At 53.7% G+C, this 234,927-nt stretch overlaps 9 protein-coding genes across 12 annotated transcripts; 4 read left to right on the top strand and 5 right to left on the bottom strand.

Annotated features, from left to right (window-relative positions):
• Nucleotides 1-12,794: 12,794 nt before the first annotated feature.
• On the bottom strand, nucleotides 12,795-20,775 carry CILP2 (cartilage intermediate layer protein 2). Its single transcript, XM_069494397.1, has 8 exons — nucleotides 20,627-20,775; nucleotides 19,515-19,613; nucleotides 18,819-19,091; nucleotides 18,119-18,274; nucleotides 16,781-17,062; nucleotides 16,443-16,551; nucleotides 16,026-16,183; nucleotides 12,795-15,753 (listed from the first exon to the last, which is right to left on the bottom strand). Exons 1-8 carry the CDS (start codon nucleotides 20,688-20,690, stop codon nucleotides 13,418-13,420), a joined length of 3,477 nt encoding a protein of 1,158 aa, XP_069350498.1. The 5' UTR covers nucleotides 20,691-20,775; the 3' UTR covers nucleotides 12,795-13,417.
• A 487-nt stretch (nucleotides 20,776-21,262) lies between these two features.
• Nucleotides 21,263-28,638, bottom strand: YJEFN3 (YjeF N-terminal domain containing 3). The gene is made up of 6 exons (XM_069494374.1): nucleotides 28,562-28,638; nucleotides 25,030-25,138; nucleotides 23,236-23,346; nucleotides 22,957-23,070; nucleotides 22,726-22,876; nucleotides 21,263-21,524 (listed from the first exon to the last, which is right to left on the bottom strand). The coding sequence occupies exons 1-6, from the start codon at nucleotides 28,618-28,620 to the stop codon at nucleotides 21,319-21,321; spliced, it is 750 nt and encodes a 249-aa protein (XP_069350475.1). The 5' UTR covers nucleotides 28,621-28,638; the 3' UTR covers nucleotides 21,263-21,318.
• Nucleotides 28,639-29,215: 577 nt separating this feature from the next.
• Nucleotides 29,216-36,967, bottom strand: NDUFA13 (NADH:ubiquinone oxidoreductase subunit A13). The gene is made up of 5 exons (XM_069494386.1): nucleotides 36,846-36,967; nucleotides 31,322-31,400; nucleotides 29,956-30,027; nucleotides 29,650-29,719; nucleotides 29,216-29,405 (listed from the first exon to the last, which is right to left on the bottom strand). Exons 1-5 carry the CDS (start codon nucleotides 36,937-36,939, stop codon nucleotides 29,286-29,288), a joined length of 435 nt encoding a protein of 144 aa, XP_069350487.1. The 5' UTR covers nucleotides 36,940-36,967; the 3' UTR covers nucleotides 29,216-29,285.
• An 818-nt stretch (nucleotides 36,968-37,785) lies between these two features.
• On the top strand, nucleotides 37,786-38,607 carry TSSK6 (testis specific serine kinase 6). The gene has a single exon (XM_069494360.1). It carries the CDS (start codon nucleotides 37,786-37,788, stop codon nucleotides 38,605-38,607), a length of 822 nt encoding a protein of 273 aa, XP_069350461.1.
• A 6,050-nt stretch (nucleotides 38,608-44,657) lies between these two features.
• Nucleotides 44,658-139,974, bottom strand: GATAD2A (GATA zinc finger domain containing 2A). Of its 3 annotated transcripts, none has more exons than XM_069477218.1 (14): nucleotides 139,673-139,974; nucleotides 100,461-100,549; nucleotides 87,102-87,321; nucleotides 80,396-80,658; nucleotides 56,018-56,150; nucleotides 55,767-55,898; nucleotides 54,399-54,488; nucleotides 53,468-53,599; nucleotides 53,169-53,336; nucleotides 51,159-51,438; nucleotides 48,298-48,596; nucleotides 47,648-47,722; nucleotides 47,179-47,374; nucleotides 44,658-44,855 (listed from the first exon to the last, which is right to left on the bottom strand). In XM_069477218.1, exons 3-14 carry the CDS (start codon nucleotides 87,252-87,254, stop codon nucleotides 44,725-44,727), a joined length of 2,052 nt encoding a protein of 683 aa, XP_069333319.1. In that variant the 5' UTR covers nucleotides 87,255-87,321; nucleotides 100,461-100,549; nucleotides 139,673-139,974; the 3' UTR covers nucleotides 44,658-44,724. The 3 variants fall into 3 exon arrangements, with proteins under 3 accessions (XP_069333319.1, XP_069333320.1, XP_069333321.1); XM_069477219.1 differs by having other exon boundaries at nucleotides 48,298-48,593; XM_069477220.1 differs by lacking the exon at nucleotides 54,399-54,488.
• Nucleotides 139,975-161,824: 21,850 nt separating this feature from the next.
• On the bottom strand, nucleotides 161,825-188,350 carry MAU2 (MAU2 sister chromatid cohesion factor). The gene is made up of 19 exons (XM_069477217.1): nucleotides 188,044-188,350; nucleotides 180,262-180,279; nucleotides 179,797-179,862; nucleotides 179,025-179,120; nucleotides 177,360-177,454; nucleotides 175,247-175,274; nucleotides 174,821-174,976; nucleotides 173,474-173,620; nucleotides 173,300-173,390; nucleotides 172,193-172,296; nucleotides 171,550-171,627; nucleotides 171,112-171,177; nucleotides 169,084-169,170; nucleotides 167,671-167,720; nucleotides 167,370-167,447; nucleotides 167,159-167,270; nucleotides 164,341-164,431; nucleotides 163,453-163,580; nucleotides 161,825-163,129 (listed from the first exon to the last, which is right to left on the bottom strand). The coding sequence occupies exons 1-19, from the start codon at nucleotides 188,317-188,319 to the stop codon at nucleotides 163,055-163,057; spliced, it is 1,842 nt and encodes a 613-aa protein (XP_069333318.1). The 5' UTR covers nucleotides 188,320-188,350; the 3' UTR covers nucleotides 161,825-163,054.
• A 302-nt stretch (nucleotides 188,351-188,652) lies between these two features.
• Nucleotides 188,653-216,735, top strand: SUGP1 (SURP and G-patch domain containing 1). Its single transcript, XM_069477216.1, has 14 exons — nucleotides 188,653-188,711; nucleotides 190,430-190,601; nucleotides 195,023-195,126; nucleotides 197,519-197,746; nucleotides 199,755-199,878; nucleotides 200,189-200,289; nucleotides 201,236-201,359; nucleotides 204,980-205,335; nucleotides 213,128-213,234; nucleotides 213,914-214,091; nucleotides 214,534-214,640; nucleotides 215,422-215,567; nucleotides 216,180-216,309; nucleotides 216,592-216,735. The coding sequence occupies exons 1-14, from the start codon at nucleotides 188,678-188,680 to the stop codon at nucleotides 216,616-216,618; spliced, it is 1,938 nt and encodes a 645-aa protein (XP_069333317.1). The 5' UTR covers nucleotides 188,653-188,677; the 3' UTR covers nucleotides 216,619-216,735.
• A 2,293-nt stretch (nucleotides 216,736-219,028) lies between these two features.
• Nucleotides 219,029-226,129, top strand: TM6SF2 (transmembrane 6 superfamily member 2). 2 transcript variants are annotated; one of them, XM_069477215.1, is made up of 10 exons: nucleotides 219,029-219,588; nucleotides 220,993-221,066; nucleotides 221,693-221,790; nucleotides 221,866-221,969; nucleotides 222,335-222,417; nucleotides 223,044-223,168; nucleotides 223,352-223,453; nucleotides 223,755-223,847; nucleotides 224,467-224,586; nucleotides 225,554-226,129. In XM_069477215.1, exons 1-10 carry the CDS (start codon nucleotides 219,494-219,496, stop codon nucleotides 225,761-225,763), a joined length of 1,104 nt encoding a protein of 367 aa, XP_069333316.1. In that variant the 5' UTR covers nucleotides 219,029-219,493; the 3' UTR covers nucleotides 225,764-226,129. The 2 variants fall into 2 exon arrangements, with proteins under 2 accessions (XP_069333316.1, XP_069333315.1); XM_069477214.1 differs by having other exon boundaries at nucleotides 220,993-221,096.
• A 585-nt stretch (nucleotides 226,130-226,714) lies between these two features.
• Nucleotides 226,715-233,714, top strand: HAPLN4 (hyaluronan and proteoglycan link protein 4). Its single transcript, XM_069480919.1, has 6 exons — nucleotides 226,715-226,800; nucleotides 227,265-227,409; nucleotides 228,196-228,313; nucleotides 228,554-228,916; nucleotides 230,486-230,818; nucleotides 231,131-233,714. The coding sequence occupies exons 1-6, from the start codon at nucleotides 226,715-226,717 to the stop codon at nucleotides 231,520-231,522; spliced, it is 1,437 nt and encodes a 478-aa protein (XP_069337020.1). The 3' UTR covers nucleotides 231,523-233,714.
• The last annotated feature ends 1,213 nt before the right edge of the window (nucleotides 233,715-234,927 follow it).

Raw genomic sequence — 234,927 nt, 5'->3', positions numbered from 1 at the left:
TGTCTCACAGCTGGGCGTGCGAGCCACGTTCAGGGGAGACGTCTGCCCCAGAAAGAGCAGTTTGGAAGTCAGGAGTGGCCAGAATATGGGACGGAAACCAAGAAAGGATGTCATGGAAACCAAAAGACAGACATATCAGGAGCAGACGTGAAGCTCCACCAGGATAGAGAAGGGACTGCTGGACCCAGCAGCAGGAGTGACAGTTTCAGTGGCGCGGTGGGGCCTCAAGTCAAGAGAGAACGGGCGGCTCCAGCAGTCAGCTCTCGAGATTCACAGCAAAGACATCACCAGGGGACTTGGGGTGTGGGAGGGAAACGGAGGCAGCAAGCGACAGAGAGCTGCTGGGCAGGTCCTGGGGGAGGGTGGGATGTGCTAGGGCAGCCCTTCTGGGCGCTGGAGACAAAGCAGCCACGTGTGTGTGTGAGGCTGGCGCTGAGCCCTTGGTCTGCGTTGCCTGCGGCTCTCCTGCGCCCTCTTGTGGCCGTGGGGTGACTGCAGGTCACGTTTCGGAAATTCAGAGCTAGACCCTCCCCCAGGTCCAATTCCGCACATAAAGTCCGCTTTGTTAACGTTTTGTAGTGCGCTATTCAGATATGCCCAAGACGTGACCGCACGACAGTATTGGAGCCGTGAAGATGATTACAGGCACGCAGGGGAGTCCTGGGGACTCACCCTCTGAGCTCTCCCGCACTGCCTGCTGGGTGTGCATGTGACAGGTAGGGACACTGAGGCTCAGAGGCTTCCAGACCTGTGCCCCGGGCCCCCTCCCCATTAGGAGGGAGCAGCACGGGGGGGCTCTGAGCCTAGAGGGAGTGGTGCTGGGCGGTGGTGGGACTGCCCTTCGGTACAGCCCTCAGGAGGGCAAGTTTCTGGAATCTGTTTCGATTAAAAAGTGTACACACGCTTTACCCCATCATTTCCTTAAGACCTTTTCTATAGATCCATGTGTATGTGTGCAAAGGGTGAGGCGTTTATTGCCATATATTTTGTAATTGCAAAAAATGGGAAACAAATGTCCATCGAGCCAGTGGTTTACCAGGCATGCAGTGAAATACTGTACGGCCGCTAGAAAGGCTGGAGTTAGCCAGGTATGGTGGCACACGCCTGTGGTCCCAGCTACTCGGAGGCTGAGATGGCGGGATCCCTTAAGCCCAGGAGTTTGAGTGCAGCCTGGGCAACATAGCAAGACCACATCTCTTTTGTTTATTTTGTTTTATTTTATTTCTTTTTTATTTCTTTTTTTTTTTTTTTTTTTTTTTGAGACAGACCTTGCTCTGTTGCCCCAGGTAGAGTGCAGTGGCATCATCATTAGCTCACAGCAACCTCAGACTCGGGCTCAAGTGATCCTCTGGAGGAGATGGGACTACAGGCGCACACACCACACCCGGCTAATTTTTTCTATTTTTAGTAGAGACGGGGTCTTGCTCTTGCTCAGGCTGGTCTCGAATACCTGAGCTTAAGCAATCCTTCCGCCTCCCAAAGTGCTGGAATTACAAACGTGAGCCACCGTGCCCGGCGACTTCTCTTTTTTTAAAAAAAGGCTGAAATGGCATCTCCACACAGGAGTGAGGAACCTGCGGCCTTAAGGCAAAATGAGGCCCTCTAGGTCCTAAAGTGCCACCTTTTGACTGAATCCAAATAAAATTGTTTTATTAAAAGGAGTGCAGCAGAGAAAGATGAAGCTTTTCTTAACGCTGATGCTTAAAAAAGAAGAATCTTGAAATCAAAGGGCCTCAGGTTCCCCATGCCTGGAGGGTGACAGTTTGTAAAGATTTTTTAAATGGGGGGAGGGAGACTTTTATCCAGATATCTCTGGAAGAAGACAGTAGTCACAGACCTGGCCTCTAGGGAGGGAACCAAAAGGCTGGGGGATGGCAGGGGAGACAATCTCATGGTTCTCTGTGCAGATGCTCCCCGACTTATGATGGGGTGATGTCTGGATAAACCCATCGTAAATTGAAGATATTGTAAGTTGAAAGTGCATTTAGTACACCTAAACTACCTAAACATGTTCAGAACACTTATATTAGCCTACAGTTGGGCAAAATCATCTAACACAAGCCTATTTTATAATAAAGTGTTGAATATCTCATGTAATTTGTTGAATACAGTACTGAAAGTGAAAAACAGGATGGTTGTATGGGTACTTAAAACATGGTTTCGACTGAATGCCTTTGCGCTATGTTAATATCAAAAAATTATAAGTGGAACCAGTATAAGTCAGGGTCCATCTGTATACCCTTGGACACTTTGCATTTTAGAAATCCTTAAGAGAGGCCAGACATGGTGACTCATGCCTATAATCCCAGCACTTTGAGAGGATTGCCTGAGGCTAGGAGTTCGAGACCAGGCTGGGCAACAGAGCGAGATCCTGTCTCTGTAAAAAATAAAAAACTTGGCCGGGCGTGGTGGCTTATGCACCTGTAGTCCCAGTTACTGGGGAGGCAGAGGCAGGAGGATCGCTTGAGCCCAGGAGTTCGAGGCTGCAGAGAGCTATGATAACACCACTGCACTCCAGTCTCAGTGACAGATTGAGACCGTGTCTCTTAAAAAATAAATAAATAAAAGTAAAAAAAAAATACCTAAGAGGTTGGTGTAGGGAGGTGAGTGAGAGCCCTTGGAACTGGGACCACTACCCTCAGCCTGTCCTGCTTATTATCCCCGCTCTGACTGGGGCCTGCACGTGCGTTATCAGGGGTTGCACCTGAGAGGGGGCTCATCTGGAGGGGGAACTGGAAGCCAGGACACGGGGAGGAGGTGAGCAGGGGGACGGGGTGAGGCCCAACTGCTGTCTCGCCACTGGCCACCAGGGGTCGCCCTGGCCCGCAGATCCTGCTGAGAGCACAGAGCTAGAGGCCTGGAGACCTTCCTCTTCTGGGCTGGGGACCCAGGGACGTAAAGCCCCTACCTGGGCAGCTTTGGGGTCTGAGAGCTGATTCATGAAAAGAGCTGGGCTCAGGGCAGGACAAGTTATCCATCATGTCCCTGGTAATGCGTTTGACCTTCCTCCCCAGGTCTGGGTACCTTCCCAGACATTTGCATATATGTATATTGCTGGCATATAATTTGCATGATTTAGATGAATTAAATTTGTGTGGCATTTACATAGCTCTTCATAAATTTGTCTTCTGTGAGCCACTGACAGTGACAGTGACTGGGGATCTGGGTCAGCCTGGGCTGTCACTGAGGTGGGTGGAGTCTGCCTTCCCCTAACCAAGTTCCAAGAAATCACATCTTTCTTTTTTTTAGAGGCAGGGTCTCTGTCACCCAGGCTGGAGTGCAGTGGCATCATCATAGCTCACTTCAGCCTCAAACTCCTGGGCTCAGGCGATCCTCCTGCCCCAGCCTCCTGAGTAGCTGGGACTATAGGCATGTGCCACCATGCGGGGCTAATTTTTCTTCTTCTTCTTCTTTTTTTTTTTTTTTTTTGTAGAGATAGGGTCTCACTATGTTGCCCAGGCTGGTCTCAAACTCCTGGCCTCAAGCGGTCCTCCTGCCTCGGCCTCCCAAAGTGCTGGTATCACAGGTATGAACCGTGGCACCCGGCCCACATCTCAACTCAACTCTCCATTTAGTTGAGGCAGAGGCCAGTGTCACCGGGGCAGGGTTCCAAGCAGTTGGACACAGGACTGGTTCAGAGTCTTGCGTCAAGGAGGCCACCCAAGAGGTCCCAGCAGGCATGTGTGCTCTCACCAGCTCCCGGCCCGGGCTGACGCCCTGACCCGGTTCTGGGCAGGAAGGCTGCAATACCCCCCTTGATCCCCACGCTAACCTCGCCCTCCCGATGGAGGAGAATCCTTTCTGATGTTCGTCGTGCCAGCTGGCAGTGGATTGGCGAGGAACGGGGCTGGCCTTTGGGTTAGACTGTTTGAAACGGTGGCTGAACACCTGCCGTGTGTGATCCTGCCGGGCGCGGCCACACAGCCCCCATCACATGCCGGGGGGTGCTGGGCCAGCAGATCTCTTGGGGGTCCTCATTTGGGGATAGTGAGAATTTGGAAAGCGGGGGTAACACCTTCAATCAAAACATATCTCCATCTGTAGGAACCTGAGCTCAGGGAGCCGGGGGACCTGCATGCTAAATCGGGACACTGGAGCAGCCTGGAAGGGACCCCGCCGGCCCATGATTGCACTGATTTATGCAGGAAGCACCGAGGCCGACGCTGCCAGGGGACAGCTCAGGGAGGGGACTGGTGCCGTTCTCACTCACCTCCCTCAGCTGAAGCTTTGGGGGATGGAGGCACACGGAGGGCAGCTGGGGATGTGTGTGCAGGTCCTGTCCCCCAGGATCCCCAGGCCCCCACCCTGCCACCTGTCTGGGGCCTTCATAGGCCCTTAGCGGCCCCTGCAGCCCCCTTCGGACGCCCTTGGGCTGGTCCCACTGCCTGGCCGGGGCCTCCTCACACCAGGCACCCCTGTAGGAAGGGGCTGGACCCTGCCAGGAGCCAACCCGACCTGCCAGAACCCGAGAGAGGGCTGGGGATCCCGGGTTCGAGTCCTGCCTCTGCGTCCTTCATGCTGCCCACTCTGAGCCTGTTTCCCCCTCTGCGAAATGGGAATAGCAGGAGCTTCCGCCCCGGAGGCCTGGTGGGAGTCACGCGCACACAGTAAGGTGCTGAGCACTGTGTCCAGGCAGGGGTGCTCTCGGGTCAGAGGCTATGTTGTCCCCTTTTGCCTATGGGGACATACAGGCTGGGAGAGGGAGCCGCTCCATTCGTCTGCCAGGCTGTGAGGGCTGGAAGGTAGACACGAGGGTGGACTGGCCTTAACTCCCTGCCCCTTCTATTCTGGGCGGCCAGGCCTATTCCAACACGAATAGGACCCGGGCGTGTTTACTACCAAGCCCTGGCTTCCTTTCCCTCTCACAGTCCACTTCCTCGCTCCTTTGTCCCCACCGGCCCTACAAGATCCGTCTTTGAGGTCATTGCCTTCCTCACCAACCCCCTCGATGAGCACACTCCCCCCACAGGGCTTTGCACTGGCCGCCCCCCTGCCTGAGCACCCTCCCCTGCCCTCTTGCCTGGCTCACTGCTGTCCTCCTCCCAAGACTCCTCTTCTCTGGGCCCAGCCCCTCTTGCCAGGCCCTGATGCCCCAGAGTGAGTCCCTGACTCCCCACCACCCTCCCCGGCTTTCTTCCCCACCAGCTGCTGGTGGCCCCAGACCTCGGAGGGGCGGGGGCCCTGGCGTTTCTCCTGCTGGGCACGGTGTTCTGACCGCCATCCTGGGGTAGAGAAGAGGGCAGCTGGGGCCTGGCCCTGGCTGAGCTTGCTCTCTAGGCCTGTGGCCCTCACACCCTGGGGCTGGAATCGCCCCCTCCGCCACGCATGGGGGAAGCGGGGAGCTGTGTGGCTCTAGGGACAAAGCTGCCCCTCTCTGGGACAAACCCTTACACCTACCCGGCCAATGGGGGTTTTCTGGACCAAAGCAGGTCCTGGGGCTGGGGGAGGGGAGAGGAGAGGCATGGTCTGTGTAGGGGCAGGTCTCCAATCTGTCACCCCACATGGGACTTTCATTGAAGTTTCCTGGCAGCATCTGGTTTAATTTCACAATCTCTACCGTGAGAGGGGAGGAAGGGCAGGCAAATACTTGGGTCACGGCCCCACCCCTCTCTGGGACCTCAGCCTTGTCGCCCCTCGTTCAGGACCTGGCTCTGGCCCCTCCCCTCATCTGGTCCCACCTCTGTTGGTGCTCTGGCCCTGCTCCTTTCTCCCTGAAGCCCTGCTCCTCTCCCTGCTGCTTTGAGCCCTGAGCCTTCTGCACCTCCAGGGAAGCCGTCAGGGTCACCTGGGACAGAGGGGAGGTTCAGAAACAGGTTCTGGCCCTGGGGGATTTTGCTGCTGTCTCTGGTCCCTAGACCCCCTCCCCAGGCCCTGGGTGAGTGGGGCATAGCTCCAAAACCCTTTCGGGTTCCCCTCACGGCCACAACCAGACACCGTCCCAGGGCCACCAATAAGGGTGTGATCCTGAACCCTAGTAGACATTTCCAGATCCCCTGGGCCATGTGTAGCAAGATTTAGAGGAACCCCCAAATCCAGGTCAGAGGAATATCAAGGCCAAGTTGGGGTGTGCAGTGGCAGCTTCAGGTTCCCCCACAGAGCAGTTCCAAGAAGGAAGTTTCCAGGGCCCCTTCATCAGTGTCTGGTGAGGCCCTGTGCTCAGTCCCTAGTAAACATTTCTGTCCCCCTATGATTCTGGGGGCCCAATACACCAGGGCCCTGGAGAAAGTCTGGAGGCCCCCAAACTCTAGTGAGGAAATGGAGACCCGAATCTGAGTGCCTTGGGGAGTCTCAACCTCCCTCCCCCAACACTAATGCAACATCCTCCCGTGGGTGGGTGGCAGGAGCTGAGGCTGCCTGGGACACCCCAGCTCAAATTCCTGCCTTCTCGTGTGTGTTACTGAGGGTCACAGTTGCAGTTACTGAGCACCTACTGCATACCAGCCTTGCATTCACCAAGACCTGAAGAGGCAGAGGCCTTTGTTAAGTTTAGTCCCCAGCTGGGAAAACTGAGACTGTGAGGTTGAGTGGGGACAGGGCCTGGGTCAGACCCCAGAGGATGAGTTTTGCACTCAGGAGTCTCTGTAGTGACCCAGCAGGGGGACCATGGGAGCCATGGAGGACGTGGGAGCAGGAGAGTAACCCAAGCCAAGCAGAATGTGGAGACGCCGGCCGTGCTGCGTGGCCTGGGCTGCAGCTCTCCCTTTGGCCACCAGGGGCCATCCCAGCCTGAAAAACACGAGGTTGCCCAGGCCCTTGTCCTGGAGCCAGCAGGGAACCGGGCCTACTTCCAGAGCCTGCCACTGCGACCTCAGGAGGGAAGTGAACCGCCTGAGCCTCAGTCTGCTCCCTTGCAGAGTGGGGCGATACCGGGACCAGCCTCACTGGGAGAGGTAAGTGAGCAGATGCAAGTAAAGTGTTCAGCATCCAGTAGGTGCTTAATGGATGTGTGGGCTACTTCTCAGGCAGACGGACAGATGGATGATGCTGAAACCTGGCTACTGGGTGTTTTTTGAGGGAGACACTCAGGGCCATTTGGGACACGCTGGATCCAAGGGTCCTGAGGAAATGTCCAGTGGTCTGGGGGGCTGGGCCCGGGGATGCGGAGCACTCAGGCTGCGCTGACCTCCCTCCCTGTGGCCAGCGGAGCCAGAGCTTCCTGTGGGAAATCGGCCCGGTGACAGGCTCCTGGCTGCCTGGCATGACAGCTGGAAAGGGGTGAGCTCCCCATCATCGGGGGTGTGCAAGCAGGCAAGGGGTCTTCAATAGCACCTGAGCCAAGAGGGCCAAGCCAAGAGGCCTGATTCTCCAAGGACTCACCAGGAGGCGAGTCTCAGCCTCACAAAGCGGGGCTGAGGGTGGCACCGCCCAGCCACTGGATTCCCCAGTCAGACAACAAGCTCCAAAGGGTTAGAGAACGGACATTCCTCGGCTCCGGGCGCCCAGCAGGCCACTGCTGCCTGCTGAAACGTAAGCTGGGCCTGGCCCCGTGGGCTGCGTGTTTTTCCAGTGGCTTCTTTAGCCACAGCCTGACCACAACCCAGATTCCGTTGGGTCGGCCATTTCCAAGTGTTTATGTTCAGCTGGGCCAGACAGCAGGCGGGGGCCAAGGCCAGGGGCCCAGGCCTCCCAAAAGGCCAGCGAAGCACCCCCAGGCCCTCACCCCGACATCCCTCTGCCTAGAAGCCCCCCACTAAAGCCACTCCATGGCCAGTTCACAAAAAAGGTGGGGGCCGATCTTGCTGAAAAGGCCCAGGCAGAACCTGTGTGTCCCATGGGGAGGGCCCTACCACCCTGGCCAGGACTGCAGGTGCGAAGACAGGACCCTGACTTATCTGAGCTGCACTGTTCTGGCCTTTGAACTTTACAGTCAGCTTGGGACCAGGTTGGCAGCCACAGTCGCAGGTCAGAGGCCAGGGTTGTGTGTGAACAGCCCTGCCTTCCTGTGGAAGCCCAGGCAAAGTATTTCCCTCACACAGCCTCAGTTTCCTCACCTGTAAAATGGGGATAATAAGAGAACTTGTCTTAAAGGTTGTTGACAAGATCCAACCCAACTCATGGCAGGTGCTTCACAAACCTGAGGAATCTTCTGTCCCTCCTGGCTGGGTCTGGCTCTGCCTCCCCCGTCTGACTGAAAGCTCCCTGAGGGCAGAAGCTGGTCCTCAAAAGGAGGTAGTGAATTGGGGTTTGTCTGACTGTCTTCCTCCCCTGCTCAAAATCCTCACAGACAAAGGTAAACTCTAAAACTAGCATTCAAGGCTTTTGGACATCTGATCTGGTTTGGCAAACTCCTATTCACCTTCCACAGCCCATATCAAAATGCCCTCTCCTCCAGAAAGCTTTCCCTGGGCCCTCCTCTGGGGTTCCCCCAGCCCCTGGCCCTCTTGCTAACCCAACCCTGACCCTATAGGCTGTGGCATCTGTGACCAGTGCTGCCTGTCCCTTCTGACTGGGCTCTGTGAGGCATTCCTGGGGCCAAGTTTGTGCACCCACAGGTCTACATGTAGACGTCACACGGGAGCACGTGTATGCCCATCTGCGTGTGTGTCCCCGTGCTGGGCCCCAGGACAGGCGGCCAGGCCAGCTCCCACCAGACAGTGGCATCTTTATGAGGCAGAGGGAGTGGGCTGAGCCAGGCCCCTTTACGACGGCGCCACAGGCAGACGGGGCTATCCGGCTCGGCTGGGAGCTTGCTCCTCCACCAGCCCTCAGCCGGGAAGATCCGGGGGGGAACAGCGGGCCGCAGCCTGCACTCTGTTGGCGCCAGGCCTTGAGTGCCACAGTTAAAACTCAGCTCCATATGGGGCGAGGGGGGGCTGGGGCCCAGGGACAGGCCGAGTCCTGAGTGGGAGCCCCCGCCCCCGCCCCGATGGAGGCCCCGCCAGGCAGCCTTCGAGGACATACCTGAGGTTTGGCAGCACCCTGGCCTCGCCGGCCCCCGGGGCTGAGTCAGCAGGAAGGGATTCAGGACTTCCCTGGAAGAGCAGCTGGGGCCCTGGGGCGCGCCCCCAGCTACCCCTCCCCAGTGCCCCGAGCGAGTGGGCTGCGCTGTGTGCGCCAGCCTGGCCGGGTGTGCCGGCTGGGCCGGAACCACGGAGGGTCGTGGGCAGCTGGAAGCAGCCGTCACTCGGGCTGGCCGGGGCGTCCGGGGTCAAGTGGATCGCGAGGTCGGGCGATGGGTGGGTCGAGGGGGCACGCCACAGGTGGGCACAGGTGGGCACAGGTGGGCACAGGTGGGCACAGCTGCAGGCACTGAGGGTGCGTCTGTCTGCCCATGTGGCTGTGAGGCGGGGGTACAGTGCCCAGCATGTCCTGTGTGCATGGCGTGTCGGGCCCCATGCACTTTTTGGGTGTCACTGCCTATGTGGCCGTGCCACCAGTTGGGTGACAAGAAGGTAGTAGGGAAGTATGGGAAGGAGTATCTGCCTGCAGGGGACAGGGACAGGGTGTGACCTCAGGACTGATGATGGGTGTGTCTGGCTGTGCGTGACACATCCACCCTGTGTAGGGTGACGTACGTTTCCCTGTGTCCACCTCCAAAAGTTGGTGTCTGCTGCCCCGGCCGATCACTGGGATCTCCTCCCTCCCACCTGCCCAGACCCCCGGGCCCCAGGACCTGGGGTCTGGCCTCAACCCCTGCCCTGGAAGGGCTCAGGCAGTGTGACGTCAGCAGTCACCTGGCCTGCACTTCCCCGCTGGCACCCTGCCTTCGTTTCCACCATTAAAGCGCAAGCACTTCCCCCCCCCACCTGACCGAAGCCAGATCTCCCCGCCAGGCTGGCTCCAGGCTTTGGGGTCTGAGACTGGGTCCTACCCAACACGGAGAGCTGATGAGAGAGACAGATGGGGCTGGGGAAGTGGTGGGTGGCTGCGCCAGGTCCACGAGGCCCCGATACAGGAGCCAGGGATGTTCAGCCAGGACAGGAGGTGGCTGACAGGGAGAGGGCACTGGGCTTCTGGGTTGGGACCCTGCATGGGCCAACAAGTGGGAGGGAACAGACCCTAGTTTCATGAAAGAAACACTTTCCAACAAGCTGAATCCTGCACCAGTTCCAGGGGAGTCTTTGTCACGAGACTTCTATAGCCCTCCCCTTCTCCAGCACCTTCTGTGGCTCCCTATCACCTGCCAGAGAGAACTCAGACTCCTTGCTCAGCATTCAAGGCCCTGCTCACTTCCCTTATGTATCTGCCTTCTGCTGCCCTCCATGGAGGTTCCACTCCTCCGGCCTTTGCATATACTTTTCCAGCTGCCTGGAATGCCCTTCCTGCCTTGCCCACCTGGCAAACTCCTATACCTCCTTCAAGACCCCACCTCCTATGCCCCCTTCTCCAGGAAACATTGCCCTTCCCCCAAGCCGACAATGTCCCCATTTGCTGTGTGACCCTGCCTGGGCAAACCCCTTCAGCTATGAAAAGGGGGTGAAAATCACCTTCCCTGAAAGCATATTTTAGGGCCCCAAGACTATAAAAATATATTAAATGCCCTTAATGTGAATTAGGCCTTGGCGGCAGGGTGGGTGGAGGGGCTTACATCCAGTCGGCACTCAACGTGTGTTCATTTTTATCTTCCTCCTCTGGGACTCTGCGGTTTTAAGACTCTTGTTTTAAACAGTTTACTGTTGCAAGGTTTTTCTCCCCATCGTGGTACTAGGAATTTTAAGAACCCCTGGTTCTAAAATTATAAAAGCCTAAAATGCCGTGAGTGGGACCAAGGGCTTCCTTGTGGCCTGAGCTGACCCCAGGGTGGCTGGAGCTGGGGTCTTTGTGGGGGGGGCTCTCATGCCCCCTTGCGTCCCCAGCCTGAGGGGCGTGGTCTGGCAGCCCCAGTTTGGGGGGGGGGGCAATGGATTTACCAGGAGGCAGATGCTGGCCGCAGCTCCAGGACGAGGGAGGGGTGGTTTGGACACCCGGCTGGAGGGCTGCAGCGGGGGAATGACAGCGTACAAAGGCTCAGGGCTGTCAGCTCAGCGTGATGGCTTCCTCCTTCTGGAGCCTCAGTTTCCTCATCTGGAAACTGGAGCCAGAAGCTGCGCTGTCCGCAAGGGTGGGGAGGGGCCGGGGCTTTAGCCTGGGCGGTGCCATCCTCCCGAAATGCCCCGCCTGGCCCTGCCGCAGCTGCCGGGGAGGGGGCTTCAGGAGGATGCCCGCGCACCCCTGCTCGTGCTAGGGAAGAAACCGGGGGCTGGGCCAGCTGCCCATCCCAAGCCCGGCTGGCCGCCCCAAGCCTGGCAGCGGCTGAGGCCCCAACACTTCCTCAGTGAAAGGTATTTGGCCGTGGAGCCTGACACCTCATCACCATCGGCCCGGACACTGCAGCCAGTTCGCCCGCAGGCGGCAGAGGGCGGCTCCCCCATTCCCGCCACTCCCAGGACCCCACTAGGCCGCCCTGAGCAGGGCTCTGGGGCAGGCGGGCCTGGGGTCTGGGTTGCTTTGGGTGGGGGCCTGTGGCCTCTGAGCACCCCTGTCATCTCGGGGTGTAGGCACAGTAAGTCCTGGATAAATGCGTGTGCCCCTTCCCCCGCCGGGTCCCTCCGGTCTCCCGTCCGTCACAGACTATCCAGGGCGGGGCTGGGGGGCGAGGCCTGCGGCCTCCCCGACGCGAACTCCAGCAGAGCCCTGGGGCCACCATCGGAGACCGGCAGCGATGCCCTCAGATTTGCCGGCTTCTCCAGCCTCCAGGGCCCCACGTGGGCACGGGAGCCTTTGCCCAGAGCAGGAAATGGCTTGGTGAGGGCTGCAGAGGTCGGGCGTTGCCCAGGCCTGAGCCAAGGGTGGCCAAGGCCAGATGGAGCAGAGCCAGGGGCCTGTGGTTGAGCACTGACCCCAAGCTGTGTTGGGGTCTGCAGTGTGAGCCCATCTCCCCCACCCCAGAAGGCCTGGCTTTCGCGGGGCCCCTGGTATTGCCGGCACAGAGCTGATGCCTCTAACGCGACTGAGGGTGCGGGGAGGTGGGCGAGAGGACAGGTGGGTGACTGAACAGGAAGTGGGTTGGTGTGCAGAACCCCACACCCCCCTCCCTGCTGGCACCCCTTCCCTGGGGGTGGTCAGCTGGGGACAAGTCTCCCAGCCTTGTGGGTGGAGGTGGGCCCTCCACCCACACCGTAGTGACATCTTCCAGGGACTAATGTCCCCTGGCCGGGGGAATCAAGGGAGCTCAAGGCTGCCGGGCCATCCAGGGAGCCCCTGTTCCTGCTGGATTCATGCCAGGGCCAGGGCCAGGACCTCGGTTTCTCTACCTGGAAAATGGGCGTGTGGTCAGAACAGTGCCTGCCCATGGGGTGTCAGGAGGACTTGTATGGCCACATGCATGTGGAGTGCCGGCCAGATGTGATTCTGTTTCCTCCAGACTGAGGGGCCCAGCTGGGTCAGAGAGCCCGAGAGCCTGGCCTCGGCAGCCCTGCCACCATGTGGCTGAGGTGCGGCCGGCGGTGCTGCGACCTGGCTGAGGAAGTCCAGGGTGACCTCGCTTGCTGCCGCCTGCTCCGGACATTCCCCTGCCAGGCCCTTCCCTGCCCGCTACAGCCGCAGGCACGCTGCCAGGTGCAGACGGGGAGGCCGGGCCAGGCCAGGCCAGCGGCTGCTACTGTGTTCAGCGGTCACGGCTGCAAGGCTGAGGCGGCCCACGAGTGCCTCTGCGAGGCCGCCGGGGCCCACCCACCTGCCCCAGGCCCTTGGGGCCTGAGCTGCTTGCACTCGTGTGCTCCATGTTTCTGCCTCGCAAGCTTCTGTCTGCGAAAGCGCATCTGGGTCAGGCAGCCCAGCCTCCATCCTTCCGCCCCAAAGCCTGACACCGTGAGTTGGAAATAAAGCATTTTTAATCGAGCCCCCGGAGTATCTGCCCTGAACCCCCGGGGGGTCTCCAAGCACCAAACACATGAGAATTGTTCCCCCCCCCAGCCTCAGAGCCTCCCCTGCATGGGACCCCAAGAAGCCCCTTCCCCACTTTCATCGGGCCCAGCGTAGACCCCCTAGTCACCCCCACAACCAGCCGCCCACACTTCGTTTCAATAAATAACCCCAGGAACAAAGCTCGGGGCAGGGAGTTCCACAACAGGCGGCAAGAGGCCTGCGTGACAGACGCCAGAAACACGAAGGGCAGAGTATCTGGAACCAGGGTCAAAACACACACAAAAGCCAGAGGCGGCTCCTGAGCTGGGAGCGGTTCCCTCCGGCCGGGGCTGGATGCGCCGCCGCCGTCTCGGGGCTCTGGCTCCAAAGCCAGAGCCAACTCCACGGCACCTCACACCACAATCCCCTCTGCCTGCCACTTCCACCATCGGACACTCCCAGTTCTTGTCGTGACCCTAAATCCAGGGCAGGGGAAGGGAAAGGGGACCCAGAAGCCTGGGCAGGGGGCCGTCTGGGGAAGAAAGGGGGGCGAGACTTCCCAGGGACAGCAGAGTCCGGAGAGAGGCGCAGGTCACTGCCGGACCCTGCCCCCGCGGGTGCGGAGGGGACCCGAGGCTCGGGCCTGTGAGCGGCCCACCTCACCCATCTCCCTGCGGATGTCTCCAAGGGCCCTCGCGGGGGACTCCAGCAGCCTCTGGAAGAGGCTGGGCCGCCCGGCCACCGGCTCCCGGCACTGGAAGGTGACAGCTGTGCCAGCATCAGCCTTCATCTCCCGGGAGAAGCCATCGGAGGAGCCATCGAAGCAGCGGCCAATGGCGATCTCTTTGGCCAGCCGGGGGCTCTGGTCAGTGACCGTGTACACTCCGTAGTTGTGACCCAGAGGGTCCAGGGGGCCCAGCATGGCAAAGGCAGCCGGGTCGTCGGCCGGCACGGGTGGGGGGTGCCGAGCCAGGTAGTCCCGAAGGAGCCCGTTGACGGCCACACGGCGACAACTGCCCTGGGGCACGATGGTCACCAGCGTCCTGTCCACCTGACGCTGGTCGAACAGCATCCCGCTGCACTTGAATTCTACACAGGCAGCAGAGGTGCCTGGACGCTGGGGGTCTCGCACACTGCGGGCGTCCCGCAGCCCGTACAGCTGGCCCTGGGTGCGCGGGTGGCTGCCCCCCGCGTTGTGGGCACGGACCATGTACTCCTGCGGGCCCTGGATCTTCACCTTGAGGAAGCAGGCCCGGAACTCCTGCGGGTTGGGCCACCAGGCCAGGAGATCCCCAGTCCAGGAGGCAGGCGCGCCCTCACGGAAGGGGACCACGTTGTACTCGTACTTGTCCGCCTCCACGCGGGAGAAGCGGAAGTGGCTGTCGGTCACCGGGGCCTCCTGGCATTCCCGCAGGCTGCGCCACGGGTACACAGGCCCGTTGGCCTCCGCTGGGTCGCCGGGCCTGGGTTTGGCGAGGTTGATGCGGAAGCCGTTGCGTTTGAAGGCCGGGTCGTCGTGGTCCGTCCGGCGGTAACCCAGCCTGTCCAGGTAGGGCTGGGTGACGCCCACGGTGGCCGGCAGCGGCCTGGGCAGGGAGGGGGCCGGCTCCAGCTCCTCACCGCCCAGGGTGGCCGTGATGAGGGCCGTGTAGGCATCGGGCCGGTCGGCGTCGCAGAAGGCGGGGAGGCAGGCGCCGTTGGGGCCGGTGACTGCGCTGTCGAAGCGGCCCCAGGCGCGGGGGTTGGCAGAGAAGCCGGGGGCGGGCTCCAGGTTGACCAGCGTGACCACCACGCCCTCCACCTGCTCGCTGGGGCTGAACTTGTCGTTGACGTAGGCGCGCACCTTCACGAAGCAGCGGCGGCGCTCGGGCACGTCGAGGTTGAACAGACGACGCTCTCGGATCTCCACGTTGCCCACCAGGAAGACGCGCTCTTCGCGGCGCACCCGGGGGCCGGGGGACCCCTCCTGCCGGAAGCCGCTCTCCTCCTCCCACAAGCCGGTCTCAGGGCTCAGCGACCACAGCTTGAGGGCCTCCGCGTGGCCCGCCATGCGGATCTGGTCTGAGGCCACACGCACGGCCACGGGCCCTGCCTGCAGCTGCTCCCCGGAGCCCGAGGCGCGGAGGTCCACGGAGAACATGCCATAGGTGCGCAGTGGGGCCAGCTCACCGTCACTGTCCACGAAGCGCAGGTCACTGGGAGCGGCAGCAGCTGAGGTGAGGTCTCGGGGGTCCACGAAGGTCACCCGGGCCTCTACAGGCCCCACATAGCGTTTGCCGTCGGCTCTGCGGAAGGCTCCAGGTGGCAGGACCAGCTCGCCCAAAGGAGCCTTGTCTTCCAGCTCGCCCAGGGGGATCGTGTTGCTCTGGCTGGCATCCAAGATGACTGGAGCTTTTTTCCGCATGGCCTTGACCTCATGGTACACCCCGGCACCTCGAGGGTCAAAAGGCAAGACCCGGACAGCGTCCATGAATTCACCACTGGGGTCCACGAGAGTCACCACCAGCCGCTCTGTGGAGGGTGGCACCTCGATAGTGAAGTCACCTTGGTAGGAGGTGAAGCCAATGGGCTCCTTGCCCAGCAGGATCCTGGCAAAGCGCAGGGGCTCCCCCGAGTCCGCAGCCACCACACGGCCCCGGACCAGCCCCCGGGGAGGCAGACACTTCTGGCAGCCACACTCAGCCACCACCTTCACTGGGAGGACATAGCCAGAACAGTGGATCTTCCTGCTCTGGAGGCGGCGCACAGAGCAGCAGCGGGAACCGTCGTCCCCACACCGGGGACCCAAGCCTGCAGGGCTGGGACAGCGGGTGTCGGGGCAGAGGCCCACGTCCAGGTAGGTGGGGCCACTGCCTGGCTGCCCACAGTCGTCTGGGAGCTTGATCAGGTACTCCTGGGGCTGGGGGTCACAGGCCGGCTGGCCTGGGGCTGGGGAGCAAGGAAACAGCCAGGTCAGGGCCGGGGGAGGGCTCCATGGCCTCCAAGGCTGGGGACTCAGTCTGGGGTCAGGGGTCAATCCAGGGGTGGGGGCTCAGCCCAGGGTAAGGACTGGAGATTGGTGCTCAGCGGGGGCCTGGGACTGGACTCGGTGGGGTCAGAGATCGGTCTGATGTTGGGGCTGCATTTGGGGCTGAGGTTTAGCCGGAGTCCCAGCTGCGTTCAGTGTCAGGGCTTGGCAGGGTCGGGCCGAGGACACTCACCAAGCACAGTGAGCCGAGCGGTGCCTGAGCGCACAGCACCCGCCTCATTCCACGCCTTGCAGTGGTAGATACCAGCCTGGTCTGCCCGTAGCCCCCACAGCTCCAGGTGGGCCCCATACCTGTGTGCTCGCCTGTCCAGCAGGGTCCCGTTGTGGAACCTGGGTGGTGGGTGGGCAACACCACAGGGCTCGGGGCGGGGGCCCAGGGAGCTGCACAGGGACTCCCCCAGCGTCAGCCTCCTCGGTAACCCTCTCCCACAGACTCAGACCTCCCAAAGCTTCTCCCACGTTCCAGATGGGAAACCAAGGTTGGCATCTGCCTCCAGACAGTCTTTGAGGCACCGCATAATCACGGGAGATCCAATCCAACCCCAAAGCCAGACAAGAGGCCCCTGACCCCCAGGGGGCAGGCACTCACCAGGAGTATTTCTTGGGCGTAGGGGTCCCCGAGGCTTTGCAGCAGAAGGTCACATTCTGGCCAGCCTCCCGCACTCGGGACTCGGGCTGCTTCACCAGGTAGGGCTTCTCTGAGGGGCAAGGTGGCAAAGGTCAGGGCTCTGCCCTGACTCAGTTTCTCCCAATGACCCTTCCCAAGAGCAGATCCTGTCCTCTCCCGTCTCCCAGGGATGCCCTGGTTCACCCCACACCTTCTCCAATGGCCGTGTCACGTCTTATTTCTTCCTGATATGCCTCAGTGCCGGGGTTCCCTCCCCAGCTCCTCAGCCCCCCCATGGCCCTTGCTGCAAGGTCACTTACGCAATTTATCAAGGACAATGGTAACCATGGAGATGGAGCCGTTGGCCTGGGCCTGGGCCTGGGCCATCCCTGCAGAGAAGCCATCCATGTGGGCCCTGACACTGGCCTGGCTGTCGGCACACACGCCAGGCACCCGGAAGGTTCCGTGGGCATCACTGGTGGCTACAGTAGCAGGCCGGTCTCTCAGGGAGACCCTGGCTCCTGGCAGCGGTTGCCCCGATCGGGTGACCACAGAGCCCAGGAGGATGTGGTCAGGGCACTCGCAGGTGTCAGGGCTGCACTCTGAGGAGACACAGGGAGGCAACAGGGGCAGAGGGGGCCTCTACCTCCCTCCCGGGGAGGGCTTTCTGCTCAATCAGTCATTCAATAAACACACCTGGAACCATCACATATTGTTGCCCCCTCAGAGGCTTTAGCAGGGCCTGGCTTGGAGCAGCCCCTAGTGTGAGGGGGAATATGGGGCCCAGGGCTGTGCCAGGGAAGGGGACTGGTGTCCAGAGAGGTAGGGAAGAGGTCCTGGAGGAGGGGATAGGAGAGGCGGTCTTAAAAGATGGAGAGGCCCCTCCCAGCAGGAGAGAAAATGTGTAGGCAGGGGCTGGGGGCCCAAAGAGGGCTGCTTTCTTGGGCCCAGAACCTCTACCTCCCCTCCCAATCCCGTGGTTTCTCCAGAAAATGGAAAATTCCACCGGAAACTTCAGGGCAGAGGCCCCGGGAGGGCAGAGCCAGGCTGGATGGGGTGGGTACCCCAACGCCCCATTGGCCACCATGCGCCCCCACCCTGTGGCAGGCTCCAGACCGTGTTTGTGGAGCCCAGGCAAGCGGAATTTCCAGTCGCCTCCTGGCTGGCCTGGTGTCTGGCCCTGGGAGGGCCTGGGCATCGTGTCTGCCAGGGTGTGAGCGCGTGTCTGCGTGGGCGTGGGGGACCGGTGGGGGCTGCAAATGCCACGCACGTGTGCACCCCAAGTGTATGCACTGACTTCTGTTTACCCACGGAACGTCCTTACGCTCGGCAAGCACACAGGGGAAGCACCCTGTAAGATCTGCCGGTCTGCGGTCTGCCTGCACACGACCCCCGTGGCGCCCACTCGTCCAGATGTTTGCAGTCCCCAGTGCTACTTGGGGGGGCGGGGGGAGGCAGTCCGGACTTGGCTCGGGAGTGCAGGTCCTCCAGGCCCCGCCCTTTACGCCTCGCCTCTACTCTCCGAGCCCCGTCCCGACCAGCTCCTCGCCTCTAGGCAGCGCCCCTCCACTTCCAGGCCCCGCCTCTAACCCCACCTTCTCCTTCAGGCCCCGCCCCTAGCCGCCCCTCTACTCTAAGCACGGCCACGCCCCTCCTACCTGGGCACCGCGGCCGCACACACTTCTGCGCCTCCAGGGTGCGCCCGGGACACGCATCCCCAGCGGGGCTCGGGCAGCGGCGGCGGCGCAGGCGACGGGCTGGCCCGCAGCTGCCTGAGCAGGGACCCCACGGGCCCCACGCGCCCCACGCGGTCTCTGGGGAGGGCAGGGAGGGAGGTCAGGCAGCCGCCCTCCCCGGGAACTGCGCCTCCGGAACCTGGCGACAGTGCGGGACTGAAGGATTTCCCCCCGCACCCCCCCCCACACACAGGTGCATCCTAGGCTGGGGGCTCCGAAGAGCCGTTCCGCCCACCGCCCCCTTCAGTCCTCCCCGCTGGGCGCACCGGTCCTGGACGCAGTTCGGGTGCTGCCCCGCCCCGCCCCCAGACAAACTCCCCGAAGTCAGTCCAGTCCCGCTGCTCTCCCTGAGTTCTGTGCACACCTGGGGCTCCAGACTCGCCAGGTGGCCTTGCCGTGTACCTGTGCCCCGCGGTTCCCAGCTCCTCGCCCCAAAAGCCCTGGCCCCGCCCCCTCGCCGGGCCCCGCTCCTGTGGGGTCCCGACTCCTCCTAGCCACACCCACTCCAATGAGGCCCTGCCCCCTCCCCACCCATCCCTTCAGGCCCCACCCACCTGCCCCCCATTTCAAGCCCTTCCCCACCCTCCTAAGGCCCCGCCCCTCCCGCAGGCCCCGCCCTCACCGAGCGGGCAGCGGAAGCGCACGTGGTAGTTGGAGCAACGGCGGCCGCGCGGCTGCTCGCGGTTGAGGCACCAGAAGCCGCGCGTGGGGTTCACGTGCACGCGCTCGCCCACGGCGGACGGCAGCGCCCAGTCCGTGGTGCGCGCTTCCAGCGCTAGCGGCTGCGGGCACACGCGTGCCGGCCCGTAGTAGAAGCGGATGGCGGCCAGGCTCTCGAAGTCGCCGTCGCCTCCGGGGTGGTCCACGTTGAACCAGGACGTCCACTCGCTGGCCTCTGCGGGCACCGCACGCGCTGGGACCCGGACCGCAGCCTGTCGGCCCCATCGGTGGTGCAAGGGCCTTACCTGCTGTTTGGGCCCCTCCACCCATGGGCGCGGGCTCGCCGCGCCCGCCCACGACCCGGGTCCAGGGGTCTCGAAATGCGAGCCGGGGAGGGGGTGTCGCCCCGCCCCAGCCCTAGGTCTGCGGCCCGATGCTGAGCTGGCCCATCGTGCACGCAGAGATCTTGCCCTGTCTAACAGCCTCTTACACCCCTAACAGGTCTCTTGGGGCATCACACCCACGGGCTGCCGAGTGCAGGGACCTGGAGGGTCCTGGGCCTTCTGCCAGTTTGTGTCCCGCCCCCCATGATCCCGCCAGCCTGAGCTCACACCCAGAGTCCACAGCGCAGATGAGACTCAGGCCCAGGCTGCCTCACCTTCCCAGTCCTCCAGGGCTGGTGAGGGCTGATCGGGGTGCACAGACCGTCCTTCCAGGCCCCATGCAGTCGCCGTGGGCTCCTCGGTGGAGTTGGTGTCTGTGGGAGGGGTGAGGAGTGGAGGGGGGAAGGGAGCACGCTGATGAGGACCGCTGGGAGCCTCCTCTTAGGCAAGGTGGGCCCACGATCATCCCCATTTTACAGGGGAGGAAACTGAGACTCCGAGAGGCCAGAATCCAGGCCTAGCCCCGGGGACTGCAGCACACCCTCCTCCAGGAAGCCCGCCCATGGCCGCCATCCAGACTCCTGCAGCTCCGTCCCTCTCTCTGACTAAGCCCCAACCCCAGGGGGAGGGCTGGGGGAGTCCATGTGCACCCTGCTCCCGAGTCTGGGATCGCCCCCTGAGTGTGTTCAGCTGCCACCAGTTCAGGTGGTTGTGCCTCTGCCCTCAGGCTGGGCTCTGTCCCTTTGGCCAGCTGGAAGTCCTTCCCTCAGTCTACTTTCCACCCGTCTACTAGGGGCCCAAGCAGGCAGCTGGAAGTCCTTGGCATCTAGCCTGGCTTCTCCAGCCAGGAGCTGTCCACGACAGCCGCGCAGGGCAGGGTGATCGCCTCAGACAAGTCCCTTCGTCCTCGGAGCCTCGGTCTCCTCACCTGAGAAATGGGCCCCTCCCCCGCCCCACCGAGCGTTCCAGAGATGGGCATTTCTTCTTGGGCAGTGTAGGTGGGTGGGTTTAGGTGTGTGGGGGGACAGCCCTGACCCTTTCGACCCAGCGTGGGAGACCTGGCGCTTCCGGGCCCAATCGCGCGGGTCTGGCTCAGGTGCGCCGCGGTCCTGGGGACCCGGAGGAATCCGAGGTTCGTATCCACCCTCCTGGGGCTCCTACCGTGTCTTCGCCGAAGGAAAAAAAAAGGACGAACTCCGCTCCCCGCCCTGGGTGGTCTCGGGGCTCCATCTCCCCGTCGACACCCCCTCCCCGCATCCCCGTGCCGGTGACGGGGACCCCGTCCCCGGGGAGCGCGCGGGCCCCTTGGTTCTCTCCCTGGGCGCGGCTGCGCGCGAGGCCGCGGCCAGGCCTTCGGGGGCTGGGCCAGGTTCGAGTGGCGCCTCACCTCGGGCCCCCGCCAGGTGCGCGGCGGCGACGCAGAGAAAGAGCAGGGGCGGCAGTGAAGCCATAGTCCGGTCCGAGCGTCCAGGGGAACGTCCCGGCTCCGCGGCGCGCTCGGGTCGGACTCCCGCGGGTCTGGCAGCCCCTGGGACTGAGGGTGGGGGAGGGAGGCGATCGCAGGCCCCGCCCCATTCAGGCCCCTCCCCCTGGCCTGGGTGACAGGCGCCCGAGCAACCCCTCTGGGTCGCCCCCCTTGGTGCCTCCGGCTGTGCCTCCGCCCCCAGGCTGGCCTGGGTTCCCCGTCGCGGCGGGAACTCCTCCCGGAGTCCACCCGCCGTCCTCCACGTCGGATCCCAAGCTGCCTGCGGGAAGGGCCATTTGGAATCGAGCCTGAAGCTGCCTGGAGGCGGCTGGAAGTCCTCTGCGCGTCTAACTTCGATCCTACCGGCTTTAGGCCGCCCCAGCAGTCTGTGGGTCCCACCCTGAAGCCACCCTCCGTTATTGTGGCCCGAGTTCTCTCGGAGGCCACCGGGAAGTCCCCCTCTACAGCTACCCTCGGGCTGCCGGGGCCAGCGGGAGGTCCCTCTTCGAGTGCGCCCACCCCGCGGCGACCTGGCACAAAGGAGGCGGAGGCGAGGCAGTGCGGGGAGGGGCTGTTTATTGGCGCGGGTCCGAGCGGCGGGGCGCGGGTGCTGGTCACAGCGCCGCCACGCAGTCGGTGCCGGTGTAGCCTGGCAGGCGCAGAGCGAACTTGCGGCGCACGTCGTCGGGCACGAACCTGCCGGCCACGAAGTGGTGGCGCCCGGAGAAGCGGCCAGCGCAGCGCTTGGGCGCCGCGAGCGACACCAGCACGTCGGGCTGCAGCCCGTCTTCAGCGTCGCCGCCCGTCTCCGCGTCCCAGCCTAAGGGAGGAGGGGCGGGGGGAGCCGGAGCTGGGAGGGTGGCCCGGCTCCCCCAACACCGAGTCTCTCCCTCTCCTTGAAGACATTTCCCTCCATCTGACCCAGCCTCCCTCTTCAGACGACAGCATTGCCACCTGCTGCCTTTTCCCAACAGGGCCAGGTCTGCCTTCTGACCTGGCATCTGTCCCCTCACCTCCCTGCCCATCTGGAGCCTCTGTCTTAGCCTCAGCCTCCTCCCATCCAGAACCCACCCAGACCCAGCCTGGCCCTCTGGCCTGTGCCCTCTGGCAAGCCGTCCCCATCAGACCTGTCTGTCCCTTTGCCCCAGCTTCTTGCCTCTAACAGGACCCTACTCCTCCCCACTCGGACCAGAGACTCCGTCTGACCTGAGATCCCCGCCCTCACCTTCAGACCAGATCCTGCCTTTCAGCTTGGCAGGGCCGCGCCCCTCCCTCCCTGGGCTGCAGCCCGCGCCACCTCTCGAGTAAGCCTCCACTCTCAGACTAGCAGCCTCGCCGTCTCTCCTGTCTCTGACCTGCTTTGGGGGGACACTAACCAGAAGCCACTGGCTCCTCTCTCTGACTTGAATCCTTCCTTCTCTGACCCTAGCCTCCACCCTCAGACTAGAGGCTCCTAACAGTTCCCTCTGACCTGACAGGGCCACCTCTGTGTCCTAGGCTGAGCCTGCAGCCTCCCCCCTCAGATCAGACAGCCCCCCTCCTCCCTTAGTGCCCCCTACTCTGTGACACCCTGCTGGGATGGCTCTGGGATCCCAAAAGCTGGGAGACATCCCCCAGAGTCCAGCCACCCCCATGGAGGGTCCGGCTGGCCAGCGGCTGTTTACTCCGTCTTCCTGCCGCCTAATGGCTCCAACAGGCACGGGGCGGCGGCCAGGGCGGGCGAGGCCTTTGCCGAGTGAGCTCACGTCTGCCCAGGCGACTGGGCCAGGGGTGGGCAGAGGGCATGAGGGCTGGGCACAGGGGGAAGAGGGGACCTGGGGTCACCTGGGGTGGCAGCCTTGGTCTTCGCCATCTGCAGGATGGGTGTGACCCTTGGCCGCAGCCAGAGTGCACGCTCCATCCACGCTGGGGAAACCGAGGTTCAGAGCAGGCAGACAGGTGGGGGCCACCAGCCGCTGGGGCACAGGGGCCTCCACCCAAGCCCCCAAGGCCCTGACGCACGCCCCCTCTGCCCAGCGTGCCTGAGGGAATGTCCAGGCTCACGAGGGGGATGGACAACAGCTTGAGCGTGGCCAGCGCTCGGGTGCAGGGGCCCCCGACCTCGCTTGGCTCCACGCCGGGGCCCAGCACGGCATCCACCACCAGCCCGTACGCTTCATTGATGAGCTGCACCTGGAAGGGTGGGCAGGGTCAGGGGGTGGCCTCGGGGCACTGTCCGCCACCTCCACCCTCACATGCCACCCAGTGCTGACCTCGGTGGGCAGGTAGGACAGAAAAGGAATGTCCATCTTCTCGCACTGGGTGGTCAGGTCCCGGTGCAGCAGGTCCAGGGAGCGTGTGGGGTAGAAGATGGTCGGCTCGTACTCCTGGGGGTGCAAAATGGGGTCAGCACTGGGGCCCACCCAGGCCGCCCTGCCCCGGTAACCTGGGACAAGCACTGGGCATGTTCTGTAACCTGTCCCAGCACCGATGTCCCTCTGGGACGCTATCAAGAGAAGGAATGGTTTGCCGAGGGGCTCCTTGCTACTCACAAACACCCGCAGGTGCCGGGCGCAGACCAGCCCCACCGCCCCGTTCTGCTCCGGGCCGCACACAACCAGCACTGTCCTCTGCTTCCGGGAGAGAGCCGGCAAGGGGAACACCTGGCGAGAGGCACGGCAAAGGCAAAGGCACAGCTCGAGAATCCTCTTTGCTCAAGTGGGGAAACTGAGGCCCGGAGGAGGGGAAGGGGCAGGGCTTGGGCCTGGAAGCAACGGGATGGGACAAAAGGAGAGGCATTCTGGGTGAGGGGCTGGGCCTCTTGGGGCCTCAGTTTCCACGTTGGAGATGCAGAGTCCCGGTCTCAGGCTCTGCCAAACCAAAGCAGGAAAAACGTGTGTCCAGCCACTGCTGGTCGCCTGGAGTGCGGTTTGTTTACTCTCTGCCTGAGCCGCAGACATTCTTCCACCTTTTTCCACCGCTGCGTTTCCAGACCTCAGCCCCTCCCGGAGGCCCCAAAGTGCCTGGGGCCTGTCTCTCTCCATTTGTGTCTCTCTGTATCTCTCAGACGCCGTGTCTCTGTCTGTTTTCACCTGTCTATATCTCTCAGATTGTCTCTCCCCATCAAGTCTCTCTGTGTCTCTCTTTGTCTCTGTCTCCATCTTTCAGACTCTATTCTGTCTCTGTGGACACGTGCAGCTATTTCTAACACAGGTGTTTAAGTCCTAACCCTGCCCTGACTCCGCATGGCCCTGGCCCCATCTTTCCCAGCCTCAGTTTTGTGTCTACCAAATGGGAGTGACAATGGCACCAGCCAGGCAGGCATGTGGGGCACCTCTCGAGCCTCAGTGAGGCCCTGGCTCCAACCACACAGAGGGCAAATTATTCTTTTTGAGCGTCCTCCCCTCGGTCCCAGTGCCATCCTGACCTGCCCTGAATGTGCCTGCGACCCCAGCCATGTCAGGCCCGGAGTCCAAGATCCAAGACGGTGTCCCGCTGGCTGGGACTGGGGGGCTTCTGCATGGACGATGGGCTTTCAGTGTGAGAAATGGACAGTCACACTGAGCACCGGTTTAATACACTGGGTTTCTTTTTGGGGCTTTGATTTTTACAGTTTCCTCCTTCTTTGGGCATCTCGCCCAGGACACATTTCATTTGGAAATATAAACATTTAAGTTAAGAAAAAATTGAGTCCATGTAAGAAAGATACTGAGTTTTTTAAAAAGCACACGGTGGCAATAAGACAAAGGGAGCAGGGCAGCTGAATGCCAGAGCCCTCGCCGCACGGGCCAGTTTTCTGAGGGCTGGTGTGTCTGAACTGCTACGTGGGCACCACCAATGACCCGTTCAGAGGACGACACCGAGGCCTGATGTGGTTGGGAGGCACCCCTGCTTCTAACAACCCACTGTGACCCTGGGCAGGTCCCTCCCCACTTCTGGGCCTCAGTTTCCCCACCTGCAGCACGGGGTTGTTTGAGGGTGCTCAGACTGCAGGAGCCAACACCCCCCCTGCCCAAGCCCCAGGGGGTGGCAGAAGCAAGCGGGTCACATCTGCAGGCGGATCTGGTATCTCCACCTCAGGGCCTTGGCACCGTCCACACAATAGCCCTGCCCTGGCCTGCTCTGACACCACGGGTCCCAGGTGCCTGTCTGGGCTGAACCAATGATGGTCCTCTCTGGGCCTCAGTTTCCCCATGTGAACCATGGGCTGGGGTAGCTGGAAGCAAAGAGGGGCTTCTTGAAGGCTGAGCCATTCTGGCCACAGGGGCCTTGCAGCTAGCTAGTCCTCCACCTGGGTGGGTTGGCCCTCCGGTTGGGGTCAGGGGTGGGGGTCAGAGGTCAGGTACCTTGGTCACAGCCACGGCACTAGCATGACCGCACCACTCCACTAGCTGCTGCCGCCCAAAGCGATAATCCTCTAGCAGCTCCCGCTCCAGGGCGGCTGCCTCTGCGGCGCTAGGGGACAAAGTGGCAAGAGACGTTCAGACAGAGAGACAGACAGGAGAGATCAGGGGAGAGAGAGACCTAGAGACAGAGACTAAGATGGAACCAGAAACATTCCCCCAATGTTCCAAGCTAGGTCCCGAAGCTACCCTCCCACCCGCTTCCCCCAGAAGCTTTCACAGCTCCGGGGATCCTCCCTCAGTTTCCCTCCCGCGACATCCCGCGGTTGAATGGAAGCCGCAGTCTGGGCGCGGGCGCCCTCTGGTGGTGGGAGATGCGCGTGGCGGCGCGTGTTGCTTCAAAACCGGGGAGATCGAGCCCACCTAGACGACCCCGGGTCCCCCAGGCCGAAGGAACCAATAAGGGGCAATGGAGCGCGAAGGACGTCGACGGGGGCGATGGACTGATGTTAGGCAGTGGGGGTCACTGAGCGAGCTTCAGGACGCTGAGGAGTCAGACTGTACTAGAGTTTAAAGGCTGCAGAGGGGTTTGATGCTTCCTCGGGGACATGGATGTGGGACCTGCGACTACGAGACCCTTTGGTGACCCCTCTTCAGAGGCAGTGATGAAATTAGATTATTCGTGGCCAGAGAGATGGGGCCCCCTTGCTCGAGGTGAAGCTCTGCCACCTACTTTATTGAGTGACTGGGGGTCTGTCACTACCTCTCTGAGCAAAACTGAGGTGGGATGGAGGCTCCTGTTCTAAATTAGGGCTTGGTGGCTGGAAGAGAACAAGAGATGGCATTGAAGCTGTCCCTCACTCCAGAACCAGGGGTTGGGGCCGCTGAGTGGGGTCAAAGACCTGATGCCACCTTCCTGCAGGCAGGACCCCTTCCCCTCCTGCCGGCAAGTAGCACTTACTCCCTTACGCCCCAGCTCAGCAGCCCCTGGAGAGTGTAGTAACAGTAATAAAAGAGCTCAGCCCAGAAGAGTTGGAAGAACAAATAATGACTCAGAGAAGCCAAGTGGCTTGCCCAGGGTCATGCAGAAAGCAAGTGGGAAAACTAGGACTTCCCCCCCTCAGTGTCTGTGTCTAGAGCCACGGGGCATGAGCAAAGACACAGATGGCAGGGGTTTGGTGGAATGAATCCTGAGGGGTTCCATCCTTTGATTCTGCGAGTGGGAGATGACAAACATCTGGCCAATTCTGTGGCATGATCAGGCCGGGTGGGCAGAGTGCAGGAGAGCAAGAACTGGTATGGGACAGGAGTCAGGGAGGGCTTCCTGGAGGAGCTGGACTGGAGCATCATGGGAGGTCATCTGGGTGCCAAGAACAGCAAGGGCTGAGGCCTTGTGGTGGGAGTGAGCCTGATATGTTCAAGGGGCAGGAGGGAGGGTGGGGTGGCTAGAGAAGAGTCAATGAGGGGACAGGGCAGACAGGGCCTCAAATGCCAGACTGAGGAACATGGCCAGGAAGACACTTCAGGGACCCACACAGATGTGGGGACGTGGAGGTTCAGGGCTGGGAAGTCACGTGCCCTGGGTCACCCCAGCAAGCAGAGCCAGATTCAAACCCGGGCCTGTCTGTGGCCGATGTAGGGTGAAGTTGAAGGACTGGGTGGGGAAAAGGAGCTCATGGGGAAGCCAGACAAAAAGCGCCCCTGGCAGGCCCCCCCAGCTCTGGGCAAGGGACATGGGACAAGGTGTGTTCAAGTTCGAGGTGAGAACCTGGCAGGTAGGAAACATGGTTCATTCCTTCACCTTTGTCTTATAACAGCTCTGACTGATGCCCCCGCAGGAAGGTTAGGGGAGAGAGAGGAGGGTGGTAGGACCATCCATTCCTTCTCTCCTTCTTCTGTCCCAAAGCTTTGGCCTCTGGCAGCCACTTGGAACATCATCTTCCTACCTAACTCGTCTGTTGTGGGCAGAGGGTGGTCCAGGCTAGGAGCTTGGGGGGGGGTGGTGCGCAGCAGCAGCTCTGGGTTGGGTAGGGGGGAACTGGAGCCGGATGGGGGAGGACGGCAGGTGGGGCAGGTCGGTCCTGCCATTGTGGGATTCTGTGGGGCTCAATTATGAGGGTGTCTTTTGCCACCCCCAATCGCAGCCCCCAGATGGGAGAAGCTGCAAGGCCCCAGGATTTCCCCATCACACTCAGAAGGGCTGAGGTGACCTGAGTCCAGAAGGAACTGGGCCTGACACTCTAGGAGGGCCCTAGGCAATAGAGGGTGCTTTTTTGTTGTTAAGAGACAGAGTCTCCCTCTGTCACCCAGGCTGGAGTGCAGTGGCGCAATCGTAGCTCACTGCAGCCTCCAACTCCTGGGCTCAAGCGATCCTGCTGCCTCAGCCTCCCGAGTAGCTGGTACTACAGGCGATGCCACCACACCCGGCCAAGGGGGCCCTTTTGGACATGAGCTCCTCAGGTCAGGGTGCCCATGCCACCCTGCCCTGCACTCTCCACCTCACACCTCTGCCCAGTGGACCACCCACCACGATTGCTCACCTGGCTGCCTACAGCAGTCTCGCACCCGAAACTCCTCCTCAGCAAGAGCTGCCAGGGCTTTGAGAACCTGAACACCAGATTGCAGCACCTGTCCCAAACCTTCTGATGGCCCCCCAGTGCTCGGGGAACAAACTCCATGCCAAGCCCACAAGGCCCCCGTTATGTCTCCAGCCTCATCACCTCCGGTCCCGCCCCCCTCGCTTCCATCCAGCTCCTACTCCACTCCCCGCAGTCCCCACCAGCCCCCGTGGAGTCCCCTCACTTGGCATTTGAATGAAGCCTCTCACACCAGGTGGTCACAGCTCCAGCTCCTAGACCTCTCCCCTGGGCTGAACGTGGACCTCAGGTGATGGGCAAGGGGACACCTGCCCTGAGAAGTGGGGCTGAGGGTGCGTGGGCAGGGGCTGTTGGACGAATCTGGTTTATGGTGAGGCCCACTACCCTGCCGGTCCCACGTCAGGAAGGCTTGGAGGACGCAGGACTCAAGGTGAGCGAGGAGTTACAGCCACAGCTGCCACCTCTGGACCCCGACTCACCAGCCCGTGATCCCAAACCAGCTCTAGCCATGACTTCCCTCCCGGGCCCGCCTCCTCTGCACACGGGAGGTGGCAGCAGGGTGGACGCCAGCGAGGGGCGCGAGGCGTCAAGCTCAGCTCTTCCCAGACCGGGGACTGGGGGCTGCGGCTCCAGGACCCCCGGAGCACCGGAGGCCAGGGCTGGGGTGACAGCAATCACGGGCGGTGCTGATGAATCACTCAAGAAGGGCGGGCCGGCCGCGGATGCAGTTTCCTTGGCAACGCGGCTTAGTCCCTCCAGCGAGACGCGGGTGGGCCTCAGTCTCCCCGGCCCGTCCCGGCGTCCTCCCGCCTTCGGTTCCCCGTTCCCGCTGTGCTCTGCCTTCGGCCGAGACCCCGTCTCAGTCTTGTCCCTGCCTCGGGCCCCCTCCCCGCCCCCCGGGGCCGTGCCGGTCCCCAGTGTCCCACGCTCCGGCTGACCTGAGGAAACGCCGCTCCTCGGGCGCCTCCGCCGGGTCTGGGCCGGCCGCGCTGCTCATGGCCTCGGTGACCGGCGCTCACCGCCGCCGCCTTATACGCGCTCCCGGGAGAAGGGGGCGCCTCCTGCCCACCCTCGGGTCCGCCAATCGGGAGGCGCCGCGAAGGCGCTGCGCATGCCCATTGGTCGGCGGGTGCAGGAGGCCGTAACCCTTTCGTGCCCGGAGCGGAGCCCGCGGATGCAGGGAAGCTCAGAGACACCGATGCTGGCAGGGAAACCAAGTCTGGAGGGGCGGCGACTGGCCGGTTATCTCCTCCATATGAGACCCTGGCCTGAGAGCAAGGGACGCCCTCTCCAACCAACCCCGCCCAGGCCTCCCCTACCCCCGGGCCCCGTGGAGGTCAATCCAGAGATGACCCGGGGTGGGTGGGCTGCGGACACGCAGGCTTCAGTCAGGGAGGTAGAAAAATCCGGGTATATTTGGGAGCTGAAGCCAAGGCTGGCGGGGGATCCAGGGACAGCCCATGAGTATGTTTTGAGGTCGCCGCGCATCACATCTTCTGCTGAGTCCCCTGTGCCGCGTGTCACCGGGGGGTGCCAAGACAGGCTGTCCCGTCCCACCGGCCCCCACCCCCACCCCATGACACAGGCAGGGAGGGTCTTCAGAGCATTTATTCTCTGCCACTGGGGAGGAGCGAGGGTCTGAGTGGTCTCAGGGCACAGGCCCTACGTGTACCACATGAAGCCGTAGTTGGCGTTGAGAATCTCTTCATTGGTGCGCAACCCGTACAGCTCGCCCACCATGGGGGTCACCCAGCGTGTTGTATGGAACACGGACTCGCCCACCTGTGGGGACAGTAGGGTATGTATGGGTGGGGGCACAGCCACTCCCATGTGGCCTGCTGGGACCCCCAGCCCCACCTAGGTCCAGTGGCCCCTATGTGTGGGCCAGGAGCTCTGTACGTCCTTCCCCGCCTTGGACCTGGCAGCCACCACCCCTCAAGCCCCGGTTTTCCGTGGGAGGCTGTATGAGCCTCTCTCGTTCCGTTCTGCAGTGGCTGGGACTCCTGCCCTCCAACCGGGGACCCACCTTCCAATCAGGCACATCCTTCATGATGATGGCTTCCTCCTCCAGGTTCTCCCGAAGCATCTGCAAGACCCTGCAGGGGTGCAGACAGTGGTGGAGGTGGGCGAGGACCTGGAAGGGGCCCTCCCGAGCACACCTGACAGCTACCCATCTCCAAGTCCCCCTCCCTTCCTTTCCTCCCCCTGGCAAACTCTACCCTTTCTCCTGCCCCACCCTAATGCCCTCTCCTCCAGGAAGCCTTCCTGTTCACCGCCACTGCAGGCTGGCGCCTTCAGTCAGACCTCCTGGCCCTGGCCCAGGCGGCCCTACCTCCGGTCCTTCTCTGCCTGGAACAGCGGCATCAGGGCAATGCGGGCCTCCAAGTCCTCGATCAGCAGGCGCCTGCGAAACCCCAAAACCCACACTTGGGTCAGACCAGAGCGGGAAGGAGGCATAGAGGACTGGACCTCAGACATTCAGGGTGCTGCATGGGGAAGGGGTGAGGGGGACAGGCGAGGTGGGGGGCGCCAGGGTGGGGAGCCTGAGATGGGGCGAGTATGCAGTTGGGGGCGGGCAGCTGCACAGGCGACCGCCCACAAGACTGTTGGCTTCACACTTTCTTTGCAATTAAAAACTTTTTTATCCTAAAAATAGCCCTGCCTGATGACTGCAGTGAAGCGGGGCGGGAACCTCATCATGGGGCTCTGGGCCTTACAAAACCATGTCCCCTTCATCTCAAAAGAACCACAGGGCGGGAGGCCAGGGCAGGCTGCACCATTCCTGTCTTCTCCCTGCTTCCTGGCAGTTTCCAAGTTCCCTGCAACAAGCCCCAGCCCCCAGCCCCATTTGTGCTGCAGGGGCCTGGTGGGGGGGGCAGCATCCAGTGATGTGGTCCCAAGAGTGGCCTCTGGCCTGTCTTCTTGCCTATGACACAGGGACAGGGAGGGGGTACCTGGCCTTAGTCTCTCTGGCCCTACATGGCCACCGCCTCATGTGGTCTGATTTCTAAGTCCTTACAGGGTCTTGTTCTGTTGCCCAGGCTGGAGTGCAGTGGCCCAATCACAGCTTACTGCAGCCTCTTGGGCTTAAGTGATCCTCCTGTTTCAGCTTCCAGAGTAGATGGGACTATAGGCGCAATGACTACTGGCTAATTTTTACATTTTTTGTAGAGATAGGGTCTTGCTATGCTGCGCACTGGTGCGCAGCCCGTACAGCTCACCCACCATGGGCATCACCCAGTGTGTTGTGTGGAACACGGACTCACCCACCTGTGGGGACAGTAGGGTATGGGTGGGGGCACAGCCGCTCCCACGTGAGTCAGATCACTGGACATTTCTTTTTTATTTTTATCTTTTGGTTGAGACAGAATCTTGCTCTGTCACCCGGGCTAGAGTGCTGTGGCATCAGCGTAGCTCACAGCAACCTCCAACTCCTGGGCTCAAGCGATCCTCCTCCCTCAGCCTCCAGAGTAGCCGGGACAGACTGAGCCTGGCCCACTGGACATTTCTTGAGGGTGAAGTGGAAGTGCTGGGTCAGAGACTACACTTCCTGAGGTCTGAGACTGCACGGCCAAGTCCAAGGGGGAACATCCCCACCCTCTCCAGCACAGGCAGCACCGCTCCAATAGGCGCCGTGGTCCCTCTGCCAACCTGACATAGCGGCACTTTTCCCACAGTGCCCCACCTGGGGACTCTACCTGCGCTCGCGATTCCACTTAATGATGCTCCAGTACCCAAAAAGCAAGGTCCCGATGCCGATGGCCAGCATGCTGTAGCCTGCAGAGAGACAGAGGCACCCGTTCAGCACCGGGGACACAGGCCCCTCCCTTGGACACCCCTATCAACAGCTCCCAGCTGCTGTTGCTGCCGACACCTGCTCTGCAGTCAGGGAACACTGGTAGCTTTTCTCTCAAGGGAGAAGCTGCCTGAAGTGCAACACCTCTGCCTCTGTGCCGGGCCTTCTGGAAAGAACAGGCCAGGCAGGGACTGCAGAGGACCGAGGGTATGGATGTTAGTGGTTGAGCGGCCCCGCCTCTACCACTGCAGAAAAGGTTGTTTGGATCCCAGTCATTAGGTGGTCCCCATCTGGAAGGGTGGCTCCCGGTCGCCTGGGCCACTGCCCTGTGTGCTGCCCACAGGGGGCTGCACGTGGCTGCCAAAGACAGGCAGTGCCCTTTGAGGGCTACCCAGCCACCCTCTTGGCTCCAAGGGTGGCATTGCTACCTCCTGGCCCTGCAGGGCCAAGCCCCCTGCCCTGCACCCTGTTGGGGGCACAGAAGCCACCATGAATATTTACTGAGCTCCAGTGGAAGCCCCGCTATAATCCTGACTGACAGGCTGGGGACCCACTGGGGTCTTCAGGGAGGCCTTAGCCACCTGGAATCTGGCTCCCAGGCTCATCTCACACCCCTCAAATCTTTTGAGTCTCAGTCTCTTCTCTGGATGGGCCTCCTGGTTGTCGGGAGGAATCAACAAGCTCAGACAGGTTGGCTTCCAGTCAACACCAGTAAATGACCAGCGGGTGGTGGGTGTGACCATCCCTGGGCCTCTGCTCTGTGCCCAAGGGGGGCTGCCAGTGTCTCTGTCTGCTCTTCCTTCTTTAGCCCGGCTCCCGGCACCTCTGCTAGATCCAGAGATAAATGAGAAACTGGCTCAATTTTTTTACCCACTGAGTTCAACATGTTAAAACCACGAGCTCAGGGCAGGACATCTCTGAGTCATGGGGGCTGGGGGTGGGACACTGAGGGTGCCCTGGGTCCAGGCTTAGAGGCACAACCTCTCCAGAGAGACCCAGGGCATGGGGTGCTCAGGACCCACTCCCAGCTGGCCGCCTGTGCTGGACACGAGCCTGCTCGTCACAAGATGGGACTTTTCACCAGAGCTGCCTCGTTCTTTTCAACAGCCTCAGAGAACCCCGGGCCTGTGTCTCAGGAGCTGTCAGTCTGGTGGGGGAGGTGGAGAGGGGCATGTAGAAAACGGTGTGGGGGACATTCTCAAAGACCTAGATAAATGGAAACACGTCCTGAGTTCATGAATTGGAACACAGCATTGTGCAGATGGCAACGTTCCCCAAACCGATGTAGATTCCAAATGCAATCCCCATCCAAATCACAACCTTTCTTTCCTCCACCCTCGCAGAAATTGACAAGCAGGTTGTGGAATTCACATGGAAATGAAAGGGACCAGAATAGCCCAAACAACTTGAAAAACAAACAAAGTTGGAGGAATCTCACTTCACCATTTCAAAACTTATTACACAGCTGTGTGTACAAGACAGTGTGGCTCTGGCGCAGGACAGGCATGTTCGTCGACGGAATACAACCGACAGTCCAGAAATAAGGCCTCATATTCATGGTCAGTTGATTTTGGATGGGACAATTCAATGGGGGGGAATAGTCTTTTCAACAAATGGGACAACTGGATAGACAAATGCAAAACAATGAACCTGGGAACCTTCCTTATCCCATACACAAAAATTAACTCAGAGTGGGTCAAAGACGTAAGTGTAAGAGCTAAACCCGTAACACTTGGATGAGGCAATGCTTTCTTGTAAATGACACTCCAGAGGCACAAGGAACAAAAGAAAAAAGAGATAAATTGGACTTCATGAAAATTAAAAACTTTCCTGTTGCAAATAGTACCATCAATTAGCTGAAAACCCACAGACTGGGAGAGGTATCTGCAAATCATTTATCTGCTAATGGAATGGTATGCAAAATATACTCTTACAACTCAATAATAAAAAAAAAAAGCTCAATTAAAAAATATATAAAGGATTGAATAGACATTTCTCCAAGACAGATGTACACATGACCAAGAGACACATGAAAAGATGCCATGGACGTTATTACAGTAATTTAAGCAAAATGAAGCCTTGGTCCAGGAGTTAGTTTTGGAACCAGAAAAGAAGAAAAATTCTTTAATGTGACACAAGAAAAAATCTGCAGGACTTGAATAAAAACAAGCAAGTCTTTTTTTTTTTGTTTTTTTTAGACAGAGTCTCCCTCTGTTGCCTCAGCTGAAGTGCAGTGGCCTGATCCTGGCTCACTGAAGCCTCGGACTCCTGGGCCTCCTGAGTAGCTAGGACTAAGCATCCTCCCACCTCGGCCTCCCAAAGTGTTGGGATTACAAGCGTGAACCACTGCGCACAGCCCCAACACACTTTAAATGAGTAAACAGTATGGGATGGTACGGTATGTGAGTCTCTAGAATAAAGACACAAGATATAAAGGAAAGGGCTACCTGCTGGGCTCAGGAGGAAGTGGAGAGAGGAGAGCTGCGTGCGTGCGTGGAGGAAGTGGGGGGAAGAGTCATTTCAGGAGCAGCTGGATTAAAAGTGGCCTCAGCCAGCCTGGCATATTCTGGGATGCTCACAGAGAGAGGGGAGTGGGTGCCAGGCTTGGGGCCATTGGGCCTTGGACAGGAGCAAGGGAAGGTATGTCTGATGGGGGAGGGCTACGACTCAGGACTCAAGAGGGGCAAGGCTGTAAGGCAGAGGATGGGGGCAATGAGGGTAGAGCACAGGGCCTTTGCACTTGCTATTCCCTCTGCATAGCAGGCTACCTCTCAGAGGGGTCCTCCTGGCACACTCTGGTTTAAGCAGGTCCCAGTTACCCCAGGCCTACTACAACTAGAAATCCTGGCATGATGTGCCTCATCTCCTCAGCTGGGTTGTGAGCTCCTGGGGACAGGGCCTGGTGCCATGTGCTCACTCAACAACAAATGCAGGGGCCAGGCGCGGTGGCTCACGCCTGTAATCCTAGCACTCTGGGAGGCAGAGGCAGGAGGACTGTTTGAACTCAGGAGTTCGAGACCAGCCTGAGCAAGAGCGAGACCCCGTCTCTACTAAAAAAAACATAGAAAGAAATTAGCCGGACAACTAAAAATAGAGAAAAAATTAGCCAGCCATAATGGCACATGCCTGTAGTCTCAGCCACTCGGGAGGCTGAGGCAGGAGGATCCCCTGAGCCCAGGAGTTTGAGGTTGCTGTAAGCTAGGTTGATGCCACAGCACTCTAGCCTAGGCAACAGAGTGAGACTCTGTCTTAAAAAAAAAAAGAAAAAAAAACAAAAAACAAAAAACAAATACAACTTAAAATGAGAGGCAGGGGCCAAGCCCAGTGGCTCAAGCCTGTAAGGGCAGTATTTTGGGAGGCTGAAGCACGAGGACCCCTTGAGTTCAGGAGTTCCAGACCAGCCTGGGGACTGGGCGTGGTGGCAAATGTAGGTAATCCCTAGCACTCTGGGAGGCCGAGATGGGAGGATTGCTTGAGACTGGGCCAGGAGTTCGAGACCCAGAGCAAGAGCAAGACCTGCATCTCTATTAAAAAAAATAGAAATATTAGTCCCAGCTACTTGGAAAGCTGAGGCAAGAAGATCACTTGAGCCCAGGAGTTTGAGGTTGCAATGAGCTATGATGATGCCACTGCACTCTAGCTATGGTGACAGAGTGAGACTGTATCAAAAAAAACCCCAAAAACAAAAAAACACCAGCCTGGGCAACATAGCAAGACCTCATCTCTACAAAAAAAAATGTTTTCAAAAATTAGCGAGGGGCTGGGCGTGGTGGCTCATGCCTGTAATCCTAGCACTCTGGGAGGCTGAGGCGGGAGGATTGTTTGAGCTCAGGAGTTCGAGACCAGCCTAAGCAAGAGTGAGACCCCGCCTCTACTAAAAAAATATAGAAAGAAATTAGCTGGACAACTAAAGATACATATAGAAAAAATTAGCCGAGCATGGTGGCACATGCCTGTAGTCCCAGCTACTCGGGAGGCTGAGGCAGGAGGATCACTTGAGCCCAGGAGTTTGAGGTTGCTGTGAGCTAGGCTGATGCCATGGCACTGTACCCTGGGCAACAGAGTGACACTCTGTCTCAAAAAAAAGAAAAAATTAGCTGGGCATGGTGGTGCGCACCCATGGTCCCAAGTACTCAGGAGGCTGGGGCAGGAAGGATTGCTTGAGCCCAGGAGTTCTAGGTTACAGTGAGCTATGATAGTGCCCCTGACTCCAGCCTGGGTGACAGAGTGAGACATTGTCTTCAAAAAATAAACTAGAAAAAAAAAAAAAAAAGGAGAGATGCTGCAAGGGGAAAAGCCCAGGGGACCCCCAGGGCTGGGATCCTCCTGCCTAATCTAGTTGCAGGTCATACAGGTGCACACCTGAGGGGGTGTGCTTGCCCAGGTGTTAAGTTACACCTCAAGAAAAATAAGGACACGCAGAACACATTCCTTCAATGTGTCCTAAGGACAGGAGTCAAGGGCTCCTGGGCCAAATCTAGCCTGAAGCCTGTTTTTGTATGGCCCTGAGGCCAAGAACATGTTTACGTAAATGGTTGTCTGAGACCTTCTGACCCGCGAACCCTAAAATATTTATCTGGTCCTTTACAGAAAAAGTCTGCCAATCTCAGTTCTGGGATCTAAGAAAACCAAGAAGGGGCTGGGGAGGATGTGAGTTTTCATCTGACAGTGATTTTTCTACTGCCTGAATTATTACATTTTTCATTTACCATGCACTTTTTTTTGTTTTTTTAATTAAAGCATAACTTGCATAACATGCGCAGGTTTCAAATGTAAAGTTCGATGAATTAAGACAAATGTATTCACCCTTAAATTATGTTTTAAATTTTGTATTTTTCTGTTAACCCTGGATGCTGAGCAGGGGTGCCTTTCATGCTGTCTTTTACATTTTTTCTGTGATGAATCCAATAACAAAATTTAAAATGTTACTTAAAATATTTGAAAACCTTAAGAATACTAATTACTGGGGCACCCTGAAGGTGGGGGCTGCCAGAGAGAAGCCACCGCAAAGAACATCTTATAAATTCCCTCCGGATCCAGGTTTCGGCTTCAGGCTTGCCCTGGGTGACCATGGGGGAGTCGCAGTCTCTCTCGGGCCTCAGTTTCTCCACCTGTGAAATGCAAGGGTGGCCGAGGGCTAGGTCGTGTGCTCTGCTAACCTCACTTGAACCCACTGGAAAATGGGAATAATTAACGGGACGTACCCCCTGGGTTGTTACGAAAAGGGAGCAAAGAGCTTACTTAGTAAGCGCTGGACAAACTGCCGTTATCCTTACAGTTATTATTAAAGCTATCGGGATCCCGGGGCTTCGCCTCCTGTCACACGGCGGGAGAAACTGAGGCCTGCTCGCGTCCCCGGCGCCCCGCCCCCGCCGCAGCGCCCCGAGGGCCAAGACCCTGAGACTCCGACGCAGGACGGCACTGACCAGACAGTCCTCGACGGGGCAGGTTCCGCTTGTAGTCGATGGGGCCATAGCCTCCTGGAGGGGGCATGTCCTGCTTCACCTTCGACGCCGCCATGCTCGCCAGACTCCACACTTCCGGGCACGGAAGGAAGTGACGTAGACGACCAGGGCCGCTGCCGCCATGATAAGTGTGGCGGAAGCACCAGTGAAGGTCTCCTTTCACTGGGAACCTGAGGGGCGTTGGTGTGACCACCCGACGGGGGGCGGGAGGGGGAAGAGCTCGGGTGGCTGGGCCTGAGTCCAACTGCGCGGCCAAGCTGCGGCCGAAGAGTCCTTATTTCCTCCTCCCCCAGATAGAGTATGACTCAGTCGCAGGGGCGCCCCGGTCCTTGCACTGAAAGCCCTTGTGGTCACCTTCCCTCAGGGGTGATGCACGAGGCAGTCGTAAACCCAGAGCTCTGAGGGAGCCAGATCCCGCAGTTATGTCCCCTTTTTCCGTTTCCGTCCCCTTCCCTGGGGGGCTCTGCGGGAAGCCCGGGGCTCCACATAGTCAAGGGCTGGGTATTTGAAGTTTGGGGGCAGCTGCTGCTCCAATTCGGACTCATGAGGAGGCGCCCCAATCCCAGGAACGGATTCTGCTCCCCTGTGGTGGTCGGTACCCCTGGCTAGTGGCCGCTCATCGGAAACTGACCATTCAAGGCGATTATGAGTCACAAAGCATGAGGGGCTTGGGGAGCCTAGGGGACCCCCACTCCGACGCTGAGTGACGCCCACAGTCACTTCACAAGGCAGAAATTGTTACCGAGGTAATAAAAGGTACCGCAGCGGCGGGGGCTCGGGAGTGGGCACATGGGGTGCGGGTGTGCAGGTGCCAAGCGCCATGGGTTAGGCCCGAGATCGGAGTCCGGCCGCCCCCCCGACAGCAGCCGCCTCCTGCTCCCCGTGCGCCCCAGGCGCCACCATGTCGGGAGACAAACTCCTGAGCGAACTCGGCTATAAGCTGGGTCGCACGATCGGAGAGGGCAGCTACTCCAAGGTGAAGGTGGCCACGTCCAAGAAGTACAAAGGCACAGTGGCCATCAAGGTGGTGGACAGGCGGCGCGCGCCGCCGGACTTCGTGAACAAGTTCCTGCCCCGCGAACTATCCATCCTGCGGGGCGTGCGGCACCCGCACATCGTGCACGTCTTCGAGTTCATCGAGGTCTGCAACGGGAAGCTGTACATCGTGATGGAGGCCGCCGCCACCGACCTGCTGCAGGCCGTGCAGCGCAACGGGCGCATCCCGGGGGCGCAGGCGCGGGACCTGTTCGCGCAGATCGCCGGCGCCGTGCGCTACCTGCACGATCACCACCTGGTGCACCGCGACCTCAAGTGCGAGAACGTGCTGCTGAGCCCTGACGAGCGTCGCGTCAAGCTCACGGACTTTGGCTTCGGCCGCCAAGCCCACGGCTACCCAGACCTGAGCACCACTTACTGCGGCTCGGCCGCCTACGCGTCGCCCGAGGTGCTCCTGGGCATCCCCTACGACCCCAAGAAGTATGACGTGTGGAGCCTGGGCGTCGTGCTCTACGTCATGGTCACTGGGTGCATGCCGTTCGACGATTCAGACATCGCCGGCCTGCCCCGGCGCCAGAAGCGCGGGGTCCTCTACCCCGACGGCTTAGACCTCTCCGAGCGCTGCAAGGCCCTGATCGCCGAGCTGCTGCAGTTCAGCCCGTCGGCCAGGCCCTCGGCAGGCCAGGTGACGCGCAACAGCTGGCTGCGCGCGGGAGACTCGGGCTAGCAGCCCAGGGTCCCGCCATTCCCATCACCTCGGGCGCGGAGCCAGCGCGGCTCACGCGCAAGAGGTGGCTTCGGGGAACCCGTGAAGCTGCCGCGCACGCACCCTCCCCCTTCCCTCCCCAACCCCGGCGGGGGCTGCAGTTGCCCGGGTTCAGAATCTGGATCCTTCTCCGCTATCCCGAGAGCTGCAGGGCGCAGGCGCAACCTCGATTCCGGGAGAGAAGACCATGGCACGGGCAGTTCGGAAGGAGACGGAAGCATTGCGCCTGCGCGGAATGAGCGACAGCCACGCGGCTGGAGGTGGACGCCTGGAGATGCGCATAGGGCGGCCCTCCCCAGCCAGCCGTGGGTGCCAGGCTCCCCATTGGGACCTGCAATAAACTCGCTCTTCCTCGCACCTGGCCCTAGCGGTGGCTCCCTTTTATGGAGGGGGTCGCTCCCCCGGGGGAAGGCGGGGGCGGGGTCTCCCATTTTAGAGTTGGGCACGTTGGGGTTCTTGCTCCAGGACTGGAGGGAATTGGGAGGATTCGAACCCGGGCCTAGTGTCCCAGGGTCGTGATGGCACTGTGAATGGGGATGCAGCTGGACCCCAGCACTCCTCTCCGCCACACCAAAGTGTTTAAGGATAGAACAGCGGGAGGGGGCGGCTGCCTGTTTCCACGTACATTGAGCATTTATAGATGAGGAAACTGAGGCACACGGTTGTCTCTTGCCCAAAGACACAGCTGTGATTTGAACCCAGATCTAGCTGAAGTGGGGTCGGGGTGGTGGAAGCCCTCCTTGCTGAGGGCCCCTTGTCTCTGGGGTAGAATATGGGGGAAAGTCGGGTCGGGCGCAAGCTGGTTCATTCAGTCCTCTGTTCATTATGTACTCATGCATTTCATTTCTTGAGCACCTGCTGTGTGCCAGGCCCTGGAACTCAGTGAAGAAGCTTGGGAGGAGGCAAGTGAAAAGTCAAGTAAAATGAAAGAATGATGTGGAAATAAATGTAAGTTGTGCTAAATGCCAGGTGGGGGTGGGGGGAGTCCAAGGAGGGACTCGTAAGCTGACATTTGAGCTGGGCTCTGAAATGAATAAGCCATTGGAAATGGCAGAGGGAAAGCGTTCCCAGTGTTTCCAAGAAAAAACAGAGAGAGTGTGTTTAAGGCCAGGAAGCTCCTGTGGCTGGGATAGAGAAGGAAGGAGAGGAAGTGGAGAGGTAAAGGTGTATAGTGGGGGGACCATAGAAAACCCGACTCCTCTGGTTTACAATAGAAGGGCACCACTCCTGACTTGGGCCATGCCTCCAGCTCCCCACCTGGAAAATGGGGGCAGGAAGCCATCCTCGGGGTAGTTGGGAGAGGGCGTGGCTCACTGGAGGACTGAGCCCAGAGGCTTCCCAAGGCTCTTAGAATAAAGCCCACACCCTCCCTCCTTCCCCTCCTCCAAGTCCAGTGGCACTGCCATGCTTGGTCCCACCTGCAAGCCTTTGCACAAGGCTGCTCACACTCCTACACTTTCCCCCCCTCTTCATTCCAGACCTGACATAAAATGTTACTTCCTTCGTGACACCCTGTTCTTTCCTTCCTTGCCCTCCTCTCAAGGTGCCACATTTCCAGGGCCCTGGGCATGGCACATGCCTCTGCCCGCCGACGAATGGGTGGGAACAGATGGGGCCAGGCAGTCCACCTGCCTTGTGGCCATGGACTCAAGGCTCAATTCAGAGGGAACAAGGTATCAGGGATGAGAGTAGTCGCCCCATTTCCAGCAGAAGCTACTTGAGATCATGCTCCAGGACTGGCCCCTGGATCTGCTCCCCACTCCCCACCTCCACCATGGGTGCAGGGAAACACACAGGCTTGCCAGAGCCAAACGCAGGAAAAAATGCCTATAAGAACATTTCTCCAGGGCAGTCTTGGGGCCTGGGACACCAGTCTGGATGTTAAGGGTGGGGCAGGACAGGCTTGGGTTCAACTTCTGTGAGTGTCCTCTACCAGCTCTGTGCCTTGCCAAGGTGAGACCAGGCACACCTTAGCTGTGGGGAGGGCATCACCCCCAGGCCAGAGGCAGGGATGCCTCAAAAACAACAAAAAGCATCTAGGAAAACAGGGTCACGTTTCAGTACACACACTGAATTCACCAAAGTGATCCCAGGAATAAAGTTATGAATAAAGTTAAAAACTGTCAATATCTGAAAACAAATTTTCACCAGGAAATCATTCATTTTGGAGGCGGTCTGTTGACTCCATCTGTGCTTAGAACTCATATCTATAATACCACATCCTGCAGCAAAGACACCCATCGAGGTGCCAAGACTGAAAATTGTTCCAGGAACACTGTCCCCTCTCCCCCAAGTGAAGGCTGAGAGACGCACAACTCCCAAAAAAGTCCCAGATTCTGGTGGAGGCCCAGAGCAGAAGGGACTCCAGCCCCAGGGAAGTGAGTTCCAAACCAAGCCCAGAAGCAGGTGCAGCCCATCCTTTGCTTCCCGTTAACAAAGGGTCACCCTCCATCTTCCCTCCAAACTGCCCCTGAAACTAGGACAAAACAATACAGGAAAACCAAGGCCCCAGGGACAAAAGAAAAGTCCAGTCCACACGTCATCCGTTTCTTTATTAGCCTTCAGTCTAAACTTCCTCATGATACAATGGTAGCCACTGATGGCAGCCTCTTTGTTTACTGGAACTTCTGTTCTGGTGGCAAACATTTTCTTTTTTTTTACATTTGTTTTATTATCAAAGATTTAGAGTCACAATAAATACAAGTGACAACCTCCCTGCCCCAAATCCCCTCCCCTTCCCTCCCCAAATACCCCGTACTAGTGTAACCAACTATTATACTTTCTTTGTTAAGGATTATAAAATTGTCAGCTGCCCTTTTTAAAAAAGCTCAGTCTAAGTTCTGTAGGCTAATGTCATGTGCAGCAACTCGGCATCAGAGAGCCCTATGGGGGAGCAGCAAGGACCATCCTCTCCATTCCAGGCACCCCAGCAATGAGGATATTTATATAGAAAACTCTCCCGTGACCCTCTGTCCAATGGGAGAGTGCGGTGTGGCACTCGGGGGCTGCACTGATCACCTCACTCCCTCTGCCCCGGGACAAGCTCTTGCTTCACGGAGGTCCTGAAGTACACATAGGACCACCAGCTGCTCTGGGTGCTGCCTGTCCCACCCCAGGAGAAGGGCAACTCTGGACCTGGTCAGGTGGCGTTCCTGACGCCACTGTGGAGTCCCCTAGGATGACGTTAGGATAGCCAGAGTGGTGGGTGGCTCCAAATGGACACTTGGCCATTTCAAACCTGTCCTCCATTCCCTCAAATGGGAGGAGTGAGCTCTTGAGATGCCCCCACCCCATTCTACAGAGTGGCCGACACCGGGAAGTTGTCAGTTGCTGTTGGGGGCTCCCATCACAGATAACAGGTGACAGTGACCACCATCACTGTTTGGGGCTGGGGACTCCCACATTCTCATGCTGACAGGAGCCAGGTCCTGGCAGGGCTCTAGGGGCAGAACAGGACCCCAACATGTTGGCGTCTGGTTTTGAGGGTGTGCTTTGCTGCTGGTAGAACCCCCTTCACATCCATAAATATCCTTTCCTGGCTTGTCCATACCCCACACCCAGAGAGGTACTTAATAATGCCTTCACCTGTAACAACATAAATTTCATCATAGAACTGCCCACTTGGGGCTTATTATGGAAGTTACAGTGCAAAAATGAACTAAAGAAAAAAAATGGGGTAGGATTTGAGACAGTGGAAATGAAGGGAAGATTAAGGCATCTCACATTCTTGCCCCATTAAAAAAAAAAAAAGAAAACGTATGTTTCCATCACAGTGTGCGTCATCCCTGGTGGGGATCAACATTCCTGGGGGACGTGGGGCTGGAGGCTGCAGAGCCAAGCCAGGGCCCCAGCCATCCCCGTCCCTTCAAGGGCAGCCGTCTATGCTGCACTCACGAGGCCTATCCAACAGCCATAGGCCCAGAGGAACAGCCCCCCAGGCTGGGAAAGGCTGGGAGCTGGGGCTGGGGGCCTGCGGGTGCATCGCTGATTGGGCCTTTTGTCACAGACCCAGTCGCCTCATGCTGGGGTGGGCAGAGGTGACTTTTGCCTGGACACCTGATCCCGAGTCACTGCATAGAACTGAGGTTTGTTCACCAGGGTGGGTGGGCTTTCAACCGGAAAAAGCCAGCCGGAACGCTCCTTCTGGAAGGAGTTGGAAGATTTGGCCCGTGTTATTGAACAGAGAGGGCTAAGAGCTCAGGGTCATATAAGACAGGTATTTATTTGCCAGGCACACAGAAAAATTCGAGGAATAGAAACGCTTGCATACTCTTGATTTTTTTGGTGTAAAAACACACCCTCCCCTCCCCCCCACAAAAACATCAATTTCCTCCCTTTCCCCCAAATCCCTGGATCTTGGAATGAAAGCCGCCCCTTTCCCGCCCTCCCCTCACCTCCTTTGGCCCATCTAAGTTATGCCCTCAGAACAAAAATCAGTGAGAACCTTGGGGTTTTGCACAACAAAAAATTAGAGAACGTTTTCCAAAATTAGGCCTTCTGCATTATCAGAAATGCTGTCTACAGACTGATGATATTCACACAACAGGAGCAAGGGGTTAAATGAGCCTTTATTAGAATGTTGTAGCAGTTGTGTTGGAAGGCAGCAGCCTTACAAAGAAGGATTTTAAATTAAAGTCCCTAACTGCATCAATAGAAAAAACAGGGCTGGAGCAAACGGGGACTGGTGGCACCCCATCCTCGTGGAGACACACAGCGTGTGTGGACAAAGGACACCCTCGCGCCGGCCTGAAGCCTGTAGACACACGACGGCTTCCACCTTTCCTCACCGGAACTGATTTTTAAAGAGTGGGAGGGGGAAAAAAACAAAAATAAAACTAAAAGCAGACCTGATTCCTTCTTTAAAAAACATTTCTGTAGCCTCTAAAGGAGTAAAAAAAAAAAAAAAAAAACCTGAAAGCAAATCCTGACAACAACCCCCAGCTTTAAGGAGAAGGTTTTAAACTAGACCCATATGGAAATCCTGGAGTCTGGGGGGCAGCTACCACACACCTAGACTGCGCCTCCCCACCCAGACACACCTGGGCGTGCTCACCTGACAGGAGCAAGGCCAGGGTGGCTTAAGATTGTGTCCACCAAGATGAATATAAAAAGAAAAGGAAAAAATTTTAATAAAATAAACCACAACAACAAAAAAACCCCACAACAGCCCAGCCCTCCAACTTCTAGCTCAGGCTTCTGGGCCGCGTTGCCGACTCCACCCACTTGACCCGCTTCTCCCCGCTCCGTGGGCAGCTCACCACTTCTGGAATCCCTGGTTCTCGCGGCGGGGTCTGGCTTTCAGTTTGTTCTTCTGCTAAGTGTGGGAGGTCCAGGGGTCTCGGGAACAAGTAGCAACGGAGGCTTTCGGCCAGAGCCAGGGCTGTCAGCCGCCCCTGCGTCTGTCTGTCAGTTATTGGGGTGGGCCGCCCATCCCGGCCAGGGCCATGGTGCCATCAGTGGCCCACGCTCCAGGGCACAGGGCTGGCGGGACGACGCCGTGCACGACAAGGACCCTGGGGTCTGAACAGTTTACTTTTAACTCCATCATTATGAGGCGATTTAAAAAAAAAAACAAAAAACTTTTCGACCTATAGATTGCCATGGAGGAAGGCAGTCAGAGATTGGGAGGCTAAGAAGGGGAAAAACAAAAACAAAAAAATGCCCCGCTCGGTTCAGAAGCCCTGGGTGCCAGCCTCGCCCGAGCTCGTCACAGTGTCCAGGGTAAGCCGCCCGTGCACCTGCCGGGGGCCGAACGAGGGGGCCGGGAGCAGGACCAGCCCCCGAGGTCCACTTTTTCTGCTGGTGTCGGGCAAACTAAAGAAAGGCAAAAAGAGAAAGGAAGAAAGCCCATAGGAAAGGTCCCCCAGTCACAATCCTTGTCCACCTGTGAGGCAGCACCGGCCCCCCAAACTGCGCCAGGACTTTGCAGCCAAGAATACAGGTCTTGCTTCTGCAGCGCCCTCTGGGGTCAGCGTGGTGTCTTCCCGAAGGAGCGGAGGGTGGTGCAGTGTGAACTTCTAGACCAGGGGCCAGGTTGGGGGAGGAGGGAGCCTGTCCTCCACTGGGCCTGCCTCAGCACTATTTCCACGTGGCTGACTGAGGGATGGAGCGTGGTGGGATCATGTCGAGGAGGTACTCTCGCTGGCGGTCCACAGCCGAGGAGGTCTTGTGCACTGCCAAGCTTGGGCTCACAAACGCAAGGGTCCCGCCTGCAACAGAATAAGAGTGACAGGCTACAATGGCCCCCCCAGTCAGGGGAGGTACCCAGCAACTGAGTACAGGCTGCTACCTAGACCCTGGCATCGCCCCTCCCCGCCAGACCCACGAACAGGGTCACAGACCCTAAGCCAACACTAAGCCACTGTCAACGTCTTGAATCTCAGGCCCCAAAATGGATGAGAATTTAAGAAATAGCTCAATCAGGCCAGGCGCGGTGGCTCACGCCTGTAATCCTAGTACTCTGGGAGGCCGAGGCGGGAGGATCACTTGAGGTCAGGAGTTCAAGAAATAGCTCAGTCGCCTTTAGGCCATTCCCGGGCTCTGCCAGGGGAGGTAATCCCACCTGCGGGGTGATAGAGATTCAGTCAGCTACATGTGCTACAGAAACAAAGATACTGGCCACAGTGCTGTTTAGAGCAGTGGAAAACCAGGCTAGGTGAGATGGCACATGCCTGTAATCCTAGCACTTTGGGAGGTTGAGGCAGAGGAATGCTTGATGCCAGGAGTTTGAGACCAGCCTGGGCAATATAGCGAGACCCTGCCTCTCCCGGGCAATGAAGCACGATGGAATACTATGCAGCCATTATAAATTTTTTTTTTTTTTTTTTTAGAGATAGGGTCTTGCTATGTTGCCCAGGCTGGTCTCAAACTCCTGGCCTCAAGCGATCCTCCTGCCTCAGCCTCCCAAAGCACTAGGATTACGGCATGTGCCACCATGCCTGGCCTTCAAAGAATTTTTTTTTTTTTTTTTTTTGACAGTCTCCCTCTGTTGCCTGGGCTAGAGTGCCGTGGCATCAGCCTAGCTCATAGCAACCTCAAACTCCTGGGCTCAAGCGATCCTCCTGCCTCAGCCTCCCAAGTAGCTAGAATTACAGGCACGTGCCACCATGCCCAGCCAATTTTTCTATTTCTTTTTAGTAGAGAAGGGGTCTCATTCTTGTTCAGGCTGGTCTTGAACTTCTGAGCTCAAGTGATCCTCCTGCCTCGGCCTCCCAGAGTGCTAGGATGACAGGTGTGAGCCACCGCGCCTGGCCAAGAATTTTTAACAATAAAGATCTCTCTTTTTTGAGATAGGGTCTCACTCTATCACCCAGGCTGGCTCCAGAAACCTGGCGACTGGGTCCTCCCCAGTGTTCCGCTCAAAGCACAAGTGAGAAACCCCCAGGTAATTGGGAGTGCTGGCAGAACTCTTTTGGGAAATGGTGCTTTGAACTATCACACTTTTCCCTCTAATCTGACCACTGGACACAGCAGCTAATGATGCCTTCAGATTCCCTTTCAAACTGTACCCCTAAACACACATGTGGTTTCACAGTGACGCTCACCCTATGTCCACATGCACACACCCATTCTGACTTTTCCTGCTCATTTCATAGGCTTTCAAATTTCTCATAAAAGCATCTTCCCACCAGCCCGTGAGTTCTTAGCTGTCCCTTAAACCTGCTGAGCAGAAAGTACCTCTGGCTGGTTTGAATCCAAATGTGCTCTACCTCCAGGCTGCCCAGACGAACACCTACCCTTTCCTGAACCTCCCTTGCTGAGGCTGGCCCAAGGGCACACCCCTAACAGCGCAAGGCACAGCCGGCTCTCAGGCTCTGCAGACAGCCCGGCCACCCAGTGCTGACGGGTCTGCCTCATAATGGTGTCTCTTCTTCCTGCAGGGACGCAGGCTGCTAGGAACTTGTGGGGACGCTTTGCTTCCTCTACCAGAGGATACCCATCTCCTATACTTGGCCCTTCTTGCCCACCTTTCTCTTTCTCGTTTTTGGTACACGTAAGAAATATTAACTTTCGTCCTAATGTTAGCACATAAATGAAAAAAATACATTAATTAATTAAAAAAACAGGACAAGTGGCCTTGGGGACAATGCTGATGACAGTGGGGCCTCAACTGACTGAGCTGCTTGAGGGTATTCACCTCCCCTGCTTGCTCCTCAAATGCTATCTCCTCCAAGAGGCCTGTGGCCGCCTCAGTTACAGTCCAGCCACTGCCCTGGGGCCCCCACCACCCTCGCTCTTGCTCTGCCCTGCACCCAGCACGTCCAAGATGGAGTGTGGGATAGGTCTGCCCCACGTTTTGGGATGAGGGGCAAGAGCCTGGGTGCAGAGGGTGGCAACAGTGTGGTGGTTCGTAACTACACAGGGCTATCACTTAGCAGGGTATCCGGTCAGCAACAGGAGAGCGCACCACCGAGGTGGCTGCCCTCAGGAAGTGATTCTGGGGGGCAAGCCCTGTGTGCCACCCCTCGTGTTTACCCCGAGTGCAGGTCTTTGTTTAAGATAAGGAGGGGGAAACCCATGCAGGTTGCCCACCTGCGCTGAGGGGCGTCTTCTTCCAGTTGGAGGTGGCGCTGCCCTTGCCAGTGCCCACGGCTCGCTCGGAATGTCTGCCCGTCCTGCTGACCAGGGCTGTGGCCGAGGCTGCGTTCTGTAGTTTGGGTGACTGGCTGAACGTGTGTAGAACGCCTCGGGGTGTCGTGGCTGAGCCCCGGGACAGCTGGCTGGAGGTCTGCAGTGGAGAGAGGGGGCAATGGCTCACGTGGGGAAGGGGCAGCAGTGGGGGAGACGCTCCGCACAGCCTCTCCTTGCTCTGGCTGACCTCTTCCCACCCACACGGGGTCCCTAAAGTCCAAAATCAGGAGACAGGTAAGTTACACCAAGGGGGAGAGGAGGAGGGGGAGAGAGAGAGACAGACAGACACAGGCAGTGTGACAGTCAGCAACTGGTGTGGTCGCGGCTGCAGTCGGGGCATGAGGCTCCCGGTGCCCAGCGCGGTTCTGACCTGTAGCACAGCCCCGTTACTCCAGTCGCGGGCCTCTCCTGAGCGGAACGCCAACTTACGCCGGGGTTTTATGACCTATACAGATGGGGGTTGAAATCCAGGTCAGCACCATCTGCTGGCCAGCCCAGGGGACCCAGGGTGACCGGAGGTGAGCCCCACAGGACAGGCCTGTCCCCAAAGGGCTTTGGACGCCAGGTGGGGATCTTGAGAAAACATGTTTAGTGAATTGCAAACAATGTCCAAGGGGGAAAAAATTGCCAAAAGGGAACTTCAGGTCTATAGAGTGAGAAGCAGTTTAGAAAAAAACAAAACAAAACAAAAAAAACACCAAAAAACTTGATTTCAAACTTGCTCCTCTCCTTAATTTAGCTAGAACATTTCTTCCAAACGCCCCTTTGGTTATCTCAATGTGGCTTTCGGAAAAGTCCTTTCAGACAAGCAGTACTCGTCAGCCAGCACACTGTGAGCGAAAGCTACACGAGCTAAAGAAACTGCAAATTAGTGTTTTTGCTGTCCAACACCACCATTAAGTGCAATTTAGACTCGCAGTTAATAATCAGGCAGATGAACACCCGGGTGGGGGGGGACAGAACATCAGAATGTCCTGCCTTCTAGGGACAGTGTGCTGCCGAGGAGACAGCCCCGCTCACCTGCTTCAGCGCGGGGTGTGGGGCCGAGGTGGACTCAGCCTTGGCCTGAGAGGGGGCCGTGCCCTGCTGCAGGAGCCGCTGCTCGATCTCCTGCTCCTGCTGCAGCGCCTTCACGAAGGCGGCCTTCAGCCGGCTCGTGTGTTCCACCTTGAGCGCCTTCTTCTGATTGGTCGTCATGCAGTTCTCACACATGATGGCGCCGCCCTTCTCCTCCCGCCAGCGGCATGTGAAGTCCGTCTTGCACTGCGCGCACATGTAGGGCTCCCGGGACAGCACTACAGCGGCCGTCATCCTGCCTGCTGCAAGGAGACACGCAGGTGGCTCATGTCAGAGGAATAGGGCACCATAGTCACGGCCCCCATTCACCCCTGCCCAGTCCACACTTGAGACATGGAGCAGTGCCCTGGGCCGGACAGGTGCCGGAGCCTCCGTCCCCAGTCCTGATCCCGCTGTGTGGATACAGTGCCAGCCAAGGCTGAACTGCTCTGGAAAACCCTGTGGGTTGGGTGTCGTTGCTATCAACCCTTTAGCTGTCAGTGACGCCAGCTCAGCTTCTCTGCTTTCTGTCCCACACACAACAGGCGTCCACCTAGGAGGAGGCTGGGGCCCTATAAGGCCCCATCTCGTGACAGGTCCCCTAGCTATTGGATGAGTTAGGACAACAATCACCCAGTGAGTGCCTTGTGAGTGCTCGATTCACTCTTCTGAGGGGGCACCCCCACCCCATGTCCTGAGGAGGAAACTGAGGCCGAGAGACCAAGTGACCTGTGGACCACAAGACTGGCCAGTGGCAGGGCACAACTCATGCCCTGGCACAGGCTGCACCCACTGCCCCAGGTGAGCAATAGGGCCTCGGCCTCATCACCTGGGGGACAGAACACAGTGTCTCCCTGGTCGGCCACGAGGGTTTACTGGGGAAGTACACAGGAAGCACCCACCTCTGAACAGGGGTCCACACACCTGCATGCATTTTGTTCCCACCTTTTTTGTGTTCGGCACTCAGGGGCTGTAACTGCTCTTGGTCATTACAGACCGTGACACAGGACTGGAGGACAGCAGGAGTAGAGGTCAAGAGACTCTCAGCCTTCCTTCTCCCACCTGGCCTGGCCTGGCCTGCTGCAGCCTCCTGGGCAATGAAGGAGACCCTTCATCCCACAGGGCAGATGGAATGTCACTTGTCCAAGCAGCCTGTGCCCAGGGCCCACCTCAGGCCCTCAGCTCCAGGCCCCTGCCTGCAGCTCACAGGCTTTGGTGACAACAGCGTGTCTCCTTGTATATATCCAACCGCAAAAGAGAACATGGTACCTGCTTCCCAGGCAGCCCTGGCTGTTGTCACCAGCTCCGCAGCCCAGGCACGGCACCACTGAGCTGTCCAGCCTGGGGACTCTGAAAAGTGTCAGGAGACACTCTCTGGCAGAGCTCAGAGCCTCCTCCCAAAGTTCAGTCCTGTTTTTGCCAACAAGAGGGGAACACTGACCCCTGATGAGAGAATGTCAGAGACGGGCTGGCTGCAGGTGCAGGAAGGTGGTATCAGTCCTGGCTTGGGCCTCCCACCCACTCTTCCTACAGTAGCCCTGTGGCAGCTCTTCTACCAACATCACCTTGTCACAAAGGGGACACCAGAGGGATCCAGACACAAGCCAGGTTGTGTCTGAGCTCTCACCTCCCCCACAGCACACCCCTCAGTCCCTCTTGCAGACTGAGAGGTGGATGTCTTTGCAGAGGATGGTGCCAGGCCTCTGAGGGGCTGGTGCACACAATCAGTCCTTGCTATGACCCTGTGGTCAGGGAGTGACACCAAGGTGACTTGAGGGGTGTGTTTGAGGGGCTACAAGCAAATATGAGGGAGCCACTGGGCACTCGCCACTCTGGGGCTGCCACTGGGTCCAGCCGCACCCCTGGGTCTGGGGAGCTCGGCCTCTTAGAGGCCATGGGTGCAACCACACAGGGGAGCCCAGATATGCACCACTGAGGCACCCTGAGGGTGTGGGGAGTATCTTCTCCCAACACTGGGGAGACACTGTGGGGCCAGAGCCCTGCCCCCAAGCCCTCCTCCCCGCTCTGCATCCTGTATGGTAGGCGGGAGGAAGCTGCTGCTCCTCTGCACACGCTGCTGCCACTGCTCCCCAGGGCTGTGCCAGGAGGGGTCTGAGGCCTGGCAGGCCTCTCCCCCTGTCCTGGGCTGGTCCTGGTTCTGCCTCCTGCTCTGTGGTTCAGGCTCACTGCCCACACATCATCAACTCAATCTCAGGGCAGAAAGGTCCTTGGCATCTGCGTCTGGGGAGTAGGGGCTCCCTAGGGGCCGACTCAGCTGCTCACCTCCACCTGGCCATCTCCAGTGCTGTTTTTAATCATTACCCTACAGATGCTCTTTTATTCCTATCATCTCCTAGGACACAGATGCACTTTTCACACTGCTTCCAAAGAGGGTGATAAAGTGAGCTCAGCCCAGGCAGGGGTGTCATGCTCCCTCTATTGGGAGGCTTGGAGTATTCAAGGCTCCGTAAAGTTCCACTTGTGTGTGACCACGCTACTGCACCCGTCCAAGAGCCCCTCCTGGAGGCCAAGCCTATCAGAGCCACCCGCAGATGTCCACCTTCACTGTACAACACCACAGGGCCACTGCTGCCCACCCCTGGACCACGAGCCTCTTGGGGCCTGGCTCTCAGAGGCCCCAGCAGAAGGACAAAGTCCAAACTTCACGGCAGAACTGATGACCAGATGGTATCTACAGTGCCCACCCAGCGAAGTCCTGGGTACACATTAGGCACTAGATCGTCTGCTGTATGTTGAAAAGAACCCATGGGACAGAAGCCACGGTGGGGCGAGAGATGAGAACAGCCCAGCCCAGGCCTGCTCACCTTGCGTCTCGAGTAGGTTCTGCACCACCTCCTCCAGGCCCACCAGGTAGATGAACTCGTTGTTGGCAGCGCTGGGCAGGAAATTCATCTCTGGGGCGGGGGGCTTGGGAGGGGGGATCTCAAGCAGCGTCTTCTCCAGCTGTTTGCGCAGTGCAAGCTTGGCAGCTGCCTGCCGGCTAGCTGGAGACTCAGTGGAGGTGACTGAGGAGGCCACACTGGTGGGGGTGGAGTTAGCCTGAGCGGAGGTGGCTGTTGTCCCCTTCAGCGATGCTGGGGGGGGCTTTAGGAAGACATGGATGGGGTTAGGGCGCTCGGTGCACCTGCCCCACCAGTGCACCTACACCCCAGGTCCCAGTCAGCTCTGTTAACTAATGAGTCCTTACGGGGGTGAATCCAAGTTGTTTGACCTAGAAATCGGGGGCAGTAGGGAAGGCCGTGTGACATGAATCATCCTAGGCGGTGACTGGTTACCTGAACACTCACTGAGGTTTAGTGGATGTCCAATAAACTGCTCTGTTTAGAATCTATAGTTTGCTGTACTCTGTCACATAAGTAGACCCATGAAGCCATCACCACCCTGCCCAAAAGGGCCCTGTCCTCTCACTGAGGCGCACCCTGCTGCGTCCTTGCAGGGACGTGGTGGTAGCTTGCTGTAGCATGGATGCCTGGCCCCTGGGAGCATCTCTGCATTTGCTCGTCCAGATGCTAACATCTGAGTCAGTCCTCGGGTCCTCGTGAGGGCTATGGGGCAAGCAGCTCCTAGGCCATCCCCTGACCCAATCCTGGCTGCTCCTTGTACTACTTACTTACCAACCTGTCTGGACCCCAGTGGCAGACCCTTGACTGTCCCCACTAGCTCCACAACTGTCGAGTGTGCTCCCTCAAACCCAGAGCTGACCATGCCAGTACCTTTAGCTTTTGGGTGCTGAGGACCCCTGTGGAAACTAAAGGAACCTGTGTGAACCATCCCCCCAAAAGGACACACCCCAACACTTGTGAACACATCTAAGGACGTCTGTGGGATGTGTTCCCAAGACCCCCACTCCCTCAGCAATGAAGACCTAGCCCAGGCCTTCCCCATGTCTGACTGGCCAGTTCCACCACCTCCTCCCACTGGCAGCCCCCCAGCCCTGCAGGGAGCCAGTCACCCCAGCTCCACCAATGCCCACTGCCCACTGCATGTCCACCCCTCTTCACAGCACACTCAGAACTGCAGGGACTGAATAAAGTTTCATGGGTGGATGAAACTGCCTGCCTGGGTCAGCCCAGGACACCCCTGAACGGGGGCAGGGCTAGCCATTGTCTCCACACTGAGTCCCAACCTTAAAGCCCTGCCAGCCTTGCTCTTTTCTGAGGAAGGCGGGCAAGAACAAACTGAGCCAAAGCAGGAAGAAAGAGTGAACGCATCCGTCAGCAAAAGCCCCTGCAGACCCAGTAATTTTATCTGTCAGCCGAGGCTCCTGCTACGCTTCCAGCCCTCCCACCCCTTGGTCCTGCTCTTCCCATCTGCTTCCTGGGGGTGGGAACAGACTCTCCCTGTCTCAAAGGCTCTGTACAGAGGTGAAGGGATGTGTGGCTGAGAATAGATGAGCCTGGGGACATTTGCAGATACACCCTCCCCTCTGCTTGTGCTAAGGATGCTGTGGGGAGGATGCTGTGAGGAGCGTGGCTCAGGGTCTGGCGCCCCCCTCTGGGCCATCTTCCAGCCTATCACCCGCCCTACCTGGGCCTCCTCATCTGTCCCCACAAACCTGCCATCTCCCAAGTGCCGCCTCCTCCGAGGTAGAGCCAGTGAGCAGACGCCACCCTCAGCTCAGGTCTGCACCTTCGCCCTCTCAGCAGCCACCCCCCTGTGCAAATGTGCCCACAAGACTTCCACCCAACACCTTCACACCCCCACTGCCCCAAGGAGCTTCAGTGCAAGCCCAGGGAGCAGGCAGGTCATGCACATTGCCCTGCGAGTCACAGCTGGGACACTCACTCCTCTTGAGGCATGGCACAGTCCCTCACCTGTGGGATGTTGACGAGCAGACTGGTGTTGGGGACGTTGGCGACACGGATGAGGCCCTGCTGGATGATTCTCTGTCCCTGAATTTGCACGCTGGGCACAGATGCCCTGGGGGCCAGAAGGAGGGGCGGAGGCCCCGTGCTGGAATGTTGTCTGATATTGTGGATTTGCTGCAGGGGTGGGGGCAGAGGGACAAGAAATCCCAGTGAGACCAACAATGGAGGGAGGCCAAGGACCCAGAAGGGTCCTTCTCACAAGGCAGGTGGCTGCTGGGGACCCCAGTGCACAAGGCCCTGCTCACCTGGGCCCCTCTGACGAGCGGGGGCATGACAACCTGCGAGCTCGCCTGTGGCCCCAGCTTCGAAGACACCTGCTGCCCACCGCGGACCAAGGGTGGGGGGATGACACTCCCAGGCATTCGAGTTGAAGAGGTCTGCCAATGACACCAATGCCCAGATTTATATGGCTTTTTTTCTTTTTAAAAGCAAATAGATTTGTTGCTTTTGTAAAAGTACATAATAGTTTTTTTTAAAAGGTAGCAGAGAAATTTTAAAAAGTTGGCTAAGATGCCTACTCAATCTAAACACAGAGAAACAAGGAACAAACTTCAACCAGAGCTGTGCAAACCTGGGTTCACTCAAGAGTGCATCCCACCAACAAGGTGGCACACTGCCAGGTGACACTGGCCCCGCTCACAGCAGGAGAACAGCTAGACCAGGATGGGTGGCACCTGCTGGGGCGAGTGGGGGGCTGCACTTCCAGACTGTAGCCCCATGGCTGGGAGCCAGCCTCTGCCCCTCACCTCAAGGGCACCCCGTGGGCAGAGGAGGACGAGAGTTGAGCTGGGACAAGGCTCCGGTGGGGCCTGGGCCACAGGACACCCTTGACTACCACCCTTGGAAAAGTCAGCACGAAGGGAGCCCAGACTCTCAAGTACTCATTCTGATCGTGCTGGGGCACTCACTGGAAGGGCCCTTCCATTGTCAGTCGAGATTTCTGTTTGCGATGTCAACAGTGGCCTAGTTTGGGCACCGCAGTTCAGGAAATGCATGCATGCTGCTTTAACTCTGGGCTGTGGGCAGGAAGGCCTCACTCCAGCCCACTCAGAAGGAGCCGGCAGCCTTTTGCTAGACCTGAACCAGGGCTGCTCGGGAGCCTGATGGGCCCATTCCTGACTGTAAACAGCAGCAGTGCCAGCCAGACACCCGCCGAGGGGCAGAGGGGACACTGACCTGAAGTGATGGCTTGCCGGCAGGAATGCTTTGTGTGCCCCGCACGAGCGGGGGAGGGGTGGTCACGGTGCTCCCTGTGGAGCCTGCGGGCTGTAAGAGAGCAGGACACATGGGAGGTGAGAGGGCTGCTGGCCGCTCCCCTCACATGGAGGCACCAGTAAGCTCCCAGCCTGACAGTGACCCCATCTGCAGCAGGAGTTGGAATGTTCCACATGGACTGAGGAGGGACTTCCCAGCAGCCCCCTTCCACCCCGACTCTCAGCTTCACTTCCAGGTCACTCCTTGACACCCACATGGAACCCAAGGTCCCACTCTGCCCTCCAGGGGATAGAACTGCTGCTGCTGCTGCTGTTGGTGATGGTGGTGGTAGTGGCAGCGGCAGCTGAGGCAAAGGACCCAGGACCTGGATAGGTCTCTCAACCTTAGTGAGAAAATGCTGTGTCTGGGCACTTTTTAAAGCCACAAGTTCCACTAGAGAAGGCACAGTGACAGACTTATTGCACTTCAACAAGTCGAGGAAGCAGAAGAAATTAATAGGCAGGCTCTGCCCAACCGACTTGCCAACCAGGTGCGGGTGCAGGTTCAAAAGCAAACCCCTGAGCCAGAGCAGGGAGTGTCTCCTCTTGTCTTTCCTCAAGCAGCTCCTGCTGCCTAGGACATACTAACTTCCTGGTTCACCGAGGTAGTGACGAAAGTACTCGGAAGGTAACTTCATCCCCCACCAGGCATCTTCCCAGAATGGGGAACTAGAAAAGCCCCCCAAAATAAACCTGAACTCGTATTACACGTGAAACCCCGTCTAGAAGCAGCAGAACAAAGAGCCTCGACCCCAGGGAAGAAGGAACTGGAGTGGGACCCTCTAGAGGGTCGGGAGTAAGTTCTGTGGGGAGCTCGGTGCACACCCAGCTGGGCAGAGACTGAGAGGTGAAGACACACATGACAGGAGGAGGAGGGGATGGGAGATGACAGGGCAATGTGTGCCCATGGGACAGGAGGCCTTTCTGGAAACGGGCTCAAGACAGAACTATTAACCCAGAAACATGCTTCTAACAGCACCAAATACATCTGAGCTCTACTTCCTTGACATCTCAGTCTGAGGGAAGTGAGCTTTACATACTCAGATCCATGGTGCTCTAGACTAAAACACATTCTGACTCCCTTTTAGCTGAATCCAAAATGTGTACATGAGCCCACAAACGTCCACTCAGACCCTGCCCCATGCGCCCCGGAGCAAAGGCTTTCTTTCCCCTCTTGCCTTTCCGCTCCCTGGCACAGGAGAGTGGTCAAGATAAGGGCACTGGCTGGTTACCCTCAGTTCCCAATGGCTCCCGTGAACCCTTGGGGAGAGCAGGGGACACAAGCACGCACCTTCTGGGTGGTGGCCTCCTTTTGTATTTGACTCTGCCGTAACTTTTTCAACAAAACGAGTTTTGCTTCTTCTAATCTTAACTCTTCTTTCAGTTGCTTGATCATCCTCTCTCGTTCCTCCGGACTACTCTTCTACAAGGGTAAGGGAAACAGGATTGAGGAGAGGGTCCTCGGCAGGGAGCAGAGGTCCCCCATCCCCCACCCCCCACCCCGTTACCAGCTCCACTCCAGGGCACCGCAGCTGGGCTTACCATGAGGGCCTCAGTGCTAGTCTCCTTCAAGGCCGCCGTGCTCAGCCCATTCACCTTTGGGCTCGAGGGCTGCTCATTGTCGGAGAGCACGATCACATCAGGTGAGGGAGGTCTCCTCTCAGACTTCATGTCACTGTCAGGTGGAGACAGCAGTCATTACCAGAGTGCCCTGACTGCTGGACAGACAAACGGCAGGGTAGGAACCGGGGGGTGGGGGGGCCACTCCTGCCCAGGCTCCCCAGCTGCCCTGCTGGCTCTCCTTGGGTGTCCTTCCTGCCCCACCTGCAGGCCCCAGGCTGCCTCTTCTCACTGCATACATCACAGGGCACCCAAACCCACCAATTTATGGCTGGGCCTTGCAACAGCTGGGACTTAGTGTTTGCCTCTGTGTCCCCAGGGCTGAGGGTGCGTGTGCCCCTAAGCATGATGTGGTCATTTGGAAAATCATGGCAGCTCCTTCCTCTACCACATCACTTAGTACTGGGTAAAAACACTTCGCTCTGGATCCCAGGGCCTGGCTCAGTCGGGGGTCCTGTGTGCTGAGTGTGATGGGATGTGAATGCCTCGAAAACCAGGGGCTGCCACCTGTCCATGCTGGAAACCACTTGATGGAGAGCCCAGCCCCTACACGAACCAACTTTTCTTTTCTGCTCAACCCTGGCACGCTGACAGCCCTCACACCTGGCAGCCCACCTGCCTCCAGAAGACCCAGGGGCATGTCCACGGGCTGTCAGCCTGCTCAGAGGGCAGCCCCAGGCTGCTGCTGGATTGTCCTTCCTAGGCCACATGTGGCCACAGCCACTACATGTTTTGAAACCAACTAGGACACATTTTCTCTCAAAGACCTGGGACTCTTTACCCACCTGATCTACTCAGAAACTGGTTTCTGGCTGGCTGCCCCACCCCCATGCTCTAATGATGCGTGGACTACTCTGGTCACAGATGCCAAGGTCACTCTGTCTGTTACCCTCCCGCACACCCCAGAAGTCCCAGCTCAAACTGCATCATGAAACAACTGTCATCGTCCTAGCCCACATCCCCCTTTTTTCCCTAATGAATTTGCTCTCTGCTCATTGCCACGGTCTGTCTAGGGAGTTTACTTCTGCTGGTGAACTTGACCTTAGGTTGTTCTTCCTCTACTGTCAGCCCACAGCATCTCACTACAACCCAGGCAGAATCAAGGGACAATAGGGGAAGCACCTGTGGGTGTTCCTTTTTTGTTATTTTGTCAAAACATGGTCACAAATGTCTAAGTGTGTCGCTCTGTCATTTATCAGAACCTGGTAACACTGAATATCCATTCTGTGCTAACTTTGGGCCAGGCTCTGAGCTAAGAGCTCACTGCACATTATCCCATTTAACTCAAGTAGGAACACACCAACATTTGATTCCCCCTTCTTGTGAAGGATCCTCTAGGATGGATACACACATCTAATGCCACTGAAGCCACAGGGTGGAACAGGTGCTGTGGTGTCGCTGACCCAACGTGAGTCCCAGAGACACACTCTGGTCCCAACCAAGCAGCTCCTTTTGCGGATGGCATAACTGAACTTCTCCTGAAGATCTGGGCTCAGTACTTGTGTTGAAGGAATCAGATCCTTTTTTGTCAGCAAGAAAACCAGCCGAGGACAGAACACGTCCGCTAGGTGGCACTGTGACCCAGAGGACAAACTCAGACGAAGTTAACTGGGAGTTACAACTCAAAAGTTGTCCCCACTCTTTCCACTAGACCCCAGCCAAGCTGAGGGCACAGAGTTACTAGGATGAAGACCCTGACTATGCTCTGACAGTCCGTGGGACTCCATCTCCGTGCCCGAGTGTGCGGCATCTTCAGGGAAGGACAGATGCAGGGGACCAGAGGCTGAGGCTTCACCAGCTCTCCCCTGGACTCATGGATGCAGAGTGGAGCTGCTCTCCTCACTCTCCCCGGTCCGTCCTGATTGCACCCACCAGTGCTGCACGGCAGCTGCAGCTGAACACTGGTCCTAGCCCTGATCTGACTTAACTAGAGCAGCTGCCGGCCAGCCTCTCACCGGAAACCTGGGGAGTGGAGGGAAAGGTGCCCATTTCACGTAGGGTTATCATTCTGTATTCTGAAGTCCAGAAACAGGTTGTTTATAAAGTGACCCAGGACACTTTACTGGGGTCGCACTAAACCGCCTGTGTCTCTCCTTGCTGCCGGCCCCACTCCACCTAAGATCGACTTTCAAGGTGACCTCAGGGCTCTAATTCCAGGCTCTCTGGAAGTGCACACAGACCCAGAGCACCTCATAGGCAGGCGGACCCAAAGCCCAGCACAGAGCTGCAGCCCTGGTCTCCACCCAGGTGGGTCCCAAGTGAACTGAGGAGTGGTGGCCCAGGCAGCACCTTGTACAGAGTTACAGCCGACAGACACACTTCCTGGGCGAGCACAGGCTGAAACAATGGCCAATCTACAGGGACTTGTCACTTTTTAACATCTTATAGAGGGTGTGCACTTCTTCCAGAGTTGAGATGTCTAATGAAACTCAAATTTGCCTGAGGGAAGAGGACAGGGCTACGGACCTGGGCCACCGGGCAGCTGAAGCTTCCCAAGAGGGCCGCTCTGACCACAGCGCTCCCTGGCCCCATCTTGGCCTGAGACTAATCAATAACTCATCCAAGAGATGATGTCACCACCCATCAATGATCACTCAGCATCCCAGCAGCCAGCAGGGAGTGAACTTCCTGTATGCTAATCAGGCCACCAAAAAGTCATGTGACAAAGGCATTTCCCTCCTTGGTCATGTGACCCTTTAACTGTGCCTTCCAACGTGAAAACCATGGCAACGGCCAGTTCTAACCGGTTTGTGACACGCAGCCTTCATTTTGAGAAGGGAGGTAAGGGTTCAGGTGCTGTCAGAAAATGGAGGCGCCAGGCTCACCCTGGGGCCGCAGAGCTGTGGGGACTTCCTGTGTGGCACCAGCTCACAGGGGACTGTGCCACAGGCACCACAGTCACCTCTTACCAAACACAGAGGGGGCCACTAGCCCCTTTAAGTTTCCAAATGAAAAACTTTCTTAAAGGAGAGGGAGCTTAAAGACTCACTATTTTTCTGGAGAGTTCTTTCAACTCAGGATAAAAGAACATATGGCTCAAAATAATCACAGGTATTATTCTAGAACAAAAAGTTTTAATTATAAAAGCCATCTAAAGTGAAGAGAATGAAAGCAGAGGAAATCTAGCCCAATGTGTTGGGGGGCAGCGGGGCGGGGGGCAGAGGGGGATGGCGTCATGGCCAACGGACTTGTCTGCCTTGCTCAGGTGCAGTTGTTAACTCCATGGTGGCCACCATGGGCACTGAGTTTATTTGGAAGCTACGTGGTATTTCAGGGCAAAGCCCATAAGCCTGTTCTGCCCATACTGAGAACCCTTAATGTGAAATATAATGATCAAAAAAGATTTTATGTGACCTACAAAAATCCCTGGAAGGAGGCCAGGCTGTTATCAGCGTACATGGTCTTACCACCTCCTCCCCTGGGCCGGCCCTGACTTCATGAGCACAGAAATTCTGTTACCTGCCAGGAACTTCCGTGGAGTTTCCTGGAGGAGAGGCCAGGATTATAAACTTACATTGTGAACCAATCCCACCTCCACCGCACAGGGCTATTGCTCTCAGCTGCTCCCCAACCAGCAAGCAGTACATGGTTAATATTTAGTGTCCCCTCAGCCTGTGCGGGGAAGGAATCTCACTGAAGGAACACAGAGCCGTCCTTGGCAGCTCTGACCTTTGCGATTCTGTGAACGGGCCTGCCTTATGTCCAGGGAAGGCATACTCATCCTTCCCTCATTCAGTCATTCATTTATCACACACATTTGCTGAAAGCCTATCTAAGAAGCAGGTGCTGCACCAGGCATTGGGGAGAAACACCTGGATAAAAGGTAGTTCTGTCCTTAGGGTTCACAGCCCACCAGCATGGAAAGACACAAAAACAAGTGAGGAAAGGCAGGTTGGGGTGAGGCCCAGAGAGGCCACAGGTGGGGGGAGGGGGAAGGAATGCCTCAAATGTCTGCCCAGCAGCCGTGTCCACCCACAGAAGAGCGCAGGCAGCTTCTCCAGAGCTCCTATAAACGCAGGCTGTCCCTGCCCCGGGTCTGCTTGACCAAAGTCTGCATTTCAGTAAGATCCCCTGAGATTCCTGCACATACTAGGCAAGTTGGGGATGACCATGAACTGTGACCCTATGAAACTTTGGGACAAGAAATCCTCCTCTAGGCCAGCTCAGACAAACAGGCAGGGCCCATCAATGCCTTCTCCAGCCACAACCACTCCCTGCTAGAATCCTTCCTCCTTGTACCTCTCAGGCCTGGCAGAGTTGGGGGAGGCAGGCACTGCTGGACTGCTGGTTGTGTTTAAAGGCGGGATGGGATGCAGGATGGGGGCTTCGCTAGATCCCATGCGATGTTCCCCCACATGAACCAAGCTATTCACACCCCTAGACCACCCCAACAAACCCTTACCTGGCTCTATCACCCCATCACCCCGGGTTCTTGCCCACTAAGCCCCAGGCCTGGCCCACAGCCACCACCTGCCATAACTCCTTGCATGCTATCCCCTCTGTGAAAACACCCTATCTCCATCCTCCCCAGGCCTCCTTGTGAGCCCCAACGCACCCTTCAAGATGTACCTCAAACCATCTCTGCCCCCAGAAGGGTTCCTGGCTGGCCCTGTGCCATATATCCTTGCCCTGGGAATGTAGTCAGTGCCCCCCGCTGTGTGCTTGTGGGGAGTCCCCAACAGTGCACAGCCAGGGAAACCACCACAGCCCACCTGCCTCGGAAGGCCCTCTTAGCCCTGCCCGGGTGAGAAGCTCATGGCAAAACTCTGGGGCTTCCACTCATGAGCAGTGCATGCCTGAGCAAAGCCCCCCAGGCTCCCCAGTGGGTCTCCATGCCTTAGAGCCTCAACCCAGTGACTAGCTCACCTGCCCTCGGCTCAGCAAACCTGTTTAAGTGCCTCTGCCTACCTGCACAGCACCCCCATGGGGATCAGTCCTCCCTCCTTCAGCCTCCTAGGGTGACATGTCATCACCTGAATAAGAGGCAAGTTCCCCACCCTGAGCTGGGTCATGACAACCCCTTCGGGGGAATGTAGCATAGGCACAGCTGCCAAGGACCCACGACCCTGATCCATGGCAACCTCAGCTCCCAATGAGGGCCAGGCTGATGCCAGGGTGGGTGACCAGATGAGCAAAGGACAAGGAGGGAGTCCACCCCTGGGGTGACACAACAGCCACTGAGCCTTCCCAATGTCCCTAGAGCCAGAGGAACAGGAATCTCCTCCTAAGGCCATGATGGCTGGGGGAGGGGAGGACCCCAGAGTGAGAGGGCGCTGTGCCCTGAGCCTGTAGTTCCCCGGCCACATCCCACCAAGCCTTGGACTTGAAATGGTTGCAGGCAACTTGGGCTGTGGAGAGAGCCCCCAGAGTGAGTCAGAAGACACTAGAGTTTCACTTGGGGCCGCCTCTTGCAAGTGACACTTCCCTCACCATGCCTCCGGTAAGGAGGGGACAGGAATCCCTGCCCTGCCCATCTCTCAGGGCTGCTTGGTAAGGTTAAGACCTCAGCGCTGAAGAGGCACAGACATCTGAGAAGATGGCCATCAAGGAGGTATGGCCCGGCTGGGTGTAGGGCAGGGCAGGCAGCCCTGCTGACCCACAGGTACTCAGCTCAGGGCCATGTAACACCATTCAGTAGTGAGGGGGCTGCTCACCCAGGAGTTCTCCCAGCCCAGAGATGGAGAGGTAGGTTTGTTCAATAGCCTGGGTCTCTGAAGCCATGTCCCATTCCCACTTCACAGGCAACAGAGCTGTCTGCTTAGAACCATCCCAGGGCCCTCATCTGGCTAGGTCCTGTTGTCGGATCACCTGCTGCCTCTCTAGAGCCAGCAGGCCATGCCCAGAGGCCCCAGGCAGACCTCTAGGCAGCCCCAAAATCTCAGATGGTGGCAACACCACAGACTCCCAAGAGGCCCTGATGGATGCTGTGACAGGACACAGCCTGGAAGAGGCTAGCAGGGTACAGGAGAAGAGGGGCCTGCAGTCTCAGAGTGATCTTCTGGATTTTAGGGCCTTAGAGGCAAGCACTTCCAGGGGTCCCCAACACTGGGAAGATAAGGGCAGCGAAGGGGCTGCACTGCCTTGGCCTCGCAGCTCGGCCACAGCACCTACTAAACCTCTGCAAGGCGGGGGAGGGGGGGGGCCGGCGGGGAAAACATCTGCCTGATCTACTCACTTTCTGAGGAGATAATCAATAAACAGGTCACTGAGGGTAACACCTGAACATTTGCAAATCCCTTGAGGGCAGGGCTGGGTCCACTCAGGGCCTGGCAAGGCTGCCGTGGCCCTAGGATGGGGGCTGTGAGCTCAGGAGGAATCTAGCCCACCCGTGGACTGGCTGATAACCTCGCATTGCTGGGCAGCTACTTCCCACATGCACACAGATGCTATGCTGCTAGAGAAAACACAAATACACTTTAAAAGATTTCTGAATTCCATGTCATTATGTGCCTTTACAGAGCAATAGACCCTGGAAGTCCAACAACCCCTATCCTGTGAGTCCAGGCACTTTAATGGATATTAACAAGGAGCGCTACTACTTGTGATTGATAAAATCCCATACACCAGGCTAGACTCTGACAAGGCCCACTGGTTCCGCCCCTGCAGATCCCGTGGAGGCCAGGAGGCTTTGCCTGGGGGCAGGTGGCGGTTCATTCACAGCCCCCACCTCCTCTGGACCTGGACCTGGGCTGGTTTTGTGGCTCGATCTCTGAACTACAGAGTACAGGAGAAGCAACGCTGGAAACTTTCAAGGCTAGGTCACAGAAGGCTTGCAACTTCGGCCTGGGCCCTTAGAACACTTGCTCTAGGGGAAGTCAGACTGCCTCACACCACCATGGTGTAGGATGCCCAAGCTAGCTGACAGGAAAGAGACAGAGACACACACAGAGATTGGCCCAGATAGTCCCAGCTGTATCGGCCAACACATGTGAGTGATAAGCCACTGGGGACATCCAGCTAATGTGGGACTGCTAGGACCAGAGAGCCCAAGAAGCAGTGCCCAGCTGGGTGGGACCAGCCAACCAGCAGAATTGACAGACATTAAAACATCAATACATTTTTCTTTTAAACCACTAAGCTAATGGGGCCGATGGCCCAGCTCAGCCTCTGGGGAGCTAGCCCACACTGCGGTAACTCCACCTCCTCCCTCAGACTGTCCCCAACAGAGGCTGCCCACTCTAGACACGAGCCTGGGAAAAAGCAGGGAGAGAGAAGGCGGTAAAGAATAAGGTTTACTCAAGTAACTACCCCATTGACCCTGAAAGCTCCCTGTCCACAAAGGGACCAGCAGCAGCCCGTACACAGAGGCTGTCCAAAGCAGAGGCAGACCTGGGATGAACACAGCTCCAGAAAGGCCAGGCAGCTCAGAGCTGCCCAAGGAAGAAAGCGGGTGAAGAGAAGGTCCCATGGAAGAGGAGGGGATGGTCTGTAGCCTGCAAGGCACTGCAGCTTCAGGCACCACCTGAAGTGAGGTATGAATCAAAGCCAGGAAGCAATTCCACATGCTTCCTTCCCTCCCCCAACCCGTCCCTCCAAGAAACACTTCTATAAAAGTCCTGTGACAAAAAAAGAATCCCTTATCATCAGTTCCCCAAGTTAGTCCTACTACGAGCGTTGTGTGGCAGGCCCCCATGTACTGGGTATGTCAACATATGATTCTGGGAGCGTTTGCAGTCACCTGGGTGTGGGGGCTGCTCACTGGGACCCCACACAGCCCTCCCTCCTTTCTCAAGTGGTGGTGCTCACTCAGACACTCTTCAAAAGGGAGCTCTGCTGCCAAGACCAGCCTGGGGGGTGGCAGACACTGATGGGTGCCTGGTTCCCCACTAAATGCCCCCCCTTGCCCAGGTCCCAAAGCCCACCTGCTTCTCAACAGCCGCAGCCCCTCCGCGATCCCCTCAACTCCCTTCTTAGCATCCATTACCACTCCTCCCAGCCCCGTAACTTGAGCTCCTCTTGGCTGGGATGTGCAGAGAAAAGCCCAGAGCCTGCTTTGTGAGGCCTGGGAAATCAGAATACATTCTGCTTCTCTGCCACAGAGGCCATAGAGGTGAGCAGCTGGGATGGGAGTTTTGAAACCCAGCCATCATTCTTCCTGGAGACTTCAGGTCCAACTACTGCTCTGGAGCTCCGTGATGGCGAGCCCTGCCACAGCACTGGCTGAAGAGCTCAGGAGAAAGAAAGAAAGCATTTGTGTCCGGCCTGGGCCTGCGAGTCCGTCTCCCACCCCACCGCCCAGCACAGAGGCGCGTGGTCCCAGGTCCCTGGCTGGAGCGGAGGAGCCCCACACAGCGCCTGCTCCCAGTGTCAGCTTGGCCAGGAGGCAGCCAGTCGTGCTGCCAAATGCCTTCTAGGAATGCAACGGCCCCCAAAGTCAAACAGCCCCGCCAGGGAGACCCAGAGGACCTTACTGTGACAGGGGCCAGTTTTGGGGGCATGCAGAGTGGCTGAGGGTGGTAGAGACAAACTGTGGAGACCATGGTGGCATGCTTGCTGGGCCAGTAGCACCCCCCCCCGCCCCCCGCTCCCCCCCCGCCCACAGAGGCCACTGCAGCACAACCCTGCCAGCAGCTGACACCACTGGGTAGGCCACATGAAATGCAACACACTCTGCTTAGAAATGAGGAAAGAAACACTTATTAGAAATGATCACTGCCGGGCGCAGTGGCTCATGCCTATAATCCTAGCACTCTAAGAGGCCGAGGCAGGAGGATCGTTTGAGTTCAGGAGCTCGAAACCAGCCTAAGCAAGAGCAAGACCCCATCTCTACTAAAAAATAGAAAGAAATTAGCTGGACAACTAAAAATATATAGAAAAAAATTAGCCGGGCATGGTGGTGAATGCCTGTAGTCCCAGCTACTTGGGAGGCTCAGGCAGAAGGACTGCTTGAGCCCAGGAGTTTGAGGTTGCTGTGAGCTAGGCTGACGCCATGGCACTCTAGCCAGGGTGACAGAGCAGGACTCTGCCTCAAAAAAAAAAAAAAAAGAAATGATCACAATCGTAGAACTGAAAGGCTGACCTTTTGTGTTTGGAAAATTATGGAGAACACCTGCTAACCCTTTACGATGGCCAGCCCTCTGCCAACCACGAAAACGCACCCTCCATGCAATCCTTTCAACAGCTCCAGCACCGTCCCCAGCTCCCAGGCAAGGGAACAGTCTTGGGGGCCAAGTGCCTTCTCCCAAGGTTCACACAGCCAAGACCTGCACAAAACTTGGGACCCCACGGCGCCCGGGCTCCCATGTACACCTCTCACTGTGCTGGGACCTGGGGGACAGCAGAAAAGGAGGTGCAGCATTGGAGAGGATGAGTCCCCCTGACCATCAGCTCTGGCTGCTGCTAGTTCAGATTATCAAATATCATTTTTGAAATAGATTAAAGATAATCTTTATTTATTTGAAGGATCCTGGACATCCAGCAGCATCTACATGCCGAGTCCCTGAGGTGATAAGGAAACAGTGCCAGGACACAGATGTGGCCCTTGGACTCAATCAGGAAACAATAACTTGCTACATCACAAAGCAGGTCAGAAGGACGGTTGGAAAGAAAACTCCAGGGTGGCAGACACTCACTGCAAGTGGGCCATCGCCTGCTGGAGGAGGCCACCGCCTGCCAGAGGTGTCCTGGCTTGGAGAGAATGAAGGACAGAGAGGAGGAGAAGACCCCAGCCTTGACTGAAGCACCAACGGGACCTCCTGCTTCTGGTCCCTGTGCACGTGCCAGGCCAACCTTCCTCCAGGGAGGAAGCACGGTGAGAACTCACTGAGCAGAGTGGAGGGAGGCACTCCCTATAGCGAATGAACTGAGACGCATCTCCTGGGAGAGAAGCCAGCTTCCTCACCAACCCAGAGACAGAGAAGTCACCTGTGCGCAGATGAAAACCACAGACAATAAACAAGCACTGCTTTTTCGCTTGCAACAACCACAAAATTTCTCGATGAATGGAAAGTATTCCCTTTGCCTGGAAGTATCCTGTCCCCCTTTTAAACATCTGTGTCTCAAGTTGCTGGATCCTCCCAAACTGGCACCTGTCCTCCTGGCCCCAGGTGTCGCCCACACCCCAACCAGACCTGCTCCAGCTGTGGAGAGGCCCCAGGACACCAGTGAGGACCACCGAGGGGCTGGGAGCACCTCCACAGCTTTGGGGGGACCTGGCCCAGTTGCCAAAACTCCGTTTCTTCATCTACAGAATGGGAAGCCACTCACCTCAGGGGGCTGACATGAAACGTAATTAAATCTTAACCTCTAAGTACATGTCTTTTTAATATTCCGTGACAAAATGTGCCAAGATGAAGCACTCTCGCTGAGCACCCAGGCGGGAAGGCACCGTGAAGAGAAGCACGTGTGTAGGCATCCATGCTGCCTGAAGGAAGGACTGACAGACATACTGGGGTAATCAGACTTGGGGGTCTGGCAGGTATTGCCCCCAAAACAGTCGGCACAAAACCTGTCACTTCATGGAAAACACCTGACGGTATTTGTTGCCAGTGTTAATGTCCAAGGTGCTGATACTCAAAATTTAGAATTTTGGCAAACTTGTATTTGCCACTCAATCTGAGCTTAACAACTTCCCAACAGATCAGTGGTGACACTGACAAACCTGGTTTTGTCACAATGAATGGTGAAATGTGAATCTGAAACATCTCTGCAACTCAGTAAACTAATATTTTTGAATATTCAACGGCATTACAAACTCATGAGTAGAGGATCATTCAGGGAGAGAACAAACAGATCTCCCCACAGAAGAATCCTAGTAAGTTACGGACACAGTCCACACCTGAGGAGGGGGACAGGACTCCCCAATCCTCAAGGGTGGGCTGCACATAGAGACTTCCTTCCCAAGAGTACAGCATGGAAGGGGTGGGGGAGGGGTCGCTTTATAGGAGAAAATCCCAGCAAAATGCACCTTGGCCAGATGATCAAAGTCAATGCCAGCAGAACAAAAGTCACGTGGACGGTGTGTACCCTTGATATGATGTGATGAGAAGGGCATTTCACCTCTGTGGTCTTCCTCCCCCAAACCCAAAGCCCTGTTCTCATGAGAAAAACATCAGACAAATCCCGGCGGAGGAACATCCTCCAGAACACCTGACCACTACTCCTCCAAACTGTCAAGGTCATCAAAAATAAAGTCTGAGAAATTGTCACAGCCAAGGGAGTCTTAGGAGCCTCGAGGACTAAATGTAATACGGGATCCTGGAACAGAAAAAGGACATCAGGAAAACACTAAAGAAATCAGAATTAAGTAGGAACTTTACTTAATAATAACATAAGGATATTGGTTCACTGCTTGTGACAAATGTTCCACAGCAGCCTCTTAACAAAGGGGGAACTGGGGTGGAGGGTACAGGAGTGATCTTTGCAACTTTTCTGTGAACCTAAGATTATTCTAAAATTAAAAGTTTATTTTTAAAGAAGATTTTTCTGTTCAGAGTACCAAAAAAGTCCAAATGGATTTTAATGTAACTAAGTACAAAAAGCTCACTGATGAGGTTTCAGAGTCTAAGGCTCAACTAAGTGGTAGAGAACGGCCACTCTGTATTTTGGTTTCAAGTTAAAGGAGGAAATGCACAAGTATCCAAAAAGATGACTGAAGCACTCTCCATTCATTCTCTAACTGCTTCTCCGTGTGAGTTGGATTTTCTTCATACACTTCAACCCTCTCAACAAATCAGGAGAAGCTGAATGCAGAAACAGGAGAATCCAGCAGCTGTTTTCTTATTCAGCCAAGTATTAAAGAGATTTGCAAAATAATTTAAAAAAAAAAAAAAAGGGCCGGGCACAGTGGCTCATGCCTGTAATCCTAGCACTCTGGGAGGCTGAGGCAGGTGGATCATTTGAGCTCAGAAGTTCAAGACCAGCCTGAGCAAGAGCAAGACCCCATCTCTACTAAAAATAGAAAGAAATTAGCTGGACTAAAAATATATAAAAATATATAACTAAAAATATATAGAAAAAATTAGCCAGGCATGGTGGCGCATGCCTGTAGTCTCAGCTACTCAGGAGGCTGAGGCAGGAGGATCGCTTGAGCCCAGGAGTTTGAGGTTGCTGTGAGCTAGGTTGATGCCATGGCACTCTAGCCCAGGCAACAAAGTGAGACTGTATCTCAAAAAAAATTTTTTTAATGCTATTTATGCTTGTATGTCATAGGTTTATTATTGTCATTTTTATTTATTTATTTTTAAGAAACATGATCTCACTCTGTCGCCCAGGCTGAGTGCAGTGACCGGATCATAGCTTACTGTAACCTCGGAACTCCTGGGCTTCAGCGATCTCTCCTGCCTCAGCCTCCCAAGTAGCTGGGACTACAGACACGCACCACCAGGCCAGCTAATTTTTTTCAATTCTTCGTAGAGACAGGGTCTCGCTCTTGCCCAGGCTGGTCTCAAATTCCTGGCTCAAGCAATCCTCCTGTCTTGGCCTCCCAAAGTGCTGGGGTTACAAATGTGAACCACTTGTAATGCACCTGGCCTATTGTCATCTTTAAATGAATTAGTAAGTATTCTCAAAATTTCCTAACAGTGAATGCCAACAGATATATTCCACAAACCCAAATGCTATTTGGGGCCCAGAAATGGAAAAGGGGCCAAGACAGTGCAAAGTGTTTCCTGTCCCCGGCAGCCCCATCACTAACGCAGATGCTGGGCTCCCAGGTCCAGTCCTCCTGACACAACACAGCCATGTGAATTTCTCTTGTTGCCAAAGTTGTGTTTTGAAAATCAAGATGCATTAAAAACTTAATAGGACTCACCCCACAAGATATGCTGTAACTTCCCTGTAAATTCTATTCAATCCGAAGCCAACAAAATTTGATCACCTTAAGGTTCTCATGGCCTTAATGTACCAACTGTACAGTCCCTACAGTGACCCAATTCACAGAAACCTGACACTACCCAGATCAACCTGGGCACCCCAGGACCCCAACAGCAGGACACTATTCTGCATCTCACGCTCCACTGCCCCCAGTCTGCCATTCTCTGGGCCTATGATTCTCCTTCCTTCTCCAGCGTGTCTGCCTCTGCTCTCAGGTCAAAGTGTCTGAAAGATTCCAGGCTCCCCTCAGGCATCAACTCTTCCTTCTCCAGAGGCGGCTTCCAAATCTAACACCTCATCCCAGCTCTACAGCTCACCGTTCCCACACCCAACAATCCAGCCGAGCCCACCTTTCCAGACTCTGCTCCCACCACTGTGTGCCTTTGGACCCTCACCCCTCTCCACCCCAATTTCTGGGCCATGAGCTCCCTAGAGAGTGCCCTAAGATCACACTTCCCACACTGCTCAAAGACACGCAAGTTTCCTGAAGGGAGGTATCACTATGTGTCTTGACCAATGGTTCTCTCTAGAACGCTCTGTTGTGTTAAAGCTGCTTCTGAAAGCTGTTGGGGCCCTGCCTCAAGAAATTCTGCATTGGCAGGGCACGGTGGCTCACGCCTGTAATCCTAGCACTCTGGGAGGCCGAGGTAGGTGGATCGTTTGAGCTCAGGGGTTCGAGACCAGCCTGAGCAAGAGTAAGACCCCATCTCTACTAAAAATAGAAAGAAATTATATAGACAACTAAAAATATATATAGAAAAAATTAGCCGGGCATGGTGGCGCATGCCTATAGTCCCAGCTACTCGGGAGGCTGAGGCAGGAGGATCGCTTGAGCCCAGGAGTTTGAGGTTGCTGTGAGTTAGGCTGAGCCATGGCACTCTAGCCTGGGCAACAGAGTGAGACTCTGTCTCAAAAAAAAAAAAAAAAGAAAGAAAGAAAGAGAGAGAGAGAGAGAGAGAGAGAGAGAAATTCTGCATGCCACCAGGTCTCAGTCCCACAAAGAACCAAAGCTTTTCAATTTGGTTACATCACAACTATTTTAAAGATTTAAGCTCTAAAAATAAGCAGTCCTATGGCTCGAGTCCCAAGGGAGGGGGCACATAGCAACGTCTCGTACGTCTCCCATGTCTCTACCCATCAGATGCTCCCTCTCTGTCTCCTGTCCCCGAGAGAGGATAGGCCCTTCCATGTCGCCGTGGCACTCAGTTACAGGGAACTCAGCATCTCCAAGGACAGCTGATCTGACCTGGCCTCTCATGTCACTCTGCCTTCCTCCCACAGCAGTCTGTGGCCCACCCGTCCTTCTGTCCTGAATCTCAGACACCCTCAAGTCCCCAAGAGTTCTTCCCATCAGCATGGAGTTAACCTCACTCTACCAGGAAGCCTCACAAATTACCAGCCTCACTTCACAGAGGAGACAAGCGGGGCTCAAGGGAGGGGCAGACTGTCCCTAGCCACAGAGAGAATGGGTACACAGCGAATCAGGGCTGCCAGACGTTCCCATTCTTTTTTCACCACCAGCTGTCCCCCCAGGCTCACAAATTATAATTCACATGCTCATCTACTTGAGAGAAAAAAAGAAATTACTCAGAAATCTCTCTGACAATCAGGTAGGCTTTCCTGTTCTTCCCAAGGCACTTTCCGCTAACTGGGAAAATACTGTCCCCCTGGTGTGACTCCTGTGCCCCTGAGGCCCAACACCCACCACTCCTTCACTCCACTATTTGTACCAGGTTAGAGGACCAAGAGGGACAAGATGGGCTCCCTCAGCCCCAGTGACCTTTCAGGGCCAACGCATTTGCCACCTGCACCCCCTAGCCTCTGCGCCCAACAGAGCAAGATAACGGTTCTGGTACAACTGTTCCCACCACAGCAGAGAAACTGGCTGCAAACTAAAAAGCCACCTATATAAACTCAGTTTCAGCAGGCACAGCAGAGGGTCCCTGTAGACAGTTAAATGACCTGCTACAGCAACCAGGGCATCAGCTACAGGAAAAGGAGCCAGTCAGTGACAGACAAAGAACCAGTGGGAAGATGTGCTGGGAGGAGGTATCAGGAACTGCAACAGCAGAAACAGAAAGCAAGTCATTTAAAAATAGGGAAAAGAGCTGCTTAATCTGCAAATCTGCTTAACTTACATGTGTGAAGAGAAGAGTCCTAACTGGAAAGGACAAGCGTTTACAGGTGGTTACCTCAACGGCTGTACAGTGGCTGCCACAGGATGACATCCCCACAAAGTTTGCACTGTCCAGGGAGAAACCGGTTTCAAAGCCAGGGATCCTGCGTCCCCTCCATGACCAGAGGAGGGCACTTAAGGCAACAGGGAAGTGGCAACACCTTGGAGGAGCAGGAAGTCCAGAAATAATACTATTTACCTGTCACCAGGCTGGCTCACACTATGGCCCCCTCATGAGCTGAGTCTCTCTGGGAGTTAGAAACAAGGCATCCAGAGTCTGTCATCCTGGTGCCCCAAAATAATCTAATGATTTTCAGAAGTACAGGTGAACACCTCACATTTCAATGATTTCACACCTGGGATCAGTCAGGGTCCAGGATAAAGGCGGGTGGAAGGACTGCAACGGATGAGGAGCTCTCAGGGAAGGGGCCATGCAGAGAACAGGAAGGAGACGGAGCAGGGGCCGGAGCAGGGGCTATGGAGGTTTGGAGGGGCAGCAGCTGAGGCAGGGGAGGGTGCAAGGAACCAGAAACCGATTCCTGAGGGAACATACCTCTCAGTTCCCAGGAGATCGCTACCAACAGCTAAGAAATGAAGAGACTGTTAAGAAAGCAGGCAGGCTACAGATTTCTAGCTGGAGCTGGTAGTGGTGCTCTCTGGGGCCACCCGGCCTCTCCTGGAAGTCGCCCAGCAGCAGAGAATTAGCAAGTGAAAGGCAGCGGCCCGCCCTCAACAGGTGCTGGGGAGGGGCTGGAGAGCCAGTGGAGGAGGGGGCTCCAGAGGGCCACACTCTGGAGTGCCCACAGAGTGCCAGAGCCCCCGCAGGACTCTGGGGACAAGTCGGTCACACAAGGAGGAAACATGTTTCTTGCTTCTGGACGTCTAAAGCTCTGGCACCCCGATGGTGGGGGGCGGGGTAGGGTTCAATCCCTGTGAAGACGTCTGTAGGAGAGCCAGCGTGAGGGCCACAACCCTACCACCCAGGCCTGTGAGAACCCACCCCTTCCCCAGGCCTCACGCCCACCGACAGCTGTGTCACATTCGCCCATCTCACTCAAGGCCGTGCATTCCAGCAGACAGGCAGACCCAGCACAGCTGCCATGGGGCATGGTCTTAAGAGCAGGGGGTGCAGGACTGGTCTGCGTATTGTCAGGGAGGACTCCCCTCCCACCTCCACACAGGCAGCAGGCACAGCACTGACCATCTGAGCACCCGCTATGTGACGAGCACAAGGGGCAGTCATCTTCTCTGTCCCCACAGGGCTGGCCTCATGCTTCCATCACAGAGGGGAGGGGGTGACAACCCAGGACTCAAGATAACTAAACACACGCAGATCCTGTGACCCTGCAGTTCAACCCCTGGGTGTCTACCCAGACAAATGCCAACTGATGTCCACACGGAGATGTCTGTAGGACGCACACAGAAGTGTTGCTCACGCCAGCCCCAAATTGGAGACTGAGCAGGTATCTACAGACAGGTGAGTGGACATCACTAAGCAGCACACCAATGCACACACCAGGATGGATCCCCAAACATGTGGAGGGAAACCAAACCCCAATGAGCAAATTCTGCCTGTTATCTGTTTCTGCGGAGTCTGTGAAGAGGTGTAGCCAGACACCAGGGGCAGGTTAGGGGTTCTTCCAGGGGGATGATGATAAGGTTTCTGGGGGTGATATATGGTTCTCCACCTAGGTCAGGATTTGGGTTACACAGGTGTATGCTCCTGTCAGGACTCATCGTCTGGGGCGGTACCAGGAGAGGCCCATGCTAATATAGCATCCACCAGAGTGACCTCCTGGGCGGTGGGCAATTCTGGTAAGGCCACTTTACCTTTCCCTCCCAAGCAGCCACTTATAACAAGTGCCTGTCCAAACAGCAGGACTCTACCTATGACCATTGGAGTTGTCTTGGAAAAGTTAAGGGAGGCACAACTTTTCCAGCTGGCCCCATTTCAGCACAGAACCAAATGAGGCCATCCACACAATACCTCGTTCTAGACACCTAGATGACTAGTTGTCTAGGCAGCTGCTATATCACATTACATTCTGATTTGGTTTTGCTTTTGGAAGAGGACTTGGGTGTTAACGTGCGTGTAAATGATATATGCACACACACGAATGCACGCTCACCACTGTGGGCCTCCAAACCTGTCTCGATACCAAATAGTCAGCCAGTGCAGTCCCTGGGCACGGAGGAGAGGCTGGTTTCTACACAGATGTGTAAACCCCACTGCCCCTTTCGAGACTGCCAAATTCTCAAAAGAAAGACAGGGGCAGTGATTCTGTGATGAAGGACGCCAGTATCAACAATAGCGTCCTGCTGTGTAGGCCCAATAATCAGACGGCATCTCTAGAGCGTTTTTATAGTCTGCTTACAGGCCACAAGTGCTTGGCCAGGGAGGTGAAGGCTGGAAACACTAAAGTTAAGATCAGCTCTAACAGTCAAGATGCTACCTCAAGCCCCCAGTAGGCCAAGGGCCCTGCGATGGCGGATTGAACACATAACCACAGCCCATCCAGCCCACACCATGTCCCATCCCACAGCAAACAGGCCGCATGATGCAAAGAGAGGAGGCGAGGGAGGAGGAAGACACACAGGCTGCCTGAAGGCCACACCCCCCAACAGAAGGACACCTTCCTGACATCTCCCTAGGCTGCACCAAAGTCTGCCCCTGCCCAAACCACAGACCATGATAGCCCCAGCCTCAAGTCCTCCCAGGAAAACTGAAGAAGCAGAGAGGGTCTACTTGGTGCCCAGTGATGCCCAGCCCTAGAGTGAGCCACACCATCAAGGTTGAGGCCTTCTTTCCAAGACCTCTGCAGCACTTTCTTTCACAACATGCTTCTCCAAGAAGCTGCGAGAATCAGATCCCGTTCTAGTTGTCTCTGTCCCAGGGACCAGCGTGATGCCTGGTGCAGAGCAGGCCTGGTCCTGGACCACTGACAATCCACAGACAGTTGATGCCTCGGAAAAGGGCATACACGAGCATGTTTTCAGTGAGGCGTGGCCGTTCACAGAACCCTCACCCCACACAGACCCAAGGTGACCAAGGGACACACCCCCCCCAACCCCAGGCCTGATCTTTCAGGTACAGGACCTCTAAAGAAGAGTCTCACCTGAGCGTGGTCCATTATTTCTGAAGATCAACAACTTTTGACAATTGCATTGTTTTTTTTTGTTGTTGTTGAGACAGAGTCTTACTGTGTGTCCCTGGGTAGCGTGCAGCGATGCCACTGTAGCTCACTGCAAGCTCCAACTCCTGGGCTGTAAGCAATCCTCCTGCCTCAGCCTCCCAGGCAGCTGGGACTACAGATGCGTGGCGCCAGGCTGAGTTTTGTTGTTTTGTGTGTATTTTTTTCTTTTTCTTTTTGGTAGAGAAGGAGTCTCACTCTTGCTCCAGGCTGCTGTTGAACTCCTGACCTCAAGCTATCCTTCTGCCTTGGCCTCCCAGAGAGCTAGGATGACAGGCTTGAGCCACCACACCCAGCCAACAACTTTTGGCAGAGAGAGGCTCTCCTCTATAGGAAAGTACAGGAGCATCATCTACTTAATCGCTGGGGGGTGGGAGGGAACCCCTGAAGACCAGGAGCTTCTCTGCCTATCTCAGCTCCAGCCTCATCTGATGGTCTGGACTTGCAGCGGGGTTGACTTATGGGTTGGCCTCATAAGACCAACAGACTCACAACTTCTACCTCTGTGGACTTTGTTTTTCCATGCACACATTCATAGATGCCAGAATGGAAACCAAACTATTTTAACCTCCACTTATTTTTTTTAACATCCATATTGAGGTATAATTTATATACCACAAAATTCATCCATCGTAATAGCACAATTCCATGATTTTAGTAAATCTATAGAGTTGTGCAACCATCACCACAATCCAATTTTAGGACACTTCCATTGTCCCAAAATGTCTCCCTATGCCTGTGTGCTATTAATCACTGCTCCCACCCACCCCCACCCCCGCCCTGAGCAAACACTGATCACCTTCCCCCTCTGTAATAAATCTGCTTTTGTTGGGGTGACACGCCCTGTAAGTGAAATTATACAACATACAGTCACTGGGTCTGCTGATTCCCCCTTGGCATGTGAGTTTGAGGTTCATCTGTGTTGCAACACCTATCTGCAGTTTGTTCTTTTTAATGCTGAATAGCAATCCATTGTGTGGATGTAGAATATTTGTCTTACCCATGGGCATTTGGGCTGTTTCCACTTTCTGGCTATTATGAAATCATGCTCCCGCCACCCAACTACCTGTCTTTGTGTGGACCTATGTTTTCATTTCTCTTGGGTAGCTTGTTGAATCACATGGTAAGTTTGTGCCTATTTATGCCATTTAACATTCCTATGAGCAACGGATGAAGGGTTCCTGTTTCTACACATCCTCGCCAACACTTGTTATTGTCTTTTTAAATTATGGCTATCCTTGAGTCTTGTTTTATGGCCTAGCATATAGTCTCCCCTGGAGGATGTTCCACGTGCACTTGAGAAGATGTACTCTGCATTCACCAGGTAGAGTGTTCTAGAGATGTCAGTCAGACCAACTGGGTTGATAACGCTCTTCAAGTCCTCTATAATCTGCTGCTCTAACAATTATTGAGAGTGAGGTAACTATAATTGATGATCTATTTCTATGATCAGTCCTATCAGTTTATGCCTCAAGTATTTTGGGGCTCTGCTGTTAGGTGCATATACTTTTTGACTGTGTTCCTGACATTATCATTCATTATGAAATGTCCCTCTGTGGTGCTAGCAATATTTTTTATCTTATAGTTTATTTTATCTCATATTAATATAGTCACTCCAGCTCTCTAATGGTTTCTTACGGTCTATCTTTTTCCATCTTTTTATATTTGTCCTTGAATCTAAAGGGTGTCACTTACAGACAACATATAATTAAGCTGGATTTTGCTTTGTTTAAATACAGGCTGACAATCCGGGCCTTTCAATCGAGGCATTTAGAACATTCACTATCGATTATTCAATTATTGATATGGCTGGATTTGCATTTGCCACGGTGCTGCTCGTTTTCTACGTGTCTTCCTTTTTTGTTCCTCAGTGACTGTCTTCTCTGGTGTTAAATGTTTTTTAGTGTATCACTTTAATTCTTCTGATCTCTGCTGATTCTTTTTAACTGTATTTTAAAGTTATTTTCTTCATAGTTGCTCTAGGGATTAAAATAAGCATCTTAATCACAATCTACTTCAGATTAACTTGATTCCAGTAAAATACAGAAACTTTGCTCCAATATTGCTCCGTTGCAGTCCCCCTCTTTTGTACTATTATTACACATATTTTATCTATGTTTGTTATAAATCCAACTGATCACTGCATGCCTTTGCTCAGTTTCCAGCGTGTAGAAATAGTTAAGTTTTTCCTATTGACCCACACATGTACCATTTTCACTGCTCGTTATTTCTTCCTGTGGACTCACGTCATCGGCGAGGAGTCTCCCTTCAGCCTGAAGAACCGGCAGGTCTGCCAGCGGTGGATCCTCTCAATTTTTGCTTATCTGATAATGACTCTTCCATCTTTATTTCTCAAGGACAGTTTTGCTGCACCTACAATACTCGGTCGACAGTTTTCTTCTTTGAGTACTGCAAACATCATTCAACTCCTTTTTGGTTTCCATTGTCTCAAGTCAGAAGTCAGCTGTTCATCATATTAATGTTCCCCTATATGTAATGAGTTGTTTTTCTCTTGTTACTTTCAAGATTTTCTCTCTCTCTTTGAGCTTTCCACAGTTTGACTATGAGACTATGATGTGTCTAGGTATAGATCTCTGTATCTATGCTACTTAGAGTTTAAGCTTCTTGGATAACTTTCTCCTCAAATATTTAATACATTTTTGGCCATTATTTCTGTCTTGCCCCAACCATGACCTCAACCTTGGGCTACCACTTTAACTGCCATTGGATGCTCCAAATAATCCCACTATAGTTAAAATATGTATATATAAATATATATACATATAAATATATGTATGTATGTATATATGTGATACAAATTCATCAGCCACTTTCTTAAAGAAAAAGGAAATTATCTGTCCTAGAAGCCACCAGAAACTAGATCTAGCCTTTCATATGCCCAAATTGAGTCATAAGACAGTAATAAAACAGCATGAAATAAGAAGACATAGTTATGAAAAAGAATCAATTAGAAATTCTAAGAACACGATACCATACAGTAATGAAAATGAATTAATCATTGCTACAAGCAACAGTAGGGCTAAATCTCAGAATGCTGAGTGAAAGCAAGAGGACAAAGGGTATATACTAATTAATTCCATTTATTTAAAGTACAAAAGCAGGAAAAACTAATCTATGCCGTTAGAAGTCAAGAAACTGATTACCCTTAGAAGGTAATGGCAGCAAGGTAGTAGGCACCAGGCGGGCTTTGGGAGTACCAGTAAGTTCTATTTCTTGATTTGGGTTATGAGGATGTGTTCAGTTTGTGGAAATGTATCTAGTTGCACATATGTGTACTTTCATTATGTTTGCTATAATTCAATTAAAAAGTTTAAGAACTGGCCAGGTGCAGTGGTTCATGCCTGTAATCCTAGCAGTTTGGGAGGCCGAGGTGGGAGGATCGCTTGAGGCCAGGAGTTCGAGCCTAGCCTCAGCAACATAGCAAGATCCTGTCTCTACAAAAAATAGAAAAATTAGCCAGATGTGGTGGTACATGCTTGTAATACCAGCTACTCAGGAGGCTGAGGCAAGAGTCACTTGAGTCCAGGAGTTTGAGGTTGCAGTGAGCTATGATGACAACACTGCACTCTAGCCCAATCAACAGGGCGAGACTCTGTCTCAAAAAAAAAAAAAAAAAAGAAGTTAAAAAACAAAAATTAAATTCTCTTGGCACAACAATCCAAAATTGGTATGTTAGTTATAAAATACATGGAACCTGAAGGCCAAACAGCTTCAGCTGACCTAAACTGTGGTCCAATACAGCTACTGAACACCAACTTGGGAAATAGACAGAACCACCACACCGTGCTAAAGGGAGGCTCCCACGGGGTATCCCAAGCAACATGCTCCCAAGAAGGATCGGAAGACTGTCCATTTCTAATACAAAAACCAGAGCCACTCACTACAGAATGGATTATGGTTTTAGAACAGCTCTGGGCTGGACGTGATCCTGTGATTCTATCAAAACTCCCAAATGTACTTCTTGAAAGAACTAGACAAAACATTCAACACGCGAACTTGGGGAGACACCAGTTACACATGTGACATCTCGTATCAAGCAAAGCTAAAGACCGAAGGGGAGCTATCACCAACACCGTGTCAGTTGCTTCCCTCATTGCACACCGAGCACCACAGCTGATTCTGGGTGCAAGTTACTCGGCATCCCATCACCCTGCAAGGCAGAGATATCTCCCATTTAATGAGTGAAGAAATATAGGCTAAGATCGTCTGCTCAGGATCAATCAGGGAGTGTGATTTGACCTCAACTCTGCCTGCTGGCCTCTGAGCTGGCTCTCTCCACACGCTCACACTGCTTCACAAATGTCCTGGGGTGTCTCTAATGCTCTAGGAGGACCCCCCCCTCCTACACACACACACACACACACACACGCACACACTCACACCCCAAGTGTCTGGGTTAATCTCTGTCCCTTGCTCCCTTAACACATCATGAGGAAAAGCACCCTGATCAACTTCAGGAAACGGTGTCACATCTTCTACATGACCTCAGTTTGGAGGTCAATCAATGGCCCAGTAGGGAAGGGACCAAAAGGCCCAGAGGCCAACGTAGCCCTGGCTTTTGGCAACAGAAGGATCTGGGTTTGAGTCCCAACTCTAAGCTCCTTCAACACTTAACCTCTCCCTCACAATTCACTGTCCTATCCCACAGGGGGGCATGGTAATTACGGGAGAGAACACACACTAGGAGCCCAGGATGGCGAGAGGGACTCAGCAAATCTCTGAGTTTGGGCTCCTCCTCCTCCTCCTGCCCTGACTGTAAACCCACCCCTGGCTGCTTACCACCCACCCCAACCTCACCTGAAGTGCCATGGACTCTTCTTCCAGCTGAAGACTGAGTCAGAGGGAGGGAAAGGAGACCTAGACCTACAGTTTTATTTCTGAAACTTGAAGAGAGGACCTTGGCTTTAGAATAGGTACTACAGTCCTCAGAGTTGGACAGAAAAGCCTTTCTTGGATAGCAAGCACACAAAAACATATCCCCCAGACCAAGATGCTTCCCGAACAGGAGGACGGTGGGGGGAGGGAGTTCCCATTTATCTTGAGGAGGTAAGAATTTTAGAAGCTGAGAAACACCAGATGATCTCTTAGTCCTTGGGATCCCAATATTCTGGGCTCCAACACAGATCTGACACAAAGATTGCAGGTTGGGGCCATTCTGTGGGGTCAGTCAGAGTGGCCCCAACCTGCAATTCTCAAGCAAAGCGAGGAGCCACCAGCTCCCTGCACAAACAGGCGTGGAGGGACAGGGCAGTGAGAGGAGACAAGCAAGGGGCCACAGAGGAGTGTGTCACAGGGCCAGCCAAGAGGCCACAGCCCCACATGCACCCTTTATAGTGGGTGCCTGGGTATGAATATTCTTGACAGCTCCAAGGGAGGGGTGATGCAGGTGCTGGGTCTGAATTTCTCTGGAGAGGGAGAAAAGGTTTTTGAGTGAAGAAATGGGATGGTAGATTTGGTCTTACGTCTTTCAAGCTTTTACCTTAAGAGCCTCACAAAAGCTGAGTATCAGCAAAGTCACTCTTGAAGTAATCAGTGTTGACTAAGGAGAAACCCACAGAGCAGGCCACAGAAGACCCAAGCTGAGTGAAGGCGGAGCTGAGTGAGTGCACAGCCCTCCACCTCCAAGGAGCAGTGCCCTGGGCTGGGCTCCTGACTCTGTCGCTAGCCAAGTGACCCAGGTAGGGTGCAGCATCCCTGGCCTCCCAACCTCCAGATCTGAAAAGCAGGGAGGCATGATCAAATGAAAAACACAAATTTTCCTACAAACCAAAAGCACCAAGTTAGACGGACAGCAGGTACGTGATTAGTGAAACCTGCTAATGGCAGAGGAGCTGATGGAAAGTACCAGTTACCTGCCTCTGAGACCCATATCCTGTGCCACTGACCCAGGGCCCCAAAAGGGAGGTCCCTCAGCAATGATGGCCCAGTTGCCGGTGGAAGCGATGCCCCGGCTGCGCCCCACAGCCATCTCCATGACAACCCCACCAAAGCTGCTTCCTACACACAGGCCTGACCAGGCCTAGAGCACAGCTCACCCCCACTGTGCACTCCAGGCCTGTCTCCAGGTCCCAGTCCCTCCCACCGGCTCCTCCCACTCACCTGTGTGAGGTGCGCATGTCCACAGGCCCTTCGCCGGCCAGTCCTTCACCTCTGCCCATGGCCTCTGCTGCCCTCAGCAACCCTTGGGCTGGGCCTGCTCCTGGCTCAGGCATCACCCTCATGTCTCCATCAGTGTTTAAATCCAAAGCCAACAATCCTCTCTCCATTTTTATTTTCTTGCTCTCCACATCGTCCTCCGTCGGGTCCCGTTCAAGAGCTCGTTTCTGACTCCGTGTTCGGCATGCTTCTTCAGTCATTCTGAACTTTGAGGGGAGAAGAAGACACATTTTAATTGGGCAGAGTGAAGTTGCTACCTTCTTAGAAACTTTTCATAGCGTCACTTTGAGTGTTTTCCTTCATGTATAAGGATGGCAGAGGTAGGTACAACAAGCACAGGGCCCTCAAGTGTCCCCAGGACATTTCTTCACTGCTTTGGGGAAGGCTCGGCAGGAGCCGGGCATCCCCAGCCTCCAGTGTGGCAGAGCACCGGGGGAACTGAGCTATGCCCTGCCCCACTGGGGGCCACAGACCTGTGAAGGGCTGGATAGAAACAACGGGAGGCAGCTGTTTACCAAGAAGAAAAGGAATTCTGTGCACTCCAGACCCAAAACTGTTCTAGATCTGAGCTACCTGCCTTAGGGGATTCCGAGTGCCTGTACTGTCTGGAATCCGGGAAGGGGGTGACTGCACTGTACTAAAAGCAGAGTCAGGGCCAGGTCCAGCCCCGTACTGTGGTAACTTGGGTTAACTTCTGCTTCTTCCCTTTGGTGAAGGGAGGTCTTCTCACTCCCTGCTCACCTCCAGGGGGTGTGGTGGGGGTCACGTTTAACCCTTTGGTTGCCAGTGAGGTACACTTCGAGCAGGGTGAGGCCTGGCCTGTCAACATGCCGCCACCCTGTACCTGCAGCACACACATATCTTGATTTAAAGAAGAAAGGAAAGGAAGAAAAAAACAGCTGAGTCAGTTTTTGATCCCATGACATCACTGGGCTCCACATGACCCTTCCCAGGATTCAGTTGGAGAGACAAAGCACTTTCCAGAAAACCAGTCTGAACCGGTTCCAGACAACAAGCTGAAGTGTTGTTAACCCTCACGGAGACAGGACACAGGACGACAGCACAGCACAGTGATGTCTGTCTGCAGGGAGTCGGCTGGCATTCCACAGCAGGGTCTGGGACACAGGCGCTCTTAAAGGGCCCACTCCAATCCCTGGCCTCACCCACAGGGCAGGGCATGGAATCAACACTGGGAGAGTCAGGGTCTTAAAAAAAATAAAAAATAAAAAAAATAAATCACCCCAGAGCTCACCAGGGGACAAAAAAGAAATTTAGCACCACAGCTTTAGAATTCCTGAAGTGTCACAGTTTTGTATGGGATAGTTGGTGACCACTGTGTGTGGGCCCCACAAAGCAGCCTGACTCACACTGTGGCATGCTCTGCTCTATTCTCAAGTCCTCACAGGCATGGCACCCACCTTCCCAATACCTCGGTTTCCTCACTGCTGAACACGCTGGCGGGGGGCCTGTCCTGGGCAGGGCTGGGCAGAACCAGTCCCTGAGGTCATCTTCTCAGAGGCCGGGGGGGCAGCACAAGGCAACAAGGGGGTCCTGTCACCATATACGGGTGTGCTCTTGATCTGAATCACTTGCAATCTCTTTAAAGGAGCTGATTTCACAAATGAGTAATAGCTCAAGGCCAAGGCCCTGCCCAAATGTGCCCTTTCGTGCCCTTAGACTGAAAGGAAGGAAACTGACAGCTGCTTCATGCTCCTGGAGCCTGGGGGAGAGTGGGCCATCTGCAGTGTGGCCCGGCCAGGGCACCCAGTCACCTGCTCTAACAGGAGGCCCACCCAAAAGGGCTGAACTGAGCACATTTCCCCACAGCCATGTTGTTACCCTGGGGTGCTCCCCACCCTGCCTTAGTGGAGGGCAGGGCCCAAGAATGTCTCTCTCTCAGCGCCACCCAGGTGCCATGGTTTGCCCTTAACAAGGCCAGGATGGGGAGTGGGGAATGGAGCAGGGGAAATCCCAAATCTCGATGGCACTGGCTTTCAGACTCAGCCTCTGCCTGCTCCCCAAGCCCTCCTGGAATCCCAGCCTGCACTACAACCCACTCCACACCAGCTGCTTGACTTCCAGCTCCCCCTCAGCCTGCCTGCCCAATGTCCCCGTCTTCCTCCACTCTCTCCCAGTCTCCCCTCCAGCTCCTCCTCTATGAGCAGCTACTCGACCTCCCTGTGCAGAGGGCTCCTCACTGCCCCAGAGGCAGGTGAGGGACACTCTGACTTCACTCTTAGCCCTGAAGTTCTATGATTTCTGTCCTTGTCCAACATACCTTGGCCACAAACCCTGTCCAACCTGCTCACTGACAGTCTGTCCTGTCTCCCATGAGCCAGCAGACAAGTTACTGCCCTAAGAGTGGTCACCCTCCCTTTTCCTCTCTCATTGTGGGAGGGTGGAACACCTCTCCCTCAAGCAGGAACTCCTCAGATGGTCCAGAAATTGCACAAAGGAAGCAGTTTGGGCAGCTGCCTTGGACAGCAGGTATGTGCACTCCCAGACCCAGAGCAGGGAGGAACATGACTAGGTAGGAGATGAGAGGAGACCAGGACCTCAGATGAGGGTCCCCTGGAGTCAGGGGAAATTCTGCCCCTAAAGGTGAAGCTCCCAGCCTGGCCTGGTGCCTACTCTAGGGGGAGGGGTCTCCATGTAGATGGGGAGAACGTACCCCACCTCGACGTACTACACCCTTCCCTGTGACTCACAGACCCCTCATGCTTCCTCAGTCCACCCCTGCTCTAGCCAGGCTGGACCCATTCCATTGCAGCCTCCAGCCTTGTAAGCCCTGGGCTGTAAACTCAAAACCCTGTATGAAGTACTCCCAGCTAACTTCAACCCACATAGATAAGGCAGAACTGATGACCTAATCGGCGAGGCTGTGCATGAGTGGCCTCACTTCACTGTCACTGTTAAAGGATAAGAAGCCTCCCCAAGGCTAAAGGGATACACAGGGCAAGGCCTCAGTGACCCCACAGGGCTGCTCCCTCCAGCCCCAGAGACCCATCCCCCAGGCCTCAGGGCCATTCTGGCAGCTGGTCCCCAAGAGAGGGCCCACTGGTAGTGTGTGCTCGGTGTGCAGTGTCAGGGCAGCTCACTAAGAAACCAAAGGCCTGGAACTCTGCCAACCCCAGGCCTAGAAAGGACAGGCAACCTCATAGTGCTTGCCTATCCAGTGCCTGTGCCTCCCCAAGGTGGGCCACTGGTGCTGGTGCGGGGCCTGCTGTACCCCTTCCCCACCACAGGAAGGACAAGCACAGCTGGAAGGGGTGGGGCCAGCCACATGGGTACAGGGGGCTCCAACCCAAGGAGTTGGAGGGGGGTTGGAGCCCCCTCCACAGCCATGCAGACTGACTGGAGCCTGCTACTGGCCAATCCTCAGCCATCACAGGACATTGGCTCCTGGGGAGGGCCGGTGCTGGTAAGGAGTGATTCTCCCCTCCTCAAGGCAGGCAGGACCAGAGCCCCTAGCACATCAGGGCTGGTGGCCACTGCACCCAGGGACAAAGCTGTCAGGAAGAAGGAAGTGTGACAGATGAAGTCTGCAAACAGCAGTGAGGGCATGCATTAGAATACTTCCTAAAAGTAGGTGAAGAGGCTAATCGCCTCGACTGGCAAATTAGGATTTGTTTCAAAATCCCCAGTGAGAGAAGAGAACACGAGGATAAGGCAGTTCCAACTGCAGAAGTTCCACTCAGGCCTGTGCAGGAACTGCCAGCATACAGAGGAGCCTCTATCTGGAGGCTGGGACCCTGTGCTAGCTGCTGTCTGCTTGGGCAGAAATCCCAACAGCAGTGTGCCCATTTTAAAGATGAGGTACTAGGCCACCGGGCTGCCTACTGCTCAAGGCATGAGGTTGGAACCGGGTCCGCCTCAGCCCCCTCCTCTTCTCTCGCTCCCAAACACCCCAGGCCAAACCTCAGGTCTGCACAGCTGGACGACACCAGCAAGGCTGAGTGGGGTATCAGGTGGCAGGTATGCAGCCTGTGTCTTCCTCAGCTGGGGGTCAAGAAGGGCAGGCTCTGTCCACACTGGAGACCCTGCATAGATACAGCTCAGACCTCCCTGAGCACCTCAGCCAGACCAGCGCCAGGAAGCTGACAGTGGGGCTTCAGGGGTGGATGCAAATGCTCCTTTATTTTAGTAAAATACCGCCATCCAACTGGTCTGAGAGCCTCAGGCAGAAAACATGTTCTAAAACAATTCCAAAAGGCTGAACGATGCTGTGGCAGGAACCAGAATTCTTAAAGAGGACTCGGGAGACCAACAGAAGGCACCCAGCACCGGTCTGGCACACCGGGCCAGTAAGTGCCGCTTGATAATTAAAAAAGAAATTAAGTAGCTAGACACAAATCATAGAGCCAAGAGGTCTTACTGCTGATGCTACCGTACTGAAATGCTATCTATACTATGCCATCACTAGTACACACTAGTGGTGATACTACTAGTAACACTATTTCAGACATGAAGAAAGTGAGGCTTAGCAGTAAGTGGGTTAAGGTACTTGACGGAAGTGATAGGGTTGATGTTCTGAGCAATGGATTTAAGGTGTTTTCCTACCTCCTCAACCAATCAGGGCAACTCACTGAGCCTCTACTATGGGCCAGACTGTCCGAGGGGCTGGGGACTCAGTGGTGAACAAGACAGAGTGAACACCAATCCCCATGCTGGGAAAGGAGGGAAATGACAGAGCATGTCAGGTGAGGGTGCTGTGGGACACCAGGTAAGCACAGGGTGGTCAGAGTGTGCAGAGGAACCAGGGCCAGGCAGGAAAGGACAACATCGGAACATGGTCCTGAAGGAAACGTACCCCAAGTGGAGGGGCGTACCTGGGGGGGAGCACAAAGGTCTGGGCCAGAGGGGAGGAATGCAACATGTTCTAAAAGATCATCTGGCTGGAGGACACCCAGGGCAGAAGAGCAAGGGAGGGGGGCATTGAGGAGTGGTTCATATAGTGCGGCTCAGACCCCGGAAGGGGACAGAGCAGTGGGGAGATACAGGCACTTTGGAGAGAGGGTTGCTTTGTTTTTGTCCAAGCAACTGCAAAGCGGGAAATAACTTTTCTGAGATGGGGAAGGAGCAGATTTGGGGGAGGAAGGTCAAGCGTACAGTTTGGACATGAGTGTGAGGCATCTATAAGCCCCATGTGGGGATGCTGAGGAGCATGAAACCCTGTACCTGGGAACAGCCGCTGTCCTCAGGTGGCATGAGCACCTCTTCCTATCAGGAAGGAAGAGGGGCCTATGAAGCAACCAGCTCTCAGTCAGGCAACGACAAGGTCCAGGAGCCAGCCCAACATTCAAGACACACAAGGCCCACGCATGGGCAGGCAGCTCCATCGGGCCTACACCCAGGCACCCACCTCCAGAGCATCCCCATGGCCCCACCCTCCTGATGCACAGTGCAGATGGGTTTCTGCATCCCGGTGGTCCCAAGGCTGGGGGCTCTGTCACCTCTCTCCAAGGCCACCCTCACCTCCTTCCCAGACCCAAGATGCTCCTGAAGCCACGTCCCTGATCCGTACCCTCCTCCAGCGGCTCCCCCACCTCCTTAAGAGTCAAACCCAGATATCTCGATGTGGCCCAGGAGCACCTGGGGAGGGGTCAGGGAGAGAATGACTAAGCCAAGTTTTGGCGCTGGCAGCTCCTGCCTGACAGAAGCACAACTTCCCATGCAGAACAGACACCTGGATCTGCTCATGACTGTGGTCTGAGCCACTCCCTGACACACACCGCTGAATAGAGCAGCTGGGACTCATGCCAGAAGGAACCCACACCAAAAACGCCAGCTCTCAACTTTCAAACTTCAAACCTCGTTAGGCCAGATACAAGGGATGTGATTTAACTTGGCAGGCACAAAGATGATCCAAGTAGTCAGCCTCCAAACCAGACAGTGGAGAACACAGACTGAGCTTCAGCTCTGTCACGCACTCACTGACTGGCCAGGGGAAGCTTGTCAATCAATCTCTGAGCCTTAGTTTCCCCAACCCTACCTCAAAGACACTGCTATGTGAAGAGACATGGAGTGACGATGGAGCAAAAAAAAAAGAGTTTATCATCTACAGGGAAAAAACCAAAAGAAATGTTACTAAAATCAAAACTGAAAGGAACTGGACCCAAATCAGTAGTGGTCACCTCTGAAGACGATTAAGATACTTTCACTTACTGTAGTAAACATGCCTGTATTGTTTAAAGTCTTTCTTTTAGCCGTGACTATCAGTCTTATACTCAAACAAAGAATAAAAAAATAAACCTATATAAAATAACAGCCCCACCTGCTAAGGGTGAGAACTGAAAGGACAAGTGTGTGTCAGAAGGTGGAGGGGGTAGGGATAGCGGGCACGGGGTGTCCAGGTGGGGAGGAAGGAGGCTCCCCAGGGCAACAAGGCAGAGGAAAGAGGCCATCTCCTCCCACAGGTAGAACTGAGAATGCAAAACAAACATAGAACCTTCAGCAGATGAAAGTGGATGCCACTGACTGTTCCACGGTGTTGATCCCGTGGCAGCTTAAAATCCACCTTCTGTGCCACATAATAAAGACTCTCAAACTATAAGCAGTAAACCCAAATCCCTCAGCTTATCGTGACACCCTGCCTTCTAACTGGGCCACCAACCCCCCCAAGTGACTGCCAGGCCACAGCGTCCCTCACCAGGACTTGGATGGGGTCCACAGCAACAGCACCCACTCCACTCAGCAGCTTCGTCTCTCCTCCTGGCTCGGTGCTAAACTCTTCAATGGCAGAAACTTCTCTTTCCCATCCACCTTCATTTTCAATGAAGAACAAACAGTATGGGCTTGGCATGTGCCACTGAGTTAAGCCCACATGTTTGTAAATTGGCCTCACAAAGTGTGTGATTCCTGGGGTTGTCCTGCAGGGCAAAGGGGAGCAAACAAGTAAAGTGCTTTCATTAAAAAACTCCTGCTACTGCCTGGACTTTCTGGAAGGTGTAGGGACTGCTACAGCACCACTTAGCCTGAGCCCAAGGTGGGAACAGAAATCAGGAGAGGTGCTCCAGGTAGAGAGCAGCATGGACCAGGCCTCTGAGTGGGGAGGGTCTGAGGCCAAGAAAAGGGAGGCCATGGTGAATCCTGTGCTAAAGGCTTTCTCAAAAGGAGAACAAAAGTTTTACTACTCAGTGACTGAAGCTGGGGGTCTTAACCCTCAGTGGTCTAAAAAGCAAAGACACAACAGGCATTTTTTCTCACACACGTCATCAGGATGGGCCCCTAGCCCAGCCACCCAGCTAGGAGCTCCCTGAGCCTTCAAAGACCCCAGACTGAGCAACCCTTTCCCTGTAGTAGTCCTAAGACAGGACCAGCGGCGGGGAGGTGCATGCTGGCTGAGGCCGAGTACCTCACACACACTGGAGAGACAGCTGCCACTCACCAAGAGCCTCTGAGAGCTGGAGACAAGGTGTATGTCACACTATAAGGTGGAGGAAATCCAAAGGTGTCTGGGCTGGGCCTAGAACCCGTGTCCACTACTTCTCCACCTACCTTGTCACTCTGACGAGCTGCCCACTGAAGTACCCTCCATTATATGGTCCAAAAAGGCCTTTAGTTAATCACATTTAAATTGCCTGTTTTCACCTGGAGGGACAAGCACATGGTGGGGCTCAAGCGACGTACATATAGGGTGAGGAGGAGGAAGCAACAGCCATCCTCAGATGGCTTGGACTGAATATAAGACTCGCCCTGGCTAGGGCTATGGAAGCAGCCACAGGAAGGGCTGGAAAGAACCTACAGCTGGAAGGCATGAGCCCTCACCCCACTCTCCCCCACTAGAGTACTCCGAAGGTCACAACTGCCCACCAGGTAACAGGCTAGGCTATGTGACAGCTGGGGCACCTCAGCAACGTCCCTGGGGTATCCTCAGCCCTGAAGAATGCCAGCCACACAGTAGGTGCACTATAGGCGTCAGATGCATGAGCAGATGTAGGTCTTACTGAGAGAAGCTCTGAGTGCAGGGACTGGAGCAGACACTTCAGGCGCCCTTTCCACAGGGGGCTCCTCAAATTCCAACCGGAGTTTATTGCTGCTTTGCTAATACCAGACATGTGGGGTCTTCTTACTTTTAAGGGCAAAACACCTAACACCAACTGAGCATTCACCCAACACGGATCACCCTGGATGATCCTCACAACCACCTGTTAGGTGAATATCATCATCAGCCTCCATTTCATAGGTGGTACAAAAGGGTCACATCATGTGTCGAGCAGGTGGAACAATAAGCTAAAGGCTGTGCTCCTCCAGGCGGTGCCTCTCAGAACACCCTGTTCAAGCACCCAGGTCAGGCCTGAAGGCTCCAAAGGACACTGGGATCACCTCACCAGCGGCAATTTGGACTTGACCTTAAGCTCTTGCCCCACGGAGTCTGAATGAGATATGAAATGATTACAACTTTATTGAGTGTCGTGAGCAAGACCACACCTTTTGGTTGTTTGCTTTCAAAGTACAGAAAATTCTGCCGCAGCACAACATACGCAGCCTTTCTAAAAACCACTGCGGGGTGCAAAATCATGTAATATAAACACAGGGCTTATGGGAATAATGGTGCTGGGGCACAAAACTCCAAAACCTCACCTGTGACATAAAAAAGATGGACAGGAGCCTGGTAAATGTAGATACACGGCCAGCACAGTTGTACACGTGCCCAATGACTAAGAAATATAAAAATGCTGCATAAAGTCTGACCCCACACCAGGGAGAAGCCCTGATGTTCGCTGTGGGTGTGGGTGGGCTGCGGTTTCCGAGTTAGCCTGAAGTGCTGGAAAGAGGCTGTCTGACCCCAGAAGGGGATGGGTGTGGCCCATAATGTGCGAGGCCCCTAGGGGGCTTGGTGCATGTCTGAGGTGTGGGTGTTTTGATTTTATATATGGGCAGGTGCTCTGCTAAGCTGGGAACAGTTCTTTGGATTCACCTAGTGCAGGAGTGGGCAAACTTTTTCTTAAAAGAATATACAGTAAATATTTCTGGCTCTGCGGGCCCTCCGGCCCTGTAGTTCTGATAGTACAGGTGTTCCTCTGTATCCTCAAGGGCTTAGTTAGTTCCAAGACGGCCCCACCGACACCAAAATCTTCAGAAGCTCAAGTCTCTAATATAAAATGGCATGGTATTTGCACATAACCTCTGCACAGCCTCCCATATACATTCAATCACCTCTAGATTACTTATAATACCTAATAATACAATGTAAATGCTATATAAATATTTCTTATACTATAATTTTATTTGCATTCTTTTATATTGTTACATTGGTATTTTTTATTGTATCCCCCGAAATATATTTTTAGTAGTATTGTCCTTGTCTGACCCTCCAAAATTTTTTTTTTTTTTTTGAGACAGAGTCTCACTCCATTCCCCGGGCTAGAGTGCCATGGCGTCAGCCTAGCTCACAAAACCTCAAACTCCTGGGCTCAAGCGATCCTCCTGCCTCAGCCTCCTGAGTAGCTGGGACTACAGGCACGCGCCACCACGCCCGGCTAATTTTTTTTCTATTTTTAATTGGCTAATTTCTTTCTATTTTTAGTAGAGACAGAGTCTCGCTCTTGCTCAGGCTGGTCTCGAACTCCTAAGCTCAAGCGATCCTCCCACCTCAGCCTTCCAGAGTGCTAGGATTACAGGCGTGAGCCACCGCACCCGGCCCTTCCAAATATTTTTTACCCATGGTTCGTGGAATCCAAGGATATGGAGAGCCAACTGTACATACTTGAATGGGTATGGATGTGTCCCAGTAAAACTTTATTGACCAAAACAAGCCACCAGTCTGTGGGCCATTGTTTTCCAACTCCTAGCCTAGTGTTTCTCCTGGATAAAACCACAGATGACCAAGTGCAATATTTGTGTTATGTTCCAACTGTTCCCTAATACATCAATAGTATTGGAACAAACCTTTTCCAAAACAAGCCTTATAGCAGAACTGACTACAGAGAAAAGCGGATTTCAAAAACGGGACTAGCATGTGTAAATTCCATCCAAGGCCAGGACTAACTCTTTTGACAAGTCAGAATAAATCTAGTTTCAAAAAGGGCCAAGTGCAAACAAGACAGATCACTGCAGGGTCAATTTTATATTGTCCTAAAAGTCCACACTTGGAACTCTCAAGATAAATAGGTCCCTCATAGAAGGAAATTACATGCTATAAACTCAATTACTGCAGTGGATGAAACTTTAACCCACTTAGAGAAACAAGCACTTCCTCAGCCCAGATGCCTGAGCATCAGAGCAAAGCCCTAAGGAAATGAACAGGGGCTGACAAGGACCTGAGGGGTTCAGAGCCCAGCCTCACTGAAAGCAGGATGTTTCAGCTGGGGTGCAAAGTGTGATCCAAGCACACTACTACCAGTTGATAGAGGCCTGGGGGCCCCAGGGATGCCTTGAGGCAGGAAGGCAGCCTCAGGGCACGGGTTCCCCAGGTAACCAGGACTGGCCTTTGCCCTTGAAGGCTGAGGGAGAATCAGTTGTCTGTGCCAAGGAACCCCTGAGAAGGACGCTTTACCTAGCTGTGGGGGTGGCATCCAGGAGAATCAGGTCCACCCGTCCCCCTCTCCCCTGCTCTGCCCTACGCACGACTATCCCACTGCAGGGCAGACAGGCACCCCGCACCATGTCCTATCCCACAGAATGGATCAAGGTCCTGGAACAAAGTCACCGTAGGGGGCTAAAGATCTGCACGTGGTGCACTTTGCCTACAACTTCAGTGCCACAGTGGCTGTGGCGGTAGTGGGGGTGGGGCTGCACCAGGACTTGCCTGGGGCATCCCAGCACCCTGGACCTTCAATCCTGCACATCACTTCACCCCCAGCCTGGTGGCGACCTGCATCCTATCCAGCCCACACTGGGGCTCCCTGGACTTGGGGACTGGATGTGGGTTTTCTGATCCTTCTACCTGGTGTTGAGAGGCCTACATAGCCCACCAGGTGGACAAGCACTTTATAAAAATAAGAGACGTGACCAAAAAATTCTTTTGTACTACTGAAGAAATGCAGTCACTCTTTCAAAGGCTTCTCACAAGATGGGCAGTCTCACGGCCAGCCTCTGATGGCCACAGCAAGGCTCTCAGTGCCTGACCACCAAGCTCTTGGCCTGGCCCCGGCTGTGGGTTCCAGGGAAGCTGAGGGCAGCAAGAAGAGAGGGAAGGGGACAAGGAACACAAAGCAGACAAACAGATACCTTCCTGCCCCCTAAAGCCATAGCACACCGGGCTAGTTACACACAGAGCAACCTTGCACAACACTCATACACATGCGTGTACACAGTTTTCATGCTCTCCTGCCACTTCCAAATCTTGCCCAGTTATCTCAGGAAAAGTCTTTGTTCTGTGTTCGATTCTGAGCAAAAGAACACCAGTTCCCATCAGCTATCAGTGTTGGCACAACTACTGATCCACCAGTCTCAAGAATAAGGAAAACCACAAAGTACGGGAAAGAGATCAGACACAAGGGCCGGAATCACCAACTCAGAAGCTTGTGAGGAAGCCCAGACCCCTGCGAACTGCGCAGATTCCCTCCCACCTCCCTCCACTTCAACCCGCACTCCTGTGGCCCAGTGATTTCTCACCGGTTTGGAGCAGCGGAATGTTCTCAAATCACTGGCACCGCAACCTTCCTTGTCACTACTACTTCATGCCAAAGACACATAGTGATTTCAGCTTCCAGCGAAGCTAAAAGAACTGACTGCTGTTTACTGTTGCTCATCTGAACGACGCATGAACTCTGAAGGGAACTTCTGCAGCACAGGGAGCCTGATCAGTGCCTGGGACACCCCTTCTAATTCACAGCACACCTGGCCCCACAGGCTCTCAATTAGGCCATCCCCGACAACAAAGACGCACCCTGTGCTCTACGGTGACATCCTAGGGGCTGGTGACCCTGGGGCGCCTCCTCTATGAAGTACAGACAGGGGAGGGGCAGCTTGGTCCCAGCCATCCTGGGAGCACAGACCCAGCAAGGGTTGGGAGACGTGTGTGCAAATCACTATCTAATTACAAGCCAGCAGTGGAAAAGGAGTCCACCATGCAGGTCCAAAGGAAGAGAGGAAGAATCCAGAAATGCTATTTGAGCTGGACCCGTAGGCTAGAATCTGGATTTCAAGAGATGCAAGAGGGATGAAGAAATGGTAGCAGAAAAGGTGACATTGCAGAAATAAACGAGAGTGTGAAAACTTGTCTCCAAGAAAAGTAGATGAAGCCAAATAAAAGGAGATTCAAACTTTTGACAGATGTCTTTTAAATGCAGCTGGAGAAGCGTTCTGGTACAGAGGGGACACTTGTATTCAGTTGACTATATTTAAGAACAGGCCTGGGGTGAGGAGTGGATCCTGACAGCCCCCCAGCCTGTGAGAGTGAGGAGGCTGGAACCTTTAACAGGGTCTCAAAGGACAGAGGGAAGGAGCGCTGAGAGTCATCAAACGGCACAGAACACACTCCTAAAAGACATGAGCACACACACAATTTAAACGAAGTGCCTCCCCTCAAGCCACCAAATACATAAATGCTGGCACTGGCGTTCCCAGAAGCGTGGTGCCAACAGCCCTTGAAGGTGTTCCCTACTTAACCCTTCCAGGAATAGATGCTACTTACATGTGCCGCGCTCAGATGCAGGAGTCAGGGGGGGGGGGTTCTGCTCAGGAGCACACCGACTGCCTCCTCCTTACAGGGCATGTGTGACAACCCAGGTGTGGCCCTGTACTGCACTGCTGAGCGGCAAGGTGCTCCACCTGAAATGCTAATGACCCACTCAACACAAGCTCGTTCCCATCACCAAATAGTGGGGAGAATCTGAGGCAAAGTCAGACCAAGACAGCCATCTAAGACATGCATCTTCAGTCCTTGGTTCCAGAGATGCAGGTTATTAAGAATGAAAGGAGGCCGGGCGCGGTGGCTCACGCCTGTAATCCTAGCACTCTGGGAGGCCGAGGTGGGCGGATCGTTTGAGCTCAGGAGTTCGAGACCAGCCTGAGCAAGAGCGAGACCCCATCTCTACTAAAAATATATATAGAAAAAATTAGCCGGGCATGGTGGTGCATGCCTGTAGTCCCAGCTACTCGGGAGGCTAAGGCAGTAGGATCGCTTGAGCCCAGGAGTTTGAGGTTGCTGTGAGCTAGGCTGATGCCACGGCACTCACTCTAGCCGGGGCAACAGAGTGAGACTCTGTCTCAAAAAAAAAAAAAAAAAAAAAAGAATGAAAGGAGTATAAAAAGAAAGGCACCTCTGGCTTTCCCATTTAAAAATAAAACACATATTTACACTATGATTTTTTAAAGTGGAGGACTTGTAAACGATGCCTCCAAAATAATGTTCTGCATGTATTTTAACAAAATTAACCTAGAGAGCAAAATATCACAGAAACTTTTTTTTTTTTTTTTGAGACAGAGTCTCACTCTGTTGCCCAGGCTAGAGTGAGTGCCGTGGCGTCAGCCTAGCTCACAGCAACCTCAAACACCTGAGCTCAAGGGATCCTCCTGCCTCAGCCTCCCAAGTAGCTGGGACTATAGGCATGCACCACCATGCCTGGCTAACTTTTTCTATATATATTTTTAGCTGTCCATATAATTTCTTTCTATTTTTAGTAGAGATGGGGTCTCGCTCTTGCTCAGGCTGGTCTCGAACTCCTGAGCTCAAATGATCCGCCCACCTCGGCCTCCCAGAGTGCTAGGATTACAGGCGTGAGCCACCGCGCCCGGCCCACAGAAACTTTAACATACTAAAATAACCACCAATACTTAAAAAATAAAACCTTGCTACTGGAGAGGCTGAGGCAGGAGGATCTCTTGCGGCTAAGAGTTCAAGGACAGCCTGGGCAACACAGCAAGACCCATCTCAATAAATAAATACATAAAACTTTGAAAAACTGATGGTCTGCAAATTCCTAAACCCAAGTCACATCTGAGCCTGTGCAGTGGAGAGCAGCCCTAATAGCATCTCACTCCAGCACTGTGTGCCGAACAAAGCAGTTCTGGGGACAAGTGATCTCTAGAAAATACACAGGTCGATGCTCCCAGTAACTGCCAGCTAGATGGTGTGCTCCGCCGCTCAGACTTACCCATAGGTACATGCAGAGCCAGGCCTGGGAGATCCAGGTCCCCAGACCTCTCTCTCCCCAGAGCCATCTGGGGAAAACAAACAAACAAACAGACCAAAAATAACTGGAGAAGAAGAATTCTCATCAGGGAAGATGGGGAAAAGATTGTGCTGCTATCTTCCCCTAGATACTACCAATTGCCTGAAAACTTCTGAAAAGTGGGAACAAACAAGGCTGACCACACACAGGCCGTGCAAAGGCCCTACAAGGATCCAATTAACTCCCTCTGCACATCACCGCCGTGGCCTCCGAGTGCCCACGGAGATGGGCCCATGAGATGAAAGCCTGCCTTCGTCTCCAAGTTGTACCAAACAATAAGAAAAAGTGCACCTAAACTGACAACAGGTTCATGAGGAGAAGGACAAGCAGCACATAAGTGTCTTTAAAACGCTATCGATAGCTCCTGGAGCCCGTGCTGGAGATCAGGCCTTGGCTTCTGTGTGTGACATCTCAGAAGTGCTCAGCACCCAATGTCACCCATCACCTGGGGCCTGTGCCCAAGCCCAACCCTGCAGCTCCAGAGAGAGAAACAGATGCTCCACGAAAGGTACACAACACAGAAACAAAGGTGCTGCCTGTGAAGGGGAACCTGAACAGTCTTAAACCTCCACAGATAAGCAGTGACCAGAGCCCCGGCTGTGGGACGTCACTGTGAGGGCTGGCTGATCACACTCCCCTCCCGTGGGAAGGGAACCATCCCTCTGTCCCCTCCCAGCTGCCTCCTGGGCCGTGAGCCTATGAAGGGTTATGCCTGCCATTTCCATGCCATCTGCTACGTGCCCATCGAGCGTCACTTCACAAAATGGGAGGCCTTAACCCTTCCAGGGCTACACTATCTCAGGGCCAGGCTGGGCAGAGCTGCAGCCCTGACCACCAGCTCCATCAAGGCCCGTGGCTGGAAATGGCAGGGAGGTTTTCCACAGAAAATTCCAGTAAGGACTAGAAAAGCCCTCTCTGTTCCTGGAAGAAAACGCTGAGTGGAAACTGAGGAAACCGAGTATTCATCTCTTGTCATTTTCATGAGAGCACCCAGCAAATATGATGACGTGGGCTGGAGGCCCTGCCCACACTCCCCTCCAGCCCACACTCCCTTCGTCAAGCTCCTCCCTACAAGCATCCCACAGCATCACAGAGCTGTGGAGAGGATCACAGCCAGCAAGCAGGGAGACCTACTGCTAACACAAAAGTTAGTTTCTGGTCTCAATGGAGCCTGTGGGCCTACCCACAAACAGTCCTCACAGCACGTCCCGCACAGCTGTAAGAGCTGGGACAGGAATCCTATTTCTACCCTCCACCCTGTAAACAGAAATCTTCCCCCAGGGGTGAGGATGGGAGTCCTGGGTACAGACAGACAGCTATATCTGCAGCAACCTCTGGGTGACAGCTGAGCTAAGCTGTCCCATGAGGTGTACACAACAGGTAGGAACTCCCATCAGTGCTCCTTTGGCAAAATATGCTACCTAATAAGGTGGAAGGAAAGCCCTTGCCTTGGCCAGGAGGCCCTGGAGGTGGGCTCTCTGATCCCATCTCCAGCCACCCCCACTCCACCCCCACACTGTTCTCTCAGTTCTGGCCACTCTCTCTCCCACCTCAGGGTCTTTGCACCTCTGCTCCCCTGCCTTGAGGGCTCCTCCCCAGGTCTATGCTGATACGAACAAAGGCACTTGTATCTCCCATCCACACATGCCCTTCAGTGGGTCTCTACTCCCTTCCTGCTTAATCACCTCTTGACATTCTATTTACTCATCCCTCTGCCTGCTCCTATCCCCAAAAGAACAGGGGACACCTCTTTGTTCAGCACTACCATCCAAGAGCTCATGGACACACAACGCTTAGCACAGAAGAGGCCCTCAATACACATTTGTTAAACAGATTTTAAAAGGCACTTTCAGGCCAGGAGCAGTGGCTCAGGCCTGTCATCCCAGGACTCTGGGAGGCCAACGTGGGAGGATCACTTGAGCTTAAGAGTTTGAGACCAGCCTGAACAAGAGCAAGACCCCGTCTCTACTAAAAATAGAAAAATGAGCCAGGTGGCATGGCACATGCCTGTAGTCCCTGCTATTTGGGAGGCTGAGGCAGGAGGATCTCAAGCCCAGGAGTGTGAGGTTGCTGTGAGCTAGGCTGACGCCACGGCACTCTACTCAGGACAACAGAGTGAAACTCTGTCTCAAAAATAAATAAATAAATAAATAACTTAGAAAATTTAAAAAGTGCTTTCAGAACTCCCAGTTATCATCCTCCCATCAAAATGTTAAATAAGCCAAAATGTCTTCCTGGTTAAATAAGCCAAAATGACTTTATGCCAATAGAAAAGATAATGATCAAAAACAAACAAAACCCTTGCCTCACATCATGTATGGAAATTAACTCAAAATGGATCAAAGACCCAAATATTAAGAGCTAAATCTACAAAACTCTTGGAAGAAAACACAGGGGTAAAATGTTATGACCTTGGATTTGGCAATAGATTCTTACATACGAAAACCAGAAGCACAAAAAAGGGTAATTTGGATTGCATCAAAACTAAAATCTTTTGTGCATGAAAAGAGTGAAAAAACCATCCAAAGAATAGGAAAAAATATCAGCAAATCATACACCTGACAAGGGTCCAGAACATACAAAGAATATATAAAGAATTCTCACAGCTCAACAACAAAAAGACATGAAACCCAATTCAAAAATGGGCAAAGGACTTGAATAGACATTTCTCCAAAAAGAGACAAATGGCTAATAAGCACATGAAAAGATATCCAATATCATTAGTCATTAGGGAAATGCAAATCAAACCACAATGAAGTACCACTTCACACCCACTGGGATGGCTAGAATCATCAGAACCCTCACGCCTTGCTGGGAGGAGTGTAAAATGGTGCAGTGACATGGAAAACAGTCCAGCAGTTCCTCAAAAAGGTAAACATAGAATTACCGTATGATCCAGCAATCCCACTCTTAAGTATAGACCCAAAAGTATTAAATACAGGTATTCAAACAAAAACTTGCAGCTGACAGTTAAAAGGATTATTCACAATAGCTAAAAAATAGAAACCCAAATGTCCATCAATGGATGAATGTACAAAGTGTGGTATATTATTCAATCAATGGAATATTATTTGGCCATAAAAAGGAATAAAGGGGCACAAGTCGGGGATGAGAGGGACCTGCTGGGCATGCTGGGAGCCAGCCCTCCTCCAGCCCTGCTCCTTGCTTTGTGCCCACTGGCTCCTGGGTGGCAGGAATGGGGAGATCTCAGGAGACTACAAGCACGGCCCACAGCTGAAATTTGCAAGTATGGGTTAGTGCTGAGCAGGACACACGCCAAGAGTAGGCCAAACTTGCATTCTGTGGAGAAAACCTAGTATCAATCAACATGTTGGACTGACTTACATACCACAACACAAAGTGCACAAGCTAACACATTTATAAGCCTTGAAGAAATAATTACTCTAGGGTAGCTTCTGCTCGTTTGACCACTGAACATCGTGTGCCCCGACTGTTCACAGACTGTCCTTTCCCATCAAGTCCCTTCAAGAATGGACCCAAAGGAAAACCTGGGATGGCCTCTGGAAATTCCCTTCTGAACTCCCAAACTGACTGCTTGTAATGCTACTGCTGTGTCTTCGGCTGGTGACAGGGAAGAGGAGGGTTTCCTCCGTTTGGTCATTCAACAATGCTTACTGCCCAGATCATGTGCTTCTGAGTTAAGAAAGGGCAAGGTAGAGGCAGGACGCCCAGCCTGGGACCTGGGAGAACCCCAAGTCAGCCCCACTGCCCTCAGACAATGCCCTGGGCTGCATGACAAGGGACGACCTCAACAAAGGTGAGCTTTAAGACACAAACAATATAAGAGCTGCATGGCTTTGGGGACTCCCCCAGTCCTCCGCTCTGTCTCTGGTAATGCCCAACACCCCCAAATGGTAGTGACAGTATGCTGGCACCAGCAGTAGGTAATGAGCACTGTTAACACTGACAATCTTCAACTATCTCTAGGAAACTGGCACAGACTGAGTCCGACCTTGTCTCCAAGGAGCTCTGGGAGCCCCCTGCAGGGTTAGGGGAAGCAAAATTACGCAGGAGCCATGGATAGCAGTCTGGTGGTTCCTAAAATAATTTTAACACAGAGTTATCATCTGATCCTGTGCTGAGTATGGTATACACTACTAGGTATATACCTAAAAGAATGAAATAGGCCGGGAGTGGTGGCTCACTCCTATAATCCAAGCATTCTGGGAGGCTGAGGTGGGAGGATTGCTCGAGGTCAGGAGTTTGAGACCAGCCTGAGCAAGAGCAAGACCCCGTCTCTACTAAAAATAGAAAAAAATTAGCCAGACAACTAAAAATATATAGAAAAAATTAGCCGGGCATGGTGATGCATGCCTGTAGTCCCAGCTACTCAGGAGGCTGAGGCAAGAGGATCGCTTGAGCCCAGGAGTTTGAGGTTGCTGTGAGCTAGGCTGACGCCATGGCACTCTAGCCCAGGCAACAGAGCAAGACTCTGTCTCAAAAAAAAAAGAATGAAATATAGGCATTCAAACAAAAACTTGTACATGAATGTTAAAAGCAGCACTATTCACAATAACCCAAAAGTATAAACAACCCAAATGTCCATCAATGGATGAATGAACAAAATTTATATCTACACAATGGAGTATTATTCAGCCATAAAAAAGAATGAAACACTGACACATACTATAACACAATTAACTTCAAAAACATGATGCTGAGTGAAAGCAGTCAGACACACAGGGCCACACAGTGGAGGACTCTATTGATATGAAAAGTTCAGGCAAATCCACAGAGAAACAAAGCAGATCATTGGTTGTCAGGGCTGGGGTGGTACTGGGGGGTGGTATTGGGGGGTGGGGGGAGTGACTGCCAATGGGTATAGTGTTTCCTTTTAGGGTGAATAAAACGTTCTGGAATTAAATAGTGGTACAACTGCACAACTCTTGGACATTAAAAAAAAAAACAAAACACTGAACTGTGCACTTAAATGGGTGAATTGTATGGTATGCAAATTACATCTCAATTTTTTTTTTTTTTTAAGTTTTTTTAAGCATCAGGGAAGTTTGGTTTTGTTAGGAAGACACTGTGGAAATGTTTTCCTGACACAAGAATCGCTTGACCACATCCACATTTTCTTGCCACCCTCAGCACAGTGGGCAAGTCAAAGTGTCTAAATCTCACACCGTGCAGTCAGTGAGATGCTGTTAGATGGGGGATATACCCCTCAAAAAGTCACCTGCCAACTCTGGCCTGGGCATGTCTCAGTCTGTAAAAGGAAGCAGTTGACCCAGGAGGTCTCCAAGCTGCCTCCGAGTTCTAAGACATCTCTCAGTTCTACGTTCTTCTCCAGGGCCAAAATGTTGCTGACCGGCCCCTGATGGTAGCAAAGAGAATCCCACAATGCTCTACTGGGTTCAGACAGCCATTCGCAGAGTCTCCACTTAAGAGCTCTGCGCCCGCTCAGCTTCCTCCCCATGAGGCCTAGGGCAGGGTACGGGCAACCAGCTCCAAGGACCACTGCAGGGGCCCGCACTGTGTGGTGATTAAGGAAAAATTCTAACCATGTAGGTCAGTGTTGGGAAATCATGAGAATGGCCATAGGGCAAAGGCCACCCAGCCAGGATTATCCTCTGCCTCTGATCCTCACAGAGGACAAACTCATCCTATTTAGGCCTGGGCTTTTCAAATGAGTGGCCAATAAGAATGATTTGTTTACCCCTGAGACTTGAGGGGAAAGGCCGGGGCAGCCCTACAGAGATGGCATGGCCCGCAATCCCAGGGGGACCCGCCTCCCTCCATGTTCTCTAGGAGGTGGCTGTTAAATTCTGAAGTGGCACTCAGTTTAAAGTGTCCAAGGAGCTGACAGAGGCCCACTGGACGAGTCAGACCCTTCATTCCACAGATACCAGACCCCAAACACTCACCTGGCTTTGGGGTACAGGATGCTGGTCCTACCAGTCGGCCATGGCTGCAGCAATGTCAAAAGGCAACTTGCATCAACGTGCTGACCAACCTAAAAGTTAAGCACAGAGAAAGAAACACTGAGTTTCCAAGGAAGGTTTCTGGAACATACTGGCAGTTTTAAATGTCTCTGACCCCTGAAATTACACAGCAAAATTTCACATTTCCACCAGAGCTTTGCCCCTGCTACCTTCCACAACAGAGACAAGTGGAGAAAATAAATTTCTACCAGTCTCTGTATGAACTGATACGGTGCTAATCAATAAACGCCAACATTCCAGGCACTGACTTCACCAGTATCGACAAACACATGAAGGCATTAAGCAGCCCCATGCTGAAATAAATTATTATTATTTTTTTTAAGAGCCTCACCCAGGCTGGAGTGAAGTGGCACAATTATAGCTCACTATAACCTTGAACTCCTGGGCTCAAGCAATCCTCCCACCTGAGCCTCCCAAGTGGCAAGATCTATAGGCATGTGCCCCCACATCTGGCAAACTGGGTTTTTTGTTGCTGTTTGTAGAGACGGGGTCTCACTATGTTGCCCAGGCCGGTCTCAAGCCATCCTCCTGCCTCAGCCTCCCAAAGTGCTAGGACTATAGGCATGAGCCACCTCACCCAGCCTACAATTATTTTTATCTTTCATATATTGAACACACAGATAAATGGTTCCAAGTTTTTATGAGAGTATTAATGACATTAAAAACAGAAATATTAATACCTAACATTTAATAGGTGCTTAGTTAGTAGCATGTTCCAGGTAATCTGTTCAAACACAGCATCTCTTTGAATCCCCAAGATCACCTTAGGGGTGGGTACTGGATCATGCCCTCTAAGGGATCTGATGAGTCTGACATTCAGGAACTTGCCCAGGTCACAGAATATGTAGGTGGTGCCCAGGACTCACCCAGGTCTCGCTCTTCAAACATGACCTCTTCACCACCACATTTTCTGGCACGGACCCCAGAGAAACCACCCACCATTCCAGGCAGTACTGAGTTTTCCCTCAAGAAAGATGAGGGCAAGATGTGCCCGGGAACTTGTGGGCTACACCTCCCCCACCCCCCCTGGAGGTGACTTCACTTCCTACCCCAGAGGTCATCTCCATGGGGCTCACGCTGTCCAGGGAGGAAGGGGCTGCCTGTCTTACAGACAGAAGAACTAAGGCTCAAGAATGTTCAGGCACTATCCCAAGTTCACAGACAGAGCGACCCCAGGACTTTCACTTCTGATTTGTGACTTCAGACGTCCAGAGGCTGAACCTCCTGAACAAGCCAAATCCCAGACTCCCAGGCAGTTCTGTCAGTTGTGCCTTGCCAAATAGTGTCAACATCACCTCTGTTGTCATTCTTTGTACCCACATGACTACCAGGAGCTTGCTCTGATATGAAACCTTTATTTTTAAACTGGGTTCACGGCAATTCAGTTCACGGATGGTGAGAAACACTCCCACAGGAGAACTTGCAAAACAAGGACGGGAGTCAATACCAGTGAACTACATGGTGCCCTCCTAAATGAGCCCAGGGCTGGCTGTGGTCACTGCCAGGGCCAACTCCTCAGGAAGAACCCTTTCTGCCACTTTTTTGGGCCCCATTCAGGCTCGGAAATCCAACGGGTGGTTTCAATCCTAATTCATTCATACCTGCTGAGCTGAGGCCCCTGTGCCCCAGAGGTGGGAAGCCTCAGAAGCAAGTGCCCAGTGCTGCTCTGCTGCACGGTCATGGTCAATACATAAAAGTCAGCTGTGTTTCTATATACACTAGCAACAAACAACCAGAACACAAAACCTTTTAAAAATCCATTTACGGTCACATAAAAAATGTGAAATACTTGAGGATAAAGAAACTACAATAAAACATCACCCCAAAAAATGAAAGAAAATCTACATAAAGAGAAATGCCTGGTTCGTGGGTCAGTGGATCAGACGGTTATCAATTCTCTCCCAAATTGATCTACAGGTTCAATGCAATCTCAATCAAAAATTCCCAGGAGGTGTTTTTATAGAAATGACAAGCTGATTCTAAAATTTACGTGGAAAGGCAAAGGAACCACGATAATGAAAACAACACTGAAAAACAGGAACAAACTTGGAGGACTTACCTTACCTGACTTCAAGACTTAGCATAAAGCTACCACAAGACAATGTAATATGGACACAAAGACACACAAGTAGACCAACAATCAGAATAGATCCACGCATGTGCAGATGACTAATATTCGACAAAGATCCAAGTACCCTACTCTGTGTGACCATAACACACGTGAGACAGCATCTTCCTGGAGGGGTAAAGTACCCATGCATGGAGGAAGGTCAAATCACAGCACACACAGTGCATCGGGTATACTGTGCAACAGGCAAGATGTCGTAAGGTAACCTCAGACTTCTGCACTCTACCACAACTTTCTAGTCAAGCTTGGGGCAAATTCTTTCTTGCAGTCACTTGGATTGAAATCTTGAGTTGCCCTCTTGGACGGACTCCTCCCACTATCCATCCATCCATCAGGAAAGCCTGTTGGTTCTGCCACCAAACACATCTAGAGTCCAACCACTCTTCACACCTCTCCACATGCCACACTGTCCTCCCTGCTGGTACAGAGGCTTCCAAGCTGTACTCCTGCTTTCACTCCTTGCTCAAAGTTCACTCAGAGGGAAGCCCTGTACTGTACTCTCCTGGCCCCAGAGGCCCTCCTAGAGCCCGCCCACCCCATCCCCCACCTGTCTGTCTGCTCACTCTGTGCCAGCCAAACACGCCCCCCTGGCCACGCCTCTAACCCACCAGGAACCTTCCCACTTTGGAGCCTCTCAATGTTTTAGACAAAATCCCAGCTACTATGTCATTTCAGCAATCAGTTCTTCAATCTGCATCCCAAATTGAAAATGACCTTTAAAAAGGTCACCTGAACTGACACCTGAAAACTTAATAATCTTTTATTGCCAACAAATGCCCAGCCCATATTCAGTTCCACAGAATTTATCAGCAATGTCTGCATACTGGTCTGCCCTAATGGTAGCTGCTAAGGTGTCTGCACTAGCTGCTCCCTGCACCTCAAGTACTCTTCCAGCAGATGGCCGACCCCTCCGTGTGCCACACATCCTCATCTTTGCTCAAATGTCTCCCTTGCAGAGGCCCATCCTATCCACTGTCCACTGTCCACCCCCCTACCCTGATCCACGCGCTACATAACACGGTACTATGTCGTCTAAGGACTTTCTCACCCAGCAATAATGTAAATGCCACAAGGGCAGGGATGTCTGTCTGCCTGGCACCTGATTTTACTTCAAGCACCTAGAACAGTGACACATAACTGGTGCTCAATAAATATTTATTGAATAAACAAGCAGGGAAGGTTTAACACTGAAGGAGAAGGCACTGATCTGAGGAGCCCACAGCAACAGCCCCTCAATATAGTTAGTATGAGATTCACAAAGGAGCTGCAACCAAGCACAGACCACTTAGCATTATCAGAACTAGGTACATGTCCTTAAAATGAATTGTAATCACTTTTCACTGATCTATCATTTGGACTGTTTTGCCATCCACCCCACAGTGGCCAGGTTCAGAGAGCTTTTACTGTTTTTATTTCCAACCCATACATTTAAAACAGTATCAAGTAACCCTTAAGTACACAATTACCAACTCATGAGAGACTCTTCTGCTCCCTTGATAAATCATTATGGTTTGGCTTTGACCCTGCACCTGGGTACTCCACTTACTTACACACACACACACACACACCCCATGATCCTACGACTTCCCATACTGAGGGAAGATCACACTTGGAGAGAAGGTAGCCATGGTGATTTAAAGTCACTGCACTTTGGGCAATAGAAGTCCTTTGTTGTCATTTTATCCTCTTGAGCTCAGGCCGGTGAGCTAGGCTTCCTTTTAACTTGAGGGAAGGAGGCACAGCCAGACAGTGGCCATGTCTAGGGAGCTCCGGTCCCATAGGGGTTGCAGCACCCGTGGCCCGTACAAGGACAGCACCTCTGGGGCTGTTGGCACCTGATGGGGAAACCTGGGCTCTACAAGGTACCCCCACAGGGCCCCCTGTTGTCCCTTCCACAGGCTGAGCCCCATAGAAGCTGTTGCACACCTCCTCAGTCACCAAGCACTTGTACTGCCTCTAAAATTGTTCAACTAGGTCTGCAACCAAATATTTGCCCACTTGGCTCCAATCCAATCCTGGAAACATGACATTAGGCCCAATAAAGTTCAACATGAAACCCAATGATACTCTGCACCTTCTCCCACTCCTCTCCCTACGTCTACAAAGTTTACTTGTCCTCCAAAAACTGAGTGCCCCCTTCACAAGGCTTGCACACACCCTCTCTGCTAAGAGACCTAGTAAATGCACCACCAAAATGTCAAGGAGAGGAACTGCCAGGCTCTATCAAAAGGGGGGAAACTGAGGCAGGGCAATAGTGGAGAATCTGGGGTTTTTTTGGGTTTTTTTTGTTTGTTTGTTTTTTTGAGACAGAGTCTCACTCTACTGCCCGGGCTAGAGTGCCATGGCATCAGCCTAGCTCACAGCAACCTCAAACTCCTGGGCTTAAGCAATCCTCCCGCCTCAGCTTCCCAGGTAGCTGGGACTACAGGCACACACCACCGTGCCCGGCTAGTTTTTTCTATTTTTAGTTGTTTGGCTAATTTCTTTCTATTTTTTTTAGTAGAGACGGGGTCTCACTCTTGTTGAGGCTAGTCTCAAACTGCAGAGCTCAAGCGATCCTCCCGCCTCGGCCTCCCCGCATGCTGGGATTACAGGTGTGAGCCACCGTGCCCGGCCTATAGTGGAGCATCTGGATGAAGACCAGAGGCCATGCTGTTCCAATGTGTGCTGGGTGGGAAAGGATTAGCTTTGGTCACAGATTAAGTTTTCTAATCTGGGGGTTGGCACACTACTGCCTGCTGCCTGTTCTGGTAAATGAAATTTTCCTGGGACACAGCCATGCTGACCACACTGTCTAAGGTTGTTTCTGTCTATAGAAGAGCCGAGAAGGGGCAACAGAGACAATAAGGCCTCAAAACCATAAACACTGAGTCTTGAAGGATGATCTGGAGGAAACTGCATGCCTGATGGGCTGTGCTGAGCATTTAAAAGGCTCTCAGTAAACGGACACAGGTGACCCTACCCAGAGCAGCATGTCACTGACAAGAAGTCAGGAGAGAGGCACAATGAGGAGGTGCTCAAATCAGTCCCACAGGACACAGGAAGTACTTGCTCTCCCCAAGGCACAGAGCCTCATCAACCCTCCGTGTCCCCACGGAGTGGGGAAGAGTATGACTCGGTAGACTAGAGATGCAAAGAACCTGCCCCAGGAGGACCAAGGAGCCGACGGTGAGGCTGGCTGCACAAGCCCATCCTTGGCAACCAGAGCTGGCAACAGGGGCTGCAGAGTTCCCATCTCCGCTCTCAAGCTTAGACACACACTAGGGTGGCAGCCAGTATGTGCCCTCAAGGACCCTGGTCTGCCCCTGCCTGTCATCCCTCGGCTTTGGTAACCATAGCCTCACTGAGGGAGGGCTTGTCCATTCCCCACACTGAGCCAACACAGCCGTTCCTAATTCCCCTAAGTCCACCCAGTGCTCAAGGCACCTCAACGTGGCTTTCAAGGCCCCACCCTGGGTGCACATATGTGCATGTTCACAAACACACATACTCCATGCTCCCAGGGCCAACCTCCTGGCCTCCTCTGATTCCTCAGACTCACCACGCCTGCCTCCACTGCAGGGCATTTGCACATGCTCTTTGTGCACATGCCTTTTGCACATGCTTTCCTTCCTCCTTTTCCTCCCACCCATCCTTTGGGTTCAAGTGCCTGTTACTCAGGCCAGCTCTCCCCAAGCAGCCCCTCCCAGCACTGCAGACTACGACGCTGAAACTAGCTATCTGACATTGAGTATCCCACTAGGTTCTCTTCCCAAAGGCTACACGCCCCACAGAGAAAGAGCTCTTGCTCATCTCCCCATCTAACACCCCCAATGGACACGGAGGAGGACATGGCAAATTGGCATCCTGCGTGAGGTGTTAGTACCCAACCACGAGGTTTCCACTAGTCTTAAGGCAAAAACATAACAACATAAATTCTGCCCTTAATTAGAGTAGCAAGTCAATGCCAGGAAGAAGCCACATGGAGATAGGCAAGGCCACAGTGACTGCACACTCCCTGGGGTGAGCCCAGGGCTTCCCAACGGTGGAGCTGCCGGTTGCACCTCCCTCACACAGCTGTCCCGAGGTTCCAGAGGCCACAACGGCCTCCCTCTGGCCACCACTGAGAATCAACAGCTACTGCAGCACTGGTGGCACCCACACCCTGCACTCTCCTCCTCCTTTCCGGTTGGTGAGGTTTAGTACCCCACCCTAAAACCCCCAGTTACAGTCCTCACATGGACCCAGAGCCCTGTCCTGCCCTCTGGAAAGCTTGGACTCCACCACCACACCCTCGAGACCATCCTGAGGACCAAGTGACAGGCCCTGGCACCAGGCACCAAACAGAAGCAACTAGTTCTTACTTTCACTACTATAGGTAATGTTGTTCCTCAAAATACCTCAACTTCTATCTGGATGCTTCTAGTGTCTCTATCCTTGTTCCCCAGCGGTTGCCCGGGCAGTGCACACAGCAGTTCAAAACTGTACATAAGCCCCCATACTGAAAATGCCCAGAAATCAGATGTTTACATGTAGACAATGCTGAGAATTTAAGAACTATTTGAATGTTTAAGTGTTTAATATTCAGGATGCTTGATGGGTTGCAGTATTAAAAGGACACCTGAAGAAAATGTTACAAGAACAAAAGAGGAAATGACTTCTAAGTTAATAATAAGGATCTAGGAACTGGTTTCTCCCCTCCTATATAAACACACCAATAAAAATATCAATGTGCCATATTAAGGGAATTCACTGACAAATATTATACCTACAGGAAAACGAGAATTACCTGCAATCCCCAAGCAGTGCCCTGGGACAGACTCTTCTTAAATTCCCTGCAGATTTCAGGTCCTAGGATCACCCCGCCAAGCAGGAGGAAGCGTATCCAGGTCCCATCTCTCCAGGGACTGAAGAAAACCCACGGAATCTCTGTGCTCCAACACTCCGCTCCCAAAATGATGTTACAATGACCCTTCTACAACCATACGCATCTTTTTTTTTTTTTTTTTAATCCCCCCTAGTAACTGGCACAAGGCAGACGATCAGTGAGCGCCTTTGTCCCTTTCTCCCTGAGCTAATTCTTAGAGGATAAAATACATGTAGGATGCAGGGTATTTCTGAAACCAAAAAGGTTCAATTTTTTTTTTCTTTACTGTGGTAAAACATACTTAAAACTTACATCTTAACCATTTTAAGTGTACAGTTCGGTGGCATTAAACATATTCACACTGTTGTACAACCATCATCCACCCATCTCCAGAACTTTTTCACCTTCCCCAACTGAAACGCTGTCCCTGTTGTACACTAACTCCACATCCCCTTCTCCCCACAGCCCTTGGCACCCACCATTCTACTTTCTGTCCCTATGAATTTGACAACTCTAGGAACCTAATATAGGTAGAATCACACAGTAGGTCCTTCTGAGTCTGACATATTTCACTCAGCATAATACCCTCACGGTAGAGACACCTGCATCACTTTAACACTTTGGGGCCAAAGTGTGTAGAAAACAAACTCAATGAGCCTGGTATACCCACAGCGTCAAACAAAACATGGCTCTGGAACCCTGCTCCCAGCCCAGCCATGCCCCTGGCATGCTCCATTACCAACAGTCCTTCCCTCCACTTCCAAATAAGCTGCATGAAAAAGCACTGGAAACTCTTGGGATGGACCCTAAGAATGCCAGCCTCACCCTAGATCTTAGCTGCAGAAGCACGCTACCTCCCTGGGGACATACCTGTTTCAGCCTTGTCCCATTGCCAAGGGAGTCAAGAAATGCCTGTTCAGTGAATGGTGAAGATGACTAGATCATCTAGGGCACAAACTTTTCTTCTAAGGGGAAGCCAGAGACATCATAGCCCATCCCAGATCCACTTCCTAGAAGTAGACTTGGGGAGCCTCACACAGGCCCCACAGGGGTGTGAGCCCTGAGCTCCAGTCACGTTCAACTCTAGACAAGGGAGACTCCAGACAACCAGCTCAATAGTGCCCACCAATCAATGTCACTGAAGAGGAAAATGCTAACTACGTCCACCCCTTGAGTTCTGAGCACCAAGACCACCTATCTTGTAGACAGAGCCAGGCCCACGGGAGTGCCACACTGGGCAGCTGTCTGCCAGCCTGAGTCCACAGATGCTGCATGGAAAACAAAACACCAAGTGATACCACTTGAGGTACCCAACTTGAACAAGGAGGCAGAGGATGTTAGCCAATCATTTCAGATCAGAAATGCCCAAAGCACCCCAATTATCTCTCGGTCAAGTACTCCTGAATAGACTAAGAAGGAGAGAGGTGAATATGATTGGGGGGGTTCCCATCTAGTTTGCCTTGGGCAAGTGTGTCATTTCCTTTGCATTTGCATCTGTGTGACCTGTGACCAAAAAACTCACAGTCCTCCTGCGATGACACTAATAAGGGATTGGGAGGAGTCTGAGGAGGGAGCATCTGAGTTGCCAGAACCAGTGAAAATGGGAAAATTTGGGAGAAAGGATCATAAAAAACCCCACCATGGCCAGACGCTGCCAGGCATGGTGGCCCACACCTGTAATCCCAACTATTCGGGAGGCTGAGGTAGGAGGATCGCTGAGCCCAGGAATTTGAGGTCACAGTGAGCTATGACTGTGCCACTACACTCCCTGGGAGCTGGACAGCAGAGGGAGACCCTGTCTCTAAAAAAAATAAATAAATAAACAAAGAGCCCCACCTGCAGAAGACACCACCTCCATCATAGCAGAACACCAACAGTTCCAACGGCAGCCAGCCTTGTCCCCAAGAAATCGCCACCCAAGTGGCCTCTACATTGTACACCACCTCAACCAGCTATGTTAGCTTTATAGTCACCTACTGGGTTTTTTTTTCATTTCATGCCTAGAAATAAAACCTCCAGCCATTCTATTCTTGTGGCAAGTTTCCAAGTTTGGTTTTCAAGAAGCAGTAACACCTTACCTGTCATATACCTGTCACCACCTGGGAAGGTGAGAATCCTCCCTTCACCAATGGACAGAGCATCTGCTACCTCTGAGTGGTCCCAGGCCCCAGTCACAGGTGTGTCACAGCATCAAAAGCAAAGCCCCCAGGTGAACACCTTCTCCACGCCATGGGAATAGCACTCAAGTCACCAGAGGTGGCCACTTTGTGACAACACAGGCACCAACCCTGATCTACACATTCACCAGCAGGGCAAAGACCAGTAAATTACCCCAAGACTCTGCAGAGCACCATCCTCCTGAAGGCCCCGTGCCCAGAATTTACTTCCCCATTCCAGGCGTCTGCCCTGTCTTCAAACAGGTCCTGGTGAATAAGCCGCTGACTGCAGCAATCTGGGAACCTGCGCAGGTGCTACCCCAGGAATCCAGCCTGAGAACCAGTATCTCACTTTCCAGGATATTTTTCTTTGGGAAAACTTCTGCAGCTGTTCAAAAGCACCCAGAGGGAGGAGCATTCCAGGAGGCCCCCACTATATACAAATGAAGACTAAGGCCTGCGGGAAATTTCATGGTCCTGAAATCCAAACAAAATCCACCCACAGTATGTTCACGGTAACTTATCCTTGTAACATCTAGGATGACACTGACCATTCTGTTCAGCTAGCAGCAACTAGGATAGCAGAAATCTCACCAAAGAGGGACAGACCATCCTGTGGCCTGGTGGAGGATCCAGTTTTCACCTTTAGTTCCCCCATGCCCAAGGAAAGGTGCCCCTGTGGCACTTGGGCACTTCCTAGGAGGCAAGACTGGCCACCTTCTCACTACCAAAGAAAGCATCCACCAGCCGTCACACTGCAGCAGCACAGACCTGCAGCCTCAGATGGCCTCTGCCACCATTATCCCCAAGGATCCTCCAAGGCTGGTAACAGAAGACCGGGAACAAGTTACAGACATCTATTTAAACTGGTGGTTCCCAGAATACTAAAGGGTCTACCTAGATCCAAATCCGGAGTGGCCAGTGAGTACCCAGCAAGCGGCAAGGTCAGTGTCATCCACCCACAAACCTTCCAGACACCTCCAAGTCCAGTATAGGACAAGAGAGTGGATTTGGCAGGCCTCAACGTCCCCATACACTTTGCAACCACTCTGCCCACTCTGCCACCCCTACCCTCTATGAAACAGAATTCTAGAAATCCACCAAGCTTCCTTTGCTAAGGGGCAGAATTCAACCTCTCTGACTATCATGTGCCAAGTTAAACAGTCAATTTGGCAAATTCTCAGACGTGGCCGAAGCGCCACCAGCCACACCACAGTACAGCACGTACAGCCCAGGGCTCCCAGGGGCTCACCAACAAGCTGGTTCCTAGTTCCAGATGCTTCATCACTGCCACAAACTCTGATGACGTACCACAGCCATCATAAAAAACAGCATGATTGACTTTAAAATGTAGCAAAGTATGAAGGAAGAAACTGTAACAATAGCAACATCTATCAGTAAATCATGGCTGGTGCTGTACATGCCAATTCAGAATAGAGAGATGCAGGCTCCATAACTTCTTGACAATGTATCGAACAACAAAAGCATGACTGGAGGACACCCAGAACAGCAGGGGCTCCTGAAAGTGTTTCATAGAACTTTCAGGTCTCCTCACCATCCCCAGCCCTTACAAGGTAAACTGAGGCCAAGCTGAAGGAAGCAGAGCATCCCTGAAGTCTTAGATGAGATGAGGAAGAGATGAGGGTGGGCTGCCCCTGACTTCTCTCAGCAGGCAGAGCCTCCCACAACCCTACACCTCCCATCACTTAATCCTCACAAGAGCCCCATGGGTCCCCAGTCTCACAAAAGGGACATGAGGCTTGGGGAGAGGAGGTGCAGGTGGACATGGGGCCCTGCCAGTTAGGGGGAGTTCTGCTTATGTGGCCAAGTAGCCAGCTTCTAGGGAGCAAGCAGGAAGGAAACTGCCCCAGGTGGTCAGATGCCTGGACAAACTGCTCCAAGAGGAGCGGGACATCAAGGAAACCAGGAGCCCCCAAATACGCTTGCTGCTGCTGCCTCGAGTGGGTGTTTTCCTTGCTGGTAAGAGGCTGAAGTACTAAGACGCTAATGTGTTTATAAGGTATAATGCAAATTTCACTCCAATCTCTGCCTTAAGAAGTCCATGAACACACTTGAAGCTCTGATTTGGGTGGGGGGGGCAATATACATAACCTAAACTTTTGTACCCCCATAATATGCTGAAATAAAAAAAAGTCCATGAGCCTATGTAGCCTCAGACTATCCCCTCAGCGGACTATGCCTGCATCTGAGACTCAACCCCAGAGTAAGCCAGGGAACCCCCAAGAGTCAGGACTGCCACACAAAGCCCACGTCTGCCACACAAAGCCCACATCCGCCACGGACTAGACTCTTTCCTCCCCTTCCCCACACCAGAATGGCTGCACATGTCAGGCTCCTCTGCAGCGGATGGGGCCGGCGCATAATTTGCCCTTCACACGTCTAAGGTGCTGGCCTTCAGAACTCAGACTACCCATCCAAGAGAAGCACTGCTCTACGTATGGTCGGGTTCCCGCATGGCCCACATAGTCTATCTCACCCCAATGTCCCTGAAGCACAGGCCTGACTGGATGACCCAACCACAAGCAATACATCCCCTAGGAAGTTGGCCTGGACAGGCCAGAGGGCCTGAGGAGGAGCAGGGGTGTTCCCACATCACCTGCCATCAGTATTCACCTGCTCACTCCCCTTGCCTCACCTCACTGGACCAGCCTTGCAGGGGATCCTCCTGACTCCTCTTCTTCCAAGGAGGCCCATCCCACTGCCAAGGCTGCCCTCGCATCCTCCCCTCCCCTTCCTGCAGCCACCTCATAAAGACCCAGGCCCGCCCTCCCTAACCCTTACACCGTACCAACATCCAGCCTGAGAGCCAGGCCCTGTCTGTCCCCAGGACAGGGTCTGCTATGCCCTACTCACAGTCCAGGCCTCGTCCTGAGTGTTCCTCAGGCTTCGGTGGGGCAGGGAGGGAGGGCCGGACCTTTCACTGAGAAAGCTACTGCTGGGCACACAGATTCAAAGTGCTATGGAAAAGCCCACTTACGAAAACTTCAGGGACACCAAGAGAATCATCTTTAATATGTTAACAAAAGGTTTTGTTACTGAAAGGGGAAAAGTGTAACAGTGGCTAACAATTACTGAATTCTTTATTCAGTGCCAGGCGAGGTGCCAGCACTTTACATGCCTGAGTTCATTTAATCCTCATAACCACAGAACAAGGTACCACCATCATTACCCACGCTTCACACGGAGGTACTGCCACTGTCACCCACACTTCACACAAGGTACTACCACTATTCACAAGAGGTGCTGCCATTATTGCCCATCCTTCACACGAGGTACTGCCATTATTGCCCACACTTCATATGAAGTACTGCCACCGTCACCCATACCTCACACGAGGCACCCACCTGTTACCCACACTTCACAGGAGGTGCTACCACTGATACCCACACTTGACATATGAGAAACTGAGGCTGAGATGTCAAGGAGATGGCTCAGGGTCACACAGTTAAAAAGTCAGATGGGAACCCAGACCCCCCAGGTCAGCCAACTCCTAGGCCCAGGCTCAAAGCTGAAGCAATGTACCACCAGGGACAATCTGACTGAGACCAGCCTCGGGCTAGATCCTTCCCAAGGTTCTGGGGAAAAGTCCTCAAGTAAAGATGTAAGGACCGGCCGGGCGCGGTGGCTCACGCCTGTAATCCTAGCACTCTGGGAGGCCGAGGCAGGTGGATTGCTCAAGGTCAGGAGTTCGAGACCAGCCTGAGCGAGACCCCGTCTCTACTAAAAATAGAAAGACATTATATGGACACCTAAAAATCTATATAGAAAAAATTAGCCGGGCATGGTGGCGCATGCCTGTAGTCCCAGCTACTCGGGAGGCTAAGGCAGTAGGATCGCTTAAGCCCAGGAGTTTGAGGTTGCTGTGAGCTAAGCTGACGCCACGGCACTCACTCTAGCCTGGGCAACAAAGTGAGACTCTGTCTCAACAGAAAAAAAAAAAAAAAAGATGTAAGGACCAACACAGACCTGCAGTTCCTCTGCTAAGTACACACTAACCCTTTACTGAATTGCCAGAAACTCCCAGAGGAGTGAACCCAGTTGCGCAAACCCACGCGTCCTCGTCTTTTGCAAAAGGCACTAAAACCCTCAGAGCATTGCACGGACACAACCACCCACCTGACCTCTGTTGACAAAACATTTTTTTCTGAGTCCCTGTCTGCCAGCATACAAGATGAGGGAAGGGGCTTGAAGGACGTGATAAACACTCCCCAGCAGCCTGTGTCATAAACCAGGATCGATTCTCATCTTCATTTCCAAGGAGACATACATACACGCACACCAACCACATGCTTAGGGCACTGCAGCAGCAAACCAGGGTTCCTCAGCAGGGAGTGTGAGTGCAGAAGTCCCTTCCTCCTTCCCCTCAAATAGCATTGAGCACTCACACATGTGGGGCAGTGACCAAAACAGACACAGACCAGTGGGAAGGTGACAGGTCCCCTGGCCACTGACACAGCAAGGAGAGTTTGGGACACAGCCCAGGCCCAGCTAGGAGGGCTTCTAGGGTGGGCAGTGGCCAGGACACATCCTAGCCCTCCCTACCTGACTCCCACCCCTAACCCCCAAATCAGGACCATGACAGGGTCTTAGTTATCACCAGCCAGATGCCAAGTCATCTTTATCCAGGTCCAAATCACCAAGGCTCCTTTCCCTCCTGTGACCACAACCCCTCCCCATCCTCAAAACCAGTGTCATGGCGGGACACCCACCTGTCTTCTCCCCCAAACTCTGCCAAAAGAGCCATGATTTGAAAACATTTGAGCAATGCATGAGGCAAGGAAACTTCCTAAAACCAGCAAGCAGCAGCTGTTAGAATAATTCATGTGGCTGTTTCAGAAAAGTATCATAATCACTCTGGGTCTTTCTGGAAAAGTATCCAAAACCTCAAGCTGGAAAATCCTCAAAATCTAGAAAATGCAGGTTCCCAACCAGCTCCCCGGGCTCTGGGTTCACATCAAGCCTCTTTCCAGACCCTCAAATTGCTAGAAAGCTCTTTCTCAAGCCAAGTTAAGGTCTGTGTCCCTCTAACCTCCATCCATTACTACTTCACTCATGAGAACAGAGCAGAACAAACTTTTCCTGTGTTTGTGAGATGGTCCCTGGGATATTTTATTCATTCAACTACTATTTATTACACTTTCACCTAAAACAAAGCACTGCAGTTTGGAGATGGGGGCACGCAAGGACAGATCAAGTTCTACCCCTGTGGAGGCAGCCAATCAGACAGTGGACTCCCACATCGCAATCCACTGCATCCTCTCAGCCCACTGAAGCAGAGATTAGCTGCTCGGGATCACGGGGTATCTCACCAACACCCAGCTTGCCCCAGAGCACCCTCTCCAGAACCCAGCTCACCTCACCTCTGCCCAACCACCCCTCCAACTCAGCACCTCTAAAACCAAAGACCTGCGATCTGGGGGCCTGTATCACCCTCCAGTCCTTGCTCAACTGCCACCTCTCAGACACCTCTCCCACCTACCCACCCTCTCCCTCAGGGTGCCTGGATGTTTGCTTCATGGCACCCTAGCCTGTCTCCCTCATGAGACTCTAAAACTCCCCCACCCAGGGCAGGAATGGGCCATCTCCCCCATGACTGGACCCCAGCCTTGCTGAGCAGGAAAGGGACTCCAACAGTTGTCGAACCAACAGATGAATTGTCCTCAGCCCCTGGTATCCAGTTAATCCCACCCAATCTTCCTGCACAGTGTCTCTGGCACCTGTCCCTGCTTTTTATTCCCTGTCAGGCAAATCCAAGGCCATATTAGCTTATGCCTGCCTTTTCCCCCACAACTGGCTTCCTTGCCCAATTGAAGGTGACATTCTCCTGCTCAGAAACCTTTGAGGGCTCTCCATGCTTTTAGAATGAAGTATAAACAGTCTCCTATTTGAGGTCGTCAACAATAACCACAACAACCTGTGTTTTCTGACCTTATTTCCCAGTATGACTTCCCACAAATACTGAAGTACAGGAGGGTGAACTGCCGACTCCATCCCTCCCTGACATTCTGCTAATGCAGAGTATGGCATCTCAAGCCTTCTCCACAGGAGCGATGGGTGCCCTAAGACCAAGAAAACCATCTCCCTTCTCAGAACAGTGTGCATCTGTGGCAAACAGGTCAGATGCCCCATCTTTTTCAGGTCATGGCATGTAATAAGGATTATGTTTGTACAGCACGCTGGAGTAAAACAAGGCTATTCACAGCCTGAGGAGCCGGCCAGGGGCTGGGGCCACCTGGCCACAGGGACATCTCTGCATCCCTGGCACTCATGCCAGCCTACCGGCTGGGAAGCTCTGCCTAGAGTCCCACAGCCAGTGAGTAACACATCTCCTGCTCTGGGCACTTCACTGTGTGGTGATGGAGATTGCATTTCCTTCCATGGGGCGCCTACCAGAGTAGCCTACCTAGGCTCTTAAATGTCAATGAGATTAACTTTTAAAAATAAGTTTAAAAAAACAAAAGCCAGTCTGGTTCACAGACTCAGAAGACTGTTTAAACAGATCAAAGTTCCCTAATTTTTCTAAGCAATTTAAGTGTCCTTTTTTCTATGGCAATAAACCAAGGCAACAGGGTGGATAAGCTCCCAGTATCTTAAAATTCACAGAAGGTGGGTGCAAGTCTCTGAGCTGCTCACTCAATGCTGAGCTCCTTCCCCAGGTGACCTGTCCACTTTTGCTGCCTTTTGGGCCAAGGTCACCTGATCTTATCTCTAGAAATTAAGAGGAACCTCCTCTGCACTCCCCAAGGAGAAGAGTAAGCCTGCCCAACAGTGCCAGCAGCAGGAAAGGCCATCGGTCCAATCCTAAGCTGAGACTCTGGATCCCCAAAGGTCTCCTGGAACCCACTTCCCGATCCGTCCGCTCTCAACTGAACAAACATGTTCAATTCCCTTCACCAGGTTTGAAGACCACTCCAGCAGCCACAACTGACTCCTTCAGATATAAAGGATATGCAAGAAATAGGCTAGGCTCGGTGGCTCACACCTGTAATCCTAGCACTCTGGGAGGCTGAGGCAGGAGGATCGCTCAAGGTCAGGAGTTCGAGACCAGCCAGAGCAAGAGCGAGACCCCCGTCTGTACTAAAAATAGAAATTATCTGGACAACTAAAATATATACAGAAAAAATTAGCCGGGCATGGTGGCACATGCCTGTAGTCCCAGCTACTCGGGAGGCTGAGGCAGAAGGATTGCTTGAGCCTGGGAGTTTGAGGTTGCTGTGAGCTAGGCTGACACCACGGCACTCTAGCCCAGGCAACAGGGTGAGACTCTGTCTCAAAATAAATAAATAAAGGATATGCAAGAAATAACCTCCCTTAAGGTTTTTAGCAGCCAAGTTGTGCTGTTCTAGAATCATCCAGCCTCCTCAGCAAAGTGTTAAGGCCCTTGCTCTTGCCTTGGACTAGCACAGACGACCATCGGAGCTGGTGCAAGACCTGACATTTCGTCTGTCCTTCCCCATTTCCATGGGCGTTTTTTTTTTTTTTTTTTTTTGCATTTTGAAATGGTTACCCACATTATCATCTGAAGGATGTCTACAAATCAAGTACAATTACTTTATTTATAATAGATGAGGGAAAATAGTTTTATGCTCTTAAAACTTAAAGCCATCACCCACTCATTTTCAGAACAAGAAACACTACGAGTTTGTTTTATTTTTTTATAAGGCAGCTCTAAGTTCTTCCTCCCAGTGTCCTGTACCATCTCACACTACAGACACCCACAATGACCTCCGGATTCAAAAAAGGGACAAAGCCCTGAGGAAGGAAACTGGCCAATGGATCTACATAAATAAAGTAAGGAGGAAGCTAAAACAAAACAAAATTAACCAAGCCACAAAGAAATCAGTAAGAACAAGAGAGATCAGAAAGACCAAGCAAGCTCCAGGAGGGAACAGGGAGCTATGTACTCCACTGGTTCCTTCTGCAAGACAAGCTTGGGCAGGCCACTCCTCCACTTGGGCCTCAGTTCCCAGGTTGGAGCATCAAGGGCTGGCCCTGCGCATCTTGAAGTCCACATGCCCATTGTTGGGTTCAGTGGAACAGAGCAGAGAAGAGAGTAAGTCCCAGGTAGAATCCTAAATTTGTCAGCTTCCCAACTACCAAAAATAGCTACATTTCTAAGGCTATGGCCTAACAAATACAAATTGACAGTAAGGCTACAATTATATTTCAATCTACACTAAGTTATTAATAATATCTTTGCCCAAGAAAACTTCAAAAGCAGACCAAGCAACTCCTAGCACTGACACCTCAGGCTCTCACCCTGCCCCGGCCCCCTAGACTTCAGCATCAGGAAATGTAGCTTTTACAGTGGGAAAAGAGACAAAAGCAAAAAGACTCAGTACAAAAAACTTGACCAAAGGTCTAGGGAGGGGAGGCAGGAGATAGATGATCCCCACATAAACTACTGGGAAGGTCAGTTAATCAGATAAGCATATTAAGGAAAATGCCAAACACACCAGCAGGTTTTCCCTAGGTTACAGTGAATATAAGAGAATCCCAGGGAGGGGGCTGGCTACAGAATCCTCTGTGAGAACCACATCATTGAGGGGTCAGGCATTAACCCTTCACAAGCCCAAGGATACTATATGAAACAACAACAGAAAATGAAGTTCAGGTGTTCAGTCAATGACAAGCAAGTCCTGAGAACAGCACAGGTCTCCAGTGACTCAACCAATTCAATCAATGCCTTCAGACCGAGAATTCAATTCTCCACTCTACTTTCTCCAGTCACATTGAGCAACTGGGAAAAATTTTCCTGTGGATGTGAAGGTGGAGTGGCAGTTTTCAGAACTTGCTGGCAGAGAGAGCCTGCCCAAAACACACAAGAAAACTAAAAATCTGTTGACACTACCACAAAAATATACCAACATCAAACTCCAGTGACGCGAATACAGAACGCCCCTGGACTACAATGGGTTTGATCACAATACTGGCCCAAGGCAAATGCATTTAATGCTGGAAATACAGCAGCCTGTCCCCAATTTACTACAGTTCAACTACAATTTTTTGACCTTACATAGAACGAAAATGATCTGCATTCAGGAGAAACCATAACCCCATCATAAACCAAAAAAGGCTCCTCCACTTACAATGGGGGTTACATCCCAATAAACAATCTTAAGTCAAACCATTGTAAATTGAGACCTACTATACTAGCCTGAAACCCACTTACCTCCAAGACCATGGTGAGCAGCTGCCTCTAAGGTAAGAATGTGCTGAGTAAGTTTAACAGCCACTGACCCAAAGGCTAATTGCACAGAACAGCTGTGATTGGAGGAAATGTCATGTGGGCATTATACGCAGATTTAGGGCCACAGGGTTTGTCACTTCCCTTCTGGATACCACCAGACTTTTTAAGTGAATCTCCTTATGATGAACTCTGACTGTCCCCAAATCGTTAGCTTCCAGTGGGGGTTCTGTTATAAAGAAAAGCCAGCTCCTCAATCTGTTTCACTGTGCATAAATGAGATGTCAGGTGTTCAGGGGATAGTTGTCATCTGGAAGGAGGATTTTGGCTCCAACGTGAACGGAGAAGCAAAGGCTGGAATACATTCCCTAACTACTTGCGAAAATTTCCCACTTGTTCTCACACCCATCCTAAGATGGTCAAAGATATTGTCCCCATCAACAGATGAGAAGCTGAGGCCCAGGGGGCCACGTGACTCACCCAAGGCTGAAAAGAGGTAAACTACCTGTAGACAGTGACAAAGCCAGATCTGTTCAACTCCCAAGCTGGCCAGAGAGCTGTTAAGTCTGGAAGAGAAGTCCAGAAGGAGAATGAGATTTACCCTGGCTCTCCCAGATGCTATTGTGTGCACCATCAAATAACCTCCATCCATCCCTGGCCACAGCCCACTCAGGGATAAAGCCAGAGGTATGGGGGCCCCTCTCAGTTCCCAAAAGCAGGACCCCATGACAGATCTGCCTGGCAAACAGCGTCCCATCTCACAGGTGGAGAGGCTAACCCTGAATGTCAGGATGTGGGCTTCAGCAAGCCTAGGTCAGGAAAGTGGCTGCCTCTTGGGATGGGGCACAACCAACCCAGCCATTCCCTATCACCAGGAAGGCCCCAAGGCTAGTGGAAAAAACATACAAAGTCTGAAATCTGAAAGGCTGAGTCCCACTAGCAAAATAATCAGCAAGGTAATGCTGGCAAGTATCACCCCCCTGTAGGGGACTTTGCTTTCTTCCATCGAGACAGTGGGTATGGGCTGTGGCCCAAAGCTGAAGGATGGCTCCAAGGGGTACACACAACAGTGACGATTTGCCCACAAGGACGGAGGTGTTCCCCATAGGAGAGGCAGGGCAACTGTTAATGCCTTTCTGCTCTGACTCATCCATTATAGTCACAACAGCACATTACAGTCACAACTGAACTCCAAGTTATTGGACATGTCCATGTACTAGGTGCTAGGCTAGATCACTTGCACTTACTATCTCACTCCCAACACAGCCTTCCCTGGTAGTAAGTAAACTCCCCCCTTTTTTTTTTTTTTTGAGACAGAGTCTCACTCTGTTGCCCAGGCTAGAGTGAGTGCCGTGGCGTCAGCCTAGCTCACAGCAACCTCAAACTCCTGAGCTCAAGGGATCCTCCTGCCTCAGCCTCCCAAGCAGCTGGGACTACAGGCATGCACCACCAGGCCCGGCTAATTTTTTCTATATATATTTTTAGCTATCCATATAATTTCTTTCTATTTTTAGTAGAGATGGGGTCTCGCTCTTGCTCAGGCTGGTCTCGAACTCCTGAGCTCAAAGGATCCGCCCACCTCGGCCTCCCAGAGTGCTAGGATTACAGGCGTGAGCCACCACGCCCGGCCGTAAACCCCCTTTTATAGAAATGGGAAACAGGGTGAGGTTCAGCAAGGTCCCATCATTAGGAATTGGCCAGGCAGGGCTCACACCAGGCTGTCTGAGGTAAAACCAGGTTGTCCATGACGCCACTACAAAGACCTGGGCCTGTGGCCTCACTCAGCAAACAGCTGGCAGCCCTGGACTTGCAGTGCCTCCCTGGCACAAGAAGAGCCAGTCTTCCACCATACTGCAGCAGTATTTTTAACATGGGCTCAAAGGCACCACCTTATCTATGCTGAGTTAAGGTTCAAACCAAAAGATCTGACCAGCAAGGCAGGCTGGGTGGCTCCAGGTCCTGAGATGGAGCTGTAGGAGGATCGGCTGAAGGATTCTACACAAATCCTTCAAACAAGTGAACTCTCTCTCCAATCCTGCACTACCACACACCCTATAACGGCTCTGCCCTCCTTGTAGCCACAGCTAATACCCGGCTATCTTTGAGGTCCAGCAGCCTCCAAGTCCTACAGCTTCAAACCTCCCCAAACACTCCTACCTTGACTTGCTAAAAGCCCCTTTTCAGGCACTGCCCATCTCCTGCAAGCATGTCCTATCTCGGATGCTGGCTTCCACACTCCTCAGAGATAGCATGTCTGATAGCTGAAGCCCCTTCGTGTAAGGAACCCTAGAACTGGCAATCAGAAAGAAAGGCAAGTGCCCCAACAAACTCACCTGTGAAAGGGGTGCTTTGGGGAGGATCAGGAGAAAGTGGGTGTGGGGGCAGAGAAGGTGTAAAGGACACTGAATGTGCCAATGTGAGATATTCTCATTGAGGCCCCTTTCCCCCACACCCTGGAGGGTTTCATGGCTTCCCAATCACTTCCTGATGCTACCTGCAGGTATTCTATTAGAGTAAATTCCTTTGTCTTCTAAAAGACTAACCTACATTTCCATCAGACAAAAAGAGGTCACAAATACAGCCTGGAAAGCACGGGTGGGGGAGGGGCAAGAAAGCCCATAGTCTGACATTCTCTTGACAAAAAAGTCCTGCACCACATTTGTGGAAATCTGCGGGAACCCAAGCTCTGGCTGGGCAGGATCTGTCTCCAGCCAGCACTTTTGTTTCTGAGAGCACCAGTCTCACTACACCTCACTGCAACCACTTCGAGATCCCTGCCTTTTTCATCTCAACGTTCTTAATAGGCTGCCTTCCTAATTCAATTCAAAGACATATCTTTGCACAGTTAGCATATAAAATAAGTCCTGTTACCTGGAAGACTAGCAATCTGAGGCCAGACTAAGTCACCTGCTGAAACAGTGCAGATAACTCAAGAACATCCATTCTAACAAATGACCACACTTAGCACGCAGCACAGTTCTGTAAGCTTCAAACTATGACACTGCCAACTTGTTCTTCTGGTTCTGCCACAATCCCAACCACACAAGGGTTGGGAGGGAATCCCAGGGATGCTCCATTACCCCAGGTCGACTGCTCATGAAGACTTCACCCACTCGCCTATTTCATAACCTTCCTAGTTTTCTACAACGAGCATAAATTAACTCAATTATGGGGGGGGGGGAAGGTCTAGAGAAAATAGCCCTGCCTGTTCCATTTGATGGTACAGAAACACCTGGAGTCCAAGCAGGCAGTTCTCTAGACAAGCATGAGTTGGACAGCCTGTTAAATGTTAGCACATGCTGATGGTCCTTACTAAACTCAGAGGTAAGGACTCTCACATTTTTGTTTCTGTTGGGAGTTGACGTATCCAAGACTCTGCAGGTCATTATTAATTTTCTCCCAAGAGAACAAATACCAGAAAATGCCAACATTTCAAGAACAACTTGACTACTTCAGCAGCCACATCCTTGAAGCATCCTTCAGTCATCTGCTATCTAAGACAAAGAGGTCCTGGCTGTGAGCCTCACTGCACCAGCCCCTGCCTTATCCCTTTCAATGGGGCCCCACTGCTCTGGGAGTAAAACCCCAGACCCCACCTCAGCCCTTGGGTACCCAGCCACCTGCCCATCAAGTCTCTAAGTGCCCTGTGACTCTTTCTGTTCTAACCATGACAATGTTCCTTCAGTCCAAGCACTCTCTTCCAGAAATACTCTCCCTTTTTCTCTTTACCTACTTAACCCCAACTTGTCCTGTGACCCTCGTAGAAGAAAGGCCTCCTTTGGACTCACCAGATCAGTGTCCTTCTCTCCTCGGTCCCTGTAAGTTTCCCCACGTTTATGAGATTAATTACGATTCCTGGTCCACTAATCTCACTGTAAACTTCACTGAGCAGGATTTCTAGCACAGTGCCGGAGGCATGGTATGCACTCTGATATTCATTGAATAAATCAATCCAGAAACCACGACATGCAATGCCAGAAATTCACAAAATAAATGATGCAAAACAAGTCAGAGGAGCTACTGAAGAGTTGAAAATTACAGTCTTTACAATGTTTCATTACTCAAAAATGCTTCTCATTTAAAGAAAACCCACAAAATACAGAGATACCAAAAAGTTAAAAAAAAAAAAACAAAAAAAACCCTGCTAATCCTAACCCAGAGATTTTTATTGACATTTTGGTACAAATCCTTCCAGGATTTTTTCCTGAGAGTAGCATTATTTTTCCCTCACTATCAAAATATAAGATTGTGGGATCTGCCAAATGATACTGCATTAATAGAGATGACTTGACATTTAAAAAAATGATGTCATCTGAGTGGAAATAACAACGCATGCACGCATCCAAATCACTAATACAGACGTCCTCCCATTCTCTACACCTGCGGTCCTCCACCCCTGGGCCGCCCAGTGCCATCTGTGGCCTGTTAGGAATCAAGCTGCACATCACCGCCTGAGCTCCAACATCTCGCCCCCCCCCCCCCGCCCTGCCCCCACTCCCCCATGGAAAAATTGTCTTCCATGAAACTTAGGAACCAAGCCACACAGCAAGAGGTGAGCAGTGGGCAAAGCTTCATCTGTATGTACAGCCACTACAGCTGCTGCTCCCCATTGCTCACATCACCACCTGAGCTCTGCCTACACCCCTCGTCCCACACCCCCTGTGGAAAAATTGTCTTCCATAAGCCAGTCCCTAGTGCCAAAAAGGTTGGAGCTCGCTGTTCTATACAACTTCCAAGATGAGAGACAGTCCTGATAAAAATCAGCTTTAGAATTTTAGGAGACAAATAAGAAATGAAAGATGAACGGGGTAAGGGAGTAAGTGAAAAGCAAGGGTCTAGAAAGTCCCTCTCAAAATTCTAGGAAACTTTTCTGAGTCCAAGGCTGAGGAAGCAAATGGAAAAAGGAAACTACACAGCTTGGCTCCTTAAAGGCCAGCTGGTAACTCTGCTCTCCCAGGACAAAGCAGGGCCAGAATGGTGTCCCCAAGTCACCAGATTATCCTCTACACCCAAGCAGAGGTGCACTAGAGCCTGGACAAGAAAACCTCCTTGTGTTTTAGAAGCTCCGGAAACATGCTCACTCTTTTGCCTTGCAAACAGCAACACTGTGGGCTCTGGAGCACCAAGCACTGGGTGCCAGGCTCTGCCTCTCCACTAAGCAGCCTTAGGCAAGCAGACTGGCCCTCCAGGAGGCCCAATTTCCTTACCTGTGAAGTGGTGATTACACTCCCCCACTCCCTGTGGGATCTCTATGTACACTGAATATGCCTGTGCACAGAGCTTTGCATACAGTAGGCACTCAAATCTGGGAGCTAGTATGAGCTATTAGCCCTCCTCCACAGCCTGCAGTCAGATCTGACAAGCTACTGGTTTTAGAATATATTAACAAACTGGTGCCAGAAAACATTATTTTGTGTAATCTAGCTTAATAGAAAACTTGTAACTACCACCAGAAGAAAAAGTAAGTCAACAGGATGAGTAAGTCCATGACTGAGGCAACCGCACAGAGGGCTGTCTGTCTCTCCATTTCTCTGTGCTGCCACAGCCAGGAGGTGTCACTGTGTGAATGGGCACACAGAACCAGAGATGTAACCAGCACTGTACTCCAAGAAAACTGAAAGAAGTAAATCGGTAAGGAACAGAGAAAATTAAAGGTTCAAACGACTCGCTCCGACTTTGATCTAAAGAATCCAAAGCTCTTCAGATAAAGATGAACTACACACCTAAAAACCTTAGGTAACACACACAAAATTAAGCAGTCTCTACAAAATTCTCAGGGCAAGGCAAAAACTCGCACCCAAGTGTTGTCATTATGTTCCTAAGGGAGGGGTCCCCATTCATTTTTGGGTCCCAGTGTGCACACCAAGTGCCCGTCAAGCTCTCAGCCCGGGCCCTGCCCATAAGCCTTTCCTTGTTGAAGTGATCAATTCCGATTCTTGGCAATAATCCCTTTAAAAGGCCAGCTGCTGCTGTTTAGTCACTGATGCGGACCCATTCCAGGTGGGAAAAAAGAAATCAATAGAGCCACCGCCTAGATGGAGAGGCAAATTTCAAGTGTAGGGCTCTGGGAAAGGCTGGAGCCCAGAGAGGGGGAAGGGTCCCGCGGCTCCCGGGGGTCAGGCAGGAAGGGCGCGAGCCGAGGGAGGGCGGGGGAAGAGCCGGCCCTGCAGGCGTGGGCGCGCGGGGACTCTTATTCTGACACGGGATCCGCCGCCGCCGCGGGGTTCAGCGCCGCAGCCCAGCTCGCACGGGACCCCCGCCCCCCTGCGCGGGACCCCAGCCCAGCGCGCCCACGTGCCGCCCCCCCCACCCCGCCCCAGTCCCGACCGCTTGGGAGCCGCGCCTAGCGACTCGGCCCCTCCCCCGGCCCCGCAGGAAGCGCAGGAAGAAGCGGGGCGACGCCGCGACTTTCCGGGACCCCCGCCCCGCCCGTCCCCCACGTGCCCGGGCAACGTCGAAGCGAGGAACTTTCCAGGGCAGCGCAGGAAGACGCTCCCAGAACACAAGGAGTATAACTCGCTCGTTCTCACTTTTCCACGCTCACGCGGGGGTCCCTCACAGCCCCCCGTCCCCCCGCCCCTGCCCGGCCCGCGCCGCCCCCGCCACTCCAGTCTCCACCGCGGGTCCCCGGCCCCCGCCCCCCGCCAAGTTTGGTCCGGAACTTACCCGGCCGCGAGTCGGCCGGGCCCTAGGGCAGCGCGCGGGTTCGCGGGCCTGCGGGGCCAGGGTCACCCGCGGGGTCGGGCGGCGGAGGGGCCGGGGGCGCCGGGCTGCGCGCGCTCGCTCCGCCTGTGGGGCCGCCCGGGCCCGCGGCGCTCGCTCCGCCGGTCCGCCCGCCCGCCCGCGCCGCCGGACAGATAATGCGCCCCTCGGCCGCACACATGGAGCCCGGCGCCGGCGTCACCGCCCGGGACATGCGCACCAGGTCAGCGCGCCCGGCCCGCGGCCCCCAAAACACCGGGGAGCTCTTAAAGGCGACGCCGCCCGCCCGCGCCCGGCTGGGCGGGGCCGGCAGCCGAGGGGGCGGGGCCTGATAGGGAAGGGAGGAGCTCGTGGGCGGGTCTCGGAGGTTGAGGGGGCGGAGCCCAGTGGCTGAGGGGGCGGGGCGGCTGGTCCCGCCCCGGAAGCACCGCCCCTCCCCGCTACGCTCCCACGCGACACCTCACTCAACGCGTAGGTTTCCCACGCGGGCTCGGGCGGGCTGCCCCCCCGCCGAGTCCCAGCGCCCTCCGCAGGCCGAGGGTCGTCGCCAGCTCACCGGCGGCACGGCCGGGCGGGCCGCGCCCAAGGCTGACTCACGCGACGCGCTCACTGCTGACCTCGATCCAGCTGAGCTGGGCGACCTCAAGCAACTCTGAGCTGCCTTTGAAACCGGGGTTAGGATAGCACCCCTACGGGGTCGTCACGCAGAAGCTCCCGTCTGGGGAACTTAGGCCCGGTGTCTTTGTGGCGAGGGCGGAGTGTGGATGGGCTGAATGATCACTTCTCCAGCGCAGTGAACAGAGTTCTACAAAGAAAGCTCCAGACCCACCTACCTCAAGACACTTGGGGACGACTGCTCTCCCTCTCCAGTTACCTCCCAATCTGCCCTAGTGCCTCTGGGAGAAGGTGAAATCCCCCAAGAAAGCAAACCTTCACCCTTCCCTCTCCAATGACACGAAGGAAACAGTGTGAAACCTGAAAGACGATGGGCTCTGGAGATGTTAAATTACATAAAGCAAAATACAATTTCAATGGGGAAAATATAAAGTTCATGGAAAATCTAGTATCACAAGAAGGCTCTCAATATCAAGGTCAGGTTCTGAAGAATAACCGAAACTGCCTCTTTTCGTGTTTTTTAAAATAAATAATTCATGATGAGACACCTAGACTCCTGAAGAGTTGTGACATACTTTTTTATAACACGCCTCAATACATATATAGACAACTGAAACAAAAGTTGCACCAAACATAACTTTACCACTTGCAATGTACTCTGATATTTTCTATTCTATTTCATTTGAAAAAAGAATCAATGTAATTCCCACTCAAGATTGGCTCTTGACTCCAAACTCGAAAAACCCTTCACATAGAAAAAGTTTTACAAAATTGTTTTTCTGCTATATGCCCCAATCAGAAAGTTCCCCAAAGCTCCTATTTGAGTCCCACATACAATTGGCAACTTTTTGTTGTTGATTCTACTCCCCAACCCCCAGCCCCAAAATCCTCCAACTGCTTAATGCAACATCTGCCACAACCTCCCTTGGGCCAAAAGAGAAGCATTCCTCAACCTAAAAATGAAACAAAATACAAATTGTTGACCCCCAAACACCTTCCCTGACCCAGTTTTGTCAGCAATTGCTTTTCTTTGTTACAAAGAAATTCAAACACCAACCAAATAAAAAAGTTTTAGTCTTAAACAAGTGACTTGGTATAGGAATTGAGAAAACTCCCCGATCCCATGTGCAAGGATAAGTTAGGGCAAATATCCAGGTTTTTCACTCTAATTCAGCAGCTATATATTCTGAGAACTGCTTTATGCTACCATGATTAATCAGATGATGTATATTAAAAGCAATACAAGCACAATATTACCCCACTGCTCCTCACCTGGGTCTTGATTAATGTCAGCTTAATTAACTACAAACAGAGCAAAGTGTGGTCAAGTGGGAGACCTTAGACTTGAGAAAGATGTAAGGATTCCAGAGTCTGAGCTGGGTAAGCCCTGTGTGAGTCACCAAGGTGACAACCACCCAGTTTTAAAGAGGGAGGCATCAGCTGCAACATATTAATGACACACCCCTGTGGACTGAGGTGTGCACTGGTGACAGGTGGGCTGCTCCAAAGGGCAGTGCCAACTTCTCCAGCTGGAAAGTAGGAGCGATGGGGGAAGGGGGGCAGGGAATGGTTCAAGAATTAGCTACAGGGTTTATTTCTGTGACAGGAAGAAAAGTTTAGCTGTGTAGATAGATAAAGTGACAGTGAATCCAGACCTGCTTGGGATCTCCCAATGCTCAGGTTGGGTGAAAGCTGAAGCTGCTTGGGTGAAAGACCTTGCTGCCTCAGTGCCTAGTGCTAGACTAAACACCAAATAGTTCAGCCGGGTGATTATGAAATATGATGCAATCACCTTCAGATGCCATTCTAAAGCTGAGGAAACTCAATAATTGAGAGACAACTAAGATTAGAACCATGTTTTTCTCAAAATTTTCTCTTTGCTCTGAGAACAACACAGTCAACAAGGGATAGTCAACATAGGGATACCAGTTGTCAATATTGTACTTTATCAGACAGATAAGCTGTCCCGACAAAAAATAAAAATAAGGGAAAAATGTTTTAACATTGTACTTTAAAAAAACTTCTGTTATTTAGTTAAACAAAATTTCATTCCAAATTTGTTTTAAACTTCATATCTTTGATAGACCAAATCCCTGCTAATAACAGCCAGGCCTCCTTCGATCTTAACCACTGCAAAAATAGTCTAATTATCTATCAAATGTACTATTAGATAAACTTCTAAACACCATCTGAGCCTGTTCCTACACAACTGAAGGACGGAAGAAAAGAAATTTGGGCCAAATTCTGTGTTTATGTCTGCTTTTATAACAGAAATTGGCCAAAGCGCCACAGTAGCATGAAACTGAAAAGAAGTAGCATCACCTACTGAATGTTCAAGGTACTGTACTTTTTTTTAGTCAGAAAATTTCTTTAACATTTCTGGTGGACAGAAAGTAAGATGACTTATATGATAAACACTGATTGACAAGAACTAAGTAAGAGACCACTGGTTCCAAGGGTTTTGCAGGACAAGGAGCCTGCAGGCACACACTCCAGAAGCTGACAGGCTGGTGGCACAGAAAGACACAGAATGAGTGCAATGCAGAAAGCGCGTTCATAAGAAAGACTGAGGAATCACAGAGAAAGGAGCTTCTCCCCTCCATGGAAAGGGGTCTGGGAAATCTTTGTGGATGTGACATTTGTGCCAGATCTTAACGGATGAGTTGGGGTGAATTGTCCCAGGCATCCAGAACAAAGGCCAGCCAGCCACACCAAAATACCTGGAGTTTAGGGGTTTCGGGGAAGAAAAGGCTGAAAAAGGATGGATTCGTTATCCTTTAAACATTCTAGATGCTTTTCCCTCTCAAAACACAGAATGAACAATCAACTACTCATTTACATTCATAAGCAAAGCAGACCTAGTTATGTAAGTAAGCTTTAACCAGTTTTGAAATTACTGCTATCAAACTGCAATACTAGGCTCCCACTTGTTTTCTGAAAAGCTCTCTAAAGAAGAATAAACAGGTTGTTCATTCAAAAGTACACCAAGTTTTTTTTAATTACCCTTATGAAAAAAAAAGCCCTGATGGTTTTCTGTACTTTGCATTTTTAGTATTCTAAAATCTAAAACTGTTTTCACTGGGTTTAGGGACAATATAACAACAATCCCTAAGGGAGGATTGTTTTGTTTTGTTTTGTTTTTGAGACAGAGTCTCGCTCTGCCAGGGCTAGACTGCCATGGCATTAGCCTAGTTCACAGCAACCTCAAATTCCTGGGCTCAAGCAATCCTCCTGCCTCAGCCTCCAGAGTAGCTGGGACTACAGGCATGAGCCACCATGCCCAGCTAATTTTTCCTATATATATTTTTAGTTGTCCAGATAATTTCTTTCTATTTTTAGTAGAGACGGGGTCTCGCTCTTGCTCAGGCTGGTCTCGAACTCCTGAGCTCAAACAATCCTCCCACCTCGGCCTCCCAGAGTGCTAGGATTACAGGCGTGAGCCACCGCGCCTGGCCGGGAGGATTGTTTTAAAGTTTCTTATTTCACCCCAAATTCATTTTCACATAGTGAGATTACAATGCAATTGGCTGGGAAAGGAAAGGAAAAGATTAATTTCTACATGACTTTGATTTCTTTAGTACTTTGATATTTTTGATACTTTTTTCAGGGATCAAAAAAATAGCTAAAAGGACTCTTGCAGTGATTCTTTATGAAATATACAATACTTCCAATGCATTACCACTGCTACAAGCGTCATTTGTGAAATCATGATATTCTCACACTAAATCAAGAGTCTGCAGCAAACAGATCAGTATCCATTGTCCCCATCCCTGTCATTTATGCTGAAAAGCTCCCTGAAACACAGCTCTCTAGAAATGGTCCACTTTGTCAACGTGGGTTAGTTTTGTTTTGAATGTCATCTCTCACCACAGTTCCTTACACTCAGTGTTTATGCAACATGGACTTCAGGCTCCATCTGCAGTGATGCATGTTCTGTCCAGAGCGAGCCTCTGTGTGGCCCTGATACTGTCCTGCTATCACAGGGTTCTGAGCACAAATGCTTCCCTAAAGGGTTAATCACAAACTGCTCAGAAGAATTGTCACGAACCGGAAGTGTATCTCCCACTCTGTCTTCATCTGTATGTGTCACTAGTTGGCAAGGAATATCTCTTTTGTGTCTATATATGGTTTACAAAAAATTCCCACCTCACTTAGATCAATTTTAAATCTCGAAAAGTTAGTAAGTGAACTATATTTTCTATGAATTAAAGAATTAAAAGAAAAAAATCAGAAAAACACCAGAAAACAAAGGCTACATGACAATCCTGAGTCTAGGGATCAGCCTATTCAAACATGCTTTAGAAAAGAAAGACTGTTAATAACATCATCAGTCTAATAAACATCCTTGGTTTAGACATAAAGAAAAACATGTTTTAAAAACTTGGCATCCAGTTCACACCCCACTCCCCGGTTGTTAAATGGCAGATCTTCCAACTTAGAAAAACATTCCTCCCAAATGTTTTCCAAATAGGATACATATCCTATTAGGCAATCTCCCCATTCATGGCGAAATGACCAGAATTTCACTATAAAAAAAAATACAGGTGGAGGGTCTTTCTAGTTTATTTTCTCCTCCACAGCTTGAAAACAATCACGCCCTCTTGCATACCCACACAATCAGGCCCATATCTTACCAACTTCTGGTTTGGGAAGAGTAAGATATTTATTTCAAGTTTAGGTCAAAAGTCAACCTTCAATAGAGACACCTTGAGAGGTTAAATATAAAGACTAAAGGTTGAAAAATAAATGAAAGTTTAAAAATTGCTCTGATGTATTAAGAATGTTAGACCAGCTTAAACGATAACAATTCTCAACGGGAAAAAATTCAGAAGCAGCCCCCAAATCTGTTCTCTTCAAGCTCATTAAGAGGTTAAACTCTATGTAGACAGAATGCCATTACAAAAACAGTCTAGATAGCCTGATTTCACCAACCATCATTGGTTTCTGATTAAAAATGTTTATTGGCCGGGAGTGGTGGCTCACGCCTGTAATCCTAGCACTCTGGGAGGCCGAGGCGGGTAGATCGCTCGAGGTCAGGAGTTCGAGACCAGCCTGAGCAAGAGCGAGACCCCATCTCTACTAAAAAAAAAAAAAAAAAAAATAGAAAGAAATTAACTGGACAACTAAAAACATATATATAGAAAAAATTAGCCGGGCATGGTGGTGCATGCCCGTAGTCCCAGCTACTCGGGAGGCTGAGGCAGTAGGATCAATTGCTTAAGCCCAGGAGTTTGAGGTTGCTGCGAGCTAGGCTGATGCCACGGCACTCACTCTAGCCCGGGCAACAGAGCGAGACTCTGTCTCAAAAAAAAAAAAAAAAATGTTTATTGAATAATTTAAATATTATTTTAATCTGAGTTTAATCTTGGATCCTACTATGACACATTTTATAAGACTTTCTACCTTTGAAGGCAACTTTGGGCTTTTCTTGCCAAAGTGCTCAGTTCAAATTCTAACTTTGAGAACAGCAAAACCTTCTCAGGTCAAGGGAACTCACCTGTTTTTCATCTCCAGGTCCCTGCCCGCCCATGATTCCTCTCCCCAGAATGCCCAGCCACCTAATACACCTAACAAGTAGTTCTTCTGCATCACCCCTTCCCTATGAGCCCTCCTTTCCCCATCCAACTGTAGCACTTTGCTGCACTTACCGGTGTGCATGTACCTGTCTCTTCCTGGCAGCCTATGAGCCCCTGTGCCCAGACAAGTGCCTGACTTTTAGCAGATTAAAGAAATATTTCCATCACCCTTGAAGGTGGGGCTTTGCTGGCACATAGTGCAGCCACACAGAGTCTAGGTTGAGGCCTTTTTCCCAGTTACGCCATCATGCTTCAGGACACTAAGGTGATGCTGCAGTAGTGTAAAGCTACGATGAACTGAGGAATCTCACCGGGGGAAAAAAACAATCCTAGAGCCTCCAGATCACCAGCCCTCGGACATACCCAGCCTGTGGACCAATACAGACATGTTTGCTCTTCGTGAGTATACTCCTGTCCAAAGCTGAGTGCCAACCACAAGAGGGACAGTTAGCCTAAATACAATTCTGTAACAACTACCTTTACTAGGCACCTACAACAAACTGGATGTGAGGGTGTTGGTGCTTTGAGACAGGAGTCTGCCAACCTCCTCATTTGCCAGCAAATGAATAAATTCCTCTTTCCCTTTCCTCAAAAACAAAAAACAAAACAAAACAAAAAAAATCTTGGTTGTTTGCTGTGTGGTTACCATCCTCAGCCCACAAATAAGGAAACTGTGCCTCAAAATGATTAGACCACTTGAAGTTAGGCGATCTTCCTGAGGTCACAGGTCAGCAAGTGGTAGAATCGGGATCAAACCCAAGGTTTTCTGGCTCTAAAGTTTCTACTGCACACAGGGCCTCCTACAGTACTTTTACAAAGCAATAAGACATAAATAACTGCAAACCATTCTTTGGGGGCACACTCTTGCCGAAGGACCTATCTACTCTTTGCTTCTTTAAGTTCTATACACACCTCCAGGGTAGCTCTTGGTGCAGATGGGTTCCTGAGGGGAACACTGCGGCAATAATGCAACAGGAAACCATCCTTTTGGCCATGCTGAACTTGTGGATACATTAGCTGAGCCTCCTGAAATGCCAAGTGCAGGTTCACTGGTGACTCCCAGCTCTGACAAAGCAGCTTACTAAAGAAAATGAGGGAACTTGAATGTGTTTTCTATGCTCAAATTGGGGCCCCAAAACTCACCCTGTAGGGAGGGAGAACAGGAAGTCAGGAGGGAACAAGCATCCACTTCCCAAGGGCAGCAGAGCCCAGAGGTGGGAGGCTAGTCACATGCACAGTTGCATTACTTGTCCACGCCCACTTCCGGCCAGGGCCTGCCTCTCCACCTCCAGAGTCAGAACTTGGGTAGAAGGGAAAAAAAAAAAAAAAAAGACAGACTACCAGAAACTCTCCTTATGACACCTTCCCTCTTCTTTAAAAGTATTGCCCTAAATGAGTATCCAGCCCTGCCCTATAGCTCCACCCCTCACAAATACACTTACTTAAGAAAACCATCTGTCAAATAATTGACCTATGTGGACTAACATCAAATCTAAGACTTCTAGCCTTGCCCCAACATAGGAAAGTCAAAACAGAGCCTTCACAGTTCCAACATAAGAGGAAACCCTAGAGCAAGGGGAACTCCATGTACCAAGAACCCAACAATACCTCACAAAGCAGTCATCTATTGGAAATTTCACTTTTCCTATGCCATCAACAATAGCCAAGCAGCCCCCACTTGACGGAAAGGACTTTTACAGATGTTTACCTCTTTTTGTAATATGAACTGCCATCAAGAAATGCCACAGGATTCCAAAAACACAAACCACTACTGACTTCAAGAAAAGCAAAACTGGGCCAGCCACAGTGGCTCACACCTGTAATCCCAGCACTCTGGGAGGCTGAGGTGGGAGGATTGCCTGAGGTCAGGAGTTCGAGACCAGCCTGAGCAAGAGTGGGACTCTGTCTCTACTAAAAATAGAAAAATTAGCTGGGTGTCGTGGCACGCACCTGTAAGTCTCACCTACTCGGAAGGCTGAGGCAGGAGGATCGCTTGAGCCCAGGAGTTTGAGGTTGCAGTGAGCTACAATGATGCCACTGAACTCTATCCAGGGCAACAGAGTGAGACTCTGTCTCAAAAAAAAAAAAAAAAAAAAACCAAAGAAAAGCAAAACTGAAAATGCTCCTCACAGTGACTATCCCAGACTCTCTGTTTCTCCAAGATCATGGCCATGGGCATCATGGATCAATTCCTGCCAACAATCACCTGGGAAAATGCCATAATTTCTGCCTTCTTTCAGAGCGAGGAAACAGAAGCCCAGTGAGGAAATTAGAGAGGTTTCACTTCTAAACCTCCAAGAAATTCCACCCCAAGCTCCCAATGAGGCTAGCTGCAGCATCTGGGGATATTCTCAAAGCAACCCCACAATATTCTTTCATTTATTTGTTTGTTTACTTGTTTGCAGCTGGGATGTAAGCTCCTTGCAGGGCAACTGCGTCAGTCCCGCTCACTGCTAGACTGTCAGCACCCACTTCATAGGCACGCAAACAACGGTTGCTGAGTTATTTGCTGGCATAGGAAGTTACATGAGCCAGAAGATTTAACACTTTCTAAGTTTTAATCCAATGTGTAGCGTTTAAAAAGAAAACATACACCATATCTTATGGCCACACAGGAAAACCTGTAGCAAGTAAAGCTCTTATTTGAGTGCTCATATGTCCCTTACAGGCCAGTTTAAAGGAATAAACTCCTATTGAAATAACACACCCAGTATAAACAAAAGCAGTTGCATTGTAGAGATGGTAAAGCCAAACTTACTACTAGAAATTAAAAATAACACCATCCATTCATTAGGATGGAACCACTCCATACAGTTATTTCCCAATTCCAAAAGAGGTCAGCTTATTTATCATCAAGATCCCACAGGGATTTAATGCCCCCAGTGCTGTCTCCAACAGGAAGGAAACCCTGACTTCCCTAGCTATTTCAGTTATATAAATCAACAGTTTATCGTCCAGAGTTAGAAGCTGGGCAGTGTTTGGACCCACATGCCTTTTAGAGCTGCCCACCAACGGATAACCACGTTACATTACATCTAATAAATGTACCTAGATCAATATCATTTCTAACTATCCAAGGTTTTTTATTGCTGTAAGGATCCTTCGATTAAAAAAAAATAGTTTAAAAAACTTCCTGTTAGATAAAGAGACTTGGTGGTGGCGCCATCATACACCAGAGAGAAGTCTGTGGCAACAACAGACATAGCATAATTTCAAAGGGGAGAGCGATCCCTTTAAAGTTGTTTACCTTATTTTTTATATTTTAAAAATAATATTGGCCGGGCGCAGTGGCTCACGCCTGTAATCCTAGCACTCTGGGAGGCCAAGGCGGGAGGCTCGCTTGAGGTCAGGAGTTCGAGACCAGTCTGAGCAAGAGCAAGACCCCCATCTACTAAAAATGGAAAGAAATGATTTGGACAGCTAAAAAATATATATAGAGAAAAACTTAGCCAGGCATGGTGGTGCATGCCTGTAGTTCCAGCTACTCAGGAGGCTGAGGCAGGAGGAGGCTGAGGCAGGAGGATCACTTGACCCCAGGAGATTGAGGTTGCTGTGAGCTAGGCTGACGCCATGGCACTCTAGTGAGACTCTGTCTCAAAAATATAATAATAATAATAAACTTTGCTCTTTTCTCATATAATGGAATAACTGTCCTTAAAAAAATTGAGAGAAATTTTAAGATTGGTGGATATTTCTTTGCTTTAATACCAGAGTCACTTTGTTGGTGGGGGAGACTATATTTTAAAGGGGGGAAAAAAACCTTTCCTTCAAACTTAGGAGCAGCCCACTAGGGGCCCAGCTCAGATTTTCACCCATTATTTCCCCCTGGGTTTTAGCCATCAGGGGCAGAGTGCCATCTGTCCCCACACTAGCAAGTGAAGAAGGCTGGGCCTAATTCATCAGCCATGATTCTAGGACTTTCACTAATTGCTAAGAAAGAATCCTCTCAAAAAAAAAAAAAAAAAGTCCTGCCAGCCCTCCCCTACTTCCCCCCTCCCCACCCCACCCCCAACTGAGTTAGCATCCCCATAGCTCTCTGGATCCTGGGTCTTGGGAGCTAGAGGTGAATCGTGATCTCCTCATGGGCACCAAGCCACACACTGGCACTCTCAAAGTACTATTATTGTGTGGTGTCAAATGCCTTTGTACATCCCTTTCCCAGTCTTTTGTCCCCAAATCTGATCCATTACCATGAAAGAACTGTTCTTCTTTTAAGTTTCTAAAGTGTAAGAACAGATCACTCACCAGGTAACTGCTGGTAACATTCACTTCAAGCATTCTCAAAATATGGGTAATGATGTTTTAGGTTTATAGTTCACCTACTTTTTTCTTCCCATAATTCTTCAAGTTCATTATAATCTTCTATGTTGCCTATGGTCTAATTAGGGTAATACATCTCCCTACTTACCCTGAACTCCCAAATTACCCCATTTTACAGGGGGAGATGCCAAGGCCAAGGGAAATACAAATGCTCCACCGCACAGCAAATCCATCTCACATCTGGTATCAGAACACAGAAAAACTCTTGCTAAGTAAGTTTTCCAAGAGACATACCAAGTTTCTTTCTCTTTGGGCATATTTAGCCTTGGCAGGATGTCAAGCACTTCCTGGTCTGGAAGTCCAGGCCAGGACCCTAATCTCATGAGCACAACAGCCAAGCTTTATTGCACACCAACCATGTGCCAGGAGCTGTGCTGGCCGCCTCCAGTTTATTATCTCAGATTCATTCATTTATCCAGCTACAGGGCACCTCCCATCAGTAGGCGCCTCCACACATTCACGTTGATGTTTTGCCTCAAATACTTAGTAACGTGCCAATTTTGTGCCATAGCTTGTCCAAGGCCACACAACTAGGAAGGGTAGAACCAGAATCTGAACTGGGCCCTTCTGACTTCAAAGTTGTCTATTCCCCTTTTAGCACCCCACCTGCTGGTCCTATGGGTTTCATTTAAAATAATAAATGTGTGCAGGCACTTCTCTACCCTTATCTCAGGACACCTTAAGCCTCAAGCTCCCCACCATCCTTCCCCTTCCCCTTGGGCAGTGCTGACAGCTGACCAGGAAGAGGCAGTAGAAGAGCAACCAAGTCTGCAGCAGCCTCCTGCCTGGACTTGACTAGCCCAGGAGCAAAGGGCCCAGGAAACGCTCCAAGCACTTCTCCACAGAAGAAAATAGCTCGAGTTGAAACTTGTGTCCACATGGTCCACCGACAGATTTAGAACTCAAATTATAGCCTCAGCAGGAGTCTTCACAAAGGACTCAAATTAAGCAAGACCCAGATGGAAACGAACAGGAGAGAGACAGCCCTAAGTCAAAACTGTAAAGTGAACTGCAGTTCTAGCAGAGTCAGAGGGAAGAACTTGTTGAAATGCTAAACCAAACAGTTCAGCCTGTATTTCAGAACTCCACTTCAGGCACATTCTCTCCACGTTTTTAGCTTGAGACTTGTGCGTGGACACGAAGTGGTTACAAGTTACTCAGGTTTCAAACTGAGTTCATTCCTGTCCTTTGGTCCATCTCTCAATGCCAGCATTCATCTACTTGGGCTCCAGAGAGCCCTGCGTTTGGCAAAGCAGATAAAATTAGCTACTGGAGTGAACTTGGAATCCAGGGTGGGCCATTAAAAAAAGTACACATGAGATTTGTAAAAGCCACGTAAAAACTTCCTTTGGGGCCAGGCTGAAGTCACTTAAACTTACAGAAATTTAGTCAAATCCTCTGTCCCTTTCTGGGGACACCCTTTCTGGATCTAAGGTGACCCATTTCCTGCTTCTTGCCCTGCCTTTCAAACCGGAGTAGTCCACAAACTGGGGATCCTCTATTAATCAAGGGGTGACCCAGAGGGTCTGGGGAGAGAAAATGGAGCAGGAAGATGAAGGAGAGTTTTCTTCTCCTTTTTCAGGGGCGGAGGGGAGGGAGGACTACACTATGCAGAGGACTGAGGGATGGGACAGGAAGTGGGTCAGTCCCACAGCTTGATAGTGGTGATAGTGGGGAGACAATGTTTCTGTCCTGTACCGCTTGCCTCCACATGGTCTGACAGCACCACGATGGCCCCACGGCTGGAAAATGGTGTAACCAAGGTGGTCATCTAGCAGCAGCTCCTGCCCCTGCAAATCTAACAGGTGTTAGAAACACATGAGGAGGCCGGGCGTGGTGGCTCACGCCTGTAATCCCAGCACTCTGGGAGGCCAAGGCGGGAGGATGGCTTGAGCTCAGGAGTTCGAGACCAGCCTGAGCAAAAGCGAGACCCCATCTCTAATTTAAAAAAAAATAATAAAACGAAATTTTAAAAAATGAAAATAAATTAAAAAAAAAAAGAAGGACATGAGGAAATAGTGTTTTTTCCTCTCTGACCCCCAACCCCTCCTCCAGTCATAAAATCCTCCAGGCCCCTGGAAGCTGAGATGAACGTTCAGAGAAGACTCCCAGTTTGGCAAGAAAGAAGACTGAAGTGGGGGCACATTTCTGGTCTCTCCCCCACAATGGAGGGAAGTGGGCACCACAAACAGAAATATGGGAACCCTGACAATGGGGGCTCCAAGAATAAATGAAGAGTTTCTCCATTACAAGTTAAGGGATCCACAGTGTCTCCCATAAAGAGAAGGGGTACCTTGGGAAAGGGCAGGCACCCTTCAGAGGTAGGAGGATCCCATAAGAACATCTCAAATTAGGGGAAGAACCTCTGGAGAAGCCAGGGACCCCTCAAAAAATTGTGGCATCCACAGATTAGTAGAGGACCCAAAAGAAACAGAAATATTTTGGAAAAGTAGGAGTATGCCTCAGAGAACTAAGATCCACTCTGATGGGCATTTCAGAGTAGTGGGGGACCCCTCAGGAAAGAAAAGGCACTCATCACAAAGGAGGGCATCGGCCGGGCGCGGTGGCTTACGCCTGTAATCCCAGCACTCTGGGAGGCCGAGGTGGGCAGATTGTTTGAGCTCAGGAGTTCGAGACCAGCCTGAGCAACAGCGAGACCCCGTCTCTACTAACAAAAAAAAAAAAATAGAAAGAAGTTATCTGGACAACTAAAAATATATATAGAAAAATTAGCTGGGCATGGGGTGGTGCATGCCTGTAGTCCCAGCTACTCGGGAGGCTGAGGCAGGAGGATTGCTTAAGCCCAGGAGTTTGAGGTTGCTGTGAGCTAGGCTGACGCCACGGCACTCACTCTAGCCCGGGCAACAGAGTGAGACTCTGTCTCAAAAAAAATTAAAAAAAGGAGGGCATCCCTAAAGAGTGGGGAACACCTCCAAGAAGGATTCTGACAAAAGCAGGAACATTTCCCATTAGTTGGGAGACACTTAGGAAGAGGATGTCACTCAAAGAAGTAGGCACAGATAAGCAGAGGGAGCACCTCAGAAAGGCAGGGGGGAAAGGGGACATGTCACAAAAGTGGACCAACTCAGAGAAGCAAGGTCTCCTTAGAGAACATGGGGGGGGGTCCCCTGGAGAGGCAGGGCGGTTTTTTTAGAGAGGTGGGGATCCGCCTGAGGCGCAGAAGGGGGTCCACTCAGAGAAGTGGGGCCCTCAGGAAAGTTAAGGACCCCCAGGGAGGCAGAAAGTTTCCGAAAGATGGGGGGCGTCCCTCAGAGATAAGTGTGTCCTCATAGAGACAGAGGTCTTCTCAGAGGAGGGGAGAGGGGTCCTTCAAAGAAGTGGGCTCCCTCAAAGAGGTGGGGGTCCCCCGTTAAGAAGGGCTCCCCTCAGAGGCAAGGGTCCTCAGAGATGTTGGGGTCCCCCGAGAAGGGGGCTCCCTTCAGAGGCAGAGGTCCCCTCAGCAGTGGGGGTCCCTCGAAGAGAGTCCGCTCAGTGACGCTGGTGCACGGGAGAAGCGGAAGCCCGGGAGAAGCCCGGGGCACCGGAAGCCAGGGACCAGCCGGCGGCCCCGGCCCCTACTCACCGAAGTTGCTCGGCGCCCCCCTGGCGGCGGCCGGACCCCGGGACGGCCTCGGGTGGCGCAGTCCGGTCGGGTCTAGTCGTGTCCCGCAGCGGCGGCTCCCTCAGGTGGCGCCCGCAGCGGCGGCGGCAGCGGCGACAGAACGACGGACGACCGACCGACAGACTTACTGCGCGGGCGGCGCGGGGCGCTCTCGGGCGGCGGGGGTGCGCGTGCGCGCGCCGGGGCGCTGACCCCGGGCGGGAGGAGCCGCTGCGCTGCGCTCAGAGCTGCCGCTCTGTCTCGCCACTCGGTCTCACACTGAAATTGCCCGCTTCACAGCCCGGCTTCCCCGGTTGCTAGGCAGATTTCGCCTCTCACACTTCCGGGTTGAGGTACGTCTTGCCGAGTGGCGGCGCCACAGGCCAATGAGGTCCGGCCAGGGCTCCCAGGAGCTGCACCCCACAGAGGGTGTGGCCAGCCTCATGACGGACAGCGCCCGACGGCCAATGAGCTTGCGGGCCGGCTGGTTCTCGGGATCGCGCCGGGGGCCGGGGCGGGTCCGAGGGGGAGGGACTAGGTGACTGACAGGCATCCTGCCAATGGGAGAGGGGAGCGAGCCGCAGAGCTAGTCAGGGTCCTGTGGAGGCGGGACTTAGGCTTCGGGGCGGGAACGCCGCGAAGGGCAGGGCCTGCGGGACGAGTCAATTCGTGGCCGGCTCGCTCGGACCCTGGGGGGCGGTTCGCCTGGGCCGCCCGGCGGCCGGCGACTGGCTGGGCAGGGGGTTCCCCGCAGTGCTTAGCAGGGGCGCCCCACCCACAATGCACCGGAGGCTGCCTGGGCCCGGCGGGCGTGGGGCGGTTTTGCCGAGCGGCGGGCGGCGCCTCCGAGGAGATTGGGCGAGTCGTGGCCGAGCCTTGTTCCGGAGGGGCTCCCTTTTCCCTGCGCTCTTTACTGTCTAGACTTGTGGCTTCGACCCTCTTCTGAAGAGAATCTTGGAGATTCTTCCCGCGGCCCGGGTTCTGAGAAGACTCTTCGGGATTCTTTTTCCTGGCCTCCGTTCTGAGGAGACTCTTCAGGAATCTGGCCCCTTTTCTGGAAGAGTTTTGGGGATTCTTGCTTTGTCCGCTTTTCTGAGGAGAATTGCCAGGATAAGGATGATTTTGCAGGTTCAGGACAACAGCTATTTTTTTCTTTTTCTTTTTCTTTTTGTTTAATTTCTTTTCCTTCTATTTTTAGTAGAGACGGGGGTTTCGCTCTTGCTCAGGCTGGTCTCGAACTCCTGACCTCAAATGATCCACCCGCCTCGGCCTCCCAGCTATTTTTTTCTAAGAAAACATGGGGGTTCAAGGTCTCTGCCCTCCTTGCTGAGGAGAATTTTGGGACTTCAGTGCCCACTGCCTTTTCCGAGGAGTATTTGGGGAGCACCCCCTGCCTCTTTTTTGAGCACTGTTGGGGGCCACTGCCCCTGTCCCTCCCTTGTCTGAGGAAAGTGGAAGCTGCCTGACTGTGACCCCCGCATTCATTTCTGAAGATAACTTGGGAAATTTCCACCTCGCGTGTCCCCTCACTCCAGGAGAAATTTGGGACTTCAAGCACCCCACCTCTCTCCAGGGCAGGATGGCCAGGAGGTCCTTCACCGCTTTACTGAAGAAATGCCAGCAAGTTGTGCTCCCTGCGCTTTTCCAAGCAGCATCTGAGTGTTGGAGGAAGGATCCTCGGAGTGTTTCTCGGAAACTTAGACCATCTGCCTCTTCTCCCCTAGGACATTGTGGGGAGTTCCACTTCCTCTTTGAAAAAGCTACCCATTTAGCCCTCCTTTACCCCCTTTTTTTTTTTTTTTTTTTTTGGAGGAAGATCTTTCCATGCTGCTGTTCACTCTTTCCCAAGGGACAAATCTGTAACCCCCTCCTGAATCTGGCTTCTGTGTCCTCTTCAGCCTCACAGTTTCATTTTCTGCTGGGTGGGGCCATTTCCAGAAGAATTCCTGCTTCCCACCCACCCCCAGAGAAAACAAATTAGTCACCCCAAACTCTGCAAAAGAACGGTGTTTGCACCTGTGCCGAAGCATGAACCATGGCCTACCAGAGGTCATGGTCTTCCTCCTGTTAGTTCTGAATTCCTTGCCAGATTCCCCCCACTCTGCTGACAAAGAGCTCAGCTTTGCCCTTAGTAAGCAACCAAACATCCATTGAATCAGAGGGGTGAAGAGGGCAGTAATGAATGAGAAAGAAACACAACACTGAGAATACAATATGGCAAAGTTTTTTTAAGAGACAGGGTCTCACTATGTTGCCCAGGCTGGACTCGAACTCTTGAGCTCAAGCAATCCTCCTGCCTCAGTCTCCCAAGTAGCTGGGACTGCAGGTGCATGCCACCATGCCCGGCATGGCTAACTTTTATTGCCCCCACTCTGTGCACAGAAGTGTGCAAGGTGCTGAGATATCTGAATTATAGGCTGGATCTTGTGAGCCAAGAGGAATGCTATAAAGGGGAACAGGCCTGTTAGATGAGGCAGAATGTTATAATAAAGAGATACCAAGAAAATGTTGTAGGAATGTAGAGGAGGAAGTGATTAAATGAGATAATGGATGTGAAAGTGCTTTGTAAACCATGAAGCAGCTTACCTGGTGGAAAGGATGATTGTTATTGTTACAAGTGGGCTGATGTTCCTGGAAGAAAAATAAAGAATAAATTCAGAGTCACAATGATGAGAGGTTGGCAGGAAGCCCTGAGGGGCTTGACTCCCTGAGTGAGTTCAGCCTGGCTGTAAGTGGCAAAGCTGACAGAGTCCTTGGCTAGGGAAGGAAGCCATTGCAAATGAAGACATGTTCCCGAGGTGCTTTGTCTGCACCACTTACCGCTCTGCGAGTGTCTTAGGTAGTCCAGGCAGGCAATAAACACTTGGACATTGGTGGCTGGCAGAGTTGTGGGTCAAACTCATGCCTGCCACTCCCTAGAGAGGCCGGTTAATTTCCTCACCCTGTAAGAAATCAGAATACCAGTCTCTAAGGATTGCATTGAGGATTGGGACCTCAAAATGCATTGCACCATGCCTGGTACACAGTAGGACTCAGAAACTTTTAGTTTCATTCCAGTCACTAACTGGGATGCTTTCCAAGAGTAGGAATCCAGCCTTATTCATTTAAGTAATCCCTTGGTGCTTTGCACATGACTTCTTTATAGTTGTTGAATTGAACTGGGATCAAAGAGCAGCTCATCGTCCAATCTCTTCATTTTATACATGAGAAATTGAGAGGCACAGAGGGCAACTGTAACTCATTCACATTGCACTACTATTTTATGGCTGGATCCTAAGCTTACATTGTCTTAATCTCAAACTGGGCCCATGTAAAGTAAAGGTGAGAGGAAGTGAGTGAGGCCTAGGCCCTCAAGTCCTTGTACAAAACAGAGCCATGTTAGGAACCTAGGCTAGGTGCAGTGGCTCACACCTGTAATCCTAGCACTTTGTTTTATTTATTTTTATTTTATTTTATTTTATTTTGAGACAGAGTCTTGCTCTGTTGCCCAGGCTAGAGTGCCATAGCGTCAGCCCAAGCTCACAGCAACCTCAAACTCCTGGGCTTAAGCAATCCTCCTGCCTCAGCCTCCCGAGTAGCTGGGACTACAGGCATGTGCCACCATGCCTGGCTAATTTTTTTCTATGTATATTTTTAGCTGTCCAAATAATTTCTTTCTATTTTTACTAGAGACAGGGTCTCACTCTTGCTCAGGCTGGTCTCGAACTCCTGACCTGGAGCAATTCTCCCACCTCGGCCTCCCAGAATGCTAGAATGTAATCCTAGCACTTTGGAAGGCCGAGGTGGGATTGCTCGAGGCTAGGAGTTCAACACCAGCCAAAGCAGGAGTGATACCCCTGTCTACAAAAAGTAGAAAAGTTAGTCGGATGGTGCCTGTAGTCTTAGCTGCTCGTGAGGCTGAGGCAGGAGGATCACTTAAGCCCAAGAGTTTGAGGCTGCAGTGAGCTATGATGATGCCACTGTACTCTAGCCAGGGTAACAGAGTGTGTCCCTGTTTCCAAAAAAAAAACTTCCTGAGCCTTATCCTTCTCTTAGGCAAACTGTGGGAAGTGTTTCCTGAAGAAAGATTCTGGATACAGATCTAATAGAGTCCCCAAACTCAAAAGCAAAGGGTAGGTGGCGCCCTGACCAGGGTCAAGGCCACCCCCAAAATAACTTTGTCAATGGGAGCTTACAAATGAATTTCAGGACTACCCTGTGCAATTTCCAGGCTGACCCCTGGAAATGTCAGGACCTATAATTACAATTCACCTTTTTATTTTAAGAATGCACAAAATTTCTTTGATTTTCTGAAAAAAAGGCATTGCCCAGAGGCAGAGATGCTAATTAGACTAAGGGATATCCTTGAAGTCTAGAATCCTGAGCATAAACAAGAACCCCATTTGGCTGGAAAATTTTATCCTCAAAGAATCCAAAGTGAATGGACATTTGTCAGAGGGAGTAAAATGCCCCACCGAAATGAATGACATGACCATGAGAAAAGATGCACGTGACAGTACCAAGGATATGCTTTCCTTTCCATGGTGGTAACAGCGATTGCATCTCTGCATCAAGGCGTGTCCCTCCCTAGGTCTGGGAAATCATGTGGGCAAACTGGCTAAGTGACATTCACATCCAAATAGGGAAATGGGAACTGAGCCAGGCCACTCCACAGGCAGCCGGGGAGGTGGGGCCTTAGAAAATGAGAGCTGGTGGTGCCAGCCTGTGAGACCTCCTGTTGGTGCTGTGGCCTTGGACCAAGGAAGCAGTGCCCACCGCCAATGAAGAACCACAGCTGGTTAATGGCAGTGGGAAGGGTACTAAACAGAAAGGTTAAAGCCCTCCAGTGTCAATGGCAATGGCAGTTCAGGTGCACACAACAAGGTACTCCACCATCCCTGCCCCCTAAGATTTTTGGACTGCATGATTCACTTGGATTTGCCAAGCACTTTGAGGCTCACATGTGTGAATTGCTGATCTGCAACTTGCATCTTGTGTCCAGTCTATTGGAATTGGCCTCTGTTCTCCTAGGGAAAAGGTAATGAAAAGTCTATTTCCAGAGAGAAATAGACACAATCAAATTAACAGGTTGGCCTAAGGAGTCCCGTTGCTTCTCCAGAGAAAGTCAGGTAGCACCTGAATGATCCATGGGTGGGGAGCAGAGTGTAGCTTTATTGCTATTAATTGGCTAGAAAATCTGGATTAAGTCCACATGAAGCTCAAGAATCCTTTCAGCCAGGCTTTTTTAGATCTCTTGGTCAAAAACCTAGTAGCAAATGGTTCTTATTGACATAATTAGGAGGGATTACACCCTTTTCTGAGGCAAAAAGTATTAAGTACACCCATATGCCTACGGTGTAGAAGACTTTTTTTTTTTTTTTTTTTTTTGGAGACAGAATCTCGCTCTTTTGCCCGGGCTACAGTGCCGTGGCATCAGCCTAGCTCACAGCAACCTCAAACTCCTGGGCTCAAGCGATCCTCCTGCCTCAGCCTCCCAAGTCGCTGGGACTACAGGCATATGCCACCATGCCCGGATAATTTTTTCTATATATATTTTTAGTTGTCTATATAATTTCTTTCTATTTTTAGTAGAGACAGGGTCTCGCTCTTGCTCAGGCTGGTCACGAACTCCTGACCTGGAGCAATCTTCCCGCTTCAGCCTCCCAGAGTGCTAGGATTACAGGCGTGAACCACCACACCCGGCCTGGTGTAGAAGACTTCTAAGTCAAAACAGTGACTTCCCCAATCAGGAAGAAAAGCATTTCCAAACGGGAGGGAGTTCATCTTGGACACGTGTGGCCATTTGGCATGTAGAAAGAGAAGCTGAACCCAGTGCTAGATGGCTGGTCTCAAACTGTTGGGCTCAGGTCATCCTCCCATCTCAAACTCTGGAGTAGTTGGGCCTACAGGTGGTGCATCTATCGTCAGGCTACTCAACTCTTGTGGTTCTTTCTTGTCAACATTTCTTCAGAGAATGAATCCCTTAGTAAAGTGGGACTCCCAGATCTGTATGTCCAGTCTGCCCCAGTTCCCATTCAGCGTCTCATTCACCTCTAGCCAGTTTGACCTGGATGTGACTCAAACTCTTCAGCCCAACAGGTTTCAGACCATGTTCCAGGCTTAAAGCTCTTAAACTTTGGGGTGTTTCTTTTTTTTTTTTTTTTTTTTTTTTTTTTTTGGTTTTTTGGTTTTTTTTGGTGACAAAGTCTCTCTCTGTTGCCCGGGCTAGAGTGCCGTGGCGTCAGCCTAGCTCACAGCAACCTCAAACTCCTGGGCTCAAGCGATCCTCCTGCCTCAGCCTCCCGAATAGCTGGGACTACAGACATGCACCACCAGGCCTGGCTAATTTTTTCTATTTTTAGTTGACCAGCTGATTTCTTTCTGTTTTTAGTAGAGATGAGATCTTGCTCTTGCTCAGGCTGGTCTCAAACTGCAGACCTCAAGTGATCCTCCCGCCTTGGCCTCCCAGAGTGCTAAGATTACAGGCGTGAGCCACCACACCCAACCGAGACAGAGTCTTGCTCCATGGCCCTGGGTAGAGTGCAGTGGTATCATCATAACTCACTGCAACCTCAAACTCCTGGGCTCAAGCCATCCTCCTGCTTCAGCCTCCCAAGTAGCTGGGACTACAAGCGCATGCCAAGAAACACAGCTAATTTTTTTATTTTTAGTAGAGACGAGATCCCACTCTTGCTCAGGCTGGTCTTGAACTCTTGAGTTGAAATGATCCTCCCACGTCGGCCTCCCAGAGTGTTAGGATTACAGGCGGGAGCCACTACACCCAGCCTAATCAGAGGATTTCACCAAACCTTTAATGTTGATAATGCATGTCATGGTATATCGCAACCCCCACTTGACCAAATGATCTGTTTTCTTTTTTCTAAGAACACCGATTAACACCCTACGGAAACCATGTTGAGTGCAATGTGGTTCATGCTTTGAACAGGGCTAGTTCTGCATGTTACCTTGCCTAAGCCAGCTTCTGTTTCCCTTGCAGAGACAGACTACCTCTCTTGGTCCACCTCTCTCAGCAGTTGCATGAGGTAGAGAGATATGCCCCATTTTTGGAGAGGACACAATTGAGATTCAGGGATTTTGGTTAAGCCAGGGTCACAAGTGAATAAAACCAGAAGCTATCTGAAATCCAATTTAGAGATCTTTTCACCTGTTCACGCCCTCCCCAAAGTTCTTTTGGCTGCTTCAAATTAGACCTGGGCATGGCCACAGCTCTTTGGGCTGCAGCATGGAAAGGTGCTCAAATGACAAGCAAAACCCCCAGCTCTGGTTGAGCCTTTTCTCCTTGCTCTGGGGCCTAGAGTGTGTTGGTGACTAACATTTTCTATTTATAATCTTCATTTCTGTGCATTTTATATTAACTCACTGCACAAAGTAGGTAGACTTGGTTCCCTTCTTCCCTCCCTCCCTCCTTCCTTCCTTCTTCCTTTCTTTCTAAATATCCATCAGATAATAAATTCCCAGAGGATAGAACTACATTCTTCAATAAACACATAATAAATATACACATACATTTAATATACACATGGTGAATTACATTTAAACAATGCCTGGGGTCATCTATCTTTTCTGAATGCCTGCTTATCCCGTCCCATCCATGTGTCCTCTTCATATAGATGATCCCACATCAGGGAATGTCAGAGCTGAGGGGAAGTTAAGAAATCAGCTAGCGCTGGGCAAAGTGGCTCACGCCTGTAATCCCAGAACTTCGGGAAGCCAAGGTGGGAGGATCGCTTGAGGCCAGGAATTTAAGACCAGCCTGAGCACCAGAGTGGGACCCCGTCTCTACAAAAAAATTGAAAATTAGCCGGGCATGGTGGTGTGCATGTGTAGTCTTAGCTACTCGGGAGGCTGAGGCAGGAGGATTCATTGAGCCCAGGAGCTTGCAGCTATAGTGTGTTATAATCAGGCCTCCAGCCTGGGAGAGAGGGAGAGAAAAGAAAAAGAGAGAAAAGAAATCAGCTAGCTCATCTTGTACATTTTTCAAATGAGGAGAGCCCAGAGAGGGCGTGACTTGACCTCACGCAGCAAGGGAAAAGCCGGCCTGCCTGAATCTCGAAGGCCATAGAGATTCGATGTCCCTTCGAGGTTGCTGAACTCAAGTAGCAGAACAGATGTTGTGCGGGGATCCAGAATTCGAGTCCCCATAGGAGCTTTGGGTACTCATGGGCTGTGCCGCAAGCAAGGGCACATGTGTGCTTTAGTGAGGGAGGTTCCCTTGTCACTGCTGAGCTGCTTCTTGTCTTCCATTTCGAGGCTTCCAGGCCCTGTCAGGGCTCTCTGCCTTTGCTTTGACCCAGATGGGGCCAGACTTATCCTTCCTGCTGCACAGCCTCTGACGCACCTTCTGCTCGCCATGGCTCTGGTCTTCTTCTTTAAGAGAATTTTCTCCTAGATTGTTGCCAAAGCATAGACATGAGAGCTGGGAAGTGACTTCCCCCTAGACATACGGAAACATATCGCTTTAGCCCCCTGTAGGTGGCTGTGGGGCTGGCAGTGGGCGGGTGGCAGGGTGGCCCACAGAGGGTGGCCTACCACAGAAGAGAATAAATAACTGTTGCCTCCTCTTTGGGAGGGCAAGGCAGGAGGATCACTTGAGGCTAGGAAGGAGTGCAAGACCCTGGGGGCAACACAGCAAGAAACTATCTCCACAAAAAGTAATAAAAAACAAAACTAAACTAAACAAAACTAGCCGAGCATGGTGGCGTAGGCCTGTAGTCCCAGCTACTCAGGTGGCTGAGGCAGGAGGATCGCTTGAGCCCAGGAGTTCAAGGTTACAGTGAGCTGTGATCGCACCACCGTACTCCAGCCTTGGCAACAGAACGAGAGATCTTGTCTCTAAAACAAAACAAAATAACTGGTGCCATAATCTTATTTTGTTCTTTTGGGCCAGTGACCTTTGAGAGTTTGCTCCTTCATCACTGTGTCAATTCATTCTACAAATATTTATTTATTTCTTCATTCATTTAGAGATAGGGTCTCCCTGTGTTGCCCAGGCTGGAGCACAGTGGCTGTTCACAAGCACAATCCCACTACTGCTCAGCACAGGAGTTTTGACCTGCTCTGTTTCCGACCTGGGCCAGTTCACCCCTCCTTGGGCCACCTGGTGGCTGACCGCTTCTGGGAGGTCAGCATATTGATGCCAAACACATGGACACTCAGTTGATATAATACACTACAATCCAGAATTCCTGGGCTCAGGACATGCTTTTGCTCAGCCTCCTGACTAGCTGGGACTACAGATGCATATCATGGAGCCCAGCTATACTTCACAAATATCTAGTGAGCAATCTCTCTCTGTTTTTTTTTTTTTTTTTTTTTTTTTAATAGACAGAGTCTCACACTGTCACCCAGGCTGGAGTGCTGTGGCGTCAGCCTAGCTCACTGCAATCTCAAACTCCTGGGCTTATGCGATCCTCCTGCCTCAGCTTCCTGAGTAGCTGGGACTACAGGCGCACACCACCATGCCCGGCTAATTTTTTCTATTTTTAGTAGAGATGGGGTCTTGCTATGTTGCTCAGGCTGGTCTCAAACTCCTGACCTCAAACTATCCTCCTGCCTCAGCCTCCCAGAGTGCTAGGATTACAGGTGTGGGCCACTGCGCCCGGCCATAATGAGCTCTTAAATGGCACTGGGCACCATGGGATAGAGTTGTAGGCAAAGGCACCAGGGAGGAGGCATCTCTCTCTCACCCTGACCCTCAGGCTGCCTGTACCTGCACCCACAGACTGAGGCTGACCCTGAATCTCTTACAGAACCTCCAGAAAGGTTCTATTCTGCAAGGAGATGTATGTAGGTGGCCTGCTTTGATTCTGTGCACAAACAGAAGCCTGGTGTACATGCAGTTCTGCTTGGATTGTTTAAACGAAAAGCAAGTATTCTGTTGGACAAAACACTCCAGATGTGACCACAGATTTGAGCTGCCAAACCTACATCAGCAACTCAGGACTGTCCTTTGGGATTTAGTTCCAGCCTCTAGAATGTTCCTGAGAACAGAGCAAATTTAGCCCAAGATTGCTGTCCACCATAAAAAGCCCTAGAAGCTCCCCTACATTGGAGCCTTCTGAGGGGCAGAAAAAGTCCTAGGATCCTGGACTACATGTATTTCTACATGTCATGGCTTGGGAAAGACCAATTACAACTTTTGCCTAGGCAGGGCGCAGCGCTCAGACCTATAATCCTAGCACTCTGGGAGGCCAAGGTGGAAGAATGGCTTGAGCTCAGGAGTTCGAGACCAGCCTGAGCAAGAGCAAAACCCCATCTCTACTAAAAAAAAAAAAAAAAAAAATAGAAAAATTAGCCAAGTATGGTGGCATCCACCTGTAGTCCCAGCTACTCAGGAGGCTGAGGCAGGAGGATCACTTGAGTCCAAGAGTTTGAGGTTGCAGTGAGCTAGGCTGATGCCACAGTAGTCTACCCTGAGCGACAGAGTGAGACTCTGTCTCAAAAGAAAAAAAACAACTTTTGACTAGGCCCAGAGACTAACTCACCTTCTTACTAGTGTAGGAGTCAAACTCCCTGGTCCAGAAACCACTGTGACCTTCGCTCCTGTTCTAGCTGGTGCCAAGGGCTGGAGCTTGCAGCTTAGGGGACAATGGGGCAGAGTTTCAAGGCCAGGGCCAGGTTCCCCATTGGGGCTCGTCACCTGAGCACAGCACAGGTGTTCACTAAGCCCCCGAGATACTCAGAGGCCTGTGCTCAGATGTTGGGATGTAGAGATACAGCAAAGTTTATTCCAATGGGGAGGGACAGAGTGTGACAAGGAAGTGAACAAGGGGGCTTCAACTTACTGATGATGAGTGCTGTGGAGAAAAATAACCGGAGTACTTGACATAGTGACTATGGAGGCCTCTGGTTTGGCTGGGGCAGGAGTGGGGGTGGGGGAGTCCCAAGAAGGTGGGTTTCAAGAAAGACCTGAATCATTTATTTATTTATTTATTTATTGAGACAGAGTCTCACTCTGTTGCCCAGGCTAGAGTGCCGTGGCATCAGCCTAGCTCACAGCAACCTCAAACTCCTGGGCTCAAGCGATCCTTCTGCCTCAGCCTCCCGAGTAGCTGGGACTACAGGCATGCGCCACCATGCCAGCTAATTTTTTTTCTGTATATATTTTTAGCTGTACACATCATTTCTTTCTATTTTTAGTAGAGACGGGGTCTTGCTCTTGCTCAGGTTGGTCTCGAACTCCTGACCTCGAGCGATCCTCCCGCCTCAGCCTCCCAGAGTGCTAGGATTGATTACAGGCATGAGCCACCGTGCCCGGCCCTATTTATTTATTTTAATTTTACTTCTATTTAAGAGATGAGGTCTTGGGAGCTGAGCCCAATATCTCTCCCCCACTGCGAGACCCCATTACCGTGGCCAAAAATAAATAAATAATTGCTTGCACTCAGAAGTTTGAGACCAGCCTGAGCAAGAGCAAGACCCGTCACTACCCAAAAGTAGAAAAATTAGCTGGGCGTCGTGGCCCGCACCTGTAGTCCCAGCCACTCAGGAGGCTGAAGCAGGAGGATTGCTTGAGCCCAGATGTTTGAGGTTGCAGTGAGCTGTGATGACACCACTGCACTCTAGCCTGGGTGACAGAGCAAGACTCTGTCTCAAAAAATAAAATAAATAAATATGTAGTTTTATTATATTATATAAATAATATATTATTATATTATATATAATAGTATATATTATATTAATATATTATAGTATATATTGTATTAATGTTATATCAATTATTATATTATCATATAATATCATTATATTATATAAATAAGTAGTTTTATATGGTGGCTCAATCCTGTAATTCCAGAAATTTAGGAGGCCGAGGCAAGAGGATTGCTTCAGGCCAGGAGTTTGAGACCAACCTGGGCAACCTACAGAGATCCAATCTCTACAAAAAATAAAATAAGAAAAATTAGCCGGACGTAGTGGTGCAAGCCTGTACTCCTAGCTATTTGGGAGGCCGAGGCAGGAGAATCACTTGAGTCCAGGAATTTGAGGCTGCAATGAGCTGTGATCGTGCCTCTGCACTCCAGCCTGGGTGACAGAGTAAGAAAAAAAAGAAAGTCGAAGCCCCAGGTCATTCATTCAAAGTGCCAAAAGAGAAAAAATAAATTAAGAAAAAAAGAGGCCGGGCGCGGTGGCTCACGCCTGTAATCCTAGCACTCTGGGAGGCCGAGGTGGGCGGATCGTTTGAGCTCAGGAGTTCGAGACCAGCCTGAGCAAGAGTGAGACCCCATCTCTACTAAAAATAGAAAGAAATTATATGGACAGCTAAAAATATATATAGAAAAAATTAGCCGGGCATGGTGGTGCATGCCTGTAGTCCCAGCTACTCGGGAGGCTGAGACAGGAGGATCCCTTGAGCTCAGGAGTTTGAGGTTGCTGTGAGCTAGGCTGACGCCACGGCACTCACTCTAGCCTGGGCAACAGAGTGAGACTCTGTCTCAAAAAAAAAAAAAAAAAAAAAAAAAAAAAGAAAAAAGAGAGAGACAGAGTCTCACTATGTTGCCCAGGTTAGTTTCGAACTCCCGGCTTTAAGCAATCCTCCCGCCTCAGCCTCCCAAGTAGCTTGGACTACAGGTGTGAGCCACTGTGCCTGGCTTAGACCTGATTCTTGAAAAGGACTCAGCCTGGGAAAAGCATTCCAAGCAGAGGGGAACAGCTAGTGCCACAGTCCTTCCTCCTGGGGCAGAGACTGGCCCTGCTAGCTGGTAGGAGGGGCTGGCCTGGGAGGAGTCAGGAGTTTATTCTGACCGGAAGAAGAAGGGTGTTGCGAAGTGCTGGAAGCTCCATTTCCCACCGGTAAAATTGCTTATTTGGACTCAATACATTTTCCTGCTCTGATTTCATTCCCACATTCCTTCATTCAAGGAGACGATGTCACCGAGCAGCTAGGGTGGCCAGATTTAGCTAATGAAAACATAGGACTCCAGTTAGATTTGAATTTCAGATCAATCGTGAATACTCTTTTCATATAAGTACATCCCAGAGTGTCAGAGTATGTTCCATGTGCCAGGAGTCAGTCTGGGTTTGAATAATCCACTTAACACACAGCCCAGTGCCTTCGGAGGAACTGGTCAAACATGAAGGTTAGGGGCTTTTGTGGCTTAGAAGACAGAGGCAAACAGGCTTCTAACGTCCACTTTGACCCCAAATTTTGACCTTGAACTGGTGACTTCTTTGGGTGTCCCCAACTCTAGTTAGATGCCCACATCATATTGATCAAAATGCCTTTGCTGTCCCCCGAATGACAGAGATATATCATGTCTTGTAAGGACATTAAGCTGGGTGCTTGGTTTCTCCAGTGGTGGGACATAGGTTCTGGCCCTTTACACAGGAGTTAAGCGAAGGTGTCCTTTTTTTCTTTTTCTTTTTCTTCTTCTTCTTCTTTTTTTTTTTTTTTGAGGCAGAGTCCTGCTCTGTCACCCTGGCTAGAGTGCCGTGCCATCAGCCTAGCTCACAGCAACCTCAAACTCCTGAGCTCGAGCGATCCTCCTGTCTCAGCCTCCCGAGTAGCTGGGACTACAGGCATGCACCACCATGCCCAGCTAATTTTTTCTATATATATTTTAGCTGTCCATATAATTTCTTTCTATTTTTAGTAGAGATGGGGTCTCGCTCTTGCTCAGGCTGGTCTCGAACTCCTGAGCTCAAACGATCCGCCCACCTCGGCCTCCCAGAGTGCTAGGATTACAGGCGTGAGCCACCGCGCCCGGCTTTCCTTTTTTTCTTTTTCTTTTTCTTCTTCTTCTTCTTCTTCTTCTTTTTTTTTTTGAGGCAGAATCCTGCTCTGTCACCCTGGCTAGAGTGCCGTGCCGTCAGCCTAGCTCACAGCAACCTCAAACTCCTGGGCTCAAGCAATCATCCTGCCTCCGAGTCCCAAGTAGCTGGGACTACAGGCATGCGCCACCATGCCGGGCTAATTTTTTCTGTATGTTTTTAGTTGTCCAGCTAATTTCTTTCTATTTTTTAGTAGAGACGGGGTCTCATTCTTGCTCAGGCTGGTTTCAAACTCCTGAGCTCAGACGATCCTCCCGCCTCGGCCTCCCAGAGTGCTAGGATTACAGGCGTGAGCCACCGCGCCCGGCCAAGCGAAGGTGTCCTGCTGCGGATGCTGGCTCACACCTGTAAGCCAATGACTCAGGAGGCTGAGGTGGGAGGATTGCTTGAGCCCAGGAGCTTAAGGCTGCAGTGAGCTATGATTGCGCCACTGCACTCCAGCCTGGGCGACAGAGGGAGACCCAGACTCTAAAAAAAAGAGAGAGAGAGAAGCTGTCCTTTTCTGAGGGAGGGAATGGTAGTGTGTTCAGCACTTGCTGTCCCACTGCCTGTGAGTACTGAACTAAGGCATAAAGGTTGGAAGATTCTAGAAAGAGATTATATGGCGGTGGGCCACAATTCCAGTCACAGGGTTGAGTCGGCACCATCATGGGTTCTGTCTGTACGCAAAACCCACCCTGGCCCCCCACTCTGCAGACAATGCATGTGGGTGTCCCCACACCGGGGCCAAACCTGGGGGTGTGGCCTGTGGTCATTCCAGGACACACCCAGGGAAGGGCAAGACAAATAATCCCTTGAAAAAGAATTCCCTTGTCGCCTGAGTTTTGGGTCTGAGGAGAATTAGATGCCAAGAGCGAAATAAATCCTAAGAACGAGGGACGCAGGGATGGCCCAGAGAGGACTTCCTTTCGTGAGCTGCTGTTGCATTACACGTTATACAAGGGTGGCCGGCACTGTCGCCACCTGACTGACACCACATGACCCTGCCTCGCGTTCAGCCCTGGATGAGTCACTGCCATCCCCAAGTTCCATTCTGGTGATGTGGGCCGAGTGTGGAGGGGGCAGAAGGACAATGGCTCTGGCCCGAGGGGACTTGGAGATTCCATCGCTCCCCTGGACTTGGGGGCTCAGCCACTCTCCCCAGCTGTCAGTGTACTGCTGGGTCTGACTCCAGACATCCGCCGAGTGCAAGGTGACGGTGGACCTACGTGGCAGTGCCGCCCTCCGTAAACATCACAGGCAGGGCTGGCAGCCCAGTGCCCTTCTGGTGTCCTCTCTGGAGTGCCAAAAAGAAGGGGACTGTGCCCAGAGCCTGACAACCCCAGCCCCAGATGCTTGGCTGTGCCAGTAGTGAACACAGAATTCCTCAGACGCCTGGGTCTCGGTGGCCATGTAGCAAAGGCTGGAATGTTGTCCAGCTCCGACCAGCTCGGCCAAGGGAGGCCTTCCCTCTTTCCTGTCACAGCTTCCCCTACCTCCTGACCTCTGCTTGTCCCCAAACTACTGTGAGCCCCTTCTCGCAGATGGTCAACCCTCACTCCTGTTTGAGGGCCGTTGTCAAAGATGGAGTGTCCACCCTCCAAGGGCAAGAACTTTGTCTGATATGGTCCCTGGTGTGTTTCCAGTGCCTGGTGCACAGTAGGTGCTCGATAAATGTTTGGCAAATGAGGGAAAGGTGTAACCCTAACATCCGGAGAACCCTCAGCGTCCTCTTCTCCACCCTGCATGTTACAAGAGGGAAACTGAGGGGCTGTGAGGGAAAGGCCACCCCATATGCCTGCAGATGAACACAGAGTCCAGCCAGACTGGGGTCTGGAGACATCCAGTCCAGTCTTCCTAGCTGGTGGGGACCCTGCCTGGGCTGCCCTTGTAGCTCCTGGGCTCACTGTGCCCCCTGGTGGCCAAGGATGGAGCAGTTAGTTGCGCCAGTAGCAGCTGGTGACACATGCAGATGAAGACAGAGTTGGAGATACACTTCCGGTTCACGACAATACTTCTGAGCAGTTTGTGATTAACCCTTTACAGAAGCATCTGTGCTCAGAACCCTGTGATAGTAGGACAGTATCAGGGCCACACAGAGGCTCGCTCTGGACAGAATGTGCCTCACTGCAGATGGAGCCTGAAGTCCATGTTGCATAAACACTAAGTGAGCAAAACAAACAGTGCCAGGCACGGTGGCTCACGCCTGCAATCCCAGCACTTTGGGAGGCTGAGGCAGGAGGATTGCTTGAGGCCAGGAGTTTGAGGCTGCAGTGAGCTATGATCGTGCCATTGTATTCCAGGGTGGGTGACAGAGCAAGACCCTCTCTTAAAAAAAAAAACAAACACAAAAAAACAAACACATATGGACAACGTTTTATCTCTAGAGAGCTGTACTTCAGGGAGCTTTTTATTTTATTTTTTTATTTTTTTAATTTATTTTAAATTTATTTAAAAATTAGTTGTAAAGACAGGGTCTCCCTCTTGCTCAGGCTGGTCTTCAACTCCTGACGTTGAGAGATCCTCCTGCCTTGGCCTCCTAGAGTGCTAGAATTACAGGTGTGAGCCACCTCGCCTGGCCTCAGGGAGCTTTTTAGCATAAATGACAGGGATAGGGACAACAGGTGCTGATCTGTCTCCCACAGACACCTGATTTAGTGTGAGAATGTCACCAGTTCACAAATGACATTTGTAGCAGGTAAGGCATTGGAAGTATTGTATTTTTCATAAAGCAGTACTGTAAGAGTCTCTTCAGCTACTTTCTGGTTCTTGAAAAAAGTACCCAAAATGTCAATGTATAAGGAAATCAAATTCACCTAGAAATTTATCTTTTACTTTCCTTTTTCAGCCAATTGCACTGTAATCTCACCATGTGAACGTGAATTTGGGGTGAAACGAGAAACTTTGAAATATGTAAACAATCTTCTCTCTCTTACTTTCTGGGGACCCCACAGTGGGAGGCAGAGGGGAAGGGGAAGAGCTTTATCAAGGGACTCGGGGTGATGAGGCACCGAGGGGAGCAGCCCTGGCAGAGGGGCAGGTGGGAGTGACGGTGGAATGTTCAGGAACCTGAGAGGGCCTGGCAGAGGCAGGCAAGACCAGAGGGGAGGCTGGAGGACATCCAGGTGAGAGATGGTGGCTTGGACTTGGGGAAGGGCGGTGGAGATGGCCAGGAATGGAGGAGTGACAGGCTGGATTTTGGAGGATTGGGCATGCGTCAAGGTCACTAATCACACTTGCTGCGTGGGCCAGCTGCCTGCTGGTCTCTGTGAAGCCCATCCCTGTCCTCCCATGATCCCTGAGGCCACCTCCTGTGTGTTCCTGTCGCCCACTTTCTAAGTAGTGTGTTCTGTAGATCCTGTGAGTTTCTTTCTTTTAGAGACAGAGTCTTGCTCTGTCACCCAGGCTGCAGTGCAGTGGCGTCATCACAGCTCACTGCAGCCTTGAACTCCTGGGCTCAAGCGATCTTCCTGCCCCAGCCTCCGGAGTAGCTGGGACCACAGGTGCACACCACCTCACTTGGCTAATTAAAAACAATTTTTTTTTTTTTTTTTTGGTAGAGACAGGGTCTCACTATGTGGCCCAGGCTGGTCTATGAACTCGAGTGATTCTCCCCGCCTTGGCCTCCCAAAACGCTGAGATTATGGGCATGAGCCATACCGGACCCCTTGAACTTCTTCACATGGTGCCTGCTTGTCTCAGCAAGTCCTGCTGGAAAAAAACCTGTTTGGCTTTCCTTGGTAGGTTCCCAAAGCCCTGACCATGGTGGCTGTTCTTCATTTATCTGGGATCTGCTGGTTTCTTGGATGAGGTCCTACCTCTTCGGCCAGACACTCGGGGCATGGTCCTGGGGCACATGCCTGATGAGCCCAGACCGTTCTGCCCACCTCGGCCACAACACGCACTTCCCTTGACTTCCGTGGGTCCCTCCTTTCCGGTTCCTTCTGTCTGTCTTCTCTGCATTTCCTGTCCCCGGCCAAGCCCTCCCCTGCCCTCTGGACCTTCCCTGCAAGTCGGCCTGGGTGGCTCTTGCTTGTGTCTCTCCCACATGTGGACTGTGTCTTGGTTACAGTCCTGTCAACAGAGCCGGCCGTCAACAGGCTGAGATGTGGTCTGTGTGGCCTGCTTGGGGGTGTGCTATGGACTGAATGTTTATGTCCCCCCTAAATTCGCATGTTGAAATGTGATGGTATTTGGGGTGGGGCCTTTGGGAGGTGATTCAGCCGTGAGGGTGGAGCCAGAGAACTCCCTAGCCCCTTCCCTCCCCCTTGGGAGGACACAGAGAGAGGGCAGCAGTCTGCAAGCCAGGCGGCCAGCCCTCACCAGATACCGAATCTACCAGCACCTTGATCTTGGACTTCCCAGCCTTCAGAACTGTGGGAAATAAATATTTGTTGTTTATAAGCCACCCAGTCTGTGGTAATTTGTTATAGCAGCCTGAACAGATGGAGACAGATCATGAGGTGGCCGCGGGGAGGATTCCCACCGGAATATTCCCTGAGGTGCTGGTTTCTGGAAGCTGCGTTTGCTGGACGGCAGAGGCAAGATGGACGTGGACGCTGGCGGGGTGGCTTGTCCCATGGTGGGCTTCTCACACTGTGCTCTGGTCAAGTGAGAACTCAGGGGCTGGTGACGTAGGAGGGGCACGTGATGGTCCCCTGCCTGTCTGGAGGAAATGACGTTCAAGCTGACAACTAGGGATGAGCAGAGTCCACCTGGAGGGAAAAGGCCACTTGATGCTGAGTTGGCCGGGACAGGGCGGAGGGAGCCCAGGCACCGATGGGGTGGTGGGCTACCATGCTGGGAATCCGACACTCGCACATGCAGTAGCCAGTGGTTCCGCCCCAGGCCCATGGCCCAGAGGGGCCCCCTGGCGCAAGGCCCAGAGGTGGCCTGTGGGTCTATGAAGAGGCACCAGGGGCAAAGGGTGGCAAACACGCCCCCTCGGCGCACTGCACGTTCATGACAGCCACACTAGGGCCCTAACGCAGGGTGTGTGCCGGGACGGGGAGTGGTTGCCTGGCCCCATCTGCACACATTAAAGACAAAGGCAAACCCAAGAGAATCACAAATACGTGTTCAAACAAACAAACAAACACACACCGAGTCCGGGCATGTTTAGAGCTGCACTGTTCCCAGCTGCCACAAGGGGGCAACAACCCAACGTCCATCGGTGCATGATGCGTGGACAAACAAAACGTGGTCCACTCGTACAAGGGGATACTATTCAGCCATAAAAAGGAATGAAGCACTTAAAAACAGCAACTTAAAGTACTGTAAGCAACAACAAAAAAAGAAAAAGAAAAAAAAGGAATGAAGGTCTGATCCACGCTACAATGTGAATGAACCTCAAAAATATGCTGCTGAGTGAAGTCAGACATAAAAGGTCACATAGTGTGTGTGATTCCATTAATGCGAAATGTCCAGAACAGGCAAATCCACAGACACAGGAAGCAGATTAGTGGCTGCCAGGGGCTGGGGGCTGGGGAGTGACTGATGAAGGCGGCGGGGTTTCCCGTTGGGGGGATGAAAATGTTCTGGAACTGGACAGAGGTAATGGCTACGCCACATTGTGAATGTGCTCAGTATCACTGACTGTCCATTTTAACACAGTTAATTTTATGTTGTGTGAATTTCACCTCAGAAAACACAACACACCCCCCCCCCCTTCCCGACAGGTTCATAGAGGCCGGTCCCCTTAAGAATAGAGACCAAAGGCTCGGTCGACATGGTAGATCACACCTGTAATCCCAGCACCTTGGGAGGCCAGGAGTTCTACACCAGCCTGAGCCACACAGCAAGACGCCATGTCTAAAAGAAACAAAAATAAAAAATGAGCTGGGCGTGGTGGCATAAGCCTAGAGCCCCGACTACTCGGGAGGCTCAAGTGTCCAAGGCTGCAGTGAGCTATGATTGCACCACTGCACTTTAGCCTGGGTGACAGAGTGAGACCGTCTCTTAAGAAAAAATTTTTTAAGAACAGAGATCAGCCGGGCGCGGTGGCTCACACCTGTAATCCTAGCACTCTGGGAGGCCGAGGTGGGTGAATCGTTTGAGCTCAGGACTTCAAGACCAGCCTGAGCAAGAGCAAGACCCCGTCTCTACTAAAAATAGAAAGAAATTATATAAACAATTAAAAATATATATAGAAAAAATTATCCGGGCATGGTGGCGCATGCCTGTAGTCCCAGCCACTCAGGATACTGAGGCCGGAGGATCGCTTGAGCCCAGAAGTTTGAGGTTGCTGTGAGCGAGGCTGATGCCACGGCACTCTAGCCTGGACAACAGAGTGAGACTCTGTCTCAAAAAAAAAAGAAAGAAAGAAAGAACAGAGACCACAAGGACATCCGGGTGTGACAGCAAGTTTGCCTATAGGAAGGCCTGTGTACTGGCATAGCAGGGGGTCCCCCCTCCTGGTCGGGACAGACCATGCCCTGTCAGCTGAAGACCCCACACCCCGCCACAGAGAGGGCTCCTCTGATGGGCAGAGGGTGGCAGTTGTCTCTCAGATGGCTCGCAGGGGGCGAGGGGCAGACGAAACGACGAAGACACAACGAATGGCTCCTGTACGTTATTTTACTTTGAATATGTAGGAAGAGAAATCCACAAACGGGAAGCTATGTTCTATGGTTATGTCTTTTAAACAATGTTCTGTATTTACAAGAAAATTTTTTTCCTGATCAAAAAAAGCACCAGCTGAAAAGTTACAGGCTGCTAAAACTGTTAAGATATTACAAACCCATTAAAGGACATTATACGAAACATACTTGTTGGAAAACTTGAACAAAACAAAGAGACAACAGAAGCAACTCATTTAGCCACTGTGGTTCCAATCTCCCCACCTGCGATCCTGCTAAGTGGGGCCGGGAGTGCTGACCCCACGGAGAGGACCCTGGCCTCACTGGAGAGCCACTGTGGGGACCACACTGGGGGAGGCAGCAGCCTCCCTTCCTGCCATGCCCGGCCTCCTGGGGGCCGGACCCCTTGACCCCCTGACCACAGAACCAGGCGGGAGGTGCACTGAGGGTATGACCAGCTTTCAGCAGTTTATCTGCCAACAGAATCTCTTTCTTTTACCCCTTCACACCTCTGCTGAAGGGTCTGGAGTTTTTAATCTGTTTTTCCTAAATACCTAACTATGGGACACTACGTGTGACATCTCCCTGGGAGCTTGCCGCCTGCCTTCCAGTCTTTTTTTTTTTTCTTGAGACAGAATCTCACTCTGTCACCCAGGCTAGAGTGCCAGTGCAGTGGCGTCAGCCTAGCTCACAGCAACCTCAAACTCCTGGGCTCAAGCGATCCTCCTGCCTCAGCCTCCCGAGTAGCTGGGACTACAGGCATGTGCCACCATGCCCGGCTAATTTTTCTATATGTATTTTTAGTTCTCCAGCTAATTTCTTTCTATTTTTTTAGTAGAGACGGGGTCTCGCTCTTGCTCAGGCTGGTCTCGAACTCCTGAGCTCGAAAGATCCACCTGCCTCGGCCTCCCAAGGGCAAGGATTACAGGCGTGAGCCACCGCGCCCGGGCCTGCCTTCCAGTCTTGGGATTGAATGAGACGCCGTGAGGCACCAACTTTGGACTCACAGGAAGGTACTTGATGTAATCAGATCTGCTGAGAAGGGAGGCTCAAAACTTGCGCCCACACGCTTGCATGCACACACACACACAGGCACGTGATTTGGCTTCCATAAAGCTCGAGTAGAATATTAAATATCGAGTACTGAATTTTTAATTGTAAACTTGAAAACCTCATCCTTAACTTTACGTATACATAGATAGCAGGGTGGTCAGTAAAAGCACTTCAACATCAGGACAGGTGTTAAGCTCTGAGGTTCTTTTTTCAATTGCTCTACATACAAAATGCCCTAGAAGCAAAGAAAGGCTTAAATAAATAGGCAGAAACGAACATGATGCACGACGTGATTGAGTGAACGTGAGTCTGGAGAGGCGGGACGCTGTGGGGTCCAAGCTGGCAGAAACAGATCCTGGAGGCATGGAAGCTGCCGTCTCAGAGGCAGAGGGGAGGACCCCGGGGCTCCTTCAAGGTGGGGCCAGCAGAGGTCATGGCTGCGGAGGAAGACGGGATGGGGACAGCTTGTGGACCAAGGCTGCACACTTTTCTATTGGCCTCACTGGCCTGGGGTGGGTGTTGGCCGAGGGGACCACCCCTCAGGGCAGCATAGGACAGGGCCAGGCTCTCCCTGGTGACCCAGAGACTGTGTGTCCACAGAGGACAAGCCCCTACCAGCCTGTCCTTGATGCCACCCTGGCAGTGGGCGGTGGCCCTGCTATGGCTAAGGCACACCCAGGACTCAGGGGTCTGAGCAGCTGACCTGAGCGATCCCAAGGTCCCCTTGGTGAGAGGCACCCACGACCCCAGGAGCAGCCTTCACGGTGCACGGGCAACAGGGTGTGAAGCTGCCACCCACCCTGACGAGAGACCCCCAGCACCCTGCCGCAGGGAGACGCTCCCGGGCTCCAGAATCTGGACAGGGTGGTGTCTTGATCCCTGATCCCAGCTGCGACCATTCCCAATGCCACTGTCACTGCTGGGGCACCTCTCCGATTATCCAAGAGCATAAAACCAAGTGCTGCTGTTCGGGCCCAGCAGGGGGTCCCTGGGGTCTGGCTGGGGACGAGGTGTCGACACTGTCCCCCAGAGACCTGGCAGGGGAGGGGATGGCAGGCCAGGAGCCTGAGCCGCGGCCCACAGACATCCTCCGCAGAGGAAGCTGCAGAGCTGCCAGGAAGAAGGCCCCTCGGCTCCAGGTCGGAGGGGGCTGTGCCGGCACCGAGTCAGCCCGAGGAGACGGTCTTGGATTTGGGCAAGGTGCCCCCTCCCCTGCCTCCTGCCCCTCAGCAGCCGCACGATGGGTGAAGGCGGCTGGCGCCAACACAGGTCTCAGCTCCCAGCTCTGCGAAACTACACACACGCCTGTGTTTACAGTGACGCGCAACACCCCCGTGGCGGGGTGGTGAATCCAGTCAGGGCGCAGATGTCTGGAAGCTGAGTTCACGCATCCCCAAGGGCCCTTGACCAGAGGCCCTGGCTGTCACAGGGACTGACGCTGGAGAGAAAGGCAAGCCAGGAAAAGTGTTGGGACGTGTGCTTTGTCCCACACATGGCCATCACTTCTTCCCTCCAAATTTGGGCCAGAAACTGGCATCTCGCCTTTAGACTCTGGAAACTGCCTTGAGCAGAGGAAACGCTCCGGCCCCTGCCTCGCATCCAGGCCCAGGCGATGGGGGTCAGGGGACGATGCCCCTGAGGTACGGCCCACCTGGCACACAGGATCAGGACCCGTACCCGCTCCCAGCCCAGACTGCGCCCTGGCAAGTGCGACTCAGACGAGGACAGCAGCTCAGTCCATGGCCAAGGATGGCTCTGGAGTCAGCTCCAACGTCCACCTGCAGGCCTCAGCACCAGGGTCCTGGCACGAGGCGGGAATGGCCAGCCGCCCCCCTGGGAGAGCAGGAACTGGCCCCGCACACTCCCTAGGACCTGGAAGCTCTAGAGACGGTCGGGCAGGAAGCTAGCTTCCGGGGGGCGTGCAAGTGCTGTCTGGGTGGAAGGTGGAGACGCACGGGCCGAGGAGCTGGTGGCCCCTCCAGGGGCCTCACAGGAGACTGGCCAGGCTGGTATTGGGTCCATTCTGAGCTTGGAACTGCACGGGGGGTGGGCCATCCGTCCACTGTGGGGAGGAGAAGACACACAGGGGTGAGGTGGCACGGGCTGTTCCCAGGGACAGCGAGCCTGGAATGCTGCTCTCCTGGGGCTGGTCACCCAGCAGGGCCCCTCTGTCCACACACGAGCCCGACAGGTGTCCAGGAGGCCCCCGCATCACCCGCCCGGGTGAGGGTGTCTGTAGCTGTTTACCGTAACAGAGAGCTCCCGAGGCCGAGTTAGGGTTTGCTGGACAAAGAGAAATACAGCCAAGTGTGCCCTTTCCTCCCCCAGGTGGGGGAGCCCATCGAGGGGCCCACAGGCTCCCCAGTCTGCCCCCCATGCCCATACCGTGATGAGGTTGTGCTCGGGGAGGCTACAGGCCTCGATGTGGTCTTGGAGCAGCTGCTGCGAGAAGTTCTGGTGCATCTGGGCAGCTTCGTGGGCGTCCATGGCGTTCCCACAGGCCTTGTTCAGGTCTGAGGGCAAGACAGGTGCACGGGGGACTGTCTGCGCCGCCACTGCCCACTCCCCCTCGCCGGGAGCAGGTGGAGCCCTAAGGTCAAACCCTGGCTCCACCCGTGGATCTCTGGGCGCCTGGCACATCACCAGCCCTGAGCCCCGTCTTGGGATGGCAAAGCCACGAGCCGGCTACCCTCGAGGGGCAGGACAGGGCTGGTCGGGCAGCATCGGGAGGGGGCCCAATGCTGGGCTCCTCACCAGCCCGCCCAGCCCTTGAGTGCACAGGCGTCTGCCGGGGCAGGCGCCCGATGCCCTCTCCTGAGGCGGGAGGCCACACAACCCACTGCGGGTGAGACTGCACCATCTCCTCCCCCGCAGGGCCCTGGGCACGTCTCTAGACCCCCGTTTCCTAGCCTGGGGGCGCTGCAGTGTCAACACTGGGTCCCACTGAGCACCTGCCCTGCACCCAGAGCACCCTGGCTGGCCCTGTCCTAGAGGATGACCACTATCTGCCTTAAGGGGGAAGAAGTCGAGGCTGAGAGAGCCAGGGCGTGCTAAGCCTCTGGGTCCCGTGCAGACTGACCCAGACCCTGCACGGAGCCGATGACATGAATGGGCCCGGTGCCTGCTGCACTCCAACAGGAGGAGAACCTGCTACCCCTGCTGGAACTGGGCCCTGGTCCACCGAAGCCCAGGCCGAGCAGGGCTTGTCCAGCAGCCCTGACCTCTGGGTAGGCCAGGCCACGGGCGAGGAGGAGGTACAGCTGTTGCATTTACCTCTCAGCAGGGCCGATGACCACAGCTGCACCGACATGTCCGGGATCTTGCTGGCCAGCTGCATGGCGGGCACCACCATGTTGTTACTCTCCTGTCAACCAAGAGTGGCCCAGAAGGAACTAAGGGGACAGTGGCAGGGACAGCCTGGGACCCACTTGGCAAACCCAGCCAGGGTTGTGCTATCTTTCTGCTGCCTGGAGAACTCCTACTCCTATCTTGGAGCCCATTTCAAATGGCCCTCTCAGAAGTACTACTGGCCCACCTTGAGAAAAACAAATCACCCTCACTCTTGGCTCTGCATGTTCCTCCTCATGGGGGCATGGCCAATGGGCAACTCTCGGTGCCTCTGTCTTTCCAAGCGGAGAAAAAGGCACTGGTGGCAATTAGCTCTCAACTGATAATACAAACCAATTAGGAACGTGGATTCATCAAGGGGACCCAGGACCTGGGAGGGGCGGCAGCCTGCCCCAGGCCTGTTCCAGTAGGAGCAAAGGGGGCTGAATGGGTAAAGAAGGGACAAAGGAAGGCGTGTTTTCTACATACGAGCTGGTGCTCATGGAAGGCCGCTACAGACACACGGGGCTCTGGGGGTGCCGGGGCACGTGAATCCTCCAATCCTGATTCTCCGCCGTGCCACCCTACAGTGCTGCCCTCACCTGGGGCCCTACTGTCCTCAGGATGTGGCCAGAAGAGCCCAGTGAGAGACATCAGGGGCCATAAAAACACCTGTCCCTCTCTCCACGGTGAGGGCTTGGAGGCAGTGGGCCGGAGCCTGTGCTGCACAGGCCCTGTGGGGACCAGCAGTGCTGCTCTGACCCTGCCTGGGCCAAGGACAGAGAGCCCTGCTGGCCTAGTCATCAGGTTCAGGGTGTGGCCAGAACTCCCTTTGTGGTGGCTCCCAGCAGCCTGGGAATACTTGTCACATCGCTGAGAGACATAAAAATCCTCAAAATCAACTCCTGGGAGCCAGCTTCAGCAGAACCATGGCAGTGTGGGGAATATTCCGATCTATCTGTCTACGTATTTATTTATTTTTAGGGTCTCGCTCTGTCACCCAGGCTGGAGTGCAGTGGTGTCATCATAGCTCACTGCAGCCTCCTACTCCTGGGCTCAAGCCATCCTCCCACCTCAGCCTCCCAAAGTGCTGGGATCACAGGCGTGAGCCACCGCAGCTGGCCAGAGTCCGGTTTGGAAGCTACGGGTGACGCTGAGAGGTATGCCAGGCCCATGCACGCTCTAGCCTGGCAGGGCCTCCTGAGCCTCTCTCAGCTGTCCATCCCTCTGCTTGGGCACTCACGCTCTGGCCACTGTGGTACCCGTGTCTGTGCCGGGCCCTTCCTGGCTGACCTCACCCTGCGTGCACCTCTACCAACCAGGTCCCTAAGGCCGCCGCCTCCCTGGGTGCCCTTAGCCTTTACCATGTGGGAAAACATCCTCTTAAAAAGAAAAGTGAAAGACCTGGCTTGGCTGTCTGGCTGTGTGTCCCTACACCTAGAGTCACTTGAGGCCAGGACCTGAGCCTCAGGACTCTTGGGAGACCCATGTCACCCCACATGGGTCCATGGGGGGTTCCCAAATGCACTATGTAAGATGCCTCTGTGTCACCTGACACATGAAACAGAAGTGGCAGCTGAAGAGCTGCTCCACCGTCCCTGTCCCACTCAGGGGGGCTTCCAGGAGCCTTTAGACAAACAAGAGCCAGTGGAGTCTGGGTTCCAGTCCTGGGTCTGCAGTTTGGGGCCGTGTGATCTAAATCTCCCCATCCGGCAAACGGGATAATCACAGCGGCCGCGTGGAGACAGGAGGTGGCAGCCCAAGCTTAGCAGAGCCACAGCTGCTGAGCCCCTGGACACACGCAGGCCACTTGTGCTGCCAGCAGGGACATGCTGTCCTGTGTTCAGAGGCTGAGGGGCAGGTTGACAGGACACTGTAGGAGTGTAGCTACACTTAAAAGGACAGACCCAGAGTTTGTCCTCTTCCGCATGGTGGCGGCGTCCCTCATGTTGAGACCACAGCCCAGCAGGACCCAAGCTGCAGGGCCTCAGCGAAGCCACATCGCTGTCGGGAGAGGGTGCGCCAGGGGCCCGCTCGCAGGGAGGCCTGGGGCTTGCTCGGAGGAAAGTCTACGGGCTAAGACCCGAGCCCTGCGTCACCTGTGCTGTGGAAACAGCCCAGGTGAGGCGGGCTACGCTACGGCGTAGAGGCTGCTTCAAAACACTCACTGCCATTTAAAAAAAAAAGCTCCTGGTACAGAACTGGAGAAAGGCAAGATAGGAAATCAGCAAACCAAACCTCTGCGTGGCAGGCGGGCAGTGGAAAGGGCTGCACAGCAAAGGACGGACAATGTTTTTCTCTTCTGCTTCTCAGCCTTTTCTGAACGTGTCATATTTCGTAATATGGCAAAGTATTTTCTTTAAAACCACATTACAGGTCTGTGCGGTCACACGGGCGAGTGCAGGCAACGAGTGGACTGGGGAGACTCGGGGACTGCCCGTTCCAGGAGAGACCAGCTGGCCTGGAGGGGCCCAGCCCTGGGGGCCCCTGGTGCCCTGCAGGACACTGTGTGCTGCGCAGTGATGGAACACGCAGGAAGGGGCACCGGCTGTCATCCCTGCCAGCGTGGGGCAGCCCCACTGGCTCTGGCTCCACTGAGCCCTGGGGCTGCGCCTGGCCAATGCGGAGGCCACGAGGCCAGCGGCCCTCCGGCCTGCCATCTGCCCTATACTTGTACTCCCTGTGGGTGCCAAGCTCCCTGCCCCTGGCCACCCAGGCCAAGCCCAGCTGGCACCCAGTGAGGAGGCCCAGGCCGGGCACTCACCCTGTGGTTCCCCAGCACGTAGAAGATGTGGCCCAGAAGAACGAGGGAGCAGGCCGTGAGCCGGTTCAGGTCCTCCGCGTTGGACATCTTCAGAGTTTCTCGCAGAAATCGCCTGCAGGAGGAGAACACGGGTGCTGCTGCCCCGGCTGTGGGGCGGAGAGAGCAGCCCCCAGGACGAGGGCCCACCCGCCACCCTCTGCCCGGCACTCACTTGGCCTCATTGTAGCGTCCCTGGAAGAAGGAGAAGAGCCCGCGAACGTAGAAGGCCGCCGCTCGGAGGCAGTGTGAGCTGGGGTGGAGAGTGGAGCGCCACGTCAGGGTGGGGTTTTCGAGAGAGAAGCAGGTTTACAAAAGGGCCGTGTGTGGGGGGAAATCTCGGAAAGCCCCCACTACAGAGTGTGCCCGGGAGGAGGGGTGCACGGGGTGGTCTAGGGCCCCCACAGGAGCTCATGCTACCCACAGAGCACAGGGAGCCCCAGACGGTCCGTGAAGTGGCCCCCGGGGCTGCTCACCTGACGGGGAAGCTGTGGTCTGGGTTTATCCTCTCCAGCAGACTGTACAGCTGGGGGAGGAAACGCCAGTTAGGACCATTCTGCACTGCCACACGGAGAGAAAGGGCAGCTAGAATGTGCTCCTGAGGCGCCCAGAGCTGCTGCGACTCCCTGAGACTCAACCTGGTGGCCTGAATCCCATGCCCTGGGCTCGGCTGCCCCTGAGCAGCGTGCGGGAGACGGGGTGGGTCATCTGGAGGGTGGAGCTCAGTGTGGGGCTTTCTTCGCATCCCCAAGGGGCCTCCAGGGACACTGAAGCCCAGTGAGTGACCAGCAAGAGCAGCCCCTGGTGCTGAAAGGCCTGGGGTGGGGGGTCCTCACACCCGCAGCCTACTCTGCCTTGTGCCAGGTGAGGGGGGCTGGGCTGCAGGAGGAAGGTCAGCAGGCTGGGCTACACGGGCCCTTGGGGTCAGGGGCTGGATTTTCCCATGCAGGGACCCTGGGATGCTCTGACAGGGGTGCGATGACCTGACGGGTGTTTTAGATCCCTTCTGGCTGCCATGTGGCTGGGATGGCAGACAAGGGTAGTAGAGGGCTGAGGCTGCACCCAGAGCCAGCCCCTCCTGGCAACAGAGACACAGGAGAGCCGGGCTCCTTCACAACACTCTGTGCACACAGCTAGCACCCAGACGACCCTGCTGGCTGCATCCTGACTGCTCGAGCAGCCGGGGCTGGGCCTTCTGCTCCTGCAGCCAAAAGCACCTGAACCACCTCCAGGGAGCAATCTGGGGGGTTGGCTACCTTTTTCGTTAGACAAGAGTCAAAGGGGGCCTGAACCAGAACAAAGGCTGTGCAGGTGGAGGGAAGGGGCCCAATCAGAGACACTTCGGAGGCTGATTCCAGGGCTGGGGGAGGGGCTCTCAGGGCTGGGGGCGACGGCAGGAGGAACCTGACCCTCCTGTAAGAGTCAGCTCAGAAGTGAGGTCAGGGCACTTGGCCTGTGCGGATGGCCCTGGGCACACCCACCCCCAAGGCTGGTGGCAAGAAGACCCAGGGGCGAGGGCACATGACTGCCCAAGGCGCTGGCCCTCAGGACTGAGCCCCGAGGCCTGGCCAATGTGCTAGAGAAGACGGCTCAGGCTACAGGGTGGCGGATTTTTTCTGTGGGAGTCAGTAAAGCTTGGCTCCTGTTCAACAGGGGAAATGTTCTGTGGCTGCAGGAATGCTTTTGCCCCAGACCTGGCCTCTCCCAGCCTCGGCTGCCAACCCACTTCTGGCCTTCGCTGCGCGTGCTTCTGCATAGGTGCCATCCCTGGTCGGAGGGTGAACGCCCTGGCGCTTACTGAGATTTGCCGGTGCCCAGGACAGCCCCCCAGACCCCAAACAAGAGGAGAATGGAGAGAAAGGATACCAAACATGAAGCATGTCACCTACTACCTCTTGGTGTCTATTTCCTTCCCGTATATACACACTCGCCAGGTTGGTCACGATGAAGGCCCACAGCTCCTGGTGGTTGGTGAGCTGGAAGGGAGATGGCACATTAGCAGGCTGGGCCGGGTATGGCCACGTCACACCAGGGCCTGCTTGGTGGTGTCAGAGCCACCCAAAAGCTCCATGGCAGTTACGTCGGAAATAACCTGTTCTCTTCATTTCAGATGCATCCCACTCACCCCTAAACCCAAGGGTAATGCAGCTTCTTGTCATTACAAAACCATCATCCGGGTTACGGGACAGTTAGAAAACAGAAAAGGCAACCCAGTCACTCCTGATCCCACCCTCGGAATGTGCCGCGTCTGGGTCTACTTCCTGCTGTCTCTCAGGACTGAGACCTGGTGGCCCCTCCGCTACACCACTGCTGGCAACCTCTGGGACCTGGGTGCATGCTCACAAAGAGACACATGCCAGTCCTGGAGGGACCACTCTTCCCAGGGCGGTGGGTGGGGAGCTGTCACCCGGGGGTACAGGCACTACCCTAAAGGTAGGTGATGCTGTGTCAGAGCCCAGACATGCTGGCGATGACCAGTGGTGTAGGGACTGTGGTGTCCCTGGCTCTTCTAGGGGAATGAGAACAGTCAGGAGAGGGGCCAACTGAAGTGGCTCAAGTGGTGCCCAGATCCCGGTTCCCAGTGGGGCCGGGCAAGAGCCTGAGGGAGCCCGGGAGGTGCAGACCCCACCCACAGGACCCTGGAACGGCCGAGGAAGCCCAGAGGGTCTTCTGAACCAAGCAAAGATGCTCTGGGACACAGCACGGGTGGGGACGTTTGCTGTGGGACAGAGGAGGAGCACGTTTGGGGTCAGGTGGGTTTGGATTTGCACTCGGCATCACTGCTTCCCAGCTGGGCCACAGAAGTGAAGCCCCCTCCTGGCCTGGTGGGGAGGACTCCTGGGGTGTGCGGCTTTGGGCACGCTGACACTAAACAAAAGCAGCAGCAGCCCCTCATGGGAGTGAGATGGGAAGGAGGTGGCAAGACTGTCATGGCGCTGGGAGGGGGTCCGGGCCCTGCTGCAGCAGGAGCCAGCCAGGCAGGGCCCAGGAAATGAGAGTAGGCGCTGAGGCCACGCTTCACGCCCAGGCATGCCGTCTGCAAGGCACCTGTGCACCTGAGGCCAGCGGCAGACACGGTGACACCCACAGACATGTGGAACACTCAGGAGGGCAGAGGGGAGACCCCCACCCCCAATTCGACAGGCAGAGGGTATGTACTGTGCTCCCCGTGACCTTGCCTGAGATGGGAATAGAGCAGGCCTCGCTCCCTGACGTCTCTACTGGGGACCTTCCTGGAACCACCCAGAAGGAAGGTGTCGACAGCCTCCGTTTCCTGTGAGGACACTGAGGCCGAGGTAGGGATACATAGTCTGGTCTTAGAACAAGGCAGGCAGAGCTGGGACCCGGGCCAGGGCTAGGTCACCCCTTGAGGACGTGGCAACAGCCTTCCTCCACGGCCCGGTGGGACCCTAGCCTGAAGCCAGGAGCCCAGGTGTCTGTACCTCCTCCCTGACCCAGCAGGACCAGGTAACTTCTGCCCACAGAGCACCTGGGGGGCATTTCAGCTCTGCCACTCACCATGGGGTGACTCCACGGAGCCCCTGAACCTGTGTGGCTCCATGTCTTCAGCTGCAACAGGAGCCAACCCAGCCTGGGGGCAGTGGGTGTCACAACGGCTGCCAGTCAGATGTGAAAGTGGCTGTGCCTCTCCCTCATGTCTGCCCTCGGGTTAACTCAGGAAGCCCCCGTCCCTGGCTGGCCAGGAGCCCGCCTCACCCCATAGCTATCCCTCAGCTGGATAAACAGCACGACGTCACTGTTATGCCGGCATCAGGCTGACTGCTGTGGAGCTGCCCTCTTGGACTGTGGCTTCGCGTGGCTGACCTAATGTGGCCGCTGTCCTCATCACAGACCGCGCCTGAATCCTTACTCAGAAGTGTCGCCCGCCCCAGGAGTGAGGGGGGCCGGCACCTTACCCGCAGGGCTGTGGTGAACTGGGCTTCCGCGTTGTCCATGCAGTTGACGGAGACACAGTATAGACCCTGGAAGAAGAAGGTGCTGTCACTCAGGGTGGCCTCTAGGGGGTCCCCAACGAGGGCTCAGATCAGAACCACATGCAGCCTGCCCGGGGCCGACACTGGCTGCATCTGGATGAACACGACAAATGACTCTGCTGAGCCAGCTACAAAAAAGATAACGGGTCTAATAATTCCACCTCCCTAGACCTAAGTCAGCTTGGGACTCCATAGGAAGCTTCTCAGAAAAAGCTCACTGGGAACACTCAGGATCTTGCCTCGGGGGTGGTCATGGGGTTCTTCACTGGGAATGTTCCGGATCCTGACCGAGGTGGTTGCGTGATTATTTACTGGGAACATTCCAGATCCTGACTGCCGTGCTGTCACAGGGTTACTCACCAGCAGCGTGTGCAGTTGTGCCGCGTGGTTGGAGAAGAGCCGGGGGGACTGCTGGCACAGCTGGCAGACCTGGGAGATCTGCCGGAAGAGAGCATGCCCGTTGTCACACGGCCTGTGGCCTGGGACCCCACAGCTGGCAGGTGTGCCTGTGCCCTGCCTGCCCAAACTGGGGTACAAAGTCCAGGTGGATGTGCCCATCATAATGGCAAAGTATGGCCCTGACACCATCATGGACGGTGACCCTTGTCCATTACCTGCCTTCCCTGCCCTTCCCAACGTGTGTCTGGGCTGTAAAGCGTTGCTGGCCTACTCAAGGCCCCCATGCCCTCTCAGCAGGGTGGGCACCTGAGGTTATAAACCCTGGGGCAGGACAGAGTATGAGGATCACTGATGGAGGACCCCAAATCCCTGGACACCACGTGCAACGTTCCCTAGGCGTGCCGGCTTTTGGGAAAGGGGCCACTGGCTTTGTACCAGCTTCTCTAATCAGTCACCCCATGCAGGGCTGTGAAGTGCTGAGTGACAGTGAGACAGCACAACACAACGTCCTGCCAACGTGCGGCTGGTGAATTCCCAGTTTCCCGTCTGATACCTCGGAGACCTGGCAAACTCCTTGTGTCTGCACAGCCCCCACTGGCCCTACCTCCTGCAGCGCCGTGGCCTTGTGCCCCGTGACGAGCCGGCACATGATGATGTGCTCCAGAAGGATCACTTGGAAGGAGGACAGGATGGGGCTGCAGTCGAGCACTGCGGAGGAGAGCCGAGGGTGAGCACGCAGGGCAGGAGGCACTGGCCCAGCCCCAGCTCGCCCCCCACCCCTGTCCCTGTCTCCTGCCACAGCAGCCTGGCACCCACCCCGTCATCCTCCTTAGTCCTCACTGTACCCTCAGCTCGAGGGAGCTCATCTCTGTGTCCAGGTGAGGAGACAGCACTGGAGTCAGGGACTGATTGCCAGAGTGTTCTAAGAGTAAGGAATCCATGGATTTGTCTTTGATTCTCACCCCACTAAACACGCAAGAGAGTTTGGATATGGCAGGTTCTAGAAATGTAGAAGTTGCCTTGGATCACAAGACCCTGGACAGCGCCTCAGGCAGCAGTGTGGCTGGGGGACCCCGGGCAGGGCCCCAGCTCCTGGCAGCCCCGAGCAGTTGTCTGCATGTCGGAACCACAGAGCACGGTTCTTTCCCAATCTGGCCACAGAGAAAGAGACACACGGGCCCCTCAGGCTTTGGTCTTCCTCAGTTCTAATGACTTCTCCCCCAGCTGCGCTCCCGAGGGAGCACACCGGCAAATTAACAGGGACACTGAGCCAGCCAGGGATGCTTTGGGCTCTAGGTTTGCGCCAGTCAAAGGTCCCTGGTCCCACAGGATGGATTAAGTAGGTGAGTGGGTGGAAAGAACCTGTGACCTCCAAAGGACCTGCTGTCAGTCAGTGAGAGCTGAGTTCCAATCACAGCCTCCCCTGAGCGCATCCCCGTCACCGTATGGATAATAGCTGGCAAAAGCGGCCACCACTTGCTTCACCTGAGCACCTGGTTTGCCGCAGGGCCCTGGCCCCCGACCCCATGCCTGGCCTGCTGTGCTCTGACAACGGCCACTGGCATCCACCAACTAGGGATGAAGAGATCTCCCCCAGGCAGGGACTGCTCCAGTGTTGTGGTCAGTCAGGGTCATTCAGCCCCAGCACAGGCAGCGTCTGGTCGGGCTGCCCACCAGGGGCGCTGTGGCCACACAGCCGCCGGACACTTACTCTTGAGCTTCTCCAGCTGCATGAGGGCCTTGTCGGTGTACTTCTGCGCCTTCTCCAGGTAGCCGGCCTGCATGGAGTGCATCACGGTCACCTGGTGACAAGTCAGACGGCAGTGAGTACTGGGGCCCTTTTTCCACCTGCCCACCCTGGCCTCAGGCCCCAGCAGGGACGCACCAGGTAGACAAGCACACACATGTGCTCCTTGGGCAGCCAGTGGAAGAGGTCGGCGGGGTTGCTGGGCAGGATCTCATCGTCGTGCAGCGTGGAGATGGTCTGGATGCACTGCTGCAGCTGCTTCAGGCACGGCTTCACGCTCTTCACCTGCGGGGCGGGGCACCCTCGCCTGAGTGCCCGCTCCCGCCCTGCGGCTCCCCACCAGCAGCCAGGGCCCTCAGGAGGAGGCCAGGCCCGACCCAGCCACCCCTCTGCCCTTCCTGCTGGGAGTGTCCACCCTCCCCTCCTGCCATATCCGTCTCCTGGGAGAGGGATCCACCCCCCCCCACCCCATCCCCATGCTCTCAGGGCACAGGGCAGGGCCAGGCGAATCGTCCCAACACCAAGGCCCAAGAGAGGTCTGCCTACAGACCCTGCTGGAGCTGCACTTGGCCTTCGTGCAGCCAGACCCCAAGAGGGCAGGAGTAGGAGTAGGCTGGGACACCTCAAGGGTGGGAAGTGGCCCAGGAGTCCCAGAGGTGCCATGGCTAATACAGACTGGCCTGTCTGCACCGAGAAGCCTTGCCCTGAGGCCCCAAGGGACATCTCTGCAGCCCCAGCACCCCATGAGAACAGGTGGCTGCAGTTTGCTCTGCGTTCCTACATGCTGAGCTGGTGCTTGCCCTAAGGGGCAAAGGTGGGTGTGGGTGGGAGAACTGAGGAAGCCCCTTGCCAAGAGGCCCACACAGCGCTTTCCAGGCCCTCGCTGCCACTGGACTCTACCAATGACTGGCCCACTGGGAGGGGGGTGGAGCTGAGGGGGACAAACAGCCCCACCCTGCAAAGGGCCGAGATGGTCACACAAACACAAGGACAAGGTGTTCGAACACAGCTGCTCCTCACCCACAAGGGGTTACGGAGTCCAGTCTCAGGACATGGCTGGTCATGTCTGTCCCTACCTACTCAACCTCACAGCTAGGGGGCTGTGAAGACACTGCTTGAGCACCTGCTATGTGCCAGGCACCACCCCCAAACCTGCATGGTTTATTCTCTTGGATTGTCTGAGCACTGGAGGCCTTGGAGGCTTCGGGTGTTCGTGCACTGAGCACCTGTGTGTGGGGCCACACGTCACTACTTCTAGGGTGAGGGCAGGGCACTGGGACAGACCCAGCTTCCAGAGACAAGAATATCTGGCAAGTGTATACCAGAGCAGGGTGGGGCGTGTGTGTGTTGGGGCGGAATGACAGCCCTGCCATGTGAGGAGAGGCGATGACAGAGCAGACCTCTTGCCCAGAGGCCCAGCGTCCACGTGCCGCCTGTGCCTGCACGCCACCCTCTAGCAGCCCTCCTGTGAGAGGCACCACGCACCTGCCCCGCATCCAGGTAGTGGGTCACCTGCAGCACCAGGAAGAAGACGCGCAGTGACTCCTTCTGGATGGGGTTCCCCTGCCAGTTCTCCACGATCTGTCCACAGAGGGTCAGCAGTGGGTGGACCTCTTGCAACTTGCGCTCCATCAGCAGCAACTGGGGAGGGAGGGGTGCATCAGCTGGGCCGTGGGGCTGGTGGGAGCCCCTCCTGGGAGCACAGGGCCACCTGCCCACCTGCCCACCTGCCCACCTGCCTTGGGCGTGCCACCCCTGCCCCAGGGGGCAAAGCCAGACTGAAATCCCAGCCCCAGCAGCTCCAAACCAGGTTCCTGCCTCAGCACAAATCTAAGCAGAACTCATGGTGGCCCCAGCCCCATCTCCACAATACCTGCAGGCACCTAGCCATCCCGCCCAGCCTCGACTTACCATCCCCTTGCTGAGGAGGAACAGCGCTCTGGAAAACAGAGACAGGGAGTCAGGTCTGAGAAGGCCCCGGAACCTCCCAGGCTAACTGTCGCTAATGTGCCATCTCAGGGGAGGGTTAAATGGATGACAGGAACAGTACCCAATGAGGTTTGTTTTATTTACGAGACTGCTTTATTTTGTCTTATTCTGTCATTTACTTTTCTTGCATGATTTAGACACACTAGTGTGGTTCAAACGCCCAGAAGACACAGCACTCAGAAGGCCGCGTTCCAGGTGGGGTGGAGGACGGCACACAGCTCTGACCTCGGTCCTGCTGACACGGCAGACGTGGGCTCGGTGTCAGCAGCCACACTGCGCCGGGGAAAGTGGCAGACGCGGGCCCACCTGCCCTTCACTGCCTGGTCTGTGAACTGGGCTGAGCCTCCTCGGGGTCCTCTCAGGGTAAAGGGGACGCAGTTGGGAAGCCCCAGGCACATCAGCAGCCTCACTTCTAGTCACCTCCTCCACCCTCAGGAGACATCTAGAGTCTCGCACTTTCTGAAGTAGCATGTGCCCCTGTCCTTGGCAAGAAAAATAATACAATAATATCAAGGAAAGTTTAGAAAACAGTAAAAGTAACAGCGGAGGGAAGTGGGGTGGCCCTGGCCCACCTCAGCCCCGGAGGTGTGCAGTATGCTGCTGGTGGGGCTGTGGGGACCCTGCCTTCAGGAGCAGCTGTAATTGTGCAGTGCCAAATTTTGGGGAGCCCCCAGTTTTTTCAACATTGAGTCCTTTCCTCTGCCGTCCTTTGCAGAGCACCTGTATGCTGTGGCCGACACCCTACCAAGTAGGCGCTGTTCTCCCCATTTTACAGGTGAGGAGACCAAGGCAGAGAGGTCAAGTCTACACAGCATTTGAGGGATAGAGCAGGGACACACGCTGAGCAGCTTGGCTCCCCTGCCTGTGCTCCAGGCCGCGGTGCCGTTCCCTGTCATTAGCTCATGGCATGAACACTCAGGGATCTACCCACCCATCTTCTGCTTCTTGAAATCTAAGGGAGGAGACATCACATCAAGGTTCCCATATGTTGTCTCACGAAAAATGCACTTGCTTAGAGGCCCTGGTCACTGGTCAGAGGCCCTGAGCCAGGAGTTCTGCAGGCGCCGATCTTCGGCTGCCCTGCACAGACCACACGTCCGCTCTAGGCTGGCTGCCCACAGCGGCCTGTCTGGGAAACACACAGGGGAGTAGGCAGGGTGGACAAGCAACAGCTCTGCCCCACCCCCCCGGCAGCATTCTAGGGACAAGGACACCCTTTGGGGAGCTGTCAGGAGTTGCGTGGTGCCCCATGGGCACTCACAGTCTAGAGCTCAGAGGGGGACTGAGAACAGAGTTGGGGGCTGCTGTGTCTTGACAACTCCATGGTACAAGCTCACTCTGATGGACAGGGGGCCGGTCCCAGAGCACTCTCACTCAAGCCAGGAAGGCCCTTTGTGGGAACTTTCTAGAATCCCAACACACAAAGTAAGAGTGCTGCTGCCTGGAGCCTACCTGCTACAGAGGATTCCTCTATGTTGGGGGGGAAGAGACAGAGAGGAGGCCCTCGCAGAGGGCACACAAGGAGCACAAGAGCTTCCTGACCTCTAACCCCAGGGTACCAGTCTCCAGACAGTTTAAGCAGCTTCGTGCATAACACGAACCCATGTCTCTTCTGCTACACAAATGCCAGCCTACTCTGCCTCCTGTTATGCACTAACAAGCTCCTTGGCTCCCCTGAGCGGGTGGACACTGAAGTGGCCTACGGTCAGTGCCATGCATGACCCACACCAGTGAGGACACATCTGTGAGATCAAGCCCAACAGCCGAGCAAATGAGACCAGCACTTTTTATTGCAAAGATGCTAGAAATGAGCAGGGCCCATGGTGTGGAGCGTGCCGGCTGGCCTTCACCCTTAAGAACTTGACTCACAAACATTTTACTTTATGAACCAGTGGTGCAAAATGCTTCCCGGTGCAGCTTTAATCTCCATGCCTCTCGTTATGTGTGAGGGTGGTCATCTTACCACGCTGCAATGCTGATTCTGTTTGCTGTCCCAGATTAAGAGAGCAGGGGGGGAGGGGGAGCCGCTGCCTACCGTGTGTACTCGGATCCCACCACCCGGGCGTACTCGGCCCCCACGCCCAGGAGGTCGCAGGCTGACACCAGGTCCTTCTCAAGTGTGTGCAGTTGCTAAAAAGGAGAGAGAGCAATGACCTTCGCTGCCAAACCCCTCAGTTTTACAGAGCCTGGCCTGGCTGCTTTGTTAGCAAGTTCAACCAAACCTCCCCACAAATCAACAAATTGCCTTAGTGTTAGTTTTGAGCTAAATTAACCAGATTATCTCATCAACGTTAATTGCTTTGGATACAGAGCTCCAGACTGCCTACAGTATATACAGCGTCTAAACTTAATGGTACCTAGAGTACACATTGTCTAAACTTAATGGTGCATAGAACCAGAACCAGCAGTTAATGTTCACTGCGCACAGATTCCACCCCTGCCTCCCTCCTCCCGGGCTGTGCCCACGGCTGTTTGAGCGCTTCCTAGGTGACCTGTGGGGTTGAGTCACTGGGGGCATCTCCAGGGCCCACAAGGAGGGACTGACTCCCTCAGGGGTAAGTGTCTAGTGAGTTTCAAATCCAGAAGCCCTAACAGGCTGAAAGGGGGGCAAGCACCTGGCTTGACCCTGGAAGGCAAACCTGTGGCACAAGCACACGACCCACCATCTCTGTGACCTGGGGCAGGTGACTCACTGCCTGGTCTGCTCCCTCCTCTGCCAATGGGCACAAGCGTGTGTGGGACGATTAAAGGAGCCAGTGTGTACAAGCGGGGCCTAAGCGGGCCTCAGGGGAGAAGGGCCTTGGGAGCCCTGGCTGCTGGGTGAGCTTTTCCCATTAGGGCACTTTCCCAGCCAGACTCTCCTGGGGTGAAGGACTCTGTGGAGGACACTCCCAATCCAGGGTCCACATGCTGCCTGCCTAGGTGGGTGACAGGGCTGTGTCATGGGGATGGCCTGGAGGGCAGGCTGGGTCTGGGACTAGAGAGTCTGGGGGCCAGCCAGAGAAGGGACAGCTGAGGGTACCCAGTCACGGGGAGGTACGGCAGAGCCCAGGACAGAAGAGGTGCCCACACGATGATGCCTGTGGCTCTGCCACTGCAACCAGGAATGCCCAGCCTAGAAAATCACCCCTTCCCCCAACTGAGCATCTTGGAGGGCAGGGACTGGGGCACCAACTACATCTGGGGAGCTAAAGGGAGCTGGAAGGGGAACCGTGTGGATCCAGGATGAGGCTGTGCCCCAGTAGCCCCCGAAATTGGGGGTCTGGGAAACAAGGCTTGACTTGGGCATTTGTTGCCCAAAGGCAGCCCCTTGGAATCTCAGTGCAGCTCTTACAAAAACACAGCAGGCCTCTGGTAGGAAATGCTCCCTGGATTTCAATAAGCACAGGCCAAAAGGAGCAGCCAGGAGGGGTGTGAGCACCATGCCCTGTGACGGTCCCCAGGGAGACAGGCACTCCCACTGATCACCCCTGGGTGCTGCCGAGAGCTGGGCCTGAGTGGGGGTGCTGCTGAGGACAGACGCTAGAGGAGGCGTGTGAGCAGGTTAAAGGAACACCCCCATATCCCCACCGCTCAGTGTGGCAGCTCAAGGGGGCCTGTGTATCTCAGACTCTGCTGTTACTTGCACTTGGGGTGTGTGTGCCCCAGGGTCAGGGCCCCTCCCTGGCCCCTGAGGGCATGTCTGGGCCACAGCACTCACCGCGAGCTGGAAGAGCAGGCGGCAGTGCCAGTACGGGGTCTGCTGAGAGATCTGGATCGCCTTCCGCAGCAATGGCTTTGCTGCATCTACAGAATTCTGAAAGGAATCGTCACATTTGAGGAAGGGAATAAAAAAAAAAAAAAAAAACAAGTCGGCAATCAAGCTGGGTTCCTTAGCAGCAGCTGCAGTGCCAGAAGGCAGTTCCTGTTCATGCTTACCAAAGGATTTTTTTGGATTGCCAATTAAGTTTATTAAAAGCAAGAAAGATATTTTATTGGGCTCACTAGCTGGGAAGTTTTTGCGCCACTCTTAAAATAACTTCCCATTCAACTAAACTGAAAGTAGCTTCAGTTCAAAATCCTTAACAAATTGGAAGCAGGTTCCCAAATCTGTGTTCTCAGACTAGAGAGAGGCAGCAGGGGTGTGAAACACACCTCCCTCCCGCTCAGCTACCTTAGGGTGTCACGGTTCTAAGCAGAGGAAGGCAAATTTTCAGGTACAACTGAAATCAGAAACCGGATTAAGAAGGCAAACTGTACGGACTTGTTAGGCTAGGAACGAGGCTGCCTTTCCCACCAGTCTTCAGCAGAAAAAGAATCTGCCAGCCCTTGTTAGCATGTGATTGCCCCAACGCTGGGGTGTAAGACATAGGAAAGTAATTTGAAGAGTTAAAAGCCAGAGTGGATTTCAGCTCTCCGGAGCCGCCGTTTGCCACCGTGTCTTAGCGACAGGGAGAGGCACTTTGCTTTCAGAAACCTTAATGCGTTCTTACCTCTTGACAATATAATTCAGATAACAGACTTGCTGCTTCAAATTTAACATCTTCAAACTGTGGGATCTAATGACATCCAGTTAAGGAAGTGCAGAGACTGCAAGAAAAGGTCAGTTTAAAAGGCTACAGCTCGGGGCTCCTAGGCTGTAGACGTCTGCCAGGCAGCGTGTCCCTGCCTGCCTTGAAATTCCAAGTTCTCACATCCCGCAGGGAACTCTGAGCTTGTCACAGGGCGGGGCTAGGAGCTGGATGCTGGGGTGTGAAGGGAAGACAACAGTAGCACAGCGTCCAGGCCAAGCTGCTGGCCTCAAAGGCAGCTGAATGAGTATTCTCTAAGCGACCTGAGGGGCAAACCCTACACTCTCTGGTTATTACAACATGAGATGGGATTCAAGTTTCTAAGACATTCTTGTTATTCAAACGGAGGATTCCTTAAAGGGAACAGCACCAACAAGAAAAGGATACTTGCTGTGATATTAACCACTGAAAGAGAAAGAAAAAAGGATTAATTCTCAAGCAGACACTTGGCATCTGGTTATGACTGGCTTTGGGGTTTGCACAGGTTCTCCTGTTACCACAGGCTGCCCAGTGTCCAGTTAAGTGGGAAGGTGGCCTGCTCGGCCTGAGAGGGTGGGCTCGCTTTTCCTCCAAGCCAGCAAGGGGAACAGAAGCCACAGAGTGCCTGGCAGGTGCTTGGGGAAGAGGGGACACCCCCTTCTGTCACAGAGGAGAGGCTGGTGCTCTGAAGTCAGACCCTACCTGCCGGTGGCCGGGAACTGATTCAGGGGGAAGGAGCAGAGAGGTTCCTGGCCCCACCGAGGCCCCCATGTACCACAATGAAGTAGGGCTGACTGTCAGGCAAAGCATTACACAAGGGATCAGTTATGACCAGACAGTGGGTCTCAGGGGTCATTCCTTCATGAAGAAGTGACAAGTAACAGCAGCGTGGAAATGAGCAAAGTGAGCCTCACAAAGAGGAGGTTGAGAAGCGCTGGGATGACACGGAAGACATGTGCCAAGAATGTAGTTCAGACAGTAACAGGATCCAACTCGGGGACCACCATGCCCCAGGTTCCATGTTCCAAAAGGCTCCTGGGCTAGTCCACCACACCAGCCCCGGTCAGACCACCTAAGGACCAAGCACACATGCCTAATGCCGCCCCTGCCAGGTACCACAGACGTTCACAGAGCAACTGATGCCTGCCAAGAGCCTTGGCGGTTGCTGGACGGTGGATCTGTAGCTGAAGAGAAGACCCCAGCTCCCTGTGCTCTGCAGGAGAACAGCATGGGATGGGGACACCAGGGGCTGGGCCTTGAAAGGAAGTGAAGGGGGATTCCCCAGGCAAAGGGGGAGCAGGAGGTGCTCCAGGCAAAGAACCCATGAAAAAGGCACAGAGGTCCAGGGAGGTGAGGCTAGAAGGCCCGACAAGTCTCTGTGTTATTCACATGGCAACAGTGGCCACAGTCCTTATCCCCAGCTGTGGGTTAGAATGTCCCTGATGTCACCCCTGGAGCCTGATCCAGTCAGGGGCAGAAAAGGACAGCGCCTGACCAAATCTGAGTTTTAAGACCTTCCTGGATGCAGCAAAAAGAATGAAGAGAGGGAGGAGCCAGCGAGGCCTGGGGGGCCAGCAGGTGGGGGTGAGGGCCGGGGCAGGAGATGCCTCTGAGGTGAGCAGCGGCTGGGGAGACATGGAGCTGTGTCTGAAACCAAAGCCCATAAGACACAGGCGGGCCCGGAGGGACAGCTTTGGGAGCCAGAGCCAGAGCACAGGCTCCTGACTCATGCGTGCACACATGCACGTGCACCGAGGCTGAGCAGTCCTGGCAAGAGGTGCTTTGCAGCCAGCCCAAGTGTCTGCCTCCACTGGTGCCCTCCCAAGGCCTCCCTCGTGGCAGGGACAGGAGGGGCTGGGGGCTTTCAGCGGGGCAGGGCAAGGGCCTGCCGCCAGGAGTGTGGCTCTAGAGTCAAGGCTCCTCAGTTGGAGGCCATGTTTGGGGGAACAGCAGGAACATGTGTGATGCTGATGGAGAAGAAGTTGGGGTGCTTTCCACAGAAGCCGCTGCTCCCCACAGACCAGCAAGAGAAGTGGCCCACAGCACCAAGAGAAGCTCCAGAGGGCCACCGACTGGAAGGGATGCCTGGTGACAGAGGAAAAAGGCGACACGTGGAAGAGGTTGAGGAGATGAGCTAGAGCTGGGCTGAGGCCCCACCCAACCCTGAGATCCACGTCCGGTGCCTCGTGCTTCTGTGATTCGGTCACCACGGGGTAGGCAAGGCCCCCACATGGAAGGGGAGCCCTTCAGAGAGTCCAGGGTGGATAAATGGCATGCTGCCATGTACGAGAAGCAGACACCCAGCCTGGGGACCAAGATGTAAACCTGGCACTCACAGCTGAGCTTCTGAGTCAGGCCTGGACGCGCCTTGACCTGTGATAACGCCGGCCCCATTTCTGTGTGTCACTGCACCCAGCAGAGGCAAGCAAGGAGCTGAGACAAGAGGTGAATCCCCCCAATCCCATGTGGGCAGACAAGCCTTCCTTTCAGGTCTGTGGGCCAGGGACGCTCTCCCCTGCCATCAAGGCCCACTCCCAGTTTGGAGCTGAGGACAGTCCACACAGGCATGTCTGTGGCAGATGGACCTAGAAGGAATGCAGCCAATTGCTTGCTGCCTGGGGAGGGCCCTACCACACCCACTGCAAAGCTTCAGCCTGTGTCGCTGAGCTCAGGCCTGCATGGGCCCGCCAGTGTCTCCTCATAACAGCAGCTTTTTGTCCCTTCTCCTTTTGGGACTTTTGTGTGGCTATTCAGTAGACAGTTGGGCTGGACCTAATTTCCTCTGACCCACTGACACCTCTGCTTTATAAGCCAGATGTGTCTGCCGACAACCAGCTTCCCTCTCTGCCAGCTCCTCTGTGTTCTGACAGGAGGGCCGGATAAAGAGAATCCCACCTCTCCCCTGGGGAAGGAGGGGCTCTCGGCGACTACCAGTGAGCTGGGAAGTAACTTGCCCAAAGGCTCAAGACTCGAACATTCTCTTCTTCTGGAAGGCCTTGTAGGCTGGCATCAGTGGGTGTCGGAAGGACTGACTGGGGGCCTGAGAACTGGGTTCAAAATGCGGATCCACTATGAGACTTAGCAATACTCCAAAGCTTGCGAGAAGCTGGATCCTAGCACTCTCTAACATCCATTTCCCAGGGCCACTGACCTACTGCCTTTCTCTGGTACATGGGGAGTGGCCCCTCGCTTTAAATACATACAAAGAGGATATGCCACAATGTGCGCCTCTAAGTTGTGTTTCCAGTACCTTCAATAAGTTGACACATGGTAGGTACTCGGGAAACATTTGTCATGTGAACAATGGTTTTATCCATTGGATAAGGAAGAGTTTACCTCGCATCGCCAGGAAATCGAGGCTTCCTTATGTGCAAATGGCCACAGAAGTGAGGTTGTGCCTTTCAGACACAAAGCTCTCATTCCCAAACAGCATCAGATTTCTTGCTGTCTTCAAATGTCACTGCTTTTTGACCAGGGCATCAGCATCAGTGACGCCTTGACAATCTGCATGACGACACTTGTTCCTAAGGGGGGGGCTGGGCTGAGTGTCACTTCCCCAGAACCGCCAGTCTGATGCCAACCAAACAACTTCATTTTTGTACCTTTGTAAAACTTTTAACATAAATTTGCAAATCAGAAATATACAGGAACCAGAAATTATATCCATCTCACAAATAAAGTATGTAGAATATCCTATCCAAGGTTGCTAGGTCATTGCTATGATTTTTACTGTGTAATGTTAAAAGGTATCTTTTATGTCTCCTTCCTCATGATGGGAAAGAGGCCAAAGTGAGAGTCCCCCTCACCCCCGGGTGCCCTGCAGGGAGCAGGGCAGGGATAAGAACATCCTTGCCAGAAGCGGCTGGTGTTGCCTCGGGGCTCTCCGGGTAAGCCAGTTGGTGGTGGGGTGGGGGGCTGTTGCTGCAGGGCCAACAGGTGCCACGTGGGGTGGAAGGGCCCAGGTCAGCACACCTCTGGTGCCTGCAGGATATAGTCCAAGGCTGAAAGTGTTTCGAGGCTTCTTATTTCTCGAAACCAAGTAACTTTTTTTTTTAAATCAGTTTTTTTTTAAGCCACCACAATATGTAGAAATAGTTACTGACTACAACTCCCCTGGGATAGAAGAAGGAAGCAAACCATTTAGGAGCCTCCCTTGCCTCTTCCTGGTGTGTTAACGTGGCTACGTACATCCTCCTGTAGTACCCAGTGTGGTTACCAGCAAGTTGGAAATGGGCCTTACCCTGTGGGTTTGTTGAGGATCCAGTGAGACCTTGCCCTGAGAAGCACCAATGCAGGGCCTGGCATACAGAAGGCACCAACGATATCACCATAATTCACAAGCAGGAACGGGAATGATTGGGGTGGGAGGGGAGGGGAGACCAGTTGGTAGAACCATGAGGTGACAGTTCCTTAACAGATCTCACGTCCTGAAGTCAGACGTGAATCAGAGAGAGAGAGCAAAGGAAATGGAATCGAAAATAGGAGGGGGCACAGATTGCTCCTCCATGAAAGTGAAATGACCAGTTCTGCAGTCTCCCTGCTGATGGCATTTAACAGGACACAGCCACGATCCTGAAAGATGAGAGAACTGCCACGGCTGTGCCTGATGAGCAGCGGCTCAAAACCGAGCCCTGCTGGGCCTTGAGAAGACAAAGGGAGGCATTTCATCACTCGCTGGGAAAGCAAACCTTAGACACCCAGGCTAAACCTGTAAGCAGAATTAATAAGCATCTGACCGGCACAGTCTGGAACTGCTTTCTAAGTCAGATGAGCAAAACCACCATCAGAAAGCAGCCCCGTTCTAGATACACACAGAAAAGCACACACGGCATTGACATGGATATGCAGTGAGTAAAGAGCATTGTTCAAAGAACAACCACCTGCATTACAGAAAATAACAAACAGTTTCTTCTAGAGAAGTGGTATTATTCCTCTGTGCCTTTCAAATCAGGAAAATCTAAAAATGATGATGCACTTTCCAGGCCAAGAGATAAAAGGGACTATGTGATCAAAAGTAAGAAAGTTAAGGGGGAAATGGATATACAGGCACATTCTCCTGATGCCACAGCAGATGGAGAAATGACTGAACTGGATCTGTCTGCTTGAAAGACAGGTGCAGGGCCAGGCGTGGTAGCTCACACTTGTAATCCTAGCACTCTGGGAGGCTGAGGTGAGAGGATGGCTTGAGGTCAGGAGTTTGAGACCAGCCTGAGCAAGAATGAGACCTCATCTCCACTAAAAACAGAAAGAAATTAGCTGGAAAACTAAAAATATATACAAAAAAATTAACTGGGCATGGTGGCGCATGCCTGTAGTCCCAGCTACTCGGGAGGCTGAGGCAGGAGGATCACTTGAGCCCAGGAGTTTGAGGTCGTCGTGAGCTAGGCTGACGCCACGGCACTCTAGCCCGGGAAACAGAATGAGACTCTGTCTCAAAATAAATAAATAAATAAAATAACAGCAGAGAGCCTGATCAAGGAGAAAATAGTTACAAAATACTTCAGAGATAGTTTCTTACCTTAAAAAAATTTTTTGTTATTCTGGGTTAGCTTCCTGAAAAGAAACTAAAACCTTACTAGCCATTTGCTTTTCGGAACTAGAAATAAGCAACCCAATTCTGAGAGGAAAAACATATCATGATTCTATAATGAATGGCTCTGGGAAAGGAAAGAATAAAAGTTGATAGTTGTCTGATTGGGAAAAATGTTAAGATTTCAAGAGTGAAGACTATTAAAGATAGCATGCTTGTGCTGTAACACAACAGGAAATCATAGGCTGGGCATGGTGGCTCATGCCTGTAATCCCAGCACTTTAGGGAGGCTGAGACGGGAGGATCACTTGATGTCTGGAGTTTGAGACCAGCCCGGGCAACATAGCAAGACCCCATCTCTACCAAAAATAAAAAATTAGCTGGGTGTGGTGGTGTGTGCCTGTAGTGGCAGCTACTCAGGAGGTTGAGGCAGGAGGATTGCCCTGGGCAACAGAGAGAAACCCTGTCTCCGGAAAAAAAAAAAAAAAAAAAAAAAAAAACCAGAAATGACAAATGATTACAGAAGGAAAAACAGCATGGAAAACAATGTTACTTTAACTGAAATCCAGACACATTCCCAGCTGGGGATGCAACCAACAGAAAGAAAGGAATTTCCAGGCATAAAACAGAAGGGGCCATGTGACTCAATGGAAGACCCCACAAGATTCAGAGTTCCATTAAATAGAGTGAAGGCACTTCACAAGGATAAGGATTTAAATGATGGGCCCAAAAGCCAAGTGGTTAAGGGACCAATTTAAGACATGACTGCTTCCCCTAGACAGGGCCGAGTGGGCAGAACATGAAAATACACACAGTGACTATTAACCACTGCTAGAAACAGTCAAGAGACAAGAGAAGAGAGGTGGTGGGATTTGTTGTTAATCAAGAGACAGGAGAGTTCCAGAACTAGCATGACTATTGGAGATGCTGGGCAGTCACAGCCTTCAGTGCCCAGTCAATGAAGCCTGGTGCCGCCTTTGATCTCAGCCTTATCACTGCCCTGGAAAGGCCCTGATACTGACTGCCTGTCCCCAATAGCTTGCCAAGTCCTTGCCATTGACTTGATGCCCTGAGCGATTCTCTGGGCTCCCTACCCTACCCATTCAGGCCTCTGCTCAAATGTCACTCCCACAAATAGAGACTCCCTCACTACCCCTGCCAAAAATAGCTCCACCTCCACTCCAACCCTTCTCCCTGGCTCATAGTTTTCATGGTTCTTACATTGCTGCCTAACCTCTCACTATATACTTATCATTTGTCTCCTTACTTAAAACATAAGCTTTAAGTGTTGTAGTCATCACTGATCCCCAGCACCTAGAACAGGGCTTGGCACCCGACATGACCTGAACAAATTACCTGCTGAATGAATGAAAGAAAGAAAACTTCACCAAAACAATAATGATATATTGTCTTGGCATGTAACCTGGCAATCACTGAGCCTGGGTTTGGGCCCAGTTTTGTTAATAACTTGCTGTGTCACCTTGGGCAAATCACTTCACCTCTCTGGGCCCATACTGCCTCGCTTCTGAAACAAGGAAGTTGATCAAGTGAGGACTAAAGTTGCCTTCCAACTTTAGTCTGCAAAACAAAGATCTGATCTCCTACTGCAGGCAACTTATTAGCGGAAGGTGGGCTTGGATTTACCGCAGATCAATGAGTTTTAAAAATCTGAGTTGATTCTTTTCAAGAACTCTCTCCTTTAAGCAGAACAGAACTGGGTAAATGGCAAAAGAGAAGCCAGGGTCCCACAGGAGCAGAGTTGCTGTGAGAAGAAACGACTCCACGGCCAGAAAGTTTTAACGGGCAGAATGACAGTCACTTTCCTCGTTCTTTGTTGCCCCAAGATGTCACCAGTCAGACTGAGGGGAAGGGAGGGGCTCGTTCTGAAGAGGATGGACCAGTGGAAGGTGGAAGGAAGACAAGTCACAAGTGGACAGGGGGAAAGCAGGAGCTGTGAGGTCACCTCTCACTGAGCAATTGGTCCCAGAATCCAGACCCCTTGTTTTGCCTCTTCGCAGAAACTCAAATGACCAATTCCAGGCTCTGGGCCTCCTCACGTGACCGCAAATGTCTAGTTCCAGACTCTGGGTCTTGGCTTCCCACCCACGACACCGGGCATTATGGATGGCACAAAACCTTCCAGACAGCCCGAGTACCACACTTACCGGCCCGAGGAGGGGCATGCCCTCCTGGGTTTGCTGAGAGACAGGACTTCAGACTCCCGGGGGATGCCCGGACTTGCACCTCAACTCTCCCCTACCCCAAGTCACTTTAGGTGCGGGCATTCAGGCCAATGCTCCTCAGCAACCGATCTGAGGGTGTCCCCACTGCCACCAACGGGTGGGATCCTCCTAAAATCCTGACGATTTGGGGACTCTGTTGCTCCTGAGAAGAGACAACTCTCGGAGTACGGTGAGGGGGGCGGTCCTGGAGCCCTGTCTGTCACCAGAAACTGGAAATAAGGTGGGGGGCGAGGCCCTCCGGCACTCTGAGAGGCTGGAGGCTTTGGGGTCCAGCGGAGGCGGACGAGGGTCCTATTACTCTTGAGAAATCGCACCCCTGGGTCCCCAGATGCCGCAACGCCCGCCGGGTCGCGGCCCGTCAGCCCAATCTTTGCAAGGAGCCCACGCCTCCTCCCTCGCGGCCCGGCCCGCGCTCACCGCCTTCTCCAGGTGGCTGCGCGCCTGCTCGCTGTTCTTGGTGTGGTGGTAGAGCACAGAGCCCAGCTGCAGGTGCGTGCGGGCCTCGATGCGCTGAGGCGGCTTGAAGGGGAACACGGCCTGCAGGCAGTGCACGCACAGGCGGATCTTGGGCGGACTGGAAGTGCGGAAGTGCTCGGCGAAGCCCAGAAGAGCCAGGTACCACGACTCGGCCGCCTCGGCCTGCGCTGCCTGGGCCGCAGCCGCTTGGGCCGCTGCAGCCGCCTGAGCCGCCATTACGGCCTCCACAACAACAAGCAGCCACCACAGGGAGGCGGAAGCAAGCGCGCGGGGCGGGGCTGGGCGCTTCCCCCCAGCTCTCGCGAGAGCTACTGCACAAAGCATCCTGGACCATGTAGTTAGCATTTGGGGTGGCCGCCGCTCTGGGAAGGTGTGAGGAAGGGCGACGCCCTTGGGTCATCGGAACTGAGACTTAGACATCGCCGAATAGACTGAGGCTTGCGTTCCTGGAGGGACGACCGTAGGTGTCCCAGAGTTGCAGGGCGTGGCTGGCCAACGCGGACTACATCTCCCATCGGGACAGGCGCACTATAACAGGCCCCCCTTAGGTGGCGCCGGAGCATTATGGGATTGGATGAGTCTCAAGATGGACAACCGGGATGTTGCAGGTAACAGCCACCGCCACCCCTCGAGCGCCCGCCTGGGTGTTTGGGGCTACGTGTCGCCGCTTCGCCCGCCCGTCGGTCCTGCTCCGACCCGCGGATCCCTGGCCTTAGCCCCTGGGCAGCGCAAAGCGGCGGCTTCTGTACCTCCCCGTCTCCCCAGTCCCCAGACCCCAGACCCAGGTTGCTGGCCGCCCCTGCCTGATTTGCTAAGGACGCACCGTTTTCGTGAAGGCTGCCACCCGGCTCGGCCTTGCGCCCCGTTTCTGAAATAGCCGCCTTCAGGGCTGCTCCAAGCTCCTCTTCCCGATACAGTGGCAACCTTGGGCTGTCCTGCACCCCTGTCTTCGTAGCAGCTGCGGTGTGGCCTGTGTCCCGCTTTCTGGAAAAGGTGCTTTTCCGAAGTGCTCTGAGGCTCTCTTTTCACACTTTCCCACGTCTTTTACCCCGCTTCCCACAAGCATTGCACTTCCTACTCCCCCGGAATGGGATGCATTCATCCATTCATCAGATATTTAGGATGTGCTCACTGTGTGCCAGGCACCCTGCTGGGCTCAGGGGATGCAGCAGTGATCAAAACAGGGCCCTGCCTTCCTGAAGGTTAATTTCTGCGGGGATGTCGGGGATGTCGGTGCACCAAAGAGCAAATATTTACAAAGCGTGAGTTGTGATGATGTGAGGCAGTGGGTGGAGACTGCTGATATTGGATGATCAGGGGAGGTCTTTTCAAGCAGAAGACATTTGAAATGAGAAGATGCCAGCTGTGGGAAGGCTTGAAGGGCTAAGCCTTTCATATAGAGCATGGACAGCAAGTGCAAAGGCCCTGGGTTGGGATAGGCTTGTCCTTTGAAGAATGCCAAAGGTGAAGCAGAACTGAGAGGGGAACCATCTCTGACAGGCCCTTGAAAAATCAACTTCCAGAATTTGGATTTTTTTCTGAATTTCATGGGGAACCTTTGAGTTCTTTATCTTCAATGCTACCACCCTAGTCTGAAGAAGGCATCATCATTGCTTGAGCCAGCGAGCCTCCTGGGTCTCCTTGATTGCTGTGTACTCTCTGGGCAGAATGATCACCCAGTAGCCAGTATGATCTTAAAAAGACCCACTGGATCTTGTCATTCCACAGCCTAATATTCCCCCGTCACTTCCCAAAGCCCTTAAAGTAAAACCTAGATGCCCCATCCTGCCCCACCTCTGCCCATCACTGGAGCAGTCCACTCAGGCCATGCTGCACCTTTGCTATTCCTCAGATGTACCAGGCTTCTTCCTGCCTTGGCCTTTGTATCTGCTCCTTTCTGTGCCCAGATCATTCCCCATTTGGTTTATTCATGATGCTGGCTGCTTATCCTCTGGTTCTAGCTTAAATGTCCCCTCTTCTGTTTATTTTCTGGCTGCCCTACCAGTATAGGCACTCTAATTTATTACTCTTTCTGAGCCTTTTTTGATTTCTAGCAGAGCTATTATCACATTTTGCAGTTACTTTTTTGTTATGGGTCCACTGTCTCCCAGCCAGAAGCGAGTCCCACTTGGGCAGAGGCCTGGACTCTCTTATTTAGCACCTAGTACAGCTCCTGGGCCATAGCAGGCATTCTGTGTTTTCTGAATAAATGACAAAATGGACATATGAATCAATGTGAATGTCGGTTGCTCTCTGGCTTGCCACAGCCTCTTGGGGTGTTTGTGGCGTAAAGATGATTTCTGATGTGCTTCTTTTCCCTCCCCAGGGAAGGCTAACCGGTGGTTTGGGGTTGCTCCTCCCAAATCTGGAAAAATAAACATGAACATCCTTCACCAGGAAGAACTCATTGCTCAGAAGAAACGGGAAATTGAAGCCAAAATGGAGCAGAAAGCCAAGCAGAATCAGGTGGCCAGCCCTCAGCCCCCGCATCCTGGCGCGTAAGTGCCTCCTGGGGCCTGGATTGGGGGCTTAGCAGGTCACCAGCAGGGGGTTTTGCTTGTGAGAGCAGTCGGCATGTACTTGTTCCCAGCCACAGCCCAATGATCCAGGGCATGACACAGGTGCCCTCAGGAGGCTCAGTGTGGCAGGAGAGAAATGAGGGATGTGTGGGAGCCAAGAGGACGGCCAGCCAACTTGTTCACTCGGCAGTTATTTATTGCCAACTTGCTGTGGGGCAGGGGTAGGAGTGTAGCAGAGTAAAAACCCAGATTCCATCTCTGCCATTATGGGGCTCACAGTCTAGTAGCAAAGGGTGCCACTCCCACCCCAGAACTGCTGGAGGATAACATGAGGCAGTATGTTCCCAGGCACAGTGGCCACCATAAGGGCACAGAGAGGCTTTGCATCCTGGAAGCCTAGGTAGAGCTGGCCTGTTGAGGAAGCAGGGACAGGCCTGCCTGGCAGAGGGCAGGAAGAGAGAGCCCCTGTGTATTGGGGCAGCCTGAGCCGCTCTACAAAGGGGCTGTCCTGAAGCGAGGTGGGTGGTAGCTCAGGCAGGGTTTCCCACTTGCCAGTCCTGAGAAATACCGAGGGCAGCAAAGGTTTGAGCAGAGGGTGGTAGCATGATTGGGGTAACAAGATCCAAGCATTTCAGGCAGGAAGTTGATAGTCAGAGAGGCAGGCCCCTTCCTCTGGGGTCTCAAGTGTGACCATATTAACCGTCTCCAAAGCTCTGTCCCAGCTCCTGCGTTTTCTAAGAGACTGTGGCTTCTCCTTGAGGGCAGGACTTAGCAGTTATTCCTGATGAATTCGGGGCCCGGCACAGGGCATTCACCTCCAAGGTACTTAGGAATGTGGGGCCTGGGGTTGAGTGTCTGCTCGTGGGCTTGTGAGAGGACTTGCAGAAAACCTTCAAGTCACCTGAAGACAATCATTTGGCTGTCTTCCCTTCCCATGTCTTCGCCTTGTTTCATGAAGTTCTGATGAATTTCATATCCTGCTTTTTTTATTTTTTAAATGTAATAGAGAGGCGGTCTCACTCTTGCTCAGGCTGGTCCTGAACTCCTGAGCTCAAGTGATCCTCTCTCCCTGGGCTCCCAGAATGCTAGGATTACAGGTGTGAGCCACTGCACCTGGCCCAAATCTTGCTTTTAACCCCACTTTTAAAAAAATTATTTTAAAAAACATTGTGGTAAAAACACGTAACAAATTTTACCATCTTAACCATTTTTAAGTTTATAGTTCAGTGGTAGTAAACGCATTTATAATGTGCAGCCATCACCACCATCTATTTCCAGAACTCTTTTTTCATCTTGTAAAACTGAAACTCTGCATCCATTAAATACTAACTTGCCATTCCCCTCTCCCCCCACTCCCTGGCGCCCACCATTCTACTTTCTGTCTCTAATTTTGACAACTCTAGGGACCTCACATAAGTGGAATCCTACAGTATTTGTCTTCTGTGACTGGCTTATTTTACTTAGCTAATATCCTCAAGTTTCATCTATGTAGAAATGTGTCAGAAATTCTTTCGTGTTTAAAGTTGAGTAACATTCTATTGTCTGGATAGACCACATTTTGCTTATCCATTCTTCTGTGGGTGGACACTCGTTGCTTCCATGTTTTAGCTATTGTCAATAATGCTACTGCCCACCCCACTATTTATTTATTTATTTATGAATGAATGAATGAGATGGGGTCTCTAACCCAGGCTGCAGTGCAGTGGCTTGATCACAGCTCACTGCACCCTTAAACTCATGGGCTCAAGTGATTCCTCTGCCTTAGGCTTCCAAGTAGCTAGGATTACAGGCACATGCCACGACACCCAGCTAATTTTTTCTTATTTTTTGTAGAGTTGGGGTCTTGCTATGTTGCCCAGGCTGGTCTCCAGCTCCTGGCCTCAATAATCCTTCCACCTCATCCTTCCAAAGTGCTCGTATTACAGGCAAAAGCCACTGCACCTGGCCTTGTTATCAGTGGTTTTCTCAAGTGGGGGTCATTTGTTGCCTCTCTGTAGCCTGACTGTGTTTTCTTGTCTTTCCTTGTCCCTACCTCCTTCCTGTCCCTCCTGAGGAAGGTGCACATGATATTGAAGACAGGGCCCAGGGCGGGGACTGAGGGGTCCCCAGAGGGCCCTGCTTTTTAATATCAAGACTGGTTTATCAGCAGAATCTTCTTTCTCGTATAAAATAACTTTTACTGCTTTGTTTTTTAACTTTAAAGATAATATGTTTACGTGGTAGGAAATCTGGGAAACAGAGGAGAGGAAAATAGAAAACCAGGTTGGGCGTGGTGGCTCACACCTGTAATCCCAGCACTTTGGGAAGCCAAGTTGGGAAGATTGCTTGAGGCCAGGAGTTCGAGACCAGCCTGGACAATATAGTGAGACCTCATTTCCGCAAAAAATTTTAAAAATTAGCCTAGCATGGTGGTGTGCTTGTCGTCCCAGCTACTCGGAAGGGTGAGATGGGAAGATCCCTTGAGCCCGGGAGTTTGAGGTTACACTGAGCTATGATTGTGCCACTGCACTCTATCTAGCCTGAGCAACAGAAGGAGACCCTGTCTCTAAAGAAAACAAAAAAGAAAAAAAGAAAAACCAAAATCACTCATAAGTTAGCAACCCAGAGACGAGTGCTGGTTGCACGTTGGTGTGTTTTTCTGACAAATGTATTTTGAGCTGGGTGTGGATTGGCCTGGGCAATGTAGCAAGACCCTGCCTCTACCACAATTTATTTTGACTTAAGTAGGACCACACTGTAGATATTGCTTTATGTCTTGCCTTTTTGTTCTTCCTTTAACATTGTATTTGATTGCTTTGTCTAAAATGTTAACTTTTCAGGGCTGTCCTGTCTTCCGTGTGGTTGGCCCATAATTTAACCAGTCTCTTGCTGACTCTTTAGGTAGTTGCCATTTTTAGCTCATGAAAACAGATGCCTAGGAGGATAAAACTTAAAGGAAAAAATCTAGACCTGTGGGCTCTGTGAATTTTTCCCAGTTATTGTGTGCATCCATATTGTACAACGTCATGCTGTTTTAGAAAGCAGTGGGGGGAATTTCTTTTCTTTCTTTTCTTTTCTTTCTTTTTTTTTTTTTTTGAGAAAGGGTCTCGCTCTGTCACCTGAGCTAGAGTGCAGTGGTATCATCATAGTTCACTGCAGCCTCCAACTCCTGGGCTGAAGAGATCCTCCCGCCTTAGCCTCTGGAGTAGCTGGGACTATAGGTGCGTGCCACCACGCCCAGCTAAGTGTTATTTTTTGTAGAGATGAGGTCTCGCTGTTGACCAGGCTGTTTGCAGACTCCTCTGGGCTCAAGCGATCCTCCTGCCTCGCCCTGCCAAAGTGCTGGGATTAGAGGCATGAGCCACCAAACCTGGCCCTATAGGAGGAATTTCTTTTTTTTTTTTTTTGAGACAGAGTCTCGCTTTGTTGCCCGGGCTACAGTGAGTGCCGTGGCATCAGCCTAGCTCACAGCAACCTCAAACTCCTGGGCTTAAGCAATCCTACTGCCTCAGCCTCCCAAGTAGCTGGGACTACAGGCATGTGCCACCATGCCTGGCTAATTTTTTCTATATATATTTTAGTTGGCCAGATAATTTCTTTCTATTTTTAGTAGAGACGGAGTCTCGCTGTTGGTCAGGCTGGGGGGAGGAATTTCTGAGATTGGGTCAGGGTGGTATGTTTCGAGGTGGTATGTTTCGGAGCCTTTTCCGCTTTCCTTTCTGTATTTCCGTTTTTCTGCATTTCCATTTGTTCCACCATGAGCCTCTATTACTTTCATGACAGGAGAAAAATAAATTTGAATTAAACATATTTAGGCCTCTGGGTGTGCTTTTGTGTTGATTTGTTAAAAATAGATTTTTTTTAAAAAGTTAAACATACTCTTTGCAAAAAAAAAAAGAGGGAGAGAGTAAAATATGAAGTTCCCCCACCAAGGGATTGCTTTGGATGTTTTCCTGTGAACATGAGGTGCCCACAGAAGTGCTCGCTGCTTCTGGCTTGGAGCTGTGGTCCCGCGTGGGTAAAGACACACAGGCCCTGCCTGGGAGAGCTTTAAAGTCTAGCAGGAAGACAAACATAGGTTGCTGCTTCGGTAACAAATCGGTAATTAACTAACAAGGTAGGATAGATGCTGTGCAGGGGATAGCAAGAACCATCTTGTCAGGGGGCCATTTGGACCTGGAGGGTCAGTATTCAGGCAGAGAGAATCTAAGTATATGTGGTATTGCTGGTGTCAGCACAAAACTGTTCCCAGCTTACTACGCTGACGCCTGCTCTGTGCACTTGGTAGTAGTTCCCAGACATCTTTGGGGCCAGTTTTGGATCCTAGGCAAGAACACCAGGTGGGTGTGGAGCCGTGATGGGCAGGGCATCTGCCTCTCCACTAGCTGTCTCACCCCCTCCGTCCTCTGTCTTGGTTCTAGAATTGCAAACGCACACAATTCTTCCTGTGTTTCCAACAAGTTTGCCAACGATGGTAGCTTCTTGCAGCAGTTTCTAAAGTTGCAGAAGGCACAGACAAGCACAGGTGAGTGTAGCCACACCCTTCCCTTGCGCTGCCCTTGCATAGCCTGCTGGGGATCGCTGGGTACATTGGAAGTGACAGGTCCCACCTTATTTTTTGTAGAGACGAGGTCTCACTGTTGCCCACCCCTCCCACCCTGAGCTGGTTGAGCACTCTCATTCTGCCCATCCCCTTACCAAATACCGAGAGGGCAAGCGCAGACCCCTCCCTCATGGTGCTTACCCCGCAGAAGCAGAGGCAGACAAGACACATTTCAGTCCAGGGGATCGGGGCCATGATGGAGCCCTCCTCAGGGCTGTGGGACCCCTCCGAGTGGGTAGGTGAGGGTGAGTCCAACTTGGGGAGAGGGGAGGATGTGGGGGAAGTGTCTCCAAGCAGGGTCAGCCTGAGCCCACCAGCAGGGCAGAGCAGGCTTTCTGCAGACTGCATCTGCACGGGCGCCAGGCTGGCCTGAGACACCCAAGCTGCGTCACAGGACAGCAGGTTCCAAGGCCTTCTGTGGTGGAAGTGCAGGCTGGGCAGGTGGTTTATCACAGGGGCACTCGAATTTATCAAGAGCCACGATTGTGCCAGGGAACGCAGACACTCGGCGCCTGCCACGTCCCAGGTGCTGTACAGGCGGCAGTGCCTGTCCTCTCGCCGAGTCCTCGAGAGGGACGTTCGTCCCTGCCTAAATGTGTTTCTCTCTGAAAGACACTTGACAGTGCACATGGCATTGTCTCCACTCCAAATGTATAGCTATGACATTTGTCATTTATATTTATCTTTTTTATTTAATAACGAAAAACACCACAGGAAGCTGAAGTCCTTCTCTTCCCCCCTTTCTTACAGAAACCACTGTCAACAAATTGTTGTTTTCTGACAGCCCTGTTGTCCTCCTCTCACTTGAGGAGCAGGTGGCATTGTTTCATTTTTTTTTTTTTTTTTTTTTTTTGAGACAGAGTCTCACTCTGTTGCCCGGGCTAGAGTGAGTGCCGTGGCGTCAGCCTAGTTCACAGCAACCTCAAACTCCTGGGCTTAAGCGATCCTCCTGCCTCAGCCTCCCGAGTAGCTGGGACTACAGGCATGCGCCACCATGCCCGGCTAATTTTTTTTATATATGTATATATTAGTTGTCCATATAATTTCTTTCTATTTTTAGTAGAGACGGGGTCTCACTCTTGCTCAGGCTGGTCTCGAACTCCTGACCTCGAGCGATCCACCCGCCTCGGCCTCCCAGAGTGCTAGGATTACAGGCGTGAGCCACCGCGCCCGGCCACATTGTTTCAGATGTTTGACCATTTGCACAGATGATGGCATACTATGCATTTTTTGTTTTGTTCTACACCTTTTTTTTTCTCCACTTGACATGATATTTTTTAGATCTAGATGATACACGTAAATCTCCTTTGTTGAATTCAACTTTCATAAGCAGCTGGTTATCCTATCCCTCTTTCCATTGAGGAAACTGAGGCTTAGAAAGATGAAGCCGTAAGTGCAGAGCTAGCTTGCGGCACAACCCGTGGGGCCCCAGTCCCGCTGTCGGGGCAGGGAGCTGGCCTTTTCACGATGCTGCTCCCCGCTGGACCAACAGGCACCACTCCCATCAGCACCCACCTGGCATCTAGCTGGGGGCGCTCCCACACTACGTGTGGGTTCTTGGGGAGACTTGGGCCTGGCTTAGAGTGGCTGTTCTCCAGGTCTTCTGGACCTGGCTCCGCTGTCAGCAACCTAGGGGAGTCCCCAGCCCTCCCCACTGGGTAGCAACCCTCGTGCAAGGATTGGGACCCCTGTCTAGGTCGGGGCAGCCTGGCTCACAGACACAGTGGGACACACCAGGTGTGGGAATCACCAACCAAGGGAAGGTGGTCTGTGTCAGTGGCTGTGTGGTTTAAGTGCGTTGTTGCTATAACGGACATTGCTGGTGAGATAGGTGGTCTTCAGCCTTCATCGGGTTTCCTAGGGAACAGCTAGGAAGAGTTAAACCAAGGCCAGATTCATCCACACAGAGTGAGGAAGGGTGGTTTGAGTCCTTTGCCTGCCAGGTGTCAGGCCGAGAACATCCCACAGGCTGGCTCTGGCCAGGCAGCCTCGCCACAGACCATCAAGGGAATAGTTGTAAGGCAGGATTGGAGGGCCCAGGTCTTATCCAGAAGACCTGACATGTTGTCAGGCTGTGGATGCAGCACGGTTGAGGTGCCTACGGAGCCCCAGGCTTGTCCTGTGTGGCTATGGGACCATAATTCATTCCTCTCCGAGCTTCTGTGTCACCACCTGTACGAGGAGGGTTGCCTTGTCTCTGAGCGCTGGAAGCCAAGGACCCAGGCCCCCGGGGCCCACAGCACTTGGGTTTGGTGGGAAACAGGGAGATGCAGCCAGCAGACCCTGAGGGCCTGTATCCTTCTTTCCATCCCAGATACACCCCCCAGCGCAGCCAGCGCCCCTCCCAGCACGCCCGCCCCCAGCACCGGGAAGAGGCCCTTCCTCATCAGCAAGCGGACGGGCCTGGGGCTGGGCAGCACGCTGGGCCAGGTGAAGAACTACTCACACGCCAAGCAGCTGCCCGTGGCACACCGCCCAAGCGTCTTCCAGTCCCCCGACGAGGATGAGGAGGAGGACTATGAGCAGTGGCTAGAGATCAAAGGTGAGTTGCGAGGGGTACTACCCCTCCTTCCACCAGCTGATCCCCGGTCAGTGGGGCAAGCACAGCTGGGGTGTGGAGCACCTGGGGTTGAGGTTGGGGCCACCAGGCCTTGGGGCTCAGCCTTGGGCCCCCTGAGTTGAGGAGAACAAAGGAGGGTGCTGGGAGGGGCCTGGGAAGCAGCCTCAGGAAGGTCCCCAGGAACGTCACCAGGCATCAGAGCATGGCCTCCATCCTGGGAGCAGCGGGAGCCCTGGTCCACTCAGGTGGCTCATCCCTAGCCCGGGCGTGGGCGTGTGGCCCCTCTCAGGGAGCGTTCACTCAGGAAGGGCAGCCTTGTGTCCCTTCTTGTTCGCCAGGAGGGGAGGAGCGTCTAAGGCTCCCCTGCCTGGGCAAACACCCCCAGGCCCCTGAGGCTCCAGAGCGCCACTCCTCACTGTGGGTGACGTGTCCCCACCAGTGTAGGCCAGAGTCATGAGCCACAGGTTGGAGGGCTCTCACTCCTGCCCCGGGGAAGGACAGGCCTGGCGTCAGGGGAGCTTGTCCAGTCCCTGAGGCGTAGGAGGGTGAAGGCGGGGTGGCGGTGGCAGCTCTCCTAGCGAGTCCAGCCCCGTCCACATTTAGAATGAAACTATGACACCTGAGCCACGTGGAGGGCTAGACGGCACAGTCACGTCACCCTGACAGCAAGGACAGACTGAAGTGACCGTGTAGTTGTGCTGTGACAGCTTTGAGACCTCTAGTTCTGAATGAGGGTGCCAGCTTCTGGCTCTGTCTGTGCAGATCAGGGGCCAGAATGGAGCTGGGGAGGGTCCTTTCCTTAGGAGGTGCTGCTGGGAACCACTGCTTTACACGGGGTTGTGGCCCGCGAGGCCTGTTACGGCCTGCTGTCCACGTGGCCTCGGTGACGCACCTGTTCTGTAAACAGCGGCCAGGTTGGAATTGTTGCTGGGAACATGGGAGGAGGGTGAGGCCGGGGAAAGGTGGGTGTGGGATGCCCCTGGTGTCTCACAAGGCCCTCCTCGGGCCACATTTCCTCCTGACACCCTGTGCTTCCCAGGAGCCCAGGCAACAAGGGGAATACAGCTAGCCGCAGGTCTGGCATCTTAGCCTGGTTGCCAGGCACTGGCTGACAGTGGGAAATTCCTCCTGCAAGTCTCATAAAAGCTACGTGATCCATATAGTGGGTGACAGACTCGCAGGCTCAGAGACAGGCCAGTGAAAAATGCAAAAGCAAGTTCCACGTGGCTTGAAGAGGAGGCTAATCCATATATAAAAATATATTTTTATAGCTCTGTTCACTGAAAAGGCCCCGAGATAATGATTAAGCCCGTTGCAGTGAACATCCCTAGCGCCCAGATGGTGGTCTGGAGACACAGTTTCTCACTAACGGGAACCAGGACTTCTTGGAGAAATGGCTGGCTCTGGGTCGGGGCAGGAAGTGTATGAGATGATCCTGGAGCGCCCTGTCCCAGCAGATGGCAAGGAGGCCATCAGAGACTTCCTGGGGTCATGTCCAAAGCTCTCAGGAGCGAGCTTGAAGAGGCTCCACCGGCCACAGAGCTTCTATGATGACATTAATTGCCATGGATTGAAAACCCACCCAATGTGTTTAAATCAGAGTTCGTAATGATATTTTTAAAAACGAATGTGTCATCTTTGAAGGATGAAAGGGAACTGATGTATTATACCGAAAACTGATAAATAAAGAAAAGAATTAAGCATTCCCCTCCCCAAAAAACCAGAGGAGGCTGGATGTGTTTTCCACTGGGTTCCCGCCTGGGGCCCACCACGGCCTCACTTCTCTCCTGCCCAGTGTGTCTCACAGAGACAGTTGAGACTGAACCCCCCTCGTCATGGTGTGCTTTGTGCCTGGACCCGGGACGCCCGACAACCTCCTGCATCTCACGCTCTTCTCCCCCAACCCCTGTCGTTGTGGTCCGTAGAGAGAGTGTGCCTATTGACTGTGGGGTGTGTGAGTTGAACCCCAGTACTGACAGCCTCCTTAAAGTTTCACCCCCAGAGGGAGCCGAGACTCGGAAAGTGATAGAGAAATTGGCCCGCTTTGTGGCAGAAGGAGGCCCCGAGTTAGAAAAAGTAGCTATGGAGGACTACAAGGATAACCCTGCGTTTTCGTAAGTATCTCCGGGGGCGGGAAGGCCTCAGCCGTTTAACCTGTAGCTGCACGGCCGTACGTGCGGGTGTGCTTGTGAACTCGTCGTGAGCAGGGCTGGGTGTTTGCACTCACGCACCGGACGCTGTCCCAGGTGCTCTCTGATGCACCCCAGAGGTGGCAAGGGGCTCCCGTGGGGCATGGAGACTTGCTCTCGGGTCCTGTCTGGTGTCTCTGCTTGCAAGCCTGCTTTTGCACGACAGAAGCCCCTCGGTTGCATCCGCCGCAGACGCTCATCTTCCCCTGTCTTTTGCAAACTTCCCCCTCTGCAGATTTTTGCATGATAAGAATAGCAGGGAATTCCTCTACTACAGAAAGAAGGTGGCTGAGATAAGAAAGGAAGCACAGAAGTCGCAGGCAGCCTCTCAGAAAGGTAGGTGGACAGCGGGGGCAGGGAGTTCTGGGGGAGGCATGCAGATATACCATGCCCCCATGTGGAATCGGGGGGTTCCTGGAGGCCACAGTGGGATGGGGTGGGTTGGGGGGGGCACCGTAGCCGAGGCTTGTGCCCTCCCAGGCAGCTGGGGTCACCTTGGAGATGGGGCCGTCACTGCCCTCTCTCCAGTGCTCTGAGGACTGGATGAAGTCTGAGTGACAGGCCTCACACGTGGGGTGCGTGGGTGCTCTGGGAGCATTAAAGTCCCATTCGGGAGATCAACTCCTTGCATGTAAACAGGGCACATTTGCTTGTTGGTTCCTTGTTATTTTAACAAGCATTAATGAGCCCCAGCTTCACACTGGGCACTAAAGACACAGCTAACTGAGTGTAGTGCCTGACCCTAGGGGAGGAGGGCCGAGGGACAGACACAGCTGGGGAGATGCTGGCCGGTCTGCAGCTGGAATGACGTAAAATCCCAGCCAAGCGATGGTGGGCGTTGGCCACAGAACGTGCATAGGCCACAGAACTCTGTTCATTGTGTCACCTACAACCCTTTGCCCGAACCTCTCCCCGGGAGAGGAGGGCCACTCGTGCCCCCTTGTGACGGACAGGAATAACCCCCAGCAGAAAAACTCAGGCAGAGGCTCCCATCTCCCCTCTTGCCCGGCCCAGACCCGCCCCCACATCCCCATCCCTCCCAGTTCATGTACGAGGCCCACGAGACCGGCCGGGGGGAGGGGCAGGCACGGGGGCTTGAGCTGTGCTGTAATGTAGTGTTAACTCCGGTGTTTGGTCCCAGTGCAGTAATCTGATTCCCGTTTGCCTGTTTCTCTTTGCATCGTTCCTAAACTAAACTCCACTTGTTGCCTGTGGGGTTCTTAGCAGAAATTAGGCTGTTGGGTGTGGTGAGTTGAGCCCAGTACTGACAGCCTGCTTAAAGTTTCACCCCCAGAGGATGAAGAGGCCAAGAACCTTGCAGAAAAGTTGGCCAGGTTCATAGCGGATGGGGGTCCCGAGGTGGAAACTATCGCCCTCCAGAACAACCGCGAGAACCAGGCCTTCAGGTAAGGGGGGCCCGCCAGGGAAGTGACCCAACCCTGGCCACAGCCCCCCTGCAGACGAGGAAATGGGGCCCAGCATGCTTCAGCCACCTGCTGTGGTCCCACAATGAGAAGCTGGCGGGGCCAGGACTCGAGTCTGGAATTTTCTGACCCCTGAGCCCAGCTCTGCCACCCCATAGGTGTTTCCCCAAGCACACGTCAGTACCCTTGGAGGGTCTCTGGGGCCTTTGTGACACAGCAGCCCCTGGCGGGGGGCAGACTGGGCTCTCCGGTGGAAATTCACAGAGCTGTTTATTTCATAAACAACGTCCGCTCTGCTGGGGGAGGCTGGTGGGTGCCTGGGGGCTGTGGATACTGCAGGGCAGTGGCCGGCAGAGTCGTGCTGGGGAGGCAGATACTGAGCACAGCGTGGGGGTGATACCTATGTGCGGACGTTTTCGGCCCCATGTAACCCAAGTCCCGACTCAGTGAGGAGACATCATGGCACTTAGCAGAAAGTACAGAAACAACAGAGTCTGGACTGGTTGGTTCAGCAACTCTCAACGTCACAGGGACGACGGCACGGAGGGTGGGCAGACGTGGCCAGGCCAGGGCCAGGCAGATGGGGGCAGTGGGCAGGCACCAGATGGTGGATCTGATGGAATGTAGGGGCTGGGACAGGGAGAGGGCGCTTTGTGGGGGCTCAGGTGTGTCTAAGTCTGGTACCTGGGTGGCCTGGAGCCCTCACAGGGGCCTTGGAGTATTTGGGTCTGGAGGTCAGGAGGGGGGTCTCCCTGGACGTCTGGAATCCAGGCTTGCCCTGCCAACCATCGAGCTGTCGGATATAACTCTGTGCCACCCAAACCAACGTTGAGTTAATAGTCCGCTCTAAGTCATTGCATCTTTTCTTCGTTTACCTAATTACCGTCATTAATTACGCTGAGCACAGTAAGAAACATAGTTTACTGTCAGCCATTGTAGGTAGACACTGACTGAGGAACGCTATTGCGAGAAAAGTAGATGAGGTTATGGAATTCCGTCCAAGGCCCCAAGCCCAGACGACCCTGCCGGGTCAGAGGCGGTCGGGGCCCAGCAGCTCCAGCCCAGCCTTTCCCCAACATCAGAGCTGAGATGCTATTAGTGCGGGCAGCTCCAGGTTCTCCTGTTTGTCCCTCCTCCTGCCCAGGGGATGTTGTTGATGGATGCCAGCTGGTTAGGTGTGTCTGGGCTGGGGGAGGTTGCCAGGGGTGGGTGCCTGGGGTGGCCAGAGGAGAAGGGGGGACGGGACCTCCAACCCAGGCTTCCCAGTGAGGCCAGAGCCAGACTGGGAAGGAACTGGGAGGGGCAGTCAGGTAGCCAGGCCCCAGCAGGGTGTGCAGGTTTGTACCAAGCAAACTGTTTAATCTGTGGGGTCAGCCGCGAAGCACAGAAATGCCAGATGGACACGTGTGGTTGGCAGTGCCTTCCCTCACCCCCAAATCTAATAGCCACTTCATGTTCCTGTTGCTCAAGGCTCTTTCCTGTCCCTGATTTCCTCACGTGGGCCGGGCACTGCCTGGTGGCTTTGGGAAATAGTTTGTAGCAACTCCGTGGTTGTAAGGAAGCTGGGAAGGCCCGGGCCTTCAACCAGTCACCCCCGACTTCTGAGATGCGTCCCCAGAAATGTTAGATACAGTCTCAGCCATAGTAATGAAAAAATCAGTAGCAAATTGAATGTCCAACCTCAGGGGGCTAAACTGTAAACGCATCTCCCCAGTGGAATTCACAGCCATTGGAAGGCACCCGAGTGATCCAGCAACTGGCATGCTGGCCCTTAGGGGTGAGGGACTGAGTGTGGCTTCACCGTTCTAACGGGAAAGGCTTGTGTTGTTGGGTGAAGTAAGGAATTTTTTTTAAAAAATCAGGTCGCATAAAATAAGATCACAGCTCTGTTCAGATAAACCTGTGCTGATTAAAAGACTGGAAGGAAAGACCCCAAAGTGTTAGCAGTGTCATCCCTGGGTTGAGGGTGGGATTAATCCTACCAGAGGGTAGTCCCCTGCACGTGATGTGCACCCAAGCCCTGTGCTAGGTGGAGGACTCCACCCTCCCTCCACCGCACGGGCCCCCTGTTGGGTGGCCGCTGTTACCCACTCCTAGGTGTGCAGACCCTCAGGGAGGGTCTCTGATGCAGCCTAGAGGCAGTTTGGAGGAGACCCAGCCTGAGCCAGAGGAACCCCCCTTGCCCACCTAACTCAGGCAGGTGCATCCCCCCAGCTTGATTTTAAATCTGTGTCTGAACTCTCCTGGCTATTGAATGTCTTTTTCAAATCTGGCCAACTGCTCCCTTCCCTCTTGAACAGTTCCTTGCTTTTGTGTCACCCAGCCATGCTTGTACCGTGACTCAGGAAAACAAGGAAGTTGCCGCCATCTCCCTGTCTCCCCTCCCCACGCTCCCAAAGTACCAGATGTCAGTGGGGCTGGAGACACAGAGGCTCACGTGGGCACATAGAAGCAGTGGATTCCCTTGCTGCTGTCATTTACAAAAGGAGTGCAAAGCACCCTTGACCCTACACTTTCCTTTTTATTTTATTTATTTATGTTTTTTTAGAGACAGTCTTGCTCTGTTGCCTGGGCTAGAGTATAGCAGTGTCATCATAGCTCACTGCAACCTCAAATTCCTGGGCTCCAGCGATTCTCCTGCCTCACCCTCCTGAGTAGCTGGGACTACAGGCGTGCCACCACGCCCGGCTTATTTTTCTATTAGTAGAAACGGGGTCTTGTTCTTGCTCAGGCTGGCCTCAAGTGATCCTCCTACCTCAGCCCTCCCGGAGTGCTAGGATTACAGGCATGAGCTGCCCGCGCCCGGCCTCCACTCTGCTTTAGTAGCACAACATTGTGCTGTGACTGTCCCTCCAGGTTCATAAGTGCAGGTCTATCTCCTTCTTGTCCAGGATTGCGCAACACGGGCTCTGCACACATTTGGGTCTCTCCCAGCATTTTGCCATTGGAGCTGGGCCTGGACTCTCCCCTCTGGCATGGACCCCAGAGGCAGGACTGTTGGCTCAGGATATATATAGTTTGAGAGATACCAGCAGATGCGGAACCCAGCTCTGGACTCAGTGCCACCTGCTCTGCCCCGAAGCTGCCTGCCCCTAGGTATAGTTGGAACCTAGCTCACGGGTCTCAGTGTCTCTGTTTTGGGTTCATCTACTATTAAGCCTCCTGGGGATGAGTTGGAGAAGCTGTCGGGTTTGGGACAAGTCGGCTATGTCCGTTCTGGTGTCTCCCCACAGTTCAGGATTTTTTCATGTGAAGGCCCTGCTTTTCTTAGGAGTCTGGGGAGGGCCTGAGGGCATCGGCCCCTCTCCCTTCAAAGCAGGGTGATCAATGACAGTGCAGTAGCACCTGGTAAAGACCGGGATGGGGGATTGGAGTGGCCTGCAGCTCAAAGGAAGGGCGTCGTGAGCGCCTGTGGGCACATCACACTGTTCCTCTGCAAGAGGCAGCAGCCACTGAGGCCTAGAAAGCCAGGGGTCATTGTAGAGATCGTGCCCCTGGCCAACCTGGGCGTACAAGGCCTGAGCTGTCCCTGCCTGGAATCAGGGACAGGGACTCAGGCCCCGCTGACAGCGCCCACCCCCCGCCCCAACTCTCCTTTGCAGCTTTCTGTACGAACCCAACAGCCAAGGGTACAAGTACTACCGGCAGAAGCTGGAGGAGTTCCGGAAAGCCAAGACCAGCTCCACGGGCACCCTCACAGCACCCAACCCTGGCCTGAAGCACACATCCCCTCCTGAGGCCCTGTCAGGGTCCTTGCCCCCGGCCACCGCCTGCCCCGTCTCATCCACCCCTGCACCCGCCATCACCCCGTCTCCAGCCGCCCCCGGGAAGCCAGCCTCCACAGCCACTGTGAAGAGGAAGCGGAAGAGCCGGTGGGGGCCTGAAGAGGACAAGGTGGAGCTGCCACCCGCTGAGCTGGTGCAGAAGGACGTGGACGCCTCCCCCTCACCTCTGTCAGGTGGGCTCACCCTTTTAATATGCTGCCGAGTTTGGTTTCCTAGTATTTTATTGAGGATTTTTGCATCTATATTCATAAGGAGTTCGATCTATAGTTTCCCTTTCTTGTAATGTCTTTGTGTCTTGCTTTGGTATCAGAGCAATACTAGCCTCATAGATATATTTGGAAATGTTCTCTCTTCGGGTTTTTGGAAGCATTTTAGAAGAATTGGCGTTATTTCTTCCTTTAAATGTTTGCTAGACTTCACCAGTGAAGCCATCTGATTCTGGGCTTTTCTTTGTTGGGAGGTTTTTGATTACTGATGCGATCTCTTTACTTGGTATAAGTCTATTCAGATTTTTCATTTCTTCTCGAGTTAGTTTTGGTAGTTTGTATGTTTCTAGGAATTTGTCTACTTCTTCTAGGTTATCTAATTTGTTGGTGCACAGTTCTGAGTATTATGGTTTTTATTTATATTTCATTTTTAGTCATCAGTAATAGTAATAGCTCCTTTTTCATTTCTGGTTTTAGTAATTGCGTATTCTCTCATTTTCTCTTAGGCTATCTACATCTTGTCAATTTTGTTGATCTTTTTCTGAAGAACCAACTTTTGGTTTTATTGATTTTTTTTTTTTTTCTCTACTGTATTTCTGCTCCCTATTTCATTTATCTCCACTCTAGTCTTTATTATTTCCTTCCGTTAGTGGCTTCAGTTTGCTTTTTTTCTAGTTCGTTAGAGTGTATAATTGGATTATTGATTTTGGGTCTTATTTCTTAATATATGCATTTATAGCTATAAGTTTTCCTGTTAGCACTGCTTTTGCTGCATTTTATAAGTTTTGGTGTGTTAGGCCAGGCACAGTGGCTCACACCTGTGATATACCACTTTTGGAAGATGAGGTGGGAGGATCACTTGAGGCCAGGAGTTTAAGACCAGCCTGGGCAACATAGCAAGACCCCCATCTCTACAAAAAATTAAAAACAAAATTTTAGCCAGCATCATGGAACACGCCTGTAGTCTCACTTACTCGAGAGGCTGAAACAGGAGGATCGCTTGATCCCAGGTTGGAGGCTATAGTGAGCTATGATGATGCCACTACACTCCAGCCAGGGTGATAAAGCAAGACTCTTTTTCCAAAAAAAAAAAAAAAAAGTTTTGGTATGTTATAATTTCATTTTCATTCATCTCTAAATATATTCTTTTTTTTTTTTTTTTTTGAGACAGAGTCTCACTCTGTTGCTCAGGCTAGAGTGCCGTGGCATCAGCCTAGCTCACAGCAACCTCAAACTCCTGGTCTCAAGCATCCTCCTGCCTCAGCCTTCCGAGTAGCTAGGACTACAGGAATGCACCACCATGCCTGGCTAATTTTTTCTATATGTTTTTAGTGCTCCAGCTAATTTCTTTCTTTTTTTTTTTTTTTTTAGTGGACACGGGGTCTCGCTCTTGCTCAGGGTGGTCTCGAATTCCTGAGCTCAAACGATCCGCCCACCTCGGCCTCCCAGGGTGCTAGGATTACAGGCGTGACCCACCGTGCCCGGCCCATCTTTAAATATATTCTAATTTTCTAATTTCTCTTGTGATTTCATCTTTAATCCATTGGTTGTTAAAGAATGTGTTCTTTGATTTCTACATATTTGTGAATTTTCTAATTTTCCTTGTTACTGATTTCTGGTTTCAGTTCATTGTGATTGGAAAAGATTTGGTATGATTTCGTACTTTTTAAGTGTATTAAAACTTGTCCTGTAGCCTAAATGGTCTATCTTAAAGAATGTTCCATGTGCTCTTGAGAAGGCTATGCATTCTGCTATTGAGTTGTATATTCTGTATACATGTCTGTTAAGTCTAGTTGGTTTATAGTGTTGTTCAGTCCTCTATATCCTTACTGATGTTTTGTCTAGGTGTTCTATCCTTTATTAGAAGTTTGGTATTGAAATCTCCAACTATTATTGTAGGACTGTCTATTTCTCCCTTCAATTCTGTCAATTTTTACTTTATATATTTTGGGGGCTCTGTTGTTAGGTACATATATGTTTACAGTTGTTATATCTTCTTTCTGTGTCAAACCTTTTATCAATATATAATGTTCTTATTTATCTGATAATTTTTTTTGACTTAAGATCTATTTTGTCTGATACTAATATAGCTATCCCAGCTCTCATGGAGAGAGCATGGAACATCTTTTCCCATCCTTTCACTTTCAACCTACAGTCATGTGCTGTATAACAACATTTTGGTTAATGATGGACCACACATATATGATGGTGGTCACATAAAATTATAATACCTTATTTTTACTGTACTTTTTCTCTGTTCAGTTATATATAGGATTTTTTTTTTTTTTTTTTTGAGACAGAGTCTTACTCTGTCACCTGGGCTAGAGTACAGTGGCATCATTATAGCTCACTGCAACCTCAAACTCCTAAGGGACTTTTACTTCTTTATGATTTTCTTGATGATATTTTCTTTAATATCATTTTTATCTCTAGCTTACTTTAAGGATACAGTGCATAATACATATAACTAGGCAACAAACCCTTACAGCATGTTACTGTACTGTACATTGGCAATCCTTCCCATAGACTACTGTGTGCAGTGAGCCTTGAACGTTCTTATGATGCCTTGATCTAGAGGCTTAATTAGAGACATTGTATTTGGAGGCAAGCAGACCACTTTGAACTCTTGGGTTCTGGGTGGCCAAGGGCATTGTCCAATATCAAAAGCATTTTAAAAGGCAGTCCCTTAAACTCAAGCAATCTTCCTGCCTCAACCTCCTGAGTAGCTGGGACTACACGTATGCACCACCACATCCAGCTAATTTTTTCTATGTTTTTTAGAAGAGATGGGGGTCTCGCTTTTGCTCAAGCTGCTCTCGAACTGCTGAGCTCAAGTGATCCTACCTGAGCCTCCCAGAGTGCTAGGATTACAGATGTGAGCCACGGTGCCTGGCCTGTTTAGACATATTTAGACACACAAATACTTACTATTTTGTTACAATTGCCTGTAGTATTCAGAACAGTAACATGCTGTAAAAGTTTATTGCTTAGTTATATGTATGATATACTGTATCCTTAAAGTAAGCTAAAGATAAAAATGTTATTAAAGAAAATATCATTAAGAAAATCCTAAGGAAAAAAAGTATATTTACTGTTCATTACTTGGAAGTGGATCATCATAAAGGTCTTCATCCTCCTGCTGTTCACACTGAGTAGGCTGAGGAGGAGGAGAGGAGGGGTTGGTGTTGCTCTCTCAGGGGTGGCGGAGGCAGAAGAGGTGAAGGAGGTAGAATGGGAGGCAGGAGAGGCAGGTGCACTTGGTGTAACTTTATGGGAATACATTGGAATTTCTGTCTGACTTTCTTGCTTTTTCATTCCTCTAAAAAATATTTTTATATGGTGTTTAGAATGTTGTTTTAGAAAAAGCTGTGAAAGCCATCAAGCTTTCTTCCCCTATTTGCTTTAGTTTCAGTGCCTATATCGTAGAAGGATCCATGTTGTAAAGGAAGTCAAACCAGTCTTGAATAATCAGAGTCCTTCTGCCAGATTGTGTAACGTCAGTTTGTTTTCTGGCACTGCTGCTTCTACGTCGTCTTCCTCATCTGGCACCAGTTCGGAAGCACTCATCTCCGCCAGTCCTCTTCTGTTAATTCCCCTGGTGTGGTGTCTGTTAGCTCTTGAATTTCTCCAAGATCCATGTCTTGAAGCCCTTTATTCCTTGCCTTTTTTGCCATCTCCACAATCTCTTTCATGATTTCCTTGACTGGGTCTGTTATAAATCCTGGGAAGTCACACACAACATCTGGACACAGTTTTCTCCAGCAGGCATTTATTGTTTTGGTCTTGATGGCTTTCATAGCTTCTTCTGTAACAACAGTGGCATCTTCATTGGTATAATCATTCCAGACTTTCACGATGTTCTTTCCAGTGGGGTTCTCTTCCACAGCATTGACAATCCTTCCCATAGACTACGTATTCACTTGGTGAGCCTTGAACGTTCTTATGACGCCTTGATCTAGAGGCTTGATTACAGACAGTGTGTTTGGGCTGGGCACGGTGGCTCACGCCTGTAATCCTAGCACTCTGGGAGGCCGAGGCTGGAGGATCGCTCGAGATCAGGCATTCGAGACCAGCCTGAGCAAGAGCAAGACCCCGTCTCTACTAAAAAATAGAAAGAAATTAACCAGACAACTAAAAATATACAGAAAAATTAGCCGGGCATGGTGGCGCATGCCTGTAGTCCCAGCTACTTGGGAGGCTGAGGGAGGAGGATCACTTGAGCCCAGGAGTTTGAGGTTGCTGTGAGCTGGGCTGACACCACGGCACTCACTCTAGCCCGGGCAACAGAGTGAGACTCTCTGTCTCAAAAAAAAAAAAAAAAAAAAAAATAGAGACTGTGTGTTTGGAGGCGAGTAGACCACTTTGGACTCATGGGTTCTGGGTAGCCAAGGGCATTCATTGTCCAATATCAAAAGAACTTCAAGAGGCAGTCCCTTACTGGCAAGGACTTCCCAACTTAAGAGCAATACATTGATGGAACCAATCCGGAAAAAGGGTTCTCACTGTCCAGGCCTCCTTGTTATACAACCAAAAGACTGGCAGCTGGTGTTTAGCTTTTCCCTTCATGGCCCAGGGGTCAGCAGCTTTATAGACGAGGCAGTCCTGATCGTAAACCTAACTGCGTCTGCACGCAGCAGTGGAGTCAGCCTGTCCCACCGGCCTCAGTGCTCACGCTCGCTTTTCTTCCTTACTAACAAATGTCCTTTGCAGCATTTTCTTCCAGCATTTTATCTGCATTAACAACCTATTCAGGCAGATAACTTTTTTTCCTTGATGATTTTCTTAATGGCACCTGGGAACTCATCTGCTGCCTCTCAGTTGGCAGAAGCTGCTTCTCCTGTTATCTTGACATTTTTAAAGCCAAACCTCTTTGTGAAATTATCAAACTATCCTTTGCTGACATTAAATTCGCCAGCTTTAGATCCTTCACCTTCCTTTTGCTTTAAGTTGTCGTATAACAACTTCACCTGTTCTCGAATCATATTAGGATCTATAGGTATGCCTTTCTTACAGCAATCCTGCACCCACATAAAAGCTGCGTTTTCAAAAGGAGATAAAAAGGTATTTTGCAAAAAGTGCAAGGTTTTACACCTGCTGGCATAACTGCAGTGATGGCTTCATGAATTTAGTTTTTTTTTTTTTTTTTAAACAATGGTCCTTATGCCAAATTCATTTATCTTAAAGTGGTGGGGGACTGCAGCTGCAGACCTCAGTCTACATTACATGTCAATCAGTTCAAGTTTATCTTGTAACATCGATTTTCTCTGCTGCTTGGCAGCCCTTCTGGCATCATTAGTGGCGCCTTGTGTCAGTCCCATGATGTTATTCAAGATTTAGGGTATCATACTAAACGCAATGCAAATATGCAAGAACTGCAAGAGATCACTTTTTCTGCCATATGCAGTGTCCTGGAGAGGTGAACTGCTCACACACACAGATGGCTGTGTTACATGGTGTTTTAAGCCGATACTTGAAACAACTTGAGCTCACTACAATACCAACAGGAGGTGGCTACAAAATTATTAGAGTAGTACAGTATATGCTACAGTTAATTTTATGCAGTCATGGTTTAATACCACATCTTTACATTTGTTTACATTTCTCTAAACCAAACGGGGCTGTGTATAGTCTGTGTTCATCAGCTTTGATAAATTTTACCTTTTTATAATAGATTTGTTTTACGGTAGTAAGTGATAAAGTAGACTAGTATCTGTGTATATTTTATGCATTCACAACATAACTTTTTCTTAATTTTTTCAATATTTCTAGGCTACGCAGTTCATATGCACATTTTTTGGAATTGTTGCAAATCTCCAAAATATTTTCCAATATATTGATTGAAAAATACCCATGTATAAGTGGACCCATGCAGTTCACACCTGTGTTATCCAAGGATCAGCTGTACCGTGTAGCCTAGGTGTGTAGGAGGCTATACCCTCTAGATTTGTGTAAGTACGGCCTGTGGTGTTCACATAATGACGCAATTGCCTAAGGATGCGTTTCTTGGAAGGATCCCCTTCATTAAGTGGCTGTATTTGTGTCTTTGGATCTGAATGAAGTGAGTCTCCTGCAAAGAGCACAAGGATGGGTCCTGCTACCTGCCTTAAACCTTAAAGTACTCGGATTCCTTCGCATCAGAGAAAGCTCAGGAAGCACACGATGATAAGCGTAATAATCTCCACAGTTTTGCACAATCACCTGTCACCTGTCCCTCCTTGACAGCAGTTTCAGGGACGGTCAGCGTGTGGCCTGGTCTCTGCTTCCTACAGAAGCCCACAATGGTGGGGGGTGTGGTCTCTCGTTACCACATTCTGCAGACGACAGTCAGTGACGCAGAGCGGCCATCTCATGCCGTCTGGCTCTCCCCTGCACTGGGGGCAGAAACATCTCCCCACCCCAACCCCCAGCTTCACCAAAGCTTGACACACAGGTGCCCGGTGGAGTCAGACTCACCTTGCAGCTTGGCACCATCACCTGCACTTGCAAGATGAGGACGGGACCCCAAGGGAAGGCAGCTCGCCCAGGTCCTGTGGCTGGCCTCTTGGCCCCCTCTGAGGACAGTTTCTCACTCAGTTCTTCCCTGGCCCCAGGAGCTGCAGAGATTCTTGATGGAGGAGAAAAGCTACTGAATGAGGATCTAGTATTTGCTGGGGCTGCAGTGCCTAGGATCAGTTTCCCATGCGAGTGCCAAACCCTAGTGCCAGCTGTCAAGGAGGAGGCGTACATCTGGGTGCTTCTCTGACGCACGCACACCCCAACTCTGAGACACCCAGCTGGACACCCACTAAAGCCTGAGGGTCCTGCCCCAGCTGCCAGCGGGTGAAGAAGCCGCCCCCGTGGTCTAGTGGACAGACCCAGGATCCACAGTCTCAGGCTCAGGTTCAAATCCCACTGGTCCATGTACTCAGGGGTGTCTGGGCAGCCTCACCCACCTGCTGCTCAGACCTCGGCTCCTGTGCCTTCACCACAGGCTCCCCAACCTCGGTGCCCCCACAAACCTAGGAGGGATTAGGGGTACAGTTGTGGGGCCAAGGAGCAACCATGGCCGATTCCCGGAAGGACCCAGCTCTTCTCACGCTCCCAGAGAGGCCTCTGCACCCCCTCTGCCCAGCTTCTCCCCCAGGAACCCACCGCCTAAGGCCCCACCCACCCAGATGGGGCCACTGCAGTATCTCTCCACGGATCAGTATTGCCGGCTCCAGCCAAGTTCCACAGCTGATGCCAAATTAAATGTCAGCTGCTTTGAGGGTGGTTGGCTGCCTCCCCCAAAGGGAGCTGCACAGCTGAGTCTTTCGCCAGACTCCGAATCTGTGTGCCTTTAACGCTGTTGTGTTAGCAACGGGGGTGCCTTCTAGGAGCCGGTGTTTGTGAGCCTGTGCGTGTGCGCACACACACACACACACACACGCCCACGCGCCTGTCTCGGCTCTCATGGCTCTGGCTTTGCAAGGTCCCTGTCCCGTCAGCTGTTAGCCATATGACCCTTAATGAGGCCTGGAGCCTCTGATTCCTGGTGTCCACGTCTGCACTGTGGAGGTGCTTAGAGCCTTCTTGGAAATGTCACCAGGAAATGAAACACAGTGCACGTAACAGAACGCAGCGCAGGTGCCGACAATTGTGACAGGAGGGCCCTACTGTACGGCGGCCCCTGCACCGGGTGCCTGGGGTGTTCTTAACACATGGACTCTGCAGCACACTCCAGAGTGGATCCCAGGGTGCGCGTGTTGGTCGCTGACTGTCCTGTGTCTTCGGTTTCCAGTTCAGGACCTCAAGGGGCTCGGCTACGAGAAGGGGAAGCCTGTGGGTCTGGTGGGTGTCACAGAGCTGTCAGATGCCCAGAAGAAGCAGCTAAAGGAGCAGCAGGAGGTAAGGCCACGGGGCACAGGGGACCGGGGACTGGGGAGTGTCCTCCGCCTCGCTGCAGTGCAGTGGTCACGGATGCGTTCATGTGCTCACCAGGTCGTTGTGTGCAGGCAGAGCCCACCGTTAGCGGCAGGCCCCTAGGCAGGCAGGTGCTGTGCACCGCCCAGCCCCGCTGTCAATGGCACGCCACCTGCCAAGGGTAGCGGGGCCCGGGGCCTCAGGCTGCCTGGGAGGCGCCGCACTAAAGGGCTTATCTGCACAGTGTGGTCCGTGTTTATATTTTCCTTCCACAGTTCCCGCCAGCGTCCGGTTGAGGATGGTCTTGGTTAGCACAGGCACCCTGAGGGATCTGAGGCCGCCTGGTTGGTCTTAGGCCGTGTTGGCGGGAGGGGCCTGGCTCTGCAGGAGGCCCTTTGGCCAGGTGTGTGGCCTCTGCTGCCCATGAGGAGCTTCAGGCTCCTGCCTGTCTGTCCCCCTCCTCCAGGCCTGCAGCCCTGTCACATCACCCTCGACCCTCCCAGGGGTCAGGAGCCCAGACTGCCCTTATTCAGTGGCCAAAGGACCCTCCATGCTCTATGGACACCGGGATGTAAGGAACCCAGGGCATGTCCTAACACAGGACTCAGTGCCTGCTGGAGCTTGCGACAGGGCCCTTGTTCACTGGTGTGTGCCACGCCCACAGATGCAGCAGATGTACGACATGATCATGCAGCACAAGCGGGCGATGCAGGACATGCAGCTGCTGTGGGAGAAGGCGGTGCAGCAGCACCAGCACGGCTACGACAGCGACGAGGAGGTGGACAGTGAGCTGGGCACCTGGGAGCACCAGCTGCGGCGCATGGAGATGGACAAGACGCGGGGTAGGCCGAGGCTTGGAGGCACTGTGGGGCGGGGGGCTTGGGTGGGGTGAGGCCTTGCCCCTGGGGCACTGTGGGCCCAGGCTGTCCCCCTCACCCGTCCAGGAAGGCACCTGGGTCTGGATCCTTCTGTCCTGGTTCAACCCCAGCCTGCCTGCCCTGGCTGTAAGACTCTGTCTGTCTGTGCCTCAGTTTCTTCAGGGATGAAAAGGGGGTAGTGCTGACCTACAGTGGTGGGGAGCTCAATGCACGTTCACTGACATTTGAACGGAAGGCTCGGCAGGGGTTCCTGGGGGAGCAGGGCCTGGGTCGGGGTCGCAGGCCAGCTACCTCCTTCCCTGGAGGCCACAGGCTCCCACTAAGACTCATGCTTGTGCCCTGGGAGCCACCTGGCCTGCTCCCCGCCTTCCATTCCTCCCTCTCACCTCCCCTGCTCCCCGGGCAGAATGGGCCGAGCAGCTGACGAAGATGGGCCGGGGCAAGCACTTCATCGGAGACTTCCTGCCTCCGGATGAGCTGGAGAAGTTCATGGAGACCTTCAAGGCCCTGAAGGTGAGCAGGAAGGGCCCCAGCCCCGGCTCCTCCTGTAGCCACTGTGCCCTGTGGGCACCTGAAGTGGCCTCGGGTACCCCCCACGCACAGCAGGAGCCGGGCCCTCTTGCTGCGGGAGGCATCTGTTTATGACAGACGCCGTCTGTGCAGGGAATTAGCAAATAGCAGGCCAGCTGCCGCTTCAGAAACATTTCCTGAGGTTGTGGGGGGGAATTCTGCTTCTAGTGGAGCCAATTAAGTGCAGTTTACAGGCAAAGTGTTTTTCTGGTGGAAGCCCCCACAGACTAGCCTCTCCAGAATGAGGGCTTAACGCGCTGCCCCTGCTGCTGCCGGGCTTCTGGGGAGAGATGGCTGATGTGGTACATCCCCTGTGGGCTCTTTTTTTTTTTTTTTTTTTTATAAAACTGTTTTATATCCCATAACCTCATCTGACAAGGTGGTAACCTCCCTGATCGCATCTGTACGACAAAGTCCTCTCAAAACACGAACATAGGGCTTTTCATTGCCAATGAACCCTCATTGTATCCCATGGTCTATAAGGCCTGTGGAATGCATCGTCTTGCCCCTTTTGACTTGGCCACCAGGGAACTCGGTGCTAAGTCTGGTGCTGAGGCCCTGGGGACCCCTGAGAAGAACAAGGAGCTTGGTCTGTTCTTGAGGACTCTGACCTGGAGGGAGGGAGGCAGATGGGTGGTGGGGAGGGGTCACATCTGTGGGCTGGAGCTGTGGCCCAGGGACAGCTACAGCCCTGGTGGGTGACAGCAGCCTCCTTGCCCTTCAGGAGGGCCGTGAGCCCGACTACTCAGAGTACAAGGAATTCAAGCTGACTGTGGAGAACATTGGCTACCAGATGCTGATGAAGATGGGCTGGAAGGAGGGCGAGGGGCTGGGCTCGGAGGGCCAGGGCATCAAGAACCCGGTCAACAAGTGAGTGCGGCCAAACTCTGGGGGGAGTCACAGGCTCCCCTGCCACTTCCCTGCCCCCACCCGGTTATGTTATACCTTTTTCCTTGTGGGCTCTTCCTGGGTGTTCACGGCACCCCAGCGCACACCCCTCATCAGACACAAGCCAGCGGTGCAGGAGGCTCTGGGGGCCTGGTCCTCCCCAGCCCTGGGTCAGGCCCTCCTGGGGCCTGCTGGCTTCACCTGCCTTGTGAAGGTCTTATTTGAATTCCCCATGAGCAGGAAACCAGTTCCAGAAACTCTCCCAGATGTGACCCCTGGCTCTGAGTGCTGTACCCACCCCACCCCACCCCCTGGGCTGCTGCACCACCTTTGAGGCTGGCCTTGAGCAGCACACACCTATAGCTGTGCTAACCTACACTGTGGGCTTCTTCCCTTGCGGGACCCTGGGGGCTGGGCCACCCTGGGCTCTTCCCTCCTCTCTTGATGCAAGCTTGTCGCTGCCCAGATGTTCCCCAGGCCCCCAGGGTTGAGCTCCAGGAGGGGCCTCCCTGCCTGAAGTCCAGGCCCTGCATCCCCCTTCCCACTGGCAGCAGCCCAGTCCCCTGCTCACACTGCCCTGTCCCCTCCCTGCAGGGGCACCACCACGGTGGACGGCGCCGGCTTCGGCATTGACCGGCCGGCCGAACTCTCCAAGGAAGACGATGAGTACGAGGCCTTCCGCAAAAGGATGATGCTGGCCTACCGTTTCCGGCCCAACCCCCTGGTGCGTGAGCCCTGTTCCCCCACTGCCACTTCCAGCTGGGTTGCCCTGATTTCTCAGTTGCCAGTAGTGGGTGGTGGTAGTAACAGAAGGGTCCCTTCCTTCCCTAGCTCAGCTAGGCCAGGTCTCACCTGCCACTCTGCCTGCATTCAAGCCCCTCTCCAGTCCCCCAAGCCTGTCCCTGGAGTGTGAGCTCAGCTGCCCCTGGAAGGTTCTGGACAGCAGGAACTACTGTCTCTTTTTAGCTTTAACCCCTCCCCTTTTTATGTTTTTTGCCTCCCATAGAACAATCCCAGGCGGCCTTACTACTGAGTGTTCTGAAGAAACACCCCAACTGACCTACCGACCGACCGTCCCTGGACTGTGGAATGTTCCGGCCTGCATTTCTGCCGACCCCTCCTGTTGTCACAAGTGTCATGCTGTGTATTAAAGTCCCAGTGCTCACCCACTGCAGCAACCTGGTCCTGCCATCGGCAGCAACCCCTCCAGTTCCTTGGCAGCGGGGCTGGGCCGGGCCGGGCCCCGGTCGGGGCAGGATGCTGTCTCGAAGGCTCCCCGGCGCCTGAAGAATCCTAGAGCACTATCCGGCCTCTTGTCTGCCTGGGGGGTCTCTGTCCCTGCTCTGTCTGGGTTGCAGTTGAGTGGAGGACCCTCGGAGCCCCCTCTGATGGAGAGAAAGAAGGCTCCTCCTGGGACAGTAAACCTCAAGACCTGGCCATGCCTGGGCCAGAGGGGTGTCAGGACCTCCCAGCCCAGCACTGCGCTGCAGGAGGTTGGGGAGGGCTCTCCACGCAGGGTCCAGCTTTTGCTCTCAGACCTGCAGGGCGCAGGGCCCAGCACACAAAAACCACAGCTAGCAATGGTTGCAGCCGAGGCCGCCCCAGCTGCTGTGGTGGGCACAAGAGTCCCTGAGGCTCACGCCTGTTGGGGCAGCTGCACCATGCTGACACATCAGGCACCACCTGGGGAGGCAGCCTCGGAGCAGGAGGTTTTGAGGCAGGAGGGTGGCTCAGGCCAAGGTATGTGCCAAGACTTCCCACGTTTCCCCCAGGGCCAGAGCCTCAGCATTTGTGCAGAAAGCACCTGGGGGGATCTCACTAGGCTGCAGCTGCTGAGCTCGTGGGTGGGGCACAGTCCTGGGAATCTGCATTTCCTCCGGCTCTGCTGGTGTGCAGGCCGCACTTGAGGTATCCAGCCCTGGGGTCTCGCGCATCTGCCCCCACACACCCAGTGGGTGCTGCACTATGGGGACCAGGGGCTCCCTATCCACAGGCTCCTGGGCCAGCCAGCACTCACAAAGTCATTCAGCAAACAGAGTGCTGACTGAGCCAGATGGACGGCATCTGCCCCCAGGCGGCCAGTCTGCTGGGGCTGAGGGCTGAGGTGATCTTGAGCAGCTGCGGCTGCTGACTGAGCAGTGACAAACGCTACCAAAGGAGCCAGGGCCCCTAGTGGAGACAGCTGGGGAGTGTGCCTTAAGGGGGGTCTGGGGACCAAAGAGGTTGAAGAGGTGGTGGCAGAGCCAAGGCTGGGGTGACAGGCCACCCTGTCACCCCTCTGTGTATGCTGGCTCTGAGCCAGGCCAGAGCACACTGGTGGGCTTGGTCCAGGTGCCCACGCGTGGGAGCTACCCAGAGGGGAGTGGGCCGGGGCCCTGAACACAGGGGTGTTAGCTCTGGAAAGCCAGTGGTTCGGGAGACGGGACCCTGGGGCTTAGTCCCAGGCACCCAGCCATCTAAGTCGCCACTCTGCTCCCAGTGACCTGGAGGCTCACCAGGCTCAGGGCATGGACTTTACCCCCAGGCAGGGGAAGAGGAGGCCTCCAAATGCTATGTGCGTGTGCAGGTGTGTCCTGGCCCCGAGTGGGGAGGAGTGGGGCAGGGGTGGCCAGGAGGGCTGCCTGGAGGAGGGGACAATGAGAAGACCTGCATATTGCATGGTCTGTCTGGCAGACACAAAACAGGCCTGTGAGGTACTGGCACCGCTGGGGTTGGAGAAGGTCCGTGCACAGGGAACTGAACTTCACCCCATGGGCAATAGGCATGTGGGGAAGGCGATTGAGTCAGGTCCGTTTGTGGCCTGGCTGGGACAGACCTGTTTGGCATAAGGCCAAGGTGCTGCACGGAGGAGGGGCCCTGAGGGGAAGGGAGTTAGAACCTGTGCCCAACCGCAGGCTGTGGCTGTCCCAGGGATGGGAGGGGAGCGGAGGGGAGCATGAGTGAGCATGAGCCAGAGTCCAAGGCTGGTAGGAGCAGGTGACAGAGAGAGCCTCCTGATTCTCTCCTCACGCTGCAGCCCCCTGCCTGGCCCAGCTCCTCTCCACACCTCTCCCTGGAGCCTGCCCCGCCTCCTCCCAGCTGTTCAGAACCTTCCCGGCAGCTGCAGCTGCCTCACCTGGCACCACTCCCCAGCTCCACTGGCCTCCTTTCTGCCGCTCAGCCCTGAGCCTGCGTCCCCCTGCCAGGAAGACTGTTCCCAAACTCCACCAAACTGGCTCCATCCTGACATGCTAATTTCAACCCCCCCCTCCTCCTTAGGACCCCTTCATCGAGAATGACCTTCCCCCCAGCTCGGGCCGCCTGTGTTGAGGCAGCCTACCAGTCAAAGCTTCACGTGACCGGGACACGTGCTAAACGCGTCTGTGGCCATTGCGTGAAAACTCCCATCTCAGCGCACTGAAGGGCATTTTGCACCCAAGCAGACGAGGTTCCCGCAGCGGCCCGCACGGGCAATGCCTGGGGTGGGGCAGAGGAGGGAGTCTCGGCAATGCGGGAAGTTAAAAAGGTCGGGACGCCTTCTTTGACTTGAGACAAAGAAGGCAGAAGTGCAAAAGGAGACCTAAATAGCGGGTTCCTTTAGAACGAAGTGGCTGGGGGAGCCCCGGGACCTCCGGGACGCAGCCCTTGGTCCGAGAGCGGAGCGGAAGCGCCCCGAAGTGTTGTTTCCCAGCCTTCGATAGAGAGGACAACTGTGGCTGAGCAGCCGAGACGGCACCCGAGACCACGCGCGGCCTCCGGAGGGTGCACACGGGGGACGGCGAAGGGGCGGGGCCTGGGAGGCTCCCCGGACGCAGGGCGGTCTAGGCGGCCGCGGGCCCAGGGCGCAGCTGGAGGCGACCTTTGCGCGGGGCGGGACCCTGGCTACGCCGCCGCCGCCACGGCCGAGCCGGGGTCCTGGCGGCGCAGCCATGGACTTCCCGCCGCTGGCCGGCAAGATCGCGGCGCTGTCGCTTGGCGCCCTCCCGGTGTCCTACGCGCTCAACCACGTCTCGGCGCTCTCGCAGTGCGTGCGGGGAGGGGCGGCGGGGAGGACCGGAGGGGGCTGCAGGGAGGACGCGCCGGTGGCGGGGCCCCGCGGTCCCTGTGCCCCAGCCCGGCTCCGACCCACCCGGGAGGATGGCGGGCTGGGTCAGAAGTATTCCCCCCTCTAACCGGAAGTCCCCTTCCTGCCAGGATGGAGGCTGGGGGTGCAGGCGTTCTTGGGACGTTTGAGATTTGGGGAGAAGGGATGTCGAGGAGCAGAGCCCCCGAGGGCAGGGCTTTGAAGGGTTTCTGGGTGATTCCCAGAGATGTGCCCAGCACAGGTTCCAAAGTCGCCAAGGGTCAAAGTATTGTCCCAGATAAGGTCCCAGGGCCACACATGCCCTGCTTCATGGCCTCTACCTCAGGCCTGGGACTTTCTTCCAAACCCAGCTCAACCCAAGCCACGGGGTAGTGTCTTGACCATGGGCCTGGCTCGCTGGGTAGGAATTCCTGTCTCCATCTTCTGGGACCCGGGGTAACCCAACTTGCCTTTGGAGCCTCAGTTTGCTTCATCTGTGGAATGGGCACAATCCTAGATCTCATCCCATAGTTGTGGCTAAGGATTGCCAATTGTGTCCTGATCTTATCTGAGTACTATAATTGTCATTGTTGGTCAGATGGGACCAGGATGGAGATCTTAGGGGCAGAGGGGTTCGTGAGAAGGTAGGGGCCTGGACAGTGTGGGGAAGTGATGGATAGACTTGCTGTGTGACACTCCTGCCCTCTCTGGGCCTTGGTTTGCCCACTTGTGTTGAGGGATGCCCAGAGACCTATTATCTGTACAATGAGTCCACCTGTCTTATCAGGTTAGTGGGGAAGGATCAGGGCAGCTGCGGGGGGCAGGGGGGCGTGTGTGGAGTTGATGGAGGCATTTGGACTTTAGCTGGGAGGAGTCAGGAGCCTGTGTAAGGTCTACAGAGCTGAGCACTAGAAACCCTCCAGTACGGGAGCTGGGCCTGGCCACAGAGGGGCTTGGTGTTGTTGAACGACTGACTGAGCAAACTGAGTCAAACACGAATCAGCAAATGATGGGATAAACGGTGCAGTTGGAAGGGATTGATGAATGTCTCCTCTTTACCTGGCCCAAGCTGGGCAATGATCCCTTCTGGGGTGTCAAGGAGGGCTTCCTGGAGAAGAAACAATGTAGATGGGCCGTGAAGGATGAGTAGGAGTTTGCCAACTGGAAAAGACTTTTGGAAGTGGTTTTCAGAAGGGAGAAACAGTGTGAGCAAGAGCAGTTTCAAGGACGGCATTGATGGGCAAACGGACTGTTGAGCCTCATCTCCTGGAGCTTCCTGGAGCCTGCCCTTTCCCCCACCAGGGAGGTTGGGGTGAGGCCTCAGCACGGAGCCTGGCCTCCCTGACTTGGTTTCCCTCCCCACAGCCCACTGGCGGTGGCATTGATGAGTGCCCTGATCCTAGGTGTGCTCTTTGTGGCTGTCTACAGCTTGTCCCATGGTGAGATCTCCTACGACCCACTCTATGCTGGTGAGTCAGTGGGAGGCCATGGGGAAGAAGACTGTCTGGGCCTCCACCGTCAGACTTGGGGCCATTGCAGAGCCTCCTCCATCAGACTGCAGGCTCTAAAAGAGCTCCCATCAGACTAGAGACCTCAAAGAGACTAGAACACCCCCATTAGGTTGGGGAACCTTGAAGAGCCTCCCCCTTCCGACCTGGGGCTTCTGAGAACAAGGACTGCATCTCCCCCATCAGACTGGCAGTCCCTGAAAGACTGTGCCTTTCCAGCACTCTGAGATCTCCCGAGGGCAGGGAGGGTGCCTCTCCCCTGAGACAGGGGGCCCCCAAAGGCAGGGACTGCGCCCCCTCACCAGACCAGGGACTTCTGAGGGCCACGCTGTGCCTCCTCCATCAGACATGTAGAATGAAGCAGGTCTGTGGTCATGTAACCTGTTGGGTGAGGCCAGGGACTGGGCCTGGAGTCCTTGCCTGGAAACTTAAATTAACTTCAAGCCCCGCCTTATAGCTGGCCTGAGCCCGCCTATGCCTAAACCCCGCCCACACACGACCCCGGCCCCGCCCACGCCGGATCCCCACCCACCCCGGCCCCGCCCCCCTCCCCGCAGTCTTCGCGGTCTTCGCCTTCACCTCTGTGGTGGACCTCATGATCGCTCTTCAGGAAGACGGCTACGTGGTGGGCTTCGTGGATTTCTACACCAAGGAGGTACGTGGCGGTGGGGGGCGGCCGGGGATGTCCCCCGCCCCGCTGCCCGTCTGAGCATCGTACCTGCCCGCTCAGGGAGAGCCATACCTGCGCACGGCTCACGGAGTCCTCATCTGCTACTGGGACGGCACCGTTCACTACCTCCTCTACTTGGCCATGGCCGGCGCCATCCGCAGGAGGTGCGGGGATGAGCGGGGTGGCTCCTGACCCTGGGAGGGAAGTGAAGTCCTCAGGTGGGGTCCTGGGCCAGGGTAGAGCCAGAGGTGTCTATAGGGGAAATCGGAGGGCTTCCGCTAGGGCTCCAGCCAGGGATGGACGGAAGAAGGTTCCGGGGAATGTCATCAAGTGTGTGTGCTGGTGGCCAGTCATTGCTTGAACCCACCCTGTGCCTGGGTGGATTCCCCGGTTCAACTGCCTGTTGTCCCTTCCATCCTGGGCAAAACTGAGAGGGAGCTGGGGAACCCAGGCTGGTTCCTGGGCCCTGGCTGGGGCTCTGAGTCTGGGGGAGGTTGCCTGCTTGGTCACCCCTCGATCCCCTGCCCAGGAAGAGATACCGGAACCTTGGGCTATACTGGCTGGGATCCTTCGCCATGAGCATCCTTGTGTTCCTCCCAGGAAACATTCTAGGTAAGGACTCAGCTTTGGGGAATCCTGTCACCCTTGGGCTGTGTCATTTCCCTGCTGCCCCCCGCGGTGGATCCTCCATGCCCTCCTTGGAGTCTGCAGAGACCCCTCCTCTCCATAGGCCTGTCCACAGCCTCAGTCAGCAGCCTACCTTCTATTCCCCATCTCCTCTCTCCAAATTCTGCTTCCTGCCCTGGCTACCGGTCTCTGAGCCCAGAGGTTTGGCCCAGAATGTTCTTGACTCAGGAAGGGAATTTTACAGTGGCTCCTGGGGAGAAAGTGAGAACGTCAGGGTACGTCTTGGGGGGCAGAGCAGAGAAGGCAATCCTGGATGTTGGCCTGGCATGGCAGAGCCCAGCAGAGGAAACACCCAAAGTGTATCCACAGTGAGCACAAGAAACGGCTAGAGTAGGATCTGTATTCAAAAGGTAAATCAAGGCAGGCCAGTCTGAGGAGCATGAACATCACCTTGTGGGCTCTGGGGAGCCATGGAAGGTGTTAGAGCTTGAGCAAGGGTGGTATTTGTGAATCAAGATATCCAGCCAGGGCTGTGGCATGGCCCAGCTAATGGGTCCAGCCAGGCCAGGGAGACCCTTGCCTAGTGATGCTTCTCTCCCCAACCACGGCAGGCAAGTACAGCTCCGAGATCAGGCCCTCCTTCTTCCTCACCATCCCCTACGTGCTGGCCCCGTGCTGGGCTGGCATGAAGGTCTTCAACCAGTCCCGGGCGCCACTCTGCTACACCCCCAACATGGTGAGTGTCCCCAGGCAGGCCTTGTCCTGGCATGCCTGCATGTCCCCCATTTGGTCAAAGAATTTGTCTCCTTGGTCATGGAGCAAGAAGGGAGGAGCCTTTATGGAGTGCCTATTGCATGCCAGACCTCTCACGCTGTCTCTGTCTCTTGTGCTGTCTCTGTCTCTCTCTCCCATGGGCCAGGTGCAGGAGGAGCAAAGAAAGGGCCTCCTGCAGCGCCCGGTGGACCTGGCCCTTGTCACGTACCTCATCCTTGCTGGTTTCTTCACCCTGTTCCGGGGCCTGGTGAGTCTGCACTGCCCAGCCTCCCCCTCCCCGCCTCCAGCCTCCCTTCCCCAACCCACCTCTGCTGCACGTGCAGAAAAGCCACTGCCCTTCTAATCACCCAAGGAAGTTCTTCATCAAGTCTGACCTGAGTGTTCCATGACAAAGCCCCATTCCCTATGACCTTCTCCCCAGCCAGAGGGACAGAGCCTGGGCTGAGAGAGGCCTAAGCAAGGGGTGTTGGCCCTGCCCAGGGGGGTGGGGAAGGCTTCCTGTAAGAGAGATGTCTGAGGTGGGTGGTGGTTTTGTCTTTCTGCCCCAGGTGGTACTTGACTGCCCCATGGATGCCTGCTTTGTCTACATCTACCAGTATGAGCCATACCTGCGGGACCCTGTGGCCTATCCAAAGGTGCAGGTGAGAAGGCAGATGGAAGGAGAGGGGCCCACTCCTGCTGGTAGGGGTGAAGTGCCAAGAGCACAAATGGAATGTATTATCCTATCAAAAAAAAAAAAATACAGATATGGTCTTCAGGTATGGCTGGATCCAGGAGCTCTAGGAGAGCTCTGTTTCTGGGCTCTGCTTTCTTTGTCTGGCTCCACTCTCAGGCAGTCCCTTTGTGGGGTGGAAGGGACAGCCTAGGGCAGCTGCAGGCTGCCACTCACCTGGAGGAACCACCAGCCACCCCAAAGGAACATGAGCCCTTACTACCCCAGACCTTAAGCACAAGTCTCAGGCAGGCTTGGACTGACCCAGCCTGAACCACATGCCCATCTCTTACTGATCATTATGGCCAAGGGGCTGGAATGTTCTGAATGGCCAGGCCAGGGTCACGTGCCACTTCTGGAAAAAGGTGGGTGGGCTCAGTTTGTGTGTATGTGGGGGAGTGCGGGGCAGGGATCCCCAAGGAAAACAGAGGAGCACTTTGCAGAGGGCCTGGGTGGGGCCTGAGGCTGCCCAGATCCTCCTTTGGGCCCCACCAGCTGGGGTAGCCGTTCACCTGATAGACTGTGTCCTCCCCGCACTCCCCCAACAGATGCTGATGTGTATGTTCTACGTTCTTCCTTTCTATGGCTTGGCCGCCTATGCCCTCACCTTCCCTGGTTGCTCCTGGCTGCCCGACTGGGCCTTGGTCTTTGCTGGAGCCATCGGCCAGGTGAGGTGGGAGGTGGGGGGTAAGTGGGTGAGCAGGCATGTAGGGGAGGTAGTTTCTGCCTACCCATCAACTGCTTTTCTGTTTTCCCTGGGCAGTGCAGTGACAGTCCCCCAAGAGACCCCAGCCCCAGGCCCAATACTCCAAGATTCTCTGGTGTGGGGGACACAAAGCCACATACAGAATTGGGGTCAGAAATGGGAGAGAAGGAAGGAAGGGGCTGAGAGGGATTCCAGAGGGGAAAAGTTTCCTAGAAGCAGGAGCATAGCAGCTGGGCTTTGACGTATGAAGACGAGTTCTCCAGGCAGGGAAGGGCATTCCAGAAACAAGAACAGCATAAGGAAAAGCACAGAGGGGGACAGTGATTTGGCAGGGCTATAATGTGGGTAATGGCAGAGATAAGAGAAATTGGCAGCTAGATAGTGAAGGCTTTGAACTCTGGGATTGGAGGTTTGTACTGAGGGTAATAGGGAGCCATGGCGGGTGTTTGGGCAGTGGAAGGCCTGGTCAGAGTTGGGGGCCTGTTTATGGGTGCCTGATGGAAAGGGCTAAAGCCTAGGCCCAGGCCAGGCCAGTAGGAACCAGGAAGCCATCTATGGGGTAGAATCAACAGGATTTGTGTCAAGAGCTCTCTGGTAGGGATGACTGGGAAGAGAAGCAGGTCCCAGGTCAGAGAGATGGGGTGCAGGACTCGGCAGACAGGTGAAGATGGGCCTTCTGGTTAGGTAGCTGGGGAGAGGCTCACAGACAGGTGGACAAGGACAGAGAGGGACAGACAGGACATGCGCGGACAGGAATATTTGGAGACTGGAGAGGGGAGATAGGTAGGTTAGCAAAGCCAGCGAGATAAGGGTGGTGATCTTCTGGGCTCTGCCTGACTGATGTCTGGAAGACTAGCAGGGGATGTCGGTGATACTGGGACTTCAGTCCCCTCCTGGCCCTGACATCATCTTTCCTGTCTGGCGACCAGGCACAGTTCTCGCACATGGGTGCTTCCATGCACCTGCGCACGCCCTTCACCTACCGTGTGCCCGAGGACACCTGGACCTGCTTCTTCCTGTGCAACCTGCTGTATGCGTTGGGCCCCCACCTGCTGGCCTACCGCTGCCTGTGGTGGCCCACTTTCTTCCTGCAGCCACCGCCCCCCGGACCCCCAGCGCACCACAAGAAGCAGCACTGAGGAGGCCGCGGGGCTCCCCGAACTCTGTTTACACACCCAGCTGGCCCTGCCCTGCGAAGGGTGGGGTGGGTTTTTTGGAGGCAGGAGGGACGCCTCCAGGTGTCTTCAGTCCTGGTTTTGGTGGTTTGAGGCCAGTGGGTGGGCTGGGAGCCCAATGGCCAGGTGTTCCTGCAAAAAGAGCCTCACACAGCTGTCACCACGCCCCAACCTCCTCACGGACTCTTCCACCCTGTCCCAGAATTTATCCATCATCCTCCCAAGGGTCCTTTTAGTAAAAATTCTTTTGATGCCCAAAATGTTGCTGCCTGAGTGTTTCAGGGCGCAGGGTTGAGGGACCTTCTTCCTGGACCTCACGAGGGCCAACCCATCACTGCCATCGAGGCTGTCAGGAGACAGAGGTGTCAGGATGGCAGAAATGAGCCTCTGGTTGGGGTACACAGATGCACCTTCCAGACGGGGAAAGCCAAGGCTCGGGGTGGACAGGAGACCTGCCTGAGGTCACAGGAGAGAAAAGTCCCCGCCCTGCCAATAAATCATGACCAGCAGCACGGCATAGTTACCAAACACCACGCCAAGGGCGCAGCTCAGGTGCTGCGTACCGAATCTCACCCCGTATTCCAGATGGGGAAACTGAGGCTGCAGGAGGTGAAGGTCCTGCTCTGAAGTCATCCCCCCCACACCCGCTGTGGCATGGCTGAGGGAGGGACAGAGCCCCAGCCTGCCAAGCCACAGAAACCGTAACCCTGCTCCTGCTATCTGGTTGGCTTGGGCTCATTTTGGGGGAAATTGAGGCTGGGGAGGCAGCCAAGGGTTGGGGGGAAGGGCCTCACCCCTTCCTGGTTTTGGATTTTTGAAAGTGGGTGAAAGGCCAGGTTTAGGGGGTGACTGGATCAGGGGCTTGACCAGACATCCCTGCTCCTTGCCCTGCCAACACTTTCCAGGTCCTACTGTATGTCTGGCCATTGGACCTGCACCAAAGAACCCGCAGTCCGCTTCCCCGGGGTGGAAACAGGGCCTCCTCCAAGGTCCCACAGCCAGTGAGGGGCCGTGTTGGATTTGGACCTGTGGCTCCAGGTCCTGTAGGCTGAGTGGGGTCATTGTGGGGCCCCCACCCTGCAGAGTGAGCAGCTTTTGGGTGCTGTAGTCCAGGACTACACCATAGTGACCCAGTGGACAGATGGGTAAACTGAGGCCTGCAGGCCAATCCCTTTAACCAGGTCACTTGGCCCTCCTGCTAAAGCCGGGTAACCAATATGAAAGACTGGGGACTCCATCAGCAGCCCCCTCCCCCTCCATTTTTGAAGATGATTAAATCAATTAAGGCTCAGAGAGGTTCTTCCTTTGCCTGAGGCCAGCCAGCAGGGACAAGGAACTGGCTCTGCACTCAAAGTCCAGAGCAGGCCTTCCTCCGCCCACGCACCGGGGCCACCTCTCCGCGGAGCAGTGGGCCTCCGCGTCCCCTTTAACGCCCCCCCCGCCCGCCTCCCTCCTCCCCTTGCAGGCAGACGCCGGGATTGCGCCGCCTGCAGGGACCTGCCCAGTCCTTCCCCGGCGTGCGGAGCGCAGTCCGGGCGTGTAGGGGCCGCTCGCAGGGGACGCGAAGGCAGCAGGATGGTGAGTGGGGCACGGGCGTGGGGCCCGGCCAGGTAGTCGGGCCGGTGTCCCCTATCAGGGATTCTGTCTCCGTGTCTGGGAATCGGTGTCCCCCCATGTGTCTCGCCGTCTCTGTCTCTTCCTTCTCTGCTGTCTCTCATCGTCTCGTGTTTCTCTTTTTCTGGTACTCTCTCCGAGTTCTCTCCTTCTTTCTCTTCCTCTCTCCCTTTCTCCCCTTTTTTTCTCCTTCTCTGTGTCTCTCTTTCCCTGCCCCTGTCTCTTCCCCCTCTTCTCTGAGCCCCTCTCCCTCTCCCTCTCCGTCTCTTTCTCCCCTTCCCCTTCTCTGCGTGCGCACTCTCTTCTCCGTCCCTCCTGCTTCCTCTCCGTCCCTGTCCTCTCTCCGTGCGTCTCTCCAGCTCCCCGCACCCTGCGAGCGCCCGCCGGCCCGGTTTGCTGCAGTCTCCTGGCGCACCGATAACCTTGCTGCCGCCGCTCCAGCTCCTCCCCCATCCCAGCCGGGCCGGGCCGGAGGGGGAAGGAGGGAGCTCCAGGCCGTGGGTGCTGGGAGCCCGGGGTCGGCTGGGAAGCCGGGGCAGGACTCAGGGAGGGCAGCCCAGGGGCGTGGGCTTCGCGCAGGAGTGAGGGTGAAGTCCCTGGAGGGTGCGGGGTAGGGGGGTGACTTCCAGTCTTCTCTTTTGGAAGAGGGGGGTCTTTGGGACCCCGGCCAGGGTGGGGGCCTGGGTGTGTGAGGGGTCCAGGTCTCGGGGAAGGCGGGCCAGGGAGCCGGTCCTCCTGAAGGCAGAGGCTGAGAGGCTAGACTGAGCGCCCTGTGCCCTCAGGTGTGCGCTAGGGCGGCCCTCGGTCCCCGCGCACTCTTGGCGTTGGCCTGGGGAGTCCTGCTGTTCACCGCCCTAGCAGGGGCGCAGCGCGGCCGGAAGAAGGTCGTGCACGTGCTCGGTGAGTTAGAGCCACGGAAGCAGGTCTTGCCCTGCGGGAGCCGTGGCCAAAATTGATCACCCGGGTGCGGGGAGGGGGAGGAGGGAGGGCGTTCCTGACCGCCACGGTCCCCCCAGCTCCTCTGCATCTGAGCCCCTGACCCCACCCGCGTCTTCCTACATCCCTTCCCCAGGAACCTCTTCACCAGGGTCCCCTTTCCACCCCTAACCCCCTCTCTGAACCCTGCTTGGTCGCCTGCAGAGGGTGAGTCAGGCTCGGTGGTGGTGCAAACGGCGCCCGGGCAGGTGGTAAGCCACCGGGGTGGCACCATCGTCCTGCCCTGCCGCTACCACTACGAGGCAGCCGCCCACGGCCACGACGGCGTCCGCCTCAAGTGGACAAAGGTGGTGGACCCCCTGGCCTTCACCGACGTCTTCGTGGCCCTGGGCCCCCAACACCGGGCATTCGGCAGCTACCGTGGGCGGGCCGAGCTTCAGGGCGATGGGCCTGGGGATGCCTCCCTGGTCCTCCGCAACGTCACACTGCAGGACTATGGGCGCTACGAGTGCGAGGTCACCAACGAGCTGGAAGATGACGCTGGCATGGTCAAGTTGGACCTGGAAGGTGACCAGCCATGGGCAGGAGGAAGCTTGCTTCTAAGGGAGAAGAGGGTGGGGGAAATTGCAAGGGACAGAAACCAAATCAATTTGGCCTGAAGGAACTTAGGGGCTCTCCCAGATGTGGTTCAGGGTGATTTTGCTCCCTAGGGACATTGGTAGTGTCTGGAGACATTTTAGGTTGCCCCACTTGGAGAAGGGGGCTGCTAGTGGCATCTAGTGTGTAGAGGCCAGGGACAGTCCCTCACAGCAAAGAATGATCGAGTCCAAAATGTCACTAGTGGGGACCTTGAGAAATGCTGGGGTAGGATTCAGGCACAATGAGATGCACAAGGACATGCACACCATGGCGGAAACCCATCCCTCATCTCTGCTTCCCTGAGGCAGGTTTCCCCTTACGGAGCCAAAAACATAGTTCCAGGCTTTCAACCGCCCAGCTTAGCAACTGATTTCCTAAGAGCATCAGCTAGAGTCCCAGAGTTGTCCCTCATTGGCCCAGCTTGAGTCATGTGCCCAAGTGGAAGCCAATGGCTGCAGCTCAGAGATGGGATGCTCTGATTGGCTGCCCTGGAGCTGGGAGGTGGGGTTTCTGAGGAATTCCCTTCCACTTGGTTTGCCTTCTTTAGTCCACCCTAGAAGGTTCTAGGAGTGATTTCAGGGCCTTCCCTTGCTGGACTCCCCAACTTTTACAAATGACAATAATAGCAGCAGCTCTCCCAATAAAGAGCGTTTTCTATGAGACAGGTGCTTAGCTGAAGAGCTCTCTGGAGTCTTCATTTAATTTCCAGACCCCGAGGGAGACAGCTGTTACCAGCAGGTGGGCGACTGGCTTAGAGAGGCTAGAGCCATGCCCGGGGCACGTGCTAGTGAGTAGCAGAGCCGGGATTTAGTCCCCGGTCTGTCAGCTCCAGGCCTGACCCCTGTCTGCGTCCGTCCTGGGTCTGCTGAGTGTCCCAGCTCACCCCCAAGCCCCAGCTCTCCAACACCGACACACAGAATGCTCTTGAGCTGAGCTGACTGACAATGAGGGACGATATCCAGAGTCATAAAAACTGAAGGTGGAAGGGACACCAGTGGGTACTGTCTTGCGCAATGCTGGGGGATTAAAGGGGTCTTATTCCAGGGGCTCCCAGTCTGAGGGAGTCAGCACTGGATACAGATATTCGCAGCTCTGTGGGATCAGGGTTGGACTAGAGGGAAAGACCCAGTACTGGGGGAATGTCAGAGGCAGGGCAGACTGAATGGAGGAGAGTTTGGGAGCTGGGTTTTGAAGGATGAATAGGAGTTCAACAGGTGGAATAGATTGGAAAAAACACGAGCAAAGGTCTCTATCGGTGGAAGAGGGGTGGACAAGATTAAGTATGTTAAGGAGACAGGTCAAGTGAATCCCAAGCTTAAGGCAAAGGGAGCCAGCTATAGGGGTATGAGCTGGGGAGGTGCATGGTCAGGTCTGAGGCCAAAGGGAGGGAGGGATTAGAATGTCCAGCTTGAAAAGTCACGTGGCACCCCAGCTATCAGGTGGATAGGGGCGGGCTGAGACGCCCCGGCTGATCCCCGTGCGTCCCCCCACCCCCAGGCGTGGTCTTTCCCTACCACCCTCGTGGAGGCCGCTACAAGCTGACCTTCGCGGAGGCACAGCGCGCTTGCGCCGAGCAGGACGGTATCCTGGCCTCCGCTGAGCAGCTGCACGCGGCCTGGCGCGACGGCCTGGACTGGTGCAACGCGGGCTGGCTGCGCGACGGCTCCGTGCAGTACCCGGTGAGCCAGCCCCGGGAGCCCTGCGGCGGCCTGGGCGGTGCCGGGAGCGCGGGGACCAGTGGAGGCGCCAACGGGGGCGTGCGCAACTATGGGTATCGCCACAACGCGGATGAACGCTATGACGCCTTCTGCTTCACGTCCAACCTCCCGGGTGCGTAGGCCCCGCCCCCAGACGGGTCGCTACCCCACCCCCATTCCGCCCTCCCTCCAACCCCAGACCCGGGGCCCTTCTTCACCACCCAGCCCTGGGCGACTGGAAACAGGAGACCCCTCTCCCCAGACTGCCACAGCGAAGCAGTCAAAAATCGCCAGGCACCAACACCGCCCTGGCCCGAGGGTGGGGTCCCGGGCTGCACGGGAGCTGTGATCCCGCGGCTGGAGTCCTGGGCTGGGGTTGGGGCGCCTCCTGAATCCCGAGGCCAGTCCGGGCAGCGGTCCTAACAAGCCACAACCCACCCCTCAGGGCGCGTGTTCTTCCTGAAGCCGTTGCGGCCGGTGCCCTTCGCAGGAGCAGCGCGCGCGTGCGCCGCTCGCGGCGCGGCGGTGGCCAAGGTGGGGCAGCTGTTCGCCGCGTGGAAGCTGCAGCTGCTGGACCGCTGCACCGCGGGCTGGCTGGCCGACGGCAGCGCGCGCTACCCGATCGTGAACCCGCGCGCGCGCTGCGGAGGCCGCCGGCCGGGCGTGCGCAGCCTCGGCTTCCCGGATGCCACCCGACGCCTCTTTGGCGTCTACTGCTACCGCACGCCGGGTGCCCCGGACCCTGCACCTGGGGGCTGGGGCTGGGGCTGGGCCGGTGGTGGCGGGTGGGCAGGAGGCGCGCGCGACCCTGCTGCCTGGACCCCGCTGCGCGTCTAGGCCCGGAACAGGCAGACGGCTGGGGTGCTTGGCCGCTGGTCTAGTGCCCTGCAGTCCCTGGAGGCTGGCCACATCCCCTGTGGTCCCTTAGAAACTCACCATGGCCCTGGGGTTTCTTGAGACTAGTCAGTCCTGGCAGACTAGTACCCTGGAATTCCTTGGAGACTGGCCAAGCTGCATCTCTTCTGGACAGCGGATTTTCCCTCTGCCCCAACTGTCTCCAGGAGAAGGGCCACACGCCCTGAGGACCTAAGGAGGCTAACAGACTCCCCAGTCTCCTGCAGACTGGCTGCGCCTCCCAAGACCACGTGGCATCAGATGAACTGCCTCCCCCGCCCCATCTCCTGGAGGCTGGACCCCCGGGATTGTCTGGAGACTGGCCACGCCCCCTCTGCATCTCCCTGGAGACTGAAAACTGGTCCCTTGCGGTCACCTGGACACCGAATCCCCTCCCTATCAGCTGGAGAGAATGTAGAAACCTCAGGGTCACACACCCGTGGTCACATGGAGACTCTGGGCTCAGGCACTTCCAGCCCCTCACAGAGACTTGGGGACTGGGTGTTCCCATTCTCCCTTTCTCCCTGAGAGTCCCCTGAAGTTTTCGGGTAACAGAAATCCATCCCTAAGTGGCTGTGGAGGACAGTCCCACTCCTCCAGTTTCATGGGAGAACATTGTCATCTGTCACCTCAGAGACGGATCGTCATGCCCCCAGCTGGCTGGCATGTAGCGGCCATGCCCTGTCCCTCAAGTATTTATCTGGAGGGAGGGCAAACCCGCCCCGCCCCCGACGGCCCCTTCCCCGGCTGTCACCAAAGAGACCATCTCCGGAGGCCCAGGGACCATAAGATCCTTGTCACTTGTTATGGAGACCAGCTGCCCTGGTTTACCACTGTCACCATGGTGACCAGTCCAGCTTCTACCTGTCACCTAGAATCACACACCCCTTCCCAAATCAGTCACGTCCATGGAGATGGTGCCTCCTTCCTCCAGCTGTAACCATGAATACCACACAATTCCCATCTCACCAGCCCTCCAGCCCAGAGACCTACAACTCTACTTCTGGGTGTCCCCACCCTGACTGACCACCAGGGAGATCACCCTCCCCCTAGCTGTCCCCAGGGTGACCCAACATTCAGTTCTCCTGCTGTCACCATGGAAACAGGCTGCCCCTTTCCCCAGGCCCACTGGAGTTCCAGGCCATCCCCCAAACTCCACCCCTTTGGAGGCCAGCTTGGACCCCACAGCCGTTGCCATAGAGACCAAACTCTGGTGTCTGAGGTAACAGAACACCTGTCCCCCTAGGCTTTTTCTTGTCGACAGGGCCCAGCCCCACCAAGCTGTCACCATAGAGACTGTCAGTGTTGTCCCCATGACAACCGACCTCCCAGCTCTCAGGAATGTCTCACCATGGGCCCAGTGTCCCCGGTGTCTCCCACTGGGCTGCCTCCTGTGCTCCATCTGGGGCCTGATGGCTGCCCCTTCCCCAGATGGACTGAGCCCCAGACAGCATTCCCAGACAGGGCTGGACTTCAGAGCTACTGGCCACCCTCCATTTGCACGCTAACTACGTGCCAGATAGCAGCTGTGCATGAGACGCCCTTGCAACACCTGGGCATTTTCCCTGTCGCCCTGTGGATGAGGAAACTGAGGCTATGGGTGCCCTGGCCGTTTGTGTTGTGCAAACACTGAGCTCCCCCTTGCTCTCTGAGACCTAATCCTTGTCCTCGCTGAGTTCCTCCCTCCTTCCCTGACTCCCACCCACATTTTCCTCCTTAGAGAACTAGGAGGGGTGGAATGTTTCTTCAACTTCACAGTCCACCAGGTTCTAAGGGGCGATTTGTGCTAAGGTCAGGACTCAGCCAGATTCCCCAGGATTGACAGCCAGCTCACGGGAGATGGTCCGTGGACAAGGCCACCCCAGCCATAGGAGACCCCAGTTCCGAGGTCCTGCCTGGGGGAGCATGGAGTCCCTCCTGGACCCCTCGTTACTGTTGCATCCATCTCTTGGTAACCCATCTCTGAGTTTTGGAACCAAGTGGGCTTGGGTTCGAATCCTGTCTCTTCTTGCTCACTGTGTGACCAAGGGACAAAACCCCTCTGAGCCTGTTTCCTCCTCTACACCAGGCTGTTCTGAGGTCCCTGTGAGTGCAAAGCATACAGCAGGGGCTTAATAAATCCTTGTTTCTTTTGATGAATGAGAAAATGAGGCAGCCAGTGGGTAATTACTTTATCAATGCACTTCAGTGGACAAAATGTTTACCAGCAGGGGGTGCTTGGTTTTGATTTGGTTGGGAAGCAGCGCCCCTCAATCCTTAGGCCTCTCCCCTGTCCCCCAATCTCTCTCTCCTCTTCCTTCCCCCATCCTTTTCCCGCTTTCTCCCTTGAGCCACCCCCCATGGGTCCACCCCTTGTCAAGCCTGTCCTGACTAGGTCATCGACAATACCCAGGGCATGAAATGTGGGAAACTGCATGCGGGGTTCCTGCGCCAGGAAGGCAATGAGATTGCACACTTTCTCTCGTATGGTTGTGTGGGGGTGTTGGGAACTGAGGAGGAATCGAAGTTTCTAGAATACAAAGAAACAAAGACAAGAAAAAAGTGTGAAGTCCTGGTGTGGTTAGAGGAGTGGGGTAGTTAATGTAATCACTCATCCCTCAATACCACCTGCAAGAGAGTTTCTCAAACTCCTGGCCTCAAGCGATCCTCCTGCCTCAGCCTCCCAAAGTGCTGGGATTACATGTGCCACCGCGCCCAGCAGCTTCTAGAAACTCAAACCCCTTATCTGAAGCAGGGGTCCAGCCCCTTGGTGAGGCTACCAAGGTCTCCAGCTGGGCCTTGCTTTCCTTAAATAGGGCAAATGGTAAGGGGCATGTTTCCGGAGATGAGTGCATGGGATTTCTTCCATCTGCTTTTTTGCTGATGTTATTTCTCCCTTCCATGGATTCCAGCTCCCTGGTTTTCCCTTGAGTGTGTAAATTTCCCACTTCTCTTTCCATGAGGGGCAGGAGGGGCTGACTCCAGCCACTTCTGGCTCAGCCAATGAAGTGCTGTGACCCATCTTCTTGGGCAACCTTGATTGGCCCAGGAGTGGGCATGGGCCCAAGGAGACCAATGAGATTCAGTCCCTGGGATTTTGGTGGACTGGTTTGGCCAAGGGAACTTTCTTTCTGCTGAGGTCTTTATTCTGTTAGAGTGGAGATCTCCAAGGCCCGTCTGGGGACAGCTAAGGAATGGCAACCTGAGCAGAACTCTTCCTGAAGCCAGATATTCAGAAAAACATTCCTCTCTCTCCTGTCCTCCACCACCCAGTTCACATCCCAGAAATATCCTGTTTCTTACATGCCCTTCCAGAGATGTTTTATATACATTCAAACAAACGTGCATACATACTTCTCCTCCCCATTT

This window comes from Eulemur rufifrons, chromosome 2 (genome assembly GCF_041146395.1).
Source record: "Eulemur rufifrons isolate Redbay chromosome 2, OSU_ERuf_1, whole genome shotgun sequence".
In the NCBI taxonomy this organism is placed as follows: Eukaryota; Metazoa; Chordata; class Mammalia; order Primates; family Lemuridae; genus Eulemur; species Eulemur rufifrons.
Note: the sequence above shows the minus strand (reverse complement) of the source record. Positions and strands in the feature narration are given on the sequence as shown.

Bases quoted from the DNA above. Each gene is read 5' to 3' on its own strand.
- CILP2 (XM_069494397.1), bottom strand. From the start codon at position 20,690: ATGGCTTCACTGCCGCCCCTGCTCTTTCTCTGCGTCGCCGCCGCGCAC. The intron at 19,092-19,514 runs GTGAGGCAGCCT...CGGTGCCCGCAG, and splicing joins AGCCCTGGAGGACTGGGAAG to AGGCCAGCGAGTGGACGTCC. The intron at 16,184-16,442 runs GTGAGTGCCTGC...CCCACCACCCAG, and splicing joins ACGCCCAAGAAATACTCCTG to GTTCCACAACGGGACCCTGC.
- TSSK6 (XM_069494360.1), top strand. From the start codon at position 37,786: ATGTCGGGAGACAAACTCCTGAGCGAACTCGGCTATAAGCTGGGTCGC.
- GATAD2A (XM_069477218.1), bottom strand. From the start codon at position 87,254: ATGCCAAGCCCATACTGTTTGTTCTTCATTGAAAATGAAGGTGGATGG. The intron at 53,600-54,398 runs GTCAGTGTCCCC...TGTCATTGGCAG, and splicing joins CCGGCAAGCCATCACTTCAG to ACCTCTTCAACTCGAATGCC. The intron at 47,723-48,297 runs GTGAGCGGGGCT...CCATCTGTATAG, and splicing joins CACACCCCGCGCTGAAGCAG to GTCATAAAACCCCGGCGTAA.
- SUGP1 (XM_069477216.1), top strand. From the start codon at position 188,678: ATGAGTCTCAAGATGGACAACCGGGATGTTGCAG. The intron at 188,712-190,429 runs GTAACAGCCACC...TTCCCTCCCCAG, and splicing joins GGACAACCGGGATGTTGCAG to GGAAGGCTAACCGGTGGTTT. The intron at 216,310-216,591 runs GTGCGTGAGCCC...TGCCTCCCATAG, and splicing joins GTTTCCGGCCCAACCCCCTG to AACAATCCCAGGCGGCCTTA.
- TM6SF2 (XM_069477214.1), top strand. From the start codon at position 219,494: ATGGACTTCCCGCCGCTGGCCGGCAAGATCGCGGCGCTGTCGCTTGGC. The intron at 222,418-223,043 runs GTAAGGACTCAG...CAACCACGGCAG, and splicing joins CCTCCCAGGAAACATTCTAG to GCAAGTACAGCTCCGAGATC. The intron at 223,169-223,351 runs GTGAGTGTCCCC...CCCATGGGCCAG, and splicing joins TCTGCTACACCCCCAACATG to GTGCAGGAGGAGCAAAGAAA.
- HAPLN4 (XM_069480919.1), top strand. From the start codon at position 226,715: ATGTCTGGCCATTGGACCTGCACCAAAGAACCCGCAGTCCGCTTCCCC. The intron at 228,314-228,553 runs GTGAGTTAGAGC...GGTCGCCTGCAG, and splicing joins GAAGGTCGTGCACGTGCTCG to AGGGTGAGTCAGGCTCGGTG. The intron at 230,819-231,130 runs GTGCGTAGGCCC...CCCACCCCTCAG, and splicing joins CTTCACGTCCAACCTCCCGG to GGCGCGTGTTCTTCCTGAAG.
- YJEFN3 (XM_069494374.1), bottom strand. From the start codon at position 28,620: ATGAGCAGCGCGGCCGGCCCAGACCCGGCGGAGGCGCCCGAGGAGCGG. The intron at 23,071-23,235 runs GTGAGTAGCAAG...TTGCACCCCCAG, and splicing joins CCCGGCACCTGCGGGTGTTT to GAGTACGAGCCGACCATCTT. The intron at 21,525-22,725 runs GCACGCTGGGCA...CTCCTCCCTTAG, and splicing joins GAGCCTGGACATTCCCTCAG to GCTGGGACGCGGAGACGGGC.
- MAU2 (XM_069477217.1), bottom strand. From the start codon at position 188,319: ATGGCGGCTCAGGCGGCTGCAGCGGCCCAAGCGGCTGCGGCCCAGGCA. The intron at 173,621-174,820 runs GTGCGTGGTGCC...CCCGCCCCGCAG, and splicing joins ACTACCTGGATGCGGGGCAG to GTGAAGAGCGTGAAGCCGTG. The intron at 167,721-169,083 runs GTAGGTGACATG...TTCCTCCCCCAG, and splicing joins GAAATAGACACCAAGAGGTA to CTGTACAGTCTGCTGGAGAG.
- NDUFA13 (XM_069494386.1), bottom strand. From the start codon at position 36,939: ATGGCGGCGTCGAAGGTGAAGCAGGACATGCCCCCTCCAGGAGGCTAT. The intron at 30,028-31,321 runs GTAGAGTCCCCA...GGGGTTTCGCAG, and splicing joins AAGTGGAATCGCGAGCGCAG to GCGCCTGCTGATCGAGGACT. The intron at 29,406-29,649 runs GTGGGTCCCCGG...CTGTCCCCACAG, and splicing joins AGGATGTGCCTGATTGGAAG to GTGGGCGAGTCCGTGTTCCA.